Consider the following 228,957-nt stretch of genomic DNA (forward strand, 5'->3'; position numbering starts at 1 on the left):
TTCTCGTGATGCGTGTAATACATAGCCTACAGACAGACAGAAATTACGGAAAAGTAAAAGGTGGATTTCCTTATTACTGTGGACATGAACGATACAGAAATACGATTCTTTTCAAATTCTGAGGAATGTACAGACAAAACTCTTATTTTACATATATGGATAGAAGATACCTTGAATTTTTAAAATACGGTATGTATTTGACAGTATAACACGAAATCTTCATTCTGCAGGCATCTGACTTGTGAGTCCAAATGTTATTGTAATGTGTACTAGTCACTTTCTTTCTTAATCCGTTTACCCTTCCCTCGGACTCAGCGAGGGACCCCACCTGTACCGCCTCAAGGGCAGTGTCCTGCAGCGTGAGACTTTGGGTCGGGGTATACAACTGAGGAGGAGGGCCAGTACCTCTCCCAAGCGGCCCCACCTGCTATGCTGAACAGGGCCCTTGTAGGGAGACGGGACAAACAAGGAAGAGGATGGAAGTGGCCGTGGCCTTAAGTTAGGCACCATCCCGGCATTTGCCTGGAGGAGAAGTGAAAAACCACGGAAAACCACATCGAGGATGGCTGAGGTGGGAATCGAACTCCCTCTACTCAGTTGACCTCCGAGGCTGAGTGGACCCCGTTCCAGCCCTCGTACTACTTTTCAAATTTCGTGGCCGAGCCGGAAATTGAACCCGGGCCTCACACTAACCACTACAACACAGAGGCGGACGCTAGTTACTTAGGCCTAATAGGCAAAAATGAGTGCTGTGTGTGCTCCTAGTAACAGTAGTATAGAAGGACCTGTCGACCTTGAACACTAAATTATTGCTCTTCGTGTTAGTAGGTAACTTAAGTTACAAGATTTTTCTATATTGCATAGCTATGGTAATGAACAATTTATTATTATGTGAAAGGTTGGTACATCACAACTTTGACAACATGGATTTCATGTTTGGTAAGTTTGGAAATTCTGTTATGTTTGGTATGTAACTTATGAATATGTAATGTATTTAATGTATGTAATGTAACTGGCACAATTATTTTCGTTATACAAAGTGAAACATACGTTAAAGCTGTGAAAAAATACGTTTGAAGATTTTGTTAGGGTATTTATGAATATGTTCTATTTGAACATAGTATAATACATATACCGTAACATGATATAATAATAATAATAATAATGATAATAATAATAATAATAATAATAATAATAATAATAATAATAATCTACAAACATCATTAATGACCCTCAAAATATCACAATTAACAATAACATAATATCTCGAACACATTGCTTTAAATACCTTGGAGAATGGATAACAACACAAAGGAAAGGGAGCTATTGATATAAGAGTAAACAAACTGGAAAGGTTGTTTCATATGACAAAAAGATATATACCATACAATAAGAAATCTCTATCCTGCAACTTGAAATTAAGACATTATCAAACAGTGGCCCGGCCAGAAATTGTATATGCAACAGAAATTCTTAAACGTACAAGAATTGGGGATCTTGAAAAATTAGAAAAAGTTGAAAGCAGAATTTTGGGAGCTATAAGAAACAACAATGCCGAATTCAGACTACGATCAAACAGACAGCAAGATATATTAAAAGTTGAAAAACTTACAACTGTAATGAGGAAAAGAAGACTCCAGCTTTTGGACACGTTTATAGAATGAATAATAATAATCCAACTAAAAACAATCTTCAACTTATTTAACAGTTACAAATCCAAGTCAACGTGGTTCATTGAAATTGAAAAGGATATAAAAAACGCTGGAATTTAAATAGATACGATAGAAAACAAAACTCGTTTCAGAGAAGTAACACGAAAGGCAGGATTTGAGGAGAAAGATGAACAACTGGAAGAAAATGGACTCAATAGGAAAAGGAACAACATTCTCAGAAAATGAAGGAAGTTTCGAAACAAAGAAAGTTGAATGCAAAGAAAAGTAACCAAAGGGTTATTAGAAGGAGAAGAAGAAGAATCCGGAGAGAAAGAAAGAAAGAAAGAAAGAATAATAATAATAATAATAATAATAATAATAATACCGGTAATAATAAAACACAACATTTAAAATACCGATAAAGTATTAAGTATAAACAATTAATTTAATAATGAATCCGGCCCCATGGCTAAATGGTTAGCGTGCTAGTCTTAGGTCCAGGGGGTCCCGGGTTCGATCCCCGGCCGGGTCGAGGATTTTAACCTTAATTGGTTAATTCAAATGGTTCGGGGGCTGGGTGTATGTGTCGTATTCATCATCATTTCATCCTCATCACGACGCGCAGGTCGCCTACGGGAGTCAAATCAAAACACCTGCATCTGGCGAGCCGAACACATGTCCTCGGACACTCCCGGCACTAAAAGCCATACGCCATTATTATTATTATTATTATTATTATTATTATTATTATTATTATTATTATTATTATTATTATTATTATTATTATTATTAAATAATGAACCCCTCCCCCTAATTCTGCGTACGCCACTGGCACACGCCAACCGACTCAATGAGTGACATTTTCACACCTTTCATAACAGGGAATATCATCGCTCGTCTACCTCAGTCACTTCCATATCGTCATGTCAAGGATGGGACTGATACAGGCCATAGGCCTATTGCCAACGCTATTTATTAATGAGTTAATCCAAAACCAGTGCCAGTTGCAGTTTTCTGCACCGACGCAGATAGGTCTTATGGTATAGTTGAAGTTTATGGTCACGATTAGACTTGGGTCTTGGGTCTTTAAAAATATTCGTTTGATGGCCCTCTTAATTTAAAAAATTACTTTTTCTTTACGAAAATCAAATTAAGACTTAGCCTGCATGGTTGCTAGGTAATATTGTCTGGCCATCCATCCATCCATCCATACATACATACATACATACATACATACATACATACATACATACATACATACATACATACTTTGCATGACAGCCTGCACGGCAGCTAGGGTTACACTTCCGTCGCGCTAACTTCCGCAACGCAAATTTTCACAGGACCACCAGCCGTAAGACATACTTATGCCAAAATGTAAAGACTGGACATCAATAACGGGCTAAGTGCCAAAACAATTTAAAAATGTTTAGACCCAAAAAAGTGAGCTCTGTGCCATTGCCAACAACCTATAATGCGCGCTATCTGCCATGACCATGATTGTAGTGCATACAAGGCCCGAGATATGGCATGAGAGGTATGTGCCGGGCCGCTGGTGAAGCTATTACGGGCTATGTGCCACCGAGCTTTTACTGTCGATTCTGAGCGTCATGACAACAACATCGCTGTGAATTTTAACCTAATTCTTTTGAGAAAAGCCTGTTGAGAGTTTTAATTTGTGATTGTACATTTTAAGAACGATGGAATTAAACAGTGACACAAGCAAAATAGAAAGAAGGGAGAATCAATGTTTTATTCCCCTCACCTTTCATGCTACAATCTGTGTCCATGTAGGTGACAACAACAAGGGGCTCGTCGTACTTGTGGCACGAGGGTATGAGTGGTCGAGGCGGTAATGAAATTGCTCCATGTCTGTTTAAAGCACTCAGTAGTCCTGAATTTATGACGAAACGAAAACTTAATGTCTAGTCTGATAACTGCAATGGCCAGAACAAGAACAAAATGATGATGTTTCTTTGGATTAACGTGACGATTGCTGGCAAGTATGATGAGATAAACCATAAATTTTTAGTCTCTGGCCATTCAGTTTTATCTTGTGACAGAGATTTTGCACAGATCGAGAAACGTAAAAGGGTTGAAAATTGTCAAGTTCCTGACCTGATCAAACTTATGGTGAATGCAACACCGAACAATGCATTTACGGTTACTATGTTTCAACCTGATGACGTCTTTGATTTTTAAAAAAGCAGCTGATTCATACATCAATACGACAAAACTAAATATTTCCAAATGCAGCTGGATTAAAGTTCGAAGAGCCGCACCCGGATTCGTCAAGAAGAGAACAATATTTAATGATTTTAAAGCATGGAGCACTTGCAAGGTTCTCAAGAAAAGGGTTACTACTAATACAATCAAGAACTTGGTTTTACCATCACACCCGTGTCAAAAAAAACTTGTCAGCTGAGAAGAAGAGATTTGAAGGAAGAGAATCGAGTATTCTTCGAAGAATTAATCAATTAAAATTATTTTAGTCCGCCTCTGTAGTGTAGTGGTTAGCGTGATTAGCCGCCACCCCCGGAGGCTCGGGTTGGATTCCCGGCTCTGCCACGAAATTTGAAAAGTGGTACGAGGGCTGCAACGGGGTCCACTCAGCCTTGGGAGGTTGTGAAATGATGATAAAAAGGTGAATTTAGAAGAAATATACAGTGGCTGACTTTCAGCTAACACTCTAAACACCATCGTTAAAGTGTGTAGCTGCCGACGTTTATCAGACTTCAGCCATGAGACAGCCTGATAGTATGGGGTGATATGAACGTCGTGCGCGATATTGCAAATAAATCGCAGGCAGGAATTCAGTACTCGTTGAAGTTGAAATGTTTCTTCTCTCGTCATGTCAATTAAAACATCGTCACAATAATCAAAAATAGGGAGAATGAGTGTCTGTATTAGTTTGGCCTTTAGCTCAAATGGAAATATATCCCTCTGCCGTTTACGAGGGTGAAGCACTCCAAAAATCTATTTACGTATTTCTTTCGTGTGACCAGACCAATCAAGTGTTTCATTCATAATTACGCCAAGATTTTTAACCGTTTTACTGTAGGGAATAATGTTAACATTATTGCGACATTGCTTGAGCAGCTCAGTAATTTTCGTGATCCAATTATGATTCCCTGAGATTTTATGGAGTTTAGTACAAGAGCATTTCGTTGTGCGTATATACTGAGTCGTCGGAAGTCAACGTTAATATCTTGTCTTGCACTGTCGATATATTTGAAGATCGTCAGCATAGAGGTGGTGTGTGTTATTTCCTGTCACAGATGGTAAGGTAATTCCGGTAGAGTTGCCGCACTTTTCTGGGGGTTTTTTTGTTATATATCCGTAGATTTATTTTTTAAAATATTGCAAATTGATAGAGCAAAGTTTGAAAATATTTACATTAGACCTGAGATGAGCAAAACATTGGTAGCTGAAAATAAATGACTGAAAGAAAAGAACAAAACAATTGTTGCATCAGCGGCGTCTCTCCCTGGAACCCGGTAAAGATGTCGGCTTTGCTTGAGAGAGATGCCGCATGTGAAATAATCAAGAGCAAAATCAAATTTGAGCTAATTTATTCAACTTTAATACTGAACATTAGAACATCCTTACAAATCAAAACATGAAGCATAAATTGTCCTGAAGCATTACAACAAGCCAGAACAGTTACATTTTCGCCTTCCTCTCCTGACTTTAGTACAGGAACAGATTTGGAACCTTGTTTCGTTATCACAGAACCAGTTTGGCTGTTAGCCTGCACTCCAAACTCATCCATGTTAAAAGCACTCTATGGTCTATCAAATACATTTTTATTTCTGAAAATAATGTAATTGTATATAATAACAATAACACAAAATCTTCGTGGCTCAGGCGGCAGTGCGCTGGCCTCTCACCGCTGGATACCGTGGTTCAAATCCCGGTCACTTCATGTGAGATTTGTGCTGGACAAAGCGGAGGTAGGACAGATTTTTCTTCGGGTACTCCGGTTTTCCCTGTATCTTTCATTCCAGCAACACTCTCCAGTATCATTTCATTTCATTAATCATTCATTAATCATTGCCCCCAGAGGAGTGCGACAAGTCTTGGGCAGCCGGCGCTTTTCCTATCCTCGCCGCTAGATGGGAGTTTCATTCCATTTCTGACCCGGTCGAACGACTGGAAACAGACTGTGGATTTTCATTTATATAATAACAACAATGTTATCAATGAAAGCAATAAAATTAAATGAACTATTTTAAGAATCGTGAAGCAACAATGTATTGGAATAAAATACTGGTATCTCTACCTAATTGCTGTGGGCCAACTCTCCCAACTATCAGGTAGAGACGCCGCCCCCTCCTGCTGTCCTATCTCAAGCCCAACATGGCCGAAAATAAGCTTATTATCAAATGCTTCTGACTTCTGCTGTACCAAAAACGGCTGATTTAAGCATTTTAAATCAATTTTATATTCAATAAATAAACACAAGAAAAAACTTTGTCAGGAGGAAACATGTACTCTACACAAGATACTGGCTATAATTGGCGTAATATACTAGCAAATTCCATCATACACGCAGACAGTAGTTCTTCCTTAGAAACTGAAAAACCATACACAGTGCCATATAGCTCTAACGATGGGAACCTGTGCCTACAGTGCTTGCGACATCTGCACCGGAGCGGAATCTGTACCGGATTTACCTTATGTCATTGATATAAATACAGAAAAGTAAGGACCCTAGATTACTGCCCTGTGGGGCACCACTAAGTTTCATTTTCCATTTAGAGGCCTTGTCGTTTACTGTTACACGCTGTTGATGGTTACTCAAATATTTACGTTAGACCTGAGATGAGCAAAACATTGATAGTTGAAACTGCGCAGCCAGGTCGAAATTTAGCAGTTTCATTTTCTTTATCATAGTCGGAATTTCTATAGTGTCAAAGGCGCTACTGAAGTCAAGAAGGATAAGTATAGTGAGCAGTCGTTTGTCTATAGCGTTTCTAATGTCTTCAGTAACCTTCAAGAGTGCTGTCGCGGTACCGCGACCTTCTTAAATTCAGATTGCAAAGGGTCCAAAAGAGCATTTTTATTTAGGTATTCCAGAACTTGCTCGTATACTAAACGTTCAAAGGCTTTAGAAAGCGCAGGGAGTACGGGCACAGGACGATAGTCAGAGGGTGATTGTGGATCTAAACTCTTGGGTACCAGTATAATATTCAATATTGGCTGTTTTACAGACAGTAGGGGAAATTCCGTTTAGTAAACTGTAGTTCAGTATGTGCGTCAGTATAGGCAGGACAGCACCCATAATGTTATGTGTAAAAGTATTAGGAATATCATCTACACGTGTAGCCTTTGATTTAATCGAGTACAAATCCTTTTTAACCTGATTTTCTATGACACTGTGAAATGTGAATGGTGGATTGGCTGGAGGGGAGGGCGGTGAGTCGGTGCAGTTAAATGGGGTAGGTGGAATATTTATTCTACTAAAGTAATCGTTCAGTTCGTCAAGTGGAACGTCAGGAGTTGTCTGTCTCTGTTGATGTTTTCCTATTATCAGACCTCTAGTGTAAGTTGGTCCCATGCGCGATTAGAATTTAAGTCGTTAGTTAAATTCCGGAAATATGTACATTTTTTATTTCTGATTAACTGCTTTGTGCGATTTCTTAAGACGCGGTAAGATTCGAAGTCAGTGTCATCTAGGGTTTGTTTATAATGTCGAAATAACTAATCACGGTGGGCCATCGTTGTCTTGGTTTCATCATCTAGCCATGGAGAAGAAGGGCGAGAAACCTTTATTCGACGTGTGTGTGTTTCTTTGCCGCATTATTTGCATAAAATGACACTTCTTTATAGCTTATCACGTGACCATTATTATAATAAAATTACCGTATTTATTCCAAACCAGAATAATACATCTTTACTCAAACTGTTTATTTTTGCATTCATTTCTCTTGTACTCGGAATATACGAAATGCTGCAGTTATGTTGGGATGGGAGTAACAGAGGTTGGGGGCGGGGGGGCGGGGGTTGTCCAAGGAGTCCAGACACCCCAGGAGTTTTAATTAATGTACTTTTATTAAGCATTTTATATATAATGTATATTACTATTAGCTTCTGGAGTCCGAAACATTGGCTGAATGATCAGTGTGTTGAGGCCTTCGGTTCAGAGGGTTCTGGGCTCGATTCCCGGCCGGGTCGGGGATTTTAATCGCGCCTGATTAATTATTCTGGCTCGGGGACTGGGTGTTTGTCCCAACACTTTCCTCTTCATATTCAGACAACAAAGGCCTACTACACTACCAACCATCAAAGAAACACACAATAGTTAATACATCCCTCCATACAGGGTTGGCGTCGGGAAGGGCATTCGGCCGTAAAACATGGCCAAATTAACATGTGCAACACAGTTCGCACCCACGACCCCACAGATGTGATATTCTAGGTATTCTATACCACCTAAACTCTGGAAGTTTGGACACCTATCAAAACAAAATTCTGGATGAAGAACTATCTCTTAATGCCCCCCCCCCCCCCCAAACTGAAATCTTGGCTACGCTACTGGTAGCGCACGTCTTGATCCCAGCATACGCCACTGTTGCTACGATAACTTTCAACTGCGTTAAAGGAGAAAAACAATGGTCGTTCGGTAGTTATATGGTTGGACCACATTTCAGCGAAATTAATTTACGTTGTTTATTGAGGCGAATGAGGACAGGTGTCTGTCCATTGATCCTCGAATCGACTCTGGATCACTTATGCATAGGATTTCATATGTTCTTGCGAACTTACAAATTTCATCTTGTTTTCTGACACGGCAAAAGCCTTAACGCTTATTATTATTACGTACAATTACGGACCGTGAAAGTATCAATCTAAAAATTACTTACAATAATTTGTGACGAAGATGAATATAGCGTCTATTCCATGCCTAGCGCTACATCGGTTATTTTAGCAGGTTAACCTACCGTAGTATGTATGTCGTATGAAAGTCAGACATTATTCTTAAATTAGTGATTAGAAATAAATTTACTCTAATCGGACGTTCATATGGAGCTTTTGCCTGATGAATTTCGCTTTTTCTTTCTCATCTTCCGAACTGTATTTCCTTTCTTTCCAAGGGAGAAGGAAATGAAAACGGAAACGAAAGAGAAGCAGACAGAAGTTGCTTCAACTGCGTTGCATCATAAGGACCAAATTACTGGTAAAATACATGGTAAGTTGGACCTTGAAGACATTTACATTAAGGTACACGGGGAACAAAAACAACCTTGACACACCTGCCGGCCGACTCACCTGGCCTGGCCCCGAGTTCAGAATCTATCAGATATTTATTCAACACCTCTTTAATGTTGTGTTATTCAGTGAGGAGTATAGACCGTGTCGTTTATCACATCACATACCAATCATACCTGCAACATACTGGGGATTGTCAAATAATGTTATCAGGTGTGTTTAGATTAAAAGTATTACCGAATGACAGTAGCTCAACATGTTAATAGATATTTCTTATTGAAATTGAAGAAAGGAAATAAATGCCCCCCACATGTAAATTATTCCTAGAATTTTGTCTTCATCCACTGTATTTTAGCCGGCTAGTCGGCATGAATTCATATAGGGCCTAGGTTCAAATCTTATGAAGTAGACACACATACCGGTATCAAGAGCTGAAATCTATTGCTTCAGTGTTGCTATACAATCCATTATTTCTCTCTGTGATGAACATTAGGAATCAAATCTCACAGTTTTGGAGAAAGCAGTACGCTCCTGTTCGTCAATATTCATTCTACATCACCTGTAAATAAATGTAGCCTATGCCCGTTTAATAATAACAATAACAATGCCTCTAAATGCCATTGAAACTGTAGGCCTACCGGTATACATTATTTCTCGAGATATGCTGCTGTTCCGACCTTAATTAGCTGCTATATCTTAAATTGATTGGCCTTTGATTCTACTTGATTCATATACAAAAAAACATTAGTTGTGCAGTTTGGGGGATCTGGAGCTATAACATTGCATATTACACTTGCAGGTAGCATATTGAGGATATTCAATAGGTTTCAATATATACAGTAGATAATAGTCAACTGAATGTGAACAGATTGATCCCCAATTTCTTTCGGAAATTTGCATGTATACTTCATAGTTTAAGATCCTTAAAACAGTTCATGTCCAAACAGTATCTACTGCAATTTTAGTTTCATGTCTTGAAAAGTCAGAAATGGAAAAATGCTGTGGAATGCAGGAATTTAAAGTATAACAGAAGGATGATGGAATTCTGGGAATGTTTCCACTTCCTGAAAATGCCAGGGTTACCTGCTACTGGATTGAGTGGACTGTACAGCCGGCAACTCGATGCCAAGTATTGGGCAGTGATGATAACCCAACTCTCCAAAGGGGCCAACGTCTTTGGGTGGAGCAGCTCCCTTAGTTAGGTGCTGGTCCCCCTGTGGAGGAAATGCTGAAATCCAGCAGGCAGCATGTGTTCTCCAAGTTAGGGATAGCCTCAATGAAACCTGGCAGTTAGATATTTAAAATGCCTTTGGGGTGGCAAGCCCACCATCAGTGGCAGCTGGTGGCTCTCGCCTCTGGGGGTTCAATATTGGAAATCAGAACACAGCTTATGGATCTACTAGAGAAAGCTACAAAACTATATTATAAATCATGCAACAATAATTTCAATAAATTATACACTCACCTATGCAGACTGCTTGTACATGAATCCATTCTTCTCTCTTTCATTGCAGCAAATTTGTCTATAACAGATTTGTTAAAACCCTCCATATCCCTGACTAATTCCTTCTCAGTCAGGAGCATTGCAAGAGCGGTCATTCTTTCCTCACTCATTGAACTATGTAAAAAAGTGTTTATCCTCTTCAATGTTGAAAAATAACGTTCAGCTTTTGATGTTGTCAACGGCACTGTTATGATTAGTTTCAGTAATTTTATTATTTCACTGTAAATGTGGTCTCTAAGTTATTTTGAAGCAAATATTGAAGAAGGTGTACTGCACCGGACACAAAACGAAAATCTACTCTCACATATAGAATTTCCAGTTCCGTTTTAAGTTTATTTTGCTCAATAAAAGGATAAACTTCACATACTTTCTTCAAGGTAACAAATGGGAACTGCCTTTCATACTTATCAAAACTGACGGCATGAAACAAATTCGCCGCTAGAAGATGATTGGTGAACTGGAAACGTTCCCTGACCTAGAGAATAATTATGTCGCAAATTTCCTTTGCTGCCACTTTCTTGGAGATGCATATATCTGCACGTGGTCTTTTTAATGGGTGGATCGTATCATACACATTGGAAAGCGAGTCAGTTTTACTGACTAACTTTTTTGAATGACACATTCAAAATTATAAATTGCCTTTTTAATTTCAACTGGGTCTGATGTTCTATTTTGTAATTGGTTGTATAAAATATCAACATATGGCATTATTAAATAAAATGCAAACAGCCAAAACTGAAATGGAGGATGTTCAAGTTTAAGGCGCAATCCCCTTGCCTGTGACATTGTTGTATCTTGTCAAGACATTGTTTCTATTTCGTCTAGGCATTCAGTGAGAGACTCCTTGTTCTCATAAACTATTTCAGCAGTTCGTGATTTGAAGTTCCACCTAGTGTTAGAAGCATGTGGCACTCTTCTACCTACTATGGTGCCCAAAACTGCTGTTCGTTATAGAGAGTTAGGAAAAAAAATAGGTATGTCATAGAGATCTGAGAAAAATACCCGAACGTCTGTATTTTGACTAGTGACTTGAGCCAGTATTAGATTCAAGGCATGTGCGTAATAGTGAACATAATAGGCATATTTAAAATCTTCCTGCAACAAAGCTTGAACACCTACATGGCGACCACTCATTACATTTGCCCCATCATAGCTTTGTGAAATTATTTTAGCGGGGTGATCTATAATTCCGATCAAAACGTCTTTTAGACACTTAGCTAATGAAACTGCATCATGGACAGAAGGGTTTAAAAAACTCCAGAGTCTTTCCACAGGTTTCCCAGATGGCAAAACGAATCTCAAAACTGATACTAACTGGGAAGCTGCCTCAATATCATTTGTTCCATCGGCGATGATAGGCACGAAAGTCATTTGAGATACTTCTCTTTTCACTCTTGACACACTTCTAACATACAAGAATGTAAAACATTTTGTATTTCTTTCGATGTGCCTTTAACCCTCAAGCACATGTGCCAGATCTTAGAACGCAGACACACGCGTGGGGGTGCTTTCCACCCCACATATCATAGTATTGTAAAATATGAATTAGGCTACTATATTAATTGGAGATTTTACGATGGATTACGTAAGAATGACGCTTTGTGCGGGGATCCAGCCAGAAAAGTACAAGAGCAGGGAGAGCACAGAAAAGTTATTTGTACATTTCACTAGGAAATAAAATTACCTGGGGTGGATTCCACCCCATACGCGTGTGTTTGAGGGTTAAAAACTGTGGCTTTCGAGAGGTGGTCTCTAAGGACAATGTCGAGTTCTGAATTAAAATTTATGAGACCTTGAAAAATCCTCGGGTTTGCTGATTCAGATGACTCATCGTGGCCCCTAAGTGCCAATTCAAATGCACCACAAAATTTGATGCAGTCCATTATTTTAGAAAGAACATAAGATTTTTCCTAACCTGGTCATTATGCCTTTCTACAGTTTGTCTGTACGCACTGTGGTGTTGCTGGCTAATGTCCTGTTTTCCTAAGAAACTGTATTTAACCTGAGCATTCATATGAGATTCAGACATTTGATGCTTTTTAATTTTCTGAGATAAATGAGCGAGGTCCGTAACACCTGTTTTCATCCAAGCTCCTTCCGTATCAGCTGTCCCAAATAATAAGCATGGAAAACAAAACAGACTATTTGTGATTTCACATCCACAGATCCATTCATTTCTATTACAAATACCTATATTAAATTTTCGTGTCACTTCTTTGACTTTATTGTTTGTTTGTCTAATTACTTGAAGCACAGGCGTAGGACTGCCGACAGTTTTTACTTCTATTTTGTTTTCAAGAGGCAAGGACAAGAAGTTTATTTTTATAATAATGTGTACACTATTAATATTACTAGGCGTATTCATTGTACTTTTAGTTTGCATGTAACTATATAAATAAACCCACAAATACCATACACTAAAAGTAACTCTACTCACAATACATGCGGCATCACAGTACTATCAGTAAGACATCACAATCACCAAAAACTAAAAGCAACTCCACTCACAAAAAATACACCTTCTCAATACCATCAAACAACAGAATGGAAAAATGAAATGAAATGGCGTATGGCTTTTAGTGCCGGGAGTGTCCGAGGACAAGTTCGGCTCGCTAGATGCAGGTCTTTTGATTTGACGCCCGTAGGCTACCTGCGCGTCGTGATGAGGATGAAATGATGATGAAGACGACACATACACCCAGCCCCCGCGTCAGCGAAATTAACCAATTACGGTTAAAATTCCTGACCCCGCCAGGAATTGAACCCGGGACTCCTGTGGCCAAAGGCCAGCATGCTAACCATTTAGCCATGGAGCCGGATAACAGAAAGGAAACGGCGCCAGAATGCCGGTTCCGTTTTTGAATGAAAACTTTATTATTGGCTCTTAAGACAACGGGAACGTGAGCCTGTGTGTACCAACTGAACTGTTTGTTTTGGACTGTACACGGCTCTACAAACAAGGCAATGTACACCATGTGGCTTTTTATTAACTTGTTTTATCTACTAAATATTTTAACCCTAGTAACAGTTTACTTAGCTTTGCTGCGTTAATGTCATGGCATTATTATAACTACATACGTCGCCTGTTATTAAAAAACTGCTTTAGCAGTTGGTTGACCTGATCAAGACCAATAGCAGCCAGAACGAACCTCGCAACATGGAACTCACTTCAACTAAGTGCATAACAAAGCTTCTGCGCATGCAGCCTGTCCTGATATTCAACAAGTCTCTGCTCAGCTCACACCTTACTTCCCACACCTCCTTTTCACCCCACTCAACCCCTAACCAACAAACTGATGCACATCTGTGGGAGTGCAGTGTCAGATGTGCTCCTGTGTATTTACAGCCATGTGCTGGGAACAGCCCCACATCGCAAGTTGCTTGGGCGTGTATTTCAAATGCGTTCCTGACCAGGGGAATCAATAAATAGAATAATGTGTATGCACAGAGAATGGAGGTTCATTGCTCCAATGTTCTATGGGAGAAACCGCCACTGCCCACCATAATAATACCTACACTTTATGAAGTGTCAGATGGATCAGAAGACTGATCGAAGGGATATCCCAGAAGCGAAGCATTTCTTCTGTCTCCAGAGAAGTGCGAGAAATGGATGGAGATTGATGATCTACAGCCCAACCCAGGAGCTGCATTAATTAGGAGGAGGAGGAAGAAGAAGGGGAAACAAATTTTTGAAAATTTCATTCATTCATTCATTCATTCATTTGCTAGAAAAGTAGGATGGTCACAGGAGATGGAAGGAAATTAAATACCATTGTGGTTTTTGTCCTCAAAAGGGATGCAAGGACTGTACTTTCAGTAAGTTATGTACAAATAATTGAAATATGGTACGATAGGAAAAAGATGTAGTATTATTGTGTTGTTAATCAACAGAAGGCATCAGATTTTAGTCAGGTTTTACTTGCATAGGAGAAAGCTATTTTGATATTAGATTTTTTCTGGCAATCTAAATTATATATTTAGAATCAGACTATGCTACGAGAGTTTAAAATGGAATGAGCTCTTGGTTCATATTTAAGATGATGATTTTTTGTTATTGTGCCTTTGCTGGCAGCACATAGTGTTTGCAGTGCACTATGTCTTCTGTTATAAGCTACAGCAATTTTGTTACTTTCATTGATCTGTCTCTGTCTTATACTTGGCTTTGACAATATGAAAGTGACTGAGGTATGAGCGATGCTAGTAATGCCATTCCTTATGCAGCCAGTCCCTGCTACGAATGGTGTGAAACTATTGCTCATAGGGTCGGTTGGTGCATGCATTTCAGTGGGATTGGCAAACTGATATGTAATAGCAACTTCTGGCTTAGTGAGGAAAGTAACGGAAAAATACCTCACTCATTTCCCTAGTACGCCACTTCAGTGATGCCTAGGCCATCTATGACAGCTGATGGCGGAGCTGTTGAGGATCCAACCAGTCTTCGGGCTGATGACTAAACACACACACACTGTTAATTCTGTCTTTGAGTTATTTACTAAATGACAGTGGTATGCAGCTGATTTTAAAATACCCAAGTGAAATAAATTTTGTTGACAACACAGCCTATTATTGACATATGAACCAACAAAGCAAGCAAGAATGTACTTAAGTCCATTTATTATCTTGTAATTAGAATAACTGTTTTCTTACTGTCTTTATGTTCTGTACAAAATATTTTGTTAAGAAGGAAGCCATACTTTTCAGTGTCAGCTCAGTTAATGTAACTTTGAAACTTTTCAATCTGTTGAAAGCACTATTAAACAATGATATGTTTCGTTCTACAAAGACATCCTCAGATTCTATCAAATCACTTTAAATCATGCACATACATGTACAATATTGTTTATGTTGCGTTGATGATTGCACACATATTATAATGTCCCCCCCATCTTTGCACTACCGTACTTAAAATTCATTTTTGGAACTATATTTCGCACTCTTTGCATTAGCGTTTAACGAATTCCACAGGAATTTACTCTGATGCTAAACATCTGGAATGTGGGTTAGGATAGTCTTATCTATACTTAATTCTCTGAATTTAGGCAGTGCTCTGACCACTCAAGGTTATTATATTTCACAAAAAATAATGTCTTGAAAGACGCTCGTTAATTCAATTCCACACTTTTATTCATCAAATAATTATCTTGCTTTTAATCACTAATACAGAGAAAGATAACATAAAATGACCAAATAGCACTTCCTCTCCCCTCTCCACCAAACAGAGTTATTGCTGACAATATTCCCCTCACCCCCTACATAACCAACCAAACTAAACTCAACAATCACACATATTTATAAAATGACCCCCATCTTCGCACTATTTAAGTCGTTTTCATACAACATTTCACTTTTTTTTTTTTTGCATTAGCGCTTAATTTAGCTGCCGATAGGCAGCGGGGGGGGGGGGGCGCGGATACCCCTATATCTCAGGGAAAGGAAGAAATCTAATATAGTCAGGTGTTTTTCTTTCAAGAAAACGATTTAAAAGTCGGTATTACGTAGAAGTGGTAGTGGATACCGTGGGTGGTATTCTACCATGAAATACAAGTCGCCATTCATCTTCCAAAATATTAAAAATACTACATACCCCCAGGTCTAGGGCCCCCCTACAAACTATCCTATGGGTGTTCTTGCTGACAGGAGGCTACTCAGATACAAAACATTTTGAATGTCGGTTAGGATATTTTTCTCTGTACTAAATTCTCTGAATTTATGCAGTGCTTGAGACATTTTAGTAGGTTATTATTTACCACTGAAAGTAATGTCTTACAAGATACTCTTTAATTCATTTCCATACTTTTATTTCATCAAAATCATTAGCTTGCACTTTCTCCCAAATAAAGAAAAGACTAGGTAAACAACAGATAGGGAATCTGCCACTTGGGTGACTGCCCTAAATGCATATCATTGATTGATTGATTGATTGATTGATTGATTGATTGATTGATTGATTGATTGATTGATTGATTGATTAAATGGGACATCTAATTTTGAGGTAAGAAGTAGACAGAGCTTTTAGAGACTTAAATAGGAACAAGGCACCTGGAATTGATGACATACCCCTTAGGAGAAACCAGCATGGTGAGATTATTCCATTTAATGTGCAAGATGTATAATACAGGAGAAGTGCCATCTGATTTTCGGTAGAATGATTTTATGCCTATTTCCAAGAAAGCCAGTGCTGACAAGTGTGAAAACTACCGCACCATTAGTTTAGTATCTCATGCCTGCAAAATTTTAACACATTATTTACAGAAGAATGGAAAGACAAGTTGAAGATCAGTTTGGCTTCAGAAGAAATTTAGGAACATGTGAAGCAATCCTGACTTTACGTCTGATCTTAGAGGACCGAATTAAGGACAAGGCCACGTACATGGCGTTCATATGTCTAGAAAAAGCATTTGATTATGTTGATTGGACCTAGCTATTTGAGATTCTGAAGGTGATCAGGATCAGATCTTGAGAAAGAAGAATTATCTACAATCTAGGCCTTTGCTGGTGAGGCCTAGTGTTTACAGTGTGCCATGGGCGCCCATAGGATGGTTTGTAGGGGGGGAGGCTAGACCTGGGGGTATGTAGTATTTTTAATATTTTGGAAGATGAATGCCGACTTGTATTCTATGGTAGAATACCACACACGATATCCCCTACCACTTCTACGTATTACCGATTTTTGAACCATTTTCCTGAAATAAAACAGCTGACTATGTTAGATTTTTTCCATTCCCTGAGAGCTAGGGGCGGGAGGCCACGTCCCCACCTTGCCCCAGGGTATGGGCGCCCATGCAGTGCACTATGTCTTCTGGTATGGGCTGGAGTAATTTTGTTACCTTCATTGACCAAGATATGAACGATGCTAGTAATGTTAATTCATATTATGCAGCCAGACCCTGTTATGAATGGTGTGAAAATGTTGCTCATATGTTCAGTTGGTGCATGCATTTCAGCAGACTTGACAGACTGATATGTAATAGCAACTTCTGGCTCAGTGAGCAAAGCAACGGGAAACTTCCTCACTCCTCATTTCCCTAGTATGCCTCTTCAGTGATGCTTAGGCTATCTATGACAGTTAATGGAGGAACTGTTGAGGATCCAGCCAACCTTCGGGCTGAGGACTGAACATATATCTACGACCTGTATAAAAGTTGGTCAGTGATAAGAATCAGAGGCTTTGAAAAGGAAGCAGCAATTCAGAAAGGAGTGAGGCAAAGCTGCAATATGTTGTTGCCACCATTGTCCCCGCCCCCTCCCTTTTCACTGTTTATATAGAACTGGTGGTAAAGGAAATCAAAGAAGAAATTGTTATTGTACTTTTACCTGAGTCTGCAGAAGATCTGGAGAAATTGCTGAATGGTAGGGACAGAGTCTTGGAGAAGGAGTACAAGATGAAAATGAACAAGTCCAAAACAAAAGTAATGGAGTGCAAGTTGAACAAAGTCAGGTGATGCAGGAAATATTAGATTAGGAAATGAAGACCACGAACCTGCTACGCTGGTGTAGCAGGGGGAGAGGTGATACTCCCACGTGGCGCGTCCCAGGTGGCGGATAGGGGGGTCCTAACCGGCTTGCCGGCGGACTTGAGGGAAATAAAATGCCTCTTGCGGACCAAACACACAACCTCCTGTGGGTGGAAGACGCCGACGAAGAATACACCCACGGTGTAAGGGGCGACCAAGGGATGATTGTCTTGGAACCATGAAACTACTTGTGATTAGTACCACCACGCGGAGAATATCATGGGTCGCTTTTACTTGTGCGTAGTACCACTATATTAGGTACCAAATAGGTTTGTGATTAGCAGCACACAGGAGCACCGTGCGGTTGGCTTTTGCAGTACCTGTGATTAGTACCACCATATGAGGAGGACCATGGGATGATAGCTACCATGGTTCTGCCTTGCCTGTGATTAGTACCCACTATATGAGGAACACCACGGGATAGTGGAAGGGACCTGTGGTAGTACTCTTATGTGATGAACGTAGGTTTGCGTTGCCTGTAAACGGCGCCGCAAAGTGAAAAAACATAGGTCTGTATTATATGTCGAATTTCATAACCTCTGAGTAGTACAATAATGTGTGGAATACCGCAAGTCTCTGCTACTTTTGATTAGTACCGCAACAGGACAAATACTATGGTTCTACTTTCCTAGCAATCAGTAGGCCTACTGTTATGAGAGGCCGATAACTTGGATTTTGGACCCCCTTTAGACTGCAAGCATCATCGTTTCAGTGTTATGCTATAGCAGCAGTCCCTTGGTCAGTAATCCTATTCTTTTACGTCAGTTTGTGTGAATGTAAAGCACTGCGGGACCAATCCACTGATTGTTTTAAATTCATGTCCATCCATTCATTCTTCGTTCTCACGCTTTGAATTCTGGTCAGTGGCGAATTTTTAGACTATTAATTTGTCATTCCATTTTGTCTCATTTCGTGCCATTAGGGGCTGATGACCTCGATGTTAGGCCCCTTTAAACAACAACAATCATCATTATCATCAGGAAATGAAGTCTTAAATGAAGCAGATGAATATTGTTACTTGAGTAGTAAAATACCTAACTAATGATGGCAGAAGTAAAGAGGACATAAAATAAAGACTAGCACAAGCAAGGAAGGCCTTTCTTAAAATAAATTTGCTCACTTCAAACATTGATATAGGAATTAGAAAGATGTTTTTTAAGACTTTGTCTGGAGCATGGCATTGTATTGAAGTGAAACATGGATGATAACTAGCTCAGAAAGAATGAGAATAGAAGCTTTAGAAATGTGTGTTACAGAAGAATGCTGAAGATAAGACGGGTATTCAGATCACGAATAAGGAGATACTGTATCGAATAGGTGAGAGGAGATAGACTTGGCTAAATTTGATGAGAAGAAGAGATAGAATAATAGGACACATCTTAACACACCCAGGGCTTGTTCAGGTTTTTTTTTTTTTTTTTTTTTTAAAGTGTAGGCGGTAAGAACAGTAAGGATAGAACAAGGTATGAATATGACAAGCCGTTTAGAGCAGATGTAGGATGTAGTAGTCAGGTAGTAATGAAAATATTGACACAGGATAGGGTGGTATGGACTGATGCATCAAACTGATGGACCAATGACTCAACATCATCTGATAAAAATGTTAGAAATATATATATGGAAATACATGAATTGTATCATTTTTGAGACAAAATTCCTTAAGATATTGTTATAAGTTAATTCAGAGCCTAACACTCAGGATAATGCTTTTTCCTTCTCCTGTAAAATCTGCTAAATATCAGATACATTGTATTGCAAGTTCACCAATGATATCCTTGTTTCCTTTACCTGTAATCTACGTGATCTGGGTAGTAACATAGTATGGGATGTGTGGGATCTGGTTACGGCAGCATAGGGGAAGTTTAAGGAAGCAGAGATTGTTATCGGTGGGATACTGTGTAGGAGGTATATTCTTTGTAGGGTGACTGGGGATTTAAATGAGACTATGGAGTGGGTTTGTGGGATATTGTGAGTGAGATTTGTAAATCCTAATGGGTGGGTAGGAGATATGGATCTCCGTACGGATGGCCTTCACTTGAACCCCAATGGTACATTGGAGTTAGGGGGTTTGTTTAGAAAACTTGTAGGGATGTTCATTCAGGGATGGACTAGGGTGTGGTGATGACAGTATAGGAAGCATGAAGTCAAGTAGACAGAAAATTGTTACCGGTAGTGTTAAACTGTATAAGTATTATAAAGGAAGGAATAGAATTAAGTAATTTAATAGATATATATTTACCAGATATTGTAATAGGAATTAAATCATGACTGAGAAGTGATATGAATGCAGAAATGTTCTCACAGAAGTGGAGTGTTTATCATAAAGACAGGTTAGGAAAGATAGGAAGGTTAGTATCCATACTGATGAAAGAAGAAAAAAGTTGAGGATGAGAAATATGAAATTCTAGTTTTAAGACTTATCTCTAAAGATAATAGGCAGCTGATGTTTCTGGGGTGTACATACCTGGCAAAGCTGGCACTGGCGCTTATGTAGAAATATTTGATAAGATAATCAGCTATGTGGGAACAACACAGAAAGGAACGTTATACTAGCAGTTGATCTCAGTTTACCAGATGTTAACAGGGAAGGGAATGCGTATGATAGAAAGCATGACCAACTAACGGTGAATGAGTTAACATGGTAATGACAGCTGAATCAGAAAGTGATAGAACCAACTAGAAGGGAAAATATCTTAGATGTGGTGCTGATAAAACCAGCAACCTCTATAAAGAAACTGAAGTGATAGATGGTATTAGTGATCATGAAACTGTTTTTGTCATAGTTAAAATAAATATGATTGAAAGGAACGTTGTGAAAGTGGGACTATGAGGTAATGTCATATGGATAATAAGACAGGCATGGGGGATTTTTTTTAAGAAGCAATTATAATCTGTGGAAAATGGTAAATGAAAATGTAAACAGCCTATGGGATGAATTTAAAGAAATTGTTGAGGGTATGAAAACAGGTATGTAACTTTAAATGGGGTAAGGAATGGTAAAGATCCATTATATTATAACAGGGGAAATAAAGAGATAAAGGGAAATATAGAGTAGAGGATAAGAAAGGACATGTGGAACAGGGTCATGGAAGGGAGGAAAGGGAGGAGGAAGTAGCTTCTGCAGCTATCAGGAAAGATAGGGTGGACCAGGAGGGGAGGGGATCGGATCACATCAGGTGGGTAGGGTTGAGGCTCTGGTCATGGGAGATTCCATCGTTAGACATGTGGAGGAAAGGGAACCCGGGTAGAGTGTTATCCAGGAATTATGTTGAGGAAAACGAGTTACTCGACTAAATGGTATGTAATACGAATATAGCTGGTCCATGTGCCCAACTTAGTACACTGGGGCAAAACGTTCACAACCAGGAATAAGTTAGCTGGAAAATTTATAATGTCCAATAACGGACCAGTTATATTGGTATCATAAATTTACTCACTCGGAACAAATATTTCAGGTTCCCTATGGGAATCAACATCTTTATCATAAGTGGTATGTTCTGATCTGTCAGCGGAGAGATGGCATGGAATGACATTAGTAGGAAAACAACAGATAGGCAATCGGCCACCTGCATGACTGCCCTAAATGCAGATCAGTATTGATTGATTAAGGAGATGAAGGTTAGAAAGAAGTAAAGTGAGGAATGGTTGTGGAAATAAGGAAAGATTAAAGGAAGTTACTAGGATATTGAATTAAAAGAAAAAAAAGTCAGCTAAGGATGACATGATGGTAAACGTGGTTGACAGCCATACGAGTTTTAACCCTTAATTAGTCACTCACGGAGATTTCCTCTGGGCCGATTACATTTTGCACGGTACTGAACTTCCCAGTTAAACTGTGGGTCTCCCCATCCCTATACCTTTCTCTGTGTTCATTTGGACTCGTCCTGTCAGCATTTCGGCATGATCGTGCATCCTGTGTGCGAGTGTGGGATCGTTGTTTCGATGAGTGACATCGCCTGGACGTTTCCTCCGTGTGCAATTCAGTAAATTACCTTATGCATAATTTTTTATTTTGGAGGTTGATAACCTTGTTGTTTTGTTTTTCTAAACTTATTTTAGAAAAATATTACTTCAAATTTCATATGATGTGATCGTCGTAGATAATGGCGAGTCTCACGAATTTAATATCATAAGATCATTCGACATAGTTCAGGTCTACAGTATTCTGCTTTTAGATCAAACTAACTGTGTAAAAATAACCTACAAATACTTAAAAGGGTTTATTCTAATTATTCCGAAGAATACTGCAAACGAACATGCCAAAACAACATCTCAAAGGATGAAAATGACGCGCATTTTTAACCCCGGAGGTTACCTCCATGCGCGACTAGTAACGTAATAATTTTCACGCGACTAGACAAGGTTAAAGAACAATCAATAGATACTTTTAAGTTAGGAACAGGTTCCGGGAATCATTAATGAACAAGGGGAGCGTATATGTGAGGTCTTACAGAAGGCAGAAGTATTCAGTCTGCCGTATGTAAAAATAATTCGATATAAGGATAATGTCCAGACAGAGGTGCCTACTAATACTGGTGTATTACTGAAATTTACGTATAATAATGAAGACATTTACAAAAAGGTACAAAAATTGAAAGCTAGAGAAGCTGCTGGGATTGATAAGATTGCTGGGGATATGCTGAAGGCAATAGGTTGGGATATAGTGCAATATCTGAAATACTTATTTGATTATGGTTTGCATGAAGGAGCAATACCATATGCATGTAGAAGTGCAATACAAGCCCTGGGGTACAAGGGAAAACATAAAGCAAATAATCACAAGCCAATCACTTTCATATGTATTGTTTGTAAGCTCTGGGAAAGCATTCTTTCTTATTGTGTTAGACACATTTGTGAAATACCCTGGACAGGTCCTTGACCTACAAGAATCACTTCTTTAATGTGTCAGCCAAGATCAAGACCAGGAATAACATCCTTCAAAAGCTGGTGGGTACATTCTGGGGTGTTAATGCTCAAATCCTGAAATCCACTGCTCTTGCACTTTCTTATTCCGTCACTGAATATTGCTGCTCAACCTCACTTAACAATGCTCACACTGGACAAGTAGACACCCAGCTGAACCGAGCAGTGCGTATCATTACAGGGTGCATTCGACCAACTAACACACACTGGCTTCGTACCCTAAGCCACATACCACCTCCATCCCTAAGATGATCACAGTCACTGATTAACTTAAGGAAGAAAATAGAAAACAACCCTCACCTCTCTATTCATTCTGACATAGCAGCTTCTCCAGCTAAACAACTGAAATCCAGACACCCTTCTTGGTGTACTGCAATGAATTTACAGGACACCTCCTTTAATATATCGGATGCCTGGAAAGAACAATGGCACAGCAATCCTCGTTACCACATCATCACATCATTAAGAACCCCAGCAAGTGCCCAGATGGATTTTTCCTTTCCAGATGGCAGTGGAGGACACTAAATCGAATTAGGACCAGCAAAGATAAATGTGGAGGCACACTCTTCAAATGGGGATGGAAGACATCACCGCAATGTGACTCCAGAGAAGAGGAGCAGACAGTGGATCATGTTGCATTTGAGTGTCCTCTACATGCTTATAGAGACTCTATAGAGGACTTACACTGTGTCTCAAGCGAAGCCCTTTTTTGGCTCTCAACTTTTGATATGGAACTTTAGTTATGAACTTGAGATGGTTGTTATACATATTGTATATAATATTGTATTCATTATATGCTAAATAAATAAATAAATAAACAAACAAACAATCAATCAATCAATCAATCAATCAATCTGCAAAATTACTAACTGGTTTGATAGAAGGCAGGTCAGGTTTTAGAAAGGTCATTCCAGTCAGGCTCAACTTGGACTATATTGCTATTGACCTATCCAAGGCTTTTGATAAGGTAGGCCTAGATCATGGGAGATTACTGACAAAACTGAGGGCTATTGAACTAGACAAAAGAGTGATTGAATGGGTGGCTACATTTCTAGAAAATAGAACTTAGAGAATTAGAGTAGGTGAAGTTTTATCTGATCCTGTAATGATTAACCCTCCAGTACACGTGTTGCAGCTTTTCGACTGTGGATGTGTTCTTTTTTGCTGCAGTCTGGTGAGTAGTTACCTGACCAGTTTCCCTTTCCACCTTATCATAGTTCGGGCCTTTCCTTTCTGGTCTATTACAACACTGAACCTTCGGTTCGCTGTCTGCTGGCTCTGGGGATATTTTAGTTACTGTGTGGTGCTTTCCACCGCGTGCATGTAGTGAAATGAAATGGCGTATGGCTTTTAGTGCCAGGAGTGTCCAAGGACATGTTCGGCTCGCCAGATGCAGGTCTTTCGATTTGACTCCCGTAGGCAACCTGCGCATCATGATGAGGATGAAATGATGATGCAGACTACACATACACCCAGCCCCTGTGCCAGAGAAATTAACCAATGCTGGTTAAAATTCCTGACCCTGCCGGGAATCGAACCCGGGACGCTCTGAACCGAAGGCCAGTACGCTGACCATTCAGCCAACAAGTCGGACCGTGCATGTAGTAGTGTGCTCCATTGTCACGGTCTGCTGGGGTTTGCGTTTTAAACTTTGAGTGACTTTTGCACTTGTATATTACATGTGGTTGTACCCTCAAATGGATCCAGAAGAAGTGAAAAGGATAAATAACTTGCTTGATAGTGTTTACAAGGAATATAGACAGAATGAATCAATACTGAGAGACCAATTTGCTGCCAGAAAGGGACTTTTTTATTAAGACAATGAAGATCACAATGAAATGTTAACTTCAGAAGAGGAGGAAGGCAATGTCAGTAACGACACAGAAGAGAGTGAACACAACGTGGGCACAGAACTTTTAGCTGATATTCATGTAGATGGAACTGAGGGTAATTGTGTCAGACTTGAACTCCCTCCTCACCCACCTCAGTATAATGGAAGAGATTTACAATGTAAATGGAACATAAACTGCAGCGCTTATTGAGGACGAGTGAGGAGACACAACATTGTAACACACCCTGGCTCGGGATGTTGCATCTCCTGTAGAAGCGTGGAAATTATTGCTTCCTGACAGTATGCTAGATAAAATGGTAAATTATACAAATGTGTGGATCGAAAAACAACATGGAAACTAAGATTTATGAGCGTGAGACCAAAGTGGGGTTGAACTTCTCCGCACCACTATGGGGATAAATGGATTTCGGTTTCTACTCCGGGCGGTTTCATTGTTTTAATGATAAAAGAGAAAGGCAGTGTTGATAGACTCGCAGGTATCAGGGAAATATTCTACGATTTTGTCGAACGTCTAAAACAAACTATTCTTTGAGTGAATATGTAACAGTCGATGAAATGTTGGATGCATTCCATGATAAATGTCTCTTCTGACAATACATTGCTAATAAGCGTGCATAATATGGCCTGAAAATATTCGCCCTAACAGATTCCAGAACATTCTACATGCAGAATATGGAAATAATACTGGGAAACAACAAGAAGGTCCTATCATGTTACTGTAATGGTGTCCACCTCCGTAGAATAACTGTTAGTGCTATTAGCTGCCATCCTTGGGGGCCTGGGTTCGATTCCCGGTACTGCCAGAAATTTAAGAATGGCAGGATGGCTGGTATGTGGTTGGGGGTGTGCCCGGAAAGAGTAGCACCACCTCGGAATGAGGACACAAGTTTTTTTACTGTAATGGTTTCAATAAGGTCATGTATGTCACACTGCATATTACCAAATAGCATCTCTGTCTTTGTTGATATTGATACTTTCACGGCCCGTACTTGTAGACATGATATTGGTTTTTGGACTTATGCCAGGCTTATGCTCCGCGAAACGTTAAGAGATTCACTTTGATTCCTTGACACAGCATAAGCCCAACATCCCATACCATTCTATCTCTGTCTCTGTTTTAAAATGTATAGTCTCTTCTTCTTTTCATAACACGACAAAAATTACAGTATATACAGTAGCAAATGAACGCAATCTTTTCTTACATTCATTTCCGTAGCATCACCAATGAAAGAGCCACCAGGCGAGTTGGCCATGCGCGTAGAGGCGCGCGGCTGTGAGCTTGCATCCGGGAGATAGTAGGTTCGAATCCCACTATCGGCAGCCCTGAAAATGGTTTTCCGTGGTTTCCCATTTTCACACCAGGCAAATGCTGGGGCTGTACCTTAATTAAGGCCACGGCCGCTTCCTTCCAACTCCTAGGCCTTTCCTGTCCCATCGTCGCCATAAGACCTATCTGTGTCGGTGCGACGTAAAGCCCCTAGCAAAAAATAAAATAAAAAATGAAAGAGCCATAATGCCACTAGGTAGTGTTGGGGATGTGAGCTGAAGATAGTAGTGGCAAATGGAAGCAGTAATCAACACCTAGCAGGCGTCGAAGGTGAGGTCCGTAAAGTTGTAGTACATACTGTGGAGAGAAGAGCCAAGGAACATCCTTACGAACAACCCACACAATTACTATGCATGACTGAATGTACAGTACAAGAAGAAGAGAATCTGAAGATGCTCCCTGATAGAAATACGAGGAGACAAGTCAACCGTGCACAGAATCAAAACAGGCCTCCTAATCCCGGATATCTTGTAGGATTTGAAATTTCTCGGCAGTGCCAGCAATATGCAATTTCTAATTACATTATTCAGTCATAGATAATGAAAACAGAACGTTAGTGTTCACATCATTGAAAATGTTAAAGTATGTTGAGAAAGTATACAGTATGTAAGGGGCATGATTGCACAAGGGTGAAGGATATCACAACCACTGAGGATTGTACATGAAACGCGAAATATCAACACAGCAGTTCTTAGAGATGAACAATGAACAAATAATTCAGTCGAGGATTGGCAGAGCAGATTCCAGAACTTAATTGTGGTATGGAAATTGCAGAGGTATTGAAGGATGAACAGACTATTTGCGGCCATATACTAATGGGCATTCACTTGGCAATTTGTTCACTGTAAATGGAGCTTGCTTAGCAGAAATAGTGCACAATTACCAAGAATATGAGGAAATAATTATGTTGTTGGTTTTTATGCCATAGCTACTGGAATTTAAACCTGCAGGAGTCCTTTTACATGCCAGTAAATCTACCGACACGAGGCTGACTTATCTGAGCACCTTCAAGTACCACCTGAGCCAGGATCGAACCTGCCAAGTTGTGGTCAGAAGGCCAGCGCCTCAACCAGCTGAGCCACTCAGCCTGTCGATTAGTGTTATATAGAGGATGGTTGCCTAGTTGTACTTCCTCTTAAAACAATAACCACCAACACCACCTGAGGTTACCAATCCATGTTCCCAAGTTGAGAGTCCCTGGGTTCTCTTTTTTGTCACCTCTTATGACAGGCAGGGGATACCATGGATGTGTTCTACCACTCCTGCCCATAGGGAGGAAGGTAAAAGAGAGGGAGCAGAAAATATAGAAGGGAAAAGTAATATGTAGTTGATGGGGAAAATGAAGTTCATAAACAGTACATTGGCTTGTAGCAGCAACAGTACACTCTCACATTGTTGGTGGTGTTGTTATTGTTGTTCCAATTCCAGTGATAGCAATGGATGGCACATCCTTGTATCGGAGCTCATCAGCTAGTTTCCTTCTACCATTTATCTCCATTTACTGAATATCAAGGTGTTTGCTAGCAAATCAGCCAACATGACCAAGAAGGTTTGAAAATTTTTCTAGAACAGACATTGTGACCAGATATACAGGATAAAGATAGTTTTTCTTTTGGTTGACTTTTGGACAATAAAGAGAGATGTCCAACTTTACAATGTTACAGTTCCTGACAGTGTTGACTTTGCAATTTAAGAATCTCATATTTGTTCTGTATGCCTTTGCTGACGAGATGTAGTGTTTACAGTGCACTATGTCTTCTGGTATGGTCTATATCAAATTTGTTACTTTCATTGACCTGTCACATTCTCATCCTTGGCTTTGACAATATGAAAGTGACTGAGGTATGAGTGATGCTAGTAATACCATTCCTTATACAGCCAGTCCCTGTTATGAATGGTGTGATAATATCGCTCATAGGGTCAGTTGGTGCATGCATTTCAGTGGGCTTGGCAGACTGATATGTAATAGCAACGGCTGGCTCTGTGAAGAAAGCAACGGGAAACTACCTCACTCCTCATTTCCCTAGTACGCCTCTTCAGTGACACCTAGGCTATTTATGACAGCTGTTGGTAGAACTGCAGAGGATCAAACCAGCCTTCGGGCTGACTACCCAACATACATACATTTGTTCTGTATTGACTTTAGAGTGCTGACTTATTAGGGATGTAATTCCAACAAAATTTACAGGCATAGCACTACTAGCTGATGTATCTTTTTTTCAGTTGTATAAAAATTTTGTTAAATTCATCACTTATTCATTGATGTTATCTTCTGATATCAGTATTTGATGCAGAGATCAAATTCTTTGTCTTCAATATCTTTTGTGCATTTTCAGTTCTTGCCAGCAAGATTCACAGACTTGGTCCGAATTATTTTTTTCACTCTGGTTACACCAAAGACTATCCTGGCTTATTTCCAACACCATTAGAGTTTTATTTCAAAGGTGGATTAATTGAAGAGGGTTTCCAAGAAAATTGTGACCAACCTGCTTTCATCAAATGGGATCACTGCAAAAAATGTATGTGCATGGATCACACTTTGATAGTTGACTTGTATGTTTTCTGCCAGTTATCCTGAAGTCAGATAAGCAGACTGTTTTAGTTGTCATATTATTGGCCAACCTTCACAAAAAAATTCATTGGTTTCTTAAAAATCCATGTTTCCTTTGTATTGACTATATTTCCATCCTGTTTTTGAAGGCCTTTATCTCTGGTTGTTGTGGTGGTCCACAGCACCTAAAAAAATTGTTACATGTATTTATTGTTCTCTCCAACCAAATGCTGTCCTTGTCAGTAGTGTGAGGATAATAAAGTAGTTGTAAGATATAGTAGATAACTGTTGCACACATTTCTTTTGGGCTCTACAATTTGTGTGTAAGCATTCCACTAGTATTTCATTTCTTTGTATAATTATTTTTCTCACTCATTAATGTTGCAGGATAATCATTGAAAGCTGAATGGTGGCTCCGCTGCTATCTCCTGGACTTCCCAGGCGCCTTCTGCCATTTGCTGTTTTCTTAACAGCATTTTCCATTGTCATGATGATCCTCTTCATGTCCATGGATATAAAAGGTATCTTATAAAAATAACCCAGTTTGATTGTGTATGCAGGGTGAGTCACACAACATTACATAGGCAATATTTCTTAATCCTTAATTAGTTGCACATTGTCTTAAAGTACAGGTACGAAATATACCCATAAAAAAAACAATAAAAAAAAACGAACATTTTAAAAATTCAGCACAGATGATGAATACTATCAATAGGATTGACTAAATGCCCTTTGACTCTGTGGTCATGTGTCCTTGTGTATGGTCGTATGTTCATAGGTAATAAATTCCACATTATTCCGTATTGAAGAGCAATATAATGTAAAACAAGAGCTAAAAGGTTTCCACCTATTCAGTAATAATAATCATCATCATCATCATCATCAATGTCCCACTCTAGTCGCCCAGGTGTGGTTACCTATTCAGTGCTATTTATTCTAACCTGAAAAAGTTACATGTATTTGAAACTAGTTTCGATCTACTAGAGACCATCATCAGTCAAAATCATTAAAGTGAAGGTAAGACATGAATTATAATAGATAAAATTTATGAAACAAGTGTGTGTTGTTGATATTCGGTGCAAGACAAGTAAAGAGTTGAATAATAAATACTCATCACAATCACATGTCTTGTGTAAGTTCTGACGTGATCACGATGAGTGTCTATCATTCAACTCTTTACTAGTCTTGTACCAACAACACACGCTTGTTTCATAAAATTTTATCTATTATAATTCATGTCTTGCCTTAACTTTAATGATTTTGACTGATGATGGTCTCTAGCAAGACCGAAACTAGTTTCAAATATATATAACTTTTTTAGGTTACAATAAATAGTATTGAATAGGTGGAAACCTTTTAGCTCTTGTTTTACATTACATGCTCGTATGCTCGCACACTTTTCGTGACCTAACATACTTTTATCCACACATACAGTTCCTATGGTTGCATCCTGTATTCATGTAGGTATCATATTCTTTCAGCAGACCCCACAGAGTAGGGGTAGCGTGCCTGCCCCTCACTCGGAAGCCTTGGATTCGATTCCCGGCCAGGTTAGGTATTTATACCTGGATCTGAGGGCTGGTTCGAGGTTGACTCATCCTACGTAATTACATTTTAGGAGCTATCTGACAGTGAGATGGTGGTCTTGGTCTAGATAACCAAGAATTTGTCGTGCTGACCACACATCACCTCATAATCTGCAGGCCTTTTGGCTGAGCTGCAGTCACTTGGTAGGCTGAGGGCTGTTGGATTATATTCCTCCTTAATTTTGAAATATAAAAAGAATACATTCCATTGTTCATAGAGTTCTTCTAATTCTTCACTGCCTGTTGTACTCATCTGTCAGAAGTGCATACTTCCCAGTATGTTGATGTATCCTCCTTTTAAATGTATTTTTGACAGCTCACACGTAGCGCTCATCTTCCTATACTGCCATTTGGTACAGAAACTGCATTTTCCAGGTGCACCTGTGACTTTGATGATTTTTGCCTGTCAGGAATGCTGGCTAGCAGCCAGGCTTACACTTTCAGCTACTGCGGGATGCTTTTGAACATTAGGCAGTAGGAAGCATACTTACGTCAAGATGTTACAGAAGAAGCGTTAAAACATGAAAACATGTGACCATGTTGGTGCAATACTACAATATACACACACCTTTACTATCAAAAACATTTTCTAATTGAAAATAACCAGTCCAAGTTATCAACAATGAGTGCAAGGAAAGGTACACCACATGGCAGTTATCTCTGTTGCCTGCAAAGCTCATGTGGAGCAAAATATAACACACACTGTCTAAAAGATCTTGCACAACTAATTAAGGGTTAAACATCATGGAATTTTGAAAAACAAATTTGACAGACAGAACATTGGGATTGAGATGCATGAAATTAGTGGGTATTATTTATTTTTAAAATGTACTGAAGTATAATTTTCAACATACACTTGCGTATTTTTAAATTTGAACTCCCTATAATCTTTAGCATAATTGAAAGCAGGAAAAAAAAGATTAATAATGTTGTTTGTTACAGTGTAATACATTAATTCAATCCTAAGTACTTGTAATGTGTAGTTGACGCTTGAAAATACCTCAGAAGTTCATTCATGCGTTCTAACAAACATGATCCATGTCAAGAGAGTAGCACTTGGCTATGTGTAGGATGACTACACTCTCCATGGAGGGAATAGCAGTCACAGATTGGATCTACTAGAGTTGCACAAATGAGGAAACTTCTTTCAAGCATCTTCTGTCAGTCTTAGATGACTTAGTGAATTTACACTTCATATCTTTTATAACTCATTGTAATGTTTACATTTTTCCTTTATTCACTCTCTCACCACTTTAATATTTAATCAATTAATGATATTGGTATGTTTTGTTTCTGTACCTCCTACTGGGTATAATTACATGTATATTCTCTTCCCACTCATCCAAGTAACTATTGTTGTTACAGTATCAGCATGAATGATGATTATTTTTCCTTTGATCAGTCTAAAAGAAAGATAACAGATTGTCAGTATTAAATGAGAGTAAATTATGCAATATGCAATATATTTATTTAATATGGATGTGTACCAAATCGAGGTGTTCATCACTTTACGAGAGGGGATCCAAACATAACCGGACACCATTGTATTTTTTGAGTTACAAATGGTAAATTCAAAGAAATATTAACGTTTATTATTTCCACCTATTCAGTACATAAAGAGTAATTTTAATTAAGAATTAAAACTTATTAAGTAAACTATAGGGACATGTTTCTCCCTTTTTTAAGGGCAGCTTCAGCCTTAATCTCAAACCTGAAAGCTAATAAATCAGGGTCCTGATTGCTCTTAATTGTAGTTTTTTAAGAAAAATTACAAATTATAAACGTGAGGATGATGATGTAGGTACATGCGTCAAAAAATGAGCAAGTGGGATTACAGTAGTTAAAATATTCTTATTATAAAGCCTTACAAACAGTCCTAATTTATATACTTTTATGAATGTCCTTGTCTAAGAATGTGGTAACAAGTTACATATTAGTTCTTCTTCTTCTTCTTTTTTTAATGACTGCATAGGATCACTTTAGTCAGTCCATCGTTCAGGTCTCTCTGAAGGTTCGGGCTTTCAGGCGCTCCAATCTTCATGCCCTTTCCTGAGTTGAAAATATGCGTGTTGTTTGTTTCATGTAAGGGTAAAGCGGAGGTCTGTATTCTTGAGCTTTGTATTCAATTTTATCTTATTTGTGGTGTCTTCTGTTGTAAGGCCTATTTCCTTCAGATCCTTAGTAGTTCTATAAGAACACAATTATTGCTGCGTTGAATTGAATCTTGTTAAAAGGTGTGCTGTATTGGTTGAGGGTGTAAGAAATAAGCTTTGAGCTTAAACAGCTTAATCTTTAGAATAATAACAAAGTAAAGTGTTATGATTACTCCATGTGGAGTTTAAATAAATTTTAATGTTGCTAGTTTGTTGTTAATCTTTTGTGATGAGATAAATCTGCTGCCTTCTTAAATTATGTTGTAGGGGCAAGGAGAAATGCTTGATAGTAAGTAGCCGTAATTATAAAGTTCTATAAGATCACAGTTAATTCGGCGTTAAATTGAACTTTATTAAAAGGCTTTCTCTGTAGAGGTTGAGGGCGTAAGAAATAAATTTAGAGCTTAAACAGTTTAATGTCTAGAATAATGCTGGCGATAAGTATTTTTAATCACTCTAAGTGGGGTTCAAAATAAAATAAAGTTTGTTGTCAATCTCGTGTGAAGAGATAAGTCTGCAGTCTTCTTAAAGTACATTGTAGGAGCGAGGAAGAGTGCTCAATGCTACGTAGCTGTATTTATATTAGCTAGAAGGTATGACTGTGGCTTCTTATATAGAGATTTGAAAGGGAAATGTGGTTTAATGTCTGTAACAAGAGGAGAGTTAAGTATTAAGGAGTGAAACTGAAGGAAAGGTGAGTGTAAATTCACTTACCTCTTTGTCAATTATGATGTTAGTTAAAGGCGAGTTAAAGAAAAAAGTTGTATGTAATTTCGTTTATCTTTTTGACTGTTATAGTGTTAATCAGTTTCTATGGTAGCGTTGAAATGACTGGCGCTTGTGGTATGTTATATTGATGTGAGATTGGTGGAGGGGGGGTAGGCAGGGCATTAACTTTGTGTTATTGGTTGCGGTGGGTTTGTAGGGGTGGATAGGGTAGGAGTTGTGTTTTTTAAAGTAGTAGGGGTCCTGGAAGATGATAATTTAAGATTGTTTAGAATGTTGTTTTATTTTAAATTTAGATATTGCAGTAATTTTGGTAATATTTCATATAATGGGTTTTTTACTTCAATTATATCATTGAGGTTTAGATTTTTGTTATAATATTGGTCTAAAAATATATAGATGTTTTCTAATTCATTCATCAATTTCCCTTTATCACAACCAGTAACACATAAACTTAATGCCTCGCCTAACCCCACCCCCCACCCTCCACCACACCCGCCTCCCGTAATCTCAAATATCAGCCATCTCACAAAATCACAAAAATCGAAGAGGTCGAAAAAACATGTTGCACGAAAACTGTCACAGGGGCTCACTATAACTGTCTCAAGCAATATTAATCTCTGAATCTTGGTTAAAAACACACCACGCAATAGAAAGACTGCAGCTGGTGGGTTATACATTTCTTAGATCCGACAGATTAAATAAGCCCTCCGGGGGTACTGCTGCATATGTTATGACCAGCTTACGCCCTAAAATAATCTGTAGGTCTCCAGGTCCATACGAGCGAAAACCTGAGTTCATGTTCCTGGAAATAACTGTGAGTGAAGTAAAATGTCTTTTTGGGTGTAGTGTATAAGCCACCGAAAGCGGGTTTTTTATGCGATCTAGAGACTCAAATACAAGATTTAGTCACTGATTACTCAAATATAATTATAATGGGCGACTTCAACATAAACCTTCTTGAACTAACTCTCCTCAGACAACCCAACTTTTAACTTCTTTTAAAGCTTGCAATTTAACATTCCTCCCTCTCATCGCTACACATCACACAGACACATCACACACTTTAATTGATCTCATTGCCACTAACCAACCTGAATTAGTTCTTCATCACGGTCAAATTAGTGTCCCAGGCATATCGCGACATGATGCTATATTTATGGCCTATTCTATTAAAAATCCCAAGTTCAAACCGAAAATAATTTCATATAGAGATCTACGAAGAATTGATAAGAATAAACTTTTACAAGACGCAGTTGCAGTGCCATGGCATGACATATTTAAACTTAAAGACATAAATGACAAAGTGACTCTCTTCAATCAACATATGACTGAACTGTACGATAGACATGCCCCTGAAAAGAAGGCTCGAGTTACGTGGAAGCCAGCTCCCTGGCTCTCAGATGAGATTAGAGCACTAATGGCGGAACGTGATGCTGCTTATAGATGAGTTAAGAAACATTGCACTCTCGACAATCTACTGAACTATAAGAGACTGAGAAACACTACGACCCAACAGATTAGAAACGCAAAACTACGACACGCTCACAGTTTAATTCAACCAAATATTTCAACAGCTGTATTGTGGAAATCCATAAAGAGCTTTGGAATTACTAAAGGATGAGATGACGATGAAATAAATATACCCTTAGAAAAACTGAACGATTATTTTTCATCTAACTGCACATTAAATGCAGCCCTGAAACAGGAAGTTCTAGATGGGAATTATGCAAAGACGTGAACAGATAGAGAAAACTTCTACTTCCATCCAACAACCCACTCACAAGTCAGGTTTGCTATAAATCGGATAACATCAACGGCAAAAGGAAATGACAGTATAGGAATAGAGATGATAAAAATTATTCTGAATGTGATATTACCTGCACTAATTAACATATTTAACTCTTCCCTTGTAGACAGCACATTTCCCAAAATATGGAAAGTGGGCATTATACGTCCTCTAAAAAAAGTAGCTTCCCCTTCTGAACCATCTGCATACTTTCTGCTTTATCCAAAGCGCTAGAGTTCATCGCTCATAGACAAATAACAGACTACATGACGACTTATAACTTACTTGACCCACTACAATCTGGTTTTCCTCAAGCACACAGTACTACAACGGCACTACTGAAGGTCACAGAAGACATCCGAGAAGCTATGGACAACAAGGAAGTGACAGTTTTAATACTCCTAGACTTGAGCAAAGCTTTTGACTCTGTTGACATTGACATTTTGCTCTCGAAATTGTATTCCCTCCATTTCTCGGACAGCGCCCTCCTTTGGTTTCATTTCTACCTGTATGGCTGTCGGCATTGTGTTACAGATAGAATAAACAAATCAACTTGGCGGTCTGTGCAGTGTGGTGTGCCCCAAGGGTCAGTGTTAGGACCTCTTCTTTTTTCTATTTACATTAATGATGTCTCCCAAACCCTAACGCACTGCAAACACCATATTTATGCTGATGATGTACAAATGTACCTCCATACATCTCCAAATCTAATATTTTTGGCCATAGACAAAATCAATCAGGATCAAATATCGTTTTCTTCTTGGTCTTTGAGATGTGTCTTAGGTTAAACCCAGCAAAAATGCAAGCCATCATCCTTGGATACCCGAAACTACTCGCGAAGGTCAATTGACCAGAGATTCCATCTATAAAGTTGTGTAATACTAACATACCATTCATGTCATCAGTAGAAGTCCTAGGCCTTACTTTCGATGATGACATGTCATGGAAAACGCATATTATGAACATCACTCATAAAACATTCTCTGCATTGCACATGCTGTGCACGTATAAATACTTATTTCCTGAAAAACTAAATAAATACTGGTAGAAGCTCTGGTTTTTCCTCATTTCAACTATTGTGACGCGATTTATAGAGATGCTCGGGGCAAGTTTTTCAGCAGATTACAACGTGGTCAAAATGCATGTGTGAGATACGTCTGTAACCTACGGTACTATGACCATGTAACTCCTTCATATAACCACCTATCTTGGCCCTGACTAGAAATCCGTCGCACTGTGCATACCCTATGCCATCTCCATAAAATCCTTCATATTTCACAGCCATTTTACCTTACTTCATATTTCAAATACCTATCCTCTTATCACAGTCTTAACACCAGATCTGCTAATAATTCCATCCTTGCTTTACCTACCCATAGAACTGCTATCTACAATAAATCATTCAGAGTAATTTCCTGCCGTGAGTGGAACCTCCTTCCCGAAAGTGTCAGGGGGTTAAGCTCTATTCGCACTTTCAAGGAAGCACTTTGGAGACATTTTATGCACCAGTAAGGATCATCTGTAAACTTGATGCTGCTACTTACAACCATTCTATTGTTATGGATGTCCTGGTAGAGAGTCTAAAATTCTTATCCGATTTGTTTTTAAAATCAAATTTTATGTACTGCCTCTTTTTTTTTTTTTTTTTTTTTTTTTTTTTTTTTTTTTTTTTTTTTTTTTTATGTAGGATATTAGTTTTAAGAATTTATCCTTTTATTATATCTGATTTATCTTAATGTAATCTCACCATTCTTATATTATTATTAATTTACTTTGTATTAGATCTAGTTATTGTAAGTAATACAATGTAATATATGTATATTTAAGTTCCTGGTTAGATGGAAGAGAAGGCCTGAAGGCCTTAATCTTGCCAGGTAAAATAAAACATTACCAAACTAAACTAAACTAAACTAAGCCTCGCCGCTTAGGATACTGACTCGGGTGGGGTTACGTAACACCCACCTAGAGGGAGAAGCCCAAACTACAAGAACAACTCGCAAACCGAGTTACATTACACGTTATAATTCTCATGTTAGGTCTGTACTGAAATGTACATAAATACAAAGTATGTTACAAGTGTTAATTTAATATCCACCTATTCAATACAAAGAGATCTAATAAATTAAGAATTAAATCTTATCATGAAAGGTTACATGAGACATATTTTGCCCATTTTAAGGGCATTATCAGCCTCAAATTCAAACCTGTAAGGTGAATAATCATGATCCTGATTGTTCTTGCAAATCATAAAAAGAGGATATCACTGTAGGTGTTTGTCTAACATAACATTATAAGAATGTCCTTGTCTCGGAAAAGTACCTTTGATTAAATTTAGGATTGAGTTTTGGTTGGCTGCATTATTGTTTCTGAGGAAAGTGATAAAGATGTTAATTTTGTAAGTTAGAATAAGACAACAGTCTTCTTTAAGTAGCTGTGGAGCAAGGAAGGGTGTTCAGCTGTCTATAGTCGTATTGATCTGGCTTGAAGGAGCGAAAGTCAAATGTGTTAAGATAACAGTCTTCTTTAAGTAGTTGTAGAAGCAAGGAAAGTTGAAGGTGTATTGATGTTAATTAGAGCTTTCTGGTCTAAAGTCTGTAACAAGAGGAGAGTGAATGCTTGGGAAAATATTTTTGAAGTGATGGTGGGTTTAAAAAGAAAAAATGGAGAATGTATAATCACTTACCCTTTCGTCTGTAATGATGTAAATCAGTTATGGAAAGGTTAGATGAATAAAACAATGTTATGTGTATGTTCATTTATCCCCTTGACTGTTATGGTGTTATTAAGGGTTATAAATTTCATGTTGTAAGTCCGTATTGAACTGAGAATAACATATGAGTAACAACGCAGTAAAGGTTTCCACCTATTCAATACAAATATATTCACAATATTTTAAAATTACATAGAACTAGTTTCGACCCATCTAGGGGTCATCATCAGCTACATCAAAGCAAAGATCACTCTTGACGAAATCCTAAGAACATGTTAATTATAACAGTAAGATTATTATGGAATAACAAGTGAATGTGGTAAATGAAAAGAGATGTTAGTATGGGACAGCTGAGTAATAGCTAATAAATATACAAGGAATATACATAAGAGGTTTGGAACAAAGTATAAAAGGGGGCTTAGTGTTGTAAAAATTATATAATCATGGAAAATAGTAAGTCCTTATAATGAAGAATGCAATGTGAAATGACACATATGAAATTATATATGGCTTAGGAAGAGTGGAAGTGGTTTAGGAGGGGAAGAGGGCTTAAGGTGGGGCTGAAGGGTGCGGGAGAAAGGGTAATTGTCTCGGAAAAGTACCTTTGATTAAATTTAGGATTGAGTTTTGGTTGGCTGCATTATTGTTTCTGAGGAAAGTGATAAATAGATCGAAGAGTATGTTGGGTTTCTCTGAGATTTCATTGAGATTGTGACTGGCGTTAAAGTATTTGTCTAGGTGTATGTAGTAATTTTCCATTATGTCGAGTAAAGGGCCCTTGTTTGCTAATACGAGGATGTCCATGTCTTGTTCGATATTGGTGAAATTATGGTTATAATCTTGCATGTGTTGGCCGATGGCTGAAAACTTGTTGTATTTTATTGCGTTAGTGTGCTTGTGGTATCTGATATTGAAGTTTCTACCGGTTTGCCCGATGTAGGTTTTTCCACAGGTGTTACATTTGATCTTATAAACTCCTGATTTTAAAAAACTGCTGGTCCTGTTGATGTGTGAAGTATTGTGTAAAACGTTCATGTTCTTATAGTTGGTTTTGAAGGCTATTTTAACGCCTTGTTTCTTAAAGATATTGGTTAACTTGTAGATATCATTGTTGAACGTGAAGGTGGAAAATGTTAGAGGTTTAGTTGTTTCTTTTTTGAGGGTAGTTTTTGGACGATGTTTATGTTTGTTGATTATCCTTTCTATAAAATGGTTGCTGAAGCCGTTGAATTTTGCGATTCCGTGGATTGTGTTGAGTTCGTTCTTTAGATCTTTCTTGGACATGGGTATGCTGAAGGCTCGGTGAACTAGGCTGTTGTATGTAGCTCGTTTGTGGGACTGGGGGTGCACTGAATCTTGGCGAATGGTGGAGGCTGTTTGAGTGGGTTTTCTGAATATTTTATAACTGAAAGAATCTGAGTTTCTAGTGATGGTTAAATCTAGAAAGTTGATTTTTAGATTTGATTCGGATTCTAGTGTGAATTTGATATGAGGATCAATATTGTTGAGTCTTAAGAGGGTGGTGGATGCGTTAATTGATTTCTCATTCATGATTACAAAGACATCGTCAACATATCTGGCCCAAAAGAGAATGATTTCAAATTCATTGTCAATTTTGGTGTATTCGAGGAAATCCAGGTATATTTCTGCTAAGATACCTGAGGCCGGTGACCCCATTGCCAAACCATCTTGTTGATATATGACATTGTCGAAAGTGAAAAAGTTATTATTGAGGATTAGTTTTAATAATGTGATAAAATCTTGTATCTCTAGTTTGCTTAAGTGGCTGTTTTTGTTTAAATTGTTTATAATTATCGGAATTAATTTTGATACTTGTATGCTTGGGTACATGTTTACAATATTGAAAGAGTGGATAGAGTGATCAGGTTGCAAATTGAACTTGTTAAGTTTTTCTACTAGCTCTGATGTGTTTTTAATAGACTTTTTGGATGAATTGTGATATTTTGTATAAGGGGCTTGGTCTATAGTTGATAATTGGGCGGATGGGAACTCCAGCTTTGTGTATTTTGGACGAACAGAAACTGACTATACACATCCTTCTAGACTTCAGCAGTGCATTTGACACTGTAAATATAGACATATTGTTAGTTAAGTTAAAAAAACTTCACATGGCTCATTCTGCTATACAGCTCTTGAGCTCATACCTCAAAAATAAATGACAGCAAGTCGTATCAAACATGATGACGGCAGAATGGAGGATTAAACTATCTGGCATTCCCCAAGGGTCTATTCTTGGACCTCTTTTATTCTTATTCTATATTAATGACATTTCTTCTCATTTGAATGACTGCAACTATCACCTTTATGCTGAGGATCTTTAAACATACTCACACTTTAAAGTTTCTCGACATTGACAATGCAATCCACCAAATGAACTCGACTTTAAATTCAATTGGCTTGTATGCAAAGGAGAACTGCCTATTAATAAACCCTAAGAAAAGGACAGTCTAGGCTTTCAAACATGCTAAACATCACACAACAGCCTACTCTGATGCTCTGTGGTGAAGCTATACCTTTTCAGAAGTCTGTAAAAAAACCTAGGTGTCGTCATGTATGACACATTAAACTTGAATGACCACATAACAAGTGTCTGCAGAAAAGTATATGCATCTCTTCATCCCCTAAAAATGAAAGAAGCCATTCTTCAACGTAGCATGAAAATAAAATTTATTCAAACTCTCATTTTTCCAATATTTTATTACTGTGATGTTGTACTAACCGATGCAACTGTAGAACAAACAATGAAACTTCAAAAGGCAATGAACCTTTGTATATGATTTATATTTTCTTTGAACTTTAGGATACATATTTCCCCTTATTATGAGAAGATATCCTGACTGAAAATCGACAAACTAAGAAACCTACCTACTGCAACACCAATTTTTGAACTTCTGAACAAATTTACACCTGAATACCTATCCTCACTTTTTAACTTCCTCTCATCTATCCACAGACATAATACCAGATTGACTTGTACCCTTATGATACCAGTTAATCACTCATCTGTATACAGCCACTTGTTCCAGATGTCTGGAGCAAGGCTATGTAACACTCTCCCTGTCAATATATGTAATAGCACTCCAGTAACCTCATTTAAAAAGTCTTGTCGAGATTTCCTCTTAAACACGTGAACAGCTCATATGAATGTTCGTCACATACAAAGGCATGAAATAAATAAATAAAAATATGAAGATAAAGGTGGAATTCAAGAGCACAAATTGGGGCAAATATTCATTTATAGGGCAGGGAGTAAGGGATTGGAATAAATTATCAAGGGAAATGTTCAATAAATTTCAAAGTTATTTGAAAACCTTTAAGATAAAGCTAGGTAAACAACTGATGGGGAATTTGCCACCTGGGTGACAGCCCTAAATGCAGATCAATGATAACTTATTGACTGAATAATAATAATTGTAGTGTAGTTATTTTATCACTTAGTTTCCTGTTTGCATTATTGTCATGAAATCTTTGTGTAGTATGCATTCTTTTCTTCCTCTGACATATATATTTCTATTCAAAGAATATGTTATTTTATTTTTGTTGGTATTTCCATATTATTTTACATTTCTTTGAAGAGAGGAAAAGAATGGCTGAGGGAGGTAGATGTAAGGACTGTGGGTGCAAGTGGGAATTAAGGAAGATGAGAGAGAGAATGAGGGAGATAATTAGGCTTGCAGCAGAGGTCAGGAATGAAGGCAGATCACCCTCAATTGATGTACAGGATATGATAGGTAGGCAAGAAGGATGGGAAGGAGAGAAATTGTGGAAAATGGGTGGGCTAGTGTTTTAAGGGGAAGGAAAACAAGGGCTATGGGTTTTCCTCAGGGAGTGGGCCAAGGAGAGGTATCAGTGAGGAATCTGTATGAGTCACTGCAGGGAGGTCAACAGTGGAATCATGGAGATCAGGAGAGTGTTACAGAGGAGGTGCGGGGCAAGAGGAAAGAGAATGGTAGGAAAGAGAAACGTAAGGTACAGAATATGAAGAGGGAGATAGAACAGGGTTGAGAGAGGGAGAGAGAAGGGTGGAAGAAGTAGATTCTGCAGGTGTCAGAAGGTGGTAATTTTCCACGTTGGTACCAATAATGTAAGGCAAGCAGGTATAGGTAATAACATAGATGGGGATATGTGTGATCTGGTTACAACAGCACAGAAGAAGCTGAAGGAAGCGAAGATACTGTGTAGAAGGGACACTGACTGGGAATTTAAGTGGGACTATGGAATGGGTATGTGAGAAATTGGGAGTGAGATCTGTAGTTCCTAATGGATGGATAGGAGGTAGGGATCTACATTCAGATGGCCTTCATTTTAACTGCAATCGTATATATAAGTTAGGGGATTTTGTTTAGAAGAGTTATAGGGAGATACATTCAGGGAAATCGGGTGGACTAAGGAGCAGTGATGATAGTATAGGAAGCATGAAGTCAAGTAAAGATGACACAGTTGTTAGCGATAAACTGTAATAGTATTGTAAAGAAAGGAAAATAATAAAATAAAATAATAGAGTGCTTATCGCAGAGACAGATTAGGAGAACAATAGGAGGGGGAGTTTTCATACTAGTGAAAAAAGCTATGAAAAAAGGTAACGATGAGAAACATGAAATTCTAGGTGTAACATGTATCTATGAAGATAACGGGAAACGTGAAGTGTCTGGGGTGTTCAGACCTAGCGAAGCTGGTGCTGACGCGGGATTATTTGATAAGATAATCTATTATGTGGAGAAAGAAACAGAAAGGAATGTTGTTATAGCGAGTAATCTCAGTTTACCAATTGTTAACAGGGATAAAAATGTGAATGACAGAAAGCATGACTAACAAATGATCAATAAGTTAATGTGGAAAGGACAGCTGAATCAGAAAGTGATGGAACCAACCAGAGGGGAAAATATTCTAGATATGTAGCTGATAAAACCAGATGAGCTCTATAGAGAAACTAAAATAATAATAATAATAATAATAATAATAATAATAATAATAGTAATAATACTGGCTTTATACCCCATTAACTACTTTTATGGTTTTTGGAGATGCCAAGGTGTCTGAATTAATTCCTGCAAGAGTTCTTTTATGTGCCAGTAAATCTACCGACAAGAGGTTGAAGAATTTTAACTCCCTCAAATACCTGCGGACTGAGCCAAGATCGAACCTGCCAAGTTGGGTCAGAAGGCCAACACCTCAATTCCCTCAACTGTCTGAGCCACTCAGCCCTGCTATAGAGAAACTGAAGTGATGGAAACTATTTCTGTCATAGTTAAAAATAAATGTGTTTGAAAGGAATGTTGTAGGACTCTTAGGCAGTATCATATGGTTGATAAGAGAGTCATGGGGATATTAAAAACATCCAAAACAATTATCATCAAGGACAAGGGTAAATAAAAATGTAAACAGCCTATGCAATGGGTTTAAAGCAGTTGTTGAAGAGTGTGAAACTTGTGTGAACCTTCAAAACTGGTAAGGATCCATTATATTATCACAGGGAAATAAAGAGATTAAGAAGGAGGTGCAGATTGGAAGGAAATAGAATTCGGAATTGTTGCAGCAGTAAGGAGAGACTGAAGGAGCAGACTAGGAAATTGAATTTAGCAAAAAATGTCAGCTAAGGATATAATGATGGCAAATTAATTGGCAGCCAAACAAATTTTAGGGAGCAATGGAAGTAAATGAATAGATACTTTAAGGGACAAACAGGTTCCAGGAAGGACATTCCCAGGAAAATTAATGAACAAGGGCAGTGTACATGCAAGAACCTACAGAAGGGAGACGTATTCAGTCAGCAGGAAGTAAAAGTAGTTCAATATAAGGATAATGTCCAATAAGAGGAGTCAACGAATACTGGCAAATTACTGAAAGTTACCTGCGATAATAAAGAAGGATACAAAATTTGAAAACTAGAAAAGCAGCTGGGATTGATAAGATTTCTGGGGATATATTAAAGGCAATGAGTTGGAATATAGTGCCATTTCTGAAATTCTTTTTTGATTACTGTATGCACGAATGAGCCATACCGAATGAATGGAGAGTTTGCAGTACGAGACCCAGTGTACAAGGGAAAGGGTGATAAACATGAAGCAGATAATTACAGGCCAGTCTGCTTGACATGTGTTGTTTGTAAGCTCTGGAAAAGCATTTGATTTTTTTCTGATTATATTAGATATGTTTATGAAATTACTGAACAGTTTGGTAGAAGGCAGCTTGGATTTAGGAAAGGTTTTTCCAGCGAGGCTCAATTTGTGGGATTTCAGCAAGATATAGCAGATATTTTAAATTCAGGTCCAATGGTCTGTCGCTATGGACATATTCAAAGCTTTGGATAGAGTAAATCATGGGAGATTACTGACAAACATGAGAGCTATTGGAATTGACAAAGCAGTGGTTGAATGTGTGACTAAATTTCTAGAAAACAGAAATCAGAGAATTAGAGTAGATGAAGTGTTATCTGAACCTGTAATGATTAAAAGGGTGGTCCCACGGGGTAGTATTACTGGATCTTTAGTTTTCTCATGAAGAAAATGAAATGAAATGGTGTATGGCTTTTAGTGCCGGGAGTGTCCAAGGACAAGTTCGGCTCGCCAGATGCAGGTCTTTTGATTTGACTCCTGTAGGTGACCTGCGCATCGTGATGAGGATTAAATGATGAAGACGACATACACACCCAGCCCCCCGTACCAGCGAAATTAACCAATTATGGTTAAAATTCCCGACCCTGCTGGGAATCGAACCTGGGACCGCTGTGACCAAAGGCCAGAATGCTCACCAATTATCAATCAATCAATCACTACTGATCTGCATTTAGGGCAGTCGCCCAGGTGGCAGATTCCCTATCTGTTGTTTTCCTAGCCTTTTCTTAAATGATTGCAAAGAAATTGGAAATTTATTGAACATCTCCCTTGGTAAGTTATTCCAATCCCTAACTCCCCTTCCTATAAACGAATATTTGCCCCAATTTGTCCTCTTGAATTCCAACTTTATCTTCATATTGTGATCTTTCCTACTTTTAAAGACACCATCCAAACTTATTCATCTACTGATGTCCTCCCACGCCATCTCTCCGCTGACAGCTCGGAATATACCACTTAGTCGAGCAGCTCATCTCCTTTCTCCCAAATCTTCCCAGCCCAAACTTTGTAACGCTACTCTTTTGTTGGAAATCACCCAGAACCAATCGAGCTGCTTTTCTTTGGATTTTTCCCAGTTCCTGAATCAAGTAATCCTGGTAAGGGTCCCATACACTGGAACCATACTCAAGTTGAGGTCTCACCAGAGTCAACCTTTTTTACATCCTTACTACAACCACTAAATACTCTCATAACCATGTGCAGAGATCTGTACCCCTTATTTATAATCATATTTATGTGATTACCCCAATGAAGATCTTTCCTTATATTTATACCTAGGTATTTACAATGATTCCCAAAGGGAACTTTCACCCCATCAACGCAGTACTTAAAACTGAGACGACTTTTCCTATTTGTGAAACTCACAATATGACTTTTATCCCTGTTTATGATCATACCATTGCCTACTGTCAATCTCATAATATTATCGAGGTCATTTTGCAGGTGCTCACAATCTTGTAACTTATTTATTACTCTGTACAGAATAATATCATCTGCAAAAAGCCTTATCTCTGATTCCACTTCATTACACATATCATTGACATATATAAGAAAACATAAAGGTCCAATAATACTGCCTTGAGGAATTCCCCTCTTAATTTTTACAGGGACAGATAAAGCTTCACCTACTCTAATTCTCTGAGTTCTATTTTCTAGAAACAGAGCCACCCATTCAGTCACTCTTTTGTCAAGTCCAATTGCACTCATTTTTGCCAGTAGTCTCCCATGATCTACCCTATTAAATGCCTTAGTTAAGTCAATCGCAATACAGTCCAACTGACCTCATGAATCCGGGATATCTGCTATATCTTGCTGGAATCCTACAAGTTGGGCTTCAGTGGAATAACCTTTCCTAAACCCAAACTGCCTTCTGTCAAACCATTTATTAATTTTGCAAACATGTCTTATATAATCAGAAAGAGTGCTTTCCCAAAGCTTACATACAATGCATGTCAAACTGATTGGCCTGTAATTTTCAGCTTTATGCCTATCACCCTTTTTTTATATACAGGGGCTACTATAGCAACTCTCCATTTATTTGGTAAAGTTCCTTCATGCAAACAGAAATCAAACAAGTACTTCATATATGGTACTATATCCCAACCCATTGTCTTTAGTATATCCCCCGAAACCTTATCAATTCCAGCTGCTTTTCTAGTTTTCAACTTTTGTATCTTACTGTAAATGTCATTGCTGTCATAGGTAAATTTTAATACTTCTTTAGTATTAGTCACCTCCTCTAAATGGACATTATCCTTGTAACCAACAATCTTTACATACTGCTGACTGAATACTTCTGCCTTTTGAAGATCCTTGCATACACACTCCCTTTGTTCATTAATTTTTCCTGGAATGTCCTTGGAACCTGTTTCTGCCGTGAAGTACCTATACATACTTCTCCATTTTTCACTAAAATTAGTGTGGCCACCAATTATGCTTGCCATCATGTATCCTTAGCTGACTTCTTTGCTAGATTCAATTTCCTAGTAAGTTCCTTCAATTTCTGCTTACTTCCACACCCATTTCTAACTCTATTTCTTTCCAACCTGCACCTCCTTCTTAGTCTCTTTACTTCCCTGTTATAATATAGTGGATCTTTACCATTCCTTACCACCTTTAAAGGTACAAACCTATTTTCACATTCCTCAACAATTGCTTTAAACCCATCCCAACTTAGCACACGGGGGCGAAATGCTGGCAACCAGGAATGAGTTAGCTGGAAAATTTATAATGTCCAATAATGGACCATATATGAATGGATGAAAACCATAACGGTATAAGTAGCATTTTGGTCATTCAGAGAAAAAGGCATTTAAACATCACCACTCATATAAAGCATGCTATTTGTAGTTATACCACCCATCACTAGAGCACACAATATTACTGCTATCACTTGTATCTCTTTGCTGGTGAAAAGATACATCCTCCCGGAGTTATGTCCTGCACTTAACTCATTTTTTTTTAAATGTCACTTGTACCGTTATGGTTTTCATCCATTCATATATTGGTATTATATTCTGATGAGATATACTGATCTAGCAAGAGCTAAATTCCTTGAGAGATTATTCCCGTACTACACAAATATTATGTAATAATAAAGTAAGCATGATATTTGCCTTGCTACCTCAAACAGTAACAATTGTTAACCTTCAGTTGGGTTCTTTCCTTCCATTTAATATGCACATTATTTAAATGAGTTTGTTGGGTAGGAATCATTGGAGGCTCTTGCTTAATTATGTTGGTGGTTCTGCTCTGTGACGCCCAGTCCATTGTAATAGACAAATCTTAATTCATATTGCATACGGGAGGGGCCAACTGAGGTAATGTGCATACGATCTCCAGCCCCGCAGAAATGTCCTGTCAGCTTCGAATTTCCCGAAAATGTACAGAAAAAAATACAGGTAAACATACTGTGTAGAGATGAGAAGAATGCAAGTATGAGGAATGTGGCCTGCAAGCACAAACTTCCTGTTCTGCCCAGACAGATCGGCTCTTCTCTGCTGCACGAAAACATTGACTCACACTTTGCAGTTTGCTGGATTACAACTGACAGAAGTGAAGAGCTGCCACTAGAAGACAATATAAAGTTGCCTGGGTAGTAGCAGAGTTGCTATGGTAACCATTGCGTCACTGGCTGTGCTGGTAAGAATCTCTTCACCCCGTGCCTCACCAAGCATGTGCATTCTTTTGATCTCCCAACAATACATCTCAATTTGTATGACCCCGATTTTGAGGGTCATCGATATAAATAACTGATTTGTGCAAAAAAAAAAAAAAAAAGTTGAAAAGTTACAAGAAAAGGCCTTTCCACTTATCAAAAACAATTGATCTAGTAGCGACACACTCTTATTTACAGAGGTTCCGAGACCTGTATACATCTTTGGGAACCGGCTTCCTTAATGGAGGGGGGAATATCATCTTATGGTAATAACGTTCCTGTTATCAATTCCATTACTACCTAACTCCAAATTCACTACGAGTACGGACAAACATAAATGATTAGACTACTTGTAGAATGTTCATTCAGTAACTGAGGCAGTTCATTTTACGGCTTGTCTCATCTTGCCAGCTGTATTACAAAGAGTGAAAGACCTTTGTCGAAAGAAGGTCAGTTAAAACGCTTGAAATAATTCTCGGCCACAGTGTTATCTGATAGCAAGGTGCCAACCTGGAGCAGTGACATTTCAATACAAATCGTCAAGCCAGATCTTTCCTTTCACATCCAGCAAGACAAGATCATCCCAAAGAGGGTGATAGTCCAAGAGAGGAGATGGTGTGATTTACAGCCGCATTAGGGGAGGAAGTGTCAACGATTCCAAGAATTGGGACGTCTCAGCCATACAGTTAGTAAAATATATGTTTAAAATACAGCAATGGCAATAATATGTCTTCTCGCCAAGGCTTTCAGGCCTAAAAACTCGCTCATTCGCTTCGTACGAAAGATATTTTCAGCAGTTGGATAGAATTATACCTGAAGTCCTGGCAATTTACACAAAATATAGATATATATATGAACCCCTAATCTTTTTTTTTTTTTTTTTTTCCTATTGGCTTTATGTTGCACTGACACAGATATGTCTTACGGCGACGATGGGACAGGAAAGGGGTAGGACTTGTAAGGAAGCGGCCGTGGCCTTAACCTACTATCTCCCGAATACTTGATGCTGGCTGCACTTAAGCGACTGCAGCTATCGAGCTCGGTACCCCTAATCTTAAAGTACAGTGTTTGAAGACTTAACATGAACAGTAAACAAATTTTGTGTGATTTAATCACAACTGAACACTGTCTATTTTATCACGCATGTCTCCTCTATTTAAAATTTTGGGGCTCTCTTTCTACTGGACAGTAGCATCACAGACAGACTATACTGTATCTCAGAATGTTGACATGCAAAGATTTTAAACCATTTTAAAACACAAATTTTGAAGTTCTGTATGAGCAGAACAAGCTTTATGCCAAACAGCTGAGATTTCAACATGCTCCAGTCACTACAGTGATTCTCTCGCAGGCAGTGGTGCCAGTGCTACCACTAGTGTAGTATTTACTAACTCTATGGTCTCAGTGGCACGCTCCTCCAATACACGCGAATAGGCCAGGCGTTCATACAGAACCTTATGGGCGACTCTTAGCCACCTATCGGAAAAAAGCTGTAGGTAAGTGTCCTTTCCTAATGTTCTGTCATTCACAGATCTAAACAGGATTGCCAGATTACCAGTATGTGAATGTGTATCGATATTTGGCTCGATAATAACACCCAATATGAAGGATGGGATTGCTAGTAGCTGTATATTAAATCTTTCATGCTGGTGGTTCTGCAGCTCTGCAGATTGTATTATGAAGCTGCGCCTGGTAGGAATACAAGCTGATTGTTGACTCGGTGATGTTCACAATTGTTGGTCCAATTGCATCAATGTCTGTCAACCCTCATACTTGTAGCTTAACATACAAATAAACAGCTTTTTTTTTTTTGCAGAGAAACAACTTTACAAATGCAATGAATAGCTTTAGTGAATCACACATATATTAATACAGGAGGCTAAAAAAGAGTTTGTAGTTCATGGTAACCAAAATTTGTGTTGACTGAAGGAGACCTGTAAGATATAATAATTGCATGCCGGGACTAAAATTTTGTTCATGTTAACTGGTGTTTGTTACTGAGGTTTTACTGCAATAAGAAACTGACAACAACTAACTCCATAGCACATTAAACTGCTTAGTTGACTCATTAGTGCACTACTACCTCCAGTGCTGTCTCCTCACAGAAGGTTAGCAATCATCATTGTGTCATTTCTTTTTTTTTTCTATTTAGTGTTTCTCGTTATCAAAATTACTGTATCATGGATGTTGAACCACATTTGGAGGTTTGGTGGTGGTGGTGGTGGTGGTGGTGATTACTGTTTTGAGAGGAAGTACCCCTAGGCAACCATATATAACTAATCAAAGAGAAAAGGTGGAAGGGATTTGACACTCTGAAAAATGAAGGCATCGGCCGAAGAGAGACAAGGACCATGAAGGGCATGAAAATGAAAGACTCCCTAGGCCTCGAGTGCTCTAATACCGTTGGGGCCGGAAAAGAACAAGAGTTGACCAAGAGAGGTTAGATAGGATATTTATTTATTCATTCATTTATTTATTCATTCATTTATTTATTTATTTATTTATTTATTTATTTATTTATTTATTTATTTATTTATTTATTTATTTATTTATTTATTTATTTATTTATTTATTTATTTATTTAGTGCATGGCTTTACAGATACAACACACAAAGATTTTTGAAGAACAAACTATATAATTATATCCAGGTTATTTATATAGCTAACTGTCTCTGGAAGTGCATGAGCAAAGTCACTGATATCGCCACTGTACTTTCTTTTTGGACATTCGCTGATAATGTGCAGGATGGTCTGCTTAGAGGCATCACAGTCGCAGTTGGGCGTAGGAATTCTTTTCCACTTGTAGTGAAAATCTGCGCAGTTACCACTTTTGATCGTATCCTGTTAAGAGTAGACCAGGTTTTCCGAGGAAGCTCAAATCCAGGTGGTAATGATGATCCTATGTTTGGCAAAGTTGACTCAGTTCTATTGCAGTTCTTATTGGTGGATTTCGGGACCTTAGACGATGAACATCGGCGATATCGTCATGTATTGGTAATTGGGGATTATTTATTCATTTCTTAAATTCCCTGAGGAGAGCGTTTTTACATCAAGGATCTGGTGGGGAGATATGGCTGAGAATAGGTAGACATTATGTGGGTGTAGACCTTATTGTGCCAGTGAAGAGACGCATTATGGTGTTGAGCTGTGTATCTATGAGGTTGGTGTGAGGGCTATTCAGCCAAACAGGAGCACAGTACTCAGCAGCCGAGAACACAAGTCCCAAAGCGGTGCATCGGAGTAAAGTTGCTGTTGAACCCCAAGTTGTACCACATAATTTTTGGATTACGTTGTTGCGAGTTCTTACTTTGGATTGGACGTTATGAAGGTGTTGTCTAAAGGAGAGTGTTCTATCTAAGGTAACTCCTATGTCTCAATAACTGATTTCCAATGTACACCTGCAATTGTTTGTTAGCCATCTTGCTGTTTAGATGGAAGCAGCATACTTCTGTTCTGTTGGCATTAAGTGTAAGCCCCCACAATTTAAAATACTGTACAAACACTTTTATGTTGTCCGTTAAGGCCATTTTGGATTTCTCGAATGTTGTATCTCTGGTAGCAATAGCCCAATCATCGGCATATCCAAATTTTCTTGAAAATGTGGCAGGCATGTCTGAGATATATAGGCTAAATAAGATTGGAGCAAGAACAGAACCCTGAGGAAGTCCATTATTTAGTGATCTTTTGGTGCTCACAGTATTCCCCATATGTACTTGGAAAGTCTTTGGCTTAGCATATTATTCAAGAGCTGGGCAGTCATCTTACATGGTATCACTTTCAGAAACTTGAAGAGTAGGCAATCGTTCCAGACTGTATCATAGGCTGCTGTCAGATCAATAAAAGCCACTGATGTCTTAAGCTTTCTCTGATAGCCTGCTTCTATGTAAGTTGTAAGAGACATTATTTGGTCTGTAGTGCTTCTGTTCGGTCTGAATCCTGCCTGCTCCACTGGGATTTTCTCGAGGATCTCTGGGCCAATTCTATTGAGAAGGAGCCTTTCTAGTAATTTATATGTCACACTAAGCAGGGCAATAGGTCGATAGCTCTCTGGTTTATCGCTGGCTTTGCCTTTCTTCAAGATGGCTATGATCTTTGTTTGTTTGAATAGCTTTGGCAATTGCCCACTCTGTAGGATGTTCGTGAAGAAGGTTGACAACCATACTCTAGCTCTGTCCCCACAATGAGTGATAAATTCTGGGTGAATACCATCCACACCTGGTGCTTTGCCTGGCTTGATATCAACAATTGCAATAGTTATCTCATTCTCAGTAAAAGGTCTGGAATACTTCGATATATCTGGGACAGTGTCCTTCAGGATTTTCAGATTCTTCTTTATTCGTTTCGTGAAAACTTTATCCCTGCTACTTTTGGATGTCGTGACTATATGAGATACAATTTTGTTTGGGTGAATTTCTGAATTCATTCGTGTAATGGGTTTTCCATCCCCTAGCTTCCTGAGAAGGGACCAAGCTTCACGACTGGATTTTGTAAACTCAAGAGATTCAACTTTTGAAATACACTTTTGTCTTCTTGCAGAATCTAAGCTATGTAAAAGTTTATCTGCAATTTCTTGATCACCACTATCAATGTATTGTTGATAAAGATTATCTGTTTCCTCTCTCCATCCAGGGATATACTACGAAAGCTCCTAGGGATGTGTTTTTTTGCTGTAGATATCACAGCTCCCATGAATCTCTCATATCCTATAATTGTTGGTGGTATCTTTTGCAAAACATTGTCAAGGTCCTCTGTAAAGGCAGATCAGTTAGCTTTACTGAAGTTCCAGCGTGGTCGTGGGGTAGTTGAAACTAGAGGAATCTGGATTCCAAGCTCATAGAGGACTGGTCGGTGCTGGCTGTAAGGAAAGTCTGTGAGCACTTTCCAGATGGTTGGTAAGGATTTATCGTCTTTGTTTCTAGACACGCTGGATAGGATAGATGAAAGTAAGGAGCCTGGCAAAAGTAAGTGGAAGAAGTGACAAGACACAGCTGAGGGCCCTCTCAAGTCAAGAGCCTCTGGGGCCCCTTTTATTCACCTCTTACGACAGGCAGGAGTTACTGTGGGTGTTATTCTACCACCCCCACCTACAGGGGGAAAGAAGAAAAATCGCCTCAGCAATTTTGCAGTGATGAAGTCATTATGATCTTAAATTCTATAATAGAGAAGTGTAAATATGAATACATTTATGTTTGTAATCATAATTTATGCATATTTGTATGTTATCCATGGTAAATAATACACAGTAATCTACTCATGCGCCTGGTGCGTGATCTGCCTGATGACGCGCGAGTGGGAGAAGTCCACAAGTTTGATAGAATTTTTTCTATCAACGTTCAAAACTCCAATTATTACAACTTTTAAGGAGTTCTACTCAGAATTTTGCTCAGGTTGGTGGGTATGTCATGTTCTACTAATATGCTGTGAAAAGTACCAGGTAGATGGAAGATGGACAATGGAGATTGATGCCTAATGCAATGATATACCAGGAAAGTGTGTCAGTAATAGACACAATGAGAAAAAGGAGAATTGCATTTTTCTGTCATATTTTAAAATTAGATGATACGAGGCTATTGAAAACTACATAACTACTTTTTGAAAAGTAAAACAAAAAACAAACAAAATCAGAGAAGTCCAAGATTATTTAAAAGAGTTGAATATTACAAATCAAATAGAGAAGAAAAGGGGATTCCAAAGAACAAACATCTAAGACTTAAACTAAAAACTTTGCAACAGAAATGTCATATGTGACGAAGAAAGGGCGGCCAGGTCAGAAAGAATGAAGAGGTTTCGGTAGAGGAGGAAGATGATGAAAACTAAATTCCCAGTTAATTCTTTGAAGAGAGTATATGGTTTGATGTAAGTGTTCCATTGTGTGTGTAAAATATGTAAATAAATTAAATACCGTAAAGTGGGGTGACTTTGAACATTTTAAAATTATTTTTGTAAATAAAACCAAAACTTCTCAAGATACTGACAATATACTTTTTGGGAAGTTGCAAGAGATGTTACTGAATGTGACAAAGCAAACTATATGTTTTTATCCCCCCCACTTTCTTTATTTTAAAATATTTTTGACTGTTCAATTTCACCCCATGGTTCGGGGTCACTTTGAACATAGAGACATTTGTCTACTCTGTGGAAGTCATACCATGTACTGGTCAATGACACCCCTATCATATGAAAGAGCATAGTATTTTGTATATAAATGTAGTTTTGAAAGTAACTTATTTTAAAAATTTGAGCATTATTTATGAGTTTTCTTTAACGACCTCAAATCTTTTCATACAGTTATGGATAAATTTTGCTAATAATGGAAATGAGTGCTAACCTACTTATGAAATAAGAAAATTATATAAAAACAGGCCTTTTGAAAACAAATTGAATGACTTTAATCATAACAAACCATCAGCCATCACTGAACAGCTGATCTGTCAGTGTCAAAGGACATCGGAACTGCTGTTCAAAGCTTGGTTCAAAGTCGCCCCTTAAAAGACAAGTCTTCATATTTTATTTTTTTACGTCACCAAAGAATAAATATACAATGTTTTGCTTTCTGTAAATGTCCATTTAAGATGTTTACCTTGCCCACAAAGACTCGTTTTGAATTCTGAAACATAAAATACTTCTAATATTAGGCAAATGTATTTGAGGTTAGAAAAATGAATGACATTTCCAGAATGTATTTTATTTTCTGGAGTTGGTATACTACGTTATTTCATATCGACTGTTAAATCATCTGAAAGTATCGATTATTGGCGATTTTTAACGCTTGTAACTACAGTTACTTATCTACACAGTAGAGTGCAGCATTAAATTTAGAAAAACGCTAAATTACTGTTCAAAGTCACCTCGCCGTTCAAAGCCACCCCACTTTACGGTATACCCTGCTGCTGGGTGCTAATTGTTATATACCTTTAACCATTGTCCCATTATTGGGTGACAGTTGTAATCTACTTAAATACTTTGCCTTAACATTAAGAAATGTTATATTAATAAAATTATTAATTTTCATACCATAACTGAATGTAATTATCACTTGGCGACTTCCAATGTAAAATTAAAAATAAGACAGTAAATAAACAAATAAATAAATAAATAATAATAATTTATAATTTGCTGAAAATGCAGGGAAATGAGCACCAGAGTTCACCATAGGATCCCCCAGTTTAGAATATTAATAACAAGAACTATAATAGTAATAATAATAAGTGGTAGAGCATAAAAGATTCTACTTAGGTCATGTTCATAGAGCTGTAAAACTGGTACTCTGCCGACTGGGGCTTTACCTACTATCCCCTGTAAATGTTAGAAAATGGCAGGAGCATGCTTACAAGGCTACCATAAATAAATTTAATTACTGTTTCAATCTAATATATCTGTATATTCAAAAGAAACTAGATCATGTAAAATTTAAGAATCAATATTTACAATTCTGTGTAAAAAAAAAAAGTTCTGACCAACCGTAATCCCACATATTATTCTCCTCTTTCTTACCACCTTTAGACTAGATGATTTCTCACTACCATAGCTTCCTTGCCTGAATTTGAAGCCTCATGTTCCAGAACTCCAGAACCATCCCCTGTTTGACCTTCCTGCGAAGATCCATCTCCAAACTCATGCCACATGCAGGATACTCCCAGTCGCCGCTGACATAAAGTGCCACCCAACTTGTTGCACTTGGTCACATTTATCAAACTACTCCTGTATAGTCCAATAGACTGACAATAGTTCATGTGCGACTGAATTGAGGGAGTCCACAGTCTATCTCTCACTTTACAACACTAGCACAACGAAAACACTCGCTTGAACTTCATAAATACCAGGCCAGCAGCACGATACACCGACAACAGTTCACAATTGTAGGTCTGGAGACCTCCACTCAACCAACACTTGCACAGTATCAATCATATGTATTTAAGCCCAAACGTTCACCATGACTGCAGGACCAGTTCCATCCCTCTGCCGGGACCATCCTCAGCTGCCAAATGCATCACAAACACAAATGCATCAAGACAGCAACACATCAAATTGAAAATATTACACCACTCAAGACATGCACAGCCCCAAATCATGGTGACAGCAACACACGTCAATGCCCCCATCACACACCTGAGCCCGATCAAGACCCACACACCAGTTGCAGCATCTCACACAGAGCATTGCCGAATCAAAATTCACATGCACAGATCCGTGTTCAAATGCTCCAGGACATCTAATCATGTTTGTATAAATAAGATATCAGGTCATGGTGACAATGTATATCAAGTCGATGTTCATATGACTAAACAATTAATACATTACACATTACTGTTCAACTTAACATATAGACCATATGAGTTTTGTGAATGACCCAAGTACAGTGCATTTGCTTACGAGTGGGGCCGGGAGAAACCTCGCTAGCCACAGGTGGGCTTGAGAAGCGCCAGTCAAGATTGAGAAGACGGCAGTTATAAGCCAGCCAGCTGTGCAGTGTGTGTGTAACACAGCGGTTAGAAATGCAACAGGCTAAATACCCACTTGAACAGAGAGTTTTTATGTATGATACATACGTTAAAACAGAGTCATGTAGAGAGGTGCCCAGACAATTTGCAGTAAAATATCCATGTGCTGCAATTCTGGGTAGAGAAACTGTTAGATGACTTGTTAACAGACTATGGACAAGAGGATCGCTAAACACTTCGATTCCTAAGCAAAAACTAAGAGTATTGACGGAGGACAAAATTGGCAAAATCAGTGAATCATTCACACGCTCTCTGAATAAATCTTTAAGACGTGTTTCACAGTAAGTTAGTGTTACAAAAAGATCCGCTTTTACTGCCACTAGACTTCTAAAGTTAAAACCATATAGAGTGCATATCGTGCATGAATTACAGCCTAGAGATGATGAAAAACAAGTTCAGTTTTGTAATTGGATGTTACAAAGTATTGTGGACGGTAGTGTGGATCCTCATTTAATAATTTTTTCTAATGAGGCGTGGTTTCATCTACAAGGAGAGGTTGCCTCACAGAACAGTCGGTATTGGAGTACACACAATCCCCATTTAATTCATGAGGTTCCATTGCATGACGAAAAAATTTGTGTTTCGTGCACCGTTACAGTGAAGCGAATTATTGGGCCTGATACTCTAGCCATTTTTCCAAATGTTATTAGATGAGGAAAAATTTTATGGGTATTTCCAACAAGATTCAACAACACCCCATACAGCTCATGAATCCATGAACAAATTAACTGACATGTTTGGAGAAGGGATCATTTCTCAGGGCTTATGGCCGCCACATTCCCCCGACATTGAGTGTGCGATTTCTGTTTGTGGGGAACACTAAAAAATAATGTTTACAGGAATAATCTGCACAACATAGACGAATTTAAGGAGAATATAACAACAGAAATTGGGAAAATTACCAAACAAGAACTTACCTGGGTAAACCGTAATTTTATTAAATGATGTCAGAACTGTGTGGCAGCAGATGGACATCCCTTCCAACATCGCCTATAACAAGGCAAGTACTGCGTAGACTAATTAATTAATTATTCAATGTGTCTTGGTAACACTGTAATATAGACAGTGGAAGCATACAGATAGATGATTCCTGCCCAACAGCGTAGCTAGTGCCTGGCAAGTGATGCTTCGACCTCGATTGGCGCGTCTCAAGCCCACAAGTGGCTAGTGCCAGGCAAGCGAGGTTTCTCCCAGCCCCACCTGTAAGCGAACGCACTGTATTATGGGTATTATAGTGGTTGTAAAGTATTTTTTGTTGGGTTTAGCTGTACAACATGGGAATTTCTGAATTTAAAATATGCAAGTTCATTTTATCCTATAAATACTGCATAAAAATTTGAATGGCATCAGAGTACATTATTATCACTTTGATGCTGTTACCGTATAGTATTCCTTGTTCTAAGGCTGCTGTCCCTTGTGAATTTTCTCTCTTAATCTAACATGGTGATGTTTTCTAAGATACCTACTGTAGTGTGTCTTAGAAGAAGATCTTATTAACTGATAATTTAAGGTTACCAAATCTGTTTGAAGCAAATACATTATTTATAATCAGCCAGTAAGGATCAGTGGCTACTGCTTTTGCCCAACTGCACTGTTAGCTTGATCACTTCCACTCTGTTCAAATTCTTTTGGTGCTGTTTTCTCCCAGATTGGCTACCATCATGCAGTAAGTTTTCCTATTTTGTGTTCCCATATCATGGATGTTGATCTACTGCCAAAGGTTCTGCACCCAGGATAATCATCTCTGCCCACGTCCACTTTTCTCTTCCTATCTTGCCTTGTATTGTCGGCTGTATTTGTCATTTTAAAAGATCCAAAATCAGTTAGCTTCTCTCCATTTTGCAACGGTTAAGGTTTTGCACAACTTCCCTGCACAGTGGAGCACCTCCATGTTGGTGATGTGGTCTATTAATGGGATATTGAACATTCTGTGATATCCACATTTCAAAGCTCTGTAGTGAGTTCATTGACAAAGTCTCTGGTCCTTCAACACTGTAAAGCAACACAAGCAACTTCGCACAGTTGTGAGCTTGCATTTGGGAGATAGTGGGTTTGAATCCCACTGTCAGCAGCCCTGAGCATGTTTTTCCGTGGTTTCCCATTTTCACACCAGGCAAATGCTTGGGCTGTACCTTAATTAACCCTTAACACTGAAATTTCTTTAGCTGGTCACATACCTCTACTTGTATTTACTTTCTTGGAAACGTATGACTACACTGACTTAGCAAATGTCATGGGATAATCACCTAATAGCGTGTGGGGCCTCCTCTGGCTCTGCGAACTGCAGTGAGACGCCGTGGAAGTGAGTCGACAAGTCCCTGGTAGTCCTCTGGATGCAGCTGACACCAAATCATTTGCAGAGCGGCCGCCAATGCTGGTCTGTTCGTGGGTGCAGGATCCATGGCACGGAGCCTGTGTTCCAGGACATCCCAGATATGCTCGATAGGGTTCATATCGGGGCTCCTGGGTGGCCATGGCAGTCGTTGGACCTCCGCTGCATGTTCCTGGAACCATTCCCAGGCGACATGAAAGCGATGTGGCAGCGTGTTATCATCTTGAAACACTGCAGAACCGTCTGAGCGCTGGAAGGCCAAAAATGGGTGGAGATGGTCTCCGAGCAGCTCGCATACTGCGTACCATTCAAAGTCTCTTCCAGAACAACTAGGGGACCCATTCCATACCAGGAAAATGCACCGCAGACCATAACAGAGAGACCAGCGCCCTGGACCACACCTTCGAGGCAGGCGGGATCCATCGCTTCATGTGGTCTGCGCCATACACAGTGCGTCCCATTGGCATGGTGCAGTTGAAATTGTGATTCGTCCAACCATATCACATTATGCCATTGTTCCAGTGTCCATCCCTGGTGACTGGCGACAAATGCACGTCGTTGTGCCCGATGACGTTGGGTTAACAGTGGCACCAGTGTGCGGCGCCGGCTCCCATACGCCATAGAACCCATGTTTCTACGGATTGTCCACTGGGAGGCGTGTCTAGCTTGAATTGAGCCGTGATTTGTTGCATGGTTGCCTGTCTGTCACTATTGACAATCCATCTCAGATGTCGCCGGTCATGGTCATCGAGGGTGGCTGGACAGCCGGTCGTTCATCTGTTGTGAACGGTGACACCCGCATTCAACCATTTATGATACACCCTGGACACGGTTGATCGTGTGAAGCCGAATTCCCGCACCACTTCCGAAATCGCACTTCCCATCCATCGGGTACCGACCACCATACCCCATTCGAACGGTGTCAGCTCACGACGACGTTCCATGTTACACCTGTTACATGCACAGCCACTGCTCACAAGGTCTCCTATACAACTTCCACTGGCACAGGGGGCATGTAGTGCGCAGACAACACACCTGCGCATCATTGCTTCACTATCCCATGACATTTGCTCAGTCAGTGTATACTCCTGTCTGTTCTTTATTTTGCAAAACTCAAACTGGAATAAATACCTTGACATGCTTACACAAACACTGAATATGCAGAATTTACAAATGTCCTTATGTGTTTTCACTTGTCAAATTATGCAGGAACTTCATAAAATCAGCGTGGGTAGGCTTGCCAGAGCAATCACCTTCTTCTAATTAACTGGAGCCTTCCTCAACTTCAGATCCACTGAATATTTCTCAAGCATCCCGATACCCACTTCCCAAATCAAGTTCCAAAAGACAATTATCTTTCACTCAAGTTCAAATCATTCACAATTGCAGACTGCCTGCCGAAATCACGCTATAAATTATATTCAGAAGGCCATGGATTTTCTAAAGTCTAGGTATTTCCCAAGAATCGCTTTCTACTTTAATTCTTTCATTGAAATATGTTTTTCTTGTAGTAAAAATTATGTTGGAACATTTCCGACATACAAGCGCAGCAGAAAATTGAGACCATTTCCGAGATATGAGCGTAAAGGGTTAAGGCCATGGCCGCTATCTTACCAATCCTAGCTCTTTTCCATCCTTCCATCGCTGAAAACCTTCGATGTGCTAGTGTGATGCTGAATAGCAAAAAAATATTTTTAAAATCTACATCTGGATTTGCTTCTCGTATCAGCTAGCATCCTAGGTATAAGTGTTACACCCTTTCAATGGCATTTCCATCCAGGGTGGTAACAGTATTACTTATTTTCTGCTTGCAAATTACCATAAATTTTGTTTTCTGAATGTTTATTTTAAAGCCAAATATGTTGCTTACCTTACTTTGTTGATGTTTTTCAAAATGGATTTGAAGGTCTTATCAGCGAGTATTACTGCATCATTTTCATAGCATATAGTGTGTATTTACTTCCCGTTGATCTTGATTCTTTTATCAACTTCATCAAAAGCAGTTCGAAAAATAGCTTCAGAATACAATTAAAAAGGATTGGAGAGAAAATACAGCCTTATCTTGATCTCTTCAGTAATGTGTTCTTCAGTTTTGATGTGAGTTGTTTGGTTCCAACACAGCTTCTTGATGATGATCACATAATTATAACTGAAAGTTTAGAATTCTTAAAAAGACTTTCAGAGCATAACTTATTAGACTTATGAGCCTGTAATCTCTACATCATTTAAAATTTTGTTTCTTTGGCTTGCTGGTAGAGCAACCAATTTTTGGGGATGTTTCCAGAATTGTAGATATGGTTGAACAGCTTCAAAAGAAAGTAGTTATTAGTAATATTAATCAGTTCAAGCATTTCTGCACTTATTGCTTAATATACTACTGCTACTATTACTAAATCACCACCACCATCATCATCATCATCATCATCATCATCATCATCGCTGCCTCTATGGATTGGTGGTTGGGTGTCGGCTTCTGGATCCCAAGAGAGGTGGTCGAATTTTTGAAGGGCAGAAAATAAGTCCAGTCAACAATCCATGTCGTACGATGTCGGCATGTAAATGATCTCTGGTGACACATTTCGTGTTTACCCGACAAAATTAATTAAAACTCAGCCACAGATGCCCAAGAGAGATTCAGTTTACTGTGCCATCTAGTAGGCCTACAGTAAAACGGAACTTCAAAATTGATGAGCAGGTAGCCAGATGGCATCAAATTAAAATGTCTGCGCATGGTAGAGAGGCCATACAATTATCATCAGATTTCAAAAATCTGACTCTGCTGGGTTTGAACCTGTAATCTAGAAGCCGACACTGATCCACAGTGGGAGCTAACATACAAATAACTCAGAAGTATGCTTTACCTAGTTCCCAATATAATCTGTCACTCATTTTTTGAAGAGCTGCTCCTGCAAAAATGTATTAGTCATGTTGGTAGATTTACTGACAAGTTAAAGAGCTCTTTTTTATATGTTCTGATACTCTCAACACCTTTTTAGTTAAAATGACATTGATTTTCTTTTCTTCTTTCTTTTCTATAAATGTTGTGTATTTTATACATTTCCAGCTCTTAAACATCGGGAGCAGTTCAACTTTTCACAAGATCTTGATTTTCATACTGTTGCTCAAGACAACCCTCAATTTATTGCATATATACGGGCTATCCATTTACAGCTGCCACCTGTATTCAGAAATACTGCTGATAATGCTTCTCATATCATGAATGCACTACCTCAGAACAAATTGGTTGCCAGACTACTTGGATATAAGGTAAAGTACTGTTTTATACAATAAAAATTACAACTACTTCAATATTCCTCTGTATTGCTGTTATTGTTTGCCAGAGAGAAAATCTGATTTCTGTGCTTAACTTATCAAACTTTTGTATTGTCATGAGAGATAGCCTGTAACTTCTAGGAGCACTTAACTTGTTAGCCATGGTACATCAGCAGAGTCTGACATTGTTTTCACTTGTACCAGGCTTCTTTTTTTTTTTTTTTTTTTTTTTGCTATTTTGTTTAACGTCGCACCGACGCAGATATGTCTTATGGCGACGATGGGATAGGAAAGGTCTAGGAAGTGGACGGAAGCGGCCGTGGCCTTAATTAAGGTACAGCCCCGGCATTTGCCTGGTGTGAAAATGGGAAACCACGGAAAACCATCTTCAGGGCTGCCGACAGTGGGGCTCGAACCCACTATCTCCCGATTACTGGATACTGGCCGCACTTAAGCGACTGGTACCAGGCTTCTCTCCACCAACTTTCCGTCTCAGCTTCCTTGATCAAATATTGTTTCTTTGGGAGGGGGATAGTTGTATACCCTAAAACAACACAAGAATCTCTATGAACATATTCCCTGCAAATACGTGCAATGCTTGGAGTGTTCAAACGTATTTTGCGTAGGACCTCCTTGTTGGTAACCTTGTCTACCCACAATATTTTTAGGATCCTCCAGTACACCACATCTGAAAGGCGTCGATGCTCTTCCTTCTCTCTGAATCAAGAATCCATATTTCGCTACCATAGAGAAGACTCCAAACAAATACCTTGAGGAGCTGTGTCTTTAGGCCTAGGTTCATGTTGTTGGAAGTGAAGAGATTTTCCTTCTCATTAAATGCTGCCTTGGCCAGGTTATTACTGCTTACAATATCTGCCATACTTTGGTTGTTGGATGTTATCCTGCTTCCTAGATAGGTAGTCATCCACGTTTTTAAATCTGTGGCCTCCGTTCCATGCCTGCTCACATTGAGGGTCTTGTCCTTGTTTATTGTCATTTTGTTTCCAGTACTGAGTGTGGCTTCCAAATTCCAGACCCCGATTTCAAGTAGTTAGTGTCCTAGGCAAAAAATATTTAGCCCCCACCCCCCTGCTCTTTTTCTGTTCTTCTAAAAAAAAAAAATGTTTACAAATTGAAGATTACAGTTTTCAAGATTATGAATTTTAAAACAGCACATTATGCAAATAAAGTTAATTATCATAATTAAATTTATCAAGCCAAATAAAGGTAACAGCTAAATAAGAATGAGGCTGTTTTTATTTAAAAAGCTGTTGGTTCAGTTTGATAGTTTGTGTGTAAGTAAATAAGTTTAGAAATAAGACACATATAAATTATCATTAATTCATTGTAATTTATTTCAATCACATTTTAAAATACAAGTTTTTTAAATAGACTACTTGTATATAATACTATTTTACATGAAATACTTTTTCCTTGATTTTTTTCCTAGCAAACTCTTGAACAATTTCATCAAAGTTGGTTTTCAAAGTTAAATCTTTTTCAGTGCACATAAGGACTAATGAGCTTAACTTTTCATTAAGAAGAGTTGCCCTCTTAGCATTTTTTACTCTGCTTAAAACTGAAAAATCCCTTTCTGCAGTACAGTTGGTTATTGGTAAGGTCAAAAACATCCTAATTGCAATTTCAAGGTTGGGAAAAGTACTTGACAGATTGTTTTGCTTAATGTAAGAATACACTTTAGACAAGTTTTGGAATCCCTTGAGTTCAACATACATTTGAAAATGTACATACTCATTTGCAAAATCTTGACTTTTGTCTTCAGGGTACAGCGAACTAAGTTTCAAAGCAGCGTTCTTCACTTCTGATGATTCGGATGAGCAAGTCAGTAGTAGAGGTAACACTCAAAATCTGGAAGCTACGACTTCATATGCTTCTTTCCTTCTTGCTAAGTTTCCTATGTGTCCATTCTTTTAAGGAACACATTATTTTTGAAATTGTTCTTGCATCTAGGTCTCCTTCAATCCCGCATGTTTCATCTGCAAATATTTTCCGTTTTCTTACTCTTGAGTAGCTTGGAACATCACATCCACCTATTTTCAAAGCAGATTGCTCATATATTTCAATCTCATCCCTTTTCGCTTTGATGAATCCTTCCAGGGTTTTCAATTGTTTTACTCCTCCCTCAAGATTAAGATTTTCATACTGCAAGTTTTTAGAACACTTGTCAACTCTTTCCAAAATGTCATTTCACACAACTAACAGTAAAGTGGTCCTGAAATACTGAAATTTAGTTTCAAGGTTTTGTGCCTCAAGTCTACAAGCAGGTTTTACACCAGAGTCTTCAGATAGCTGCCTCAACAATTGTCGTATTTCTTCATAGCCTTTTACCAAAGCTCTGACAGTATCTGCTCTTGCAGACCATCTGGTTTCTGATAAAGATTTTACCACTGGTGTACCGTTTTTTGCGAAGAATTGTTTCAAAATATTCCACCTGTATGTTGACACAGAAAAGTAATTATACAACTCCTGGATGAAGCCAAAGAAAACTATTGTGGCACTGCAGCATTCTGCTGCAGCTGAACCAACAAGATTTGATGAATGTGCTACACATGGCATGTATTCAGCAAGGGGACTTTGCTGTTTTATTCAGGCCTGAAGACCTGAGTAAGCTCCTGATATATTGGAAGCATTATCGTAACTTTGGCCCCTACAATTCTTGATGTTGATTTAAAAACTCTCAAGACAGAAGCTTAATGAGTCGTTCTACAGGCTTTGGCTCTGTTTGAGGTACATATCGTAAAACAATAGCCAACTGGTCAGTGTGAGAGGAATCAGGTGTCGAATCTACAATGAGAGAGTAGTATCTAGCTTTTTTAGTTCATCAACTACAGTTTTAAGCACACAATTCCCCATAACTTCAATAAATTCATTACATATTAGAGAAGACAGGTATGAGGTGTGCCCTTGACCTTTATAACCATATTTCCCGATGTGCTGGGCAAGGAAAGGGTCATATTCACTGATTAACTCAAGGCATCCAAGATATAAACCATTTGAAGTTGATCCAAAATCCTCATAGTCTCCTTGGAAAGGTAAACCCCTAACTGCCAAAAATCGTACAACAGAAACTATTCTTGAGATTATACTTCATCAGTAGTTTACCTCTTCTTCATACTGTGTAAACAGAATTTTATCAACCTGCATTAACTGTTGTTGTCTGGTGATGTTCATAAGAACATTGTGCCTGTGTTCATGAGAATGTTCATGATGTTTGAGTAGTTCGTAGCTGTGCCTCCAGTCATTAAAACCAGTAGAAAAATGTGTTTTTGCATTGTCTAGTTGAAATAAACAGCTTTGAATACAGAATACTTTCCCAGTTGACTGTGAATACAATAACCAAATCTCTTAAAACAACATCTCCATTAGGAAGAGTACTCTTAATCATGTTTTGAGACAATATTCTTTTGCCATCATTGTAAGTTTGCAGAGATTTTGAAAAATCCACCATTACATTTTGTTTTGGACAATGTTTAATAACATTCTCAACTACTGAATTTAACTTGACATTCCAAGTAGCAGAATCATCTATAGAAAATGAATTAGGTAAGGTTAACTCAGGTTGTGTTTGTGAAATTGTTCAAAACGGCTGCTGGACAACTTCAGACTTCTTGATTAATAAATTTCATTTTGTTCTGTATTGATATTTACCAAATGTCATGAAAGAAAGAAAAGTTCCACCTAATCAATACACATTTATTATAACATATATAACAGGACCGGTTTCGACCTCTTACAAGGTCATCTTCAGCCTCATTAGAATCTTACATTATTTTCTTCTTTTATATTCTGCCTCTCCAATTAAAGTGATAGACCATAAAATTTAAAATCATTGTAGTTGTGCTTATGCTTTGCTTAAGAATGTTTAAATTCTATAGCTTATCTATAAACAGTTGAATGTATAAACAATTTAAACTGTTCAAAATACATGATAAAATATGACACAATATACATATATCTTGTTATGAAATTAGCAAACAAGTATAACTGAATGAGTTCATCATCTATCTTATATCTTATGCATACAAAGAGTATGCTTGAGTTCAGCTTTGTGATAGTTGTGATAGGCGTTGTATCTTGTCAGTTAAAAAAAGTGTTGTATTAACACATAGATGTTTGGGTCTTGTATGAGATATGCTTAGTTGGCACATATATAGTAGTTAATATTATGTTCGTATTGACGCTAATTATATCGGATGATATGAAATATGTGTTAAACTACTTGTTAATATTATATAAACCATTAAAACATTAACAAACATATTAAAATGCAAATGTCTGATGACGTCTAAAGTAACACATTGGTATGTTCTTGTGTTGTTTTTACAGAACATTCATGTGAGGGTTATCAGCTTGAGTTTGAGACATTATGCCAATACGCTTAGTAAATGGTTCAACCACTTCTTCTTAATATTCTAATTGCATTGATCATGCAAAATTTGAGAGTAAATGTGTTGAGTTGACATTGCTGATACTCTGATGATCGTTAAATGCAGTTCACTTTGAGTGTTCACTTTGAGTGTTAAGGTGGCTCTTTCTCTTCCTATGAATGTTGGTATTGCTGTTGAGTGGTTGCGAAGCGTGCACAGACAGCCAAGCTGTTTATAGATAAGCTATAGAATTTAAACATTCGTAAGCAAAACAATGATTTTAAATTTTAGGGTCTATCACTTTAATTGGAGAGGCAGAATATAAAAGATGTAAATAATGTAAGATTCTAATGAGGCTGAAGATGACCTTGTAAGAGGTCGAAACCGGTCCTGTTTATAAATGTGTATTGATTAGGTGGAACTTTTCTTTCTTTCATGACAACTTCAGACTTATCGTTCAATTTAATACTAACACAAGGCTGATCAGTCTGTATATTTAGGCCTTGTAAGTCTTCTTGTGTAAAATTAAATGGGACCAATGGCAAAGTTGAAGGTTTTGTTAAGTCATCTTGGCATTCTATTCAAACTTCAGTGGCAGAAGTGACACGTATCCTGTCATCGGTGGATATCAACAAATCATGTGGGCCTGACGAGATACCTGGCATCGTCCTCCGTGAATGAGCTTCCCAACTGGCAATTCCACTATATGAAATTATAAATAAATGATTTGAGAGTGGGTGTTTTCCAGCTGAGTGGAAAAACTGTTATGTAATCCCAATCTTTAAGAAAGGTGATAAGGAGTTGTTCGATAATTATAGACCAGTAGTGCTGCTCTCACTTTTATCAAAGGTGGCAGAGAAAGTCATATATAATCGCATGTATGACTCTTTTAGTCAGTACATAGACCCATCACAGCATGGATTTGTTAAAGGCAGCTCAACTGTTACCAATCTGACAGCTTATTTATCTTCAATTTCCAATGCATTGGACAAAGGTAAACAGGTTGATGTGATATATACTGATTTCTCCAAAGCCTCGACACTTTATACAACACGAAGTCTTGTTGAGAAAGTTGTCACCGTATGAAGTGTCCGGGAGTATTTTCGAGTAGCTAAAGAGCTACTTGACAAAACGAATATGTTATGTCAAGTCCGAGGGTTTGATCTCTAACCCCTATGAACCTTCATCTGGCATCCCACAGGAATCACTGTTAGGGCCTCTTCTATTTGTTTTGTTCCTAGATGACATTACTACAGTTGTTCAGAGCAGTGAATTTCTCTTGTACGCTGATGACTTGAAACTATACAAAGTCATAGAAGAAGACAGTGATGGTGATTATCTACAAGAGGATCTGAAGCAAATATGCGAGTGGTGTGATAAGTGGTCCCTTAAAGTGAATAAATTCAAGTGTGGTGTCATGTCATTTACTAGGAAATTAACACCTGTATTTTACAGATATAAAATCAGTGGAGAAAGTTTAAATCGTGTGGAGGAGTTTAAGGATCTAGGTGTAATTCTGAGCAACAGGAATGGCTTATCCTTTGAGAAGCACATCGATGGTATTATAAAGAAATCTTTCAGACTCCTGGGGTTTATCAAAAGGAATTGTAAAGATTTCAGTAATATTGCATGTGTCAAAACTCTGTTTTGTTCCGTAGTGAGACCCTGTCTCAAGTATGGTTGTGAGGTGTGGCTCCCGTATCAGAAAGGCCACATACACCATCTCAAGAGAGTATAGATAAGGTTCATGAAGTGGATTAGTTTCGTATTCCTGGGCATGCCACTCTCTTCAAACAGGTATGAAGAATTTGTAAACATTCTTGGAATGAATATGCTGGCAACGCGCCAAAAATGTGCGAACGCAATGTTAGCGATTAAATGCTTGAAGAGTGAAGTGGACTCTCCGGCTATACTGGGGTCGACCCCACTTCAAGTTCCAAGCAGACGAACAAGGCAGAAATGTACATTCCACCTGCCCAAATGTAGGACTGTTGCGCATGAAAATTCTTGGCTCATGCAAGCCCTGAGGACAATAAATCAGCTGGAAGGGTCACTCGACATTTTCCACCACCCTTCCACTGCAATTCGTAAAGTTCTTCTCAAAGATGGAATGTGATAATTTTGTAAATTATGTAAATAATCTGTATAAAACATGTGAAGATCTATATCTATTTGTATATGTGTAGATTTGTATGTATATTATTTAATTTATTTTCTATTTTATTTAATTATTTAATTTTTTTTCTATTACATCATCTGTAATTGGGATATCCTGTAGGTGATAAATAAATATATTCTATTCTATTCTATTCTGATTCCGAGGCTGGAGTTGAACAAGTCAAAGTAAAGAACTTTCCCATTTTAGGCACTTTCTTAAGTAGTTCAAGTTCGTCACTCTGCTTTTTAGCAGCGCGTTTTTTATATTCAGCACTACTTAACTTTTTACTCATGGTTAAATACTGAAAAACATGTAAGAATTACACGAGACAGTGAGTTGGCTAAGTGAGATTATCAGGTTGATGGTGAGCGGATGTAACAACAATACGCACTCGAGCCTTCACGAGCCAATGAGAGATGGGGCAATGGTGGTCTAGACTAACTGGGTTGCCAAGCCACCAACTACAATTGCCCACCCAGCAAATAATACCTTTTTTATTGTTTTCAGTTATTTAATTTTCTTTATAAAATTTAAATTTTGTTTATAAAATTTAAATATATAGATGAAATTCAGATTTTAAAGTTAGAATAGTTTAAAGTGTTTTATGTAGCCTAATAAAATAATTGGAATCATTTGTGGAAAGTAAAAGTAATTTGAGTATAATGAATTTAAGACTTAATTCACGCAGGCCATAATTACTCAATCTGCTAGCCACCGCCCCTCAAAAACCGGCGCTCTGGGCAAATGCCCAGTCCGCCCATTTGTAAATCGGGGCCTGCCAAATCCGTCAACATGGCTGTTAACTGCTCCTCATTCTCAGCCAGGACTGCTATGTCATTTGCAAAGTGCAACGTTTCCATCTTAATTCCAATAAAATTGGTCTGTTATTGGTTATTGGAAATACATTTTTCAGCTAACTCATTCTTGGTTGCCAGTATTTCACCCCAGTGTGCCAATTTGGGCTCATCAGTTGGTAACTAGCACACCTACAAAGATGCACGGCCACTGCACAGGCTACTGGCAGCCTCAGGCAGTTCCAATGCACTGAGAGAGACTTAAGCCAGCCGAATATTGAAGGCAGTGCAGTACAGCATAGGACATCTTGGGGACATGGCATAACAGCACAGAGAAGTAGGTATCGGTGCTGTGACAGCATACTGAGGCCAGTTCTTTTTTCTATGTCATATGTTTCAATACCTTCATTAATCTAACTTACGTAACTTTTGGAAGCACACTGCCGATCTACTCTTCAAGAACTTGCTCCGTATTTCAAGTGCATATTTGATCTACGACTTTCACATAATGTTTGGATCCATCGACACGCAGTCCTAATTTCTAAAATTATACAGTGCCTCATAAATTTCAACTGAACTCTTCAAGAACTTACTCTGTACTTTTAAATACATATTTGACGTATTTGATCTATGACTTCTTCATTATATTTGGATCTATTGATACGCAGTGCTAATCTGTAAAATTCTACAGTGCCTCATTAACTGCAACTGAACTCTTCAAGTACTTACTCCTTACTACATTTAAATTTGATTCTTCTTCACACAGTGCTCTCTAACGTGTGTCCTAATAACGTATTGTATTTGATCTACGACTTCTTCATAGACACGCGTTACTGATACTTAAAATTATACAGTGCCTCATAAACTACAACTAAAAATACATATTTGACTTTAGACTTCTATATAACTTTGAAATCTCAATGCACAGTGTTCCCTTAAGTGTTATAATGCTCCATAAACTGCATCTGACAGCATCATTTAAACTTCATTTTTACCTGTGCATCTTATGGTATTTGTGTTTTTTGGCTATATTTCAAAGCACAGTGCTCCTGAAAGATTTTAGTGCTTCATTAACAGAAACCAAACAGAATTATTTAAAGTTTGCATTTTATTTTTCTATGCATTGTTTTACACTTATTTGTAATTGGCTGATGATTACCATGAATACGGGCCAAAACCGGTACCAATTTTAATTAAATAGGAATGTAAACTTACATTTCTTATTTTAATAGTATTGATAGGTGGAACTATTATATACCTTCTTGTAACTTAATATTGAACTCGCTTCAATATGGAACAATATGAAATTCTTATCTCTTAATGAATGCCTGGAACATTTGTCCATGTTCGGCCCTGCATGGTTTCTCAGCAAGCTGGAGTTTTCATCCGAGTGTTACCTCTTATGTTACAAATTATCCAGGTTCTTATGCAAATGTTTGTGCTCACTGCAAAAATAGGTCAGCAGTGTAGTTCCTTCAGACATTTTGCATAAAAATGGTGGGGGGAAGAAAGAATTTGGAGACCATTGGACGGTGTAGAACATAAGGAACGACAAGAAATGCTAAATTCATATAAGGAAGGTTCATTTTGAAGAGAGTTATTCGCTGAAGAGACAGAAGAGATGCCAATTGATGGAGTAAATAATTATGCCGACATTGGAAGACTGTGATCACTATTCCCGTTCGGAAATTGTTGTTGATCATTTACAGGAACTAGGTGGACTAGACGAGGAAGAAAATTCCATAAGCCAACTCGTGTATACTGGAAGAGATGGGACAACACACTGGAACATTCACACACTGGCTAAAAATGTTAGGAACCAGGCTCGCAATATAATGACAACCCATGAACCCACAAGTGGAGCTGTTGAGGCATGCATTCCACTAGATGTCTGGAAACTATTTTTTCACAGATGATGTGGTGAGTGACATAATCAAATTTACAAGCATATGAATAGAGAAAAATTTAAGTAATTACTCGTAGGAAAGAGAGACTATGAACGTGGCGACTATAGAGAGTAAATCATTCTTTGGTCTTCTATACTTATCAGGATTTTTGAAATATTCCCACCTGAATTTAAAAGGTCTTTGGGCACCAGATGGCAGTGGTGTGGAATTCTTTTGAAATTGTATGGTTCTCAAGTGAACAAGTTGGCCCTTTACCGTTATTAAAACTTCAAAAGAATACACTGATTTATTATACTAAGTGCTGTTATGGTCCGGCTTCCTCTTCCTTAGATTTCACCCTGCCCTTGGCACTGTTCATTGTGTGACCACTTTGTCACGCTGGTACGCTCCTCTCTCTCCCCCTCACCCGAGCAGGGTTCCATCACCTAGGTGTGGCCTTGTGATATTACCCTGAAGCATGTTGCCCTCTGAAGGAAAGTATCTTCATGCATCTTAGAGAGAGAACCGCAGCTACCTATGAAAATCATTTTAAGTTCTCACTGCAGTATGTTAGATTTGATCATATAAATACACAGCAGAGTGGAATGAAATGGCTTGATAAATTTGTGCCAATCCAAAAAGTGTTCAAGATATATGTGGAAAATTGCCAGTGTAAGTATGTAGTGAGTATTGTACTGTGAACGATATCTGGAACTATTTCATGGAAAATGTGGTTTCAGACAGTAGTATATTAGGAGTAAGCCCATAAAATATAGGATAAATATATTTTCACTGGCCTGTGCAAGAACTGACTACACTCTGAACCTTGAAAATTGTCAGTTAAAACAGTTCTAAGTAATATTTTTGAAAAAGGTACGAGAACATTGGTTTAACATAGACGTATTGACGCCTATGGGTATTCATTTATGTTACTGTAATGATCTAGCTATTAAAAAAATATCAATAACGACACAAATATATCGTAAGTGAAGCTCTGTTTGTCTTTATCATGACCCCGGAGGAAGACTCTGTGAGCAACCTCTGACATTCAAACATTCTATGCATCCTCTTACAGATTAAATAGTGGTTTAGTCCAGTGTCAGTATCAACAGATAGCTTCATTTTAGATTTTTCTTTCAAAGTTACCTTTAGGATAATAAATATCATCACCTATTTTTCTCCATACCTCATCTTTCTCTTTTGTCCTGACATAATTTTCGTGCATGTTCTCATAAAGAACAGGATATTCCCTCATGACTTCAATTGAACACTCCATACTTCCTTGCTCGTACACTGGCTCTGCACAAAGGGAACAGAGCCTCTGTCTGAAATAATAGTCCTGAATGAATAAATTCATAAATCCACTATACTTGGTCCATTATTGGAAGTTTTCCAGCAATACCGCAGTCTCAATCTAGTAGTCACCCTTCATCAGTTCAACTCTCTGGTCAAATTCTCTATGTAAGATGCTGTCCGACCTTTAGATCATCTGGGTCAATAAGACCCTCATCTTTGGTATTAACTAACTCCTGCAATTCCTCTACCACCCTAACAGCTTTTTAAGATAGTGTTTCTATACCACTTTGTCCTGTTCATATGCTAGGGTGGTGTAATCTACCAGGAGGCTATTACACACTACAATATTGTTTCCATAGAAACCCTCCACTTTCTTGTAGCCAGTTTCCAGATTGCCAGCCATAATTAACTCCTGGACTTCCTCACAACTATCTTGCAGTGATCTTTAGTTGATTCCCTTGCTTTCTGGTTTATGGCATTCGTTGTATTTCTGTATTGCTTTCTTCCTTTCTCTGTTTCATAGTATTTTAGTTCTTTTCTATGCTTGATCATCTTAATATGCTCAGCAGTCATCCACTCCTTCTTAACATTTTTCTGAAACCCCAAAACCTCTTCTGCTGCCTGTGTAAGTCAGTTTTGTTTATCGTTCCCAGTGCAGCACGGGTGATATTTAAGGAAGCAGAGATTGTTATCAGTGGAATACTGTGTAAGAGGGATACTGACTGGAAGGTGATTGGGGATTTAAATGAGACTATGGAGTGAGTATGTGGGAAACTGGGAGTGAGATTTCTAGATCCTAATGGGTGGGTAGGAGATAGGGATCTGCGCTCAGATGGCCTTCACTTAAACCACAGTGGTACACATAAGTTAGGAAATTTGTTTAGAGGGGTTATAGGGAGGTGCATTCAGGGAAATGGGGTGGCCTAGGGATCAGTGATAAGGGAACGAGAACTAGAAGTCAAGTAGGAATGACAAAAATGTTAGTGCTGAACTGTAGAAAGATTGTAAAGAAAGGAGTAGAATTAAGTAATTTAATAGATATATACTTACCAGATATTGTAATGGGAGTTAAATCGTGGCTGAGAAATGATATAATGGGTGCAGAAATATTCTCATGGAACTGAAGTGTGTATCATAGAGATGGGATAGGAATGGTAGGAGGGGGAGTATTCATTCTGGTGGAAGAAGAATTTGTAAGCTACGAAAAAGTTAAAGATAACAAACATAAAATTCTAGTTGTAAGACTCATCTCTAAAGATAATAGGCAACTTGATGTCTTTGGAGTGTACAGACCGGTGAAGTGTAGCGCTGACGGTGATTCAGAATTATTTGATAAGAGAATCAGCTATGTGGGAAATGATATGGAAAGGAACATGATTTTAGCAGGTGATCTCAATTTACCAAATGTCAATTGGCAAGGTAATGCGAACAACAGGAAGCATGACCAACAAATGGCAAATAATTTAATATGGGAAGGGCATCTGCTTCAGAAAGTGATGGAACCAACCAGAGGGAAGAATATTCTGGATGTGGTGCTGGTAAAACAAGATGAGCTCTGTAGAGAAACCAAAGTAGTAGATGGTATTAGTGATCACAAAGCTGTTTATGAGGTAGTTAAAAATAAATGTGAAAGAAAGAAAGTTAGTATCTTTTTTTTTTTTTTTTTTTTTTTTTTTTTTTTTTTTTTTTTTTTTTTTGCTAGTTGTTTTACGTTGCACCAACGATAGGTCTTACGGCGACGATGGGACAGGAAAGGGCTAGGAGTGGGAAGGAAGCGACCGTGGCCTTAATTAAGGTACAGCCCCAGCATTTGCCTGGTGTGAAAATGGGAAACCACGGAAAACCATTTTCAGGGCTGCCGACAGTGGGGTTCGAACCTACTACCTCCCGAATACTGGATACTGGCCGCACTTAAGCGACTGCAGCTATCAAGCTCGGTATTAGTAAAATTAGGACTATTAGGCAGTACCATATGGCTGATAAAACAGGCACAAGAGAGTTTTTAAAAAGTAACTATTATCGGTGGAAAACGGTAAATAAAAATGTGAACAGACTCTGGGATGGGTTTAAAGCAATTGTTGAGGAATGTGAAAATAGGTTTTTACTTTTAAAGGTGGTAAGGAATGGTAAAGATCCACTATATTATAACAGAGAAGTAAAGAGACTAAGAAGGAGGTGCAGGTTGGAAAAAAATAGTTAGAAATGGCTGTAGAAGTAAGGAGAAATTGAAGGATCTTACTAGGAAATTGAATCTAGCAAAGAAGTCAGCTAAGAATAACATGATGACAAGCATAATTGGCGGTCATATAAATTTTAGTGAAAAATGGAAGAGTATGTATAGGTACTGTAAGGCAGAAACAGGTTCTAAAAAGGACATTCCAGGAATCATTAATGAACAAGGGGAGTGTGTATGCAAGGATCTTCAAAAGGCAGAAGTATTAAGTCAGCAGTATGTAAAGATTGTTGGTTACAAGGATAATGTCCAGATAGAGGAAGTGACTAATACTAAAGATGTATTAAAATTTACCTATGACAACAATGACATTTACAGTAAAATACAAAAGTTGAAAACTAGAAAAGCATCGGGAATTGATAAGGTTTTGGGGGATATACAAAAGACAATGGGTTGGGATATAGTACCATATCTGAAGTACTTATTTGACTATTGTTTGCATGAAGGAGCTATACCCATTGAATGGAGAGTTGCTATAGTAGCCCCAGTGTATAAAGAAAAAGCTGATAAATGTAAAGCTAATAATTTTGTGTGGCTATTTCTAGCCGGGTGCAACCCTTGTACAGCAGACCCTCCGATGAGGGTGGGCGGCATCTGCCATGTGTAGGTAACTGCGTGTTATTGTGGTGGAGGATAGTGTTATGTATGGTGTGTGAGTTGCAGGGATGTTGGAGGCAGCACAAACATCCAGCCCCCAAGCCATTGGAATTAACCAATGCAGGTTAAAATCCCCAACCCGGCCGGGAATCGAACCCGGGACCCTCTGAACCGAAGGCCAGTAAGCTGACCATTCAGCCAGCGAGTCGGACAATGTAAAGCTGAAAATTACAGACCAGTAAGTTTGACATGCATTGCATGTAAGCTTTGGAAAAGCATTCTTTCTGATTATATTAGACATGTTTGTGAAATTAATAATTGGTTCGATAAAAGGCACTTTGCTTTTAGGAAAGGGTATTCCGCTGAAGCTCAACTTGTATGATTCCAGCTAGATATAGCAGATATCCTGGATTCAGGAGGTCAAATGAACTGTATCGCGATTGACCTATCTAAGGCGTTTTTTTAGCGTAGATCATGGGAGACTACTGGCAAAAATGAGTGCAGTTGGACTAGACAAAAGTGTGACTGAATGGGTGGCTATATTTCTAGAAAATAGAACTCAGAGAATTAGAGTAGGCGAAGCTTTATCTGTCCATGTAATAATTAAGAGGGGAATTCCTCAAAGCAGTATTACTGGACCTTTATGTTTCCTCATATACCAGGTGGCTCACGGACGCCGTACTTTCTACTTATCAATGTCCCGCATGCATAAGTGATGTGTGGGGTGTCTACCAACTGATTTTAACAGGGGAACTACTGCCAGCGGGCAGGTTACATCAGAATATGAAGAGATAAGAAACAGAGTCACACTCGCAGCATGTTACTCAGCACTGCTGGTCGAATGCACCCCTTGCATTAGTAAACATCGTTTTCAACCGCATAGTTCTAGGCTGGTGTATGGTACAGCCGCACTATATTTGCTGTCTGCATATCGGCAGTAGCTAGTGTGATCAGGAGCGGTGGATACACAGACATTATTTTAATCTGGACCATCTGGTCGGAATGCAACAGAAGCTCCAAACAGACGTATGCCTTCTACATACGTACTTCACCGAACAGTATTAGTTTTTGTTTCATACATGCAACTCTTCCATCGAGCGGAATGTCTACACGTGTATAAATAAATAAGTTATTAGATTTCCTTTTCTACACCTTTGGCGTGTCTACAAACAGTAGCGGTGATTAGGAGGTGCGGTGAGGAGGGACAGTTGCTCCCCCCCGCCCCCTCCACTTTGTGGAGTACACATTATATTTTCATTCCACTTTAGCCAGCTGGAACTAGGAATTATTTTAAAAAGCTGTTTGTACAAACCTTGTTATCTTATTTGCTAATTCCTTCGTTTATTTTCTTTAATTATTAACATAATTATTGACGGAAATACGCACAAAATGCTGTTCCTCGCCGCTAACCAATTTGTATAGCACTACAGCAAGTAATAGAGACTTTGCCTGTGCTGTGAGGAAGGGTAGTGCAAGATCACAACTGCGCGCCCGTAACCCCACGGCCAGATCGCCCTGTACAATTACATAGATGTACGGCATGATTATGTAATTAATATATTGTTTGCTGAGGTCGTGGCCACTGTGTTATAATTCACCCACTTGTCGCGCGTATTCATCAGTCTGGCAGTCTCTTTAGTGTCTGTTAGTTTCTTAGTGAGTATTCAAATACTAAATTATTTTTAATTGCATAATCATGCCATACTTCTATGTAATTATACCGGGTGAGGTGGCGGTGGGGTTACGGGTGTGCAGCTCTGAGTTTGCACTCGGGAGATAGTAGTTTCGAATCCCACTGTCAGCAGCCCTGAAGATGGTTGTCCGTGGTTTCCCATTTTCACACCAGGCAAGTGCTGGGGCTGAAAGGCCACGGTCACTTCCTTTCCACACGTAGCCCTTTTCTGTCTCATCGTCGCCATAAATCCTATCTATGTCAGTGCGACGTAAAGACAATTGTAAAAAAATATATATATGTATACACTGACTGACAGAGCAAATGCAACACCAAGAAGGAGTGGTCAGAACTTTATGCCAATTGCAGGGTAGACTGACGTCACTGAGGTATGCTCATGATGTGAAATGCGCCGCTGTGCTGCGCACGTAGCGAACGATAAATGGGACACGGCGTTGGCGAATGGCCCACTTCGTACCGTGATTTCTCAGCCGACAGTCATTGTAGAATATGTTGTCGTGTGCCACAGGACACGTGTATAGCTAAGAATGCCAGGCCGCCATCAACGGAGGCATTTCCAGCAGACAGACGACTTTACGAGGGGTATGGTGATCGGGCTGAGAAGGGCAGGTTGGTTGCTTCGTCAAATCGCAGCCGATACCCATAGGGATGTGTCCACGGTGCAGCGCCTGTAGCGAAGATGGTTGGCGCAAGGACATGTGGCACGTGCGAGGATCGGCGCATCCGCCGCCAAGCGGTGGAAGCCCCGCACTCCACGTCAACCGCCATTCTTCAGCATGTGCAAGACACCCTGGCTGTTCCAATATCGACCAGAACAATTTCCCGTCGATTGGTTGAAGGAAGCCTGCACTCCCGGCGTCCGCTCAGAAGACTACCATTGACTCCACAGCATAGACGTGCACGCCTGGCATGGTGCCGGGCTAGAGCGACTTGGATGAGGGAATGGTGGAACGTCGTGTTCTCCGATGAGTCACCCTTCTGTTCTGTCAGTGATAGTCACCGCAGACGAGTGTGGCGTCGGCGTGGAGAAAGGTCAAATCCGGCAGTAACTGTGGAGCGCCCTACCGCTAGACAACGCGGTATCATGGTTTGGGGCGCTATTGCGTATGATTCCACGTCACCTCTAGTGCGTATTCAAGGCACGTTAAATGCCCACCGCTACGTGCAGCATGTGTTGCGGCCGGTGGCACTCCCGTACCTTCAGGGGCTGCCCAATGCTCTGTTTCAGCAGGATAATGCCCGCCCACACACTGCTCGCATCTCCCAACAGGCTCTACGAGGTGTACAGATGCTTCCGTGGCCAGCGTACTCTCCGGATCTCTCACCAATCGAACACGTGTGGGATCTCATTGGACGCCGTTTGCAAACTCTGCCCCAGCCTCGTACGGACGACCAACTGTGGCAAATGGTTGACAGAGAATGGAAAACCATCCCTCAGGACACCATCCGCACTCTTATTGACTCTGTACCTCGACGTGTTTCTGCGTGCATCGCCGCTCGCGGTGGTCCTACATCCTACTGAGTCGATGCCGTGCGCATTGTGTAACCTGCATATCGGTTTGAAATAAACATCAATTATTCGTCCGTGCCGTCTCTGTTTTTTCCCCAACTTTCATCCCTTTCGAACCACTCCTTCTTGGTGTTGCATTTGCTCTGTCAGTCAGTGTATATATTCAGTTTTAACCGTATTTCAACAGGAGCTAATACCAACGTTCCTAAGTTATTTCTTTGTGTTATGTTATTTATTAAGTAAATGCCCCGTAATATGTTTGTGAGACCTGGTGAAAATTTTATTATACAGCATTGAATCAAAATCTCAAAAAAACTGTTATTACGGATAGGCCTAATCCACGGGGCTGATTAATAACATTTACTTATAAAAAAGCATCATACAAACAAAATAATTTAGTCCGGTGAATGTAAAGTTGGTATTCTCTCGCATTGAAATTACAATTAAATATATCTGTTTTTACAATTGACCTTATGTCGCACCGACACAGATAGAACTTATGGGAAGGAAGCAACCGTGGCCTTAATTAAGGTACAGCCTCAGCGTTTGCCTGGTACGAAAATGGGATACCACGGAAAACCATCTTCAGTGGTGTCGACAATGGGATTTGAAACCACTATCCCCCGAATGCAAGATCACAACTGCGCGCCCGTAACCCCACGGCCAGATCGCCCTGTACAATTACATAGATGTACGGCATGATTATGCAATTAATAATCAGTTAGTATTTGAATACACACTAAGAAACTAACAGACAATAAAGAGAGTGCCAGACTGACGAATGAGCGTGGCAAGCGGGTGAATTATAACTCCGTGGCCACGACCTCGGCAAAAATTTGTACCCCTACTACCCTTCCTCACAGCACATGCAACATCTCCACTACTTGCCGTAGCGCTATACAATAAAGGATAGATTTAGCATATAAGACAACAAGGCTTGTACAAATTGCTTTTTTAAAATAATTCCTAGTTCCAGCTGGCTAAAATGGAACAAATATCATATTTACTCTACAAAGTGCGGGTGGGAGTGACTGTCCCTCCTCACCCCACCCCCTAACCGCCCCTACTGTTTGTAGACACGCCAAAGATGCAGTAAATGAAATCAAATAACTTATTAATTTAGACACGTGTAGACATTCAACTCAATAAAAGAGATGATTGCATGGAACGAAAACGAATACTGTTCGGCGAAATATGTGTGTAGAAGGCGTACGTCTGTTTGGAGCTTCTGTTGCATTCCGACCAGGTTGTCCAGCTTAAAATAATGTCTATGTATTCACCGCTGCTGATCACACTAGCCATTACCGATATGCAGACAGCAAATATAGTGTGGCTGTACCATACACCAGCCTAGAACTATGCGGTCGAAAACGATGTTTATGAATGCAAGGGATGCATTCGACTGGCAGCGCTGAGTAACATGCTGCGAGTGTGACTGTTTCTTATCTCTTCATATTCTGACGTAACCTGCCCACTGGCAGTAGTGCCCCTGTTAAAATCAGTTGGTAGACACCCCACACATCACTTATGCATGCGGGACATTTATAAGTAGAAAGTACGGCGTCTGTGAGCCACCTGGCATATATCAATGATATGTGTAAAGAAGTGGAATCAGAGATAAGGCTTTTTTGCAGATGATGTTATTCTGTACAGAGTAATAAATAAGTTACAAGATTGTAAGCAACTGCAGAAAGACCTTGACAGTGTTGTGAGATGTACAGCAGGCAGTGGTATGGTGATAAATGAGATTAAAAGTCAGGTTGTGAGCTTCACTAATAGTAAAAGTCCTCGCAGTTTTAATTACTGCATTGATGGGGTGAAAGTTCCTTATGGCGATCACTCTAAGTACCTAGGTATTATTATAAGGAAAGATCTTCATTGGTGTAATCACATAAAAGGGATTGTAAATAAAGGGTACACATCTCTGCATATGATTTATGAGGGTATTTAGGGGATATAGTAAGGATGTAAAGGAGAGGGCATATAAGTCTCTGGTAAGACCCCAACTAGAGGATGATTCCAGTGTATGGGACCCTCACCAGGATTACTTGATTCAAGAACTGGAAAAAAATCCAAAGAAAAGTAGCTCAATTTGTTGTGGGTGATTTCCGACAAAAGAGTAGCATTACAGAAATGTTGCAAAGTTTGGGCTCTGAAGACTTGGGAGAAAGGAGACGAGCTGCTTGACTAAGTGGTATGTAATTTACTTAGTGATATAGCTGTTTTCAATACGGAACAAGGACAAGAATAATGGTTTGTAATAAGTGGTATGTTCCGAGCTGTCAATGGAGAGATGTGTGGAATGACATTAGTAGACGAATAAGTTTGAGTGGTGTTTAAAAAAAAAAAAAGGAAAGATCAAGATTCAAGAGAACAAATTGGGGCAAATATTTGTTTATAGGTTAGGGAGTTAGGGATTGGAATAATGTACCAAAGGAGATGTTCAATAAATTTCCAAATTCTTTGCAATCATTTAAGAAAAGGGTAGAAAAACAACAGATAGGAAATCTGCCACCTGGGCAACTGCTTTAAATGCAGATCAATGTTGATCGTTGCTGTTGTTGTTGTTAATTAATGGCAAGGAAGTCTATAACAGATTTCTTTAGCCATGCTGATAGTAGTATTGCTACTCCAGTGAACTGCTTTTGTCTGCTTCCAGTAAAGTAATGTAATTATCATAGTGGGTCTTGAAATGTCCTTGTCCTAACTAATGTGTTTCTGCAAGTCGTGCTCTTTCTGTATTGTACCTTACTAGTTCCATTTCGATATTAGCCAGTTTTTAAATTAGTATTCACATAGTTTGTACATTCCATGTAGCCAAAGTCAAAATATTGCTCAGCTGAAGAATCCTAGTGCTTGAACCAGTAGTTCTGTTTCCACCTGCAGCCTGATTACCCACTGTCATATGGCCAGTATCCAATTTTACACTTCTTGACCATGAATCAGGGTAGCGCTGGTTGTCACCTGGATTGTGTAATGACATCCGAGGCTGAGAACTCAATGACATTATGCGTGACTCTTATGAGGATTGATGAAGCAGGGGGTTCCTCTGCCCTTGTACATTGCATTATCATAGCCAGTTTAACCATTACATAGTTTCCACTATGGTTTTTTTTAAGCTTGCCATAGCTGCTGCCCTATACTATGCCTTTTGGTAGCCATTTCACTGGAAATCAGACACTACCTGAATGATTCCAGTGTCATTTCCTCCATTGTAGCCTCCTACTCTCCTAGAGGAGCTTATCCACCTCACACCGTTGGTTCCCATAGGGTGCCAGGTTACTTTCTGCTGCCGAAATCTCAGCATTGAGATGCTTGCTGTATGGTCTACTCCATTATTGTAGCAGGATATCCTGGCCAGTGAAAACATTTTATATACCATATTTCTCCGAATCCAAGATGACTCTCTCTTCTCAGAATCTTGTGAAAAATCAAGGGTCATCTTGTATTTGCGACCTAACAGTGATGAACACCACTGGCAGCTATCACACTAACCATGCTTCTTCTTTTCACCCCACTGCCTGCACACACAAAACTCAATCAACGTCCGCATCTTTATTATACATCGCTAGCTGTGGCAACCGGTTGTACAGTGCCTCTGTGTAATGTCACTGGATCTTGGGAAATAGTGAAGAGAGACTGACATTCTATTAGTCTCTACAAGAACATTTCTCGAATCTGCAGAGTGGCATCATCTTCGAATTCTTAGAAAACCGGGAGAGTTTGTCATGCGGTTAGGGGCACGCAGCTGTGAGCTCGCATCCGGGAGATAATGAGTTCGAACCCCACTGTTGGCAGCCCTGAAGATGGTTTTCCGTGGTTTCCCATTTTCACACCAGGCGAATGCTGGGGCTGTTTCTCAGTTAAAGCCACGGCCGCTTCTTTCCCACTCTTAACCCTTTCCTATCCCATCGTCGCCGTAAGACCTATCTGTGTCGGTGCAACATAAAGCAAATTCTAAAAGAACATGTTAAAATTCTTAGAAAGGCCACGACTACTCATTGGCAGAATTGTAATGTGTCTGCTGTACCCGACGCTTAGTAAAATTAAGTTTTATAGACAGTAGGATTATTTTCATGATAGCACGTCTTATTGTAAAAATACATGAAACAGATAGTGTCAGCAATTTTTTGAATGGGTTCTTGTCGATATTATGGTGCCAATTTTAATATGATGGTTATTAAACATGCAGGAATAAAGAATAATTGTGCAGCTGCAAGAAAATATGGCATAGGGCCTAACTAAATTCGATATTCGGATTTAGCATGAAGACAGAGATAGCTTAAAAAATGTGTACTGTACAAAAAAAATGCATTCAGTAGCCTGCAACAAGGATACTTTAAAGAAGTTGAAGATGGAATTGTGATTTATGTGAGCAAAGAACGCAAGGGTGGAATGGCCATACCCTGGTTCAATAAACTTCTTAGTTGAGCTTCAACATCCATGTCTTTATTACACATCGCTAGCCACTGAAGTCGGCCGAAGCCAGCAAGCGATACATACATCTAATGGCAGCCGGTTGTACCTGACGCGGAGTAAAAGTAACAGTTTTATAGGCAGCAGAAATATTTTTGTGATGGATTGTCATATTATAGAGACAGGTATTGCAGACAAATTTTCAGTGGGTTCTCTTCGATATTATGATGCCAATTCTAATTTAATGGTTTGGAAATAAAGAATAATTATATATATATACTTATAATTTATTTTGATAATTTATAATATAATAGTTTTTACTTTGCTTTCTGCCTCAGTTGTCAGTTAAAATCTCCCTTGCAAAAGATCACACTACATCAGTGAACAACCTACAAGATCTCTAATGGATGTGGAAACAGTCATGACAGTTTGGTATTAAAATGTTATCTTGAATTCACAACATGTGTTTTCTTTTTTTGTTCTACACTGGGTACTGTCACTACACATCACACTTATATATATAGTTTATGTTTCTGTATGTGTTTAATATTGTCTTTTCTTTGCTAGAAAGGTGGAGTGTTTGTTGAAGCTGGTGCATATCAGCATGGCAGACCATCTGATACAGAATGGCTTGAGCTAGCTTTAGGTTGGCACGGTTTGCTGGTCCAGCCTGATCCCCGTGACTTCCTTGTATTGCAGAGACAGCGGCGCCACAAGGCTCTGTCTGTGCATGCTTGTCTCAGCCCAACCTCATATCCAAAAGAGGTAAGATATCTGCTTATCACAATGCTCTGATCTTAATGAAGTAATAAAAAATTGGAAAGAAGGAAAATATTAGAAAGGTAATAAAACAAGAATTTATTGTACCATACAATGGTAGAAAATACTAGTCCAATTGCTTTGGGGGGAAAAAGAATACTACATTATTGATGAACACACAAATATGTCCTAGAAAGAAAGAGATCCACCTTATCAGTACTAAATTTATTAATGTTTTTAAAACAGGACCGGTTTCAACTTTTCACAAGTCATCCTCAGCTGTCATATACATACACATTAGAATACATGTTTCACCAGTTGTATCTTACAAATAAATATGTCATTTGATAGACATTAGGTAGTATGTCTAGAAGTGAAATTCTGCTTCTTACGTCTAAGTTTAGAGGATCAAGAATATGAATATATTAAAAAGATATCTATCTTTAACACATTAAAAGAATTACAACACATGATAAAATTTGTTGTTTACACCTGACCTTGAATATAGCATTAACGTTCAAGTTTTACCAGTAAAAGTTCTTTAAAAAGACTTTCATATTGCATTGTTTTTAGTCGACTAAATATGCTTAAATGTAGCTGCATGTCCTTATACAGTACACTTTTTATTAGGCTTAAACTTTGTCAAAATGAGTAATGTGAATCTGAATTTGAAATTACGATAACAAAGTGAAATGCATTTGAAATAACAGTAAGCTAGGTAATTGAAACCTGTGAAGGAGTCATTCAACACAGGTTTCAGTTACCTAGCTTACTGTTATTTCAAACGCATTTCACTTTGTTATCGTAATTTCAAATTCAGATTCACATCACTCATTTTGACAAAGTTTAAGCCTAATAAAAAGTATACTGTATAAGCACGTGCAGCTACATTTAAGCATATTTAGTCGACTAAAAACAACACAATATGAAAGTCTTTTTAAAGAACCTTTTACTGGTAAAACTTGAACGTTAATGCTATATTCAAGGTCAGGTAAACAACAAATTTTATCATGTGTTGTCATTCTTTTAATGTGTTAAAGATAGATATATTTTTAATATATTCTTGATCCTCTAAACTTAGACGTAAGAAGCAGAATTTCACTTCTAGACATACTACCTAATGTCTATCAAATATGACATATTTATTTGTAAGATACAACTGTTAAAACATGTATTCTAATGTGTATGTATATGACAGCTGAGGATGACTTGTGAAAAGTCGAAACCGGTCCTGTTTTAAAAACATTAATAAATTTAGTATTGATAAGGTTGATCTCTTTCTTTCTATGACATACTATAGATATCAATACGGAACATCATGAAATTTATTAATCAAGAACACACAAATAGCCTGAAAATAACTCTAGTTTAGTTAAATGGTGCTTTGAAGGGAATAAAGAATGGAACAGTCTCTGTCAGGACATAGCAAAACTTTTTTAAAGTGTTAATACATTGTTGGAATTTAGGTGTCGATGCCCATGGACAAATCGCAGGAACTCATATCAATATCTACTGGCAAATCACTATCAGTAAAGCCTGAACTTGTATGTGACTGGGCAGTATCTTCATGCTTACTTCTTCTCCTGTAGATTATGTTCCATTCAGCACTGGCAAGTGCACTTCTTTGGAATAGCCATCAACTGCTCTTTGTTCTACACACAAGAACATCTTTAGATTCTATCAAATCACTTTTAAACATCAAATCATCAATAACCACTATTTGCAATTAGGGCAGTTCCCTAGGTGCCAGATTCCCTATCTATTGTTTACCTAATCTTTTCTTAAATACCAAGCTCGATAGCTGCAGTCACTTAAGTGCGGCCAATATCCAGTAATCGGGAGATAGTGGGTTCGAACCCCACTGTCGGCAGCCCTGAATATGGTTTTCCGTGGTTTCCCATCTTCACACCAGGCAAATGCTGGGGCTGTACCTTAATTAAGGCCACGGCCGCTTCCTTCCCATTCCTAGGCCTTTCCCATCCCATCGTCGCAGTAAGACATATCTGTGTCGGTGCGACGTAAAGCAAATAGCTTTTCTTAAATAATTCCTAAGAATTTTGAAATTTCTTGAACATCTCCCTTGCTAAATTATTTCAATCCCTAACTTCTCTTCCGTAAATGAATATTTGCTCCAATTTGTCCTTTTGAATTCCAATTTTATCTTCATATTTGATCTTTCCTACTTTTAAAACCACCACTCAAACTTATTTGTCTACCAATGACATTCCACGCCATCTTTCCACTGACAGCTCGTCTCCTTTCTCCCAAGTCTTCCCAGCCCAAACTTTGCAATATTTTCATAATGCTTCTCTTTTGTTGGAAATTGCACGGATCAAATCAGGCTGTTTTTTTTTTTTTTTAATCAAGTAATTTTCCATTTCTGGAATCAAGTAATCCTAGTGAGGGACCCATACACTGGAACCATACTCTAGTTGGGGTTTTACCAGAAACCTATATGCCCTCTCCTTTACAGCTTTACTGAAAATGAAAACCTACAACCTGTTTTCCAGTCATTGACCGAGTCAGGGATGTAATGAAGGAATCATATACCAGGCTATTAGTGCGATGGGGTCGCCACTCCCAAAGTGATTTATTAATGACTGATAGATGCTATGAAATGAGAATGGAGAGTGTTGCTGGAATGAAAGATTACAGGGAAAACCGGAGTATCCGGAGAAAAACCTGTCCCGCCTCCGCTTTGTCCAGCACAAATCTCACATGGAGTGACCGGGATTTGAACCACGGTATCCAGCGGTGAGAGGCCGATGCGCTGCCGTCTGAGCCATGGATTACAGCCTTACTACAACTGCTAAATACCTTCATAACCATGTGAGGAGATACGTATCCTTTATTTACAATCCCATTTATGTGATTACCCCAATGAAGATCTTTCCTTATATTAACACCTAGGTACATACAGCGATCCCTATAAGGAACATTCACCCCATCAACGCAGGAATTAAAACTAAGAGGATTTTTCCTATTGGTGAAACTCACAATTTGACTTTAAACCCCATTTATCATCATAAACTTGTCCGCCTCCATGGCTAAATGGTTAGCGTACTGGCCTTTGGTCACAGGGGTCCCGGGTTTGATTCCCGGCAAGGTCAGGAATTGTAACCATATTTGGTTAATTCCCCTGGCACGGGGACTGGATATATGTGCTGTCTTCATCATCATTTCATCATCATCAGGACGCGCAGATCGTCAAATCAAAATACCTGTACTAGGCTTCTCTGGAGGCCACACAACATTTCATTTTATCTTAGTATTGCCTGTTGTCCATCACACAACATTGTCGAAATCTTTTTGCAGTTGCCTGTGCAATCATGTAACTTATTTAATACTTTATACAGTATAACATCATCTCCAAAAAGCCTTATCTCTGATTCCAGTTCCTTACTCATATCATTTATATATATATATATATATATAGAAGAAAACATAAAGGTCCAATTCTGCCTTGAGGAATTCCTCACTTAATGATTACAGGGTCACACAATGCTTCACCTGCTCTAATTATTATCTAAGTTCTGTTTTCTAGAAATATAGCCACCCAATCAGTCACTGTTTTGTCTAATCCAGTTGCACTCATCTTTTCCAGTATTCTCCCACCTTCGATAGGTCAATTGCAATACAGTCCATTTGGACACTCTGGACATTTTGCTAGAACCCTACAAGTTGAGCTTCACTGGAATAACCTTTCATAAATCCAAACAGCCTTCTATCGAAACAGTTATTAATTTTTCAAACATGTCTAATATACCCTACAAGTTGAGCTTCACTGGAATAACCTTTCATAAATCCAAACAGCCTTCTATCGAAACAGTTATTAATTTTTCAAACATGTCTAATATAATCAGAAATATGCTTTTCCCAAGCTTACATGCAACATGTCAAACTAACTGGCCTGTAATTTTTGGCTTTATGTTTATCAGTTATAGTAACTCTCAATTCATTTTGTGTAGCTCCTTCATGCAAACGGTAATCAAATAAATACTTCAGTTATCGTACTATATCCTAACCCATTGTCTTTAGTATATCCCCAGAAATTTTGTCATTTCCAGCTGCTTTTCTAGTTTTCAACTTTTGTATCTTATTGTAAATGTCTTTGTTATTGTAGGTAAATTTCAATATTTAATTAGTATTGGTCACCTCCTCTGTCTGGACATTATCCTTGTAACCAACAATCTTCACATACTGCTGACTGAATACATCTGCCTTCTGTAGATCCTCGCATATACTCTCCCCTTGTTCATTAATGATTCTGTAAAGTTCTTCTTGGAACCTGTTTCTGCCTTGAAGTACCTATACATACCTTTCCAATTTTTACTAAAATTTGTATGCTGCTAATTATGTTTGCACCGAGCAAGTGGCCGTGCGGTTAGGGTCGCGCAGCTGTGAGCTTGCATTCGGGATATAGTGGGTTCGAACCCCACTGTCAGCAGCCCTGAAGATGGTTTTCTGTGGTTTCCCATTTTCACACCAGGCAAATGCTGGGGCTGTACCTTAATGAAGGCCACGGCCGCTACCTTCCCAATCTCCACCCTTCTGTTGCCGAAAACCTTCGATGTGTTAGTGCGACGTTAAACAAATAGCAAAAAAAATTATGTTTGCTATCATGCATGTTATCCTTAGCAGACTACTTCACTAGATTCAATTTCCTAAGTAAGTTCCTTCAGTTTCTCCTTACTTCCACAACCATTTCTAACTCTATTTCCTTCCAAACTGTACCTCTATTTTGGTCTCTTTACTTCTATTATAATATAGCAGGTCTTTACCATTCTTTACCACCTTTATAGGTAAATACCTGTTTTCACATTCTTCAACAATTGCTTTAAACCCTTCCCACAGTCTGTTTACATCTTTATTTAAGATTTTCCACTGATCAGTATTACTTTTTTTAAACTTCTTCATGCCTATCTTATCAGCCATATGGTACTGCCTAATAGTCCTACTTTTGTGTCCTTCCTTTCTATCTTATTTTTAACTATGAAAAAATAGCTTCATGATCACTAATACCATCTGTTACTTCAGTGTCTCTATAGGGCTCATCTGGTTTTACGAGTACCAGGTCCAGAATATTCTTCCCTTTAGTTGGTTCCATCACTTTCTGATTCAGCGTCCTTCCTAGATTTAACATTTGCCATTTGTTGTTCATGCTTCCTGTCGTTTGCATTACCTTCCCAATTGATATTTGGTAACTTGAGATCACCCGCTACAATCACGTTTCTTTCCATATCGTTTCACACATAGCTGATTATCTTATCAGATAATTCTGAATCAGCAACTGTTCCACCCTTTCCAGATCTGTATGCTCCAAAAAACATCAACCTGCCTGTTATCCTGAGACATAGAATTTCATGTTTGTCATATTCAACTTTTTTGTAGCTTACAAATTCTTTTTTCACCATGATAAATCCTCCCCCTCCTACCATTCCTGTCCTGTCTTTTCTCTACAATAAACACTACAGTTCCATGAGAAAATTTCTGCATCCATTATATTATTTCTCAGCCATAATTCAACTCCTATTACAATATCTGGTAAGTGTCTGGCTCCATGGCTAAACGGTTAACGTGCTGGCCTTTGGTCAAAGGGGTCCCGGGTTCAATTCCCGGCAGGGTCAGGCATTTTAATCACAATTGGTTAATTTCACTGGCATGGGGGCTGGGTGTATGCGTCGTCTTCATCGTCATTTCATCCTCCTCATGACGCGCAGGTCGCCTACGGGCATCAAATCAAATGACCTGCATCTGGCGAGCCAAACTTGTCCTCGGACACTCTCGGCACTGAAAGCCATACGCCATTTCATCTTGTAAGTATACATATATTAAATTAATTAATTCTCTTCCTTTCTTTACAGTAGTTCTACAGTTCAACACTGACATTTTTATGTCATCCCCATTTGACTTCCAGATCTCTGTACCTTATCACTGCTCCCTAGTCTATCCTGTTTCCCTGAGTGTACCTCCCTATAACCCTTCTAAACAAACTTTCTAACTTAAACATACCACTGCAGTCCAAGTGAAGGCCATCTGAGTGCAGGCCCTTATCTCCTACCTACCTACCTATTAGGATCTAGAAATCTCACTCCCAGTTTCCCACATACCCACCTCACAGTCTCATTTAAATCCCTAATCACTGAACTTGGTAGCTGCAGTCGCTTAAGTCTGCCCATTATCCAGTATTCAGGAGATAGTGGGTTCGAACTCCACTGTCAGCAGCCCTGAAGAAGACTTTCCGAGGTTTCCCATTTTCACACCAGGCTACGGCTGCTTCCTTCCCCCTCCTATCCCTTTCCTGTCCCATAGTTGCTATAAGACTTATCTGTGTCAGTGCAACGTTAAGTGACTTGTAAAAAAAAATCCCCGTTCACCTTCCAGTCAGTATCCCTCCTACACAGTATTCCACTGATAACAAGCTCCGCCTCCTTAAATTTCACCCATGCTCCATTTACCAGATCTCATTTATCCCGTACTATCCTGGTCCTTATACCTGCTTGCCTTACGTTATTGGTGCTACGTGAATAACTACCATGAATATATATACAGGGTGAACAAAAAATGTCGCACATGGAGGTCAGCATGCGGTTCCTCGGCGAAATTCACAACAAAAGTTTATCTTGCAAAACCTTGCCCCACCAATAGGTTTAATAGAAATGCGAGTTAAGAAACGAGGTTCTGGCAACGCTGTAACGGCGTGCAGCATGGCCAAGCACAGGTCGCATGAACTCACCGCTCTGCTGGAGCTCTCTCATTAGCTCAGTGAGACGAGGTAATGCCATAAATGCCAGCTGTGCGGACACGCCGATGTTCGAGTCGCATTCGCGCCAATTTTCTTTCAGTTAATGTATCAAATTGTATCCAGTGTACACCTCCACTATGCAGTACACTTATGTTCTGTCTTACTATTACAGTTACCTTTATTTAAACATTCAAACATAACATGAACTTCTTACAGACGTAAACAACCATTTTGTTTCATCCATGGCACAAATAAAGCCAATACGTAGAACATAATAGTGGGTACAGTAACATCATCTCTATCCAATGCGATACAAGGAAACACAATACAGTACAGTAGGTAGGCTACACTGGATTGCTCATTATGCTACGCACAATAATTCCACATTGTGCGAGTGACGTCCAGTGTTTTCTTCACAGAGCTGGTACGTACACTCACAAGGAACGTTCACTTCATAGCAGATGTTCAAAGCGACCACCTTGCATTTACAAACACTTCGCCACTCGCTGAAGCATACTTTGCCAGACCCTATGCAACACACCTGCACCCACCATTGCCGATGTAGCATGCATGCAAGCTATTAGGTCTTGTACATCCATGGGTGGAGTACTATAAACATGTTCCTTTAAGTGTCCCCACAAATAAAAATCTAATGGATTAAGGTCCGGGGAATGAGGAGGCCAGAACATTGGAGCTCCACGACCAATCCATTTCCCTGGAAATGCTTCATTTAACCAGTTATGCACAGTCATTCCAAAGTGTGGCACTGCATCATCATGCTGAAACCATAGCTGTCGCCGAACACCAAGTGGAACGTTTTCTAAAGCAACAGGCAAAGTACTGCCCAGAAACATACGATAGCAGGGCGCATTCAACTTGTCCGGCAATAGGTAAGGGCCTAAAAGCACTCTTCTCACAATTCCAGCCCACAGGTTTATGCCAAAGCGTGCCTGAAAGCCACGTTCACGGGTGATATGTGGGTTGTGGTCAGACCAATAATGGCTGTTGTGATGGTTGAAAATACCTCTCCCGGGTGAAGCTACATTCGTCACTCGTTATCACATTCTTTATAAAAATTTTATCTTCAACTTGTTGCAAAAGCCATTCACAGAACTGTACTCATTGAATGCAGTCTTCTGGCCGCTGGTGTTGAGTTGACGTGTAATGATATGGATGCAGTTTTTTGTCGTGCAACACTTCAACAACCAGTGTTTGAGATACCTGGAACTGCCTTGCAATATCATGGGTACTTCACCGAGGTGATTGGTGAACAGCGTCAAGAATGTCATCCTCTGTTTGTGGAGTATGTCTAGTCATTGGACGACCTCTGTCCACTACTTGTGGATAAACATTACCGGTTTCCCGCAGGCATTGCTCAAGGCAACGAAAAACATTCTTATCGGGATGGCGCCTTTGAGGGTACCGTGCTGCATACTCACTAGCAGCAGCAGAAGCTTGGTTATCGGATGCACCCAACACTAAAAGCATATCGACATATTCCATCAGGAAGTCGCCCTACATGCACTTGACAGGACCAGTTATGGTTGTGCACTGCGTGATTAGTTGACTCATACATTCAGTTGAATGGATCACATTGTCATGTGTTTGACTATTGTCATGTGACAACAGGATGTCATGCTTACAAACGCAGTTACACGACGAGAACTAGGGACTGATGTCACACACACAAAAGAAAAAAAAATGACATAGATTCGAGCCGTAGCTCCATGGTGCATGTGGGTTTGATAACCCAGCCGTCTACTCGTTGAGCTGCGACGGCGGGTACGGTTGAGCGGGATGATGCACGTTTCTCTATTACATTCCGATGTGCTGCAGGATGTGACAGTGTTGCCAGCTTCTCATTTTTGACTTGATTTCCAACAGCACCAGATCCGATTTGGCTATAGAAACTTTTGTTTTGCAATGGGATGAGGATTTAAAGTTTAAAATTTCATTGTTCCATATTGAAGAATATTACAGTTAAAATTGAAATAATTGATAAAGAGATTCAACCTATTCAGTACAAAAGAAAGAAGAAATGTAGTGAATTACATTCCCATTTAATAATAAGTAGAAATGGTACCGGTTTCGACCCTAGTCCAGGTCATCATCAGCCGATTAAAACATGTAAAACAATGCATAGGAAAAGGAAATGAAAGATCAAGTACAGTCCGGATCAGTAGAAGAGGCGATATAAAAATGAATGGGGGTAGACACTGTAAAACTCAGAAGAAGTAAAATGCAAGTTCACTCAAAAGAAAACAGTGCGCAATTCTCTGAGCGGCAGCATGGCACACGCAGCGCTAGGCAAAGTCCCACAATGTTTACGAATAGCGCTGCGTTTGCCATGTTGCCGCTCAGAGAATTGCGCACTGTTTTCTTTTGAGTGAACTTGAATTTTACTACTTCTGAGTTTTACAGTGTCACCTCCATTCATTTTTATATTGCCTCTTCTACTGATCCGGATTGTACTTGATCTTTCATTTCCTTTTCCTATGTATTGTTTTTCATGTTTTAATCGGCTGATGATGACCTGAACTAGGGTCGAAACCGGTACCATTTCTACTTATTATTAAATGGGAATGTAATTCACTACATTTCTTATTTCTTTTGTATTGAATAGGTTGAATCTCTTTATCAATTATTTTAATTTTAACTGTAATGGGATGAGGAATCGCATCCCGACCTCCAAGTGTGGCATTTTTTTGTTCATCCTGTATATTCATACACAATGTTGTTTACATTGCATAAACTTGTCAATGATTGTGAGTGAGTTATATTATGAACGATTGTGAAAAATGAATGTTGAAGTCTAAGATAAAATCATAAAATAATTTCATTGTATAAAGTCCACCTATTCAGTACAAGTTTGCCCTTTAATAAATGGTCTGTCTGAAAAGCTACATTGGACATGTTTCTACCTAGCCTAGAGGTCATCATCAGCTAAAATAACACAAAGATGAAAAACATATACAAAAACAGTGATACATAAAATACTTGAGATATAATACAATCAACAAATGCAATAAAAATCTATGTGTAAAATATTCATAGCTTCAATCTTGTTGTGGACGAATCTAGTTTTAACAGGTGTGGGTCCAACCGTGTTTACCGCAACTATTGGTTGGCTGAAGGAATAATTTAAAATTATGATGCTTGTCAAATGTTATCTGTTTGTCGTGCTTCTGGAACGGAGTGAAGTTTTGAAATCCGTAAATTGCTTCATGGAGAATAAAAGTATAGTCAGGATATAAAAGTGAAACCAAAAAGCAGAGTGTGAGAACGAAAATCCAGCCCTGTACTTGTATAGATCAAGTTGGGTCAGTGTTGACCTTCACACTGACTAGCGACCGCTCTGAAGTTGTATTGGATAGGGGAAACAGGGGAGGGAGAGTGAGTAGAAGGATGGGAGGATGGACCAGTAATGCATGTTGCGACAGACTTAAGCATACGTTGCTTCAGATCTTTTTTGATTATTGTGTCAACCAGGATTTTGTTTTTTCTTGGATTTCGTTAAGATTTTAGATGGGATTGGATTTTTTATCGAGGTTTATGTAAATATTTTCTAAAATATTTTCATGTAGGATATCTAAGTGTTTATCTGTGCTGGAGAATGAGTGATTGTGATCTTTCATGTGTTCACTCATAGCAGAAAATCTTCTGTATTTAGCTGCCTTAAAATGTTCTTTGTAGCGGGTTTGAAAATTCCTCCCAGTCTGTCCAACATAACTAGCGTCGCATTGGTCATGCTTCAATATGTAGACCCCTGATTGCAAATGTTTGTTGGATTTGCTAAGTGTGTTCATATTATAGAAAAGTTTGGAAGTAGTGTTGTTAGTTCTAAAAAGTGACATTGAGGTTCCTTTTTTTTTTAAATGTTATATTCGTTTTGGTACAGATTATTGCTATTGAAAATGAAGGTGACAAAATCAGTATTCTCTTTCTTTTGTTTTTTAAGTGTGGTGGTGGGTTTATTTTTTATCTTATTAAGAATTCTGCCAACAAAATTTCTATTATACCCATTAAGGGTGTATGGATGGTATTAATTTCTTTCTTATAAGCCACCTTGGACATGGGGATGTTCAAGGCTCTATATATGTTTGTCCAATCTTTGTCCTGTTTTTCTACGGGGTTGGGTAGGAGGTGAGATGAATCTGTCGTAGTGGGTTTTTATGACTGGATGCTCTTCCTGACATCAACTTCATCAGAGGAGTTAATGAGATGAAATTAAAGACATGATATATGGTACTAGGAAGGGAGTGGGTGAAACCCAGTGCCGGCACATAACCTACTCCTGTCGAATAGCACCAAGGGGTCTGCTCAAGGCTTAACGTCGCCACCCGACGGACAAATCACCTTCAACAGCACCATAAGCGCTCATTCCATATGAGCACTGCAGAGGGGTTTGGAATTTAATCCAGGCTTTTGGCATGCAATCTAGTGATTAGAAATTGTATACCACCACCTCCCCTACCCTGCTGGCCAACATTCTGATGGTGAACATTTTTTCAACCAACGGGACTTGAACCGGCTCACCTTGGTGTCAGACCGTTTAGACTTCAATGCCTTAACGATCATGGCCACTAGGCAGGCTTTCAAGGCTCTGTATATCATATTATAAAAAGAGGCCTTTTTGTGAGAGCTGGGGTGCAGCAAATCTTGTCTAATCATGTTGGTTGTCTGGGTGGGTTTTCTGAAGATTTCAGATTTTGAATGGTTGTCGCTTTTCCTAATTTTAAGATCTAGAAAATATAAAGATCTGTCTGTTACAGATTCAACTGTAAATTTTATGTAAGGGTCACAATTATTTGGCTTATTAAGGAGGGTTGTACTGTCAGTGACACGTTGATCAATAATGGTGAAAATATCATCTACATAGTACATATCTCAACCAATGGAATATGCTTTGTGAATTGTTGAGTATCTTGGCTTTTGCCAGATTGTCTGTACAAATTTCTGCCAAAATTCCAGAAATAAGGGATCTTATGGGGAGTCCTTTCTGCAGATAAATCGTGTTATTAAACATAATTATTATTGGAAACAAACTTCAGAATATGTACAAATTCTTCTAGTTCAAGTTTGCTTAAAAGATTATGTTTGTTTAAGTTATCTTTGACTAGGTTAATGGTTTCAGCTGTGGGAATGTTGGTGTATATATTCATAATATCGAAAGAGTGCATTGTGTGATATGGATTTAATTTGTTTTTTTATGATGTTACTGAATTCCTCAAAAAAATTTCCAGAGGTTCTGCTGGAAAATGTATAATATTTAGCCAAGAATTTTTGTATAAAACGAGAAACATTATAAGTTATTTTGAAAGTAATGATCAGCCTGATGGGAACATTGTATGAATCTGTGGTAACGCTCTAACAGTGGGGAGTTCATTGCTTGTAATGTTCAAGTCGGTTATTGGCACTTAAATAGATTTGAAAAGTTTTCTCTATTTAACTTATCTAGCACTGGTTCTGTACATCTGTTATCTCAGTAGGTGTAATTCGGGGGTGGCAAGGGGGAGGAAACCAAATTTTTGTAATATTACAGACACAGAAATATTTATTTTACAAGTAGGTTTTTCATTACTCTGTTTAATTTAGCTCATTGCAACAATGTGATTGTTATAAAGTTGTATAGGCTACCTATATAATCTTGATAGAAATACTTTTATTGTTGATAAGTTTTACGTTCACCCCTCAATTCTAATTAAAATATTGCTAATAAGTTACGAAAAAGTGCTGACGGGTGGGTGCCTAACGCCATGGACTGCGGGTTGTGGCTCTACACAACTGTCTCAATCATCAGCTGTTCAGATTACCTACCGTACCCGTATTTTCCGAGTGGTGGAGACACTGTTTGGTTATTTGTAATGTAGTGCTCATCTCGTGCGTCTCCTGTAGTTGTATTAAATGGCTGTTCTGTTTTACTGCATTCTTCAGTTTTTTAAAATAGCTAAATGTAAGTAAACTCTCTACTGAATTTATCTTCTTAGGTGTAATATGTGCCAGTTTGCTTAATGCATATTACAGTATTTTAAATCTCAATGTTATCTTTCTGTAGAAACATTTTTCAGATTTGACTAACACTATTAATTTTGCTTGTAACTAAATAGTTATATGTTTGTTAGATAAATTTGAAGCAACTCTGTTGGCTCTACAAGAAATTGCACACAGAGTGAGTTGGCCATACGGTTAGGAGTGCACAGCTGTAAGCTTAGAAAAGATACTTAAGAGATTAATAATTTTCCATAATTTTCTATTTTTCCTACTCAAATATGACCAGTTTTAAACTATTTATTTAGTATGGGTAAATGATCAGTTTTGGAGTCTCTCTCTTTCAACTTTGGTTGTCCAAGGCAGGAGAGGTGAGACTTGGTTCACCCTGAAATACTACCATGCATTTCTGTATGAGTAGTTTAACTGTCCTATAATACAATTTTAACCATGGATACTCGTGCTGATCCCAATGTTTTCAATTTGTTACTTGCCAAGGTTAAGACCCTAATTACTTGCACTTTCAACTGCATGTACCATTCCCTCATTCACCATTTTTTTCTCCCACAAGCTTTTTACAGTTATCAATAATTTTGATACTTTCCCTGGCCTTCTCCATTCTCTGTTCATTATTTTGACAATAGTATAATATTCAAATTCTCTTTCCCTTTTTATCTCTTCCATTTCCAGATATATTTAACCCATAATGCTCTTGTACTTTCACATTGTCTCAAGAAATCTGAATTTCCTAACTCCTTCTCTCACAATAAACAAGTGTTTGCAACTTCTTTAAATGCCTTACTTTTATAAACTCCCACCATATCATTCCCTTGTATTCTCTTTTGGTTAATTTATCATGTGTTACTCTCACGCCTGGATATATATTCATGAATTCCTCCAGAGTTCTACTATTACCCTCAGCTCTCAGCATTTATATTTCTATATCTGCTACTTTCTGTGCCACTTTCCTGCAGACCTTTCTTTCTTGCAAATTTTTGTGTCAATAGTTCCCCATCCCAATTCCTTCTAGTAATTTCTTTAAGTTGCTCGCCCATTACCAATGCTGGTACCTCATTTGGTTACAAGTTATAAATCTTATAATTGGGTCTGTATTGAAAAATTTGTTTTTTATGAAAGAATGCCTCTTGAGAATACAACTTTTGAATATTTTATGTATTTTTTATTAATTACATATATAATATTACAATGTCTAATTACAGAACATGTTTTGCCCAACTTCTATAGGCATCTTCAGCCTCTTTCCTATATCTAAATCATAAAGAAAATACAAGGTATAGAACTATGGGTTTGTTATGTTGGTGTCACGTTCATTATCATAGATCAATGCCTAAACAATAGTACGAATATTCTGCAATTTCTTAACTCCTTGGATCAAAACATAAAATTCACAGTAGAAAATTAAATCAATAATTCCATAAATTTTTTAGACCCTTATATGAAAAGAAAACTGTTCCATTTACCAAATTTACAGAAAGCCAACATTTTCATCGAACACAATAAAAAATAACTCGCTTCACCCTAACACCCAGAAATGACAGAGAGGGTAACAGTTTTCATCTTCTGGTCATGATGAGTGGGACAACACAAAACTTCATTCTTCAGAAGATAAAGGACATGTTCCCCAGAAGAAGGGGTTTTGATATAGGCCCAAGCACAGGATCCTCACGTTGGTGCTTAACAATATCATGACACAGTAATGGAGAATCATAAAGGATAGTATTAACCACATAATTAACCAAAAAAGAAGGCTGAGATATTTCCACAGTGTCAGAATCACAATTATTAGGACAACAGTCAGAAAACATTCTACTCAGACTATCAGCAACCACATTCTCCAATCCACACATGTTACATCAAATTGGAATGCAAAGATATGAATAGCCCTGCGAGCTAGACGCCCAGTATGGCGCAGTTTACTAAGAATCCAACTCAAACCCTGATTGTCCATCTCTAGCTCAAACTTCATATCCTCAAGATACATGTGGATTTTTTCTAGGGCAAAGAGAACTGCAAGACACTCTAGCTTGTATATGAAGTATTTTTCCCTTTGAGGAGAAAAGAGTTCTAGAGACATAGGTGACAGGGCGCATACCAATTTCAGAATCGTGTAACAGAACAGCAGCAACAGCAGATGAAAAGGTGTCGGTTTGAACGATAAACTTCCTAGAGAAATCTGGCATTGCCAAGACAGGCTAATTACAGAGAGTTAACTTATGGTCTTTGAAAGAAGATCGCTGGGAAGGAACACACTCAAATTTGACACCTTTCCGAAGGAGTAAATTCAAAGGAGCAGCATGGCTTGCAAAACTAGGGATGAATTTTTAGAAAAGGTTCATCATTCTAATCAATCTGGCTACACCCTTGATGTCCTTAGGCAGCCTGAAGTTACAAATTGCCTGAATTCTGAAGTGGTCAGCAGAAACTCAGCTAGGAGAAACAATGTGTCCTAAGAAGGATATGGAGAACTTTGCAAAAGAGACCTCTGGTAACTTAACAGTCAGGCCTGATTTTGTGAGGTGGGGTAGAACTACTTTCAGAAGAACAAGGTGTTCTTCAAAACATTCTGAGTTTATGGTCACATTGTCTAAATAATGGTAGACATAGTTGAATTTGATGTGAGAAAGCACCCTATCTAGAAGTCTAGCGACTACTGCAGCTCCAGTTGAGAAACCGAAAGGTACTCAGTTGAATTCGTAAAGATTGAATCTGTAGCACAGGCTGTGAAGTGCTTCTACTCCCTGGGTAATGGGATCTTACAGCACACTTGATTAAGATCTAATATGGTAAAGAATTTAGCCTTACAGAACCAAAAGAACCAAAAATGCAAGTCAAGGAAGGGTACTGATTGCAAGACAAACTTCTTATTCAGTGCCTTATAATCCACAACCGAGTGAAGACTACCTTGTAGTTTTGGCACTAAGGAAATAGGGGAAGAATAGGCAGACGGGCAGATGAAGCCATTACTCAGCATCTTATTGATGATTTCCCTGAGAATCTTCATCTTGGGAGGTGGCAAACAATAGGGAGGAAACTTCACTGGAACTGAATCAGTAACATCAATCTTGTATTCAATCATGTCAGTGACCCCTAGCTTCTCTTCTGAAGAAACATCAGAGTAAGACTGGCTGAGATCCTCAATACCTTTAGTCTGGTCCTCAGGTAAATGACTAAGATCTAACATCATTTCACACTGAGGGGGTGAAAAAAAACAAAAATGACACATGGTAAAAGAGGTAGTGAAACATTAGCAAATTTGAACCAGCATAATCAGTTTTGAAGATCCAGCATAATACCAGACTGGGACATGAAATTGCACCCAGAATAACGGGGCACTACAGATTCCTAGCCACATAGAATCTGAATGTTTAAGTGTTCTCAATTCTCATTTAAGAGAAAATGAAGTCCAATATTTCTAAAGAAGAAGAGTTGGCTGAAACACATTTTAAAGAAGAAGGAGCATACTGTGAAAATTTACAAGCAGACTTCAACTTAGTATACTAGTCCTAATAGAGCAGTTACAAGGTTAATTATTAACTTCTATCTTGAGAAACGGGATGAAACCAGAAATATCGGATGATATTTTCAAACACTCCTTAGGACCAAGGAATTCACCACAGACCTATGGATTTTCTTCACTATGGCACTTAGCTTCAACATTAGATGGTAGATTTTCACCACCACATGAAAAAGATTCACTGGACTTACTCTTGGCTGGGTTGAAAGAAGCAGAAGATGACAATTCAGCCTGGCAGCATAGTCATCTTACCACTATTCAAATTAGAGGAAGATGCAGATTTTTATATATTGCAATTTTTGCCAGATGTTTAAGTGAGCTGCCCTTGAAACATCCTGCAGAGGCAGAAGTTCCCGCACCGGGCAAGTTGGCCATGTGGTTAGGGGCACGCGGCTGTGAGCTTGCATGTGATACAAATTCTTATAATTTTGTTAAATACCACCTATTCAATACAATATTAACGTAATAAAAACTTACATATTTATTAAGTTGTTGATATGGTACATGTTTTGCTACTTTTTCGTGAGCATCATCAGCCACATTATCATTTTCTTAAGGTTATATAAGATCATGAATCTATTCTATTGGATTAAATTATGCTTGTAAACCTGATTGACAAATCTTATAATATTTTACAAGTCATAACAATAAAGTTATGTCTTTAAGTTAAAACATATTTGTCTAAAATCTATCTAAGTCTAACATTTTATTGACAAAACTCATCTGGTGAACATCCTTTAAAATTATTTTAAAAAACCTTTTGAGATCTGGCTAATTGTATTGATTCAATGTTGCTTGACTTGTATGATTGTCGTTGAAACTTCGTTAACTATATTAACAATTTTCTACAGTTGATAATTGCCTATGTTATGAACATTTAACTTGTTCTCGATGTTGCTGGAGTAACATTTGTACAAAATGTATTCGCATTAATTTTATGTTGTCAGTACAAGAATATTGTTTATGAATAAACTTGTTGGTGAATAAACACTTTCTAATGTGAGGTAGAATTTGAATGGTTCTCGTATGTTCCAAATTGGGCTTGTTGATGTATCTGTAATGAAAGATAAAAAATATATGTTTATGGTTTTGATTATAATTCTGTATAAACTTCTTATCGAAAGAATTGTCACTTGCTTTGCTTTCTGCTGCGTAATTTTCTAGCGTTCCTCTTAGCCTCTTGAGAACTACTAGTTGTTCTGTTTGCACTCCTTGTATTATATGAATGAGTGTGGATGAGTTTACGTTTTGACAGGGAGTTGGAAGGGGAAGTGAAGGTAGGCAGTGCATTGATAGCTGCAGTAGATTGTGGAGGGGACTGCCTAGGAGAAGTAAGGGGAGGAGTTGAGTTTGTTTGCGTCAATAAGCCATTCACTTTTGTGAGATTAAAATGTTTATAGAATTTATTTATATCACATTTAAGCATTTGTATTAATTCCGGTAATTGTACTAAGATGGGGTTCTTTATTTCAATTTCGTCATTTAGGTTTTCATTTTTGTTGTATTGCTGATCTAAGTGAATGTATACGTTAACCAATTCCGTCATTTCTTTTCCTTTTTCTACTCTTCTTAAAATTCTTAAATCCATTTCAATAGTTGTAAAACTGTGTCCAGTTTCTTGCATGTGTTTTTATTATGTTAATATTGTATTGAATAGGTGGTATTTAACAAAATTATAAGAATTTGTATCACAAGTAGATCTTCAATACGGACCAAAAAAAATTAAATTTATAACCTGCAATGTGAGCTTGCATCCCGGAGATAGTGGATTTGAATCCCACTGTCAGCAGCCCTGAAGATGGTTTTCTGTGGTTTCTCATTTTCACACCAGGCAAATGCTGGGGCTGTACCTTACTGAAGGCCACGGCCGCTTCCTCCCAACTCCTAGGCCTTTCCTATCCCATCGTCGCTGTGAGACCTATCTGTGTCGATGCGACATAAAACCTCTAACAAGCTTCTAGCAAGAAGTTCCTGCATTGAAGACTTAGCAAGAACCAAGGGACACTTGTTCCTTCAATGGTCTGCAGATCCACAAGCATAACATTTATGAGGAGTGAAGGTTTGTGAAATGAGGTAAAAGGGTCCACCTATTCAGTACATAAATATTAATGACAAATATAACTATCAGTTATATTCACATAAGGACATTAATCAATCGTACTAATTTCAAATCATAAGTTATGAATTTCATTATGGTCCATATTGACAATTGATCACTATCAAAGGGTAGGAAGGATCCACCTATTCAATACCATTAGAATGTACAGTAAATTGTCTTATAAAACTGGGACTAGTTTCAACCCCATATATATTGGGTCATCTTCAGCCACGCTCCAATTGCAAGACATAAGCACACATATAACCAATAATAATATAAACACTCTGGTATGACACAATTTACAGTCTTAATTTAAAACATTGATGAGGTCTGAACAACATATCCAAACTTGAAACTAAATGACACATCAAAACTGCTGTGGTTGACGTCGAACTATTTCGTCGTTCCTACAGCAGCCAGTGTTCTTGAGTTGATCTGGGAGTTGGTATCTTTCTCTGTGTAGACGAGCAACTTGATTGATAATTTATGTTTGTTCATTAGTAATATGGGTAATGACATATGTAGCTTTAAGGGGAACATTCGTAATTTGAATAGGTATTCCTTTTCATCAGATGTAGTGATCTATTGTTTAATTTGTTTTGAAGTGAATGTCTGAAAAGAAAATAATTTGAAGTAAATAATTGAGAAAAGAAGGGAGGGTAGAGGGAAGATAGAGATAAATATGTATAGCTATATGAGACTCTCCCCTATGTTCTTCATAAGTTGCGTGCACTTGGTACGGATACCAACACCAGACTGATTGTTGAGAGGGAGCAGGAGTATAGCTTACAATAGCAGGGATTGGAGGAGGGATGTGTGAGGAGGGACGGCTAGGCAGATTTGAAATGATTGGTGGACTTAACGTGTCTTTTTTCCATTTATATTTTGTGTATATAGGAATGATTATATCAAACAGAATATTAGATTTTTCATTAATTTCATTAATATTATGTTTAGGGTTAAAGTACTGTTCTAAATGAATGTAACAGTTCTCCAGTATGTTGAGCAAGGTGCCCTTCTTATACACTTTTAATATGCTTAGATCTTCGTCAATTGATGTAAAATTATTTTTTAAGTCTGTCATGTGTTGTGCCATGGCAGAGAAACGATTGTATGTTGAAGCATTGACATGTTCCATGTATCTTATTGAAAAATTACATTCTGTTTGTCCTATATATGTACTTTCACAGCTATTGCATTGCAGTTTGTAGATGCCTGATTGAGAAAACTTATTAGTTTGATTGATAGTATGTGTATTAAAGAAAGTGGAAAGATTGTTATTATTTGTTTTAAAGGCTATTTGTTGGTTATGCTTCTTGAAAATATTAGTAATTTGGTATATGTTTGTATTATTGAACGTGAAGGAGGAATATGTTGTTTTGTCTACTGAGTCTCTGTTTAAAGTAGAAATTTGACAATTTTTTAGTTGTATTGATGATTTTATTGATAAATTTTGCATTATAACCATTTGATTTAGCTATTGATCGTATAACATTTGGTTCATTTTAAAGGTCTATTTTAGGTAAGGCGATGTTGAATGCTCTATTTACCATACTATAGTATGCTGCTTTTTTATGGGATTGGAGATGGAGAGAATCAGTTTGGATTGTACTAAATGTTTGAGTTGGTTTTCTAAAGATACGATAAGATAGTCGGTTGGGATGTCAAGTAATGCTTAAATCTAAATAACTTAATTTAGATTCTGTTGGTATTCAGATTCCAGTGTGAAATTAATATGCAGATCTAGGGTGTTTAAACTGGATAGGGTATTGGCAGCATTTCCAAGGTTTTGATTTAATATAGCCAGAACATCGTCCACATAGCGAGCCCAGTAGCAGATATTATTGAATACAGGTTTGTTTAAGATCTTTGTGTATTCTAAATTATCTAAGTAAATATCTGCCAATATCCCTGAGACTGGCGATCCCATGGCCAAACCATTCTGTTGGTAAATGATATTATTAAAACTGAAGTAGTTGTTATTTTGAACCATTTTCAGAATTGACATAGAGTCCTGAATTTCTTGTATGGATAATTTACTATACTTTCTTAATTTATTGTATATTATACCCATGGTTTCTTTTATAGGGATAATTGGATACATGTTTTTAATATCCAAAAAGTGGATTGTAATTCTAATTGACACAATTAAAAACATTGAAACTTATAAAACATTTAAAATAAATAATACTTATAAATGAGTCTGGTGAAAAATGTCTTGAAGACTGATGCCAATATCCATCACTCGCAGTATGATGTACAGGAGAAAATGTTTGTTAAATTAATGACACTGTATTGTTCATGCTGTAGAAATCAGTCTTAATCTTGATTTATACTGTAACGTATGATGATAAATGTTTGCAAAACTTAAAAATTGGCTGAGGGGGACATCTATAAATTAGTATTGTGAAAACAATATCTAAGATAGTTGATATGGATCAAATGTGTGTATCCAGAATAGATGACTGGAAAGAAAAGAAAATGAACCGCTGTTTTTATGAAGAGGAAATGAAAAGATATGTATAATACAAGACTTATCCCCCTCACACAACTTTTAGGGTGTCTTTTACCAATGGTAGAGTGCACTACACCGATTGGTAAGTTGAAGTAGAGGCTAGCGGTAAGAGTTCAGGTTGCGGGAGGAGTGGAGAAGGGGAAGCAGTAGGGGGATTTAGAGGTCATGAGAGGCTACTAAGGCTAATAGAGCCACTATTTGTACAATGTTTGTTATGAATAGGAATGAGTATATCAAATATAATGGTGGACATTTCAGATATTTCATTTAGGTTGTAATTAGGACTAAAGTATTGTTCCAATTGCTTTATTCACTCTGTCTTTGTCATCAGTTTGTTTTGGGAACATTTTTCTAGGTGTTGCACATCTGGTTTCTCTTAGTTGTTTAAAGAGATTTTCAAATAGTGCAGATGCTTGATGTCTCTTTGGATTTGTCTTGGGGTTATACATTGCAAGAAAGTATGGCATTCTTCCTCCATTCTTCATACACCAGAGCTTAATCAGGATTTGTAAATGTAATTTCTAGTACGACTCATTTCTAAGCAATATCACAAAGTACTGACTTGGAAGTCTTCATTTAATTCACATAAAGGAAAAGAAAATGTAAACAACATACATGCTGGTCCCAGGTACCAGAAAAAAATGAGAGTCCCAACAAAAAAAGTTAAAATGAGTTACTGGTATCAATCACGGTGTGCTGTTCTGTTGGCTGCTTTGTTAATTCAGTACGAAGAGAAACCCAATAAATTCCATGATAGAAGAAACCATGTGCAGTGGAAAAATCAACAAATTCCATTTTGAACAACCCCTGTGGGTGGGGGACGCAGACGAAGAATACACCCACGGTATCCCCTACCTGTCACAAGAGGCGACTAAAAGGGGCGACCAAGGGATGATTGTATTAGAACCATTAAACTACTTGTAATTAGTACCACCACGCGGGGAACACCATGGGTCACTTTTACTTGCACGTAATACCACTATGTTAGGTAGCAAATAGGTTTGTGATTAGTAAAACTGATTAGTGCACTCTCGGCTTTTACAGTACCTGTGACTAGTACCACTATACGAGCGACACCATGGTTCTGGATTAGTACCCACTGTATAAGGAATACCACGGGATAGTACGAGTCCCTGTGGTTAGTACACTTATGAACACCGTAGGTTGGCGTTGCCTGTAAATGGCGCCGCAAAGTGCGGAACACCATAGGTCTGCATTACATGTGCGAATTTCATTACCTGTGAGTAGTACCATAATGTGTGGAATACCGGGAGTCTACGCTACTTTTGATTAGTACTGCACCATGACAAATACCATGGTTCTACTTTCGTAGCGATAAGTACCATTGTGAGGGGCCGATGACTTGGATTTTGGACCCCTTTAGACTTCAAGCATCATCGATTCAGTATTCTGCTTTAGAAGCAGTCCCTTGGTCAGTAATATATTGTTTTATGTCAGTTTCTGTGAATGCGAGGCACTGCGGGTCGGATCCACGATTGTTTTAAATTCATATCCATCCATTCATTCTTCGCCTTCACGTTTTGAATTTGGTCAGTGGAGGTTTTTGGACTTTTAATTTGTCATTACATTTTGTCTCATTTCGTACCATTAGGAGCCGATGACCTAGATGTTAGGCCCCTTTAAAAATTAAGCATCACCATCATCTTGAACATGGTCAATACCACAGTTAATTTACATTTTCTTATCCAGTGCACGGCCATAGTTTCATGGATCCAGATAAAAATATGACACTGATCCTCAAATGTGCAAAGGCTAAAACACCTGATGGCCAGAGAGCAGTGATCGAAGGAACCAGAGTGAAGCTTAATCCATTTTGTAGTCTCATGTGAGCAAGCAGTGTTTAAAACCTGGAATTCATTTCTTCCATCTAAATTTTGCAAGAAGCTACCATTTGCTGTTAGGGCAGTGAAACAGCTAGGACACCTGCAAACACAATTTTTTTAAATGTAGAGAATAGAGACATGTACAGGGGGACCATTCTTCTGGACATTAATAAAGGATCATGGAAAGTAGTAGAAGAAACATCACATCCACCAGATCTTCAGAAACCTGGCCAGCTCTGCAGTGGTGGTGTTGATTATTGTTTTAAGCGGAAGCACAACTGGACAACCATCCTCTATTAACACTAATCAGAGGGAAGTCATCCAACACTTTGAAAAATGAAGGTATCGGAGAAAGAAAGATAAGGGCCATGAAAAGCGTGGAGATGAAAGACTCCCTAGGATTCGCAAAACTAATACCGTTGGGTTCGGAAAAGAACAAGAGTTGACTAAGGGAAGTGGGATAAGGTATATGAAAGTGAGGGGCTGGCACAAGTAAGTAGAAGCAATGCGAGGACTCAGCTAAGGGCCCCATGGTTGCCAACCCACATTCCCCCAGGTGGAGAGCCCGTGGGGCACCTTTTAGGTGCCTCTTACAACAGGCAGGGGATATCACGGGTGTTATTCTACTGCCCCCCACCCACAGAGGTGCAAGCTCTACCACTTGCCAATTCTTTTGCCTAAAAAGGTGTAAGGACCAGCAGATCCTGATTCATTTCTGTCAAAATGATGGATCCAAGAGTACTACAGCTGACTTCTTGCTGCCCATTAGAACAATTTGCCATCTGAAGACCAAATTATACTTCTGACTGTCAAAGTTATTTTTGGAGTTAAATTCACAGGTAATATTATTTCCGTTGTTTTAAAAACACCAGAAAAGTATTTGTTTTATTATATTACTCTTTTGAAGAAACCTGTGCAATAAGATAATTCTTTTTCTGAATTATCTTTTGTCCAATTACTTCTAAAAACATTTTTAAAAACACTGAATAGTCATTGAGGATTTTATTCAGTCTCCTTTCAGGCTGAAACCTGGATACTTGTATGGCCGTTTTTCTATGCTTCCAATTAAGGGCACGCTACAGTAAACCACAGAAGACTTGTTATTGATGAACCATCATAGGTCTTGTCTTCTTTCCTTTAACTTTGAATATTGTTTGTCAGCATAAGCCAATGTGTGTTTTCATTTTATAACACATTACAGTGCAGAAGTTCCAAAATGTTAAATTATCCACACAGACGCCAACGAGATGCTGTCAGTTGGTACAGTTAATTTCATTCACATATATTCACAAATTAACACACACATAACCTTAATCACAGTACCAAACACTTCAATTTGAGAATATCACAAAGCCGCCATTATTAAAAACAACTGCCAACATTTCAATATAGAAGTTACAACTTTGAAACACAGTTGAAAACAGATGACTGCATATTTCAATTTGGAGACTGCAAATTTTGCATGTCAGCCCGGGATATATACTTGCTACACCATAACTCTACTAAACAACAACTAACTTAACAGTAACTAACTTCACCATCAAGATCGTCTCTTTATATAGGTGCCTGGCCAGACTTCTAGAAAGTTACATTACAAAAAATATCTTCGTGAAAATTCTGGAGTGTCTAATACACAGATAAATGTACAGAATATTCTCGATCGTTCTCGTGCCTATTGCCATTCTGGAAGTTACAGTGTGTTTCACAATTACGGATTACAGTTTATATATACAGCTAAGAATAAATAATAATATTAATTTACAGGTATTTACATTAACTGAACTGATATAAATGTTTATATATAGTGCCTGTTTTATGACATAACCTAAAAAACGTGATCATATTGCATGTAATAATAATAATAATAATAATAATAATAATAATAATAATAATAATAATAATAATAATAATAATAATAATAATACCAAATGGATGTAACACTTCACAGCTATGTTGTTGTTGTTGTTTGAGTCATCAGTCCATAGACTGGTTTGATGCAGCTCTCCATGCCACTCTATCCTCTGCTAACCTTTTCATTTCTACGTAACTATTGCATCCGACATCTGCTCTAATCTGCTTGTCATATTCATACCTTGGTCTACCCCTACCATTCTTACCACCTACACTTCCTTCAAAAACCAACTGAACAAGTCCTGGGTGTCTTAAGATGTGTCCTATCATTCTATCTCTTCTTTTCGTCAAATTTAGCCAAATCGATCTCCTCTCACCAATTCGATTCAGTATCTCTTCATTCGTGATTCGATCTATCCATCTCACCTTCAGCATTCTTCTGTAACACCACATTTCAAAAGCTTCTATTCTCTTTCTTTCTGAGCTAGTTATCGTCCGTGTTTCACTTCCATACAATGCCACGCTCCACACGAAAGTCTTCAAAAACATCTTTCTAATTCCGATATCAATGTTTGAAGTGAGCAAATTTCTTTTCTTAAGAAAGCTCTTCCTTGCTTGTGCTAGTCTGCATTTTATGTCCTCCTTACTTCTGCCATCGTTAGTTATTTTACTACCCAAATAACAATATTCATCTACTTCCTTTAAGACTTCATTTCCTAATCTAATATTTCCTACATCACCTGCCTTTGTTCGACTGCACTCCATTACTTTTGTTTTGGACTTATTTATTTTCATCTTGTACTCCTTACCCAAGACTTCATCCATACCATTCAGCAACTTCTCGAGATCTTCTGCAGTCTCAGATAAAATAACAATATCATCGGCAAATCTCAAGGTTTTGATTTCCTCGCCTTGGACTGTGATTCCCTTTCCAAATTTCTCTTTGATTTCCTTTACTGCCTGTTCTTTGTAAACATTGAAAAGGAGAGGGGATAAACTGCGGCCTTGCCTCACTCCTTTCTGGATTGCTGCTTCTTTTTCAAAGCCCTCGATTCTTATCACTGCAGACTGATTTTTATACAGATTGTAAATAATTCTTCGTTCTCGGTATCTGATCCCTATCATCTTCAGAATCATAAATAGCTTGGTCCAATCAACATTATCGAATGCCTTTTCTAGATCTACGAATGCCATGTACGTGGGCTTGTCCTTCTTGATTCGATCCTCTAAGATCAGACGTAAAGTCAGGATTGCTTCACGTGTGCCTACATTTCTTCTGAAGCCAAATTGATCTTCTCCCAACTCAGCTTCAACTTGTTTTTCCATTCTTCTGTAAATAATACGTGTTAAAATTTTGCAGGCATGAGATACTAAACTAATGGTGTGGTAGTTTTCACACCTGTCAGCACCGGCTTTCTTGGGAATAGGTATAACAACATTCTTCTGAAAATCGGATGGGACTTCTCCTGTCTCATACATCTTGCACACTAAATGAAATAACCTTGCCATGCTGGTTTCTCCTAAGGCAGTCAGTAATTCAGAGGGAATGTCATCAATTCCAGGTGCCTTGTTCCTGTTTAGGTCACTCACAGCTCTTTCAAACTCTGACCTCAAAATTGAGTCTCCCATTTCATCAGCATCAACAGTCTCTTCATGTTCCAGAACCAAATTATTTACATCTTTACCTTGATATAACTGTTGGATATGCTCCTGCCATCTTTCTGCTTTGTCTTCTTTCCCTAGAAGTGACTTTCCATCTGAGCTCTTAATATTCATACACCTAGATTTCCTTTCTCCAAAGGTTTCCTTGATTTTCCTGTATGCAGCATCTACCTTACCCAGGACCATACAGCCTTCAATATCCTTGCACTTCTCCTTCAGCCATTCTTCCTTAGCTACCTTGCACTTTCTATCCACTTGATTTTTTTAATCGTCTGTATTCTTTTCTGCCCTCTTCATTTCTAGCATTCTTGTATTTTCGTCGTTCATCAATCAGGTTTAGTATCTCCTGAGTTATCCAATGATTCTTAGTTAATCTTTTCTTCCTTCCTAACATTTCTTCAGCAGCCCTACTGACTTCATTTTTCATGACTCTCCACTCTTCTTCTATAGTGTTTCCTTCAGCCTTTTCATTTAGTCCTTGTGCAACATGTTCCTTGAAACAATCCCTCACACTCTTTTCTTTCAACTTGTCTAGATCCCATCTTTTTGCATTCTTTCCTTTCTTCAATTTCTTCAACTTCAGATGGCATTTCATGACCAACAAGTTATGGTCAGAGTCCACGTCTGCTCCTGGGAAAGTTTTGCAATCCAACACCTGGTTTCTGAATCTCTGCCTAACCATAATGAAGTCTATTTGATACCTTCCAGTGTCTCCAGGTCTCATCCACGTATACAGCCGTCGTTTGTGGTGTATGAACCAAGTATTGGCAAGGACTAAATTATGATCAGTGCAGAATTCAACCAGACGACTTCCTCTTTCGTTCCTTTATCCCAATCCAAATTCTCCTACTGTATTACCTTCTCTTCCTTGGCCTACCACTGCATTCCAGTCTCCCATCACAATTAGATTCTCGTCACCTTTTACATATTGTATTAAATCTTCTATCTCCTCCTATATTCTTTCAATTTCTTCATCATCTGCTGAACTAGTAGGCGTATAGACCTGCACTATTGTGGTGGGCATTGGTTTGGTGTCTATCTTGACGACAATAATTCTTTCACTATGCTGGTCGTAGTAGCTTACCCGCTGCCCTATTTTCTTATTCATTATTAAACCAACTCCTGCATTTCCCCTGTTTGATTTTGTGTTGATAATTTGGTAGTCGCCTGACCAAAAATCTTGTTCTTCCTGCCAACTTACTTCACTTATACCAACTACATCTAACTTTAGCCTATCCATCTCCCTTTTCAGGTTCTCTAACCTACCACAACGATTCAAACTTCTAACATTCCACGCTCCAACTTGCAGAATGTCAGTATCCATCTTTCTGATGATCGCCCCCTCTCGTGTAGTCCCCACCCGGAGATCCGAATGGGGGACTAGTTTACCTCCAGAATATTTTACCCGTTAGGAAGCCATCATCAGTACATCATTCATACAGAGAGAGCTGCATGTCCTCGGGAGTTAGTTACGGCTGTAGTTTCCCGTTGCCTTCAGCCATGTAGCAGTATCAACACAGCTAAGCCATGTAGAGTATTATTACAAGGCCGTATCAGTCAATCATCTAGACTGCCGCCCGAGCAACTATCAAAAGGCTGCTACCCCCCCTTTCGATGAACCATTCGTTAGTCTGGTCTCTCAACAGATACCCATCCGATATGGTTGCACCTGCGGCTCGGCTATCTGCATCATTGGGACACACAAGTCTCCCCACCGCAGCAAGGTCACATGGTTCGCAGAGGAGGTTTCACAGCTATACATACAATTATTATTATTATTATTATTATTATTATTATTATTATTATTATTATTATTATTATTATTATTATTATTATTATTATCATACAATAATAATTATTATTATTCGAGCTCGATATCTGCATTAGTTACCCATGGGTGAGAGAATATTGTTTTCAAGTTATACCTGTTATCGCACTTGCATCAATGTGTTTTGTTTCTTGTAAAGTACAGGGAAAAACCTACCAAGTTGTTGAGTTCAATGATTAATTCTACCTATCTATATCCCACATTGTTCCATCTATGTGATGGTTTGGCGAATTCTTTGTAATTTCCTCCTTCTTCAATGCTGTCCCAGTCCCCTCCTCATTGCTGAATGTCGTTTTTGACCATATCTGTATATCGCATTCTTGGCCGCCCTCTTGGTCTTGAATATTTTAACTGCAGATCATACATTTTTCTGGGTATGCGATCAGGATCCATCCTTCGCATGTGACCATGCCATTTGAGTCTACGCAGAGTTATGTTATCCTGCATTCTGCCAACCTGAGCCATGTCCCTGATGTTCTCATTACGAATTTTATCTCGTCTTGTTTTGCTAACCATCGCTCAGACGAATCTCATTTCAGCTGCCTGAATCTTTTATCCTCTTGGTCCAGGTTTCACTCCCATATGTCAAAATTGGCATGTAATAAGCCAGATAAATTGCTCGCTTGCATTTCAATGGTACTTTTGGCTTCCATATTAGGTCTCGGACAACTCTATAAAATGTTCCTCCAGCTTGAATCCTGCTGGTAAATTCCTCTTCAATGGAGCCTGTTGCTGATAACATGTTTCCTAGATATTTGAATTAGTTGGACATCTTGAGTTGTTTACTCTCTGTTTCAATGTAACCTTCAGGTTGACCATTTCTCTGCATAACCAACACTTCACATTTTTCCTGACTGAATTTTAGGCCGTACCCTTTAGCTGTTACTGCCCATGCATTGATCTGATCCTGAAGTTTCTCCTTGGAATCTCCCCATATACAGATGTCATCAGCAAATAGCGTGACTCATTTTGTTGTCACCAACGTTTTGGCATACTTGTTGTTGAATCTCATTCATCACAGTAATGAAGAGGTGACAGAACTCCACCTTGTCTTAGGCTGGTAGTTATTCTAAAGGGTTCCGTCATTCCTGATGATGTTTTTACGCGACTACTGATGTCTTCATATAAATTCTCAATTTGTTTGATTATGTCATTATTGATTCCACTGTTTCTCAACACTTCCCAGACTTTGTCCCTGCTTATAGCATCAAAGGCCTTTTTGGTATCCAGGAAGGCCAGCCAAAGGACCTTATTATGTTCATAATATTTCTCCAATAGCTCACACAGTCAAAATATTTTTTTTTTTTTTTTTTGCTAGTTGCTTTACGTCGCACTGACACAGATAGGTCTTATGGTGACGATAGGACAGGAAAGGGCTAGGAGTGGGAAGGAAGCGGCCGTGGCCTTAATTAAGATACAGCCCCAGCATTTGCCTGGTGTGAAAATGGGATACCACGGAAAACCATTTTCAGGGCTGCCGACAGTGGGGTTCGAACCTACTATCTCCCGAATACTGGATACTGAGTCCAAATATTAGATCAACTGTTGATCTGCTTTTCTGGAATCCGTATTGTTCCTCTGATAACTTTAATTCTATCACTGGTCTTATCTTTCTTTCTAAAATCCTTTCATACAGCTCTCCCACTTGGGAAGTTAATGTAATTCCTCTGTAATTGGAACATTTCTTCCTGTCACCTTTCTTAAAGAGTGGAATGATGATATCTTTTTTCCTGTCTGCTGGTATCTGCCCAGCCTTCCATATCTTGTGAAAAAGTCTACACATCCACTGCTTTCCTGCATCTCCCGTAGACGTGATCATTTCACCACACACTTCATCAATGCCTGGAGATTTTCCTGTTTTGATGTACTTCCATCCTATCATTCCATGTCAGATCTGTTATAGTGTCTTCCTTCCATCATTAACTAATCTGTCTAATGGAATGTTTGTGATATCATTCACATTTAACAGCTTATCAAAATAATTCTTCCATTCTTCTTTGATCTCTCTGTCATCTGTAATGAGATACCCACTATCACTAGTCAAGTAATTAGTCTGTTCTTTTCCAGTATTCGGGAGATAGTAGGTTTGAACCCCACTGTCGGCAGCCCTGAAAATGGTTTTCCGTGGTTTCCCATTTTCACACCAGGCAAATGCTGGGGCTGTACCTTAATTAAGGCCACGGCCACTTCCTTCCCACTCCTAGCCCTTTCCTGTCCCATCGTCGCCATAAGACCTATCTGTGTCGGTGCGACGTAAAGCAACTAGCATAGCATATATATATATATATATATATATAGTCTGTTCTTTGCCCCTCCTCCTATTCTTCATCATTCCATACAACATTTTTCTGTTGCCATCAACATCTTTGTTTAGTTTATCGCTCCATTCATTCAACCATTTTTCTCTTTATGCTCTGACAATCTGCTTTTTTCGCCAACTTATAGAGTTCTTTGTCCTTATCTGTTCGACTTTTGATATATTTTCTGTAGGCATTGTTCTTTTTAAGGAGTGTGTCTCTTGGTTTATCATTCCACCATGGTGTCGATTTCCATTTCCTTTTGTCATTTGTTCTTCCACATGTCTCCTCTATTGTCTCGACCAAGCATTCCTTGAAATTTTTCCATTCTTCTTCAACTGTTCCAGTGTCTTTTTTTGGAATTTGCTGCTGGATTTTTTCTTGATATTCTGTGGCCTTCTCTTTATCCTTCAATTTCCGTAACTTTAATTTCTTGTCCTGGGTGGTGCTTATTTCCTTCAACTTTTTAGACCTGAAACAACTAACAAGGAGCCTATGATCACTGTCAAGAGACACACTTGGGATCACTTTCACATCCAGCAACATTTTTTGTATATGTTTATTTACCATAGTATAATCAATGATGGACTCCTTTTGCCCATTCCATCCTCATCTGGTGACTTTGTGACTTTTCTGCTTGTGATATCAGGTACACAAGAACCTTGTTTATCCGCCCTTCATTAATCCGAATCTTCGGTCTATCCAGATCGAAAATAATAAACATTTATTTTTACTTATACAGTATTTCTTTTACAGTGTTGGCTCTTCTTGAATATCTTTTCCGCCAAGGATAGTTAAGGACAGGAATTGGAAGTAATTCAACCACGGTGTATCAAAGGTACCGTCCCAGCATTTTCCTGGAATTGAAAATGGGAAACCGTGGAAAACCATTCCCAGGACGGCCGAGGTGGGATTTGAACTGACACTCTTCTGAATGCAACGCACTATTAATTCAATGATGGCGAATTTGAAAATTAAACCGGCGCCCCATCAGAAGAAACAGTGACTCATAGAGAGGCAACAGTGCAGCAGGACAAACTGATGGCCTATTTAGAATCCTTGACTTAAACCACACCGACAGAACTGTTAGTAAAACGTCTTCGCAATCATGCTGCATCCAAACGCTATACAAATGTAAAACAGAAGAACCTCACACATTATTTTAGTGCATAAAACAGAGTCGTAAATGTAAGATAAGTTTAAACAACTTATGTTAATAGATTATATAACACGTACTGTATTTTTTTTATTTTTTATTATCCGGCTTTTCGATGATCCGGATCTGTTCCGGTCCCACTTAATCCAGATAAACGAGGTTCTTGTGTATTACCAATAACTATGTTATTTCTCAGACATAAATCTAGGAGTCTGCTTCCCTCAGCCTTCCTTGGTCCCCGTCCATGTGTGCGCATGATGCTCTCATAACCTTGCCTATCAGACCCTACTTGGACATTCATGTCACCAATAACAATGGTTCCTTCACCTCTAACTTGCTCTTCCAAGGATTCTTCAAATAGGTCTTTCTCTGAACTATCACAACCTACTTGCAAGGCATAGCACTGAATGATACTAATGTTCTGGGTAGGGTTTAATTTTAGATTGACTTGGATAATCCTGTCAGATTTGAAGTTTATGTCTATTACATGCTGTTTCATTGAATGGTCCATTATAATACCCACTCCATTCTTAGCTGAACTTCCTCCCGACCAATATAGATCGTAACCTTCTCTGAGTTATTTTGACCCTTCCACTTGGTTTCACTCAGTCCTAGTACATTAATATTCCTCATTTTCATCAAATCAACACACTCTTCTATTTTCCCTGTGAAAGTAATGATATTCAGAGTTGCTACTCTGATTGTGGTCGTTGTATTGTAGATTTTAGTTCTCTTGCTGGATCTTGATGGAGCATTGAGCTGTCATTAATATCAATACCTGGTGAAATTGCATCCTTATTGGGTTTGTTTAACAATCCAAGGCTTCTTTTGGTTTTGAAAGCAATTAAAATTTCTCTCTTCCACTGACTTTCTAGGCTTAACGTTTCAGAGGATTTTCTGTCAGGGGTTGTCTCCCTTAGCCTTTGGCAGTCCCCTGCCTCACTGCAAGGCAACAGCTGATGAGTTTGTGTCATTTCCTACACAAAGGTCTCATCTAATCTTCTAAGAAAAAACTCCTCCACCTGTAGCCATAGTTGGTTTTCTCCTAGTAAATTAAAACAATGTTCTTGAAGTTTAAAGGAAAAACAGTAAGTACTTTTAAAAAGTATTACCACTCATAAAGGCACAAAGGCATCCAAGAGGAAGCAATGCCAGGATTCAGCTAAGAGTCACTAACCCATGCTTCCAAGTAGAGAGCCCGTGAGGCTATTTATTTCCTTTCTCCTGTAAAATGTTAGTTTATGAACACTGTTGGATTTTCTCCTGTACCCTTTATATATCTTTACGTATGCATGTATCGGGTGAGTTGGCCATGTATTTATGGACATACAGCTGTGAGCTTGCATCCGGGAGAAAGTGGGTTCGAACCCCACTGTCAGTAGCTCTGAGGATGGTTTTTCGCGATTTCCCATTTTCACACCAGGCAAATGTTGGGGCTGTACCTTAATTAAGGTTACAGCCACTTGCTTCCCACTCCAAGGCCTTTCTTATCCCATCGTTGCCAGAAGACTTATCTGTGTCAGTGCAGTGTAAAGCCAATTGTAAATAAAAAATGCAAGTGAGGAGTAATAAACAATGAAACACTTCACATATAGATATAGGTGTTTAGGCAGGTGATCTATGTTAAGATATACACAAATGTTTTCATCTTGTAAATATGTTCCAGGTAACATTCCGTCAAGTGCCCAGTATGGATGATCAGACTGTTAGGGCACAAGCTACATTCACTCGAGTGAAATGCTTCCCCTTGTTCTCTCTTCTTCTGGCAGCTAACATGACAACAGCAGATTTCTTGAGTTTGCATGCAGAGGGTGCAGAAATGCAGGTAAAAATAAGTTATTGAAAGTCCTCTGCACAAAATTTTACAGCATTACAGGGCTAAAAATATACCGGAGTCTTTCCAATTTCTTTATCTCATTTGCTTTATTTGACTGGGATTAGAAGTATTAATTGAAATAAAAGAGAGTAGAGTTTCTTTAACCTGTTCCACTCGTTACATGTAATTTAATGGAAAATTCTAAATTCCCACGGAGGGAATTAGATATTTTCACCAATAGAGCATGTCAAAAACGTATCAGATGAAGGGCTTTTCAGGCGTTTGCTTTATTAACCAGCATTTCATCTTAGGTCTGACACTAGACTCGTCAGAGTGGGATGTGTCAGACCCTACCCACTGATGCTGGGTATATGCAGGTGAGCTTATCAGAAGCCTATTTATGAGGCACAGTCTGATAACTGCATACAGGAGATAAATCTCCACAATGGAATTATTGCCCACCTAGCAATTCCAAATGGAAAATTCTAAATTCCCATGGAGGGAATTAGATATTTTTCACCAATAGAGCATGTCAAAAACATATCAGATGTAAGGCTTTTCAGGCGTTTGCTCTATTAACCAGCGTTTCGTCTTAGGTCTGACACTAGACTCGTCAGAGTGGGATGTGTCAGACCCTACCCACTTTCGCTGGGTGTATGCAGGTGAGCTTATCAGAAGTCTATATATGAGGCACAGTCTGATAACTGCATACGGGAGATAAATCTCCACAATGGAATTATTGCCCGCCTAGCAATTCCAAATGGAAAATTCTAAATTCCCATGGAGGGAATTAGATATTTTTCACCAATAGAACATGTCAAAAACATATCAGATGTAAGGCTTTTCAGACGTTTGCTCTATTAACCAGCGTTTCGTCTTAGGTCTGACACTAGACTCGTCAGAGTGGGATGTGTCAGACCCTACTCACTGACGCTGGATGTATGTATGAAAAGCCTTACATCTGATATGTTTTTGACATGCTCTATTGGTGAAAAATATCTAATTCCCTCCATGGGAATTTAGAATTATCCATTTGGAATTGCTAGGCGGGCAATAATTCCATTGTGGAGATTTATCTCCCGTATGCAGTTATCAGACTATGCCTCATAAATAGGCTTCTGATAAGCTCACCTGCATACACCCAGCGTCAGTGGGTAGGGTCTGACACATCCCACTCTGACGAGTCTAGTGTCAGACCTAAGACGAAACGCTGGTTAATAGAGCAAACGCCTGAAAAGCCTTACATCTGATATGTTTTTAAATGTAATTTAATACTGTGAAAACAAGTCATCCTGCATTATTATTATTATTATTATTATTATTATTATTATTATTATTATTATTATTATTATTATTATTATTATTATTATTATTATTATTAAATGGCATCTCTCAATCCTCGCAAGACAGTGGTGTAGATCTCTCGTTCAATTTCAGCAGTGTATTGAGTGGCTGATGAGTCCCACTCTAGAGTGGCAATCCCTTCTCCAACTAGGGCAGAGAAAGCATACAGGAGCTTTGGTGTTTAGTAAGTTGCTCCTTCCTTGCCTGGTCCTCTTGGCAATCAGCACATTGGTCCTTGTCTTCTCAGCTTTTTTAAAAAAATGCTATTTGTTCAGGGCGTCGACCCATGTGGATCTTTTGCCCCTACTGGGACCATATTGTATGAACCTGCGTGTAATTGGAATGGTGGTAGTGTGGTATGTTGTGTGTGAGGAAAGGAAGATTAAGGACATCACAAACACCCAGTCCCCAGGCCAGGGATATTAATAATTACAATTAAAAATCCCCGACTCGGGCCGGGAGTCGAACCCTGAGCCGCCGGTTGACGGGCGGACGCGTTGCCCTCGGACTGTCTTCTCAGCTACTTGAATTCCTGAATAATTTATATTATTATTATTGTTCTTGTTGTCATCATCATCATCATCATCATCATAAAGTGAAAACTTGTTCAATGTGAATGAAATTTTATCCCAGCACACTTCATATGCCTTTGCATGTTATTTAATCTGTATAAAAGTGGAATCTCTTCAATGTGGAAACAGAAATAAATTGATAATATATTTGTTCAAAACCTGCTGTATAATACAGACCTTACAGTATGCTTTTGCTGTGTAATTTATTTTGGTATTCCTGGTACTGAAGGCATGGCACTAGAAATATTTTGTCTAGAGGTGAGTCATGGGTTTTATTATGTACGGCTAGTGGGGTCTGGGTTCCAAGTTCCTCGAGGAAGGGGATTTACTCCTGTTTATTGCATGACTGTTGTAATGGTGAAACAACTGGATTTTCTTTCCTTTTGTAGAGAAAGATAAGATAATGGTTAGGAAGTATGTGTTATAAACATTGGAAAAAAAAAAAGCTGAAGGTTATAGAAGTGAGTTAAAAGGAAAAGTTGCTTGTGATTAAAAAAACTCTGATTTGTGGAACATTAAAGCTCTGCAGTGGATGGAAGGCAATGAAAAAATGAAGAAGAAAGCTAATAAACAGGTAACAAAGAAATCAGTAATTTAGTTTGGAAATAGTTTGTCAATGCTGATTCAAAAAACCTTCCAGTTAGCAGAACTATGTGAGAGAATGAGGCTCTCGCTCTTACCAAATCACTCTGCAAAACTGACTTTAAAGCATCTACTAGGTGGCTAGACAGTTTCAAAACAAGGCACAATATCACATGGAATGAAGTTTGTAGGGAGTTGAAAGATGTGGATGGAAATGTAGTAGCTGAGTGTAAATCAAAGCTGCAAATTTGAACTTCTGCTTGTCTCCTTACTGCCAAGTCTTCCCAGCCCAAAGTTTGCAACATTTTTGTGACACTACTCTCTTGTCGGAAATCACCCAGAACAAATCGTGCTTCTTTCCTTTTGATTGTTTCCAGTTCTCATTTCAAATAGCCTTGGTGTGTGTCCCATACATTGGAACCATACTCTAATTGGTGTCTTACCAGAGACTTACTCCTTTACATCCTTACTACGAGGGAGGATCAAATATAAACAGGATCTTATTTTTTATTTAAATTCATTTATTGAAAAACACAGGGAAATTACAGTTTATTTTTCCACATAGTTTCCTGTTTTGGAAATGCATTTGTCCAGCATATGGGCAGCTTTTTGATGCCCTCATCGTAAAAAAAACAGGGTCATGTCACCAGCCAGTTGCGCACGAAGTCTTCCACACACTCGTCATCTTCAAATCATTGCCCTCCTACAGTTTCTTTAAGTGGTCTGAACAAATGGAAATCGCAGGGCGATAAGTCCGGGCTGTAAGGAGGATGATCAAGTGTAGTCCAGTGCATTTCCTGTAGCTTGGAGACAGAACTGCAGTATGGGGCCGCGCATTGTTTTGGAAGAGGATGACCTGTCAAATCGGTTGGTCTTGTCTTTTGTGGTAATATGCAACCCTCGCCTTGTTCAACAACTCGCAGTAGTAAGCAACATTGATTGTGAGTCGCTCATCCAAAAAAATCAATCAGCAAAATGCCTCGCCGATCGAAAAAAACAGTTGCAAGGACCTTGCCAGCTGACAGTCGAGTCTTGGCTTTCACTGGTGCTGCCTCCCCTTTCCTCCACCACTCCTTACTGGCTTGTTTGGATTCGGGAGTGTAGTGGTGGACCCATATTCCATCGCAAGTGGCGATCCGACTCAAAAATGCATCACTTTCTTCTGCAAACGTTGCTGTAAGCCTCTGACAGACCTCCAAACATCTCAACTTCATATTTTCGGTCAAAAGGCGATGAACCCATCTGGAACACACTTTACGGAACTGTAGATCATTTGTGAAGATTGCTTGACAGCTCCCATAACTGATTCTGACTTGTTCTGCAATTTCTGATACTCTCACCCGGCGATCGACATCAATAATGTCTTTAACCGCACAAATGTTTTTGTCTGTAATGCTGGTCCAAGGACGGCGATCGTGTTGCTGATTTTCCACACATCTCGTGCTTTCTTGAACTTTTTATGCCAGGCAAACACACGTGTCCTTGACGATGTTTGATCACCGAACTGTGCAGTCAATCCCTGGCAAATTTCTGCCACTGTAACTCCTTCACGAGCAAGAAATTATCGTGAGCATTACTGACAAAACAGCGGGAAATATCTAACTGTATGCTCTCCCCACTCCTAACGGTCCCGCCTAAGCATACCAGAAGCGTGGGGCCAGTCCTTCCAACTGTTGATGTTCGGGAACAAAAATCCTGTTTATATTTGATCACCTTCGTACAACCCATAAAAACCATTACATTACAACCTTGTTAATGTGATTACCCCAATGGAGATCTTTCCTTATATTAACACCGAAGTATTTACAGGTGACATAGCAGTAGTCATAGAGAGTGAAAAAGATCTTGAGTACATGCTAGAAAAGATGGAAGAAATCATGGGAAATGAATATAATATGCAGATCAATAAACAGAAAGTAATGATATGAGACAGAGAAGAAGACTCAAAAATCAATTGCAAGAGAAAACTTAAGATGACATGAGAGAGATGAATTACCTGGGAGATATGGTTACAAAAGATGGTAGAAGCAAGAAGGAAATAAGAAGTAAGATCAATCAAACAAAAGCTGCATTTATACATAGTGAAAAATAAAACCTCCTTACCCCAAATAGCATCAGTTGGATTACAAGGAAAAGATTTTTTAAAACATATGTGTGGGGTGTTGCCCTCTATAGGTGTGAAACCCGGATAATAGGAAATGAGATAAAGAAGAGACTAACTGCATTTGAACAGTGGTGCTACAGAAGAATGTTAAAGATCAGTTGGAGAGATAGGATAAGAGATGAAGAAGTGTATAAGAAGGCAGGGGAAAATGATGCTGTTTGGAGGAGCATAAAAACTAGGACAAATTTAATAGGGTGTTTACTAAGACATGACAGCTTGCTTAAACTGATATTAGAAGGAATGATTGATGGGAAGAGGTACCGAGGAAGACCCGTATCCAGTATATTCGGTTGTTAATGGGAGACGTTAAATGTGGAAGCTATGCTGAACTCAAATGGAGGGCAGAAAATAGAGCTGACTGGAGAGCTGCCGCAAACCAATCTACACATTGAACACTTGAGAGAGGTGGTAGTGATTATTGTTTTAAAAGGAAGTACAACTAGGCAACCATCGTCTATATAACACCAATCAGAGAGAAAAAATGAAAGGGGTCCAACACTTCGAAAAATTAAGGTATCGGCCAAAAACACACAAGGGCCTTGAAAGGCATGAAAATGAAAGAGTCCCTAGGACTTGAAAACCTAGTACCATCGGGGTCGAAAAAGAACAAGAGTAGACCAAGGAAAGTTGAATAGGATAGATGAAAGTGAGGAGCCTGGCACAATAAGTGTAAGCAATACCAGGACTCAGCTAAGGGCCCTGTGGTAACCAAACAAGCTCTAAAAGTTCATAGCCCCTGGGACCCCTTTAGCCGCCTCTAACGGCAGGCAGGGTGTTATTCTACAGCCCCCACCCACAGGGGGCACTTGAGAAAGACTTGCAGCGATCTCCATGAGGTACTATCACCCACTTCAACATCCGGCTCCATAACTAAATGGTTAGCGAGCTGGCCTTTGGCCACAGGGGTCCCAGGTTCGATTCCCGGCAGTAAGAAAGATGAAGAATGGCAAAACTGCTGGAATAGATGAAATTTCAGTGGAGATGATAAAGGCAGCTGGAGCTGTAGGCCTGCAGTGGACATATCGGGTTCTCAGGAATGTCTGGGAGAATAAGGAGGTACCTGAGGATTGGCAAAAAGGAATAATCATCTCAATTTTCAAGAAAGGTGATAAGAAAGTTTTTAAGAACTACAGGGGAATTACTCTAATATCCCATGTTGCTAAGATAATGGAAAGGATACTGGAAAGTAGAATAAGATTGAGGGTTGAGAAGCAGATACAGGAAAATCAGTTTGGTTTCAGAAGTGGAAGGTCAACAATAGAGCCCATTTTCATTATGAGACAACTAATGGAAAAGCATTGGGAGTACGGGAATGATATGGTGATGACATTCATTGATATTGAAAAGGCATATGACAGTGTCCCTAGGATGAAAGTCTGGTGCAAAAAGGAATTGGACAGGGATTAATAAAAATGATCATGGCATTGTATAAGGAATGTTGTAGTTGCGTGCAAACACAAGTTGGCAGGACAAGTTGGTTCAAAATAACTAGTGGGCTGAGACAGGGAAGTGTTCTGTCACCAATCCTGTTTACAATAGTGATGGATGACATCATGAGAACAGCAAAAGCAGCATATGGAGGAAGAGAAATGAACATGATGTTATTTGCAGATGATGTTGTGATTTGGGGAGAAGACGACAGGAAGATTCAAGAACAGTTGAATGTGGTGAATGGGAAGATTGAAGAATGTGGATTGAAAATAAGTGTAGAAAAGAGTAAAACTCTTGTTATGACTAGAGGGGAGAAAGAAGGGAAAGGTCAGGTTAGACTTGCAGACAAGCCCCTGGAAGTAGTGGAAACGTTTAAATACCTGGGGAGTGAATTAATGGAGAATGCTCGACTGGATGCTGAGATTAGTAAAAGGATTCAAGCTGGAAGTTGTTTCTATCATAGTGTAAGAAATATGTTATGGGACAAAGATGTGCCAATGGAAGCAAAGGATACTATGTACAAGATGTATTGCGTACCCATAACAACTTACGGAGCAGAAACTTGGACAATGACAAAGAAGGATGAGAGTCTAATACAGGCAGCCAAAATGAAATTCTTGAGGAGTATGATACAGAAGAGTAGATGAGACAAAATAAGGAATGAGAAAATCCGGGAAGAAATTGGAGTGGAAAAAATGAATGATAGAATAGAGAAGAGCCGACTAAGATGGTTTGGGCACATAAAGCGAATGAGCTACGAAAGAATGCCAAAAAGGGTGATGGAAATGCAAATCGAAGGAAGGAGAGGCCGTGGACGACCACGATTGAGATGGAAGGATACCATCCAACGCAGCATTATAGAAAGAAACCTGGACTGGGACACAGTGTTGGAGGAGGAGTGGTGGAAGGACCGAAGAAAGTGGAGAGGAACCATATTTGCCCCTACCCGGCTACAGCTGGATAAAGGGAAATGATGATGATGATGGTTAATTTTGCTGGCACGGGGGCTTGGGTGTATGTGTCAACTTCATCATCATTTCATCCTCATCACGACGGGCAGGTCGCCTATGGGCGTCAAATCAAAAGACCTGAATCTGGAGAGCCGAACTTGTCCTCAGACACTCCCATCACTGAAAGCCATACACCATTTCATTCTCTCACTTCAACCCAGTAATTAAAACAGAGAGGACCTTTCCTCTTGGTGAAACATACAGCCTGACTTTTCATCCTAGTTACCAGCATTCCATTGTCTGCTGTCCATCTCACGATATTCTTGAGGTTTGTTTGCAATCTGGGATTCCAGTTCTTCACTTGTATCATTTATATAAGTAAACACAGAGGTCGAATAATAGTGTCTTGTGGCAGTAGCGGCGATTGGGAATTAGAAGTAGGGGGGCAAAAATGTAAAGACAACAAAGTACCCGAGTTTGTGGGATATAGTGGGGGGGGGGGTGTATATACGTTTAAACTGGAAAAGAAAGCTACTAAATGGAATTTTGACAGAGAGGTAAAGATTCTCAGCCTAATGTATTACAATTAAATAGGTGTACGGCGTGATTATATAATTAAAAATCATTTAGTAGTTGACTAAAAACTTTAAAAAACTAACAGACACTAAAGGGGCTGCCAGAGTAACGAATGCGTGCGTACCCTTCCTCACAGCACATAAAAAGTCTCCACTGGTGCTATACAAATCGGTTAACCACGTGAATGACTTTGTTGCGTATTTCCGCTAATAATTTCGTTATTAATTAATTAAAGCAAATAATTAGCTGATAAAACAACAGGGCTTGTACAAATTGCTTGTTTTAATAATTCCTATAATTCCTTGTTTCATCCAGCTAAAATGGAATACAAATGCAAAGTTTTCTCCACAAAGTAGGGGGGTGACTGCCCCCCCTCTCGCCCCCCATAATCGCCACTACTGTCTTGTGGGACATCCCTCTTATTACTGGATCAGATAATGCTTCACCTTTACTAATTCCCTGAATTCTATTTTCTAGAAATTTAGCCACTCATTCAGTTACTCTCTTGTCCAGTCCAATAGCCCCCATTTTCATCAATAATTTTCCATTATCTGTCTACCATCAAAGGCCCTGGATAGGTTTGTAGCAATGCAATCCATTTGACCTCCTGAATCTCAAATATTTGCTGTATCTTGCTGGAATCCTACAAGTTGAGCCTTCCTGGAATAACCTTTTCTAAACATGAACTACCTTCTGTCAGACCAGTCAGCAATTCACAAACAATTTGAATATAATAAGAAAGAATGTTTTTCCAGAGCTTATAAGCAACAAATTGAAGCTGACTGGCGAGTAATTATCCACTTTATGTTTAGTACCCTTTTCTTTGTACAGTGGGGCTACTAAAGCAATTCATTCATTTGGTACAACTACCAGTAATCAAATTATTTCAGATACAGCACTATATTCTAATATATTACCTTTAGTATATCCCTGGAAATCCCAACTGCTTTTCTGGTTTTCAACTTCTGTATCCTTTTGTAAATGTCTTTGTTATCATAGATAGATTTCAGTAATTTGCCATATTAGTTGCCTTCTCTACCTGAATATTATCTTTACATAGTGTTGACTTCTGTAAGTACTCATGTACTCACATATACAACCCCCTTGTCCATTAATGATCTCCGGAATGTCCTTCTTGAAGTATGTTTCTGCCTTTAAAAGACCTATTACATACCCTTCCTTGTTCCCCTAAAATTGATATAGCTGCCAGTTATGTTTGTCATCATGTTATTCTTTGCTGACTTTCTTGCTGGATTCAGTTTCCTAGTAAGTTCCTTCAATCTTTCCTTACTTCCACAACCTTTCCTATCTCTGTCTTACCTGCAGCTCTTTCTTAATACAGGGTGCGCACAAATGATTTGGGCAGTTTTGTCAATTATTTCTAGCCATATTATTAGAGATATGGTGATGGGGTTTGATGTTGTAAGGCAAGTATCCCTCAAAGTTTTGTTGTGTTTGAATAGCCCTCCATACATTTTGCTTTCCCCAACACCTGCAAGAGCGCAACAGTTGCAACATCCAGCAGACATGATGTGTCCTCTACTCCAACAGTTGCAAAGATGGCGACTAACAGTGAAAAAGCGTATGCTGTTCTGGAATTTCATTCCTCATCACTCCGTAGCTTCTTCTATGACATTAGGCAAATACCACCAAGTAAACACTGCAAATAATGCACTCACTCCACCAACTATGCAATATCACATGCATGAATCTGAAACAACAGCTGCTTGCAGGTACTTATAAAATCATGGAGGTCTCTAGTAATGACATATTAACTATCATACCTGTGTCTGCATGTTGTTGCCAACTCCTGAGCCTAACATTAACAGCAGAAATTGGAACCAATTTTGAATAACGAATGTATCCAGATATATCCGTTCTCTGCTCGTGAATGAAAGAGCGGCTCCAGATATACCCATGTTCTGCTGGGGAAAGGTTAAGAGAAAGTTCAACTGGGCAAACATCCTCCCTTAACATTTCTCAGAGTGAGGTGTCAACAAGTTAAAAGAGAAAGGCCAGGAAGATCACGAAAATGAAAGACTCCCTACACCTTGCAAACCTAACACCACCAAGGCCGCAGGATAACAAGTAGAAGCAAGGGGACCCATGGTCGCCAATCTACACTCCTAAATTGAGAGCCCCTGGGAGTTAATTCTGTTAGTTGCCTCTTTTGACAAGCAGAGGATACCGTGGATGTATTCTACAGCCACTACTTACAGAGGAAGGCCCTCGTAATATAGCTATGTCATTGTATACTAAACAAATAATATACCGAGTTTCAAACAATTCTGCTAAGCTGTTTTCCTGTGTCATCATGACAGTCAATCAGACAGACAGACAAAAGTATTCCACTGAACCTGCTTCCAATTTTTATATTGTTTTGGCACACTTGGTATAATATATGAAACGTGGAATAGGCTGTTATTGCAATACAAACTTTATTCAAACATTGACAACATACACATATGTCATTGTCATTAATCATCAGCATCATCATTTACAGGAGTGATGTCTGTAAACAGCAGTGCAGATGTCTTAAAATTGTAATAATAGACGTGGTAAATAGTGGGGGTGTTACATATTGCAGCAAGGTCATTAAATCTTTCTTTTTCAACTCGCTAGTAGCATGTCCATTGGGATATAGTAAGTCCTAAGTCTCAATGACTTTCGACCCACGTTTTTCAGAATTTACTTCAGCAAACGGAACATCTGGTTCATTGGAATACTTATAATACATTACATGGACACCTGAAGATTTATAGAGCAGTCACTGTATATTAAGCCATTGAATCCTAGAATTTTATGTGGACACTTTCCAGTTATTATTATTTATTTAGCGTACGGCTAACACATCACATTATAGATACAATAATAATAAATAATATTTACAATTTGAAGTATTTACAGGTTCAAATTATTTACATATTCAACACACAAGGGTGAGAGCAGAAAAAAGTCTCTTGGGTTTCTTTGGTAGGCAGTGAGAGGACACTGCTCCACAATGTGCCGAACTGTTTGCTTCACAGCACCACAACTGCACGCTGCCGAATTAAGTATTCCCCATTTATGGAGGGAGTCGCCACATCTGCCATGGCCAGTACGAATCCTGTTGATAGTTGTCCAGGTCTTCCGTGGAAGATCAAAACCCTCTGGTTTGTTTTTCAGCCATGGTAGATAGTGATATTCTGATGGAGCACTGGATATTCATACTTGCTTCCAGGCCTGAAGCAGATTAAAGTTAGCGTCTGCTAGGTTTCTGGCTGTTCTAACAGGTGGGCGTCTTGATTTTAGCCTGTTAATAAGAACATCATTCATGTCGCCATGAATTGGCAACTGACTGTTGTTAGTTATTTTCTTATAATCTCGTAGGAGAGCATTTTCTCGGCGGAGGTGAGGTGGTGGAATATGGGATAGAACAGGTAGCCAGAAAGTGGGAGTAGATCTAATTGTCCCTGATATCATACGCATAGTGTGATTCAGCTGAGTGTCAATTAATTTCGTGTGACTGCTGTTCAGCCATATTGATGAGCAGTATTCTGCAGCAGAGTATACAAGACCAAGAGCTGAAGACCGTAGGGTAGATGCTAATGATCCCCAGGTGGTTCCACACAGCTTCTGTAAGATATTGTTTCTTGATCGTAACTTAGCAGCCGTATTCTGAAGATGTTTCTTGAAGGACAGAGTTCTGTCAAGAGTAATCCCTAGATATTGTGGATATCTGTTGTGGGCAAGACAAGTGTTCTCAAACTGAACCTTCAGTTCACTATTGGCCATTTTGTTGCTAAGGTGAAAACATGTAACTTCACTTTTATTTGGATTCAGTTGTAATCTCCATTTGCGAAAGTACTGTCCCAAGGTGGTAAGATCAGCCGTCAGTGTTTCTTCAGTGTTTTCCATGAATTTATCTTGTACTGCCAGAGCCCAATCATCAGCATATCCGAATTTCCTAGAGCTAGTTTCAGGTATATCAGCTATGTACAGGTTGAAAAGCAGAGGAGCTAATACAGAACCTTGGGGAAGGCCATTGTTTAGAGTTTTCTCACTGCTAGTGCCATTTCCCAGTATTACACGAAACTTCCTCTTGGTGAGCATGCTATCAATAAGTCGTGCAATCTTCTTACATGGCAAAACACGTAATAGTTTGTAGATAAGTCCTTGTTTCCACACAGTGTCATAAGCTGCAGTCAAATCAATAAATGCCACAGAAGTTTTCAGTTGTTTTTGAAAGCCTGCCTCAATAAATGTTGTTAGTGACAAAACGCTGTTGCTTCACGTCCGTAGGTTTAACCTCAAAGTGCCCTACACGTGACCCCTGGGTGGTGCTAAGAAAGCAACAACATTGGCAGCCAGACAATCCTTGGGATCTCCTGGCTTAAAACATATCACAATGACAATGGCAAGACTTTCCAGTTACTTAATTTTTCTCTAAGCTTAATATGGATATGAAATCATTGATATGGCGGTGGTAATGACATTCATCCAGTCAGAGGATGCGTATATGCTAGGTTGAAATTTCTTCTATTTTGCAACGATACCAAAGTCCTGGTCACACAGGAATGCCCACTGACTAAGAATTTATGGTGAATTTCTTCCGGTGTGAAGTCTGAATGAAGAACCATGAAATGACACAATAAGGCCACTTTATATTACAAACTGAGCGAGTTGGCCATGTGGTTAGGGGGTTTGAACCCTATAGAGAATAACATCATCCGCAAAAATCCTCCTCCGATTCCACTCCTTTACTCATATCATTTATATATATAAGAAAACATAAAGGTCCGATAATACTGCCTTGAGGAATTCCCCTCTTAATTATTACAGGGTCACCTGCTCTAATTCTCTGAGATCTATTTTCTAGAAATATAGCAACCTATTCAGTCACTCTTTTGTCTAGTCCAATTGCACTCATTTTTGCCAGTAGTCTCCCATGATCCACCCTATCAAATGCTTTAGACAGGTCAATCATGATACAGTCCATTTGACCTCCAGAATCCAAGATATCTGCTATATCTTGCTGGAATCCTACAAGTTGAGCTTCAGTGGAATAACCTTTCCTAAAACCGAATTGCCTTCTATCGAACCAGTTATTAATTTCACAAACATGTCTAATATAATCAGAAAGAATGCCTTCCCAATGCTTACATGCAATGCATGTCAAACTGACTGGCCTGTAATTTTCAGCTTTATGTCTATCACACTTTCCTTTATACACAGGGGCAACTCTCCATTCACTCGGATATGTCCCCTTAATCGTTACGTTAACATTTACATATACCCCAGAAAATAAACTACGATTTCCAGAATGCATCTTCAAGTTATTCGCTTGATTGTGAAGTTATTTCAAATACGGTTTTCACTGAATTTAATAATTAAATAAATTTAAATGATTTAATGAAATCTTAATGAACAACAAATTCGATCTCCGCGGACTAATGGTTTCTTTCACATGTCGCTACACAAGTCTTGACATAATTTAATTTAATCATGTCGGATGTCTATCGTTGATTCCAGTAGCTGGAAAAGAACGATTACATCATTCATATCCAGTTTATATCTTGTTTCATGACCTAACTATTACATCATTCATGTCCAGTTTATATCTTGTTTCATGACCTCACACTTTAAATCTAATCTAGCCCTAGCCATTATTAACACTTGGATAACCCTAATAATTATGTACAAACCAAAAGCAGCTCGCCATATAATTACGATGTCATATCTCGTCATAACATTTTATCAAGTTTGCACACCCCTCACAGACAAAACAATCATCACTACCACCGCTCTTTATTCTGGACAACCCTGAATTTTGCTAACCTTGCTCATTATACTCTAAGTTTGTGGTCTTAAATGCACATTACATTCTCAATTAAACAAATTTTCAGTATCTGATAACACACACATTATTCCTGGATCAACATTTCAACTAAATCCAACATTTAACGTTATCCCCTGCCGAGAAATGCAATCTCAATTCAATGCGTAACACGCTCTGCATGTTCCGTTATCTGAGCGGCGAACCCCTATCAGCTGACGGCATTTCGCCCCAACCCTTGCGTGGCAGTGATACGAGACATCTGTTCGTTCTACCTGACTGGCCTCTCAGAATGCAACCTTTAAACTCTGCCGACATAATTACACAAATACGATATTCTAACCAACAAAATGCAGAGAGATTATACTTCAGAATGCCCACACAAATTGTACACGTCGCAAATTAATACCGGCATGGATTCCCTACTTCTACTTTCCATCCCCAAATATTATACAAAATCTTCCTCGGGCTTCCACAAGTCCCGGCTTCATTGACAGATCTCCAACACCTGATTCACAAATCTCATCTCGACTCACACAACAAAACTAACCTTGGTTTCCCAAACTATCACTGACAAAAGAACTGGAATAAAATCCTTACTAGAATCCACAACGTCTAATAATGCACAGTGCTTTAATAATGAATAACTTTGCATAAAATGATATTGTATTTTAATAACTGGATTTTTGCAAAAATGACTGTATAATTCTACTAAATCTATTTATTGTCAGTCAGACACAGTTTAAATGGGCCTAGAAAAACGTTTCACTCCGTGACCAAATTCATCACTCTATACTCTCACCCGACAGCGCGCTTCCACTCGATTGAAAATGGGTAACCATGGATTTCTTATATTATTTACGTCAAAATTCAGACAGAAATTTTTTACGTCGAATGAAGATCTTAATTTGACATCACAAAATATAGGCAATAAACACACGGAAATGACGATCTACATTGGACGTGATATCACTTGAAAACCCTATTTACTAACCTTGTTTTACAACATCATACGGCACTCGCAGGACTTGGAAAATTTATCCAAGTGGAAAATAAAACAAATGACCCTTTTTTTGTCGTAATCTGACATTTACAAAAACCACATAGGGACGACCAACTGTGTCGTGTATACCCCCTTCAAATACATATAATTTAGACATCATGAAACAACATATAATAGGTGGTAAGATGGTAAGTCACATACCTTAAGTCATGCCAGCGTTCATCGTAGGGCTCACCTGTGACCCTGCCATTTTTATTTAGCCATTTTTACATTTCTGGCTGTACAGATCATTTTATTCTTCCTGTTTCCTGGAAATAAAGCATTAAAAAAAAGAAAATGCCCTTCACTTGTTCTTGTTGAGCGCACACGATGGACTGTAATTATTTCCACACACGAATTACTTTCTTTATCAAATACAAATTTATTCGGTACCTTGACCGTCCTTTTTGGTACAATTATTTCCACTCTAGAAAAACTATCTCCACATGGAATCAAGACCCCAGCCACAACGGCTAAAATCTGTTGGTTGGACTTAGTCTACTTTTATCGTTTGATTTTACAGAGCAGCTCAACCCTCTGTCTTCAGCCTCGTGATACAAAATGCAGGGGCTTCATCATGGCGTCACTTCTTATTTATAGAAACTACCCCCTCTCTCCGGGCATCTCCCTTTGCCGCCAAGAAAATTTCCGTAACTTTTCTGACTTCACTAAACTGTAATGACAAGAGTTTTGAAGGTGACTACTGTACATACTTGCTACATTTCCGGCGGTAGTGTTCGTGGACATTTAAAATTTATACATATTCAATTAGCTGGATAAATGACCTCATTTGATAGGCACTATATTTTGTTGACTTGGCTTGGGTACGCCATACACACGCGCTCTTCTGAAATAGCCCACAAAATGACTTAGATTCTTCCGCTGTCGACACGTGCGAATGACGTCACGTATCCCAGAGCCTGGGACAGAAGGTAGCCATCCCCTCGCCACGTGTCAACTCTGTGCTATCAAGAAAACAAACTCCTTATTCCAATTGACAATTTAATACATAATATTCTTAGGGCACAAAGGTCATGGGTTCTATATATATATATATATTTATTTAATAATAATAATAATAATAATAATAGCAAAGAAATTCTCTGAAGGAACTTTCGACCCACATTTTGCAGAATTTACTTCAGCAAACGGAACATCTGGTTCATTGGAATACTTATAATATATTACATTGGCACCTGAATATTTATAGAGGAGTCACTGTATATTAAGCCATTGAATCCTAGAATTTTATGTGGACACTTTTCTAAGTTTTGCAAAACTTCACATGGCCTGATGAAGGCCAATGCAATTTGGCTGAAAGCTTGGCTTTATTGTTAAATAAATATAAGTGGCTTTAATCCAGTTCATTTATTTCTTTATGTTAATACAATGAGCCACGAAAACCTACGTTCATTAATTAGTTTTCTGAAGTTCTCTACTTCAACTATCATACCTGTGTCTGCATGGTGTTGCCATCTCCTGAGCCTAATATTAAATATTAACAGCAGAAATTGGAGCCAATTTTGAATAAGGTATGTATCCAGATATATCCATTCTCTGCTCGTGAATGAAAGATCGGCTCTAGATATAAATAAATAGAATAGAATAAAATAGAATAAATGTTGCTGGTGTTCACATGAAAAGTGTTGAAAACATTCATTCTTATGGAGGGCATGCCCCAAGGGTGAGATATTTCAGCCAGGCATGTGCCTCTTTTATCCACAAGTGTAGTCTGTTGCTTAACATTATGTGAAAGAACGCTTGTAATCCTGCTGTTTGATATTTGCAAAATATTCTTAAAGAACACTTTACACACCTCAACTTCAAGTCCCTCTTGATTATGAATATGGTATATGAATATTATTCCTCATTGTGACTCATTTGTAACTGCGGCATAGCCAACTGGGCAGGTTCGATCCTGGTTCAGTCTGGTGGTAATTTAAGGTGCTCAAGTACATCAGCCTCATGCCGGTAGATTTACTGGCATGTAAAAGAACTCCTGCGGTTATATAAATTTAAAGCCTAGTATAATTGTTCCACCTAGTCAATACATTCCTGCAGGACAAAATTCTGGCACCTCGGCATCTCCAAAAACCGTAAAAGTAGTTAGTGGGATGTAAAAAACCAATAACATTATTATTATTATTATTATTATTATTATTATTATTATTATTATTATTATTATTATTATTATTATTATTATTATTATTATTATTATTATTATTATCAGGGGCATATGCGTGTGACTTAGGGACAACCTTCACCATAGCAAAAATGTACATCGACTGGAGGTCGAAACTACCTAATACATAGAAAGAGTCAAATAGAATAAATGTTGCTGGTGTTCACGTGAAAAGTGTTGAAAACATTAATTCTTACGCAGGGCATGCCCCGAGGGTGAGATATTCCTTTGGAACTACATTTGCTTTAACATTATATTCTTCCCCTTTTGATCGCTTTTCTTTTCAAATGTTCTATGACCAGTTTTCTTCCTTGTTGAGGTTCATTTACGTTAGTCGTTCTACGATCTCCCTCCAATTCGTCCATGATTGATGTAGTCAGTGTGGTATCATTACATATACCAGCTAGATTCGACTATGATAACATGATATATAACTTGTCCGATAAAATACTCGCACACTGGTTGGATGGGCAAGGTGTACATTTCACTTCATTTCAAGTCCAAATATTTCTGAAATGGAAATGTTTTACACTAAATTGCTCATATTGCATATTATTAAGGAGCATTTAGTCTAGCAAGGGAACATAACACCATCCTTACCTTCCAATGTGGCTTCTTCATTGTCACCAGGGCTACTGCACATTTCATTCTGTGGCGTGCGCACACGCACACACATACACACACACACGCCACGGTATGACAATCACAATACTGTTAGCATCTACTGCAGTTGTTTCTTCTGCCGACTGTCATGTAATGCACATTTCATTCTGTAGCGCGCACACACATACACGCGCACATATGAACATTCCATGGTACATCGATCACAATACTGTTAACATCTACTCCAGTTGTTTCTTCTGTCAGCTGTCACATACTGTATGAGCATGGTATGATGTACCACTGGCCTACTCCCTATGCATAAAGAAAGCAGTTGTGATCTTTGTGGCATGGGCCAGTTATTATGGAACTGCATGGTGCAAAAACAACACCTTGTGCTGCCACATTGTGCATGTTGTCCAAATACATTGATGGCCAGTGTAGGAGTTGAGGGTAGATATAAAGAGATGTTATGTGTGATATCTCAATTTAAAAAAAAAAAAAAAATGGATTAGACCACTAATGCATTGCGATTGACTTATGCACAAAGTGGAGCACGGCCGAGTTGATGCATCGCTCTAGCTATCACAGTGTAGATCTAGTTGACGGTGTTCCGAGACATCACTAACAACTTGTGTTCGTTTCCTACTCACACATGATTCTCCAGGACTGATAATGGACAGCAGAAAGAAGATACGGGGGACCAACTGAACATATAGATGTTGATTCCCAAGAAGAAAAATTATTCCTCTTCTCATGTGTGAAGAAGAGATTACCAGTGGTGGAAAACAGTCTACTTCCACAAATTCAAATATACAGATGATACATTAATTTTTTTGTGTGTACAATTTCTTGTAAACATAATTAGACTAGTTCATTCCCAGTTGCTGTGATAATTTTACATTGCATTACTTATAAGTTTATAAAATTAAACTTTAATACCATTGACTGGTTGGGTAAAATATTTCATTCCGTACCCGGGCAGATTTTGTGTCTATAAAACCGAAAACATGCTGATTGCAAATGTGCTAGTGATATTAATGTGATAGGCAGGAAATTAAGATGATTCCATGGACCATAATCATGTCAGTTGTTCAAGGTAGCTGATTAAAAACAGGGTAATTATGTTTCGAAGATTTTTTTTTTATCGATTGTCACTTGGTAGGCCATGGCCTTCAGGGCTGTTTTTGCCATAGTGTTTGGTTTAGTTTATTAATTTTATTACTTGAACATTTAAAGAAAACCATCCTTGTGTGTTAATGTAAATTTGTGCATCTTTCCCTCAAGGATTTTTAATTCAGATGTGTGTTCCAACAATGGTTCCAATGACCTAGAACAAATTTATAATGAAGATTGCGACTGATGGGGTGAAATGCAGTGTCAGCACATAGCCTACTCCTGTCGAATAGCACGAAGGGCTTTGCTCAAACCTTTATGTCCCCATCCGACAGATGAATCACCGTCAACAGTGTCATGCCCTCACTCCACATGAGCAGTGCGGAGAGGTTTGGAATTTAATCCAGGCTTTTGGCACTCAACCTGGTGATTAGAAATTGTATACCACCACCTCCCCTATCCAGCCGGTCAACATTCTGATAGCAAAAATATTTTTGACCAGCGGGACTTGAACCGGCTAACCATGGTGTCAGACAATACTGTAAATCTAACGCCTTAACAATCATGGCCACCATGCAGACTGACTTACACATGTTATATAGGCTATTACTGCAGACAGTAGACAAATACAATTAAAATAATTATTTGAGGGAACTGAATATCGTGAAACTTTCTCATTGCCAGTAATCTTCTTCTTCGGCAGGAAACTTGACGTACTGAGGTAACAGTCTAGGCAGAAGAGACATCACAAATAATTAGGGTGACTGTAAGCTGACTAATTCCATGCAGATCTGCATATCATCTTGAATTTCACCTCATGCGTAATTATGCAGAACAATGAAAATTCTGTTCTCTACAGAAACAAGCAAACCTCTATAGGCTGCATACTCATATAGGTTAGGACGCACAACTTCTATCAGGTGTCTTGTATTGGTCTTTGTAAAACGATATCTATTCATAATACAGATACTGTCGTACTTGGGGAAGATAATCGTTCGAATTCCATACCATTTCATACGTCTTCTCATCTCCCTTATTTCACAAACTAACCGGAACTTCACATACAAACTCCATGTTATCAAAATTAGACTTCGGTTGAACTACCTCTAGACCAGGACTAAAGTTACTCCAAACTAAAGCTGGATCATCCTTGGACTACAGGAAAAGCAGTCTATGAATAAGAAAAACGTTCGTCTGCTCTTAGTCCATAGTTGGTATGGCTTTAGTCCAGACGATACAAATAGCACCCTAGTACTTTCTTAGCAATCAGTCAACTTACCTGTTCGGTGTCAGTTTGGCTGGCAAGCAGTGTACAGCAGATTGAGGCCAATTGGAAATAAGTATATAATAACTGTGTTCTAGCGTAACAAGCCTATTGATGTTCTAGATGGTTCAATATTCCTCATAATGTTCCTCATCTGGTTCTTAAGAAGTTTTTGAATAGAAAGAACATGTTAATATGTGTTTGTATACAGTGAGCAAAATTTTTAACGCATAACAAAAATGGGACGTAAAATTTTATTATATATTGGCTCCAAGTGCATAATTGTGTACTCTTTTATAATCGTTTAAATGAAATGTAGCTGAAGATGGTCCAAGGAACTGAAACATTTTCTACCAAATAATTTTTTAACAAATGTTCAATTTTTAATTACATTTTAATATATTAATAATGACTAGGTGGACAAATAAATTATTCGACTTATGAGACCAATGATGTGACCGATATACACTATGACACCGTGTCAAGTGCACAGACTGTATGCAATCTGCTGCTTAGTGCTCAATTAAGGTCATTTCAACCGATTCGACATTCCACTAGAGAATCGTCGTCGTGTTAATTGGAGGTTGGACGAATAGTGCAACGAATAGTGCAATGTCATGTTTGCAGATTAAACATGGATACCACTTGGGCCAGATACACGACGGCAAAGGGAGTGGAGATATAAAGTGCATGGTGGAAAAGTATCAACATGTTCAAGGGGTGCATGCATTTGGAGTGGTCGTGGTGTAATGTTTTGGGCTGGCATGGCTATCGTACATTATTTTATACCGAACCGAGGACATTAATTTCCCAACAGTATACCAGTGAAATTCTTCAACCATTTGCAGACTCCTTTAGGGTTGAATATGGTGCTAAATTAATTTTCATCAACAGTCTCGCTCTCATCAAGGTGCATCAGTGAAGAAATTCATGGGAGAAGTGGGTATCAAACATATGAATTGGCCAGCTAATTCACCAGATATGAACTGCTCTGAACATGCATGAGACAGGTTGAAAATGGCTGATTTTTATCATCTGCATCCTCCACGAACACTCCCAGATCTCATTAGAGGTGCCCTGATGGAAATGGGACCTTCTTCCTCAGTATCATTTTATAAATTAGTTCCTTCAACAAAAATGTTACCTGGACTACAACATCCAGCAGTGAAATATTTTAACGTGTGAAAGCGAGGGGCTGGTAATCAACACTTCACATACTCACAAGGACTAAATCAATATGAAGGTCAAAGTGAGAGAAACAGAAAAGAAAACATAAATATGCATATGATGTAGCACAATATAATTTCTATAATAGCTAGAAAATATTAGTATAGTAAGTCACATCCTAACTGCCTGGCACCAATAAACAAAGTTAAATATTTTTCTGAAATATTTAATCTTCCTAATGAGATGATGTCCATAAACTGTTCACCCCAGGCTGGGTTGTAAAGTTCTTATCATTTTAATAATATCTGAGGAAGATGTGCATAGAGCCCTTTTTTTAGCATGTCTCTAGACACATTGCCTGGTGCAGATAAAATATCAGTAAGAGTTTTAAAACTCCTCAAGGCAGGGAAGTTCACCACATTCTTAGAATCTGCGATGATTCATTTTGGATTTGTTCCAGAGTTTTTAAAAAGAGCAGAAGAGTTCTTATTGTTAAAGGTGGTGACCCTCATGATCTAAAGAATTGGAGACTGATAACAAAATTTCTGGATAAGATGCTTCATAGTTACACATGTTCGTTTTGTTTTCTTTGCCATCAGAGAGGTTTTGTTTCTTCTCCAAGGACATACATAAACATGTCCCTCATAAACAGTTGTTTGCGAGTAGCAAAAGTAAAAATGAACTGCTACATAGCATTCTTGGACGTAACTAAAGCATTTAATTCTGTAGTCACGATGATATTACTAGATCATTAGCTACTGTGGATATGCCTGAAAATCTAAGAAACGTATTTGCAAAACTACTAACTAGTAATCCCATCTACACTGAAGTTCTGCTTGCTTGTTGTCTCACCAAAGCGAAATGAAGCAATTTATCCCGAACAGGAGTGTTCCTCAATGTAGCCCTACCTCACCAATATCGTTCAATATTGCTATAGATGGAATAAAGATCTTTTTGACCATGAGGATGCTGAATTACATGGTTTTTCTGTGGTGGATGGCCTAAGCAAACTGTCTAGCCTTGTAATTTCGAAAGACATAGCTCTTATATGTAGCAAAGAAAACTGCCTCAACAGCCTTTGCAGAAAACTGTTCATGTTCAATAGGACTCAAAATTAATTTAGTGAAAAGCAGTTTGATTTGCCTAAAAACTGGATGCCTCACATCAACTGAAGTTGATGGTTGAAGTTGATGGTACCATAATGTGTTTAATAACAAATCCTGACAAATGCATCCAATTTTTCAATGTAAATTTTTGCGATGAAATTGTGTTTCACGCGACTTTAACGTATTTATGAAAAATCTAAACATCAATAAATTATACAGCTCATCTTTGTGGAACATTATCAAAAGCACTCCATTATCAATCAGTTTAGATGGTATAATTTAGTATTTCCTATGCAATATGCACCATTAACAAAGATAAGGAAATGCTTCTTAGACGATGTACATAAGCTACTAAGAGGAGCAGTTAAAGAAATTGTTGGGCTTCCTCACGATTGTCCAGAAGGGATGATTTACTCTCCAGAGAATCTCCATGCAGGCTAAATGGCAAGCTCCTTTCCAGCATTTTTAACATCTATAGTCACCTGCTGCATGTCAACAACGTTCACCTCCATGTCGTCCAAGACATAGAAGGCGAGAAGAATTTGGTACTCAGTAACTTAAATATTGATGACTCTGACAATAACCATTGGACTGAGAGTAAAATAAGAAAGGTTCTAAGAGAAATGGCCTTCAACACCCAGTATTCATACTCGTTGAGAGGAAAAGGAGTCGCTGTGTGTGCTGACTACTATAAAATTTACTAGTGGATGAGTAATCATCAAGAGGTGAAGCTTCCACGGTGTGTAGACTTATTTAGTTTATTTTCCGGGTTGAACCGTGTTGTTTTCTGTACATTGCTTGTGATTATGATCCTGATTGCTGCCTGAGAGACTGATTACCTCGGATCGAGTAGGGGTATTTCAGTCGCCTTGACAAAGAATACTGCAGTGTATTCGAAATGTCGGCAAACTGTACATAATGTACAGAAAACAACGTGGTTCAACCCAGAAAATAAACTAAATAAGAGTAATCACAAAGTTCTTTCCTCCTTGGAGAGTATGAATGCACTTAAAACGTCTGCAAACACCTTGGCCCAGTATTCGGAAGATAGTAGGTTCGAACCCCACTGTCGGCAGCCCTGAAAATGGTTTTCCATGGTTTCCCATTTTCACACCAGGCAAATTCTGGGGCTGTACCTTAATTAAGGCCACGGCCGCTTCCTTCCCACTCCTAGCCCTTTCCTGTCCCATCGTCGCCATAAGACCTATCTGTGTCGGTGCGACGTAAAGCAACTAGCAAAAAAAACCCACCTTGGTGGTTTGTGTAGTCCCTGGTAGATACTAGAGATGTTTTTTATTACACTGCACCAACAGATAGGTCTTATGGTGACGATGGGATAGGAGTGACAAGGAAGCGGCTGTGGCCTTAATTAAGGAAGAGCATTTACCTGGTGTGAAAATAGGAAACCATGGAAAACCATCTTCGGGGCTCCTGAGAGTAGGGTTCGAACCTACTATCTCCCGAATGCAAACTCATAGTGGACATAGATCTTTACCCGTGTTTTTCAGTGGTGTATTAGCTCAAAGCTGTACGCTCCTAACCGCTTGGCCAACTCCCTCGGTAGATACTATGGTACAACCTGCTGCGCCATCCAGGCTATGGTGTGACCGAAATTCGTGCATACATGCTGAGGATCTTTCTGAAGAGCACTGGAGAGAAACAACAGACACTGTAAAGTCAGATCATCTATAGCAAGTGCATTACGCAAACTGAAGTGGCAAATTTATGAAGTAGTTCACTGCGTGTCTTCCAACAGATCTACAAGAAGAGCTGACATTGTTGCCATCAACATCTGTGGTGCTAGACCATATGACAAGCTTTGAAAAGTATACAGATCAGGCCACACTGAGAAAAGAGACATTTATGAACCGTGTATCCCCCACCTCAGCCAGCACTACAACATACAACCACAGTATTGGTCTGTCAGGGAGCTGCTATTTGGTAGCAGATGTAGTATGACCAGTACACTTGAAATGCCTTGAAGGAATGCAGAATTAGGCATAGCGTTGAGGAAGGCATTACAGTCAGTGTAATCACGGACTCTCTAAGCATTGCCAGGCTGAGGGGCTCAGACGGTTGAGGTGCTGGCCTTCTGACCCCAACTTGGCAGGTTTGGTCCTGGCTCAGTCTGGTGGTATTTGAAGGTGCTCAAATACGTCAGCCTCGTGTTGGCACATAAAAGAACTCTTGCAGGACATAATTCTGACACCTCCGCACCTCCGAAAACCGCCAAAAAAGGTAGCTAGAGGGACGTAAAAACAAATAATAATATTATTATTATTCCTAAGCATCCTGCATCATCACCTGTACTTTTCATGATTCTGATTTTACACTGCCTGACAAAACAATGGAAGCCCCCAGAATAAATGGTCGGATGTCAATGTAACATAATACAGGTACACACTAGTGGCGGGTATGTAAATGACTAAGAGTTGTAATTCTCTGTGACAGGTAGAACGACCACCAGAGTGCGTGTGTTGTTACCATGCCTAGTGGGGTATATAAGGGCCTAAACAGCATCATATGTTAAGTGATCACTGTGAAGAGCACGGATATGCTGTGTTCTTATGCATTTGCTTTACGTCCCACTAGTACTCATGTGAGACAGCGTTATCAACACCCGACAGAGTTTGAAAGGGGCCTCATTGTGAGTCTCTATGTGGCTGGCTGGTCAAATCGTGCAATATCCAGATTTATGGGGCATTCGGATGTGACAGTGGTCTGATGTTGGACTGCATGGGAACGTGAGGGCAGGCATACTCATCGTCAAGGTTCCGGTCGAACACATCTGACCACCACAAGGGAGTATGGCCATATTGTGCACCAAGCGCATCGTAACCTCTTCACATCTGCACCTGCCATCCAAGAACAAGTAATGGACTCCCTGAAACATTGTGTCATCCTGCACCATTGGTCAGAGATTAGCAGCAGCTGGACTAGGGAATTGCCGTCCCACGTGTAGGTTGCCATTGACACCTCAACACAAACAGCTGCGTTTAGAGTGGTGCTGTAACTGGGAAGCATCAACTGCTGATGAATGGCATCGCACTGTGTTTAGCAATGAATCGCAATGCTGCAGTGCCGCGGATGCCCATCGTCTGCAAGGTCCCATTCTTCCAATGTTTTGGAGAGGCACAGCGGTGTTACTCCTGGCGTCATGGTGTGAGGAGCCATCGGGTATGATTTCAGGTCATGGCTGGTAGTGATTGAGGGAACTTTGACGGCACAACGGTACATCACGGACATCCTGCATCCTCATGTGTTACCTCTCAAGTGACACTATTGTGATGCAATTTTTCAACAGAACAATGCTCATCCACACACGACACAGGTCTCTATGAACTGTCTGCATGATGTTGAGGTACTCCCGTGGCTACAAGATCCCCAGATCTGTCCCCAGTAGAACGTGTGGAACCAGCTGGGACATCAACTCCGTCCCAATGCCAGTATCCAGGATATCAAGGACCTGTTACAACAGTTGTGGGCCAATTTGCCTCAGGAGAGGGCACAACGGCTTTGACGCCCTTCCCAACCAAATCAGTGCATGCATCCAGACCAGAAGGGGTGCAATGTCATACTGATAAGTGGGCTCGTACTGTAAAGTTCTTTGTAAATTGGACTCTTTTTTGAAATCATTGAAATAACATCATATATCTTCGCAACATATGAAGTTTCATTTAGTTCCCTCCTCATCTTCTGGCTGCTTCAATTTTTTTGTCAGGCAGTGTATTTTGATTTTTATGTTACGAGGCATGTTTTTTAAGTAAGTATGGTTTTGATATTCTGCCGATGCAGCGCTGCGGTCGGCATTCCATGCATGCGCACTGTGTACCTGCATCTATTGGCAAGAATGAGACGCCATTACGGCAATAGTCGCCCTTGTGTACGTTTATTGGCAAGCATTTGAAATGACCTTGCCGTTCGAGAGATCGGACTGTGAAGTCCGGTCTGTTATTCGTTTTCTGAGTGCAAAAGGTTTGAAAGCTATCAGTATTCATCGTGAGATCTGTGCAGTTTTCGGACCAAACATTATGAGCGATGGAATGGTTAGGAAATGAGTTTGAGCATTTAAAGGTAGCCGCAAAGATGTGCATGATGAAGAACGGAGTGGGCGACCTTCAGTCATTAGTGATTATTTGGTGCAGGCAGTTGACCGAGCAGTGAGAGAAAACAGACGCTTTACGACGACGATGATGGTGTCAAGATGGCCGTTTTGCAGTGGCTGAAAAATCAGGCGGCCAACTTCTATGAGGATGGTATGCAAAAGCTCGTTGTACGATATCACAAGTACCTCAATATTGGTGGGAATTATGTTGAAAAGTAGAGTAATGTACAGGCTTTCATATAAAAATAAAATTGTTAAAAAATCTCCGTGTATTTTTCATTTATTTCAAAACAGTACTTACTTTAAAAACACGCCTCGTATTTTTCAAAATGTTCAGGTGGGAGGTAGTATGTTTTTCAGTCTTTCTAGGTGTTTGTTCCTATTTACTCTTTGCTATTTTTTATTACTTCTGTCCTAAAAAACTCTGTATTGTGTAATTTGGAATTCAGGAAACTTTTGATCATACACTGCAGCGTGTACTGATGTTCGTATTGAAATACATTAGCAATATATTATCAGTATTGAATCAAAATAAATAAACTCTACCCAGTGAAAAATTTTAAGTGCTTTTAAGATGTATTACTGATACTATTCCAGGTGCTGAAAACACTACCCTTTGATCAGGTAAGAATTGAAATAATCAGCGTAGATCGACATAGGCTGAATGAAGACTCTGCCTTGGTGGCATTCATGGTTGCTCGAAGTTACAAACTAGTAGAGGTAATGAACACCTGTTATATCTTCAAGAAAGAAAATGTGAATGTCCTTTTATAAATAGTTTACATTTTTACTACAAGAGAACTCTTCTCTGCAAAAGAGTTTCAAAAGAAGAGTGAGAGACATTTTCTGTTTTGTGTTTGAGTATGAATCTTTCTCAGTGTTTGACATGTGAATCTCAAGGCTTTGTTAAGGTGACTCATTTCAAACTGGCTTAGATCTTGCATACTGTACAATCATTGCTTTTTATCTCCCAACATGGATAAATACCATAGGAAAATAAATACAGTACTCTGTGTAACTGAACTTTAATGCAGTTGTTTGCCATCGAGGACATTTCTGATTTAGATTTTCCTTGATTTTATTACCAATCAAAGCCATTATTGGATTTCATAGGGAAGAGGAAATATATATATTATTTTGGATGAAATTTGATTCATGTAATAATAGCTATATTGCTATAATGATCATAGTATTTTTTGAAATACTCGTATCAACCATTTAAGAATTTGTTTCATTTTCATACTTCCATATTATTCAGTCAGGCTTATGCAGACTGTGTGTCTTTTTCTCACAGAGAAAATTACTGTATTTCTGTTTGTTAGGTAATAAATATCACAAAAAGTGATAGATAAGAGATAATAAATGCAATACCCCTTCAAATTTAGAAGTAAAAACTAATTATTAAATCTAGCATGCACAACTTTCACTTTTCCATAACTGGATATTTAATGATCTAAAATCACTTACACAGAAGAAAACTCCCTGAAGAAAGAAAGGACAAATAGTAATCAAGCATACCCTGGGCACCATCATTTATAAACAATGATGGTTGATCTTTTCACCACCAAACAAGTATAATAGCCTATACTCAGATAACATTACTAGATAAGGGAATAAAGTTCTGCTTAATTTTGATATGTTTTTAGCTATTTCTGGCAAGAGAAAATGGAAGCAATAAGAGTTCTTAATACGAAATTGGTAGACTGAAGATGGAGAATAGACTACAGACATTGGTTCTATTTCATAACTTTTATAAATATATGAAGAATAATGAAGCTATTAAGTAATTTCAGGTTATGAGCTTATGGTTGATATGAGGTATATCCATAATTTTCCTGGCTGATGCTATACAACTTGCCATAGAGTGTAGCGACTACCATTACCCTTAAAAAATTATACCCTCCCACTTGCTGACACCAATCCCCTGGTTTGCTATTTATGAATGCTTCTTTGAAGTCATGTTTTGTGGTGGTGGCAAACACTGCTTATAATTCTGGCTCTATCTCCTGAAGGGTGTCAAAATAATGGCCATAACTTAATCCTCATTTTTTAAATCAGAATAAACCAGAAGAGTGGAGGAATTGTAGATAATACCTCTGCTGAGTAATAGAATGTTTTTCTAATTATGTAATTCATCACTCTTTTGTTGTATGTATTTACACCATCCTGCATGGAAACTTTACCAAAAGTTGGGGGAAGCCCATTTTGGAATTTCTGTTCATATAATGGGAATGATGATGTGTGGCCTCTGGAGAGGCCTGGTGCAGGTCTTGATAGTGAGGTAAGGAGAGGTATAACCAGGCATCAGCACATAGTGTATATGTCGAATAACACCAAAGGGTCTGCTCAAGGCTTAACTTACCCACCCAACAGACGAATCGCCATCAACAGTGTCATGTGTCTTCACTCCATGTATACTGCAGAGAGGTATGGAATAGAACACAGGTGTTTGGCACACAGTCCAGTGATCAGAAATTGTATACCACCATCTCACCTACCCTGCTGGCCAACATTCTGATTGTGAAAATGTTTTCCACCAACAGGACTCGGAACCAGCTAACCGTGGTGTCAGATCATTTAGACTTGAGGCTTAACAATCTTGGCCATGAGGCGGGCTAATTTTTTCCAGTAATAAGAGCCTTTGACAGTGTTCTGGCCATCAACCACATGGACTTCTATTTTTTCTGAAACTGAAAATTCTACCAGCCATTATTAACTTCATTTCTTATATGGTCCTTTGACTGGGTTTAAGTTTAGTGGTTCAGATGTTTGAATGTTAGTGTTTTACTTATTAGGTTTTGAATAAAGTTACTCTGAAGTCACATCTGTGAAAGAAATATAAATCTATTTCTTCATTCCTCTGTGGTTAGGATCAAGCAAATTTTTAAACATCATTCTCACAATATGCCTGCCAATAAGCAATATTCTTCTCTGTCAGCAATGTTTCTGGGGTTTTTAAAACTAAAGATAAGCATGCTTACCCCAATATTGTTTCTACACAAAATCTTATGTTAGGAGTCATCAAAGAAGTTGAAACATTCAACAGGCTGTGCATGTCCTTTATCTAATTTTCACAGTGTATTTGATCTTGTTCTGTAGTGTTTGGAGAAAGCTGGATTTCGATAGCTTACTCTGGAGTGGTGAATGACAACTACTTATTTAGAGTTTCTGAATCAACACTGAATGTCAGGAAGGAATTTTGGTGATGGAGATCCCACATTCATATACAGTAGCCCCTGTATGTGATGAGTAAGTTCATGTTTTGGTCTCCACTATTTGTGATAGAATTGTGCAAAAGAAGAAGGGGGGAAAAAAATGAACAGAAGTAAGCCAACACTTGTAAAAAAGAAATTTTATGAAACACAAAATCTTTAATGTTGAAAAGGTTTAATTAATGGCATACTGCCCTGTATTAATGTTAAATGCCAGTTCATGGTCATTATTAAAATGATATTGTGTTCCTCTCAAAATCAATAATAATTGAAGGGAACATTAAACAAATAACTTTGTTATTGATTTTGTACTCTTAGGTCCTATGAAGCTGTGAGAATATGGAAGGGATGGGTAATGATCTCGCTTGAGACTACCATCACGGATCTTGAAGTTTTTGAGACTGATTTTCCTGTGCTGCAATTTGTAAATGTTCCAGTAACAATGAGTGGAGGGGAGCCTGATGCTTGATAGTTACTGTATCACCAGCAGTTACTGCATGAAATAATGTCTTTATATGGAAACACCATCATAACATAAGTTATGAATTTCATTATGGTCCGTATTGACAACTGATCACTATCATAACATGTATGCCAATAAATATCGAAAACACACTGCCTAAGTTCTGAATTGTTATTGAACAACATACAACCATGCAATATATGGTACCAGTACCTCAGTATGTTACATAAAACATAGTATCTAAACCAAGCAAATTCTACACTCTTCTCGATTTCAGTAAAAAGAGCCGGGCTGAGTGGCTCAGACAGTTAAGACGCTGGCCTTCTAACCCCAACTTGGCAGGTTCAATCCTGGCTCAGTCCGGTGGTATTTGAAGGTGCTCAAATACGACAGCCCCGTGTCGGTAGATTTACTGGCACGTTAAAGAACTCCTGTGGGACTAAATTCTGGCACCTCGGCATCTCCGAAGACCTTAAAAAGTAGTTAGTGGGACGTAAAACAAATAACATTATTATTATTCAGTAAAAAGAAATCATCGAACATTCGAGATTTGCTTTCTTTGACATTACAATGCTAATATAGATATGTACTTTGTGAAATGCACTGTGTATGCCCCATTTCACCATGATGATCTCATTTTGCAGCATCAGCAAACCCAAAAATCATATCAAGAATTCAAGCCAAGTACCCTGAATGGTTTAAAACAAACGAATCATGGATATCGTTAATATCACCAAATACAGCCCTTAGTTATGACATAATTAGTACAATGTCTATAGGCCAAGAGTTTTAAGACATAAATCACTGGTTTACTGGCTAGCCTTAAATTGAGCAACCTAGTCACTTGTTGGCATGTATTTACAGAATAAAGAAGACCCATGGTTGACTACTCACGTATATGGCACAAACAGCATTCAGCTCCACGTAGCTGTAGACATACTACATGCTGTTTGCTGCACAATACAAGGACAACACTCTATACATCTCCCAACACCTCTCGCGAGCAACAAGTCCTTTCAAAAGTCTTGGACACCCCATCACTAGAATGTGTGCGTCCAACACTTGTCCCTTTTCTCTGTGGGGTTGGGTATGAAGTGAGATGTATCTTCGTAGCAAGTTTTTATGTCTGGATGCCCATCCTGATGTCAGCCTCACCAGAAGAATTAATGAGATGAAATGTATAACATGATGAATGATGGAGAGGGTGAAACCTGGTGCCGACACATAGCCTTCTCTTGTCAAATAGCACCAAGTGGTCTGCTCAAGGCTTTACGTCCCCATCCAATGGATAAATTACCATAATCAGTGACATGCACTCACTCCGTATGAACGCTGTGGAGAAGTTCGTAATAGTATCCAGGCTTTTGCCAAGCAATTTAGTGTTATGGTACTTTTAGGAGAATTTCACCTTTACAATACAAATCACATTTATTCTCTTCAGAATAACATTAGCTATTGGCACGTGTTTCATCCTCATAGGGACATGTTCTGTCACAGTTCAAAAACAAAAATAGAACAATATTATACTTTTAAAAAGACACTGAATAAGTTTTGTTAACTTGTCCTGTCCATGTACCGATTAAAATGTGCAAGATTGGTCAAGAAACACCATTATAACCATACATCCCCTCCATATACCCTTTAGATATGAAAATACACTGGTGTTAAGTTGATAACACATAAAATATCAGTTCTACTCAAGGCAGTGCATAGGCTGACCAGAATAACATAAGACTGGCAAGGATACTCCTTATAATTTTAACATTTTTTGAAACCAAGCAAAGAATTCAGTCTGAAAAAACTTTTAAGAGAAGTTCCTCCTCATGAACACCACAATATAACAGAACTACAGCCTTCAGCAGAAAGAAAGTTGAACTTATTTCTTTCAAGATCTTTTCCAGACAACTGTAAAACACATTAAGATTTTAACTTAAACTAACTTGTATGGTATGTATCAACTTAACGCCAGTGTATTTTCATTTTTCTTAAATAACTGTTAGGCTCTTCAATTTGCAGAAAACTACCTGAAAGAAAAAACATATGTTAACAGTATTACACCTGCAGGTGTAAATTTCTTTACTCAGAGTTAAGCTTCGGCAGAATGAAGAGAGTTATACATTAACTGAGTTGAAACTGAAAAGTGATGGCTTCAGATATTACAAAAGAGTGTATTTTCATGTCTTAAAGTGTATGATATGAGGGGATGTATGGTTATAATGGTGTTTCTTGGCCATTTAATTCAAAATGCATGCACATTCAAGGTGACAATGCTTGAACTTTTAATCAGCACACGGACAGGACAAGTTAACAAGACTTATCCAGTGTCTTTTAAGGTACAATAATATATATCCTTGTTCTATTTTTGAACTGCGGTTGAAGATGCCCCTCTGAGGACAAAACATGTACCAATAAGCTAATGTTATTCTGAAGGGAATAAATGTGATTTGTATCGTAAAGGTGGAATTCTCCTAAAAGTACCATAACACTTGTTAAGGTGGTCAACACTATGGGCTAAATAATGAAATTCATTTCTTGTAAGCAATCTAGTGAATAGAAATTGTTTACCACCACCTCTCCTACCCTGTCAACCAATATTCTAGTGAGTATTTCATTTTCGAACAACAGGATTCGAACTGGCTAACCACGGTGTCAGACCATGGAGACTTGATGCCTTACCGATCATGGTCGCAAGACAGCCCATCATAGAATATGAAATAATACGTGCAGAATTTTGCATTAACTTTCTAGATATGACAGTTAAAATTAGGCTTATGTTCTCCAAATTAAATATGACGAAGAAATGCAAAACTTGTATCTGCAGCCAAGATATATAAGTATTTCGACTTTTTCATATCCTATGCAAACTACTTAGGAGAAATTGTACAATCTCAAAATGAAAGAAATACCCATGGCTCAGCTGGTAAAGAAGAAAGAAACTGCCCATCTCCCTTGTAAAATCTACTTCGTAAAGCATGAGTCTGCTTTCAGGTGCAAAAAAAGTACCTCTACTGCTTGTTTTGCATGTCATGTATAAAACTTGTAGGCCTATTACATTTCTGCACAACATATTTCATATTTTTTTCAATGAGACCTTCCATTGTTTCTCCTTTACTCTCGAGCTTTCTTTGTATGCGTGAATGCAGTTTGCAAACTTTCTTGGTACTGGGCAGTGTTCTCCAGTTTTCCATATTTCCTTTCTTTGCTTTACAAACTGCCAGTTACTAATGAAATCTCTATGTCCAAGGTTCATTTAAAACGTCAAGAAAATTGCAAGGCACATTTGCAGTCTTCCTTCAAAAGAAGTGGTGATTCATCTCACTGGAGACTCTTGAGGTCGGCAGCCAAAATTTCTAGAATCTTACGATACCTCTCAAGTAAGTGAACCCTGCTGCAATCTCTGAGTGTGCATGCAAACTAGTGATCGGCAACGCTCTCGCTCAATACTCTCGAGACTGACGTCACGGATCTCGAGATCATTTCTCCTGTGTTGCAATCTGTGCCACGTCCCTGTAACTACGAGTGTAAACGTTATAGTATACCATAAGCAGTTATTATGTGAAATAACGTTTTCATATGGAAACATGTGAGCCGATAAATTTTGTCAAAAGCCTGGAAAAGTACTGCATGTTGAACTATGTGCCCCTTAATACCATTAACGAAAGTGAAAACAGAATGTCAGTATATTAAACGGTTCAAGAGTTATTTCAGGTGAACATCTTAGCTGAATAAGCCTTGTATTATAATTTGTTAATAACTGTAGATAGGACGTACACCCGCCTGGATACCTTGCAGTTGTTGTCAGCAGGGTAGCTTCTTGTGGTGCAGACCAAATCAGAGGTGTTCTGTGACAACTGGTGGTGGTGGTGATTATTTTTTTCAGAGGAAGTACAACTAGGCAACCATCCCCTATACAACACTGATCAAAGAGAAAAAATGGAAGGAATCGGACACTTCAAAAAATGAAGGTATCAGCCAAAGGAAGACAAGGGCCACGAAGGGCGTAAAACTAAAAAACGCCCTAGGCCTCGAGTGCTGTAATACCATCGGGGTTCGATAAGAACAAGAGTTGACCGAGGGAGGTTGGATAGGATAGATGAAAGTGAGGAGCTTGGCAATATCATGACTCAGCTGAGGGTCTCGTGGTCGCCAACCCATGCTCCCAAGTTAAAAGCCACTTTTAGTCGCCTCTTACGACAGGCAGGGGATACCGTGGGTATTACTATACCGCCCCCCACCCACAGGGGTTTCTGTGACGAATCCCATTCATAGATATGCGTTTTTAAGCAGTAGGGGTGATTGCGAATTAGAATTGAGGGGGTAAAAAGATGCACAGACAACAAAAAGTACCCTGGATTGTGGCATAATGCGATGGGGGGTGTACATAAAAGTGAAAAAAAAATCTACAAAATTCTGAGCAAATTGCAACAGAGAGGTAACAGTTTACAAACTTAAGTGTGATAATAAGAGTTTTTTTTAGATTTTGATTCAATACTATACAATAAAAATTTCATCAAAGGAACAATTACACATGTATTACAATTTAATAGAAGTGGGGGAAGATCTGGCAGTACCGGACGGCGTGCAATATCAGACAGTGTCACTTTCTGGGAATCGACGCAAGATTGCAGCACCCTTCAGAAAGTGCTTACAAGCTTGTTGTGATGGAAGCATGTGGTCGCCATTTTGAGGTGGTTACTTAAGAAGTGTACTTGTGGGGTGAGATTTTGTGATTTTGTGCTCATTGTCACTGTACGAAGATAACTTTCTTGGCTAATAACGTCAGTATAGGTAAGTGCAATATCAATTAACATACGGTTCATCAATTACTATTGGTTAGTGCACAATTGAGTGGTATAATATCCCTGTGGCTTTAATACATTCACTTTCCTGACGCATAAACTTTAAACGAACGGGTCGGGCAGTATCGGACAGGTGATTGGCGGGCAGTATCGGACATGAAGCGTGTAAGTTTTCTCGCCAACTATAAGAATTTTCTATTTTGTTTCAGCTCAAAATGGAGAAGAAACATGGAAAATGGACAGAGGAAAATATGAAAATGGCCATTAATGAAGTAAAAAGTGGAAACAGTAGTATCAGGGAAGCAAGTGAACTCTTTTCTGTTCCCAAAAGCACATTAGGCGACAGGGTAAAATTAATTTCTTCCGGAAATGAGCTTACTTTGAAACCTGACTTGGGTAAATTCAAATCTACTTTTAATGAAGAACAGGAGGACACACTGTACATGCATGTCAAAATGCGGGACAACCAACTAATGCCTCTCAATAGAAGCAAATTTCTAAGATTAGCTTATCAATTTGCTGAACAATTACAAATTAATCACCAGTTCAATAAAGAAAAGTGAATGGCTGGAAAAGACTTTTACTACTCATTTATGAAGAAACATCCCGACTTGAGTTTAAGGTTTGCAGAATCCACGACTTTGCAACGTGCTACCGGATTCAATGAACAGCAGGTGAAACAATTTTTCGACAAACTCATTGAACTGATGGGAAAATATTCATTGAAACCATCGATGATTTTTAATGCTGATGAAACTGGGGTATCTATAGCGCATGAAATTCAGTTGGTCATTTCAGTGAAAGGTAAGAAACAAGTAGGGAAGTTGATTTCTGGCGAACGGGGAAAGAACGTCACCGTTCTGTTGTGCATTAATGCTTTGGGGGACCAGTTTGTTTGTTTTCCACAGGTAAAAATGGACAGTGAACTAACAAAAGATGCTCCCCAAGGTAGTGTGTTTGATGCGCAACCGAGTGGCTGGATCACGAAAGATGGAGTCCTTAAGTGGATGAGAGCTTTTTCTGAAAGAGTGAATTCAAGTGAAGAGAACCTGGTGCTGTTGATTGTTGATGGCCACTGTAGTTAAAAAGATTTAGAGGTGATATTGTTTGCTCACTCCAGGAACATCCACATCTTGAGTCTTCCACCACACACTGCCCACAGACTGCAGCCTCTGGATAGGGTTATTATGAAGCCATTCAAAAATGCATACAATGAGGCGTGCTCTTTGTGGATGAGGAAGTACAGTAATTTGAAAATCTCGCTGAGAGACGTTTCTGGGCTGGTAAATGCTGCATTTACCAAAGTGTATCGTATGGATCTGGCTCAGTCGGCATTCGCTTGTACTGGTATCTATCCGTTGAACCCCAATATTTTCAGTGACTTGGACTTTAACTCACCTCCCACTGAACTGACACCATGTTCGTCTGAAGTTGCCTGTACATGCCAACGTTGTACCTTAGAAACATCACCCGAACCACAACGATGAACTTCAAAACACGCTGTAACTTTCGATTCCACACCTTCCTCTTCAAGACCTGTCTTGTCAGTACCAAAGGCCACCACATCTTTAGAGATAGGCCTACATAGCTCCTCTTTGTCCCCAAGTGAAAACCTAATTCACAACATCTGTCCACTTCCAAGTGCTAAGAGTGTAAATTTCAACATACGGAAATGGCGTGGGGACCAAAGTGAAATTCTCACTTGAAGCCCTTACAAACTCTTCGAAGAAAGGCAACGAATAAAAGGTGCCCATTCAGTGCAGACGACCGTCAAGTCCAATATTAAATCCAGGAGAGAATTATAAGGAAATATTCAGAACAGTAAAACTGCAAGGAAAGCGCTGAAATTTCACACTGGAGACAACAAAACTGATTGCATCATCTGTGGGGAAAATTTCGCAGAGGACTGGATCCAGTGCAGTTTATGCAAGGGTTGGGCTCATGATAAATGTAGAAATCTTGAAGGGAATGAACTTTATTATAAATGTGACATGTGCAGTGTGAAATAATGTAACAATACATAAGGAAGTAAGAACACTCCTTCGAAAGTAGACTGTCCGATACTGTACGCCATGTTTTTAAATCTTTAAGATTGTTATGTTTCCTAAATTACTGAAAAATTGCTTTTGTTTAATGTTAGTATGTAAGAGTTCAACAGCAGTCATAAGGTGAATAATAAGGTTCCTAAAAATCTGTTATTTGTTTAATTCCACACTAGTCAACCTTTTTAACTTGAGTATTTGCTTAGGTGTCCAGTACTGCCAGGCCTTCCCCTAAGGCTTGATAATACAGCTAAAATAATTTATTAATTGACTACATAGTAAAACTAACAGACACTTAAAGAGACTGTCAGACTGACGAATGCGCGCAGCAAGCGGGTGTCCGTAACTTTGGCAAATAAAAGACTGCTACCCTTCCTCACAGCACATGCAAATGCAGTCTTCACTACTTGCTGCGGTGCTATACAAATCGGTTAGCCGCGACAAACAACATTTTGTGCGTATTTCCGCCAAAACATTTGTAATAATTTAAGAATATAGAGTAAGATCTGAAAAGACAACAGTGCTTGAATAAATTGCTTAAAAAAATAATTACCATTTTCAGCCGGCTAAAATGGAATACAAGTGCAATGTTTTCTCCACAAAGTGGGGGCAACTGCCTCCTCCCCAATCACCGCTACTGTTTTTAAGTGCCGCATCATCCCAGAACTATTTCTGCTAGCGTATTTTACTCCTTTTGAATAAACAATACAGCTGGCTGTGCTATGTGGCTTATCTTCAAAATAACGTACATTCATGACTTACGTTGCCTTTCGGACATCGTCTTAAATTTGTCGCGTACAATTAGACACAATTACACATTGCACCATCATATACTGAAGTACCTAATTATGACGCAAATACTCTATGACATTGTGAGGAATTATTTCCTTCGTCACCAAAATATCGGTAAGTACAAACAGTAGTCATATTGAACCCTTGAACTTACCATTCCATCGTTGGTCGGCCACGGCTGCTACAGTAGAACAATTTGGAACTCTTAAATCCTGGGTCGTTGCGGGAATAAATTCGGTCACGATCTTAACCAAACGATGGGGTTCAGAAGAGAGCCTAACTACTTGAAATGAGGAGCAAAAATGTGTTTACTAACTTTTATTAAGTTGAAAGAGCACGATAACATCATTAATTTAATATGCATTCTTGCAAAATATAAAAAAATATAAATTATTGATTTTTGAATGTTCCAAACACAGTCACATTACATAACGTCAATTTGTTTCTTACAACGTCGAAGAGTTGCTTCCGAGAAGCTAATATGTTAGTGGACAGCGAAACTGAAAACTGAAAAAGGGAAGACCTGAAAACCGGGCACCTATTATCCCAAACGAGAACTGAGAGTTAATCCACACGATCCGTGGAAAATCTGACTTTCAACAAGTAGAACGCCTGATTTTCTCTCAATTAAGGTTATCCACCAGTCGAATACCCTTCACGGATACGGAACACCCGCCGAATAGACCCTTAATCGAACCAAACTGGCTATCAGTTGCTTTGGATAGGTTGCGAAATATTATGGGAAAGCATGGTGTTCACTACAAGTTAACAGCATCATTCACAATTGAAATAAAATTCCACCATGTATTTGTCATTCATGACACCCTTAAGTGATAAGGTAATCCCGATGCTAAATGTGCATCACCCCAAACAGCTGTTCGGAAGGAACCAACAACAACAGGATCCGAGAGGATCTTACGTTATGTCGTTCTAAAGGAACAAAACTGCGAAATGCAGGAAACAATTACTAATCATGCATTTAGAAGAAATGCCAAACACTGAAGTTAATTAAAAGTGGAAAGTCACTTGAAAAATATTATTATCGAACCGATTTTCAGGTTAGAAATGGGTTTGTTATGCTTAATAAAATTACCAGTCCACGCTAAAATTTACTACATCTTTAAGGAATTCTTTCCCTTGAAAAACAATGCTACCAGTACAGATCTCTCTATTTACTGTCTGTCCCAACACACTACTTGTAAAGTGATTACTTACTTACTTTAACTATGAATAAGAATGAAAATACGACAAGATTGAAAATAAAATAAAATACTGGCTGACGAATCGAAACCGCATTCGCACCTCAAGTCTCACACTAATACACTGAGTGTTAATATGCACACTATCAAACGAAAACGGACGTTAGAACGGGAAACAATAAAGTCCGTAAATTAAATTAACATCTCGAAGCCCTTAAAGCTTAACACGCACGAAGAATTACAGTAAAATATTGAATCTAGATCGGGTCGATGTCCAACATTTGGGCAACCCTCACTCGCTAACGGTCCCGTTATCTCAAGGAGAGCTTCGCATTGACCCTCTTCATAAATCATATCGTATTTTAACTGCTACCTTCCTCCAGGCCACTTCAACAAACAAAAAAAAAGAAACATCTAAACTGAGACTTGAGTGTGTACAGCTACCATCCCAGACCTATCGTCGGGCTCACTTGAAATCAGTACACCCTAACACTAATCATTATGTACATGATGCCTTCCAAATTCTATCGTCGGGCGTGACCTAGGACGTCTCATCATCAGTGACTCCAAGAATAACATGTGACGTCCTAAATCTATCGTCGGGCGTGACCTAGGACGTCTCATCCTCAGTGACTCCAAGAATAACATGTGACGTCCTAAATCTATCGTCGGGCGTCAAAGTGGGTCGTACTACGCCTCCCTTAACATATCAGGCGAACAGCAATTTCAAACAACTCCGACATTTAGTACTAAATCTGGTCAGACAAAATACGTACGACGGAACCACGTCTCTTACTATCAAATGAATGCAAGTCGAAAAAAAAAACACAGTAAGTCTCTACCATTACAATACATGAACTCAAAAATAAGTATACGTGACGAACGATTCTCCACCTCGAACAAAATCTCAGCCTGTGCACTGAAGTGTTAGGGAAGCAAATGAAAATTCCCAACACATATTTACCATTTAGTGGATGCCTTCAAAATAATAATCATCACTACCGCATTCGAAATTCTCAAATCGTCTATCATCAATTCCAACCATATTATCAATGACCTCTCCAGTGAACAAATTCAATACAACCCAACCATGGGTCCAAAGTGCTCTTTGATCCTTGAGGTCGCTCATTATCTTATGATCCATACGGGCTTTCCGTAACCAAAAATCACTGGATGTGTACTACCCAGACTTTAACATTTTACTAGAGTCGTTTTCACTTGGAATCTTTCTATCGTCTCAAATTCGGATTGATTGCGGAAAACAGTACAGCCTGCCTCAACACAGCCTGTTTCCTAAATACTTCCTCTTTAAAAATATAGCTTGTCTCAAACTCCTTCTCCTCGCTTTATTCCAGCGGTATCACTTCTCTCTCATCTCCACGTACATATATATTCGTCGCTCTCAAATTCCTTTTCCTTCAAGACACTTTTTCATACTTCGATCCCCTGGTGGAAACGACAACCATTATTAAACACATCTCTTACTTTACTATTATTACGACTTTCGAACCTCGAGAGTCCAAGAGCACCCAGCGACTTTTCGTATCATTGATATACACGATGTCCCAAAAATTTCCTTCCCATTAATGACTGTGACTCTAACAAATTTCACCGAAATCATCTAAATATGCCTGCGATCCTTGTAAAAATATACTGGTTAAATGCACTTTAACATAGAAAAATTTCCTTATCCCGTGGTAGACATTATTATTATTATTAATATTATTAATATTATTATTATCGACCAACGTTTCTGAATTCAACTGACATCTGAGATTAAGATATTCGCCACGACAAATTTACACTTATAACGTTCCAAAAAAAAAATCCATGCTTTGGACGATATCTCATCGAACATTCAACACAAAATTTCAAGCGTCGCATTTTACCGTTCTTGACATGAACTTTACACACTGAAATTTTCACACGCTGACCAAAAATTACAACACCTTTCGCCTGATAATTACGAATATCAACCCGACAATCATCTTGAAAAGTTGGTTGGGACAGACAATAACTAACTAACTACAACATAATATAAAATAGACAGACCTGCACAATGGTGACATTCCCAGCATTCTGGTTACATCGTCAGCAGCTAACCTCGTGCTTAGCCGCTCATTTTCACAGATAACATTTTCATTTCCAAAATCTCACTCATACAAACACTACCCTTCACACACACGATATTAAAATTACCATATAAATCAGGCACTTTCTCTGTAACTTGCACCCCGAACTTCCCTTGTCCTGCAGTCGACTACAACTGTCCGATGCGTTCCCAGAGTGGTTTCTCTCTCCGTTACCTCAATAAAACAGGTGTTCGGCCGATAAGGGAGCAGAACTACTCTGAATAGCTTCCCCCAAGATTCTGCTTCACTTTCAAGTGTACATGAGATGATATAAATGAAACCTGCTACGTATATTTCAACCAGCCTACACCTTCCTATTTCTTCGGCAAACGTTTAGAACTTTCCCAATCACTTTTCTTCTTAACCAAGTATATGGACCTTAGCCACGGACATGTATTTAATTATTTGTCGGTCAATCTGGCGCGAATTTCCAATGGCGACGGGCGCAAGCTCCCGCGGCTTCAAGTTCCAGATCGACACTGAAAAATCTACGGTGGGGGTTTTCTTTTATAATCTCAGGAGGGACGCTATCCCCTCTATGAGGCTTGATTGTGTAATCTGCCAATTTTGCGTCTAATAGACCAATTTTGATGAGACTTGTCCCAGAACTCCGGACAGACTTGCACTTATGTTAGGTGTTAATTTTATAATTTGTCTACACTCATAACCGGGGAAATAAATTATTTCGGCCCGTGCGTTTCGCGCGCTTTCTTCCTCCCCTGACCTTGGCACGTGTAGCGGGTTCGCTGATCTCACGCTAACATGTACTTAGGCTTAACTGCATTTAAGTTTTTCCCTGGTGTCTCTGTCTTCACGGGGGGGTGTACGGATAATTTTGCTTATTTATTTCTTTATTTACTATATTGTCAAAATCCCTCGTTGTGCAGAATTCCATGAATTTAAAGAATTGTCGGGCACTCGAGTCCCACCGAGGTGTCCCGGCAATTCACGAGCTCGCCGTGAGTGAGAACCTTCCCACGCGACATCGGGGCTCGTAGGAGCGCAACATGGCTGCCTTCAAACATAAAAGTACTTTCTTAATACCAAATAAATATTGGAGAAAAAAAAAATTTTCTCACCGTAGAATTATGGGTTCATAATCCACCTACAACGACGAAATGTTTACCCAGAAAGGGGAAATATTTAAACAGATATATTCCTTCAAAATTCTGAATTGTACATGGGAATTTTGATACAAATGAACCATGATTCTACGTAAAATTTCCCAGCCGATCTCACTCTTGACGTAGGGCTCTGTTGCTTTCACGTATTTCCTTGTTTTCTTCCTCCAACAATAGAATTGCGTTACAGATGTCGTCAATAAAGTCTTCTCTTAGGAACGAACATTGTAAACATTCAGCGTCTTCCTCTTCTTTACTCCCGCTGCTTCCCTGTCCTTGGAGTGGTGCCTCGACCTGTCTTCCTCTCGACGTGACGATCATATTTACGGGTTGCACTTCTTCTTCTTCTTCGGTGACCATTTCCCCAGCTGGTAAGGCTGCGTCATCCTGTAGTGGAACTCTTTCTTCTTCTCTATGGTAAACCTTTAATCTTCTTATTGGGTTGCGGTCATCATTTAATTGGGAGTTGCTAGGAGTCTGTTTCTTGATGTTACGGATGTTACGTGCGTCATTTGGTCGTCTCTCCTTCAGAATCTGGGATGAAAGACTCTGAACCTTTTCCTACTGGGAATTTGAAGTTGTTTTTCTTCTATCAAGAGCCGACATTGACTCCTGCTCAAAATCTGGCGCAAACGGATTCAGACCGGAGTTTCGCTGGTCTTGCCTATGTGCCTTCTGGAATTCCAGACTTTCAGCCCCGAAACAATCGGTGTTGACTTCCTGGCGCTGTATAGCCCCCTTCCATTTTTCCCTTTCATGGTCCTTCCTTAACCCGTCGGTGTACTGAACACGTTCGCGGTACCTTTCATCATCATCACGGCGGAAGTTCTGGGTTCGATTATTTCCCCAGTCCCTGCGGTTATTATGTCCATTTCGTAAATTCCTCTGGGTTTCTCCGCCCCCATCGTATCGCCTCCAGTAAGGGTTCCTCCTTTGTGTATAATTCCAGTTACCCCTACGCCTTTTCCAATCCTCATTTCGTGGATGCGAGGGTTCCCAGTTATTACGGAACTCACGCCTCCGCTCAGTCGACTGTGGCTTCCCCTGCTCATGTGCCTCTTGACTTCCCACTGGAACCTGGCTAACAGTGTTTACATGTTGCTCGTGCGATCGTCTCCCTCTGGGTGCTACTTGATTATGGGTATGATCCAGTTGCCTAAGGATCATTTCTGCTTGCATGGGGGTCTCTACCTTTGATGCAATGAGCATCCTTTGTACTTCGGGAGGTAGCTGCTTTTGGATGGCCTGGACCAATTCCTGCTCCGAGGGCGGCGCCTCAAGTTCTCTGAACTTTACCATTTGTGCAATAAAGTACTCACTGAATTTAGTAGGGCCTATTGCAGTATAACGACGTGAGTATAGTTCTAATCTGAGACTCTGCTGAATTTCCGTACTCCAAAATTTATTTAGAAACGCCCTCTGGAATTCATCAAAGGTGTCAAAGTGGTATCGGAAGCCTTTGAACCATAAAAGTGGTGCCCCCTCTAAATATCTTTCAGCTACCCTTAACTGACGTTCCTCAGGAATCTTGGCGTCCCGGATGTACTCCCTGAGATCCTTAAGAAATCCCTTCGGCGTGGCATGTGGACCTCCATTAAATTTCTTAGGCTGGTCCTCATGTAACTTAATCATGTTAATAACGTTGGTGACCCCTGAGCCTTGAGATCGACTGGTATCTACATTCGAGCTCTGGCCGTTATTATTCACATGACCGATATTTGGCAATTGACCACTGAGGTCAGGGTTAACAGCTGTCGAGGTTTGACTCAAAACTTTGTCCACCTTGGACTGCATATCTACCACGCTGCTAATCCAACTGCTCACTTCGCTCTTAATGAACCCAACTTTCTTGTCCGTTTCTTCCTGGGCTGACGTAATTTCCCTCAAGTCCTGTTCTATACTATTTTGCCTGTCGTTGAATTCCCGGGTGTGTTCATTTTTCATTTCAACTAACTCCTCTTGAATTTCTTTAATTAAAATTTCGGAGTCCTCATTAGCCACTTGGAGTTTACTAATTGCTTCCTCATTAATTTGCAACAGTTTCTTCTCCATGGTTTCGGTTTTTGACAATACTTGACTATCCAATTCCACACTAATTTTATCTACCTTGTTGTTCAGTGACTTAATGTCCGCAGATAATAATTGACGTTGTTCTTCTATTATGGTTAGCGTTTTCCCCTTTTCCTTATCACTGGAAATCCGCATCTCTACGACCTGTTGTGTAATGTCGTCCTTAAATTCGACCTGACTGTCGATCAGCTGTTTGTGCGCTGCCTGGCTTTCCAGTAAATGCTTGTCAAGTTCCTTCCTCATCTCCTCCTGACTATCGCATAACCTACTGTACATGTCGTGGCTTTCGTCAAAACGTTTGTCCATATCGGTTTTTAAACTGTCATGGATTTTGGAAAACTGTTTATCAAAATCGTTCTTTAAATTGACCTGCACTTCCGCAAATTGTTTATCAATTTCATTCCTAATTTCCACTTGGCTATCATCAAAACGCTGGTTGAGTTTACCTATCTCACTCCTAACTTCCTCTTTAAGTTCGGTACACATAGTGTGTGTCTCATGAACTACGTTCTTCAATCCAGCCTTCAACTCATCACTAGACTCTTTACACCGAGCCTGGGTATCCTCGATACTACTCTGTAACTCCTCAATCTTACCATCCAAACTTTCATTATGAGCCTTCATGTCCTCTCTCAAATTCTCACTCTGGACTTTCGTGTCCTCCCTCAAACTATTCAAACTATCACTCTGAACTCTCACGTCCTCCCTCAAATTCTCATTCTGGATTTTCGTGTCTTCCATTAAACTTTCCATCTTATTATCCAAACTTTCCATCATTTTTCTAAATACACCCTCCATCTTATTTTGGACTTTCATGTCCTCCCTCATCTGCTTTAGCATCTCCATCACCGCCTGATCCTCCATCTCACAATAACACAAAGAATACAATAATGAGTACGCTGGCTGTTGATGCAACCAGAATACTCCAGACTACTAGGGAAAGAATTCACTATCTACTGCGTTTTCACATACAAACGCTATTATAATTTAATACCGAAACTGACAACATTCCAACAGTTGTCTTATAAAATTTCGTTTATATGGCTGGTATCACAAAATTGTTTAATAAAAGAAAATTCTGAAGTTAATAAGTTACTCTGGATAAATATCCCAAATAGTTTCGCTTCCGTAAATTAAGTAAATAAAGAACATGTTAACGCATAAACTTTGAATGTAATTCAGCGTTACCACTTCCAAAATTTATATTGGCAACATGACATACGCTTCAATAAAGCTTTAAGTACTGGTTTCCTAAAATGCATTGTGACTGTTATTATTATTATTATTATCTACCAAGTAGTTACGCTCCTCGTTAAACGTGGTAATATCTAGCACTCTCATTGGGCATAATTCGTTTAACTGTGGCTCAGCCATAGTTCTCACCCGCTTGTATTATTTATAATGTGGCTTAGGCCTCAACATTATTTTATATTTTCCTAACATTTATTTTCAATATATAATTTCATTATCTTTATCGTGACTTCGTATCGTTATCGTGACTTTGGGCTCCTCATCGTTATCGTGACATAAGCCCTAACGTTGATGGCGCCACTTCTTACTGAACCCTTGAACTTACCATTCCATCGTTGGTCGGCCACGGCTGCTACAGTAGAACAATTTGGAACTCTTAAATCCTGGGTCGTTGCGGGAATAAATTCGGTCACGATCTTAACCAAACGATGGGGTTCAGAAGAGAGCCTAACTACTTGAAATGAGGAGCAAAAATGTGCTTACTAACTTTTATTAAGTTGAAAGAGCACGATAACATCATTAATTTAATATGCATTCTTGCAAAATATAAAAAAATATAAATTATTGATTTTTGAATGTTCCAAACACAGTCACATTACATAACGTCAATTTGTTTCTTACAACGTCGAAGAGTTGCTTCCGAGAAGCTAATATGTTAGTGGACAGCGAAACTGAAAACTGAAAAAGGGAAGACCTGAAAACCGGGCACCTATTATCCCAAACGAGAACTGAGAGTTAATCCACACGATCCGTGAAAAATCTGACTTTCAACAAGTAGAACGCCTGATTTTCTCTCAATTAAGGTTATCCACCAGTCGAATACCCTTCACGGATACGGAACACCCGCCGAATAGACCCTTAATCGAACCAAACTGACTATCAGTTGCTTTGGATAGGTTGCGAAATATTATGGGAAAGCATGGTGTTCACTACAAGTTAACAGCATCATTCACAATTGAAATAAAATTCCACCATGTATTTGTCATTCATGACACCCTTAAGTGATAAGGTAATCCCGATGCTAAATGTGCATCACCCCAAACAGCTGTTCGGAAGGAACCAACAACAACAGGATCCGAGAGGATCTTACGTTATGTCGTTCTAAAGGAACAAAACTGCGAAATGCAGGAAACAATTACTAATCATGCATTTAGAAGAAATGCCAAACACTGAAGTTAATTAAAAGTGGAAAGTCACTTGAAAAATATTATTATCGAACCGATTTTCAGGTTAGAAATGGGTTTGTTATGCTTAATAAAATTACCAGTCCACGCTAAAATTTACTACATCTTTAAGGAATTCTTTCCCTTGAAAAACAATGCTACCAGTACAGATCTCTCTATTTACTGTCTGTCCCAACACACTACTTGTAAAGTGATTACTTACTTACTTTAACTATGAATAAGAATGAAAATACGACAAGATTGAAAATAAAATAAAATACTGGCTGACGAATCGAAACCGCATTCGCACCTCAAGTCTCACACTAATACACTGAGTGTCAATATGCACACTATCAAACGAAAACGGACGTTAGAACGGGAAACAATAAAGTCCGTAAATTAAATTAACATCTCGAAGCCCTTAAAGCTTAACACGCACGAAGAATTACAGTAAAATATTGAATCTAGATCGGGTCGATGTCCAACATTTGGGCAACCCTCACTCGCTAACGGTCCCGTTATCTCAAGGAGAGCTTCGCATTGACCCTCTTCATAAATCATATCGTATTTTAACTGCTACCTTCCTCCAGGCCACTTCAACAAACAAAAAAAAAAAAAGAAACATCTAAACTGAGACTTGAGTGTGTACAGCTACCATCCCAGACCTATCGTCGGGCTCACTTGAAATCAGTACACCCTAACACTAATCATTATGTACATGATGCCTTCCAAATTCTATCGTCGGGCGTGACCTAGGACGTCTCATCATCAGTGACTCCAAGAATAACATGTGACGTCCTAAATCTATCGTCGGGCGTCAAAGTGGGTCGTACTACGCCTCCCTTAACATATCAGGACCGGGCGAGTTGGCCGTGCGTGTAGAGGCGCGCGGCTGTGAGCTTGCATCCGGGAGATAGTAGGTTCGAATCCCACTATCGGCAGCCCTGAAAATGGTTTTCCGTGGTTTCCCATTTTCACACCAGGCAAATGCTGGGGCTGTACCTTAATTAAGGCCACGGCCGCTTCCTTCCAACTCCTAGGCCTTTCCTATCCCATCGTCGCCATAAGACCTATCTGTGTCGGTGCGACGTAAAGCCCCTAGCAAAAAAAAAAACATATCAGGCGAACAGCAATTTCAAACAACTCCGACATTTAGTACTAAATCTGGTCAGACAAAATACGTACGACGGAACCACGTCTCTTACTATCAAATGAATGCAAGTCGAAAAAAAAACACAGTAAGTCTCTACCATTACAATACATGAACTCAAAAATAAGTATACGTGACGAACGATTCTCCACCTCGAACAAAATCTCAGCCTGTGCACTGAAGTGTTAGGGAAGCAAATGAAAATTCCCAACACATATTTACCATTTAGTGGATGCCTTCAAAATAATAATCATCACTACCGCATTCGAAATTCTCAAATCGTCTATCATCAATTCCAACCATATTATCAATGACCTCTCCAGTGAACAAATTCAATACAACCCAACCATGGGTCCAAAGTGCTCTTTGATCCTTGAGGTCGCTCATTATCTTATGATCCATACGGGCTTTCCGTAACCAAAAATCACTGGATGTGTACTACCCAGACTTTTAACATTTTACTAGAGTCGTTTTCACTTGGAATCTTTCTATCGTCTCAAATTCGGATTGATTGCGGAAAACAGTACAGCCTGCCTCAACACAGCCTGTTTCCTAAATACTTCCTCTTTAAAAATATAGCTTGTCTCAAACTCCTTCTCCTCGCTTTATTCCAGCGGTATCACTTCTCTCTCATCTCCACGTACATATATATTCGTCGCTCTCAAATTCCTTTTCCTTCAAGACACTTTTTCATACTTCGATCCCCTGGTGGAAACGACAACCATTATTAAACACATCTCTTACTTTACTATTATTACGACTTTCGAACCTCGAGAGTCCAAGAGCACCCAGCGACTTTTCGTATCATTGATATACACGATGTCCCAAAAATTTCCTTCCCATTAATGACTGTGACTCTAACAAATTTCACCGAAATCATCTAAATATGCCTGCGATCCTTGTAAAAATATACTGGTTAAATGCACTTTAACATAGAAAAATTTCCTTATCCCGCGGTAGACATTATTATTATTATTAATATTATTAATATTATTATTATCGACCAACGTTTCTGAATTCAACTGACATCTGAGATTAAGATATTCGCCACGACAAATTTACACTTATAACGTTCCAAAAAAAAAAATCCATGCTTTGGACGATATCTCATCGAACATTCAACACAAAATTTCAAGCGTCGCATTTTACCGTTCTTGACATGAACTTTACACACTGAAATTTTCACACGCTGACCAAAAATTACAACACCTTTCGCCTGATAATTACGAATATCAACCCGACAATCATCTTGAAAAGTTGGTTGGGACAGACAATAACTAACTAACTACAACATAATATAAAATAGACAGACCTGCACAATGGTGACATTCCCAGCATTCTGGTTACATCGTCAGCAGCTAACCTCGTGCTTAGCCGCTCATTTTCACAGATAACATTTTCATTTCCAAAATCTCACTCATACAAACACTACCCTTCACACACACGATATTAAAATTACCATATAAATCAGGCACTTTCTCTGTAACTTGCACCCCGAACTTCCCTTGTCCTGCAGTCGACTACAACTGTCCGATGCGTTCCCAGAGTGGTTTCTCTCTCCGTTACCTCAATAAAACAGGTGTTCGGCCGATAAGGGAGCAGAACTACTCTGAATAGCTTCCCCCAAGACTCTGCTTCACTTTCAAGTGTACATGAGATGATATAAATGAAACCTGCTGCGTATATTTCAACCAGCCTACACCTTCCTATTTCTTCGGCAAACGTTCAGAACTTTCCCAATCACTTTTCTTCTTAACCAAGTATATGGACCTTAGCCACGGACATGTATTTAAGTATTTGTCGGTCATTCTGGCGCGAATTTCCAATGGCGACGGGCGCAAGCTCCCGCGGCTTCAAGTTCCAGATCGACACTGAAAAATCTACGGTGGGGGTTTTCTTTTATAATCTCAGGAGGGACGCTATCCCCTCTATGAGGCTTGATTGTGTAATCTGCCAAATTTGCGTCTAATAGACCAATTTTGATGAGACTTGTCCCAGAACTCCGGACAGACTTGCACTTATGTTAGGTATTAATTTTATAATTTTTCTACACTCATAACCGGGGAAATAAATTATTTCGGCCCGTGCGTTTCGCGCGATTTCTTCCTCCCCTGACCTTGGCACGTGTAGCGGGTTCGCTGATCTCACGCTAACATGTACTTAGGCTTAACTGCATTTAAGTTTTTCCCTGGTGTCTCTGTCTTCACGGGGGGTGTACGAATAATTTTGCTTATTTATTTCTTTATTTACTATATTGTCAAAATCCCTCGTTGTGCAGAATTCCATGAATTTAAAGAATTGTCGGGCACTCGAGTCCCACCGAGGTGTCCCGGCAATTCACGAGCTCGCCGTGAGTGAGAACCTTCCCACGCGACATCGGGGCTCGTAGGAGCGCAACATGGCTGCCTTCAAACATAAAAGTACTTTCTTAATACCAAATAAATATTGGAGAAAAAAATATTTTTCTCACCGTAGAATTATGGGTTCAATATGATATTGAATGTGGGGTCTGATAACGATGTACACCTACCTGTCGAAAGAACTGGAGGAAACTCAGGCATTTTAGATTACACGTTCCACTCATGCGTAATGGTGGTTGTATATGCAGAAAGGCACATCTTCTCCCGTCTCGAGTTCGAATAATGCACGTCTCTAGTATCCAGGTAGGGGTATCTACAGTAGCCGTCAGTTTCAGTACTTAGCCTGCTCATTCGTGTACCCACTGCTGCATATAATGCCAGAATGCTTATCCTTTATAATTATGTTACACTTCATGAAAATAGACCTTGGTAGAAATGAAACAAATGAACGACCTAGCCACTTTTCGACACGTATTGACGGCATGGAGAAGGCCCGTGGTTGACTATTCGCATACTCGGCACAAATAACCTGTAGGCCTACGACACGCTGCTCGCCACACAATGCGGGGACAACGCTCTCAAGATCTCTCGAAACTTCTCGTCACAAATAGTGTCTGCGCTAGTCTCGAGAAATCTCGAGACCTCGTCTCAGACTGCCCATCACTAATGCAAAGCAAACCACAAAATTTTGACAACAATTCTCTTGAGAAAGGTGGCACTCGAGCTGTTTTGATCAAAATGGTTGTAATTCGTAAGTCTAATGATTAATAATAACCTGACTTCCTCTTCCAAAACAGTAGACTTCCATCTACCAGAGAACAAAGTACTATCTGCGCACGTTTTAGCGATAGATTTGTGTACGAGTTTGAGGAGTAAGAAGGGAGCACTTCCGGTTCCGTTAATACTGCCAACTGAAAGGAAATTAAATCTGAATTGAATCGATAATATGATTAATCGATCGATATGAATTTTCTAAACCTTTGTTATTTTAAGCCAACAACTGTGTCGCCCACACATTATATAACATTTCTGGATGCAAATCTTATTCCTAGAGTGAATTCTATAGTTTGGCTTTGCTGTGTAAATAACAACTTTACTAGTACATAAGGTTTACGCCAGATGTCGCACAGCGAAACATAAGTGATTCATAGTTTGTGTTTCAAAGATTGCCAGTACGAATCTCGAAGATTGCCGAGGTCGACCGCTTCAGCACTAGGGTGTAAATCTATCGCCAAAAAGTGCACAGATAGTAGTGAATGTAACACTGTGCAGAGTCCAAGAAAGTACGAAGGAGAAGAAGAAGAAGCAGCACATTTTTGTTTTATCTTCTAGAACACATCAAATATGCAATAACTTTTTAGAATTTCTTGCCTCTGTAGTACTGTATATTGGGTCTTCTTTGTTAATACACAGTTCAAAAAAAATTAGGAGAACATGTGTTTGAATGTATGTCATGATCCACAAAACGATACCTCACACCAAGGTATATTACCGACTAAACCATCATTCCTTACCGTTGAAGTATACAAAAGAACATCGATGGATTCGCGTTCATTTTCAGAACACAAATGGATATGTCCAAATAGGGGCTAAAATAAAGTGATAACCGTCCTCCAGGCTGAATTTTAAATTTTTTTTTTTCTAGTTGCTTTACGTCGCACCGACACAGTTAGATCTTATGGCGACGATGGGACAGGGAAGGGCTAGGAGTGGGAAAGAAGTGGCCGTGGCCTTAATTAAGGTACAGCCCCAGCATTTGCCTGGTGTGAAAATGGGAAACCACAGAAAACCATCTTCAGGGCTGCCGACAGTGGGGTTCGAACCCACTATCTCCTGAATACTGGATGCACTTAAGCGACTGCAGCTATTGAGCTCAGTGGGTGGATTTGTATCACAGTTGAAAAGCTTCCGTATGGTGTGTGTCCTCCACAAGCATTTATCACAGCTTGGCACCTACGTGGCATGCTCCGTATAAGTCAACAGAGGTCACGTTGCGGTATCAGGTCCCATTCTTCAATGAGAGTCTGTTCAAGGTCTTGGAAAGTCTGTGGTGGAACAGGATGCCCACGAAGACTTCTGGCAAGCCTATCCCACACATGCTCGATGGGATTAAGATCGGGACTTACTGCTGGCCATTCCATCTCTTGAATGTCCAGTCCTCACAAGACAGCTCTGGTGATGCGCGCTACAGGAGCCCTGACATTGTCGTGCATGAGTACGAATTCAGGAGCAATACTGTATGCATCAACCAACACATGCTGTAGCAGTATCTGCTCGATGTACCCCGCAGCGGTAAGATTACCACGGACGACGACAAGATCCGTACGGCCATAAATACCGATGCCACCCACACCATCACAGAACCTTGTCCGAATCAGTCGTCTTCCTGGACAACATTTGGCATGTACTGCTCACTACGGCATCTCCATACGTGTTGACGTCCATTACGCTGTGTCAGGGGAAATCTGGACTCGTCTGTGAACAACACAAGTCTCCATTGGCAAAGTTGCCAGTTGACGTGGGTACGGGCAAACGGAAGGCGAGCTGCGCGACGTTGCTGCGTTAAATGGAGCACTCGAACAGGACATCTGGTTCATAAGGACACTTCTCTTAACCTGTTCCTTACTGTCTGATCAGACACCGTAACTCCAGTGACCCTCCTGAGGTCTTGTTTAGTTCTCTGGCAGTTACTAAATGACACCGCAACGCACAGATGGACAGATACCGGTCATCCTGTGAGGTTGTCATGCATCCACGACCTTGTTCAATCCACCTTGTGAACTGGCCTGTCTCATTGTAGTGATTCCACAAGGATTGAAATCCAAAGCAACACGACGAAAAGTCCATCCTTCGTGGATCAAAGCGACAGCCCTTGTGACTTGAACCTCGTTAAGATGTCGCATGGGATGTGCTGGTTTACGTACAAAGTGTTCAAATGACCGCAGTAGTCTGTGTACCTCACAACGACACACCGCTATTCACTTTGTTTTGAGGGGTTACCTGACAGTGTAATATATGGCCAAGCCTACGGATGGAATATAACTTCGATTTGACATACCAAGTAGCTAAGGTCTCATTGTATGCTGTATGACCATTGGAATCCCATCTACCAAATTAACGTTCTCATACCAGACATTACAAAACATGTTTCCCTAATTTTTTTGAACTGTGTATAATGGCTTATTTGCAAAAAGAAATGAAATGGAACAAAACCCACTTTGGGAATTCTTCAAAAACATATGGAGTAATGTTTGCAAATTGAGTGTTGTTAATCCTTTAAATTATGCTTTCTCTTCTTAAAAAAACTTTGTGTATAACTGTAAACTTACAACTACTTATTCGCTAAAAGGGGGGGGGGGGGGGAAGTAAGATAGAAGAGCTACTAGCCGATGCTCGACTGTCTTAAAATGTCTTGCGGCAGCCCTGAAGATGGTTTTCCGTGGTTTCCCATTTTCACTCCAGGCAAATGCTGGGGCTGTACCTTAATTAAGGCCAAGGCTGCTTCCTTCCCACTCCTAGCCCTTTCCTGTCCCATCGTCGCCATAAGACCTATCTGTGTTGGTGCGACGTAAAGCAACTATTAAAATTATAAAATCCTTTTAATAACAACCACCTACTCAATACAATATATTACTCATGGAATTATAAAATAATCAGGAGGTGTCTTAAATAAAGGAACATGTTTCGTTCGACATAGCGAACATCATCAGCCTTAATTTACAAAGATTAGGTCAGGGCTCTGAGCTGAATGATAAAAATTGTTAAAAGAGTGACAATGCCATAATAAAAAGTAAAATGATAACATTAGACTTGAAATTGTAACAATATGTACAGATTAACAGCAAGTATTTGTAGAGGAATACTTTGAACGATGGTAGTCTATAAAGTTAAAACAAACATGAGGTTGTTAAAGTAAAAACTTTTGTTTTGCTCAATTTAAGAACTCCATAGTCAATAATTAATCCACGCTTCACGCATTGACATATATTTTAAGATCCACTATATCTATATCTTTTTACTTTAACAACCTCATGTTTGTTTTAACTTTATAGACTACCATCGTTCAAAGTATTCCTCTACAAATACTTGCTGTTAATCTGTACATATTGTTACAATTTCAAGTCTAATGTTATCATTTTACTTTTTATTATGGCATTGTCACTCTTTTAACAATTTTTATCATTCAGCTCAGAGCCCTGACCTAATCTTTGTAAATTAAGGCTGATGATGTTCGCTATGTCGAACGAAACATGTTCCTTTATTTAAGACACCTCATGATTATTTTATAATTCAATGAGTAATATATTGTATTGAGTAGGTGGTTGTTATTAAAAGGATTTTATAATTTTAATATATTGTCCTCAATACGGTTCTATTATGAGATTAATTACATGTAAAGCAACTAGCAAAAAAAAAAAAAGTCTTGTGACTCTTCAGTGGTGAATTGTGCCCAGTGCTTTTAAAACTAATACACTGGAAATAAATATTAAAATGCATTTTATTTTCCAGGACTTCTGTGACGTAATCCCCGGCTTATGATTTTCTTTTGGTAGCCATCCAGTATGCTAAAATATTACATTCAGTAAATTAAGAGTAGATGAGTGCAGATCTTCCCCATCTACCATAAATCAAAGGCTCAAATGAAATGGCCGATTACGTTATCTGCCCCATGGGTTGATTGGGGTTAGTCTGACCTTGCACCACCTTCCTTTCCCATTTGCACATACATCTTTGCTAAGAACATACGGGCAAAGCGCCTCCCGACTCGTCCAATAGACCGCTACACCGCTGAGTGTTATCGCTCTCAGGGTACTGCATGACATCAGAAGTGAACTTACTGTTTTCAAGAGCCTCAGGAGAAGTTCTTGAGCTTCTCGAAACAAGCACTCTCATTACGCATTACAGAATATACTGTGACAATGCAATGCTATAGATCTTCTGCAGTTGTCAGGGCTGTACACCTAAACATTTTCTTTAAGCAGATCTCAAAGAAAATGTTTGATATCAAAGCAGGCAAACTCAGTTGCCAGTGAATGGTGCCTCTATGTCTTATTTGGCTGTAAGTGAGCAATGAGCAAGGTACCCATCATGCTCAAACAAAATTACATTTTTTTTTTCAATGTCAGATAACATTTCTAGGAGGAAGTTTAAATTCCCTGAACAAACTGGGGGGGGAGGGTGTGTGTCAAATACAGCTTGTTGATTATGCACCACCAAATGTTCACCCTCAGCTTGCCAGAGCCAGTGCAAATTCTCATTGGCCCAATGGTGCCTAGTTAATTGAGTCACACCACCACTGTTGATGAATATTGATTCATCCGTGAACAGAATTCCATCAACAAAGTGGGCCTGCCTTTCCATATATATTCAAGAATGCTACAACAGAACTCCAAGAATTTATGGCAATCATGCTCAGCAAGTTTCTGATGAAGTGACTGATAACAAAGAATAGAAATGATTTCACTACAAATAATGATTCTGTGTTATTCCAGCTTTGCTCAGTCTTTTGAGTGAGGTAATATGTGAATTGTGAGCCAAGGCAACCACAATTCCTAGTGCCCTTCTAACATCAGTTTCCTGCAAATTCTAAGAATCATCATGTGTGATAGACACCACTGATCAGGGAATTTCCCTGCATTATGTCACCATTCTTACTGAATTTCTTTTGCATTCTCAGTAAACCACTACCATGTCTACTTCTCTTCCATCAATATAATGCTTCTAGCTTTGTGTGTGACAGTGACTGGGAAACTGTGAAAAAGGCACATGATATGATAACAATGGACTTGGCTATGGAAGATAAAAGAGACAGAGGTAAACCAGGTGACAATGGTTAAACTAGGCAAAACCACTGTGATAGTGTTATGAAGGCACTTCGTTCATTCACAAAGGCTCAAGGAGTGAATGGCATAAGAGTTTGTAATGAAGATGTTTGTATGTATAACACTTCTCTATTATACAGTACAAGTACAGTGACACCTTGGAATAGAGCTAGTTTTTATTTACTTTTATTTGCATTCCATCAATGATAGCACCATACATTCTAATGGGTTTCATGGCATACTTGAAGATTTGCCTAGTGCAGCATTGTTTGAAATTGTCAACCTATTAAATGCCCCCCTTGTGTGAGTGTTTTCAAAATGTCACAACTCTCTTCCTTCAGCTACGGTTTAATTTCAAATAAGGACAATATTAACCCTTAGAAAGCTTCTTGTATATCCTTTCTACTGTACCAATTACCTACTAAGATATTAAAGGTTTTACATCATAAAAGGTATTATGATTACATGCCGACACAGGGGGACAATCAGCTATTTGCCACAAAAATGGTTCACAATTTTGTGAGTCAAGTATAATTCTTAAAGGGCTGAGAGAGAACATGCCTTCTAACTGCTTATTCATTATCTCAAAAAGTAACTAACAGGATTCAAAAGATACTACACTCTTGAATTTACAGTATATACCATTGCAAAGCTAGATGCAAGAAACAGTACTGGTCCTCTCTGTATGGCATTTCATTAGATATAACTGGAGTTACCTATACTCTTGCAAGCAGTTAAATTAGAGATAACTGGCTAGTAGCATGTAGCATCCCCTATTGCCTTGATGACAGCAATGATGCGATGAGGCATGGACTCCGCAATACACCAGACGCATTGCAGAGCCATACTGATCCATGATCGTTGCACAGCCTCCCATAATCCACTAAGATTGGTCAGAGCAGGATCCAGGGCTCACACATCCTAGATGTGCTCATTGAATCAGTTGGCCACAATTCGGGAGCAATGAGCTGGAGCATTGTCTTAATGTGGGTACAGGTCGCCTGCAGTGTGCTAGAGGCGAACAAACGGAGGTTAACATGATCTGCCAGCAGCTTCCTGTGATGTTCGCCAGCAACTTTTTGTCAGATCTATCCCCTGCCTGTCATAACTAGCAACAAAAAGGGGCAACCAAAGGATGATGAAATTAAAACCATGAGGCTACTTGTGATTAGTACCATCATGTGAGGAACGCTATGAGTCAACGTTTCTTGCAGTTAGTACCACCATGTGAGGAACACCGTGGATCTACATTACCTAGGAGTAGTACCCTTATGTGAGGAACACCACGGGTCTGGGCTTTGCCTGTGGTTAGTACCATTGTGTGTATCCCACCAAGATGAGGGGGGAGGGGCACGGGCACTCGGCTGCATGCATTAATGCCCATCCAAGAAAAAGTGCCATACGCTGCACTGGAATGTGTCTGTTTCCCTGTTTTCAGAATGGGTCCGTTACCTATGAGTAGTACCACTATATGAAGAACACCATGGGTCTGCGTTGCCTCTGATTAGTACCATTATATGAGGAACATCATGGGTCTGCAGTGCCTGAGAGTAGTACCATTATATGAGGAACACCTTGGGTGTGTGTTGTCTTTGGATGGTACCATTATGTGTGACATACCATGGTTCTGCTTTACCAGTGATGAGTACTATTATGAGGGGTTGGTGACTTGATTTTTGACCCCTTCTAATAACAAGCATCATCTCAGAAAAGAAGGCACTGTGAATTGGATCCACTGATTATTTTGGATTCATGGTCATTTTTTCATCATTCGTTTTATCAGTGGATACATTTTGATGTTTTAATTATAGTTTCATTTTGTTGCACCTTGTACCATTAGGAGCCTCTTTAAACAACAAACATAATAATCATCATCATCATCATCACATCAGATGTACCAAGGATCCCATTTCTTCCCATGTGAACAGTTCCCATACAAGGATACCATTACCACCGGCCTGAACTGTACCCTGCTGGCAAGAGGGATCCATTGCCTCATGTGGTTGACAATGCACTGATACCCAGCTATCTGCATGAACCAACAGACTCATCTGTCCAGGCAATTTTTTTTTCCATGCTTCGAGCATCCAATGGCAGTGTTCTTTTACCTATATTGGTCATTGTGCCTTGTGATCGTTGGTGAGCATAGGTACCCTCGTGGGACACTTGCTTCTGTACCCCATGGCAAGGAGATGGTCATAGATGGTATGGCTGCTAACACATAGTCATTGTCCAGCACTGAATTGACGAGTGATCTGCTGCACTGTGGTCCGCCTATCCACTCTTACAATTTGACCTCGTCAATGGAAAACCTTGTCATCAAACGGTGGCTCTTAGAAAACCCAATGCCTGCATGACTTCTGAAATGGAGTGGCCCATACGTCTGGCACTGACAATCTGACCGCGATCACATTTGCTGAGTTCTCCTGTCTAGCCCAGCCTGTAGTTAACTGTTACTCATACAGCCCGTATAAGGTCTGACATCCTTGCTGCCATATACCATGCCCACCTGTTACATTCACCAGGCCAAGTACAGCGCCATTTATCCAATACAGCAGCTCTCTCTAATTCAATTACTCATGAATGTAGTTTGTTAGTGTCGTCCTATTTTTTAAGTTCAACAGATCTATTTCAATCTGTTATTGCAATATAAGCAAATGTGTGCAATAGGCATCCTGTGTTGTAAGAGACGAATTTGGTTGTATTACTATCCGAATAAAAAGAGACTGCATGTGAGAAATGTTTTAGGCGTGGAGTGTGACGAATTTGAAATTTAGTAGAGAATTCTACTGATGCAAGAGACAAGGAATCTTCCTATCTACAGAGAATTAAACCTATTGCAAGCTCAGATTAATGAAATACCTGTCATGTAAGTAGGCCTACTTGCTAATTTTCATGGCATTTTATAGCATCTGATAATGAATTTTTATCATTTCAAGCAAAACAGCTATATCTGTAAATTAATATGTTCATATTTGCTTAAAGAACACGTGGACCTCGCGGAGCGATATGAAATATTTGTTTATACCTATGTTACTCTTTCGATGGAAAGGATTTTAATTCAAGTTTTTTTCCTTTTCAAAATAGCCTTCCTAAAATTAGGGCGATTATCCACGTAAATACGGTATATTTTGTGACAAGATTGTAAGTGAATTTGGGAAGGCTGAGTTTATGATCCTTGTATTATTTCATACAGACACTGTCCAGTTTACATTCCCACTGCATATACAGTACCTCACTATGTGTACCTACTAATTTATGACCCCTGTTTGAATATTTTACCCAACATCCTCATGTATTTTTCTAAATCTTTGCTAAATTAGAATAAAATGTACAAACACTGAAAACTACTTCTTATTCCTTTTACCATAAAATTTAAGATTTTGACAATTACAATTTTAATATTTTAGCTGAACACAGTGAACAAAATAATAGTTTAGCACTTCATACTTCAAATATTATCACACATGGCTAATATGTGTGTCTGGTATATTCACTTAAGTTGAATAGCAGAAATCCTAGCAGCACCAACAACATGAGTGTTTTCTCCCAGCAAGGTAATGTCAAGAGAGAAATTAAAAAAATGAATTGACTATTGTGATTGATGATCCTTCAAAAGGGAAAAAAATAATTTTTCAGACCAAAATTTAAAAAGTTGAAGAAACTTCTAGAAAAGGCCACAATTATGAAGACCAAGATAAACACATGAGAAGCATAATATGTAGGGTTTTTTATAAAATTTTATTAAAATTACAATGTCCCCTCTTACACTCACTGGCCAATAAGAACACATGCAGAATCAGTAGCGTGGTAAACTAATGGACTCCATATAAAACTAACCTTAGTTTGCAAGGAGAGTTCATATATTCTAAGAAATCAGCAGAATTTTAAGACACGGAGTGACTTTTTCTAAACAAGACAGTAGACAGAAATGAGGAATATTTTTTGTACGATATACAACCATTTTACCTCTCTGCATAGGATGTTTCATATTAACTATTAAATGTGCATAGGGTTACAATATTCCAAAATGAAAAAACTGGTTCAAGATATACTTTTTACTAACAATAATTATAAATATTAATTTGAGCATCATTTACCTTCTGAGAAAATATTTCTCATTCCCTCTAACCTTCTGAAGAAACTTGTTTCCAAGATCTGATGCTATCATTGAATGAAGAACAAGTGATATGTTTACAGGAGACATTCAACAAATTCTTGACACACTCTGTACACAGCCTGTATCAATCATCTGTCCAATGAATATTTAATAAGAAATATATCCTTCTTACCAATGCATTTTGAGCTGGGTTAACAAAGAAAAACTAAAATTTCTCTAACACTTTTCTTCAGAATATCTGCTCTTGAAATAACACCATTTATCTGAAATGGTCTTTTCTAAAATTGTTGCTCTTTTCTGATCATGTTGTTCACATGCAAATTCTTTTAGGGAGGTTATTTTATCAAACAGTGCTCTTTCATCTACAATAATACCTGTCTTTCTCAAATACATCATATAATTTTCTACAGTTTCCCTCTCAGGTTCTTGTTACAAAGAGTTACATCAGTTGAACATTCTCAAAATAAATGCTAAAACTGATTACAGTTACCAGCCAGTACTGATTGCTCAGTTTCAAGTGCTTTCCACCAGTTGAAGTATAAATACAGAAACTGGGATATTTTCTTATTTAATTAATGTTCAAGAAGAGACTCAAAAACTCAAAATGTGCATAACATTTATTTGATTGGGGTATATTTTATGTATGTTCAGTCTTCAGCCCTAAGGCTGGTTGGATCCTCAGCAGCTCTGCCATCAGCTGTCATAGATGGCCTAGGCATCACTGAAGAGGCGTACTAGGGAAATGAGGAGTGAGGTAGTTTCCCGTTGCTTTCCTCACTGAGCCAGAGGTTGCCATTACATATCAGTATGCCAAGCCCACTGAAATGCATACACCAACCGACACTATGAGCAACATTTTCACACCATTCATAGCAGGGACTGGCTGCGCAAGGAATAGCATTACTAGCATCGCTCATACCTCAGTCACTTTCATATTGTCAAAGCCAAGGATAAGACAGAGACAGATCTATGAAAGTAACAAAACTACTCTAGCCCATACCAGAAGACATAGTGCACTGTAAACACTAGGTCCTGCCAGCAAAGGCAGGTATATTTTATATCAAGGTATATTTTACAAGAATACCAAGCAAAACATAAATAAAACCTTACCCACTCTCCTCCCAAATATAAAATAGAGCAAGAGTTTTCAAGAACGCACTAATGCTAGCATTATTTGCAAACTTAATTCTAACAAATGGAAGAACAAAGAGAAATACAATCTAAATAATGAGAAACTATAGATTATCTAAACCAGAAGCCGAGAACTCACAATCTGACTGCTTCAGGAAAATGTTTTACAAATTCTCTTAATCTACTGTAATAATAATAATAATAATAATCAAGCCTGGATTGTAATGACATCTTTCAGTTGATGCATCATACACATTGCTAACTTACAAGTGAATCCTGATCATGGCCCCCTGATTACAGAAATGTATATTAAGTCATTTCTCTGCATTTTTTAAAACATTTTTAGTCATTTCTGTCAATTTTGCATCATTATTTTGACATTTTGAGTAATTCATTACATTAAATTCTTGTTTTTCTTGTTATTATTTAATCATTCTTATGAATTTACGTTTGGTAATCAACATATCTGAATATCGTACGAGCTTTCAATAAACAAGAATACTCAAAACATGAAAAGGTTCAGTACTCGGTTTGAAAACTGTGAAACAAGCCAATTGTGTATTTAAGCCCCTGTAATAATTACTGCCACAAATACATGCACTGGAAGTGACAGATATACATTGATAAATATAAAATCATAGGACCAATTGCAGAAACGGTGTTTAGACGATGTCTACGGTTAAACAATGCCTAAGTATGGCTGCCGCATTGCAGAGACGTTATTTATCACTTAGACACAGTCTAAAACCGATGTTCAACCAGTCATGTTTAAACTCTGCCGAGAGCACTGTTTAACTTCAAATGAGAGGAGCGAATTACAATCAGAGGTTATGTACCACGAAACATGTAATTTGTATTATCATGTTGAGACGATTCCGGGAAGAAAGGTTAGGCCGACAGCCTCTCTGAGGTTTACATAAAATCAGCTTCATGGTCCGTATCGCACTTCAATAGATTCACAATTAAGTATTTATTTATTTTCCACCTAGTCGATACAATGATTGCTTAAGGCAATTTTTAATGGTCAAAAGGACAATTTCTCTATGGAATATTGTACAAGTGTTTCCTTGACGACTGCTTTCTATTGTAGAAATAATTTATATATTTTCTCTTGAGTTATTTGTTTGTTTTAGTCTTGTCAATCTTATGTTAATTTTAAGGACACTTCCTCTAAAGCATTACTTTGTCAATTTTATATATTTTTCATCTAAACAGTGTTATGTGGCTGAAGATGTTGATAATATACGAAACATGTACCACTTTTGACCATTAAAAATTGCCTTAAGCAATCATTGTATCGACTAGGTGGAAAATAAATAAATACTTAATTGTGAGCCTCTCTGAGGGTCGCCCGCTGCTGAATCGCAGCAATTTGTTTGACATGTACGAGGAGACAGATCTTAAAATAAGGTTTCGCTTTTCGAGAGACTTGTTTCTTAAGACTGACAAAGGGACAGTCCGGTAATTGTCAACTTGAATACAATTCTTGGCAACCGATATATTTTATTACTAGGGCCCGGATTTTTAAAAAATGCATATGCGCATATGCAATTGCATATTTTGACATATTTTGGGGGTTAGTGCATATTCTAGACGTAACGGCATATTCCGGTATATAATGTCTGAATTTAAGGATAATTACAAGAACTACTAAAATAAATCTGTTTTGTACATCCCTAGCTAGTTGCCTATTTTATGTGCATCCCTCGCTAGTTGGTATTTTTGACTGTCTGTGTAACGGCACTTTACTTTCACAACTGACAATGGCAACAGATAGCTTAGGTGTGGGTAGGCAGGCTGGACTTCCCTGAATTCCTTTCTCTACCACAGCAGATAATAATTTCAGGGGGCTGGGCACTTGGTCAGGACAGAAGTATCTTCAGTTCACTAGTTACGTTCCATTTTAATGCCCTGCATCTCATTTCTAAAAGTGTTAGTTTTTAAAAATGCCTAAGGAAAAGAGCAGCAGAAGAGATTTACTAAATTAGTGGGTGTCGGGTAATAGGGACTATTCAACAGCTGGTGTCATCGTGTACTGTCAAGTTTGCTCAAAGGAAGTGAAATGTGAAAAGAAATTTCAGCTTGAACAGCATTCAAAAACAACTGCACATATTAAAGCAAAGGAGGAGAAGAACATCACACCACAACAACTACTTCTTACACAGGTAAAGCCCAAGTCCTGTAGTCTTAATACATTTTCAAATGATCTTTGTAGGGCTTTCGTATGCAGCAACATTCCATAGAATATATTAAACAATCCAGTTCTGCGATCACTTCTCGAGAAATATTGCGTAAATCAAAAAATACCAGATGAATCAACTCTTGAAAAATTACCTACCTCCGCTATATGAATCTACCCTGGAATTGATCCGTTCTGATATCGGAAGGAACTGTGTCTGGATGTCGGTGGATGAGACAACGGATTCGTGTGGCCGTTACATAGCAAATTTCGTGGTTGGTAAATTACATCCAGATGAACCCGGTAAGCCACATCTTCTTGCTTGTAAAGTACTAGAGAAAACCAACCATAGCACAAAAGTAAGATTTGTAAATGATTCTCTGCGATTATTGTGGCCATCTGAAATTGAGACTAATTGTTGTAAAGTGCTTGTACTGTTCACAGATGCAGCTTCGTATATGTTGAAAGCAGCAAAGGCCCTTCAAGTATTTTATCCAAAACTCATACATGTAACCTGCTTAGCGCACGGATTACACCGCATTGCAGAAGAAATATGCCCACAGTTTCCAGCTGTTAACAATTTAATTGGATGTGGGAAGAAACTGTTTCTGAAATCACCAGCTCGTGTCCAGCTCTACAAAGATTGTCTATCTGAAGTTCCTTTGCTACCAGAACCTGTCCTGCCTAGGTGGGGGACATGGTTATCTGCAGTCATGGGTGCCCGCAGGATCTTTTCCGGGGGGAGCACATTAACAATTTTCTTGAATATAAAAACCAATATAACGTCAGCAACATTAAATTGTTTACAGAAACTTCCAGTTATAACATATGCTAGCTGACTGTCAGTAATTTCAGTTTGTGAAATAATCTAGTATGATATTAAACAATTGAACATCAACATCTTTAGAATTCCAGGGAGGGCAAGTGCCCCCCCTTGCGGGCGCCCATGTCTGCAGTATCATTTTATCAGAAACATTTTAATGAAGTGAAAGTGGTTACAAAACTTGAAGATGAACATATTGCGTGTGTCCGTGATGCAAAAGGTGTGTTTGAAACCGCTACTGTTTATCAAGATGTGAATTTCATTCATGCACATTTTTCTGAACTTCCAAAAGCCATTGAGAGCTTAGAATCTTCTGGTACTCCCCTCCATGAATCACTTGATCTCGTTGAAAAAGCTGCATCTTCGTTGAATTACGCTCCAGGCGAAATTGGAGAGAAGATTAAATGCAAGTTAGAAAAGGTGCTGAATTTGAACCCAGGACTGAAGAAGATTAAGTTAATTAGTCAATACTTGAGTGGAACTAGGGTATCCTTGCCAGATATATGCTCCGAAACGTTGGTTCCCATGTATAAGTACTGTCCAATTACGTCAGTTGATGTACAACGATCATTTTCAGCCTATAAACTCATTTCGACGGACAACAGACATAGTTTGTCTCCAGAAAACATTGAAAGACTACTAGTTACCTATTGTGATGCTTCTTTTTGCAATAAATGATACCTGTAAATAGGTAAGTGAATAAAATTGCATGTTTTTAAGAGCATATTTCCTTATTTTCCGTGCATATACTGTAACTTTTTAGTGCATATTTGCATGCATATTTTCAGGTTTTTTAGTGCATATAAATCCGGGCCCTATTTATTACATACGTGGGGTGATTTCCATGGAATTATAGGTCACTTCGACTACATACATATCAGAATTATGTGTCCCAATCATCAGAGGACTGTCACATACATCAATCGGGAGGGATTTACTTATATTTACTGTCAAGTGAACACACATTATAGTGAAAACTAAAAAGTAGGTTATATGAGTTTTTTATATATATAATCGTATACGTTTTTGGCAACTATCAGATAGGAAAAGGCAAGTGGTGGTGATTATTGTTTAAATAGGACTGGGGAAGAACAGCCGTGGCCATAATAACAGCCCTAGTATTTACCTGGTGTAAAAATAGGGAAACTACGGAAAACAATCTTCTTGCCTGCTTGTTGTTTTAAGGGGCCTAACATCGAAGGTCATCGGCCCAAAACAATCTTCAGGGCTGCCGATGATGCATTTCGAACCTATGATCTCCAGAATGCAAGCTACATATATATATGGCCCGTACAACACACTAAGTTACACATTACTATTACTTCATTTTCCTTTCGTCGAAGCTACCGTATTTATGAGTAGATTACACTCACTGTAACATCGCTATAATCAAAGCTACACTTCCCCGTACGGTGTCGTGTCGCTTTAGTGTCGATAACATAGTGATGAGATTTAATTTCCACTGAAAGTGATACTCTTATCTGTGGGCACGTCATGCTCATGCACTAGCCATATTTGAGTACTGTGCAGGAAGACAAACAGCTGACTGGCATTCGGCGTGCACACAGACGAATTTCATTGGTTGCAACAAGCAAAGAGTTGCATGAAAGATACTTCTGTCTCCGTTTTCAAACCAAAATTGAAACTTTAAGCGATGTCCAGTTAAACATCGACTGAACATTGTTTATGCAATGGAAGATCATGCTCGATTTAAACATCATTTAGGTAGTCGTTGTCTAAGGCTTAAAACTAGTCATCGTTTCTGCAATCGGCCCATAATATTCAGCCGGGTTATGACCATTGATCTCAGAATTATACCCACGTTAGTAAATGTTATAACTGTAGAAATCCAACAAATATACTTACGAACAGTATACTGTTGACTGATTGATGTTCAGAATTACTTTAAAATCTACTGTAGACTGGAGGAAAAATGCCAAAAATAAATAAATATATGCATATATATTTACAACGAAAACACTGAAAAATGGGGAAATGAAGAAAATCATAAATGTTAGATATCTCAGGAACAACAATATATACCACAGACTGTGTTCCGTAGATTTAAACCTGCTGAGTTCTGTAAGAAAAATGTGAGATATTATAAGCCCCGAATGAATACGTTCATTGTTTGTGAGTGTGTACCTCTATACAAACTACTGAAGTACTTTACATAAGATTGTTAATTTCTTGACATTTTATTTAAAGTATCTGAATATTCGCAACTTCTGTAGTAGCTACTTTCTGTTAACTGTGGCATACTGACATTTGATTCATATGAACATTCTTTTGTCGAATGAGTGTTGTCCACTTCTCAATTTATGGGTGAAATTTCTCAATTAAGTTTTCTGTAACCAGTCGTCGCCTTCTTACATATACAATATTTAAAAGACCACCACACATTTTACATCAAAATCATTGTAACTCTTACAGGGCAGAATTTAATATATTAAGTGGTCAGAGATCCAGTGTTACTGGCACATGTAATAAAAAAAACTTAACAGATGGCAGCAAATGACACTTTTAGGTCTGACAGAAAGGGGAATCCTCTAACAGAATTGCGTTATCTCCCTGCTAGCTTTTTACGAGTTGTGAGAAGCTGTGTGTTCAGTCAAGCGTGTGTCGTAAGTTTTGAGACCAGATAGCTATTTTGCGACATGGTTAATAAGAAGAGAGTCAATGAGCAATAGATTGCTTCAATATTGGTCTCCACAGATTTAGTTGAAAGTGATTTTTCATATGAAGAGTCCGAAGACTGAAATTCAAGTAGTGAGTCTTCTCGGTACAAAAGCGACTCACGTGCCCCGAAGAACAAAATAGCTGATGAAAGGACTGACGTGAGTAACTTAGACCCAGGACCTTCAAGTACCATTCCAATATATGATATTAATCAAGGACTAATATTACATTAATATTTTGACATGGCGACCAAGCCTTCAGAGTAATTTTCACTATTTCTTTTATACCGAAATTTTGACATACCGTAATTCACCAGGAAACAGTAATTCAGGATAACAAATGGAAACAACAGGCAACTCCTCCAACTAGAAGATGTAGGATCGAAGACTGGTCGTCCCCAACACTATCTGATTTAAGGGCTCTGATTGGTGTAATAACTTATTTGTGGAATGTCTCTTATGCCTTCTATGCACTAACATCCTGCCGCGAAAAAATTCAGTAATATCCTACGCACCTCTACGATAAGAGTACATCCAATATTTAAGGTAAGTAATTGAAACGAAATGGAGTATGGCTTTTAGTGGCGGGAGTGTCCGAGGACATGTTCGGCTCGCCAGGTGCAGGTCTTTTGAATTGACAACCGTAGGCAACCTGCGTGTCATGATGAGGATGAAATGATGATGGAGATGACACGTACACCCATCCCCCGTGCCAGCGAAATTAACCAATTATGGTTAAAATTCCAGACCCTGCCGGGAATTGAACCCGGGACCCATGTGACCAAAGGCCAGCACGCTAACCATTTAGCCATGGAGCCGGACAGGTAAGTAATTAATATTACGTACATATGCATGTTTATACCTGTGTGTTGTTGTTGTTCGAGTCATCAGTCCATAGACTGGTTTGATGCAGCCCTCCATGCCACCCTATCCTGTGCTAACCTTTTCATTTCTACGTAACTATTGCATCTTATATCTGCTCTAATCTGCTTGTCATATTCAACCAAGTGTTCAATAATTCTGGACGAGTTTTAATTTGCCATATTTTCGGTTCGTGTACAGACATATAAGGCTTTCACCCGTGTAGGGTTAAAGAGGCATGAAAAGTCTCTGAACCATTATTACTTATCATACGAATGTGGGTCGATAACTTCATCTTCTTGATAAATGATCATATTCCATTACACTTCCTATTTTCCTGTTGTCAGAAAGATTATAAGCATTTTTTTCTTTACTGTTTAGGGATGAACCAGCAAAGGTCAAAATTCTAAAAACATCTCGGAGGATTCCATAATTCATGCCCATGGAAGACTCCACTTTTTCTGTGTAGACAGCCCTGACAAAAGGAATGTCAGGGAAAATGCAGAAGATATTTCATTGTCTGTACATTTAATGTTCTTCTTCTTATATAAAAGAATGTTCAGTGAAAACTGCTATTTCCCAAACTCTTTTTACTCTGGTTTCATCAGTTCTTTTATGTGTTAGTATACAACACTCCCTCCTAAAACAGGTCTATGTTTTATCTAGCTTTAAAACATTTTGCTGTACCCATATTTCCTCCTGAAAACATCACTAACTCTAACAATTTCATCTGTTATAACTTGATTATAACCACACTCTTCTTTGATTACGGACGTGTTAAAGACAAATGACACTTGTCTGTGATCTCTTTTCATTGTGTATACTGCATTTGTGACTAGGTTCTTTTTTTGCTTGCTATTTGCTTTACGTCGCATCTACACAGATAGGTCTTATGGCGACGATGGGATAGGAAAGGCCTAGGAATGGGAAGGAAGCGGCCGTGGCCTTAATTAAGGTACAGCCCAAGCATTTGCCTGTTATGAAAATGGAAAACAATCTTCAGGGCTGCCGACAGTGGGGTTTAAACCCATTATCTCCCAGATGCAAGCTCACAGCTGCGCTCTCCTAACCGCATGGCCAACTCGCCTGGTGACTAGGGTTTCTTCAGGTGGAGTGTCACTAAGCATAGTTAATATAAGTGAAGATGTGCAGTATTTCAGTTTTCTCAAAGGAACTAATTTCAACAGTTCTGTTTAGCGCCAGGAGTGTCCGAGGACAAGTTCGGCTCACTTTGCAGGTCTTTCAATTTGACGCCCGTAGGTGACCTGTGCGTTGTGATGAGAACGAAGCAAATTTAACCAGGTTAAAATTCCCGACCCTGCCTCGAATTGAGCCCGGGACCTCTGTAACCAAAGGTCAGCACACTAACCATTTAGCCATGGAACTAGACAGTATATGGATGAAATACTAGCATTCCTCTCCCCTCTATTCTGGTACTTTGCATCCATTTCTGTCAATAAGTGTCTTGGGAAAGTGTGGCACTTTTGTGTGTCCACTCTCAGGGTCTCGCTTCATTTTAATTACACTGTTTGTGCTCAAAGCCACAGCGAATCTCATTCTAGGCATTGTAGATTATTCCTACATAAATGAATAAGCATTTGATATTACCCAACATTCACAACACACATAAGAGTTAATGAAGACTTACAGTACTTCTTGCAATGACACCTGTATAACACATTACTAAACAACAGGTAAGCTGACACTGAAAATTAGGCAATTATAACTGAATGCAATCACAAAATATGATAGTCAATTATCCATTAGTTGCTAGCTGAACTTAAAGCTGTCAGCAGATATTGTGAATACGTCATTAACAGTGGAAGCAATATACAAGTGCACAGAATGAGACCTGTTCTGATATGGCAGAAGCCTAATATCAAGTCTACAACATGTTCTTTATTGGACTTGACCTTCTACAACATTTATCGGAACTCTTTGGAAATCCACATCTCTAGAACGACGAGACATTGCTTCTAATCTGGATGGGCTTGTGATGAGACTGATGAGACTTGCACTTTAGTAGTTACAGTTCACATTTAAGTCAGGTTGTATAAGAGCTCGAGTACTAATATACATGTATGTGCTGGTTAATTTCGTTTTACACAGTGTAAGTTTTATTTATTCGTGTATGATTAATTCACTTCAAGTGTTGGAATGCCAAAGATAAAGCTTCAGCTGTCACAATTTTGAGTTCTACAGATGGTCAGTTACCTTTCTGAGAAATATGTAAAGTGAAAAGGGACAACAAATAAAAGACCATTCAAGAACATGTAGGTCATGAGAAACATGAGATATCCAGAATATCACTGGATGACATTGTGTTGTTTTGCTTGTAAGAACTGGATTTTTAAAAAAGGTGCGCATGTATCTATTATTATTATTATTATTATTTGATGACACTTATTAGTTGTATTCACTTCATTACAAGTTAAAGGTAATATGGATAATCCATAATACTTGCTATTTTGGGTAAATATATATATTCCTTCATAATATTGGGACATTTTCTTTCTCTTTTGAAGTAATTTTTTTGAGATTTTCAGGTCATTTTATTCGTCATTTTTCAGCATTTATTAGGTCATCAATATCTGGGCCCTGATAACCATCACCATGCATCATTACAGTATATCCTTCCAGAAAGTCGAGAAGGCCTTTTATCTGATTAACCCTCAACCCAAAAGATCAGTCTGTCAGGTCGCTATGTTATTTTATATAATGACGAAATGATGAGTTATACACAATGAATGATGTTAGACATTCTCCTTTGAGCTGTGTGTTCTTTGATCTTTCGACTAATAAGCTATAGCATGTTTCTGATCTTAGAACTGTTCAGTGCATTGTTACCGGCAATATTCTGGAAGTGTGTCATTCTTCTGTGCTAAGCTTGTCTGTCTTACAGACTGGTATATCATTTAATGTAGTATCTTATCAATTATGGCATAGCTGTAAGTTCTATCTGTGATTGATCTCTCTTAAGTAATTGGTATTTATTATATCCCAGACATGGAAAATGTCTCTTGTCATATTGCAATGACACAAACTGATACCATATTGATTTTTGTGCGAGATTGGAAGAAAGGTTGGAAGAAGATAACGATGAGACAGAAAGTGAGTGAAACTCTGGAGCATGATGATTCTGACCAAGACCCAGATTTTATCATTAGCAATAATGGAGACAGTGTCCGGCTCCATGGCTAAATGGTTAGTGTGCTGGCCTTTGGTCACAGGGGTACCGGGTTCGATTCCCGGCAGGGTCGGGAATTTTAACCATCAATGGTTAATTTTTCTGGCACGGGGGCTGGGTGTATGTGTCGTTTTCATCATCATTTCATCCTCATCATGACGCACTGGTCGCCTACGGGAGTCAAATCGAAAGACCTGCACCTGGCGAGCCGAACATGTCCTCGGACACTTCCGGAACTAAAAGCCATACACCATTTCATTTCATGGAGACAGTGTAACATCTGATTCAGATACCGAATTGTTAGAAGACGACATACTGAATTCTTTTTATAACTGTTAGATTCTTCAGTCTGTCCGAACTAATTTATGAATAAATACATTTAAAACAGAATTTGAATTAAGTTGTTTCTTTTTCAGGTATAATTCTGTTATCATATGTTTGCATTTTCCAGTAGTTCCTAAATTTATTTATCCATAAGTTAGTTTTGACACTCCTCCAACAAATTATGTGAATCTAGGTAAAAAAAAAAAAAAATTACAATCATTTGTTTGGTACAGCCAGCCGTAAACTCAAACTAGGAAAATACCTGCACACAATATCATTCAAGGTTTGCTTGGCCTTACTGCCTCTGCTAAAGTCTTAGGTAATAAAGCAGCTCATATAGATATCTGCAACCTACTTGTGGACAATGATGTGATTAATGAAACTGTCTTATGAACAAACCTAAAATCTAGCAAACATCAGATTAAAAATAAAAATCCTTCAAAATTTTCTAATTACAGAGATACAAATTTTGTTGACATTAAAGCTCTTCTTGGACTACTAGCATTATCTCCCATTTTTAGGTAGGCTGTGCGAATATGCACGCTTCTTTTGCTACTGGACCAACAGGGCATGCAATTTTTCGACGTACATCAGTGAAAAGGTTCAAGATCCTCCTACTCACTCTTCGTCTCAATGACTAGAGACAGAAACCAGGATGAAGACAGATTGTGCAGCTCCAATCTCTTAAGTCTTCAATAAATTCTTGGGCAACTGCAAAAAGTTGTTTGTCCTGGAAGGAAATGTTTGTGTCCACAAGATGCTAATACCATTCAGAAGTTCATTTACAGTAAAATATACATGCCGAAGCAGCAGGCAAAATAAGGAATTAAAGTAGCATGTTTAACAGATGCTAAGGGTTCATACCTGTATGATGCTTATATTTATATTGGTTAAGATGGTGGTGGTGATTATTGTTTTAAGAAGAAGAACAACTACAGTAGGCAACCATTGATGAAAATGTGTAATGGGCTAGTATAACTTGGAAACAATTCTCTAAACCCATGGGTAATAGTGAAAATATCGAGCTTGATTAGTAGGTATTATTATTATTATGACTTGTGAGGTGTGGCTATGAAGTTGTTCATGTATAATATTATTATTATTATATTATTATTATTATTATCTACGTAGTTATGTATGACAGGTTGCCAGTACGGACTTTATTTGGTATAAATCGTAGTCATATCATTTATTATCTGTCTTCCGTAACAAAACATGTGAGGTTATGTCATGATATGTCTATTGTATGTATATTAATAAAACTTTATTTAATGGAAGAACACATAATTAACAGTATATAATTTATTATTACCTGTAAATATGAAGAATAAATCCAATGTAATGTTGTGCAAGACAGGGTAATAGTCTAGAACAACGCACCTTTGTCACTAGAGTTTTATAGAATGTTCTATCCATTTGTACATAGGTTATTAAAGACTCGAAACGATACGAGAAAGCATGTTGTGTCATACTTTTCTAGAAGCCTGGCCAGGCAAGGTATATAAAGAGTCAATCTTGAGTGGAGTTGAGTTGTGAGTGCGAGTCGTTGGTTAAGTATGTGAATTCATGTTGTGATTTTGTTGTGTTGGTTGACATGCTAATGTCACAGTTTTCTTCTTCTCCTTCTTCAATTCAGTTCAAGATGGCAGTTCATTAATGTGCGTGTATAATGTGTATATAATTTGTAAATAAAACAGTGTACACAATTGACAGCATCTTTTGTGTGCATCTTTGTGAATATGATACCATCCTCTATTAACACTAATCAGAGAGGAAAAAATGGAAGGGATCCAACACTTCAAAAAATGAAGGTATCTGCCAGAGAAAGACAAGGGTCATGGAGGGCATGAAAATTAAAGACTCCCTAGGCCTCAAGTGCTCTAATACCGTCGGGGTTGGAAAAGAACAAGAGTTGACCAAGGGAGATCGGATAGAATAGATGAAAGTGAGGAGCCTGGCACAAGTAAGTGGAAGTAATGTCAGGACTCAGCTCAGAGCCCCGTGGTAGTTAACCCACGCTCCCAAGTTCAGAGTCCCTGGGGCTCCTTTTAGTCACCTCTTACAACAGGCAGGGGATCCTGTGGATGTTATTCTACTGCCACCACCCACAGGGGATGTTAGGATGCTGATGGGATACATCTTACAGGTGAGGAACGTAAATTAGGTAAACCAACACAGTCCGTCTTGAGAGTCACTGAGGTTGTACAAAAAAACAATCTTAATAAGCTCACCAGACAAAAAATTAGTCACCCTAGTGTGCACGCACAGATGGATCGTAAAGCCTGTACAGATGGCGCAGCAAATGAGTCCCGTGCTCAACTGCACGCGCACTGCCTCTACATGAGCATAAGGCAGTAGCGATTAGTAAGACAATGATGTTTCAAGCAGACAGTGTATGTCCACATGGGTAGATGTGAGGATGCGACAGTGACAAAAAGGGGCAATGTGTTTGGCCGTATCCATGGCCATACAGTGCGTGAAGTTACTGGATTTGTTAGTGTTTTGCAGCAGACTATTCAACGTGTCTATAAGCAGTGGTGTACTACACATGGCCATGAAACATGACATCAGAATTGTGGTTGGAAAAAAAGATCCTGACAGAGGGAACGGAGATGCGTTTCACAGTTTGTGAATCAACATCACTTCCAAACCCACCAGGAATGCTGCAGTCAGTGAATGAAGGTCCATCCCAACCTGTTAGTGAGAGAACATTACGACAGGAACTGCATGCAATGAACATTTGGAGTCTGTCACCTTGCAACAGGCCACTGCTCACACAGGCACATAAAGCCGTGCGTCTTCAATGGACTAGAAATCACTGAATGTGGACAGTAGCTGATTGGCATAATATAATGTAGTCTGACGAATCAGCTTTCTGCCTGTATTTCAATGATGCACATTGTTGGGTGCACCAAAGACCAAATGAAGCATTTCATCCTGGACGCGTGCAAGGTCAGGTTCAAGCCGGAGGTGGGTCTGTGATGTTTTGGGGATGTTTTTCATATCATGGATTTGGCCCGCTCACTAAGATGACCACTAATAACATGAACCAGCATGTTTATTTAAACATTCTGGATGATCAGGTGTTGCTTTTCAGTCAACATCTGTATGAAGCTACTGAAGCTACTGATAAACAGATTTTTCAAGATGACAACAGCAAAGTTCATTGGGTGGTTTTATGAACACTCCCCACCCTATTACATCTCGATTGGCCTACAAAATCACATGTTGAAATCTGTGGGACATGTTGGAACAGAGGGAAAATACCAACATTAGAATCCCCCCCAATTTGGTGGAATTGCGCGTTCATATCCTCAGCGAGTGGCTTAACCTGGATGTGACATACCTGTACAACCTTGTGGACTCTCTTCTTAACCGAATCCTGGCAGTTATCAAGTAATGAGGCAAAGTTACAAGGTATTAAAAGATGCTTGTAATGATTTCTCCAGGGTGAAATTTTTGTCCCGTGAGCTTATAACAGGAAACAATTGGTTTTCATCTATGGAACTGGGAAACGTTTTGAAAGATTGGGGTCTGATATACTCAGGAACTGTGACAGAAAAAAACAAAAAAAAGAAAGAAAGAGATCCCTAAGGAATTTCAGCCTTCACCTTCAAGAAAGGTTAATTCTGCCATGTAAGGATTTACCAAAGACATAAAATAATTGTCTATCATCCCAAAAAGTATCTAGCTCTAATTTTTACTTCCATCACAGCAGAAGGGAAAATGAAAACGGAATACAAGAAATCAACAGCTGTTACATTGCAACTAAAACTGGTGTGACATGAAGTGTGTAAATTATTCATGTAATAGAAGAACCTAGTAATGGCTGATGGCAGTATTCTTTTCTTTGTTCAATATAATTGGTCAATAACTAAATAATAATAATAATATTGGTTTTACATCCCACTAACTACTTTTATGGCTTTCTGAAACGCCGAGGTGCCAGAGTTTGTCCCGCAGGAGTTCTTTTACGTGCCAGTAAATCATCTAATGACACGGGCCCACGTTTTTTTAGCACCTTCAAATATCACTGAGCCAGGATCGGACCACCCAACTTTTAGCTTAGAAAGCTATATTCTATATTTGTGCTACTCAGGGAACAAAATTGTGCAGAGGTTTGACTTTGTACATGAACTTGGGATGGAAATGGTGAAGCCTCATTTTGCACGAGTTTCCATATCAAACCTCCATTTAAATTGAGGAACAATATTCAACAATTTCTTAACCTCGAAGATACAGGAGATACGAAAACTGACAGAAGTGAGAAGAGGAAAGCACTTACCCACACCAGAAGAAGAGGAAAACTGCGTACAAAGTGTATTAGATGTGTAAAAGCAATATATATGTGTGAGACTTCAAAATTCTGCTGATCCTATTCATACGATCTAGGTGACTGTTGTTAGTTACAGTGCTAACTGTATTGGAGTGAAAGGATAACACCATCATGTAATTAATTTGTAAAATAACACTGTGTTTTCCCAATAATCTTGAACTTCAAGTTTGCAACCCTGAGCATTTTGTACTATCAGTTAATACCCATAAGAGTGTACTAATTTATTATAAAATGTGCTTTTACGGTTTAAAACATTTTCAAGAGCTAAACGTGCAAAAGTATTACGTGGTATAAGTAGTTACACAGGCCTGGTCTCTGGGACCAATCTTACTGTAAGTGTTATTCAGAGAGGTCTTTCGAGTAGAGGGTTAATGACTAAGAAAATAACAAGACTGGTTTACTAAAAGTTTTATCAAATTACTTCTACACAGACTGATTTAGCTAACTGATATCTTAACAACTTCTGAAAAGATCCAAATACTGGAAAGATATACTGATAAAACCTTTTCATCTTCTTGAATGAAATATATAGGGGTAAACAAAGCTCTATAACATACCTGAGCATGTGGTCTAAAAGTTCTGTTTTCAAGAATGAAACAAGGGGGGAAAAGATTTGCATTATTACAGCATCTTTAACAATGATCTATACCTGATCTCTATTAAAAATAATTACAGCATTAATACAGAGTTTGTTATGAAGTTATACAAACATAAAGAACCAAACATGTTATTCAACAATCTCTTAAGGAGTATGGCAATCATGCTTAACATGGAATGTAAGAATTCTTGAGTTCAAGTGAAGATAAAAAAATTAGTATTGGGAAAATTACTTGCACAAACAGGTTTGGAATGATCATTAGCAGAATTTTATTTTTTAATAATAAATTAAGTTTGAATTAGCACATATCAACACACTGATTAACTCAAAAAATACCCCTCATTTCATTTTTTCTTTTGGCACAAATATGCAATATTCACATAAATAAAACTGACCCTTTCGTACATATTTAATATATATTTGTATAAATACAATTATTATCACATTTCATAACATGGAATTCAAACAAATGGCTATGCCTTGGAATAAATCACAGTATATAATAAACTTCACAGCTGAACTCCAGGAGAAAAAACAGCATTAACTACTTATTGTTCTTTTGGTTTTTCATATATATATATAAATATGGCATACATTAAACAAAACAACAGTAATATCAAGTATAGAAAACAGACTCTTGAGGTAACAGAATCTTGTCTTGTAATCAATTATTCAGACCAAATATATGGGGTGAGTATTAAATGTATTATCACAAGAATATACAAAGATCCCATTCAATACTATTATCCTTTCAAGAATGTAGTATAAAAACATTACATTGACACCCACTGAAATCAAGAAGATTCAAAAAGTTTCTTTACAATTAGATCCTCAATACAACTACACATCATCTCATCATCATCTATACAGTACTTATCCACTAGAATTACTATTTACAACATCTCTGAAATACAAATACATAGAAAAAGACATAGTCAACAGCACTGCTGAGAATATAAACAGAGTCTTACATAAATCAATAGCAAAGTGCAACAGCTAAATTAAATGCTTGGAAGAGAGAAATATGATTTATTAAACTATCAACTTCCCAAATGTACGGGCTGCCAACAATGGACAAAGTGTACAATAGTCTAATGAAAAATGTAAAAGCTACGAAGCAAAGAACTAACGTGTTACCAGTCAGCTGATTGAAAGCACGCTAAAAATCAAGAATGTGGATTAGAAATGATATTTGCAGGTGGTAGATGCAAGATCTCACTATTCCCACTGAACAGGTGTTGTACAGTAGATTGACAAGGTCCAAAATCCTGTCCTTTGCATATAATGAATATTTGCACAGTTGAACATAATGTACATTTCCTGCTAAAATCTTAAGTTTGCCTAGGCTATGTTGCATTGAATTAAAAGATGCACAGCCATCTTAAGGTGTAATAATAAAGTAGGTTTACACAGCTAGGTATAATTAGAAAACTTTTCCACTTTTAATAGTGTTCTGTCTTATATCTTTGATGTTCATCCAGTTTACATATTTATCTGGAAGGGTGTGCTTTCTTTTTTTTTTTTCTTTTTTTCTTTCTCTTTCTTTTACCCCTCACATTTATGTGGGGTCAGAGGAGCGCACTAGTTCAATTTGAGTTTTAGCCAGGGTTTAAGGCTGGCACCTATCAAGGTTAATTTCTAGTTTCTATCCTTAATTCAGTTCTTTTTTCTCAAGTCTGCTCCTTATATTGCGTATCCTCTTTGGCAGTTTACTCCAACCACACTGCTGAGCAAACAAAGGGTAACAATTTTTAATTTAAATTTGATGTTTAAGAATGACATGTGATATACATCCTCATAACTGTTATACAGTATTAAATCATTTTTAGAGAGGAAAGACATCGCTGTTTACAAGAATGCGACACAAACTTGTACTTAATCCAAAACATTCATGGTTCTCCCTTGGTGCCAATTTAGGTCGCTTCACAGTCCTTTGTTGTTCATATGCTTATGTGTTCAGTTCTCTGTATCTGGTGGTCCATATTGTAAAAGCTGTCCACAGTTTTGATCGTGTCCTGTGAAAGAGAATTTTATACAAGATGACTTTCACTCCAGAAGATGGCTGCAAGAGCTGTAGCTCTGATTGACAATGGGCACAGCTTCCTGAATATTGCAGATGTCCCAAGAACCTCACTAACAAGTGTATATAGGGAAGTAAGGCATCATCAGGAACACCACACCTTTTGTAAGAAATGTGGATCTGGTAGTCCAAGGTCTAGAAGGGTCAGAGAAGATCAATTTTTAATTCTATATGCACTAAATAGAGGATGTCACAGCCTAGAAGAAGTGTGTGACATCAGAATTAATGAGTGGACGGTGAGAAGAAAACATGAGAGGAAAATCTGGTTTCAAGAACACATTTCACAGGACTCAGTTTTGTTCAAGTACATCAAAACTGGGCACACGGGCAATGGAGCAAAGTCCTCTTCACCAGTGAATCAAGGTTGTCATAGATCTCAGGATGGAAGGGAGAGGGTGTGGAGAAGACCTGGGAAAAGATTAATGTTCCTTGTACTTTCTCAGCAAAAACAGCCAATGGAAAAGGTTCTATCATCACACAAAGAAGCATTAGTACTCATGACTGGGCTGAGCTAATGTTTATTGAAAACAGAACCCTGAATGCACACTGGTACATTGAAGAGGTTATTCTTGAACAGTTTCTGTGCCCCTCACATCGGAGAAAATGTAATTTCAATACATGGTAACGCAAACCCTCAGTTGCTCGATGTGTCAATGTTCCTGCAGGACATCGGAATCATCCTTTTGACTGGCCAGCCCATAGCCCTGGCCTCAACCCCCATCAAACAAGTGTGGTACAAGCTCAATATGCTGTACGTCTACAAGTTTTTCTAATTTTTCAGCTTAAGGCAATTCATGCCAAATGGGACCTCCCATTACAGAGTGTCCTGCATCCTGTTCAGGAGGTTCTGTGGCCAGGAGTTTTATTGTAGTGGTTTTAAGGAGGGCCATTTTTTCAGTGAAATGCATGGGGATGATGAAACGATATGTGCAACTTCTGTTCATTCTATTTTGATCTGACTTTTGTTTTTACATGTTTTTTATTTTTTATAGTTATATGAGGCTGTAATAAAATACTTAAAAATTCATGACAATATATTGCACTTAAAATGTAATTCTGGTTCATCAAATATTCAATTTTTGAAGAAAAAGAAGGGAAATGTTATTCTATTTTTTTTGCTCGACATGGCATATACAATTCATTCTTATAAGCATTTACTATATCTATTTCTTTATTTCTCCAAACCTAAACATTTTAAATACTGTAGGATGTCTTTATTCTATCCCTACAAATTCCTGATGGGATTCAGGACTAGTTTTATCTTATTTTTCACCCTTTGGTATCACTCTTGTTCATGTATAATATTACTTTGTTTTACACGGTGCTATAACTCTCTGCTGAATGGTAGCATTAGAGAATGGACTTTGTCAACAAAAATGTTGTTCTTTGACAGGTCAAGATGTTATGCATATGAAACAGACTTCACTAACTGGATTCCATCCCTTGTACATCCTGATTCCATAGAACTAGGCAACTTTTATGCACATCACCCAAAGTGTAATTTACACCAAGATCTGTTCATAATTCCAGCATGTACGGTCACTATGTAGCAAAAAGGGTATTAACGAAGTAGCAAATAAAAATTAGAATACAAGAAAAATGAGATTATTTTCTTTCATTCCAATTTTGTAATTTAAAATAGGTTACTAAAATACAGTATAGCCTATATTTATAAAGTATAAGTATTTGCAATAAAGAAAAATCAGAATTAAAGATTTTTTTCAAAGAACTCAATAGCAAGAGACAAAATCTAATACTGCGACTGAGATTCATAGCATACAATAAATTGGTCTCGGTATGAGCATCTCTAGTCACCTAAGAGTGCTTACACTCCAGTTAAGCTTGTATAAGCACAGTATAAACATACTGTACATTATCAGCAAGTGTCTACAAAACAACATAAAGACTAACTTCTGGTACTTCATTAACGCACAGTTGATACATTTTTCACAAAAATATTTTCAGGAGAATATTTCCTAGATTTCCAACAAAGACAGCTGCGAGCAGTAATTAAACAGTCACTTAATTCTGGATCCTTTTGGATAAGATTTTATCTACTGCTTACCGAAATCAATAACGTAGATGCATTGATCATTTATGCATATTAAATGCCAAGAAACAAAATATAAATGTTGAGGAAAGCAATGGTAAAAAACCAGCACTGAAACAATTCTACCCAGCAAGTGTATAACTGTAAGCCTGCATTGGGGAGATGGATTCAAACTCCACTGTTGGCAGCCCTGAAGTTGGCTTATTGTGGTTTCTCATTTTCACACCAGGCAAATGCTGAGGCTGAACCTTAATTAAGGCCACAGTCGATTCAGTCCTAGTCCTGTCCTATCCCACTGCTGCCACAAGATCTGTCTGAGCTGGTGTAACATAAAATTAATATTATAGTAAATGTAATTCTACATCATTAAAGCATGTATTTCAGTCATACACTTTCAGGAAAATGTAGCACCCTAGCCTATTAAAATTGCAATGCCAAGAAGGACATATCTGCTGGTCCCCACATTGGGGAAATGTGAAGAGCAGGGTAGGACAATGATGTGATCAGTAGTTCAGCTGAGTGATGCAGCACATGCTCCAATAGTAACACTGATAAGTGGCATATAAGTGGAGGTTAGATTGTCACTGGCATTGTGTTTCCCTGTTCATGTGCACAGAGTTAGCATGCCATGTCGATAAACATGACAATCATAGCCAATCGAGATTGTGGATTATCCTATTGTGAAATTTATTCTTGTGTAAGAAATGCAGCCATGGTGAAGCAGATCAAGAAGGTACGGGCTGAGCAACCTACAGGAAACTAATGACCCCATCCCACCAATGAGCGCAAGGACAGATATCTGGTGCATGTGGCAATTACAGACTGTACATCTTCACTCAGGATTTCAGACATGTGGCACATCAATGCATACCCATACACATGGTTCACCACCTACAGCAGCAAGGCATCTTGTCCAGGCACTCACTACTGCATCCGCTACTGATGGCTCACCATAGGCACCTGCAGCTGTAATGGTGCATGGAACATTAGGCCTGGAGGAAAGAATCCCATTGTTGGAACACTAACTAGCAACCGTTACATCACGGAGGTGTTGGAGACTGATATTGTCCCCTAGCTTCAGGGCCAGTCTGAGGCCCTGTATTAGCAGGACAATGTACAACCATGTCGTGCATGTCATTAGTACGGACTTATGGCCGTCATGGCCCCCAGATTTAACTGTGTGTGACTTTTATTTATGCATCACCTGTGCATGCTGGGTATTCTGTCTAATAAATGTAGTTGTGATGGCTCAAATTCTTCCCGTTGTTGCAATTTTAATTGCCAGCAGTCATAAGCAGTCTTCAGTAAACAAGGGCACTCACATTTTTGTTCCAGGATCATATCATGTCAGACTGCCTCCTTGGCCAACACATTCAACATATCTCTTTCTCATTGAAAACGTGTGGTCCATGGTTGGATGATGACTTGCATGCTACCAAATACCTGGCACCACAACAAATGAACTTTGGGCACATATTGAAGCAGAATGGGCAGATACCCCAGACGGACATCCAAAGTTTCTTTCCCTCAATGCCACTTCATGTAGCAGTGGTTACTGCCACCTGTGGTGGGGCCACACAGTGCTAATTTTCCCCATGTTCTATATGTCGTATCGAGCTGCAGAAGTAATCGCATCACCTGTGCATGATGGGTATTCTGTGTAATAAATGTAGTTGTGATGGCTGATATTCTTCCTGTTGTTGCAATTTTAATGGCCAGCAGTCATAAGTAAGTAGTCTTCAGTAAACAAGGGCACTCACATTTTTGTTAAAGAGAGTCTCAACGTGTGGTATGGTAGTTTTGTCATAAAAAATCCACTCAAAAAAGTCTTTCAAATTCATAGCAGTTATTCAAAATGGATTAAACACAAGTCACAGTAGTAATCTAGAACATAGCATAGAAACTACAGTGAGTTTCTCTCATCGGTTGGCTGCCAGGCGAGGCCAGCTTACCTGTCTCCCGCTGACTCATTACTGCCTGCTCCCCAGCATAGTAACAAGGACAGCACTTCACACACTTTATCCATGCACGACTTGAAATAACAATTAAAATTAAGTAAATAAGAATTAAGAAAATAAGCTCGTACCTTACGACAGGAGATGATGGAAAGGTTCTCCTCCTGCATCCACACATTTCTCGCACTGTCTTAGGAAACTCCGATTCACATGCGTAAGTTCGTCTTCCGTAATTCAGGCTATTTCTCTCTTGATATGTTCTTTCAGTTCATCTAACATGAGAGTTTCTTGCATAGACTATTTTTTAAGCTCCCCCATAAATAAAAGTCACAAACAGTTAAATCTGCGACCCATGACGGCCATAAGTCCATACTAATAACATGGTTTCAATTTTAACATTTTCGTAGCCTGCCATGCTGAGCTCTTTGAAACCCCAGCTTCTTGTCCAAGTCGTTTTACAGCATTTTATTAAAAGTTTTTTGGGTCCACCTTATTCAATACCTTACTATTTTGTTGTGTACATGTAATTACAACATATTATGTTTCATTCAGTACTAGTTTCGACACTATACTGCGTCACCAGCTGAACAGAGGTTTTTAGAAAAATTGGCAATTGTATAAGTTTATCAGCATCAACTTCATCACATTTAAAATCATATTAATAACAATGAAACTGTGTTGAAATTAATACTGTCTATTTGTCCATCCTTATTTTTCAACAAGTCGAAGGCTTGTGGGTCTTACGCAACAAACTAATAAAAACATATGCAGACCGGTTTGCTCAATTATAATATAAAGTAAATTCAAAGTAGAAAAACAGATTATAAAATAGAATTAGTCTTGGAAACTATTTGTGCTTAATTAATCGCACTTCGTAAAACTTCTCGTAATATCGTAGTAAAAATAAGTTCCATAAAATCTAGTGTCCCTTTGACAGTGTTGTTCAATGAAGCAATCCTAATGAGGTGGAAACAAACACAAAGTCCTTTAAGATATTATCAAGAACAACGTTTCCCAGTTCAATGCGGACCTGTAAATAACAAGATATGTTATAATTATCACTTCACACCAAAGGGGCAAGATATGAGGTTGTGTCCTATACAGTGGCGGCTCGTGGATATCAGCAGTGGGGGGCGCACCTTAGTTTCATAATTCCACTAATATCTCAAGTTCTTCAAACCATGTTATCAAGATACACACTTCGAACACTATACGGTGCAATGCATATGCAATTGTTTTGATTATGATGATGATGATGATTATTATTATTATTATTATTATTATTATTATTATTATTATTATTATTATTATTTATTATTATATGCCTTTACTGGCAGGACCTAGTGTTTACAGAGCACTATGTCTTCTGGTATGGGTTAGAGCAATTTTGTTACTTTCATTGATCTGTCTCTGTCTTATCCTTGGCTTTGACAATATGAAAGTGACTGAGGTATGAGCGATGCTAGTAACGCCATTCCTTCTGCAGCCAGTCCCTGCTATGAATGGTGTGAAAATGTTGCTCATAGGGTCGGTTGGTGCGTGCATTTCAGTGGGCTTGGCATACTGATATGTAATAGCAACTTCTGGCTCAGTGAGGAAAGCAACGGGAAACTACCTCACTCCTCATTTCCCTAGTATGCCTCTTCAGTGATGCCTAGGCCATCTGTGACAGCTGATGGCAGAGCTGTTGAGGATCTAACCAGCCTTAGGGCTGAAGACTGAACATACATCTCCCTGTGGGTGGGGGCGGTAGAATAACACCCACGGTATCCCCTGCCTGTCGTAAGAGGCGACTAAAAGGGGCCCCAAGGGCTCTGAACTTTGGATCGTGGGTTGGCGACCACGGGGTCCTCAGCTGAGTCCTGGCATTGCTTCCACTTACTTGCGCCAGGCTCCTCACTTTCATCTATCCTGTCTGAACTCTCTTGGTCAACTCTTGTTCTTTTCCTACCCCGACGCTATTAGGTTTGCGAGGGCTAGGAAGTCTTTCATTTTCACGCCCTTCGTGGCCCTTGTCTTTCTTTGACCGATATCTTCATTTTTCGAAGTGTCGGATCCCTTCCATTTTTCCCTCTGATTAGTGTTATATAGAGGATGGTTGCCTGGCCGTACTTCCTCTAAAACAATAATCACCACCACCACCACCACCACCACTGAACATACATACACATACATTATTATTATTATTGAATAATAATAATAATAATAATAATAATAATAATAATAACAACAACATTTGCCTGTTCTTGTCCACGATCGAGTTATGTTTAAGAATAGTTTCACTATAGTGATCACTTAAACAAGACACGACATTGACTTCACCAAGCATTTCAAAGTCCATGGTACTATTGATATCACCCCTGTGGTGACCCATTTATCTCCTTTCCTAGAACGGGAGAATAGCAGGCAAGGAAAGCTGTAAAAGGTTTCTGAGATATCACTTCCACATATCCGCGAGTTCTTGTTATATACCGTACGTCAGGAGAATTAATTTGTCTTTGGAAAGCCCTATTTTCATTTTTCTTGGTCTCCGGGTTTTTCAACAAGAAGTCTGGTGTCGGCCTAAAACACTCCTTCAGTTCGACTTTCTTCTCGATAGAAAGAGAAGAAAACGTTAGTACTTTAATATGTTCGACGGTAATCATACCGTACGAAGTGCAAACATAACACTACGCCTACATATAAATCACAACCTTTCTCCTAATTTCACCTTGTCATAGTCACCTCACGAGACCATTCATCAACTCGAAGTTAAACATCGCGCTCTCCAGTGAGTATGGCCAACATGAGTCAAGTGCGAGGAGACAGTAGTTACAGTCGTTACTCGTTTCGTTAGTTAATAATCCTAAAAATTACAAGACTATTTTAAATATATACCGGCACATTTAACTCAGGTAAGTGCTTCAGTAAAATAGTCCCTAGTTTTAGGAGAGAAATGGCATAAACTGACCCCTATTAAATAGAAATCAGATCACCAATGTTTCGGGTAGGTTGGCTGCAACAATAGGCCGCGGCAGAAACGCGCCGGAATCTCCGCAGAACAGCATATCTCTACTGCGCCTCTGATTGGCTCCCTCAAGGCCAGTCAAGCGAGACTCGGAGTATTTGGTCCGCTATGAGCGAGCGCCCTCCTGCGCGGGGCCAGCAGCGCATCGTGCCGCAGTACAGTACCACTCGCGCCCTTGATAATAATCTTATAGTACGTAAAATATTTCCCTTTTAAGATTAAAATTCCCGAATTTAATGGAACCCCGTGGGGGGCGCGCGCCTTAGCGCCTCCCAAACGAGCCGCCACTGGTCCTATAGCATAATTGCTTCTATGTGACTCACCTCAAAAGGTGAGAGAGTGACACTGAGATCCTGGGGAACTTAGAAAAAGGAAGTTTGCTTGATGTTACGGAATGTTGCTATATACACTTAGATCAATACTTCAAACCGTAATTTAAATGAGATTTCTGAAAAATCAGAAATTCTGTTCAATTTTCTTATTGCATTTTAAAAAAATGTACAGGTCCTGGTCAATAGTTCGGTGTTTTGTATTATGCGTAATAGTTTTGCTAGTTGCTTCTTACGTCCAAGCTCTCCAGAGCCCCACCACATTGCCACTCCTCATTTGCTCCTCCCACTTGCCCCTACTCCTCCTCTTCAATCCCAACCCACCTTGGGCACTTGAACTCTATCACATCACTCCTTGCTGTGCTTCACTCCGCTTCGCATAGTCAGCGACCTTTTGAGGTGAGTCACATAGAAGCAATTACGCTATAGGACACAACCTTATATCTTGCCTCATTGGTGAAGTGATAATTATTTGTTATTTACAGGTCTGCACTGAACTGGGAAATGTTCTTGATAATATCTTAAAGGACTTTGTGTTTGTTTCAACCTCATTAGGATTGCTTCATTGAACAACAATGTCAAAGGGACACTGTAGATTTTATGGAACTTATTTTTACTACGATATTACGAGAAGTTTTACGAAGTGCGATTAATTAAGCACAAATAGTTTCCAAGACTATTTCTATTTTATAATCTGTTTTTCTACTTTGAATTCACTTTATATTATAATTGAGAAAACCAGTTTGCATGTTTTAATTTGTTGCATAAGACCCACAAGCCTTCGACTTGTTGAAAAATAAGAATGGACAAATTGATTTTAAATCTGATGAAGTTGATGTTGATAAACTTATATGATTGCGAATTTTTCTAAAAACCTCTGTTCAGCTGATGATGACACGATATAGCATTGAAACTAGTACTGAATGAAACATAATATGTTGTAATTACATCTACACAACAAAATTGTCAGGTACTGAATAAGGTGGACTCAAAAAACTTTTAATAAAACGTTGTAATCTTAGTTGAATGATAGAATAGAGAAGAGCCGACTAAGATGGTTTGGGCACAAAGCGAATGAGCGACGAAAGAATGCCAAAAAAGGTGATGGAAATGCAAATCCTAGGAAGGAGAGGTCATGGACGACCACGATTGAGATGGAGGATACCATCCAACGCAGCATTATAGAAAGAAACCTGGACTGGGACACAGTGTTGGAGGAGGAGTGGTGGAAAGACCGAAAAAAGTTGAGAGGAACCATATTTGCCCCTACCCGGCTACAGCTGGATAAAGAGAAATGATGATGATGATGATGATGATGTAATCTTACTTCAATATGGACAAAGATGAAGTTTATTAATTACAAAAAAAAGTTGTTTTACGGATTTTGTGGGCGTATGTTCTAATCTTCCTGTGATTTCATTAACTTTTTCCTCGTTAAGTACCCTTTTTTAACACTTCGCTTCTTATTGAGTAAAGAACCAGTTCCTCTCAATTTGTTTATGAGTTTCTGCACAGTCTCTCTATATGGAGGGTGTGCACCTGGAAATTGTGTTACAAATCGCCTAACGACTTCCCTGCAACACACTGTTTTCACATAATTATCATACATAAATACCCTTTCCTCTACCGTGTACATATGTGTAGGCATTATGAGAATTATACCCCGAAGTAACACTTCACAACTCGAGAACAGTTGGTGTGACAGATCAACACTTAATACACGTTCTAAGCACAGACCTGAAGTGGGGGCCTTCCCGTGCTGTCGCTGCACTGTGTAACGGAAAGTGATGAGCCAACAGGAAGCAGATAAGCTGGGCACACCTGCCGGCCAACCGCTGAGAGAAACTCACTGTAGCTCTAGTTCATCTCGGACTATACAGCAAAATTATTATTATGAACTCATGTTCAAAAACCCAAAGGGTAGTTCAACAATACTTTCTGTTTGAGGTTATCTAAAAGATAATCATCAACAAAAATGAGGTTATAGTTAACAATCCACTCATAAAAAATATTCTGAACAGCTTCCAAACTGTTCTGGTATCCTGCTGAAAGTATATTATGAATTATTGTACTTTTTTTTTTTTTCCTTTCTGTATTTCAGAAAATGGTTTCAATACACTTATGGTTCTGATTCCAATATATGTTTTTAAAAATTAGACTGATAATCTACCCCATACTATCTGCACACCACATACCTTTTGCTAACGTAATGGGACTTCCATCAATTGCATGCCGATTTTCAATATCTTTATATTAGGAATTTTTTAAAAGTGTTATGGTGGAACCAAACTGACATTCACAGAAAGTGGTATGGGATCTATATTTCTGTAACATACATGGATTGTGTAAAATGAACCTACAAAAATTATTAGAGAGAATCAGTAGTATTTAATTCATAACAGACAAATTAAAATGTTTTTAAGACCTTGCATGACACTACTCTGGAAAAGGTCATACAATGCAAAAGTTGTCAAGTTGATTTTCTGGACTTATTTCCATTCTCAATAGGCATTGTATATGAAATTTTCCTTAAAACACACATTTCAATAAGAAATATCCATTAATGCAAAATGTATCCTGTCATCAAGGTTATGTCACATATGCATTGTCCAGCTACAAATCCTTGTATCGCTGACAAAAAGCAGAAAGGTTTTGGTAATTGAGAGAAGAAGCCTGGGAACCTCTGTTACTTGCGGTCATACAGTACTATCTGCAGCAAAATGACTCCCAATATACTTCATTTGCCTAATCCCATATTTACTAACCTTCATCTATAAATAGCCAAAATAACAAAAATCATGAACAATAATTGCAACAAGATTTAAGCAACATCTGGTTTTATATATATTGTCTCAAGAGACAAATGACTGTCATGGAGGGATAGTCTAGATTATAAAATTTGTCCTAAAGAGACTTTCCTATATAAATTTCAGCAATTAACCTATTGCCATTTTCATGTGGTGAGTTTGCCAAAATGGGGCATGCTTCTCAGTCAATCTTCATATTTCTGATGGGAACTGTTGGAAACTGTTTGTTGTACGTAAAAACATAACTTTAATGACAGATGAAATTGTCACAGTATTATAAAAAATAATGCATATTACAAATTAGTATTACTGATCACAAGGTAAAGACAAGAGGATCCCATTTAAATATGGCACAAGAGAGAGATTCTTTGGTATGCAGATAACCTGAAAATGCATGAAATATTTTGTAAAAATACAATTTCACTCCAAAGATGAAATATATACAGATACACACAACTGAGGATATTAATGTATGGATTTTGAATGTTAAAGCTGAATCTCATGGCTGGTACTGAAGATTCATACATATACTATTGCTCAGACATCCCATTGCCACACTGCAACTGTTTGGTTAACATTCACTGCTGTAAAAATTCTGATCCTCCAACATGGAGTACGCATCATTACCATTTGAATACAGACCACAATGTTTCATATAAAGAAGCAATGTGAGAACAACAGTTATCCAATTTAAGGACAATGTGATGGTAACACAAAATGAGCAAATCATACCAATCACACTCAAAAGTATAAAAGTAATTTGTTACTATTTCACACATACTATTTACTTCCAACCATGCTTTTCCTCCTAAAACTACCAAATGAATCCTTGCCAAAGTAAATCTTTTCTCTTCAGCCATGGTATCATCTCACTACCTTATCCCTTTCAGACCTGAAAGAAAACTGGCGGTGTGAATTTTTGTTTGTACGTCAAAAACTGACTAAAATGCTCTTAAATACATATATTTTTAGTTTATTCTACAAAATAAAAATTAACATCTGAAAAAAAGCACCCGCACAATTGTGCGTGTCAGGACTTACTTCACTAACAAAATAGAAAAATTACCTCAATGCATGTGAATATACATATGTACATGATCAATTGTTCTATTTTCCAGTGGGGAATAATTTAAAACAATTAAATCTTCGTTCAAACACAAGTAAACGTTACATTTTCTACATTGAGGAGGAGTTTTGACATTACTGCCCTTTTGGCAGCAGCAGCCTGTTGTCAGACCTGAATGAAATCTGGAGGTGTCAAAACTTCAAAAGCTTACTAAAATGCTCTCAAATACATGTTTTTACAGTTTATTTTATAAAATAAGAACTATCGGCTGAAAAACAGAACCCACACAATTGTGCGTGTCAGGACTTCATTCAATACTTGCAAAAAATAAAAAAATTAAAAAATTCATCTCAGTACATGCGAATATGCACACGTACATGATCAAATGTTCTATTTTACAGTGTGGAACAATTTTAAACAGTTAAAATCTTATACATTACATTTCTCATGTAGATTACGAGTTTTTCTTTCTCTGTCCTTTTTGTGACAGCACCCAGCACTCCTGCATGCATTGGCTGTAAGGAAACCTAGCGCGCACATATGTGCGTATCAACATTCAAAACCTCATGGTATTACGTACGATGTTGAAAGTTCACAATTTACTTTTGCTACACAATCTACACACTTCATAGATTATATTCCGATATTCAGTAAAGCTTCTAGATTAATATGAATGCAATAAATAAATACTTACTTTAGGCATTACTGCTTCCTGCCATATTGCTAATGAACTGTATTTTTAAACTACTCTTCCTTCCCCCTGGTGGTCAAGTACTAAATAAAAACAGCTGAAGTACATGCTACGTGTCCCGCACAAGCACTGCAGTCCGGTCTAGCACCAAGAAAACGTCAAATAAGCTCAGATATAAATAAAATACGAACCCGCACAATTGTGCGTACACGGTCTGAAAGGGCTATTACCAGAGTTGGGAAGTACATGAATAAAAGTAATTGAATTACTTGTAATTTTTAGTAATTTTTACTTATCATTACTTTTTACAAATATAATTTTTGCTCATAATTTACTTCTTGGAATGAAACTGTAATCATTACATTCTAGTACCAAAATCAATATACATCGCACGGAAGCAGAAACGGGAAGAAATTAAGTGATGATGAATGTCACTTCTAGTTCTACTACAGCAGGATCAGTACCTTCACCAGTGCTGGATGAGGTAAATTCTTACTTCTCCAGTACTTCCAAAGATATCAAACTTATCCTACAACATCCATCACTGCCGGGATGTTCTTAAAATTAAATACAACCACTCCTTCAAGTGGTCCTGTAGAGAATTTTTATAGCAAATGCAAAGATGTTCTTCGCGAGGTCTAGGGTTAACAATTAAAATTTTAAGAACCAAATGCAGTAGTTTGAAAAGTAATTGCCAAATTATTTGAAAAGCTAAAAGCCATTAAAATAATTTTTTGCAAACAAATCATTTTGAAAGTTCCAAGATACCATGTTTAGTCTCACTTAATGAGGTCAGCCACCTGATGTTTCTGTGCTTAAAGAGAAACACGAAGTGAAGTAATATCATTTTCCTTCCAAACTTCCGTATCATTCCAGGCCCATGCAAAAAAACGAAATTTCAGCGATATCCTTAAGAATGGCTTTCTGGGAAGTAATTGTAATTTTACCGGTTACTGGTTGAAAAAGTAATTTGTAATTGTAAATGCATTAAAAATGTTCAGGTAACTATAATTCAGCCCAATTTCTTTTTTCTTGCACTTTGCCCATCACTGCCAGTTACATAATAAAATTCTTAGTTAGTACACTTAATTCCATTTATGTTTTCAATCTCCATAGTCTTGGTTTGCACTAGAGTTGTTTTTTCCTGTTAGCCAGCATTCAATTATCCAACACATCAAGAAATATTACTCAACACAAGTGGATCACTATGGCAGACATACAGAATTTTAACAATTACAACTTTTAAGATCATGAACTCGTCCAAAACAAGAACTATGCATTACATGTAGACCACATATTGTAAATTAATTTAAAGTGTTTTTAATCATTATTATGTACAATTAATTTCTACTAAAGATGGCCTGATCAGGGTTGAAAAGATATAGAAGTAAATTTTAAATGTGAAACACTTGCTGTATTGAGTAGGAGGATACTTTGAGCAATAAATTGTTATATTACTGATCAACAGTGTCATATCCCTTTCAGACCGTATATGCACAATTGTGCGGGTTTGTATTTTATTTATGTCTGAGAGTATTTGATGTTTCCTTGTCACTAGACCGGACTGCAGTGGTTGTGCAGGGCATGTAGCATGTACTTCAGTTGTTTTTATTTAGCGCTTGACCACAAGGGTGCAGGAAGAAGAGTTTAAAAATACAGCTGATCAGCAAGGTGGTGTCGTGTCCTCCCAGGGACTTGAACCCAGGACTGCTATTCCCTCCGAGGATCGAACCCAGGGAACGTAGGAGGAATAGCTGTACCTGATGTATTAGGAATTAGCCTGTCATAAGAGGCTAGGAGTCAGGTATAAGCATACCTAATAGGCGTACCTGATAATAATTAAAAGATGTAAAATAATTATATTCATGGAATTGAATAGTCAGTAAGAGTGGAAATCATGTTTCGTGCATGTTAAGAAGTCTTGAGTAACAGAGAAGTTTGTCATACAGGATGTGACTCATGTTGACAGGGCATGGTTCAGCAGTATAGACGCAGTAAGAATATACTAGAAGGGTCTCTTGGATACAGGCTCTGATTGGCCAGAATCACGGAAAGTTAGGCGGTCAAGTACGCAGGTTACCACAAGCTTGAGAACATGGGGTGTGGCCCCAGAGGCTATATAAGGGCAAGGAAGTCATTATTCAGGGCTTCTACCATTCACTTCGCGGACCAGTCGCCCATAGAATCCCTGCCGGTCGGTAGGACGATTACGCAATCAGTAATAATAATAATAAGTATTATATACTTCAACGGACGGCTAGTAGACAGACTTCTCGCTCAAGACTTGCCAACATTAAGTCTTTATTTTAATTGTACATAGTGTACATATTGTAGTCGACCTTCAGTATCAGAATATATTAACTTCGTGGAAATCCACATCGTCGTCTTCCTCCTGATCTGCACCTTAGTTGAAACTTCCCAACCTATACGTTCCAACCGCTCGGGAACAATCCAAACAACCTTCCAACCAATCTGACTTTTCCTAAGAGCTCACCTATAAGCTCAAATCCTGTCTGTCACAACAGAAGACAAAAAATTTTGGTGTGCAGCTGTGAGGTGGGAAGCAGACAACCTCAGCAGAGAAGGAGACGATTTATTTTAAGCCCCGCAGAAGAGGCTTAGCTCAAGAAAGAAGTAACGGCCCTGCAGAGTTCCCGTTCCAGTGAAAGGTGCCAGCAGCACGACAGCAGCCTACTGAGCCAGCCCAGCGCGCGGTAGCAGACAGCAACCAGAGACCAAGGATCCAGCCCATCTTCAGCACCGATCAACTTTAAGGGTGAGTACTTATAATTTTCTCTTCTATAATGGCAGTCAAATGTAACGGGTAACCTGGCAGATAATGTCAGTGACGTAGGTTCGGATACGGGTAGTGTGCATGCAGAGGAACGATTGTTTATATCGGCATCAGAAGGCCATAAGTTAATCGGTCATGAATTTGACGGCAGTAAGCCGGAACGCCTCCGCGAATTTATTGCAAATGTAGAAGCCGCACATTGCATGGTAAGACCTAATGAGAAAGGATTATTCTTTAAATACATCCTAACGAAGATAACGGGTCCAGCTCGCGAGAAGTTACTATCACGGGGGGATATTATAAATTGGAGGAACGCAAAGAACGCGTTATGGGAATACTATGGCAAACAAGGTACGTTTGAACTATATTTGTGCAAACTATTTCAGTCCAAGCAAGGGACTAAGGATTCCGTAGCTGAGTGGGCTCACGAGGTTGAAGAAATCGTAGTCATGTTCAGAAACGCGATCTTAGAGGAAGAACCGATAGAAGGCCGCGAATATCAGCGCCGAATTATAGTTAAAATAGCCATAGCCAGTTTCACTCAAGGGCTCTGAAATAGGAGGATCCAGCACAAGGTGCAAGACAGAGATCCTAGAACGTTCGAAGAGGCTGTAAGTACAGCCAGGCAGGAAGAGGCATTACTGCTCTCTCAGGAAGAGCGTGAAGCCCTGTACAAGCCACAACCGGTCAGAACCCCTCGTAAGGAAAGTTGGCAGGTAGTGCCTACAAAGGGCAGCTTTAAGGGCAATTTAGGGCGACGTCAGGCAACGGGAAATAGGCAAGGCAAATCCCGAAACTTATTGGTAACTTGCTTCAACTATAAGCAAGAGGGCCATATCGCAAAAGAGTGCGAACGGCCAAGAACCAAGTTTGACACACCGGCTCCTAAGTGCACGTACTGCAAAAAGTTAGGCCATAAGGAGCGAGAATGTAGAAGGATATTAAAAGATCAAGAGAAACCTACTACCGGGGAGGTAAGGATAGTCAGGTCCACGAAAGTACCAATCAGGGTACAATCCCAGCATGCGCAGGGAGCAGGAAATCGCAAGGAGCCATCTGAGCCCGTCATACGATGCTATGAGTGCAATGAAGTGGGTCATAAGAGGCCCAAATGACCACAACGTAATAAGGACCGTGGACGTGCACGTAAGCGGTGTTATGCCTGTGGGAGGCAAGGCCATCTGCGGTGGCAATGTACCACCAGGCAAAGCCGAAAGGCTGAAGTCAGCCCTCAAGGAAGGGGCAAGCAAAGCCAAGAGGCACAAGTTAGCCCTCAAGGAAAGGGTCGGAGGGTAGTCCAGGCTGGTGTAACACAAAACAGCCAAAACAAGCCGAATAATCCTAATAAGACACGGTGTAAAATATGTAAGCGATGGTCTCACGATAGCAAAGACTGTTGGTTCAATACCCGGGACACGTTAAACTAACAAGGGGTCACGAGCAAGGGACTGCTGTGAAGGCCCCAAGAGTATCAAGTCCCGCCGTAACAGAATTATCTATGACAGAAGGCTCAATCTTAATAGATTTAGCCGGTCAGAAGATCCCTACTAGATTTTTAATAGATACAGGTAGTGATGTATCATTAAGGAAAAGTGCGCACCTAAGGACGTTTTCGTGAATCGAAAGGAGACCCTCCAACTGAAAGGCATCAGTGGAGACGTAGTATTCACGAAGGGGGAAGTTTGAATCCCGATAGGAGGAAAAATCCTAGAATTCCATCTGGTATGCAATGATTTCAATCTGAAGCAAGATGGGATCATTGGGAAGGATATCCTGCATAATAGCATATTAAATTACTAGGATGGGTATGCGCTAATAGCAGGAAAGAAATATCCCTTTGGTGCACGAGAAGCCGTATGGGTCACTTTGGAACCCCGAACCGAAAAGATAGTGGCTATCGAAGTAGATAAGAATAATGCTGAAGGCCTTGTTGAAAAGCAAGAAGTAAGACCGGGCGTTTACTTAGCAGAGTGCTTGACCAAGTGGAAAGATTACACGGCTATTGTCAGTATGTTGAACACTACTGATAAGGCTTGGAGATTATTAAGTCCAGTGGTAGAGCTTCATGCTGTAGGGAAAGAGACAGCTGAATCACCCACTGTAGTAAATAAGGTCGAGCGAGCCGCCTTATCTAGAACAAGCAGCGGAACGCAAGAGCACTCAAGGAATGGCAGTAGTAGTAATAATAATAATAATGTCAGTGGTGAACAAGTGGAGATCAGGTCTCCCGTCACCAAGTCCAGGGCTCAAAGATTGCGAGAACAGTTGCGTTTAGACCACTTAGCGCCTAAAGATCGCGAAGATATACGTGCGATCTGTACCGCCTACCAAGATGTGTTTTACTTGGAAGGTGATAAGTTGACGCACACGGATGTGCTGCAACATGCCATTCCAACACCCGCGGATCAACCTCCCATACATTTACGGCAATATAGATTGCCCAAAGCCCAGAAAGAGGAGATAGGTAGACAAATCGACAAAATGCTAAATCATCAAATTATAGCTCCTTCTACTTCTCCAGGGTCCTCGCCCATACTTTTGATCCCCAAGAAAATGGACGCCTCTGGGAAGCAAAAGTACCGTCTGGTAGTGGATTTTCATGAACTCAACCGGGTTACTATCGGTACAGCGTACCCACTTCCGTTAATTACGGAGATATTAGATGCCCTAGGAAAGGCCCGATACTTTTCCACCATGGATTTGGCGCATGGCTATCATCAGGTCATGTTGAAGCCAGAAGACAGAGAAAAGACTGCATTCTCTGCACTAGGGAGGCATTACGAGTATTTAAGAATGCCCATGGGGCTCAGGGACAGTCCCGCGACGTTCACGCGGTTAATGAAAACCGTATTAACAGGGCTAGAAGGCATAAAATGCCTGTGTTATTTAGATGTCATCGTGTATGGTAGCTCGATAGATGACCATAACCAGAAGCTATGAGACGTATTGGAACGGCTAAGAGAAGCCAACTTAAAATTAGGACCGGACAAGTGCGAGTTCTTACGAACTGAAGTCACATTCTTAGGTCACGTCATTATGAAGGACGGAGTCCAACCCGATGAGAGGAAAACCCAAGCAGTGAGGGATTTTCCACAACCTACTACTACAAAACAGTTGAAGGGATTTTTAGGGTTGTCAGGTTATTACCGTAGGTTCATACCTAATTATAGTAAGATAGCGAAGCCACTGTACGAGCTCCTAAAGAAGGACGTACCGTATGTGTGGACAGAACAGCAGGAACACGCGTTCCAGGTACTGAAGCAGAAACTCATTGAAAAACCAGTTTTACAGTACCCTGACTTTGAAAAGCCATTCATTTTAACCACAGACGCAAATGGGGAAGCGTTAGGTGCTATACTGTCTCAGGGTCCGCTAGGCAAGGATTACTGGTGGCTTATGCCAGTAGGACACTAAACAAGGCAGAAAGAAACTACAGTACCACAGAAAGGGAAGCATTGGCCATTGTATTCGGTGTGAAATATTTTCGTCCTTATTTGTTTGGACATCATTTCACAGTTGTGACCGACCACAAACCGTTAAAGTGGGTTTTCAGTGTACGAGACCCATCTTCTAGGCTAATGAAATTTAGGCTTAAGTTAGCCGAATACGATTTTGATATCGTGTACAAAGAGGGCAAGCGTAATTGCAACGCAGATGCTCTGAGTAGAATTCCTGCTACCTCTGAACAGGAAGTGAGAATAGTTAGCTCTGAGGGCCAAGAGCCAGACATGGCAGGCAATGGGGAACGAAGTAATGAAAGGACGTCGACTCCCAGCATGAGGTCGAACGGGGAAAGTGAGCAGACAGACAGACTCAGCTCTGAATCCGAGGACGCTTCGGTAGAGGTGACAGAGCCTGAGAATGAGGTAGGAACGCCTGCTACAAGCAATTCGAAGTCTGAGCTAACAGAGCAGGAAAAACGGGACATAATTGAAGAAGCGCATGCTTCACTGGTCGGAGGTCACCAAGGCATTACCAGGACGTATGCTAGGGTGAAAGACCACATCCAATGGGATAGGATGCACAAGGACATAGAAAACTATATTCGTTCATGTCCTTCGTGCCAAAAGAACAAGATTACCGGGCCAGAAGTGAGAGCCCCAATGGTAATAACGGACACTCCAGCGACAGTGTTTGATAAGGTCTCATTAGATATCGTAGGCCCTCTAGACCTAACAGAGGCCGGAAATCGATATATACTCACCTGTCAGGACCAGTTATCGAAGTACCTGGTCGTGAGTGCAATGGCAGATCAGACCACAGAAACAGTAGCCAGAACACTGATAAATAGTATAATCAGTATCTTTGGAATACCAGGAACGATTTTAACAGATCAAGGTGCGAATTTCATAGCGGACATGTTTAAGAAACTGTGTCGAACCTTACGAATTAAGAAGGTACACACAGCCGCTTTCCGTCCACAATCAAACGGAAGTCTAGAAAGGTCACATAGAGTGCTAGGTGAATTTCTGAGACATTATGTGTGTAACTCTCAGAATGACTGGGATAAGTATCTCCCAATGGCTATGTTTGTGTATAATACTACCAAACATACTAGCACTGGTTATACACCATTTGAATTGATATTCGGAAGAAAGGCCAATATTCCAGGCGTACTACAGAGAAAACCTGAGCCAACTTACAATGAATATCAGAATGTGGTAGAAGAATTAACACGACGACTCCAGGAGAGTCACGAAATAGCCAGGAGAACTCTAATTAAGAGTAAAGAACAAGAGAAGTGTAGGTACGATGAATCACAGAACGAAGTTTCCTTTAAGGAAGGAGACCTAGTATTGCTCCGTAATGATGCTCTAAGACGAGGGCGTAGCAAATCAAAATTATCGCCACCATATCAAGGCCCCTATAAGGTCATAAAGGTAAATGGTGTGAACTGCACACTGGAGCTGAATAAGCGAGGAAAATGGACTACTGTCCACAAAAATAGATTGAAGCTCTATATTGATTAGAAGCGGGCATAAATAGTTGTATTTGGTTCTGATTTCGGCCGCGGTAAACACACTCCCTTTACCTCAACGGCATTGTGAACTTTCGATGACTGCTGATAAGGTTAGTATGAAATACCCTGTCAAGTCACGTGCCAAATTAGGGACACAGATGTTAGAAATTTAACCTAGAAATTGCAGAGCCAAGGATTGTTGGTACGGGACGTCAAACAGTGCACGATCCTCAGTACCCGTCAGAAAGACCACAGTGGCGAGGCTGTGAGTCTACATGTCAACCCTCGCCAAACTTGACCCCCAAGGTCTTGAGCTGAGCACAAGGCTCACTCATGTAGTGAAAGCAGAAGGCTTACAATTTAGTTCAGAGTTAATAGGAACATTGCTAATACGCAACATAGTATTTTATTGAACGGGCATGATAGAGAAAAGGCTACACAAAAATCACTAATATATAAGGTAGGAAATTGTAAATAGGTACAGTCACAGAGTCACAAATCGGTGTTAAGAGTCAAACAATACGGTCACATACACAGTGTTTCTCTCACAAAGGAAAGAACAGAATGAGTCCAGTAGTAAGGCACACGGAAAAACCCCGTGTGGTGCCGGGGATCAACATAAGTAGTCCTGTATACCAGAATAGCACCACAGCCGATCCAGCTTGTCGTAGGAGGCGACAAATGGATCCTCATAGGGAGCGGCCTTGCATGTAGTCTTTAGCACAAGTGCGGGCGCCCTATGGGAGGTGTGAATCCCTTGGGACGGATTCCACCTGGGGTATGTCACCACTGAGCCGGTGGCTACTCAAGGAGGTGTGATACCTGCAAGCGCAGAAACCCACCCAAAGAGAGGTTGTGAACTACAACCAGGTCTTGTTGTTGTTAGACAGGAAAGTCATACTAGGGGCATGAATTATAATGAATCCATACCAAGGCATCATATGCCACTCTGCAAGCTCCATGCACGGTTACTCTGTGCCACTCTGCGCACAGCAAATAACTGGGGAATGTATGTCCCATAAGACGTTACCTTCAAGGTAAAATTCTGACCTTCAAATTACATAGCCGTTACCCCGGGCCGGCAACGCTATGTCTCCTATCAGAGGATGTTGAAGGCAGAAGGTGAGCTACCCTTTGGCCGGGAGTCACCCCTTGAGAAGACCCTGTAAGGCGGGTAGTTACCCGAGTGCTTATGGATAAGCCAGGTAAGAAGAACCATAATCTGCATCCAATAGCATATTGGAAAGGTTCTTGAGAATTTAGGACTCATGATACCGAAGATTGCCGTGAGATTAATAAGGAAAAATGAATTAAATACTATACTCATGGGATGGAATCGAACCCGAGACCCACGGTTCCGCAAGCGAGCGTGTGGTCAGTATAAACAATAATCCCCAGAGAGTTACTCAAATGTCATTTGGAAATGAATAGTGATAACTTGTTGTGTTAACACTTTAGTGTTGTGATTATCTAACTTAAATGTAAGACGAGATTAGGCGTAAGACAGCGCGAAGTTACTCTGTCAGAAGATAAGAGAGACCGTATTCATTTGCAGGCACAATGCCCAGGACAGCGACCTTGCTGGTGCTGATAACGCTGGTAGCCGCCAGCGAGCCGTTAGATCTACAAATAACTCCCTACGACAACTCACCCGGAGTGTACTTTGAAGATAAGGGAGAAGTAAGGCTGCACAACACCGAATGGACACTAGTTACGTACGTTCAGTTAAATAAGTTGTCCGAGATGTACAATTTAGCCCGTAAGAATTTACAAAGGACCCAGACTCTTTGTATTGATATTGAAAGAGAAATGCACTTAACATGTCAGCACGACATAAGGCTAGTAGAACTCCAGTTAGCACGCATACTGGGATTAAAGGATATAATAAAGAAAATTTCAAGGGGAAGGATGTTAGACAGTAAACGAAATAAAAGGGGATTCATTAACGTAGTAGGAACCATAGCTAAAACATTATTTGGAACCCTTGATGACGAGGACGCAAGGTTTTACCAAGGTAAAATTAATGAGCTAGAACAGGAACAATTATCCCTTATAAAATCAACCAAGGAACAATTAGTAGTAGTGAGATCTACTCTTCAGTCGGTTAACAGCACGCTATATGATGTCACAGCTAACGAATTGAAATTGAGCGAAAATTTTGAGCAGCTAAAGACATACGTACAGAATGAAACTTTGCAAATTTCAGAGGCCTTCCGACATTCAGAATTACAGATAATGTTAAATAAACACCTGATTGAATTGCAAGGGGTGTTACTTCAGCTGCATGAACACTATCAGATAATCTTAGACAGTATTATAAATGCTCGGTTAGGACTAGTACAAGTACGCATTCTTAGTCCTGATGATATCTTAAAGGCTTACAAGAAGGTACAAGGGGAATTTCCCAAAGGTTATGACCTGCCAATAGAGATAAGAGAAAGTTATGGGTATCTCACATATCAAATTTCAACAATGAGCGTGTACCTAACAAAAGACTCCTTGGTATATATTTTAAGGCTTCCATTGACAAACGGAATTAAGTATTCTCTGTATAGATGTATTCCCTTCCCTACAAAAATAAAAAACAACCCCAACCATTTTGTATACCTACAGGAAGAAAAAGAGTATGTAATCTTAGACAAAGAGAAGCAAACATACGCACAACTAGGTAAGGAACAAGTGCAAGAGTGCAAATTAATAGAGGACAATCAAAGGTTGTGTAAATATAATTTTCCTCTAAGAAATGTAATTACCAAGAGACCTTGTATAATCGGTTTGTTAACAGGTGTAAATCACCTCCCCGAAGATTGTGAAAAGAGGGTATTGCCAATTTTCGAGCTCACTTGGATCCCTGTGAATGATAATAAATACATTTACACATCCCCTAATGAAACCCAAGTGACATGCATTTGTAAGGAATCAACTAGTGATGTAAAATTGTATGGCCTAGGTATACTAAGTTTCATAGATTTGTGTACTGTATATTCTGTAGATAGTAAGATACAAAGTTCAGGGAGTATAAACTCCACCATGAAAAAGGACATTATACCTGAAATTGCACTGGAATATGATTGTTGTGAATCAAGTTATAGTAATATAAAACTCAGTGAAATTCCAGAATTAAACAAAGTGACTGTAGGTAACTTATTGAATCATGTAAACGATCTGAAATGGACAAGCCAGAAAGTAAGCGACGTCGAACGCTTGGTGCAACAGCAAGAAACTGAACTCGAGCATAATATAGCATTAAGATATATAAGTGTATATCAAATTGTAACTTGGAGTGTTTTAACCATAATGATAGTAATATTGTGTTGTTGTTGTGGCTGTTGTAAACGCTGTAAGTATAAACCCAAGTGCATTGAGGACTACAAGGAACGCTGCCCCAATCTCTGTATCTATCAAAATGTGATTACTGCCAACAGTAAGGCAAGGGTATCGGACGAAGACATTACCGTCCAATTTAAGCAACGCAGGGCTACTGGAAGGGCCCCCAGTGAGCCTGATTTGCAATCAGAGTTAGAATTAATAGAAACACCAGAGTCAAGGGTGTTACCGGAAGAGACATTGGCACAGCGTAGTCCCACTAGTAGGAGAGTAAGCTCCAAAAGATTGTAATTCATAATTATCATAAGTTGTAAAGATTACAGTTTGAAAGTAACGAAATGAATGCAAGAGATGTTTGCATTCATTTCTCCCTAGGGGAGGGAGGTGTCGTGTCCTCCCAGGGACTTGAACCCAGGACTGCTATTCCCTCCGAGGATCGAACCCAGGGAACGTAGGAGGAATAGCTGTACCTGATGTATTAGGAATTAGCCTGTCATAAGAGGCTAGGAGTCAGGTATAAGCATACCTAATAGGCGTACCTGATAATAATTAAAAGATGTAAAATAATTATATTAATGGAATTGAATAGTCAGTAAGAGTGGAAATCATGTTTCGTGCATGTTAAGAAGTCTTGAGTAACAGAGAAGTTTGTCATACAGGATGTGACTCATGTTGACAGGGCATGGTTCAGCAGCATAGACGCTGTAAGAGTATACTAGAAGGGTCTCTTGGATACAGGCTCTGATTGGCCTGAATCACGGAAAGTTAGGCGGTCAAGTACGCAGGTTACCACAAGCTTGAGAACATGGGGTGTGGCCCCGGAGGCTATATAAGGGCAAGGAAGTCATTATTCAGGGCTTCTACCATTCACTTCGCGGACCAGTCGCCAGTAGAATCCCTGCCGGTCGGTAGGACGATTACGCAATCAGTAATAATAATAAGTATTATATACTTCAACGGACGGCTAATAGACAGACTTCTCGCTCAAGACTTGCCAACATTAAGTCTTTATTTTAATTGTACATAGTGTACATATTGTAGTCGACCTTCAGTATCAGAATATATTAACTTCGTGGAAATCCACATCGTCGTCTTCCTCCTGATCTGCACCTTAGTTGAAACTTCCCAACCTATACGTTCCAACCGCTCGGGAACAATCCAAACAACCTTCCAACCAATCTGACTTTTCCTAAGAGCTCACCTATAAGCTCAAATCCTGTCTGTCACGACAGTGGCAGGAAGCAGTAATGCAAAAAGTAAGTACTTATTTATTGCATTCATATTAATCTAGAAGCATTACTGAATATCATAATGCAATCAATGAAGTGTGTAAATTGGTTAGTGAATGTAAATTGTGAAGAGACAACATTGTACGTAATACCATGAGGTTTTGAATGTTGATATGCACAATTGTGCGGGCTAGGTTTCCAAAAGGACTGTAAAAGCAAAACTCGTACTGTTACAAACTGTAATGTATAAGATTTTAATTGTTTTAAATCATTTCACAATGTAAAATAGAACATTTGATCATGTACACGTGTGTATTTACATGTACTGAGCTGAAGTTTTAAAATTTTCTTTTGTAAGGACTGAATTAAGACCTGCCACGCAAAATTGTGCGGGTGCTGTTTTTTAGATGATAGCTTTTATTTTGTAAAATAAACTACAAACATGCGTATTTACGAGCATTTTAGTGTGTTTTTGACGTAAAAACGAAGATTCACACCTCCAGTATTCATTCAAGTCTGACAGCAAGGTGCTGCCGCCAAAAGTACTTGTAAAAGCAAAACTCGTGCTCAATGTAAGAAATGTAATTGTGGGGATCATTACACTTACTGACTTGCCAGCTACAGTAAACACATCATTTGAATAGAACTGCACTTTTATTCTGTACGGAACTTTACAATGTTGTTTCCTACAATGCCGGTCATAGCTAACAATATGTAGAAAGGCACTCGATGTATTTGTTTACTGTTTCAATTATGCTGCCATGGAAATCATAAAGAAGACGGGCGGTCTACACGCTTTTACTGGCGTTGCCTAGTGTGACGAGGCCCAGCTGCTGCCCTCTAGGTTCCTGTGGCGGAGGGATGACGTGGTTTTGCCACAAAAGCCCCCCATGGAGTCAAGGTAGTCACGGCTGAAAGTAGTCCGGGAACCTAACTCTTCGGCCGGAGCGAGTTGTAGGTGCCAAGTCGCGGGATGGTGAAGCTCTTTTAGGTGCCAGTGGTACTGCAGCTGTGTCATTGTGGAGTGTGTTTTCTGAGCTGATGCGATGATCCTGATTGGTATTTTGTCCAGGTAAGGGTGTGTTATCAGCCAGGAGGAAAGCAGGTTTTATGCAACCAATGCTGACGCAGACAGGCTTGCCTCTTATCTGTACAGTCAGTGTCTTATCACTTCGATCTAACACTCGATGTGGGCCAGTGAATGGCGGCTGAAGCGCGCCACGAACCGTGGCATCACGTAGGTAGACATGAGTACAAGTGTTCAAGTCCCTGAAGATGAAGGTGGAATGTTGATCATACCGTAATGCTAACAAAGGACGTAGTCGACTCATTTGTTGGCGGAGTCTGACTACGAAGCTTGAAGTGTCCTCAAGGCGGTTGTCTGTCGTGGCACAAAGCATTTCTCCTGGAAGTCGAATTGGTTCTCCATAGACTAGCTCTGCCGAGGAAGCGCCAAGATATTCTTTATGCGCACTTCGGATACCAAGTAAGACAATTGGTAAGGCTTGCAGCCAAGACATATCAGGATGGCATATGATGGCTGCCTTGAGTTGACGGCAGAAACGTTCAACCATTCCATTGGCACAAGGATGCCAGCTGGTTGTTCGGGAGCGTGAGGTTCCGGTCAGAATCCCTAGGTTTCAGAACAACTGAGATTTGAACTGTCTGTCTTGGTCAGTCGTGAGACGGTGTGGTGACCCAAAGCGAGAGATCCAGCATGCTACAAAAGCTTCGGCGACGTCTACGGCTGTGATGCGTTCCGTTGGCCAGACTTCTGGCCAGCAGGTGAATCGATCCACTGCTGTCAGTATCGGTAATTTCCAGCAGGAGGGAGTAGGCTGATGATGTCTAGATGGATGTGCTGGAAGCGAGCAGGCGCTGGGGTAAAAGTTACCAATTGGAGCGTTGTTATGGCGCGTGACCTTTGGGCGTTGACATGCCTGGCATGCTCGTGCCCATGTACGGCAGTTTTTTTGCATGTGGAGCCATATGAAGCGTTCTGATGCTAAACGGGTAGTCATGCTGGCACCCAGATGACTTAGATAGTGAAGAGAGTCGAAAGCTTGTCTGCGAAAAGGTACAGTGATAAATGGTCTGGGTCGACGCGTTGAAGTGTCACAGAACAAAGTTATGTTGGTTCCTGGTATACGGACTTGCTGCAACCAAAGTGCTGATTCGCTGTTCAACAGATCAAGGAGTTCTGCATTCCCTTCCTGTGATCGTGCCAAAGCACTGAAGTCCAAGGTCCTACTGGTAATTCCGTTGGATGCAAGATAGTGCATCTGCGACTACGTTGGAGGAGCCTTCAATGTGCTGAATGTCCGTTGTGAACTAAGCGATGAACGATAACTGGAAGGCTTGAGTCAGGGGCTTGTGGTCTGTAGAGATTGTAAACTGCTGGGCTTCCAAAATATATATGAAGTGCTGCACTGCTTCATAAACTGCAAGCAACTCTCGGTAGTAGGCTGGCCATTCGGTTTGCTTCGGAGACAGTTTCCTAGAGAAGACGGCTAAAGGCTGCCAGGCATTGTCCACGTATTGCTGGACGCTAGGTCCAGTAGCGCTGTTGGATGCATCTGTGAACAATCCCAATGGTGCTTGCAGATCAGGATGCGCTAGAAGGGTAGCTTGAGCCAGGCTTTCTTTACAGGCGGCAAAGATGCGTTCCATTTCTGGTGTCCAGGGTACCTGTTGAGAGCCGCGTAAACTGGATACAGTTGCGTAGAGTGGAGCCTGGTACGGCGATGCTGAGGGAAGGAATCGGCGATAGAAATTGATCATTCCCAGGAAACGCCTGAGATCACGTGCAGTTTTCAGGAGAGGAAAATTCTGCAGAGGTGTGATGCGTTCCGGCAGTGGTCGGGTCCCTGCGGCGGAGACTTCGTATCCGAGGAAGGTGACTTTCGGAGATGCTAAGACACTCTTGGTAGCATTAATGAGAATGCCATACTCAGAGAGGCGGTGGAAGAGAGCTCACAGGTGGCGCCTGTGTTCTTCAGGACTCTAAAAGAAGACCAAGACGTCGTCGACGTACACAAACGTGAAATCCAGACCTGATAGTACTTCGTATATGAATCTTTGAAAGATTTGACCAGCAATGCGTAGTCCGAAGATCATGAAAGGAAACTCAAAGAGTCCGAAGGGCGTTATGATTGCGGTCTTTAGAATGTTACTTGGGTTCAAGGGAATCTGGGTGTAGGCCTTCACTAGGTCGATAACGGAGAAAATAGAGCATCCGCGGAGCTGATGGCTGAAATCATGGAGATGCCGAGGTGGATAATTGTCAGGAATGGTCCGTGAGTTTAGGGCACGATAATCTCCACAGGGCCACCAGCCTTCGTCCTTCTTTGGTACCAAATGGAGCGGTGAAGGCCAAGGACCCTCAGAGCGTCATGCTGTACCTTCCAGAAGCATGGCATCAAACTCCTTCTTAGCAATCTGAGACAATCCGGGGTGAGAAGACGAGCTCGGCAGGAGACAGGTGGTCCTGGTGTAGTGCAGATGAAATGTACCGGAGAATGGCGTACTTCTCGCGGAGCTCCAGATGGACGAGCGAGGTCAGGAAATTCCTTTAATATTTCATGAAACTTAGTCGGTACATTGAGAGCCTTCACACTGGGTTGTAGAGAGTTAGCAGTTTGGACGTTCACTGATAAGCTTGTGATGCCGTCGACCAAGCGTTTGTTACCACAGTCTGGCAGAAGATGGTAATATGTGAGGAAGTCTGATCCTATGATGGGAAGTGTGACGTCGGTAACAACAATTTCCAAGAAAGTTCTCGTCTGAGTCCGAGGTTCAGTTTCATGTGCAGAGTCTAGTATGTATGGACTGTGGAATTATTGGCAGCTGCGAGTTCATAACTGGTCTGATGGCAAAGCCCCTTCAGGAATTTATGCGGGAAGCAACATAAATCTGACCCATGTCGATCAGAAATTGGTGTTTACTGCTCTTGTCCGTGATAAAGAGCCGGTTTCCATCTGTTGGGCAACCATTTACCGCCGTCACTGGTTGCCGTTGGAGTTTGACGGGAAGCTACAAGGTGATTCACATTTCTGTGCCTTTTCGCGGCGATGGTACCAGCAGACACCTTGGGCACAGGTCGTCAGAGAAGACCTGCGGGTGTTGCTAGGACGGCTTGGCCGATCCCAGGAATGAGAGCGTGCGCGGAAGGAAGTTTGTAGTGCTGCCATGTGGTGTGAGAGTTCATCTATCCTCTTCGCGAGCTGGCTCACCCCACTAACTGGTGGTGTACTTACGGCGTGAACAGTGGTGGGAAATCACACAGGTGAAACCTCAAGAATTTTGTCAGCCAGGACGGCAACCTTATCTAGCGGCATCTCACTCTGTGTTTGTAAAATGGCCTGTACTTGTGATGGCAGGCGCTTTCTTAGGAGGTTGTCTTGTACTTGTGTGCTGCCCGCGAGAGACTTAAGGTGTCATAAGAACTGGGATGGCTTTCGGTCACCGAGCTCCTCTTCCATGAGCAGTTGACGAAAGCATTGCTCTTCCGACAGAGAAAAACGCCGAATGAGTTCGGTATGCAGATACACGTATGCATTTTGCGCCGGAGGGTTGGTAATAATATCTTCACTTCCGTGGCATAGAGACTGTCCAGCTGGGAAACAATGTACGTGTATTTTGTTGCGTCTTGTGCGATACCGGATACACTGAACTGCGCTTCTGACTGAGCGAACCAAAGCGCCAGCTTGTCTGGCAAGAAAACAGGTAATTTAACTCCAACACGATTCACTACAGTACTAACCTCTGAGGGTGGTGATTGCGGCGTTTGCTGTTGAAGTTGCTGTTGTAGGAGGCGACTTTGCTCTCATAATTGCTATAGCTGCTGTTGTAATTGTTCCATAGCGACGGCAGTAACTAGCGTGTGAATAGCACCGACTTCATGTAGAAAACTGTATCACACTATATTAATCACGTCGGGGTCACCAAATGTGGGGATCATTACACTTTACTGACTTGCCAGCTACAGTAAACACAACATTTGAATAGAATTGCACTTTTATTCTGTACGGAACTTTACATTGTCGTTTCCTACAATGTTGTTCTTAGATAACAATATGTAGGAAGGCACTCGATGTATTTGTTTACTGTATCTTGTTTCAATTATGCTGCCATGGAAATCATAAAGAAGATGGGCAGTCTACACGCTTTCACCGGCGTTGCCTAGTATGACAAGGTCCAGCTGCTGCCCTCTAGGTTCCTGTGGCGGAAGGATGACGTGATTTCGCCACATAAGGTATACTTGTGTTTGAACAAAGATTTTAATTGTTTTAAATCATTCCACACCGTAAAACAGAACATTTGATCATGTGCATGTGTATATCCATACGTACTGAGTTTATTGTTTTTTTGGTAAGTAGAGAATTAAGTCCTGATATGCACAATTGTGTGGGTGCATTTTTTCAGATGTTAGTTTTTATTTTGTAAAATAAACTATCATTATATGTATTTTAGAGCATTTTAGTCAGTTTTTTATGTACAAACAAAAATTCATACCTCCAGTTTTCTTTCACATCTGAAAAGGATATGCCCTCACTCCATATGAAGACTGCAGAGAAGAATCAAGCATACCAATGTAAAATCAGAATAAAACCATGTGTTTTTGAATTATAACCTGTTCAAAGAAAAGTATGCATACTTGATCGGCTAAGAGTAATCAACTACCCCCTCCCACTGCAGTTCCACTGCTATGATAGAAGATTATATCACAACAGAACTGGAATATATTACAAAATTTACAGAACTGTGGAGAACATTTCAAGCCTCACATTCAAAAATATATTATTTATTAAATATATATTAGCCGCAACAAAATAAATGATACACAGAAATCATAATCACAAGGGAAAAAATGAAGATCACCGCTTCTTTGTTCTGTGTACAATTTCACGTACTGTCATTCAAATTTGTGCAGCCAAAAGTGCCAAGTATTTGTAATATGCAAGTGTACCTTAAAATTCCACCATTTTCTCATTGTCAGCAGAAGTTTTACTTACTCAAATTTTGTCAAGGAAAAACATAATATAGGGTGATGGCATTATATATCGAACACATTTTACATGTCTTGAATTTTGACTATTTTAATATAGCAACCATATTCTACATCCTTTTCCTCCTCCTCAAGTTTCCACTTAAGGTCATATGAAGGAATATTGAAGATTATTTTTAAACAGGCATGAATAAAATACTTTAAGTAACATGGCCATGTAAGAAGGATGAGTGCAAGTGGGACTGCAAGAAAAGTAAAAGGAAAAAGACCAGCGAGCAGACCCTGAAGAAACTGGACAGATCTGGTGAAAAAAGATGTCAAGGAGAGAGGACAAGATTGGGAGAAGATTAGGAGAAAACAGCGGTTCATGGACAGACGAAGATGGAAGGGGCTCGTACACCACACCCGGGCAGCTGGAGACGGTCAATGATGATGATGAAAAGTAACAAATCCTCTGGGATCACATTAACCTGTATTCACCATTAGATTATTTCATTTCAGAGGTGCATAGGTCAGTTATTTGATATATCAAACAATTTGTTTTATATAAGTTATCAAACTGTGAAGGTTTAATTATTATCAAATAGGATTTGTTGTTTATCGAACAGAGTTACTTATTAGATATGTTAATATTACCACAATATCCACGCTTTTAGAAACTCTCTTGGGCGTCTATGGCTGAGATTTAATTAATTTTGTCGGGTAAACACCAAATGTGTCACCAGAGATCTTTTACATGCCGACATCGTACGACATGGAGTGTCGAATGGACTTTTTTCCGCCCTTCAAAAATCCGACTACCTCTGCCAGTTTTCCAAGTAATCAGCTTCATTTTCCGTATCAAAATTTAATCACTAAATTTTACACTATTGAGATTCTATTGAGTATCAAAACGGTGGAAGAATCTCAATAGTGTAAAATTTAGTGGTACCTCTGCCAGGTTTGAACCCGCTATCTTGGGATCCGGAGGCCGACACTCTACAGCTGAACCACAGAGGCAGCTACCAATTTATGTAAGATTAATCAATAAAACAGCACGGAGAGGCATACGCCTCTCGTGGCCGTGGGTCCCCTCCACTGCGAACCTCGCTGACGCTCCCTCTCGGGCAGTGCTTTCCTCATTGCACGCGCTTGCCTAAGGTTATTTAACGCAGCGCACCCGAGAGGAGAGCGTCAGTTTAGTCGTAGCCGGGGGCACCGTTGCCTTCTCCTTCCCTGACTCACAACTGTTCCCGAGCTGCTCCGGCACCCGCCTTTTATACCTTTTGGTGGCGCGCGTGTACCAGGAGAAGCACGGGGCGCAGCCCGCGAGCTAGCGAAGGAGAAAGGCGGTGGTCAAGTTAAGCTTGGGCCACCCGTGCTACTTTATTATTATTATAATTAATACATATACAAGAATTTCCATACGAGGCCTGAAAGCATATAATAACATCATAAATGAAACAATAATGGTTATTAAAAAGAACAATAGAAAACATGAAAATGTCACACATGACAATGTATCCTGTCCTTGTTGTCTCATAGGTTGAGACACTTCATTTGTTGAGTCACTGTAGGCTCGTATTGGCTCTGGAAAAGGTTGGTTGCTATCGGCGGGAGGCCGGTTAGCGACTGTTGAAGAGTGCCCGCTGGCGACGGGGACGGGCTCCTGTTGTCGCTCGGGCAGACTCGTTCCCTGGATCCAGATGCTATGTTGGTGCTGTTGTAGCCTTCTCAATTCTTCCTTTATACAGCTGAGAAGGACCACTAAGTGGTCAAAACATGTTCTGTAAGTTCTAATTTATATTCAATTTTGCCTGAGGCAATAATAAAGTATCGATTAGGTGGTTATTTTACTAACTTCTTGACAATATGAATCTTGCGTTGCATTGTAATGGATTTTTACACTTTTCCAATACTTGTACAAATTTGGATCACCATCATTCTGCTGATCTTCTTCACTTCTCATTAAAACACTAAAGATTTTACGAATACGACAAAGCAGAAATTCTTCGATGCCATCAAGCATGATTTTCAGCTTTAGTTGGAGAGGAGACACCTTTTTTCAGGGGAAAGGGACATGTTTTGATCACATTCCTGCAGATGACTTTCCAACACATCTGCTGTAGTCCATAGCATTAAAATTCAGGGGAAAGAGGGTGCATGCTGGGTTGAGTGACTCAAACGACTGAGGCACTAGCCTTCTGATCCCAACTTGGCAGGTTCGATCCTGGCTCAGTCTGGTGGTATCTGAAGGTTCTCAAACACGTCGGCCTCATGTAGATAGATTTACTGGCACATTAAGGAACTGCAGGACTAAATTCCAGCACCCTGCCTTTCCGAAAACAGTAAGAAAGTAGTTAGTGGGATGTAAAAACAATAACATTATTTTTAAGAGGCTACACTTGTGAAAGGTGTTTTAAATCTAAAAATCAAACTTACATTTGTGTATTGGCTAAGATGGACCAATTACACAGTACAAAAGCAGTACAGTACAGTACAAAAAGCAAAATGGCCGCCATAAATCATGCATTTGATGCAAAGTTGCTGTATTTAGATTTTTTTAAATGGTGTTTCTAACAGAAATAGGCTTATAATAAGAAGGAAAGACTTTGAAAATCTATATGAAGAACAATTTCTGAAGAGATATAAGACTGTCAAGAACCGTAGTCAGTAAATTCGTTGATGAAGTTCGCGAGAGGTTAGAATACACAGCTGATCGAAACAAACTTGGGCTTGCGAACTAAACTAGAAACTATGTTGACCGTAATAGTAGCAACAGCGGTATTACACAATATGCTGTGGAGACCCGAGATGAACTTCCCCCACAGAACTTCACTCTGCATCAGTATCTCACAGGAAGGAGAAGGAACAGGAATGTTGGAATTGAGAATGACATCATTCTTCACACTGATAATGACAGCACTGCAGTGGCATATAGGAATGCAGTTGCACAACACTTATGAACATTATACTGTGTATTATGTAGTGGTTATACAGAAATGCACTTTGAAATTAAACTGTGTATTTACTTTTGTGTCTGTTATTGCTTTCAAAAAACAACTCTTGGCACAGAGAAGCTAAAATTTTTTGGAACTGTTTTACTTGTTTCGTAGATCGCACTGTAATGTGGGCTATTAAATTCCCCTGTTATTCTTTCCCATGTATCCTCCATTTCTTTTAATTTTATACCATCAATCTTCTTGCATTCTATAATGCTTCAGTACTCGGTGGCTAATTCAATAAGTAATGCTTTTTCTAAAGCAGAAAAATTCGTGCCACTATTTCTCTTCTGCACTTCTTCCAATTTTCGATCAGGATCAGGAAAGAATAATATCTACCACGGACCTGAGGCAGAAAACGAAATACCGTGCAAGAAATGAACAAAAGAACCACGCAAGAAGTGTGTTCATGGTCTCTGATTTTTAGTCACTGCCTCCTTGATTAGTAGGGCAGCTGTTTCCTGCGAGTGTTAATGCGGTGTTAGTTAACCCTCTGCCCAAATAGCCTGGTGAAACGCGTGACTCGTAAGAATGAGTTTAAATATTAACCCTAAGTTAACAAACCCAGGGTTAGAGCATATTTAACCCACGTTGATGAAACCAGGCCTAAAAGGAATGTTAAACCCTCCAGTTGCCCATTCCGTTATTATGAAAGAAATGTATGATAGTATGCAAACAATTCTTAAGGCTTTGAACAATGCAGAACACAGGTGGCAGATTTGTGCAGATCTAAAAGTAATATGTATGCTAACAGGAATGCAGCCAGAATTCACAAAATTTTGTTTTCTCTGTGAGTGGGACAATCAACATAAGCATAATCATTATGAAATTAGAGTGTGGTAATCAGGAGAAAGTGTAGTATTAGGACCGAAAAAAAGTCACTTGTTTATGTCACCAAAATATTTTTTCCCCCTTTCGCATATAAAACTGGAGTTGATGAAGAACTTTGTTACAGTGAAACACATATCAGGAAGGGCACTTCAATATTTAAGGGGAAAATTTCAAAGGTTGAGTGAGGCAAAACAAAAGGAAAGTATCTTTACAGGGCCACTTATATGCAGTCTCTTATATGATTCTGTATTCTAGAGGACTTTCATTCCTGTTGAAAAAAGCCTAGCTTGCTTATAAACTGGTTTGTATGAATTTTCTGGGAAACTATAGAGGAAACAATTACAGAGATATGGCAGAAGATTTGCTGAGGACTTACAAGACACTGGGATGCAACATGTCCGTTGAGATTCATATCATCCATTCGCAATTGAGTTTCTTTCCACCAAACCTTGATGAAGTCAATGACGAGCGTAGGGAAATGTTCCATCAGGACTTATTAGAAATGGAAAGGCAATACAAAGGAAAATCAGTGTCCAACATGCTGGCAACTTA

At 39.0% G+C, this 228,957-nt stretch overlaps 1 protein-coding gene across 4 annotated transcripts; it reads left to right on the forward strand.

The window, feature by feature from the left end:
* The first annotated feature begins 8,662 nt into the window (after window positions 1-8,662).
* On the forward strand, window positions 8,663-146,296 carry S (EGF receptor activation regulator Star). 4 transcript variants are annotated; one of them, XM_067150770.2, is made up of 6 exons: window positions 8,663-8,844; window positions 28,923-29,056; window positions 61,189-61,391; window positions 82,936-83,133; window positions 116,313-116,471; window positions 143,076-146,002. In XM_067150770.2, exons 2-6 carry the CDS (start codon window positions 28,942-28,944, stop codon window positions 143,250-143,252), a joined length of 852 nt encoding a protein of 283 aa, XP_067006871.2. In that variant the 5' UTR covers window positions 8,663-8,844; window positions 28,923-28,941; the 3' UTR covers window positions 143,253-146,002. The 4 variants fall into 4 exon arrangements, with proteins under 4 accessions (XP_067006871.2, XP_067006873.2, XP_067006870.2 ...); XM_067150772.2 differs by lacking the exons at window positions 8,663-8,844; window positions 143,076-146,002 and adding exons at window positions 8,929-9,077; window positions 146,009-146,296; XM_067150769.2 differs by lacking the exon at window positions 8,663-8,844 and adding an exon at window positions 8,929-9,077.
* The last annotated feature ends 82,661 nt before the right edge of the window (window positions 146,297-228,957 follow it).

Source organism: Anabrus simplex, chromosome 7, assembly GCF_040414725.1.
Source record: "Anabrus simplex isolate iqAnaSimp1 chromosome 7, ASM4041472v1, whole genome shotgun sequence".
NCBI lineage: Eukaryota > Metazoa > Arthropoda > Insecta > Orthoptera > Tettigoniidae > Anabrus > Anabrus simplex.

Excerpts from the sequence above, each read along its gene's own strand:
- S (XM_067150770.2), top strand. The coding sequence starts at position 28,942 with ATGGTGGCTCCGCTGCTATCTCCTGGACTTCCCAGGCGCCTTCTGCCA. Across the intron at positions 29,057-61,188 it reads CATGTCCATGGATATAAAAG|CTCTTAAACATCGGGAGCAG; the intron begins GTATCTTATAAA and ends ATACATTTCCAG. Across the intron at positions 83,134-116,312 it reads CAACCTCATATCCAAAAGAG|GTAACATTCCGTCAAGTGCC; the intron begins GTAAGATATCTG and ends AATATGTTCCAG.